Consider the following 255,884-nt stretch of genomic DNA (forward strand, 5'->3'; position numbering starts at 1 on the left):
GTCTTGCTTATCCTGGCCTTATCTCCCTTAGGTGTCCATCTTGGCTCGCTCGAGTCGTAATCCACTTTGGGTAGATGGAAAGAAGCGAGTCCTGTGCTATCTGTCCATTCTGACTCCATCAGCCCCATTTTTTAAACCCCTGAGGGCCACCCTCCAGAGGGATAAAGCACAACATTCTGTGGCATTCTGCCGGGGTTTCACAACGTGTGGTATCGTCACATGGCATTTGATGGGGCGCTCTGCAATGTTCTGGGTCACATTCGTGGGGGTCCCAGCCACCCTGCTGGAGCTCCGGTAAGGCTGGTGGGGGACCTCCCACCTCTTCACAAGATAGGAGAGAGATGCCATTTGGTCTCAGATGGGACCTGGGTAGGAAACCAAGAAGCCTCAATTTCGGGACGTGGTCGATGCAGAGAGTTTGAGATCCTAGGGGCCGGGGTCGGTCAAGCCAAGGCCAGTTACCTGAGGGAAGAGCCTGGGTGCCAAGAGCAGGACTGGGTCTACGAGTAGGATCGGTGAGGAGGGAAGGCCTTTCCAAAGAAGGGGTGCTGCCTTTGTGAGACTCCGACAGGCCAGGCCAGAGGCAGAGCACCAGACCCCCCACTCCATGTGGACACAGTTGGGCAGAAGTCCCCAGAGGAGATCAGCCATCATGATAGGAAGTGACATTTAGAAAACGCACTTGGAGGGGCTCCCGGGTGGCTCAGTCAGTTAAACATCCAACTCTTGGTCTCGGCTCAGGTTCTGATCTCAGGGTTTGTGAGATCGGGCCCCGAGTTGGGCTCTGTGCTGACAGTGCAGAGCCTGCTTGGGATTCTCTCTCTCTCTCTCTCTCTCTCTCTCTCTCTCTCTTTCTGTCCCTTCCTCTCTCTCTCTCTCTCAAATAAACCTAAAAAAAAATGTTAAAAAAGAAGAAAACATACTTGGAGCTGGATAGTTAACTACACAAAAGGAAAAAATGTTTCGGAAACATTAATCTCCTAATACTGTTCTTCATTCTTATTCTTTCATCTGCACCCCAAACCCCATGACTCATGGACCGTCCCTCCCCGCCTCCAACTCCTCCCGCCCCAGGAGCTCGGCTCTGTGCTCGGAGGCCTCGAGTGTCGGCCTGGCTGGCACCACCAGGACCAAGGAGCTGAATGGAAATTCAACTTTAACCCAAGTTCCAGCCTCTCGAGCAAACTAAAATAGCACACGGCCTTGCTTTTGGTGGACAGTCATCAATCTGGCTACGTCAGCACCCACTGGAGGTTTTGTATATCTTTGTTTAAAAAAAAAACAAAAACCCGGGGCGCCTGGGTGGCTCAGTCGGTTGGGCGTCCGACTTCGGCTCGGGTCACCATCTCACGGTTTGTGGGTTCGAGCCCCGCGTCGGGCTCTGTGCTGACAGCTCGGAGCCCGGAGTCTGCTTTGGATTCTGTGTCTCCCTTGCTCTCTGCCCCTCCCCCACTCGTGCTCTGTCTCTCTCTCAAAAAATAAATAAACGTGAAAAATAATTTTTTTTGAAAACCCAAGAGCAAATCAAATATTAAAGTTGTGTGTGTGCAGTAACCTTTTACTTCCAAAACATGGGACACCCGGAGGTTGTGGAGGAACAAGGGGTGAATGAAGCCAAAAGAGAACCACTGGCCTTTGTCCATGGTCCAACCCCTACTGAACCCCGGGGTCAGGCGAACAGGAGCCCCACCCCCACCCTGCCCGGCTCCAGACTATGCTCGAAGGCTGGTAAGACTTCCACTGATATATTTGTTTAATGAACAAATGTGGGGCCCACATTTCACTGTTTTCTGCTCCTGCCGATTAATGTGGGCCCACGGCCCTGTGCAGCCACCCCACTACACGCACACATGCACACACACACATACATGCACGCATGCACGCACGCACACACACACCTGCTCAAGGATGTGGGGGACTGCCCCTGGAGGGGTCTCACCTAGGCTCGTACACAAGAACAGTAGCTGTGGGACAGGCATGTCGTGTGCCCATCTTTTTCCTCTGGCTGCAGCCCTCCCACCACCTTCGAGCCCACCTGCCTGGCATCAGTACATCCCGAAAGGCATCCGCCGCTGCTTCAGGTCGCCCCCGGGTCCCCTGGGCGCCACTGTCCTCTAAGCCCCCATGGCGGCATACCCCACATGCAGGTGTTAGGACTCTGACGGGCCAGGAGCATGAAACATTCTCCAGGCTTCTCAGGGGATTCTGGGAGAAGGTGAGAGATGAGAAAGGTTAGTATTACCTTTTCCCACCTGGAGGGAGGCTTGTGGACCCCAGCCCCATCTGCCCTTTCCGGTATCTGAGTAGTAAAGTCTCAGAATGAAGGAAATGTATACTTTTACTAGGTTACTCATCAGTAGTGTGCCGGCAGGAGGCAATAATGGCCATCCAAGCACTATCCGTCCACTCCCCGAATGGTTATCTATTGACCTACATACACCATGCTAAGTGCTTTCCGGAGATGAATTAGGCACAAGTTTTAGAGCTTAATCAGGTAGAGGAATCAAACAGTGATGTGATTTGGATTGAGCAATGAAATAATACAGGAAAAGAATAAGGTTGGAGACAGGGAAATCACAGAGTTACTCACCGGTATTTATAAACAGGAGATAAGAGGGAGGAGTCTAGATCATTTAGGATGTAACGCCATGAAATTCACCAGTGACGTCATAGGCACGCAGGTTTCTTGGCTGGGTGACTGGGGGGGGGGGGGGGGCGGGGACCTTCACAGACATCAGAAAGCCAGGAGGAGATCTGGGGAGAGGGGATGAGGTTTTGGGCTTGCTGAATTGTCGGCATCTCGAGACGTCGGGTGACGAGAAAGTCTTCTGGGCCCGGCGGGCTGGCAGCTGAGACCCCAGAAATCGCGTCACCGGCTGAGCCAGCCAGCGAGTGCCTCCCAGCCAACGCTTTAGTGGGGAGCTGTCTGGAGAGAGACCGGACCGTGGTACGGTGAGGAGGATGTCAAAAGCTACACCAGAGAATATGGATTTCGAGCAGGTGGAAGGTACGAGCCAGCAAGGGCAGACACGAAAGAGGTTTTGTCACCCATTCGTCAAGGGCCGTGGGGCAATGAGACCAGATGTGGCTGCACAAAAACACAAAGAATTTGATAATTCATGCCACAGACAAGAAGAGTCTGTTAAGGCCCGGGGCAGGCAGCCTGGAGTTACAGGTCAGACAGGACTCTCAGGTGGGGTGGAGGGGTGGAGGGGTGGAGGGGTGGAGGGGTGGAGGGGACTGCCCCTCGCCATGTGGGGTCAGACACATACCTACAGCGACGCCCTGCATCAGGAACAAAGACGTCGCCAAGGAAAAGCCGTGGCATCTGGGTACAAATGTCCCAAGCTGGGCTCCTGGGGGGATCCCTATGACCCAGCCCCATTCTGAGTACCCACCCTGTGGTACACGTGTGACCCAAAACCCAGCGTTGCTATGGTCCTCCTCCTGGGGGCCAGGCCCATCCTATGCTGTGGAGTCCTCCCCCACAACCCAGGCCACCTGGACTGCTCCTTTCATTTGCCTAGTGAGGAATCCAAGGGACAGAGAAGGAAGGGACTTGCCCAGTACTCACTGTGGGGACCCAGCAGATGCTTTGGAGTTAGAACTGGGGGGTGAAATGAATTATTACTTCTTTAAAAAAAAAAAAAACTTTTAATGTTTATTTATCTATTTTGAGAGAGAGAGTGTGAGCCGGGAAGGGGCAGAGAGAGAGAATCCCAAGGAGGCTCTGTGCTGCCCGCTTCAAAGCCTGATGCGAGGCTTGATCCCATGAACCATGAGATCATGACTGAGCCAGAAACAAGAGTCAGATGCTTAGCTGACTGAGCCACCCAGGCGCCCCAATGAATCATTATTTCTAAAGTGCTCACAGAACAAATATCTGGTCAATTAAAACTCAGTTGGGACTCCCAGACCCAAGTTTGCTCTGTTAAGTACGTGGGCTGGTTCCCACGTACTAGCAATGGTGTGTAAGAGGCACCTGGCTGTTTTCCACACATGGCATGGCCCGTTATTTCCTTGTGAATATGATGGAAACCACAGTCATGATGCCTACCATCCATCAGGGCAAATGTAAAATCAAGACCTCTCTGCTCGCAGGGCCCAGTCTAGTTGTGTCTGTGACCACGTGACGAGACCAAGGAGTGCAGTGGAAATCTCCACTGGCCCAAACTCTCAAAAACACATTAAAAGGATCGTACACCATATGACCAAGTGGGATTTCACCCCAGGGAGAAAGGATGATTTGACATCTATAATCAATCAACGTCACATGAATAGAATGGAGGGTAAAGACCATATGATCCTCTCAATAGACGCAGAAACAGCATTTGACAACATACAACATCCTTTCATGATAAAAGCCCTCAACAAACCGGGTATGGAAAGGATGTACCTCGATATAATAAAAGCCATGTATGACAAGCTCCCAGCTGACCTCACACCCAGCAGCAAAAGTTGGAAGCATTTATTCTAAGAGCAGGAAAGGCAGGATGCCCACTCTTGTCACTTCTATTCAACACGGTACTGGGAGTCCTAGACAGGGCAATCGGGCAGGACAAAGAAATAAAAGGCATCTAAATCGGAAAGGAAGAAGTAAAATCGTCTTTATTAGGAGATGATATGCTCTTATATATAGAAAGTCCTAAAGTTACCACCACAAAACTGTTGGAACTAGCCAAAGAATTCAGTAAAGTTATAGGATATAAAAATCAACGTACAGAAATTGGTTGAGATTCTATACACGGATGACAAAATATCTGAAAAAGAAGCAAAGAAAACTATTCCATTCAACACGAGAACAATAAAATACTTCGGAATAAATGTAACCAAGGAAGTGAAAGATACTTTCTGTTCCATTGCAATACAATGAAAACTATATGACTGATGAAAGATATTGAAGAAGACGCAAATGGGAAGATAGCCCATGTTCATGGATCAGAAGAATTAATATTGTTAAAATGTCCATACCAGGCAAAGGCATCCATAGACTCAATACAATTCCCATAAAAATTCCAGATGCCCCAAATTTCTCCTTGAAAGAGACCTCATGAAAAGTTACTGGCCCATCACAGACACCCTCCAAATGACCCTGCAGCCATGACTACTGCCCTGCTCGGCCCATGGGGAGCACTGTGGGGACAGCATCCAGAATACACTGCCCACATGGGGAGATGTCCACAGCAGTGGAGTCCCCAAGAGCAACAATGATGGGAGCAGGCCAGGGAGAAGGACATGTGAATGACTGTCTTTGGGTTGGAATGTCCCCTGCATGGAAGGGACTGTGTCCCCTGCAGGCTCCTCTGAGCCTGCTCCTGGGCCTGGCAGGTGGCAGGTGCCCAGCAAGCATATGTGGTGGGGGCTGGAGGAAGGAGTGGGTGGAGGAATGTTTGCGGGGGGATTGGCAGGGCAGGGAGGCAAGGAATTTCGTAGAGAAGAGCAGATAGATTCCAGGCAAGAGGACCCAGATCTCTGGCATTGGAGGGTCCGGGGGTGGCTGCTTCTGTGACCCTTAGGGTGGGGAAGCCCCTGCCCAGTTTCGACATGGGGCTTGGTCTGACTCCCTCAGGCTGAGCCAGGTGGCTCTCCTGGCTCCCCTGGGCATCCTGTCCCACAACCCCAACCTCAAGGTGCTACTTTCCTGCTGGTTTTCTGCCTCCCCCACCAGGCTGGGGCCGCCATGGGTGCAGGGGCACAGGGGTGGGGGCAGTTCAGTACCATTTGTGAGAGGAATGAATAGGTTTTCCCGGAAGTTAGGGGGATGGGGGCTTGGGGTGTGGCTGGATGAAGAGGGGGAAGGAGTTGGGCTTCCTCCTTCTCTGCCCCCCACAGGCCTCCTGAGTCCCGAGTGTCTGGGTCCCAGCGAGGAAGCCAGCAGACAGCGACGTCCTGACTGCCGGGAGCGGTGACTCAGCCGCCATCTGTTATTGAATGGGAAGATGACAAACCAATTGGCGTGCTCCCCCCACCCTTCTCTTTAATATGGCAAATCGAAAAATGTGCCTTTCTTGATCTATATTTTAATGATTCTGACTTGCTCGCTCTTGCTTCTCTTAATTCAGCGGTAAATAAAGCTGTGATTGGCCCAGGAATCCCTACTGGGGCTTCTTTTGATTCTGCTCAGGGGGTTTGGGGCTTTTTTTTAGGGGGTAGGAGGGTTTGGCCAGGTAAGACCCTTCCTGACTGCCGCTGGGAGGGACCAGTTCAATCCCACAGTTGCTCTTTGAATCACCAAGAAACGGGGCCTGGGAAAGCCCTCTCCCACCCCAGCCCACTTCAAAGAGGACAGGCCACGGTGGCCAGTGACAAGCCAGCCCTGCAGCGTGAATGAAGCCGGAGGCTGCCCTGTCCCAGGCTGGCTATTCCGCTGACCCTGCACAGCCCCCTCCTTCCCCGGGCGGATCCCTGAGCTCACCTGCTTCGAGGTCCTGAGACTGGGGACTGCAGTCGGGGGTCTCGTGCATAGGTTTTCTAGCTGTGGGACACCATGTTCCGATGTTTAAGAGCAAATCCTGCCTCCGCCACTCACTCCTCACGTGACCTGAGCAGTTCCCCATGCGTGGACAGGCCTTCGGCTGGGGTCGTGAATGGGGAAGACAGCGCCCGCCCCCACCCCTTCCTCACAAAGCCCTGAGGAGCTCTGCCTGGGCCCCAGGGGAGGGAAGCGCCCAGGAGAGGCCAGCTGTGGCCCGGTATTGTCACACTCTTCCTGGCGTACGCTCTTCCCCTGGGCTCTGTGACCGGGAGAGCCCCTCCCGCGCTGGGCCCATCTCTGATCCCCGAGCCCCAAGCAAACTGCAGTAGCTTCCGGCTCGGGAGGCTACTGAGAACATGGGTTCAGAGTGTAACAAACCAGGGTGTGGATCCGTTTATCAGCTGCGTGACCTGGGGCGAGACAGCCCTCCGAGACTCAGTTTCCCGATCTGTTCAGCCAGGCCGAACCACCCATTCACCACGGGCAGGAGTCGATGATACAATGCAGGGCTCAGCAAACCAAAAGTCAGTTAAGAGACTGCTGGGTTTTCCTCGTTGGTGACAAGTTTGGCCCAACTGCCCTGGGTCCCCACCCCGCTACACCTGTGGAGCCACCAGACCACTGCCTGGACACAGGGCTCATTGGGGCGGGTGGGGGGGGGTGTTGGGGGGGGTGCTGCGATCTGGCCACGTGCTCTGCCTCAGTCCAAAAGCCACGCTCACGTGACCATCGGCAGTGGATTGATGAAATTAAGCACAGATGGCTACTTTGTTGTTGTTCTTTGAACTGACAGCTGCTGGTATAAAAATAAATTAAATTAAATTTCACATAAGTCAGACTTTTTTGTATTTTTTTTTTAAATGATCTAAGTTTTTTTTTTTTCTGTTGTTGTCGTTAAATTGTTTTCTTTCTTTTTACCATGCAGAGGCAGAGAAAACTCCAGGGCGGCAGAAACAAGAATCACAAGGAGAGCGCTCCAGTGTGACCCCCAGATTTGGAGAAAGGTCTCCTCTATCCTGCCCACAGCCCCACACCCTTCACAGCTTTAAAACCCACTGGAGCTGCAAGGTTAAAAAAAAAAAAAAAAAAAAAAAAAAGTCTTGGCACCTTTGTCTTAAGAGCCACAGGCCAGGGAGTCAAACAGGACTGGGTTTGAATCCGGATTTAGCCACCTGCTATCCATTTGCCCTCGGGCAAGCCATTCAACTTCTCCGCACCCCCGTTCTCCCAATCCCATCCAGCTGAGGGGTAGTGACAATGCCTCCCAGGAAGGCACCTACGGCCTCAGCAGTTCTTGGCGTGTTATTAGTTGCACACCCTTGAGTAAATAGAAAATCTTTCCTCGTGGAAGGAGTATTGTGAAGAGAAAAGCCACCGTCCGTGGAAAGAAACCCCCAGCCCCACCCGTCTCCAGCTGGCGCTCGAAACCCACCAGCTCAACCCCTCCCTCTCCCTTCCCTACATCACATCCTGTGCTCTGGGTGTGCGGGCACAGCCACGGGCCTGCACAGAAGTAGGGGGGCTTGGCCTGGGTCTGGAGCAGACGGCCCTCCACCCCAGGCTCTGGGGTCTCCCTTCCCCTTCCCGTGGCTTCCTTCTTGGACAGCCTGCTCCGGGCCCCAGCTGACTGGTCCAAGGGTGAGCATCTGGTCCAGGCAGACCGATCCCTGGGGCAGGCCTTTCCCTGGGGTTTTTCTACAAGAGGGAAGGTGGGGAGAATTGTAGTGTTGGCTGATAAGCCTTGAACCTTCGGCAAAGGTAGTCTGAAGACAGAGAGGATGAGAGATGGGGAGTCAATCCCGGGGGCCTTTCAGACCCCGGGCCATTCTTTCCTGCTTCTCTACTGTATCCTGACCCTTCCCACAAGGCAGCTGGTCAACCGGGCTGTGGCCTCTTTCTGCCCGAGCAGCTGGGTGGCTGTCACGGGACCAAAACGTCCCGTTCGTCTTGCCCTGACCAGTGGAGGAGAGGATCTGCGTCGTCGATGAGAAGAGAAGGCAGAGCCCTGAAGGCCAGCGAAGGGCCGAGATGCTCGGAAGAGACCCATTATGACAGGGAGTATGACAGCTTCCTGGCAGAGGCAGTGCTAGAACTGAGGCGGGGAAGCCAGAGTGGCCTTGGACATGCACAGACAGGGAAGGGACTTCCATGCCGAAAGAGCCCGTGAGCAACAGTGGCGGGGGGGGGGGGGGGGGGGAGGGCGGGGGTCGAGGGCAAGATAGGCATGGTGTCGTGTGCATGGTAGAAAGAGCAACAGGGGAAATAGTGCTAGGGAGGTGGGCAGGGTCAGATCATAAAAGGCCTAAGTGCCACACTAAAGGGTAAACATTTGTCTATTATCAGGGATGGCAAGAATGTGCGTGCACACACACACACACACACACACACACACACACACACACTGCTCTTCCCTCTCAGCCCCTGGCAGGCACTTCTAACTGACCCCACTTTTCCTCCCCACTGAGGTGGGACATGGTAGCTTCAGATCCCTTCCGAAGGATTAATGCTCCCGGCTGACTAGAAGTACAAATGGGGTAAAAATCCATTTGCCATCCCTGCTGCCCACGACGGGGAAGCTACCGCATGGTGCACCCCCAACCCACGCCCCCCAGGGCAGCGACGCGGTCCTATCTGGATGTGAGCAGGGCACCCCCGGCTGCTGGGGCGAGGATGGGGGGAAAGCCAGGGAAGAGACTGGAAGACCAGGCTATAGCAATAAACCAACGAACAGCGACCGTGGGTGTAGTGACAGAGACGGAGGAGAAGGCGGGCAGGACAGACGCTCACGGACTAGGCACCACCCGGCCGCAGGTGGACAGGAAGGGAAGAAGTTGTGGGCGCGTCCAAGTTCACGCCTGGGGCCTGGAGGCGGGACTGGGCTTGGGCAGATCACAGCTTTGCAGTGAACCTCTGACCCCTCCTGGGGCTGCCTCCCCACCCCCGCCCCCGGAGCTAGGGCTTAAGCTCCGCACTTCCTGGGCAGGCTTCTCAGGCTTCTCTCCGGGAGGGCCCCAGGGCTGCCCACAGAGTACACGAAAATGAGCACAGGAGGGCCTGAAGTTGGCAAGGAAGGCGAGGTCACCTGCTCCCAGGAAACACCTTTCTGAGAATCCAAAGGCACGGGCAGGGCACACGAGCCGACCCTTTCGTCAGTCACTGCAGGCTTTGGACCAGACCCTGCCCTTCCCTGGGCCTCCGACCGCCGTCCAAAAAAACAGAGGAAATGAACAAGACCAGTGACTTCTAAGTTTGTTTGTTTTTTTAATCAGCCCTTTACTCAAATTCCACACCCCCCCCCCTTTAAGTATATAGAAAGGAATCCCACTAGTGTTACACTCCATCTCTGTTCTAGTGACAGGTGACAACGAATCACCTTGGTTGTCAGTAGCTCCCTGTCCTGAGGGCAGAGCTGTGTCCCCGACGGTGGACAGAAAGAAATCAGTGAGGACTGCTGAGTCCCAAGGGTAGGGGATGGCCCAGCCCTATTCTGATGGGGCACCAAGAATCACGGGTCCCCTGGACTATGGCCACCTGTGGGATTAAAGCGCCGAGCCCCCAATCCTGTGGCCCAAGCGTGGCCTGGGGAAGGGGCACAGGCCTCCTCCTCATGGGGGCAGCAGCAGACCCCCATCCTCCAGCGGACGGACAGCATGACACAGGCTGCCCCAGGAGGGAGGGAGCACAGTGCTCAGAGCCACATCCTGTCCAACTGGGTGGGGAGCAACAACGAACCGGCACCCTTTCCGGATGCCTGCACTCCGGGCTCGATCAGCTCTGCAGGGAGAGGAGCGGAGTCCAGGGGGGACCCTGTAGACATCCGGTCGATGGGGCAGCGTATGCCATTTCGTTAGAAAATGACACCGCATGAGAATTTGTGGAGCGCTTCTTACCAGTTTTATGCAGAGCAGGAAACAGAAATCGCTCTTGCCGGAGAAATGTGAAAGAGTGTTCCCGAATCTCATGCCTGCCCACCTGCCCCGGTAAGGTGCCCTCCAGATCCCAAGTGCCCGATGGGAACCCACAGGCCCAGAGAATTCCTGAGAACTGCCCTCCACACCCCAAAGTCCATTCTCAGGGCGCCCTCAAAAGAACCCCAGACTCAAAGCCAGAAAAACCAGGGTCCCTGGGCCCCGCGATGACACATAATATAGTCAGCCTGTCTGATAGAACTTTCTGCAGTATCGACTTATTCTACACTGTGCTGTCCAGGAGCGTAGTCACTAGCCACAGGTGCCTGTTACACAGTGGCAAGGTAGCTAATACAACTGAGGACCTGAACTTTTTAAATTTTATGGAATTTTAATGGAAATAGACGCTTGGGGCTACCATAGTGGCAACCAAGCTTCAAATTCTGAGCCTCAGTTTTCTTTTTTTTTTTTAAGTTTATTTATTTTGAGAGGGAGCATGAGTGAGGGACGGAGGGGCAGAGAGAGAGAGAGAGAGAGAGAGAGAGAGAGAGAGAATCCCAAGCAGGCTCCATGCTATCAGCTCAGAGCCCAATGCGGGGGCTTGAACTCACGAACCGTGAGATCATGACCTGAGCTGATGTCGGACACTCAACCGACTGGGCCACCCAGGTGCCCCCTGAGCCTCTGTTTTCTAATCTGTGAAACGGGACTAGGAGTCCCCACCTCCTGGGGGATTTGAGGGATGAAATGAGATGTGTGGATACAAAGGGACTTCATGAGCTAAGAACTAGGGAAGAAACAAAGGATTCCACTCAGCAACCTTCGGTTCATTGCTTTTATCCTCACGCGTCCCTCCGAAGCCCCAGGCACTGGGCTGGAGCCCTGGGGGGTGCAGGGCATGAGCTCGCCACGCAGTGGGAGTCAGGCTCTGAAGGTATGGTCACCCCAGTGCGTGCTGTGATGACGCTAAGGACAGTCTGGTCAGCCAGTGGCAAGGATGTGGGTTTGTCTTTCTCGAAGAGCTGCCCAGGTGGCCACAGGTAGACGTCTTGGGTGGCACCTTTGCTCACCCCATGACATTAGCGCTGCCCCCGGGCTCCCAGCTGTGGACCACTGGGACCCAACTCTTGAGGCTTCTGCTGACGGAGCGCAGGGCTCTCCTGATTCTGAGGACGGCACATCGTGCGGCAGGAATCGTCCCCAAATGGATCCCTTCCCTCGGGCAACTGACAGGTCAGATCACTTGCTTTCCAATGCAGGCGATTTTATTTTTCCATTGATAGGGAGAGGACAGAAGCGTGGAGCAAAGTTCTGCCGACTTTCTGTGGATCCCAAGTTGAGCGCCGGCTTCACCCCCTCTCGACTTGGTTTCCCAATTTGAAAACGATGGAGGTTGGGCCAGGTGACCTTCGCGGTGTATGACAGCTGTGACTTTCCCCAATTCTGAAAAAAAAAAAAGTCCGTGTAATGACAACGATGATGGTGGTGACGGCGAAGAGCCGCAGCCGCTACCGATTTAGGGACGTTTCCTTGTCGCGAGACGCTGGGCTAACGTGTCAATCCGTGTTAATCCCTCGTCGGTGAGGTGGGGATTATTACCTTCATTTTCTGCTTTTAACTTTTTGTAATTTTTTTTTTTTTTAAGAGAGAGAGAGAGCACACAGGAGCAGGGAGGGGCAGAGAGAGAGAGGGAGACGCAGAATCTGAAGCGGTCTCCAGGCTCCGAGCTGCCAGCACAGAGCCCAACGCGGGGCTCGAACTCACGAACCGCGAGATCAGAACCTGAGCCCAAGTCGGACGCTTAACTGACTGAGCCACCCAGGCGCCCCGGGATGATTACCTTCCTTTTGTGGATGATGCAGGCAAGGCTTGGAGAGGGAAGTGGCAGGGCCCGAACTCACAGAGCCCACCCATGCCGGAGCTGGTGTGACGACCCCAGACCCCTCTCCTGCATGGCTCACAGTCTGAGTACCTGAAATACCATGTCCCTCCCTGCCTCATAGGGTTGGGAGACCCGGGAGCGTATCACATCTGGGGTCTCCAACATCAAGCCTACAGGCATCGCGTGATCCCGTCCCCTCACTTAAAAGGTGGGGACCACGCCCTCGAGAACGGAAGGAACTGACTTGGGTCCCAGCGTGTGGTGGCACATCTTCCTGAGAGCTAGCTCCGAGAAGATCCGAGAAAGGTCTCTGCCACCTGTGAGGGGCTCCTTGCTGATGTGTGGAAGAAGCCCCAGGAATGGACAGACGGACTGACCTAGACGGGCTGCCGCTAGCTAAGCAGACTTAGCCAAGGCTCTTCGATGCTCTCCGTCTGGCTCCCATCTGAAGACGGGGTGACCACGGCCCCCTCCCGCCACGGGGACGGTGGATGTGTTGTTGGCACAGGAACACGGCTCCAGGCTCTGCTCTGGGTGCACAGTGGGTGCTCCAGGGCGCTGCAGCCGAGGGACTCACAACCCTGGTCCTCCCCGTGGAGCACAGGTGTTCTGGAAGCCTGCAAGTCCCGGTCAGGTGAGAGGGCCGTCTGGCCGCCAAAAAGCCGGGCCCTCGGGAAGGACACGGAGCTGGGGACGCGGCCCAGGCCCCTCCGTCCATAGGGTCCGTCCTCAGGGCTGAGTCCCCAGCCGCGTGGCCATCCAGGAGCCTGGCAGCCACCCATCCCAGTAGCACCAAGAGAAGACGATTTCAAGTAAATTAAAAACAAGCATGTGTGTTTCTCCTTTGCCCATCTGCGGCGGTTTCTCGAAGCACCAGCTCGTGGAGTGGGGGGAAGGAACAAGGCGGAAGTAGAAAGGCTCTTGGAGGAGCTGGAAAAATTAGCAATTAGGAGGGAAAATCGTAATGAGAAAATGAGCCTTAATAAGGCAAACACAATACTGCGGCAGCTTTTCTCTTGCTCCCTCGCCGAAAACAAGCGGTGACTTCATGTCTGGGCTTCTCTGCTTTCCCGCGGCAGAGCCAACTGGGAAAGAGCCGAAGAAAAATGTCTCCATTGTCCCTAGACGGGGTCCCTGGCATCCAGGAGAGAGGAGGCTCGCCTATGATGATGAACAGGACAGCCCGTGGCGGCCTCTCGTGGGACACCTGCTCTGCCCTCGGCCCCGTGGCCGTGTGCACAGGCTCCATTAAGTCAGGGCGGGCTGGGTTATGATGTGGGAACAGCCCAAGCCCTCAGTGGCTTAACTCAGCCAAATGGACTTATTCACTATCTGACACAGGTTGCCAGGGAGCTAGGTGAGCACAGTCCTCAGGGACGGAGACTAGCCAGAGGGCCCACCCGCCTACGTGCCTCTGTGGTTGTCCTCATTGGGGGTGGGGGGAGGGAGTCCCTCCCTGGCTCTTCTAACAGTTTTCACGGGAAAGGACACTTATCACTTACACTCACATTTTATTAGCCAAGGCAATTCACTTGGCCACACCTGGCTTCAAGGGGGCAGGGAACTACATTCCTAATCAACACAAAGGAGGATCTAGAAAATCCATGACCGGCCCTCACGACTTCCACACACGTGTTCTCTAACCGTGTCCCTGGCAGGGGGACAGTCTATACTGATGCTACTATCCACACCTCACAGGTAAGGCGGCCCCAGGGACAGGGTGTGTGCCCAGCTCACTCACTCACCCGTGTGTTCATCCAGCCTTGATCACTTACACATTCATTCAACAACCAATCAATCTTGGCTTGTTAGTTTCCCGTAATTAATTCAACATTCAGCCAACATCGCTTGAGGACGAGCACAGCACTGGGCACTGAATCAACAAAACACACAGACCCTGGGGCACCCGGGCGGCTCAGTCGGCTAAGCGTCTGACTCCTGGTCTCGGCTGCAGTCATGTTCTCACGGTTGTGAGATCGAGCCCCTGCGTCGGGCTCTGCGATGACGGTGCGGAGCCTGCCCGGGATTCTCTCTCTCTCCCCCTCTCTCTCTGCCCCTCCCCACTGTCTCTCTCTCTCCCTCAAAATAAATAAATAAACACGTAAAGAAACAGACACGCAGACGCTGGCGTCGTGGACCTCACATTCTCAGGGGAGACAGACAACCAAGAAAGCAGGTATGTAAACAAGAGAAAGATTCCGAAGCCAAAGGACATTATAAGAAGCGTGAGATCAGCCCGACGAATGAATGGGTGCACACGTGAGTGAAGGAATGTTCTCCAGCTGGACCTGTCCAGACCCAGCTTGAGGGCTGAAAGGCAACGAGAGAAGGACTTCGGAATCAGAAATCAGGTTGTGGGTTCCAGCCCGGTCATTTTCTGGAGGTAAGGTCTCGGGCAAATTACTTAAGCTCTGTGGGCCTCGGTTTCCCCATCTTTACAAAGAGGATGAGGAAGCTTGCCACCGAGGGCCTCACGTGTTTGGAGAGTTGCTATCAAGTGTCACGGGCAGTAAACGTGCCAGTGCACGTTCAGCAGATGGCGGCTGATGCTAATAACGGCCACCCACAGAACGCAGGTCAGGGGAAAAGAGAGGGGTCGTGGGGTCACTCAGATGCAAAGAAAACCGCGCGCAGAAGCCTGGGGGTGTGGGGGTTGGGCTCGGCTCCTGCCCAGACGCCGTTTTCCAGCCTGTGAAGTGGGGAGTTTGGGTTTTCCTGGGTCTCAACTCCGCCATCTCTGGCCCATGAGTTAATACCGTTAAGGGCCAGCAGACAGACACCCTCAAAACGGAAACAGCTGTCTCTTTTATAAATATTGATGTTGATCGATATCATTGCCCCTTGCAGTGTATAACTTCCCCGGTCTGTCTGCAGATGCTGGAAGCCACTAGCAGTGACATCATGGGAAGCTGTACATGGCTGGTGGCCTGCTGTGGGTCTCTAATCACCTCCAGAGGCCTGGTCTAGGGACGCCCCGAGTTCTCACCTGGGGGCATCAGCACCATCTGGGAACTCGGTCCCAGGGCACCCGCAGGGCGCCTGAGCGCCTGGAAAGATCGGGAACGGCGCCCACTCGTGGTGGGGATTCCCACCTGGCGGCCGTCCTGGAGGAGGTGTGCTGGCGGCTCGTGAGGGCCTCCCTGAGCTTTTGTAGCGCGTCCAGGACGGGCGTTCCTAAGGGACAGAGCCCGAGCCCGCCACCGCCCCCCTGTGGCTGTCTTTGGCTCCGTGTCCTCTGCCCCCACGCCCTGCTCCGTATGCAGGCAGGTGATCGTGGGGCCCTGTCTTCAGGAGGGCAGGAGATGCCCACTCCAAGGCCAAGTGGCCGAGAAGTCACTTCAGGTGCCACCGCCCCTCACCCCCCTCCCGATGATCTATGGCAAGTCACTTCCTCTCATCAGCAACATGGGGCAAGCGGACGGACAGATCCTACCGGCCCCGCCACCCTGGGGAGAGGTCAGCCTGGCTGTCACACACGTGGGGGCTCGAGGACGCGAGTGGAGGAGAGAGGGGCGGGGAAGGCAACCCCCGGAAGGCGGCCTGAAGCCCCCAGCCCCTCCGTACACGGTGGACGGGCAGCACCTGGGACACGCTGTTTGGCCTCTGTGTGCCCGCTGCCTCTCCCATCTGGCTTTTCGAGCATCGGACCGGCTCGCAGGGCACCAGCACCAAACATGCTGCGGGTGGAAGGCTCCTCGCTGCCAACGATCGCAAGAGGGGCGCACGAAGGCCCGGCGTCGCCGTGCGTTTCCGGCCCTCCCACAGCCAAGCCCGTCCTTCCAGCCCGGAAGGGCCAGAGCGAGGGAAACAGCTGGGCTGCCTGTGCGTGTGCCTTAATGGGAGTTATAATTTCTCCGGCTCTCCATCCAGAAACAGGAGCGATGTACATAATTTATGGGGGTCTGGGTCTGCGCCGCCGGGCTGGGCGCCCGCTTGCTCACAGTTGAACGGATGTAGGAGAATTGGAAAAGCACCCCGAGGGGGGCCTGCTGGGAGCTGCTGCCCTCACCTGACCCCTCAGCCCTGAAGCTGAGCATCGGGGGCTGAAGGAGAAACGCGGAGCTGACGCCTCCCTGGGCCCCAGGTTCTGGGCGCAGCGGGGGGAAAAGGGATCCGCGGGTTATATTCTTGGGTGGCTTTTATAGCTCTGAGTCACAGCCCAGCTGAAGAGGGGGCGTGTCATGGGGTCCTCTCGTTTGCCCTCAGGCCTGATGCCAACCTGGGTGTTTTTAATCCCAGCGGCTCCCACGGGAATAGCAGCAGTATGAGGGCAAGGGTCCTGTCTGGCTGGTTAGCTGCTGTGGCCTTAGCATCTAGAATGGGGCTTGGCTCACAAGGGGTGCTCAGTACGTGGTTGTTGAATGCCCAAGTGAGCTCAGATCTCAGCAGACATGAGGGGTTGGTGTGGCCGAGTTGGTGAGAGACAGGTCTGAATTTGAATCCAAATTCTACCACTGACTTGCCGTGGGACCTTGCACAACTGAAACCTCCTTTTAAACCCTCTGTGCTTCCGTTTCCTTCCCTGCAAAATGGGGATAACGGGGTTATTCTCCTGGGACCCTCCTGGGGCATCTCCGAGTTGGGCACGGGGCCAGGGGAGCAGCAGACACGGCTGGCACGGCAACCATGAATCAACGCGGAGCTCGGGAACCGATCCCGGAGACCAGTGGTTCCCAACAGGAGAGTTTACCCCGCCCCCCCCCCGGGGACATGCGGCCACGTCTGGAGACGTTACACGCCGCTGGCATGTAACGGACTGAGGCCAGGGTTGCGGCCGAACCCTCTACAACGCGCAAGGCAGCCCCCCACAAGAAAGGATTACCGGGTCCGAGATGTCCATAGCGCTGAGGTTGAGAGACCCCAGACTAGGCCAAGGGGGTGCTCAGAGCCTCAGATTTTCCACCTGAAAAGAGCGAGGAGGACGAGGGCATTGCAACGTGGGTGGACTCACACCGAGTAGGAGCCTTCCAAGGAGGCCCCCAACCCTGCCACGGCCCAGAGGGCAGGGGGAGGAAGAGGGAGCGAGGAGCGACGGGGGCCTCGCAGGGGAGGTATGCTCCCTTGAGCTGCCGAGTGAGCAGTGGTGCTCCAGGGTGGGGCTCCGCTCACATAAGCCCGCACAGGAAGGCAGGAACTCTGGCAGCCCTGACTGACCGCAAGTAACCGTGTCGCAGTTGAAGAACTTTCCGGCATTTCTGCTTTAATCGTACCTCTGACGGCCGACCGCGGGCCTTCCCTCCTACCAGGTGCAAAACAAACCAGGTTTCCTTAGACGGACTCTGCCCCCAGAAGGCCCAGGAGGGAGCAGGTGAGCTCTGCACAATGTGACCGAGAGCTCGGATATCGAGACTGAGCGGCACCAGCATCCAAAACCACCCCCCAGGGTTCCAGAGCCACCAACTCTGAGGTTCAGGAAATCGCCCCGAGCTTCCAGAACCGTCCACCAGGATTCTAGAGCCAATGGCTCTGGAGTCCCGGAACTGTCTGCCGTGGTATTTTGGTTCTCTAGAGCCATACCCAGGGGTTCAAGAGGGCAAAGACTCAGGAGCAACACATTCTGTGACTCTGGAAGCCCGGGCTTTAGTGTTCCACCTCTTGCTCGGGGACCCCGTCCACACCGCCCTGAACCATCACAGAGAACGAGGGTTTTCAAGCTGACGGTTCCGGCTGGCCTGCAGCCGCATGGCTGGCCCAGTGCTAAAAGCAGGGTGTCCTGAGTTCCTGGTCTTCTTGCTAGAGGCGACTCCCCGCAGGGACTGAGGGCAGAGGGTCTGCCACCGTGGTCTGCACAGGCCTGGCACAGTGGCCCAGCTCCCCCTGGGAGTGGATTCTTCGAGGCTCCTACCAGGGGAACGCAGCTGAGCTATTTGGTCCAGGAGTCTGGTTGGAAAGAGCCCTCGTGCTCAATAATGCATTCTCCCTAAATGGGGACATCCATCAGGTGGCGGAGGCAGCCTGCACCCCTGCCTGGGTCAGGCCCGGATGACAGATCTGTCCCAGAGCCCCGCAGCTTCCCCAGCCCCCGGGGCCTGATAGGCTCAGCTCCTCAACCCAACAGCCAGAATATTCCATGGGCTTGAATAATGCAGGCCTCCCGCGTCCCAGCAAACCAACTGGGGCTGGTGGGAAACGGCAGACAGGAAGGCTGGTGGGCTCCCAGTTTGTTTCCCTGACCATTTAGAAGCAGGGGAGGTGCCCGCCGGACTGGGGACCAGGCCCGATACGGGTGGGGCAGGGCGGGGGGCAGCGGGCAGAGGGGTGCCGAGCCACCCCCAGCCTCCGCGGTGTGGGAAGCAGCTGTGAGTGGGAAGGGAAAGGGGGTTGGAGGCAGGCCAATTCAGGTTCTGATCCCAGCTCCCCCCGATTTATTGACGGCGGCCCCTACATAAGTCGCCTGAACTTGTGGAGCCTCAGTTTCCAAATCTGTACCCAGAAGCGATCGCCTTGGAACACCGCGTGAGGCTCCGTGGAAAAAGGAGCGTGTCGGCCAGAAATTTCAGCCTGAGTTAATCCCCCCTCCACCATCGCCACCACCGACGTCTTCACCATCCTCACTGTCACCGGGTCGGTCTTCACTCTTACGATACAAAACTATCGATTTGAAGGGGTACATGCACCCAGTGTTTATAGCAGCATTGTCAACAATAGCCAAGCTATGGGGAGAGCCCAAATGCCCAAATGACGAATGGATAAAGAAGACGTTGTGTTGGTATTTACAATGGAATGTTACTCAGCCATCCAAAGAACGAACCTCGCCATTTGCAGCAACGTGGATGGAGGGAGAGTGTATCGTGCTAAGTGAAATTAGTGGGAAAGACAAATATCATATGATTTCACTCGTATGTGGAATTTCAGAAGCAAAACAAATGAACATATGGGAAAGGGAGAGGGGAACAGAGAGAGGGAAACAAACCGTAAGAGACTCTTTTTTGTTTTAATTTTCTTACATTTATTTATTTTGAGAGAGAGAGAGCACGCGTGGGGGAAGGGGCAGAGAGAGAGGGAGACACAGAATCCGAAGCAGGCTCCAGGCTCCAAGCCGTCAGCCCAGAGCCTGACGCGGGGCTCGAACTCATGAACCGAGAGATCATGACCTGAGCTGAAGTCGGACGCTTAACCCACTGAGCCGCCCAGGCGCCCCTAAAATTCAAATTAAAAAAAAAAATCCTGTTTTATAAATGCAAAAAAAGTGGAGAATGCTCATTACAACGATCCGAAGAGTAAAAGCATATTTAAAAACCTAACATCCTCTCCCACCCCGTCCAACCCCATAAGATAACCAATGTCAGCAAAGTGAATTAAAATGAAATATAGTTTCTATTTCCACGGTTACTCCCCATAGGTCTGCTAGGCCTGCCGTACAAAGTACCACAAACTGAATGGGCTCAACAGAAATGTACTGTCTCGAGATTAACAAGGTGCTTGGGGGGCCATGTTTTCTCTGAGGGGCTGGAGAAGGTCCCTCCCCACCCTGGTGACTCCTCGGCTCAGGACAGCCTAACTCTGACCCTTGCCCGGTGTCCCCCTTTTTATAAGCACTCCAGTCATACTGGATTAGGGGCCCACATTACCCCGGCATGACATCCTAACTAATTGCATGTGCAACAACCTTATTTCAAGTAAAGCTTCATTCTGAGATGCTGGGGGTTAAAACTTACATGTATAAATGCGGGGACAATAGAATCCAACCCATAACACTTTGCAACTTTCTTTCTTCACTTAAGTATTTATCTTAAAAATCTCTCTAAGTCAGTATAATCGTCACAACCCATTCTTTAAAAAACAAAAACAAAATAAAACACACACACAGCTTTATTGAGATATAACTGACATACCATACAACTGACCCATTTAAAGCATATAATTCAATGGTTTTAGTGTACTTGCAAATGTGTACAAGCATCATCACCATCCATTTATTTCATTTTAGTTTTATTTTATTTTTTGGAGAGAGTGTGCAACTGGGGAGAGGGGTAGAGGGAGGGGGAGAGAGAGGGAGAGAGGGAGAGAATCTTAAGCAGGCTCTACACTTAGTGCAGAGCCCAATGTGGGGGCTCAATCCCATGACCCTGGGATCACTACCTGAGCTGAAATCAAAGAGTCAGATGCTCAACCCACTGAGCCACCAGGCGCCCCATCACTTACCCTTGCCATTTACCCTTAACCCTCCCATCCTCCCCAGCCCCCGCCAGCCACTACTCTGTTGTCTTGTCTCTATAGATTTTCCCACTCTGGGTATTTCATACAACTGGAATCTTACCCCGCGTGGTCTTTTGTGGCTAGCTTCTTTCATTTAGCATCATGTTTTCAAGGTTTAGCCATGCGGTAGCCCACGTCAGGTCTTTATTCCTTTTTCTGGTGGAGTAACATTCCGTTGTATGCGTTTACCACATTTGGTTTATCCATTCATCAGTTAGTGGACATTTGAGCTGTTTCCACCTTTTGGCTGTTATAAATAATGATGCAATAAAAGTCCACGTGAAAAAGCATCTGTATAAAGGGTTTTGCGTACATAGGCGTGGAATTGCTGGGTCATATGGTAACTTTATCCTTATCATTTGAGGAACTGTCAGACTGTTTTTTTAAGATTTTATTTTTAAGCAATCTCTGCGCTCATTGTGGGGCTTGGACTTAAACCCCAAGATCAAGGGTTGCGTGCTCTACTGACTGAGGGAGCCAGGTGCCCAGAATGAAATTTTTAAGGGTGGCTGCACAAATTTTACATTCCCAACAGCTGTATACCATGGTCTTGGTTTTTTTGTATCCTCATCATCACTTGTTATTATCTGACTTCTTTAATCTGGCCATTTTAGTGAGGGGAAGTGGTATCTCACCGTGGTTTTGATTTGCATTTCCCTAATAATTAATGATGTTGAGCCTCTTTTCAGCTGCTTATTGGCCACTTGTATATCTTCTTCAGAGAAATGTCTATTCAAGTCCTTTGCCTGTTTTTTTTTTTTTAATGTTTATTTTTGAAAGAGAGAAAAAGAGAGAGACAGAGTGAGAGTGGAGGAGGGGCAGAGAGAGAGGGAGACACATAATCTGAAGCAGGCTCCAGGCTCTGAGATGTCAGCACAGAGCGTGACACAGGACTCGAACTCACGAACTACAAGATCATGACCTGAGCCGAAATCGGACGCTTAACCCACTGAGCCACCCAGCTGCACCCCCCCACCCCTTTGCCTGCTTTTAAACTGGATTATTTGTCTTTTTATTATTGAGTTTCATGAGTTCTTTGTATATTGTAGCTACTACTCCTTTATCAGACATATAATTTGCAAATATTTTCTCCTATTCTGCAATGGGCTGTCTTTTCACTTGATTGATAATGTTCTTTAAAGCACAACCATTTTTAATTTTGATGAACCAATTGGTTTAGTCTTTCTTTTGTCGCTTATGCTTTTGATGTCATACCTAAGAACCCATTGCCAAAACTGAGGTCATGAAGGTATATCCTTGTGTTTTCTTCTACGAGTTTTACAGCTTTGGTTTGCTTTGGATCACTAAGCCATTTTGAATTAATTTTTGTATATGGTGTGAGGTAAGGGTCCAACTTCACTCTTTTGCATGTGACTATTTGGTCGTCCCAGAACCCTTTGTTAAAAAGACTTTTCATCCCCCCCATTAAATGGTCTTGGCTCCGGGGTGCCTGGGTGGCGCAGTCGGTTGAGCGTCCGACTTCAGCCAGGTCACGATCTCGCGGTCCGTGAGTTCGAGCCCCGCGTCGGGCTCTGGGCGGATGGCTCGGAGCCTGGAGCCTGTTTCCGATTCTGTGTCTCCCTCTCTCTCTGCCCCTCCCCCGTTCATGCTCTGTCTCTCTCTGTCCCAAAAATCAATAAACGTTGAAAAAAAAAAATTAAAAAAAAAATAAAATAAAATAAATGGTCTTGGCTCCTTTGTAAAAAACAAAAACAAAAACAAAAACAAAAAAAACAAGAAGTTCGCCATAGACACATGGGTTTATTTCTACACTCTTAATTCTATTCCACATATCTACATGTCTGTCTTTATGCCCATACCAGTCTTCATTATTGTTCCTTTGTATTAAGTTTAGAAAGCAGCAATATGAGTCCTCCAACTTTGTTTCTCTTTTTCAAGATTGTTGTAGCCATTCTGCGTCCCTTGAAATTCCATGCGCACATTAGAACCATCTTGACAGTTTCTACAAAGAAGTCAGCTGGGATTCTAATAGGGATTGCATTGATTCTATAGGTAATGTGGGGAGTATTGTCATCTTAAACAATACTAAGTCTTACAGTCTACAAGTATGGGATGTTTTTCCATTTATTGAGATCTTTAATGTTTTCAACAATGTTTTGTGGTTTTCAGAGTATAAGCTGTGGGCTTCTTTTTGAAAAGTTTATTTGTAAGCATTTTATTCTTTTTGATGCTATCATACCTGGAAGAGTTCAGATATTTTTTCAAATATTTTGGAAAAATATTTTTGTTCCCATTGTGAATGTGGTTTTTCTGTTCCCATTTCTGTCTTTTGCTAATATAAAGAAAAGTTATTTTTTGTTGTTTATTTATCTAGTAACCAGCCACCTTAGTTTGTTGTTGTTGTTGGTGGTGGTGGTAGTGTTGAATTGCTTGAATTTTTTAAGATACATAACTATATAACCTGCAAACAAAGACAATGCTATCACTTCTTTTCTCATATTTACATTGTCTCTGTTCATTCTCCTTTCCCCTTACCTTAGTTAGAACAGAGTTGAATAACAGTGTGATAACAAGCACCTTCTCTTAGTCTTAATTTGAATGGCAGTGGCTTTAGAATTTATGTTTACTATTCAGTTTGGGTTAAAGGACTTTACATGTCTGAGTACTTTTCTTAGAGCCACTTTACTTAGGAGAGTATAGTAGTTAGAAATGCGCATTCTAGAGTCAGACAACATAAGTCTGAATCACGAGTTGCTAGATTTGTGACCTTATCCAATCTCTCTGTTTCCTTATCTGTTTCCTTATCTGTAAAGCAGGGCTGATAATAGTACTGATGTTACAGGGTTGTTATGATGAATGCATTATTCTACTCTCTTATGACTTGTGGGGTGTCAAATGAGAAGTCTGATTTCAGTCTATATTCCCAGAGTAAGTTAACTTTTTTCTTTTACCTGGAATTTTGAAGGCTTTAAAAAAGTTTTCCCGGAATTTAGAAATTTCACCAGGCTGATCCTACCTTAAATCTGGTGTGCCCTTTTGATCTAAAAAATGGGAACCTCGTACTGGCAGGAGTCTAAATTACCAAAGGCGTTTTTTCACATTATGTGATAACATTGAGGGAATGAATACGCCGCAACACAGTAGTTCTACCCGAGGCTGTGTCCCTTAGAGGGCTCTGGCCCATGGTCACCAGAAGACCGGGCTGGTACAAGCAGCCCTGATCGGATAGAAAAAAACTGGAAACTACCAAATTCCGTCGGAAGAAGAATGAATCCATAAACTGTGGTCTATCCAGAATGCTATGCAGTGGTGAAAAAGGACGAACTGCTGTTTGCATAACATGAATAATCTTGAGAATAATCTTGTATAGAGCAACAAAAGCAGAGGGCAGAAGGATCCACGCAAAATTACTCCATTACATGAGGATCAAAAAAACACACGAAACTAAACCGTGTCACATGTAGGGCCACGTGCCTGTGGGGAAACAGCAAAGAACGCCGAGAGAACGACAAATGAACAAAAAACAAGGAGTCTGCTCGCCGTGAGGGAAGGCGGGCAGCGATAGGAAGGGGAGGGTCCACAGAGGGCCTCAAAGCTGATGCATCGTCCTGTTTCTTAAGCCGGGTGGTGGGTAACAAGCATTCCTGTAGTGTTCCTCTTTTGACCTGATGTATTTTCACAAATACTCTTTTGTTGGTCTCGCTATTTAGCTCGGCAGACATTTTATAAAGGATGTGGTTTATGAGGGGAAAGGTGCTTGCCATGAAAGGGAGTAGGAAAGCAGGCAGGTGCTGGGGGGCCGCGTGGGACCGAGTGGCCGCGTACCCCGGGCGGGAGCGGTAGCAGGGGCCCACCCAGGTGCATTGGTAGAGAATTCAAAACATAAGAAAACAGACTAAAAGTCAGTCTAATGGTTAGTATCACCATGTGCCTGCAATTCTGTATCATGTCGGTGATAAAGAACCCTCCCTGGAAAAAATCTTCCATTAGTCTGAGTCCTAAGCAATTGCGGTAGTAACTGGTGTTTTTTGTTTTTTTTTTTTTTTAATTTTTTTTTTTTTTTTTGACGTTTATTTATTTTTGGGACAGAGAGAGACAGAGCATGAACGGGGGAGGGGCAGAGAGAGAGGGAGACACAGAATCGGAAACAGGCTCCAGGCTCTGAGCCATCAGCCCAGAGCCCGACGCGGGGCTCGAACTCACAGACCGCGAGATTGTGACCTGGCTGAAGTCGGTCGCTTAACCGACTGCGCCACCCAGGCGCCCCTGTTATGGCTTTCTTAATAACATCTTTTTCCTCTAGCTTACTTTACTGTAAGAAAACAGTATGTAACATATATGATATACAAAATATGTTAATCAGCCCTTTTTGTTATCAGTAAGGCTTCTGATCAATAGTAAGCTATCAGTAGTTTTTTGCTCTTGTTGTTGTTTTTGAAGACTTCAGTTTTAAGTAATCTCTGCACCCACTGTGGGGCTTGCATTAACAACCCTGAGATGAAGAGTTCTATGCTCCGCTGACTGAGCCAGCCAGGCGCCCCAACAGTTAACTTTTTAGGGAGACAAAAGCTACACGTAGATTTTCGAGAATACACAGGGAGTTGGCACCCTTAACCCCCATGGTGTTCAAGTGTCAAGTGTGGATCAGTCCACACTCTCTTTCTGCACTGGATTTTTTAAACTGGTTTTTAATGTTTATTTTTGAGAGAGAGAGACAGAGCATGAACGGGTGAGGGGCAGAGAGAGAGGGAGACACAGAATCAGAAACAGGCTCCAGGCTCCGAGCCATCAGCCCAGAGCCCAATGCGGGGCTCGAACCCACGGACCGCGAGATCATGACCTGGCTGAAGTCGGACGCTTAACCGACTGCGCCACCCAGGCGCCCCTTTTACATTTTTATTTATTTATTTATTTATTTTTATTAAAAAAAAAAATTTTTTTTTTCAACATTTATTTATTTTTGGGACAGAGAGAGACAGAGCATGAATGGGGGAGGGGCAGAGAGAGAGGGAGACACAGAATCGGAAACAGGCTCCAGGCTCTGAGCCATCAGCCCAGAGCCCGACGCGGGGCTCGAACTCCCGGACCGCGAGATCGTGACCTGGCTGAAGTCGGACGCTTAACCGACTGCGCCACCCAGGCGCCCCGTAACTGGTGGGTTTTAATGGCAGACGTGCAAGTGTCAGGTCGGCTTACCCTTTCATAAACATTGACGTCTACGTGGAAATAAATTCCATTGGCCCTGGAAACGCATAGACCCAGCAACCCCCAGCAGACCTGCTGGTCTCCTCTCTGTCCCCAGCCGAAGGGACACACCGCAGGCCTCCCGTATCCAGTCCCTGGCATTCTACCTGGCGTCCCTGGGCCCCCTACATGGCACAAATGACATCTGAACGGACCTTGACATGAACCGAAAGGGGTCTCCTCTCCAGCTGCCCTTCCCCTGACGCAGGCCACCCCCGCTCCTCTCCTTTCCCGTCCACGCAGCTCGGGTGTGCATGAAGTGTCCTCTCCCTGCATGGCCCCGTTCCCAGGGCTGCTCAGGAAACCTACCCATTCTGCAAAGCCCGCCTTTGGGCTGGCCCCTCCAAGAAGCAGCCACTGGTCCTTTCCTCGGGATCCCACACGCTGCTCCACAGGCAAGAGTGCGTGATCTGCCCCCTGCCTGGGTCACCTCTACACCTGGACCTCTGGACACCTGCTGGCAGGCCCTCAGCATCGGTTGAGGGTAAGTGGCGTGGGAATCGGCCACTTCATATCCCAAGGAGGCCCCACAGGAGGAAGCCCCAGGGGCTCTGCATGACTCAGACCACACACCAGGCTCGTTCCTGGACCCCAGGACCAGAGCCACGCTCAGTGACCCAGCTAGCACAGGCGACCCACCTTCCACGGAAAAGCCCGGTCCTGACTGCACACGTTCTCTGGGCCCTATCATACTACTAAGAATTAATATTTTTTTCTCCATTTTAATCCCCCCAATAAATCTATAAATCCAACACAATCCTAATCAAAACCCAATCAAGATTTTAATAAGATTTGACAAGCTGATTCTAATATTCAGATAGAAGAGTAGATGTTCAAGAATAGCCAAGACAGCTTGAAAAAAGAAAAAACAAAGAGGGGAATTTTGCCCGACAAGATGTCAAAGCATATTATAAAGTAATTTTAATAAATATAATGTGATATTAGCACATGAATAGATAAATAGATCCTTGGAACAAAAACAGAGGATCAAAAAAATAGACCATGTATATACTGAAACCTAGTATGTGAACAAAGGTGGCATTTCAAATCACTGAGGAAAAGGCAGATTGTTCAATAAATAGGGGAACCTTTTACTACCTGGGAACAATTAAATTAAATTCCCTCTTCATGCCATTAACAAAAATTAATGGAATAAAGACGTAAACTTTGTTTAAAAACCACACAGGAGTAATAGAAGAAAGCACTGGGGACTATATTTATGACCTTGAGGAATCTTAAGCAAGATTTAAAGAAAAGCAAAGTTCATAAATTTCACTGCTGATTTTAAACGTTTGTATGAAGAAAGATAATGTACAGTTAAAAGAGAAGTAGCAGTTAAGGCAAAAATATTTACACCATATGTAACGCACCAAGGATTAGTATCCAAAATATATAAAGAATTCCTTTATATATATACATATACATACGTATATGTATATACATATATGTATTTATATATATACATATACATATGTACATATATACATATATATACATATACATATGTATATACATATGTATATGTATATATATAAATATGTATATATATATGAAGAATTCCCTTAAATTTTTTTAAATGTTTATTTATTTTTGAGAGCGAGAGAGAGAAAGAGCGAGAAAATCCAAAGCAGGCTCTGAGCTGTCAGCAGAGAGCCTGACCCTGGCTCGAACTCACGAGCCCTGTGATCATAGCTGAGCTGAAGTCAGCCGCTTAACTGACTACGCCACCTGGACGCACCAGAATTCCTTTAATAAGAGAAGAATATGAATAGACAAGCTGCAGAACAGAAATTAGAAAGGGTTAAGACGCATATTAACAGATGCTCAAGTTATTAGTAAAAAAAAAAAAGGGAAATGTAAATTAATTTGACATATTTTTTCCCCCATCAATTGGCAAAAATTTAAATGTGTCAACATCAAGCTTTGGAGAGCATGTAGGGAAATAGTTCGCTCATCCACTGCTGGTGAGGTTGCAAATGGGTAAAGTCACTTTGGAAACTGATTTTGGCAACAGCTACTCAAATTTAATTTTTTTTTTTTTTATTTATTTAATGTTTATTTTTGAGACAGAGAGACAGAGCTTGAGCAGGGGAGGGTCAGAGAGAGGGAGACACAGAATCTGAAACAGGCTCCAGGCTCTGAGCGCTCAGCACAGAGCCCAACGCGGGGCTCGAACCCACCGACCATGAGACCATGACCTGAGCCGAAGTCGGACGCCCAACCGACTGAGCCACCCAGGCGCCCCAACAGCTACTCAAATTTAATATGCGGCGCGCCTGCCGGCTTTTCTTCTAACATATTCAGACCACAAGCCGTTAGATAAGGCTGAGCAGGGTAGGTGCCACCCCCCACGCCGAAGGAGGAAAGGAGTGGGCAGCCCCGCATGGGCGTGGGAGACCAGATGGGCTCGAGCTGGGTGAGATCTTCCTCACTGAGGGCCCATAACATGGGGTATCCAAGATCCCGGTGGGCTGAGGGAGTGTCTAGGCAAACCAGCAGGTGTTTATCCCCTGATTTCTTGAGGAATAAGTCAGCTTTACGATTTGGGGCAAAATCCTATAACTCAGTTTCCGCTTTCTTGTTGGAAAAATAGAAACAGCGATAACAGAATTGGAAGGGACAGTGCTTTGCTGCTACATGGAGGGAAGTGAAAGTCCCGGTCTCTGTCCGGGAGCCGGCCCCACCCGGACCCCTGGACGACAGAGGCCCCTTCCCCCTCCTCAGAGACCCAGTCCACGTTGACTCCTCTTTCCCCCAGGAAAGGCCCCAGGGCGCCAGCCTAGACCGGCCCGTGAGCTGGACACCGATGGACCAGCTTCAGGCTGGTCGGGGCAGCAGACACATCAACAACCACTAGACAGCGGGGCACCTGCCTTGGGGGCCCCCGAGGGAGGAGGAGAGGAGGCCAACAGTTGCCTGGGGTCTGAAGAGCAGAACCTTGAGACTCGGCTCTGAAGCAGGGCCCGCCCACCCAGCTCGTCCCTGGGGCCCAGCACAGGCTGGGACATACAAGTGACTGCGGCTCTGGCCACAGTGGGTGGGCTCCCAGCTCTGGGCTAAGCAGCCCACATAATGCATCCCAGGTAATCCATAAAGCAGCCTCGGGAAATCGGTGCTGATAAAGGTGAGGCTCAGAGAGGGAGAATCACCTGCCCCAGCAGCTCTGACGCGGCCACAGGCGATCCTGTGTGTTTACACGTGTCACTGCCACCCGGGCCAGCGCCCGTCTGCCGCGGAGGCTCCCGAGAACCGAGGAGGGGCTCTGATGAATGCCTCGGTCCGGGAAGATTTACATTTTTTTTATGAAAAATGTCACAGGAAGTCCACTCGAACATTTGAAGTCACTGCCGAGCATGTGCACGTTTGATATTAATTAAGGCAAAAGTTGACAGACTCCAGGCAAAGGAATAATTTTCTTTTCTTGGATAAGTGACCTTTCAGGAGAGCTTGCTCTTTGTTTCTGGCTGGTCATTACCAGAGATTACTGAGCATTGTCAAGAAGGCTGGGGTTACCGGCTCCTTTTGCAGTGTTAGGCCTCCTGGAAAGGGGAGGGGCCTCGTGCCTGCGAACCCTTGGCCGTGGGCTGCAGCCCCCCGAGCCACTGATGATGTCCGTGGCCAACCAAGGAATGGAGTCGGCTTGGAATTCAGTTCTCTGTCCCCAGGGACCCCTGTAGCCACCTCGGGGACAAGTCCTCACCGAGCACCTGGGCTTCTCCGCCATGGGCCCTCATGCTGGCCACGGACTCACTGTCCACCTGGTCTGAGACCCACGGCCCCGGCCACACCTGACCTTCATCACCTCCCCTCAAAGCAGCTCCAGCTTGCCCCTCCCACCCTCCAGCACCCTCCCTTGTAGTCTGGGGCTCAGCCCAACACCCCGCCTCTCTAGCACCCCCCCCCCCCACCTCTCAAGTGCTCCCCTGCTGCCTCCTGGCCCCGGCCCCTTTCCCTCCAAACCCCAAACCGCAGCTGGGGTTTGCTAAGTGGATTAAATTGCATTCTTCACGCCTGCACAGGAGAAGCCAATGGCGGTCACAGAGAAGCGCGGGTTCCTTCTATCGAGTTTCACCTCAAACCCTTGTGCCGGGCACAGCGACCTCCCCGGCGTCGTGGCGCCCTGCTCCCCGAACCCCAAACGAGGAGCCTGCCTTATTTGTCACTACCCTTGTCCCCCAAATCCACCCACCTCCCCCACCTGGGCCCACACTCTCTACCCCCAGCTGGGCACACAGTTCCAGAGGATACTTTCTGAGTGAGTGAGGGTCCCGGTGGGCCTTCAGGAATCTCCAGGACCCCCTCCCCCATAGCCAGGCTGGAACCCTGTGGATGCGGGCGCCCAGACCAGCTGGGGCTCCTGCTGGCGCCCGCCTCTCCGGCCTGCGTGCTTGTCCCTCTGCATGGGACAGCAGAGCAAGGTCGGGACAGCCAGACTCCAGCCCCTCCAGGCCGGTGCCGCCCGGCCCCAGTACTGGGACAAGGGCGGCCACCCGGGCGGCTCAGGGCCCCACGCCACCGCGTCTAGAGCCTGTGCCACACGTGCCCGTCCCTCCCGCACACCCACCCATCTGCCTCCACTCAGCTGGGCTGCCCGGCAGGCATCTCGAATGCAATCTGGCCCAAATGGGACTCCTGACCCCCTCCTCCCCGCCCCGCATTCTCCCCATCCCAGGAAACGGCTTCCAAGCCACCCACCCGGCCGCTCAGCTGAAACCCGGTGTAACCAGCTCCCTGCTTTTCCTCACAGAGGATTCATCACTGTGGTGCCACACCCCACTCACCCCGCACCCCATGAGGCCACAGTGGCCTTTCTGTGCCTTGAGCCACCTCCCCACCCCCCACCCAGGTTCCTTCCCCCGCCAGGGCACTTCTGTGGGTCACCGTGTGCCTGGTGCGTCGCCTCCCTGAGGAGCGTCTGTCTCCAGCCACCAACCAACCTAGCAACATCCTTCCCTCCCTCCCCTCCCCTCCTCTTCCCTCCCCTCCCCTCCTCTTCCCTCCCCTCCTCTTCCCTCCCCTCCCCTCCTCTTCCCTCCCCTCCCCTCCCCTCCCCTCCTCTCCCCTTCCCTCCCCTCCCCTCCCCTCCCCTCCTCTCCCCTTCCCTCCCCTCTCCTCCTCTCCCCTTCCCTCCCCTCTCCTCCTCTCCCCTCCCCTCCCCTCCCCTCCCTCTCCCCTCCCCTCCCCTCCCCTCCTCTCCCCTTCCCTCCCCTCCCCTCCCCTCCCCTCCCGTCCTTTCCCCTCCCCTCTCCTCCCCTCCCCTCCCCTCCCCTCCTCTCCCCTCCCCTCCCCTCCCCTCCCCTCCCCTCCCCTCCCCTCCCCTCCCCTCCTCTCCCTTCTCCTCTCCTCTCCTCTCCTCTCCTTTCCAGTACTTGTAATCTGCTGGAGTCATCTTACCTGTTACTGCTCTGTTGTAGGAGTCTCCCTCCAGGATACGAGCCCCACAAGCACCTGGGGGTGACTGCAACCCCCCACTCTCCCTGGCGCAGGCACCACGTGGTCCAGGAGCTCCCCAAGGTCACAAAGGAACAGGCCCAGCCTGGCTGGGCAGGAGCCCTGATCCTGCAGTCCAGAACCAGCCCGCCTCTCTGAGCCTGTTTCCTCATCCACAAAATGGGAAGCCTCCCCCCACCCACCCACCCTCACATTGAGGTCAGATGGGACTTCCAGTCTCCCGGCCGTGAGGTTCCCCAGTGAGCGAGCCTCGCCCTGGCCTCGCTCTGCAGGGCTGTTCGTGTAAGCCGAGAAATGCTCGGTGTGAACCACCTGTGCTCCTCCGGACTGTGGACTTCCAGAAGCATTCCTTCGTCCTGCTGCGTGAGGCCCCTTCCCTGGTCCCCGAGCTGTCTGGGCACATCCAGATTTCAGCCCCGCAGACTCACTCCGATAACAGGCACCGAACCTCTTTTCTCTGATGGAGAGGAAGTGTCCTCACGACCACGATTTCTTTTTGCAAGAGAAATAGCTGACCGGAAAGTGATAGCACTTAATAGAATAGAGTCAAGGAAGGGGGTATTTTGATATAATCGGATGCAGCTACAGTTGGATGTGGGTGGTGAGAAATAGTTTGGTTTGTTTTTAAATAAGAAGAAAGAGAGGTGAGAACTTCATCCTGGTGGTAAAGCTCCCGAGGCAGACACGGGAAGGCAGACGCCCAGGGCTGGAAGGACTTCCCGACACTGGCCACCGCGTCCGGGGAAGAGAACGGGAGCAGAGCACCACAGCGTCTTCCCCTCAAATGGGAGGAAATGAGTTTGACCTCCAAGGCCTCAGTTGTCCGCCTCCAGGAAACGGGGTAATAAAATCCTCCTCCTTCTCGGCGTAGATGTTGCATCGTCCTTCTAGGGTGTGGGGGTGGATGGAGGGATCCTTACAATCCGAAGGAGGCCTGACGACAGGGTCCGAGTCGTGAGGACTCAGGAGCCACGTTCCGTCTTCAGCCTCCGGGTGGAGAAATGAACATCCTTCAGGGCGGGGCACTGCGTGTGCAGGACTCAGGGTTTAGAAACGTGGCCGCGTCACAGCCGAACGTGAGGTGTCTCTGACTTTGAGGGGTTCACAGCTTGATGGCGGAGACGGACATGAGCACATGTGAAAGGCCCGCTGAGGAGGCCTGGGAGGGGCGGGGGGGGGAGCCTACTGATTTTGAGGAGGCCCATCTGAGCGACACCCTGCAGGACCCATTGTCACAGCAAGATACTTCTCTGTCCTTTCAGTGTGGCCGGAAGGGCTGCTCCTGAGCCACCCGAGGCCGCTTGGACCCGGGGCCGGCCACTTAGAGGGAAGCCGGCCTGGCCCTCCCTGACTGTGCCCCTGGGGAGGGGACGCAGGCCTCTCTGGGCCCAGTTCCTCGTCTGGAGAAAGCCGGTGATCACATGCGTGCTGCCTCGTCCAGCGAGGACACAGGGGCTGCAGCCAGCCTCCCCAGGCCCCGGTCACACGGCCACACGTGTCACACATTTGCACAAACACATACACACGCTCGTGTACCTGCACACGCACGTGCACTCACGTCACCAGGCCTCAGCTCCCTCGGCTGTCCAGCGAGACACTGGAATGTCCGAGGGGGGCCCGGCGACACAAAGGCTGGCACTTGGGAATCGAATTCATTCTTCCTCCTGTCCCTGCGACTCACAGAGGGGACTCAGGGGACTCAGAGGGAGACCAGAAACTAGTTCCCATGAAATGTCCACGTTCTGGTGATTGTGGGGGAGCGTGTGGCCTCCCAGGGGGAGGGGTTTGGGTCCACCAGGTGGGGGAGGATATGGGGGGGGGGTCACCAGGTGGGTGGCAGGTCTGCAGGGTCAGAAAGGACAAATTTGTTAGGCACATGGTGGCAGGAAGGACATTCCAAGCCAGAGGGGGAGGCAGGGCGAGGCATTGGAGGAAGCCACCTTTGAGGTCCTGCAATGACCCACCCTCCTTGGCCCGGTGGGGAGGCAGGGGGGTGGGGGGGAGAGTGGAACCTCTTAGGGCCCCTGAAACCCACCAGACAGGTAAGTGCTCAGTGCCGGTTACTCCCCCTTCCCTGGAGAAGAACTGCAGCATTGCTCTTGGCTGAGCTTTTTATTTTTTATGTTTATTTTCTTTAATGTTTACCTGTGAGAGAAAGACAGAGCACAAGGGGGGAGGGGCAGAGGGAGAGGGAGACACAGAATCCGAAGCAGGCACCAGGCTCCGAGCCATCAGCACAGAGCCCGACGCGGGGCTGGAACCCGCGAACCGTGAGACCATGATCTGAACGGAAGGCGGACGCTCAACCGACCGAGCCACCCAGGCGCCCCTTGGCTGAGTTTTTTCTTTTTTTTTTTAATTTTTTTTTCTTTTTTTTCAACGTTTTTATTTTATTTTTGGGACAGAGAGAGACAGAGCACGAACGGGGGAGGGGCAGAGAGAGAGGGAGACACAGAATCGGAAACAGGCTCCAGGCTCCGAGCCATCAGCACAGAGCCCGACGCGGGGCTGGAACCCGCGAACCGTGAGACCATGACCTGAACGGAAGGTGGACCCTCAACCGACCGAGCCACCCAGGCGCCCCTTGGCTGAGTTTTTTCAATCGCCTTCATTGTGTGGTCGACCGGCCTCGCAGCATTTCATCTGAAAAACAAAAAAGCACCACTTGGACCCTTCTGTGCTGCTACAGATTTGTCTACTTCTTTCCGTACTTGTACAAAGAGAAACGGAAAACTGATTTTGTAGTCTCTCTGTGCAGCCTGGCAGCTGACTTCCCGGCGGCCCCCGGGGCCCGGGCGCCTTCCTGAGAGCTGTGTGCAGGCCCTGTCACCGCGACCCTGTCCACGCGGCCAGGACTGGGACCCTGAGGCGCAGCCGAGCGGCAGGGCAGGTCCAGACCAGGCAGTCTTAGCCAGAACACAGGGCCCAGATGTTTGTTTCCTGACTCACAGAAGACTGTACATTTGTGGTCGGCAAACTCAGGTTCTCCACTTGCGTCCTTTTCCGCCGCAGGACGCCATCGGGACCCCACGCTGCTTTAGCTGGGAGTCCCCGGCCGCTCCAGGCTCGAGCACTTCCTAGGGCGTTCTTGTCTTTCACACCCCTGGCGCCGTGGGAGAGGGCTGAGTGGTTGGTCATTTTGTAGGATGTCCCTCAGTTTGGCTTTGTCTGAGGTTTCGTCAGGAGTGGCCCGAAGGTGTGCATTCTGGGCAAGAACCCCACGGAGGTGATGTTGTGTCTTTGCTCAAGCCCCCTGGCAGGGGGGGTTCGTGGTGCCCCTGTCCTGTGATGCGTGAGTTGGGACACTTTTTCTCTGTTTGATGACTTCGTGCGTGTGAATTGGCTTCTCATCTTTTCCCCATTTTTCTTTTTTTTTTTTTTCAACTTTTATTTATTTTTTTTGGGACAGAGAGAGACAGAGCATGAACGGGGGAGGGGCAGAGAGAGAGGGAGACACAGAATCGGAAACAGGCTCCAGGCTCTGAGCCATCAGCCCAGAGCCCGACACAGGGCTCGAACTCACAGACTGCAAGATCGTGACCTGGCTGAAGTCGGACGCTTAACCGACGGCGCCACCCAGGCGCCCCCCCCCCCCATTTTTCTTTCAAGCGTTCGGTCCTTTGTATCTCGAGTTTTAGTTCTTTCTGTAATAGAGATACTAGTCCTCTGTCCACAGTAAATGTTGCAAATGCTTTCTCCCAGTTTGTGGGGAGGAAATGTCTTTTGCCTTTGTTTATGGTGGAGTTTTCTTTTTTAAAAGAAATGTTTATTTTGAGAGAGAACACACACACACACACACACACACACATACACAAGTGGGGGAGGGGCAGAGAGAGAGGGAGAGAGAGAATCTCAAGCAGGCTCCTCACTGTCAGTGCAGAGCCCAATGCAGGGTTCAAATTCCCAAACTGTGAGATCAGGATCTGAGCCCAAATCATGAGTCGATGATTTTTTAAAAAAAAATTTTAACATTTATTCATTTTTGAGAGACAGAGACAGAGTGTGAGCAGGGGAGGGGCAGAGAGGGAGACACAGAATCCGAAGCAGGCTCCAGGCTCTGAGCTGTCAGCACAGAGCCCGACGTGGGGCTCGAACCCGCAAACCGTGAGATCATGACCTGAGTCGAAGTCGGACGCTTTAACCGACCCAGCCCCCCAGGCGCCCCGGTGGAATTGTCTTCCAGGCGATTAAAGAGAAACGAATGTAGTCCCATCTATCCATCTTGAATGCCCTGGGCTTTGCGGGATAGTGCCAGCCTCCTCCACGTGCCTGCAGGCCTTCCCCGCGGACCTGGGGCGGGGGGCGGGGCGGGCAGAGCCAACAAGGGGAAGGTGCAGGCTTTCCCAGCAAAGGAAGGCACTTTAGATTTGGGTACATTTGCCAAAATTGAGCGAAAGGCCCATGCTTCCCGAAGATGTAGCTGTGTTTCCTGCTGAGATACCACCACCAAGAGTCCCACGTCCCTCCGGCACATACATCCGGTCGTTCAGGTTGGTGTTCAAGCTTTTCCGCGTTCCTGGGTCTCCCGTCCTGCAGGTGGAGAAGCCCAAGTCAGTTAAAGGCCTGCCTCCATCAGAGACAGTGATGGAAGAGGGGGCCTGAGGCAACTCTCTGCCCTAGCCCCTCCCTCCCCCTCCCTCCACTGCTGCAGATACCTGGGCGTCTCCCCACACTAGTCTGGTCCCCCCAGGGCCGGGTGGGGCCCCACAGGAGCCTCGTGGAAGTTCAGAGCGCCCCTCCCTGGAGAAAAGCCAAGCTTCTTTTGCCTGGCTCGGAAAGCTGTGTGACAGGCCCCTCGGAGGCCCCTCCCTCCACTTGGCCCAGCCCCGGCTCAGCCCCCGGGCCCTAGGAGAGCCAGGCAGCACCCATCTCCCTGTCCACTGGGACCAGGCTGCCCTGCCGTGTCCTCTGCACCCCCAGACCACCCCGCCCCGCCGCCACATGAGCACTTGTCCCTCTGATGTGCCCAGACCAGCCCTGAGCCCATGGGGGGAGGGGGGGGCTGGCTCCCTGTAAATCCCTAGCATTGTAAATCCCAATAAAATCTGCGAGGCAATCGACTGTGGAAACAGGAGCAGAGGGGAGCCTGGGTGGCGCAGTCGGTTAAGCGTCCGACTTCAGCCAGGTCACGATCTCGCGGTCCGTGAGTTCGAGCCCCGCGTCGGGCTCTGGGCTGATGGCTCAGAGCCTAGAGCCTGTTTCCGATTCTGTGTCTCCCTCTCTCTCTGCCCCTCCCCCGTTCATGCTCTGTCTCTCTCTGTCCCAAAAATAAATAAACGTTGAAAAAAAAAATTAAAAAAAAAAAGAAACAGGAGCAGAGATGGGGTGGCAAAGAGGGAGCCAGGGAGGGTGGCAGGGGGACAGTGCGAGAGGTTGCCAAGGAGGTAGGGAGGCGAGACAGCCAGAGGGCAGGGGGCAGGTCCCCCGTGGGCGGTGGAGGTCGAAAGGAAGGAAAACAGAAGGCCACAGTCGTCTTTCCCGATTTCTTGGCTAGGTCACAACAGCCTCTGTTAGCACCAAGCCCCACAAAGGGCTCAGACATCAGGTGCGCTCAGATTTAACCCAGGTTTGCCGCCTGCGGGGATATTTTGGGAACCGCAGACGCAGCTCCTCTCCCCTGCTTTTCCTTCCCATGGCATCCCGGGCAGGTGGCCCTCACGGCATGAAAAACAGTTCCTGAGGCCTTGCAGCCAACCAGAGTTTTGTAAACTGAGTCACCTTCTTGTCTCCCGACGACATCTCTGGGAAAAGTCTACGCATGCACACTGTCTGCTTGGCATAGACCCGTGGAATCGGTGGGAAGAGGGCACGAAGTCAGTCACCCTTCTTTTTATTTATTTTTGAGAGAGGAGGAGAGACCGAGTGCACGAGGGGCAGAGAGAGAGAATCCCAAGCAGGCTCCGCACCAGCAGTGTGTAACCCAACACGGGGCTTGGACCCACAAACCATGAGATCATGACCTGAGCCGAAACCAAGATCCGGACATTCAATCTGCTGAGCCACCCAGGCACCCCCAAACGTACCCCCCCTAACAATTTCCCAAATGGTGTATTTTCGGAGAGACTATTTTTGTTGTTATTCAGTTTCAAGCCCCCTTGCTGAGCTAAACGGCTTGGCCTTCCTTTTTCTTTGGCATTTTCTGGGTACCTACTATGTGCGAGGCACAGGAGGCAGACAGAGATGCTAGGAGGACCCCGGATACAGCGGGCAGTGGCACTGTGCGGGGGAAGGCAGGCCTCAGGAGAAGCAGGTGGGGGCGACGTCCAGGGCAGGACGGCCTGGGGCGGAAGACGTAGGGTGCCGGCTGCTTGCACATCGTTGTTGGATAAACAGATGTCATGTAAATATGGTTTTGATATATTGGTTCTTTAACGCTGGGCACATCTCATGAGGGGCCTTTGTTTCTACAACACAACAGCAGCAGCAAACCCCACCCCTTGGAGAATCAGGCTCCTGGCTGGGTCTGGGCAGGGTACCTGCTCCCAAGGGTGTGTGAGTCGTTTTCTATCCTGGGCAGCCTCCTGGCGGGCAGTTCGTCCCACGAGGCACTGCCACCAGGGGGCGCTGTCGGAGCAGGGCAACGGGGATTGCCCAGGTAGGAGCCCCCAGGAAGCTTGCCCTTCTGGGGAGTTGCCCCAACTGGAGGTTTTGATGAGAGCGGAAAGGGAAGTTTGGTCTGTCTTGTTTGGGTGGTAAAGGAGGGGTCTGTGGACTCTCTCTGCTGTTTGCCGGGCCATGAACCGGTGGTGAATTTCCCCTCCTCCCTCATACACCTGCGCTGCCCGTTCTGGGGGCGCTGTCCGCGGTGGGGTGGCGTGTGAAGGAAGGGCCCTGGGGGCTCCCGCCCCGCCCACCCTCTGGGCGCAGTGACGAGGCCGCCTCAGTTGCTGTTGGCCCATCTGCGGGTTCATCTGAGGAATCCAGTCTAGCAGGTGACACTGGTTCTTTACTCACATTGTACTTGGCGCAAGTGTGCCGAAATTACTGCCTTTAAAATGTGCAGATTCAACGGCGGAAGCCTGAAGTCCACGTAACTGAATGACTGGAACCGGGAGATGATTTAACAAGGGCATGTACTCACAGCACCCTACTAACTGCACACAGCACGAGAGCTTAATTTTTCTACTTCCTGGGCTTGTAGTCTACTTTCCGTCAGACACACAGCAATCCTGTTCTTCCAGTGTCGGCTGTTTTATAATCATCACCCTGACAGCGGAACCACATCCTTGTGTTCATTTAATAACTATTTATCATCCCCTATCTTCCCATTTTCAAAAAAGAATAAGTTAAGTGCTCCAGAAATTGGAAAAAAAATTGAAATTTGACCTTTATTAACTGGGTTAATTGTCAAAATCTCTGCTGGTAAAAAAAAAATTAATGACCAAAAAGTGTAAGTTTCGGAGTTTCAAAGATTAGGTTAATGTCCAAGGAAGTATAAACTTTGACCTTTTTGACACATGTCATAAGTAACATCTATCCTAATAAATTGCTACCTGGGAGCAATTATAAAACTTTCCCTGTATCCAATCATGCAATTTAATTGCTGCTGGAAATCCTGACTTCCTTCGAGGGAGCCTGCAGAATTATCTGATGCCTACAGGAGTCGTTTAATATTTGTTTCAGGGAGGTATATTTGGACCGTTCGCTGCACTGCAGCTTCCACGGGCAGAGCACCTGCCCACTTGGACCAGAGGCGGCTTGGGCAGGAAACACCAGGAGCCCCAGGAGCGAAGTGGAAACTGAGGACCAGCTTCCGTGCCTGATTCAGTCTGTCACTGACCCTGGATCCCCTCCTTTCCTCGCTAGCTGTCCACTTAGGATAGGGTGTTGTACGTGTGTGTGGCCCTGTGACTTTTCCTGTACTGGTAAACAATCAAGTCAACCCCAAACGGGATTAACAGGTGGTTTCTTTTTTTTTTTCTTTAAAAAAATTTTTTTTTAATGTTTATTTATTTTTGAGACAGAGCATGAACGGGGGAGGGTCAGAGAGAGAGGAAGACACAGAATCCGAAGCAGGCTCCAAGCTGTCAGCAAAGAGCCCGACGCGGGGCTCGAACTCACAGACCGTGAGATCATGACCTGAGCCGAAGTCGGAAGTTCAACCGACTGAACCAGCCAGGCGCCCCGACAGGTGGTTTCTTAAATGACCTCATTTGGGGACGGGGCCTCTACCGACCGGTTTGAGCAAACGGGATGAATCCCCACTGCTGAGGCTCTCCCAGGCCAGCCACAAAGGACACAGGGATTTTACGGTCACTTACTGAGTCCCTTGAAAGCTGGGGTCCCCTCTTGTAATCCCACTACCCATTCAGAACCTCCCGGAATGTGACAAGACCTGAAAATTAGTATCTAGGAACATGAAGATGACCCCAGCTCCTGGAGTGGGTTTTCAAAGCACTTCCAGGAAGGTGTGAAATCAGAATTAAATTCTCTGTTGTTTGACACCAACAATGAACCTGTTGGGGGAGGTAGGGGGTAAAAGGTGGGCAGAGATGAGCATACAGGTAATCTATAATTCTGTATACTGTGGAGTGAAAAGCCCTGACCTCCTTCATGGTGAGAAGGGAAAAAGGGAAAGCAGGTGCAGCCGCGGGCTGAGTCGGGGTCGTCTTCGAGCTGCCCAACAGCGGGCCCCAGATCGTGGGCTGTGTGTACCCGGAGCCTGGTGACGGCGTCCGGCCGGCGCTTAGCGGACATCAAGTGATCCAAATCACAAGGCGGTGAGTCCCTGTCGCACCAGGAACCCTGGGGCGACAGCATCTCACTTTCCCGTCGGCTCAACATGGTGATCGGACCCACACTTTGCCATCTGTGAAACCGGGCTTTAAGCACCTGCCCCTGCCACGTGGGTCAGCACCGAGAGCAGAGCCGCTGGGGGGCGGAATCCCCTTTCCCCCTTTTCTGCTACTACTTGGCCAAAACAGCCATTCTGGTTCCTTTTAAGATCCAAGGAGCGCTCGGACTGGATTTCCGGACTCTAATCACACCGTAGTCTTAAGAGCGTGACGCGTAACCCCTTAGAGAACAGAAGCCCGAAGCTGGCGATTTTGACGACTGCCGGTGACCAAAATAAAACTTTTCTTGCAATTCTTGCATGAAAGAGCAGTGTTTCCCCAGGTGCACGTCGGGACTCACCTGACAACGAGATCTGGGATCTGGCACCAGCTGAGGTCTGCCCGGGTGGACCTCGATGGCTCACTGTCCCCTCTCTTGTCCTCTGCACCTGTTTCGAGGTGCCTGTGAGATTTACTTGAAAACTGCAAGCCAAGACATTCAGAGGTGCCCATTATAGGAGGCTGAGACACCTGCCAGGTTGGGAGAGCACCCGGCCTGCACGACGGTGGCCACAGAACGAGGTCTGTCTCCTGTGACCGCAGGGCTGACGGGCAGCCCTCTCATCCACGCAGGACCTGCTCCCTCAGGATCCAGAGCCTAGCGTCCTGCCGCTGGTTTAGTACACGGGCTCCCTGCCACGGTTCTCAGTAAGGCCAGGAGCTATTTCTTGAGAACCACGTCAGAACTCCTCCTCCCCACAGCCTCACGTGGTTATTCCGTTTTGCAGATAAGGGATTCGAGGCCTTGGGGCCCCCGGGTGGCTCAGTTAGTCAAGCGACAGACGACTTCGGCTCAGGTCATGATCTCGAGGTTTGTGGGTTCGAGCCCCGCGTCGGGCTCCGTGCTGACAGCTCAGAGCCTGGAGCCTGCTTCGGATTCTTTGTCTCCTTCTCTCTCTGCACCTTCCCCTCCCTGTCCCTCTCAAAAATAAAGAAACACTTAGAAAAATTTGTTTTAATTTAAACTTGGAAAAGAAGAGAAAATCAAGGCCTTGAGCATCAAGAAACCCGCCACGGGGCCCAGACCACAGCAGGAAACAGAGCGATCGGATCCACCTTAGCTCTGCGTGGTGTTGGAGCCGGACCCTGTTTTCTGGACAACTTCTTCTGGGGCTAAAACCTTGGTTGGAGGTCCAAATGCAAATACTCCGGAAGAATGGCAGAGTCTCTCCAGACATTTACACTTGAGTGGGAATTGGACCATCGCGTACTTTTCAGGAGTGCAGATTTGGCGTGGGTGAAGGGTGGAGAGTGTGTGAGTCTGGGGGGGTCGGGCGGAGGCCCCACACTCTGTGGAAAGGGAGCACAGGGCACCGAGCCCCACCCCACCCCCACCCCACCTGGGGTGTGCGGCCCGAGAGCAGCCACTCATCCTAAAAGTAGCTTCTCCAGAACCGTGTTTTAGGAGGGGAAAGGATGCTTTGAGGTGCAAGCCACAACGTGGTCCTCTTCTCCTGGGACACGCTGCAGGGGTCAGGGCACAACAAGGCAGGACAGCAAGAGGACAAGGGTGAGATTTCACGCCAGCCTGGTTCCGGGAGGGAGGGGGCGTCCCCTCAGTGGGGCAGCCGGCGAGGCCGTTCCCCGGGGCTCTCTGTTGCCTGGAGCTGAAGGTCCGAGCTTTGACGGAGTGCTATACACACGTGTATGTGCACACGTGTGTGTGCGCACACGTTTACACATATAAAACGTACTGACACACACTCTCACCCGCAGGTGTGTGGGAGTCGGAGCTGATACGTGTGACAACCGGCGCCAACGTTCCCAGCTCCACAAGTCCTGCTGAGGAGTCCACGAACACAGGCTTCTCTGCCTTTTTATCTTGTTTCTAAGGGAAACACCGACGGTGGCATTTGTGTCCCAGGGAGCTGGTGACCGCTCCATTTTTCCGCCTAAAGAAGCTACTCGGTACAAGTCAGGTGGCCTCCCCTCCCTGAGTTCTCCTCGCGGGACCTGGGCACAGTGCCCAGGACTCCGTCTCCTGCAGGACCCCTCTCCAGGAGGCAGGGACTTGGGGCTCTCCCGGGCCCCCCGAAAGCCCCGCCAGAGGCCCATCCGCCCGCACCTCCCTTCCTCCGGTACTAGAGCACAGGGTCCCACCCCTCTAATGACCCGTGGCATGGTCTGCCCGGATTATTGGTTCAAGTGGCCGCCTCGTCACCTCGAGGGCAGCGAGGGTTTCTTAAGAAGCCAGAACGACCCACGGAACCTGGCACTGCACCAGGGTCGCAGCTGTCACTTGGCCCAGGTCCGCAGTTGCTCACTCAGTGCGCACTCCAAGCTGCCGGCCTGCGGAGCAGGGATCCTTTCGCTATCCCGGGTCCCAGGAACATTCTCTGTGTCCTGAGAATGGCTGAGGCTTAGAGAATCGTAAGAACCAACATTTCCTGAATGCTTAGCATGCACAGACACGGTGCCAGAAGCTTGGAAATGCATGATCTCATTCGGCAGACCCGGAGCCTGTAGAGGTAGGAAGCACAGATATCCTGCAGGAAGGCACAAAAACGTCCAAGGACCGGGCCCCATCCCACGGCCAGGAGATCCCAGGTCTGTGTTGGGAACGCGAACCCTTAGCCGCTGTGGATGGCCTCCCCGCTCAGCTCTGTAAAGTGATTAATAAAATCAAAGCACCCCGGACATTTAGAATACCCTCTACAACAGTCACCCTGCTGGCGGCCGGCAGCCTGAGCAGGTCCTGAGCAGTGCTCGTGAGTCCTCCCTTGCAGACTGCGGCTGGCTTAAAAAGTGCTCCCTCGCTCGGGGTTCACTGGGGGGACGTCTGCCTCCCGACCTGCTGGCCTGGCTGGGCCTCTGCGGAGACATAACTGGGCCCACCCCTCCTACGCTCCCGGACCTTGTGGACATTATGGCCTCCTCCCTCTCAGCCCAAACTCCCACCCTGGACCAGCACTGCAGTTTCATTTAAATAACAAATTTGCCAGTGCATTTGAATACAATTCCAGTTACTCAAATTCAATTTACACCGAGAATTTTAGGAATACATTATGTAAGGGGCTGCGGATTCAAACAGGAGGCTGACCCCTAATGAGCTGCCTGAAATTGACATTCAAATTCGAGTGAGCCCAAATCTTGGCTCAGGGCATCAGCTAGACCCGATTGAACACGTTCATTTTGCCAGATCAATAATACGAACATGGCATAATATATCACAGAAAAAGCTTCTTCCCGTAGCCATGGTTACAGCACTTAAAGATCTGGGCTCTCTGAAACTCACCCCCCAAATCAGCCACCACTCCGACTCCTCATTTTCCTTACGGACAGTCCGATTTTAGTTCTAAGCTCAAGTCACAGGTCCTTTCTTCGTTTTTATTTCTTTGTTTTTAATTCTCTCACTCCGACATATACATATTAACCACCAAAAAATGCAACAAGGAATGATTTGCAGAAAATTAATTCCCTGTTTTTAAAGGAAGCCTTAATTTAGCATAACCCAGTGTACTGTATGGAGAACCTGAGAATATTTTTTTTTTTAACCTGAGAATATTTTTTTTTTATTTTTTATTTTTTTTATTTAAAAAAAATTTTTTTTTCAACGTTTATTTATTTTTGGGACAGAGAGAGACAGAGCATGAACGGGGGAGGGGCAGAGAGAGAGGGAGACACAGAATCGGAAACAGGCTCCAGGCTCTGAGCCATCAGCCCAGAGCCCGACGCGGGGCTCGAACTCACGGACCGCGAGATCGTGACCTGGCTGAAGTCGGACGCTTAACCGACTGCGCCACCCAGGCGCCCCTAACCTGAGAATATTTTTAATGCCTTACTCTATCAAAAAAAAAAAAAAAATACATCTTTTAGTGAGCCCAGTCTAGAAACTATTGGGGGAAGTCACCTATCAATTGCCAGTTTGTGGGAAAAACTGGGTAGTTTTTCTAGACTGGTGAAATCTAATTGCTAAGTGTTTACACAAATAACACGCAAAGCTAAGAAACAGAAGCCAAGGCTGGCATTTTTCCAATGACTAGCCTGAACAGCCTCCGATCCAAAAGCATGAAGAAGAAAGTAAACTTTAAAATGATTTGAGAGAAAGGTCTATTTTCATGACAGATGGCAATGAGGGTTCTTCAATGCCAATTTAATCACTTTTCCTCAATTTTCAAATGCTTAGGATGTGGCTCTGAGTGTTTGTGACCAGCACTGTGTCGGCTGAGCCGGAATGGGGCAGGACGGAGACTAATGTGTGCTGTGGTCTCCAGGCCACTCTAGGGCAAGGCCACCCAACTTAAGGCAGCGATGTTGTTCAACAGATAATCTTTCTTTCCACGTGGAAAAGTTCTGTTCTTACCAGCCCCATTTTTATGTCACAAAGGCAAAGACTGTCCTTGATTGGGGGCCTAATTTATATAATCACTTGTTGGTCTGATAACCTTAACAAATAGACCTGTTGATGGGGATTTAATTGACAGAATGAACAGTCTCCAAATTTTCAAGTAGGGACTTTTAATTTTTTAATGTTTATTTGAGAGACAGAGAGAGAGAGAGAGAGAGGGAGAAAGCATGAGCAGGGGAGGGGCAAAGAGAGATTGAGAGAGAGAGAGAGAGAGAGAGAGAGAGAGAGAGAGAGAGAAACCAAAGTAGGCTCCAGGTCCTGAGCTGACAGCTCACAGCCTGACACGGGGCTCAAACCCACAAACCACGAGATCATGACCTGGGCTGAAGTCAGACGCTTAACAAACTGAGCCCCCCAGGCACCCCTTTAAGCAGGGACTTCTGATAATTACCTTCCAAGTAAGTGAAGAGAAGGGCCTGACACCCACCAGCAGTGCTGTGAGGGCCAGAACTTGAAGCCCAATTTCCACCCAGGGCTCTGTGAGCTCCATCTGGACTCGTATCTTTTCCAGGAAATATTCTGACAACTATCCTGTCTCACGACACTACTTTACATCTGAACCGTATGTAATTTTTCCAAGGAGATACTGGATACTAGACTTCACTTTTAAACCAATGAGAAAATGTATCTACAGACAAATCAGTCATTAAAGTTCTAATCTCTGGGACTTCCCTATCCAGAGTAGAAAATGCCTCGAATACCACGGTGCTTCTTTGGGAAATATGTACGTTTTATAGGCTCTTCATACTTTTGGTAAAGTGTCTCAGATGCAAGGCTGATGGGGGAGTTCGCCACCACAGGTGTGCTTTTTAATAAGCTGGAGTTGAGTGCGTACCAACAACGCAGGAGAGTTCTAGGCGTCAGTGCTGATGAATGCTGCTAAGCACCTGTAAAGACGAAACCTGCCCCTCGCATTCAACGACCTCCTGAGCTCTGTAAGACTCCGGATCCTCGGTGCGGAATTAAGCAATTTATCTGCAGAGCCCTGTCTTCTCCAAGGAGAGACACAGACAATGTCCTTAAGACTACCTGTGCACAACAGCGTTTACCGAAGCGGCCGGGTTATTTACACAGCATTTTCCAAAAGAACTTAATAGTCAGGACCCCAGAGACAGCGTGAAAACCCGTAGTGGAGGAAGGCTGGCAACCTGTAACCCGGGAGCCAGTGGCCTTCAGGGGACGCTAGCCTGAGCCTTCACCTCCCCCACAACCTCAAGCACTCCTTTGCTTGTGTCCGGCTCAGCCCCTCGCAGGCTGCAGAGGGGCTGACCTCAGGCCTCCTGTGCGACCCTGGGTCCCCGGGACAAGCAGAGCACTGGACATTGGGCACCGGGCAGCCTCCCAACAGCTCCGCGGATAAAGCAGGATGGTTTGCATCGGAGCTCAGTCCGAAGGGCCTGTCCCACTCCAAGGAAAGGAAGAGACAAAAGTATTAATCATGTTTTCCTTTTAATAAGGCTTTTTACTCAAAAGTGTAGCTTTGAAAATCTCTAGCTTTGTGAAAACCGAAGAGCCGGGGAGCCGCCTCACTGTGCACGCGGCCCCGGAGAGCTGAGGCCCCGCCGCCGCCACAGACCCTCCGTGACCGACGCGGGAAATCAAACGCACCACGTTAAAATCAGAGCCAACATTTAAAATGAGGAGGAGGATGCATGTCCTACGGTGATTCAAGGAGAGGGGGCAAGTTCTTCATAAGGTAAAACCAAACACAAAAGGTAAACAAATCTTTAGAAATCACTAGGGCTGTGTGTGTGGTGTGTGTGTGTGTGTGTATTTATATAATTAGGATTATCACCAACATTTAAAACTATTAAAAATAAGGTTGCCACCTTAACCTTTCTTTCAGTACCGGGGCGTTATTTTAGGGAAAAAAAAAAAGACGTCGCCCCGAACCTCGCGCTGCCAAACCCGGAGCCCGGCCTGCGCTGGGCACCCGGAGCGCGTCACCCCGTCCTGCTGGCCGGGGGCAGAGAGGCTGCCGCCGCGGCTGGCAGGGGGCCAGGCCCGCCAGAGCACGGCTGACGGCCGACCTGCGTGCGTCCCCGGGAAGAAAACACGGGTGCCCACAGTGGGTCTACAGGGGCTGCCAAAGCACCCCTTGCCCGGTCTGCCGTCGAGGCCTGGCAACCTGTTTGTTTTGCCCAGAAGCAAGATGGCTATCTTAATCAAAAAGGGAAGCTAGATTTTTTTTAAATAACTTAAAAAAAAATCATTTTTATATAAAGCAGCAAAAACATATTTTCCTCTCTGCGGAAAGAAAAAACGTGAACAAGGGAGCACGGCGATGCAACTGGACGGTCCATGAACTCCCGCTCAGCTCAGCTCGGTGCAGACGGCACCTCCGCGGGGCTGCTGCTCCCTGGCGCCCTCCGTGCCGTCTGCACAAGATTCTTTGGTGCCCTCGGCCGCTCTTCGGCTTTCCTCCCGATTTAAATTTTCCTTCTCCGCCCCGGTCCCGTTGGGGATAGAGTTCTCGCCGTTCACGAGCCCGTTCTCCACGGCCTTCGCCCCGCCCACGGCCTCGGCCAGGGTGAGGGCCTCGTGGGCGCCGGCCTCCTCCTCCAGGCTCCTCAAGGCCAAGGGCAGCCTGGCGCCCCCCGCGCCGCTCTCCTCGCACCGGGGCAGCGGGGCCCCCGCCTCCATCTGCTTGCGGTAGTACTTCCGGTTGGCGGCCGCGCTCTTCACCGCTTTCTCCAAAATCTCCTTTTCTCCTAAGCGCAGCTTGATGGCCATTGTTGCGCGCACAGAAAGGTTGTGGTTTTTCAAGAAGGCCTTGTCTTCCTGGCCAACGAAAAAGAGCAAGATTAATTCTGAGAAGTCTAAATCGGCAAAAGCGTGGCGACAGAAGGCAGATCAGTTGCTGCCAGGGATGGGGGCACGAGGGAGGTGTTAGGGGTGACAGAAGGTTCTGGAACTTGACTGTGGTGGTGGCTGCAGGATTTGTGGGCTTCTAGCAGAACGTCCACGTTAGAAGTGTGCATTTTATTGTATTTATTTATTTATTTATTTTTAACATTTATTTATTTTTGAGACAATGCGACAGACAGAGCATGAGCCGCAGAGGGACAGAGGGAGATACAGAATCCGAGGCGGGCTCCAGGCTCCGAGCTGTCAGCACAGAGCCCGACGTGGGGCTCGAACCCACGAACCGCGAGATCATGACCTGAGCCAAAGTCGGACGCTTAACCGACTGAGCCACTCAGGCGCCCCGATTTTATTGTATTTAAATTCCACCCCGGTAAAATGACCCTAAGATGAAAACGGTGAGCCTAAATCTCATGCCTGCTGCACCACATGTGACAGCGAGCTCAGCCGATCTTAGGAGGTGTTGTCTGGCCTGTCCACTGACGGCCCAGGGGGCTTGGCACCTGGTTGGGTGAATGTGAAATTAGGGACGCGAAGGTTAGCTTTAAAAGCACAAATGAAAACTCAGAATGACAGAAGAGTGGTGAAAAAATTTTTCAAATCTGTCTTCTTATCAACAGTGCCTCAATGCAATTCTTCTGGTAGGTATACATACGGTAAGTAGAAAAACCTTAGTAAGCTGAGTGACAAAGATCAGATGCCCAATGATCTTGCTAAAGAAAGTAATTGACATTTAGGAAGGAATCTCTCATCAGAAACCCTTAACAACATGACACAGCTCAACTCCTCATCTACGCGATCTAATTACCTCAATGGTTGTTTTGTAGGTTTTTAAAAGAAGCGAGGCTCGATCTTCAAGAAATGTCCAAAGTTTGACCTCATTGTCCCAGCTAACGGGATACTCGGAATTACCCAAGGTGAAGATTCTGTCTATAGCATTATCTCCCAGCAAATGTTCTTTCAATTCTTCTGCAAGAAACACAAACAGCCATCTGTTAGGGAAGAAACAGCACAGCTTCTCAGCTTCTCATTTAACAAGCAACCCACCTTGGAAAATATCTTCCCCAATGACATCGTCCTCCTGTGGCTGAAAGCTCTCCCTGATGGAGGGAGCCGGGCCGTGCTAGGCTCTCCAGGGTGAGTCAGGGCTAGGTTCGGGAGGGGTGTGTGTGTGTGTGTGTGTGTGTGTGTGTGTGTGTGTGTGTGTTTGGGGGGGGGGGGTCCTCCTGATCTGGAGTCCGGATCAAGCCTTGGGGCAGTACTGTCGCTCGTTTTTATGGGGGACGCCGAGAGCTTTTACACAGTTTCACGAGATACATTTTAAGGACAAACTCTAGGGACACAGCCCTCATGCTGACGATACCCTTCTCACAAACCGTGAGCTCAGTCACACCCACGGGGTCAAAACGACATTTAGGTTGACAATGTAAATAGCAAAAACCCGTTAAATAGGACAACAATCCAGTGACCCTTCTCTGTGTCAGTCAGAACGGCGCTCATGCCAGTAGTTGACCTGACAAAGCTGTTTACCTCCTAACACACAAACCCCGAGCTGAAAGAAGCAAGAAAATGGACTATAAAAACCTTAGTTAATGAAAAATGTGCCTAGATCCCTCCCTTGTCAGGAATTAAATAGAAATTACAAGTAAACACAAGTGAACATCTCAATTACCTTCAAATATATGTAAGAGGAGGAAAGAATGCAGCAACTGCTCTGAGTATTTCATCTCCTGGCACATTATCTTCAAAAGACCCAAATATGCCCGTCCTAGTCACGCTCAAGAAATATCCTCGTACTTCTTATGTAATTATGAGCCAGTATCTCTTTCAGAGCAAAATGCCCCACAGCTGTCACTCTTTACAATTCAAATTGGAGAACTTCTGCTGCCAGCAAACTGAACTTTTATTAGTATTAGTTAGAGGAATTCAAAGGATAATATAGCAATTGTCTTGACATGACAAGTTGTCTTTCTATGACTAAAGAGAAACTACAGAGAATCATCGGACCTAAAATGATTCAAGCAGTTTGGTTTTTTGGTTTTTCTGAAGAAAACAGAAGTTAATCGAACGTTCAAAAAAGAAATTTATGAAGTTGCATTTGTTAGCAAAAGGGCATGAGAAAATTCAGGATTTTTAGATTTTGGACCCTCCAGTTTATATTTTGGGTAAAGTGCTGACCGTTTAAGACGCGCTTCCTTGGTGGTAGACGTTTCTTTTCGGAAGCTCCCTCCAGTCCTCAGGTCGCTAGTTTTGATTTGTTCCTAAGCGCACGCACGTTCTGCCCTCCAAGCTGGCAAGCTGAGTGAGGGGCAGGAGCAGAGACTGGGGACTGCTGGCGACAGGACACCCCCAAGAGGGGACACACAACAGCGTCACCATGTGACCAAAGGCTTCAAGAGTAGGCTCCTCCCTATGCTTCCCTGTAGCCAACAAAGAACGCAGCCCTGACAAGAGCCTCCGTGCCTTCCCCCAGCCACCACGGGAGTCACGTTAGGTCACCCCCGACAGCGACCGGTGCCCTCGCTCCTCAGCCTGGCTCCATGTCAACCGCGGGTTCCTCCAGACCCCTGGACAACTAGTGTCTCTTCCACGGATCGTGTTCTGTGCAAGCCAGCGGGAGTCACGTGGGATGCCCGGGGCGCAGGCCCTGCAGGGAGAAGAGCTGGTCCTGACTCGGGTTGCCGCCTGCCAGCTCAGGGCCACGTCACTCAATCCCTTGGAACCGGAGCTTCCACGTGAGTCAAGCGCGAAGCCCTACACCTCACAAGCCTGACGACAACTAACAGAATGTAGCATGGCGTCTGGCATACAGCAGGTGCTCACGCATTACAGGGATCAGCATCACTGTCATTTTTCTCAGTTATAAGTCTCCTTGGGATCGGAATGGTGACCTTCACCTTTATACCTCTTTACTGTACATGGGACAGGCCCATGGGAAACCCTTCACTGGTGTTCGCTAAACTGACTGATGAGCCACCACCAAAGGAAAACCTCACTGGAAGCTGGGCCTTCGACAGTGTGGCCGCTTCTGAGGGACAAGCTCCATCCACCCCCCCCCCCCCCACACACACACACACACCTTGGGTCCTGTGGTTGGGTGTCGAAATCACCTGTTTGGGGCCTAAGTTTCTTCCACGTCTGTCCTGACGTCAAAGCCTGGACTGGGCATCCAGACGTGAAGACAGGGGGCCAAGGACAGCAGAGCCCAGCAGACCCCACCACCGCGGGCCACAATTCACCTCTGTAGACCAGACTGCCCTCTCCCCAGTGCCCGGACAGCCTTCTTCAGAGGAATGCTTGTTTGTTTGTTCAGTTAGGTGCTAACTCTCTCACTCACTTCTTCCTACCCGATCTGTTTTGCACAGGATTTGAGGTCGTTTACAACAGCAGACACACACACACTCACACGCGCACACACACTTGCAAATGAAACTTCAGGAAAGGAGATAAGAAAGAGTAGAGCAAAAATAAATGATATAGAAGCGAAAAAAGAACAGATCAATGAAACCAGAAGCTGGTTGTTTGAAAAAACAAATAAAATTGAAAACCACTAGCCAGACTTAGCCAAAATAAAAGAAAGGACCCAAGTAAGTGAAATCACAAATGAGAGAGAGAAGAAATAACAAACCAACACCTTAAGAGAAATACAATCTTAAGAGAGTATCATGGGGGCGCCTGGGTGGCGCAGTCAGTTAAGCGTCCGACTTCAGCCAGGTCACGATCTCGCGGTCAGTGAGTTCGAGCCCCGCGTCGGGCTCTGGGCTGATGGCTCAGAGCCTGGAGCCTGTTTCTGATTCTGTGTCTCCCTCTCTCTCTGCCCCTCCCCCGCTCATGCTCTGTCTCTCTCTGTCCCAAAAATAAATAAACGTTGAAAAAAAAAAAAAAAATTTTTAAAAAAAAAAGAGAGTATCATGAAAAACTATATGCCAACAAAGTGGGCAATTTGGAAGAAACGGATAAATTCCTAGAAACATACAGATTAGTGAAACTAAAACAGAAAGAAATAGAAAATTTGAACAGACCCATAACCAGCAAAGAAACTGGGTCAGTAATCAAAAATCTCCCAACAAACAAGAGTCCAGGGCCAGACGGCTTCCCAGGCGAATTCTACCAAACATGTAATGAGTTAATACCTATTTTTCTCAAACTATTCAAAAAATACAATAGGAAGGAAAACTTTCAAATTACAGAGGCCAGCATTACTGATACCTAAACCAGATAAAGTCACCACAAAAAAAAGAACTACAGGCCAATATCCCTGATGAACTGGATGCAAAAATTCTTAATAAAATACTAGCAAACCGAATCCAACAGTTCACCCCAATCAAGTGGGATTTATTCCTGGGTTTCGGGGGCAGTTCCATATTTGCAAATCAATAACGTGATGCACTGCATTACTAGAAGAAAGGAGAAGAACCACATGACCCTCTCAACAGATGCAGGAAAAACACTGGCAAAGTGCAATGGCCACTCAGGATAAAAACCCTCAACAAAGCAGGTTAGAGGAACCCAATGAAGTCCATATATGAAAACCCCACAGCCAGTACCATCCTCAATGGGGAAAAACTGACATCTTTTCCTCTGCAGTCTGGAAGACAGCATGGATGTCCACTCTCGCCACTGCTCTTCCACAGAAGACTAGAAGTGCTCGCCTCAGCAATCAGACAACAGAAATAAATAAAAGGCATCCAAATCAGCAAAGAAGAAGTAAAGCTTTCACTATTTTCAGATGACAGGATACTATATACAGAAAACCCACAAGACTCCACTAAAAGCTATTAGAACTGATGCACGAATTCAGTTAAGTTGCAGGATACAAAATCAGTGTGCAGAAATCGGATGGATTTTGATACTCCAATAATGAAGCAGCACGGTGAGAAATTGAGGAATTCATCCCATTCACAACTGCACCAAAAACAATAAGATGCTTAGGAACAAACCTAACCAAAGAGGTGAAAGGTCTGTACTCTGAAAACTATAAAACACTGATGAAAGAAACTGAAGACGACACAAAGAAATGGAGAAACGTTCCGTGCTCACGGAAGAATAAATATCGTTAAAATGTCCATACTACCCAAAGCAATCCACACATTTAATGCAATCCCTATCAAAATACCAACAGCATTTTTCACAGAACTAGAACAAACAATCCCAAAATTCGTATGAAACCATAAAAGACCCCAAATAGCCAAAGTAATCTGGAAAAAGAAAAACAAAGCTGTAAGCATCACAATTCTGGACTTCAAGTTATATTACAAAGCTGTATTGATCAAAACAGTATGGTACTCACACAAATATAGATACATAGATCCATGGAATAGACTAGAAAACCCAGAAATGAATCCACAACTATATGGTCAATTAGTCTTTGACAAAGCAGGAAAGGATATCCATGGGAAAAAAACAAGTCTCTTCAACCAATGGTGCTGGGAAAACCGGACAGCAACATGCCAAAGAATGAACCTGGACCATGTTCTTACACCATACACAAAAATAAATTCAAAACGGGTGAAAGCCCTAACTGGGAGAACTGAAATCATCAAAATCTGAGAGAACACAAGCAGTAGCCTCTTTGACATTGGCCATGGCAACTTCTTACTAGATACGTCTGCTGAGGCAAGGGAAATAAAAGCAAAAATAAACTATTGAGAATTCATAAAAATAAAAAGCTTCTGCACAGCAAAGGAAACCATCAACAAAGCTAAAAAGCAACCTATGGAATGGGAGAAGATATTTGCAAATGATATATCTGATAAGGGTATCCAAAATCTATAAAGAACTTAAAAAACTCAACACCCAAAAAACAAACGATCCGATTAAGAAATGGGTAGAGAACGTGAACAGACATTTCTCCAAAGAAGACATCCAGGTGGCCAACAGACACACAAAAAGTTGCTCAACATCGCTCATCATCAGAGAAATAAATATCAAAACTACAATGAGAGATCACCTTGCGCCTGTCGAAATGGCTAAAATCAACAACACAGGAAATAACAGGTGTTGGTGAGGCTGCAGAGAAAGGGGAATTCTCACGCATTGTTGGTGGGAATGCAAACTGGCGCAGCCACTCTGGAGGCCAGTATAGAGGTTCCTCAAGAAACAAAAAATAGACGTACCCTATGGTCCAGCAATTGCACTACTAGGTATCTATCCAAAGAATGCAAAAATACAGGGGCATCTGGATGGCTCGGTCAGCTGAGCGTCCAACTCTTGATTTTGGCTCAGGTCATCATCTCAGTCGGTCATGAGTTCAAGCCCCATGTCGGGCTCTGCACTGAGCATGGAGCCTGCCTGGGATTCTCTCTCTCTTGCTCATGCACACACACTCTCTCTCTCTCTCTCAAAAATAAACAGACATTAAAAAGAAATTAAAAATACGACTTCAAAGGGATACGTACACCCTGAGGTTTATAGCAGCACTATCAACAACAGGCAAATTATGGAGACAGCCCAAAAGCCCATCGACCGATGAATGGATAAAGATGTGGTGTACATATATATATTAGGATATTACTCAGCCACAAGAAAGAATGAAATCCTGGCATTTGCAATGATGTGGATGGAACTAGAATGTATTATGCTAAGTGAAGTCAGTCAGTCAGAGAAAGGCAAATATCCTATGATCTCACTCATATGTGGAATTAAACAACAAAACAAAGGGGAAAAGGTGTGTGTGCAGGGGGAACCAGAAAACACTCTTAACAATAGAGAACTAACAGGGTTGCTGGAGAGGAGGTGGGGGGGGGGGATGGGCTAAATGGGGGATGGGTACTGAGGAAGGCACTTGTTGGGATGAGCACTGCATGTTGCATGTACATGATGAATCACTACATTCTACACCCTTAACTAGTATTAAACCGCTGGTTAACTAACTGGAATTTAAATAAAAACTAAAAACAAAACAAAAACAGTAAAAGCGAAGCCTTAGGACCATGGGATTGGGCCTACTGGGGTGGGGATGGGGGGACATTTTCAGACCAAACACGAAAACGCAAGCACAATCGGCCAGGATAAGAAAGGCCAAATGTCTGAGCTTAGGCAAACATAAAAGTAGATGCTGAATAACGGGCATTTAACTCTTTCTCGGCCTGAAGGAAGAGGCTGCGGACAAGAACATTTTGTGATGCAAACAGGGTCCTCTTCAGTGCTAACCTAACAGGATGCCTGACATTAGGAAGCCTGCCAGCAATTTCGCATCTCCAAAGCAGAGTCGGCCAGCCAGGGAGGTCCCGTGGCCCACGAATGCCACGCTGACCACATGACTTCGGGGGGACCCCCAGGTCCGTGCGCCGTGCGGGGAATACGGCTGTCTGCGGAACGAGCGCATCAAAAACTCCCCTCCACAAACACAGAATTCTGATGCAGTTACAGGATCCCAGATGTTTTTTCTTCCAATGCAGTAGAGAATTAGTTGTTTGTTACAAATGAATATTGACAACACATCAAGGACTTAATAAAACATTTCCAGGGTAAAACGGATCAACTTCCTTCTCCAATGTTGCCCTCCCCCCTCCCCCGAGAAAGCGCTCTAGTTTTAAACAATTTTATCTTGAATCTGCATCACTATGCTTTACACTTGATGCATTTTTTAAAAAGTCAACATCTTTTTTTTTTTTTCCTCCTGAAATGATTTACCTTCAGTCATGCAGAATACGCGGAGAAAAGCCAGGAGCTGGGCAGAGACGGGCGGCTCGGTAAAATGCAGCGCAAACACACTGGAACTGACAAAGGCAGAAGCATTAGTCGCCCTGCCCGGGCACCTGCTCTCAGCAACTCCACACTCGGGGAGGGTGGCCGCCCTCGAGGGGCGCTGAGCCGCGTGACTCATCCCGACCCCTCGCCCGAACCGCGCAAATGTTGCTTTCAGTGCCTGCAAAGTGCAGAAGGTAGGGCCTCTCTCGGAGGACGGCAGTCACCGCCCCGTCGGCAGTCTCTAAAAGCCTTAATCTCAGGGTGCGTGTGACAACTAAGAGAATTAAGTGTGCCCACGGTTCTTAAAAAATGTTACCAATAATTTATGTTGAGTTCACATTTTAATCATTAATCAAATATTGACAAGTTCAATAAAAAAAGGCCTGGTTAATCCATTTTCATTAAGAATGGTTCCTCCATTCCCGGGAGAATAATAAATCATAATTCTTGGCTTCTTTATCATTTTGCACCTCAAATGCGAGAAAATCTTCAAGAATTTAACCAGAAATTCTTGAAATCACTAGGGATCATGACTTCATTACAGAAACTAATGGTGGCAAAGAATTAAATGAAACAAATTGATCCGGGTCATTAACCTTTTCAAGGTGAAAGACACTAATGATCCACAGTATTTATTTAACTTAATGAGGAGTTCAGGCCGTGTCCCCTGGAAGGGACCATGAGCGCCCTCAACGACGCTGACGTTTATCTGAAAACGCCCGTAAGTCTCCACGCGTCCCGGTCTAAATCTGCTGTGCAGCAGGGATGCAGACATGGGGACAGACCACTCTAGAGAAGTTCTACTGACACACCAACGAAACACTGTGCAAGTGGAAATGCTTCTAGGCGCGCAGGGGAGAGCCGGGAGTCTCTGTACGTACGTGGGGATGCCGGCGCGGGCCAGGACCTCGGCCTTCATGGCGTAGAGTCGGTCGCTCTTACTCACTCCCAGCTTTATTTTCACTCTGTCGTGTGAATTATTGTCAAAGAAAAAACCACTGTGGATCACAAACTCTGCATTTGACCGAGTGCCATAAAAAATGTAAATCTGAGATGCAGTAAAGAAAAAAATAAAGGGATATAAAAGAAATTTAACATCATTCTCAATACAGAGCAGGGCAAAGGATCAGTTCTCACATGTTCAACTGGACGTCACACTCCACACACAAAACAGCCCTCGCGTGATCACGTGTCTCTCCTGCAGCCCCAGCAAGGCGTGCAGTTCCCCCTTCCCCAAACCGGCTGAGATGGGCCAGGAAGGGCGTCCGCTCCCGCCACCGCGTGGGCCTGCCTGGTTCACAGAGGAGCCCCGGCCGGGGCGCGCACTGCCCCTTCTCCATCCCCGGGACGGCGAGACCGGCCGGCACGTTATGACTGCACGTGGCAGTTCGTCACAGCCCCCCCCCCCCCCACCTCCTTCCACTACAAGGGTCTCTTCTGGAACAAGAGTTTCAGGCCGTGTCCGTCAGAAACTCATTTCCAGTTCTTGTGGCGACTCTGCACCCCGCATGGGGTCTCTAACTCCTCTGCGGGAAGGGCCGCCCGGCACTTCGTTAGACTCGCATTGCTCATTTTGCCTCAGCTGGGGCGTCAATGGTCGACGTCAGTTCTGCTTTCTGGGGGTAACTGCTCGGTCCTGAGACCGAGGGGTGGAAAGCAGGCATTCAGGGATGCGTATTTTCAAACTCACCGAAAGGCTCACCCCTGCCCCCACCCAAATCATGAGATGAAATCTGCAGATTAAAGTGGAAAGATGTACGGTGCCCGAGTCCCTTGATTTTGCCACTTAAATAAATTGCAAATACGAGGTCAACTGTGCAAATAATTGCACTTAAATCTGTTTTCTCCGTGGACCCAAAGCACAGTACGTTTCTTATGGCTTCAGGTCTCGAGACGTACTCCCCAGACGGTCCTAAATCCAAATCCCTAATTTTGTGCCCGAGCTAAATCCCTTTTTAAACTTATCAACACAACGCGAGCTCTGTGCCCACCGGCCGGCCCCCGGTCCGCGAGCCGGTGCGTGAGCGCCGCCCACCTGCTCTCCAGCCCGGAAGTCCTGCAGGGCCACACACTCGCATCGGTCGTCTTCCAGGTTGTAGCCGGTGGTGATCTAGGCGGGGTGGAGGGGGACAACTGTGAGCACGGAGGGGAGCGGTGCCCTCGCTCGCGAGGGTCTGGTTTGGCAGTCAGAAGACAGAAGGCAGCCGAAGGTACCTAAAAGGGCGCCTTCCGCACGCGCTACAAAACTGACAAACAACTTCTTGGTTATCGTAATCAGTTCTATTTACACCAGAAATTCTTACACAAGATTCCGCACGTGGAGCGAGGGAAGGACCTGACTCTTCGGAAAATACAGTGGACAGAGTGGCCCTCGTTGGTCTCAAGCAAGCGTCACCATTTGTCCCAAAGCGAGCCCCACAGACGGAAGCAGGGTCTCCTGGAGAGCACGAGCTGACTGCAAATGACTCCAAATACCGTTCCTCTCACCTCTGGCCGCTAAGAAACTAACGTGTGTCTTCCGTCGGGTAAACAACCGGGGAAAAAGGAAAGCCTGTTTCTAAACCATGCACTTACTTTACTCTGACATTAGAGAAATTGAAACTTTCAGAGAAGCAAAGGGAAAATCAAATAACTTAGCTGTGGTCTATCTTTCTGCTGAGCGCTGTATGTAAGCATCTCTAAGGCCATTACAAGTAAGTACCCCAGACCCGGTCCCAGGCCAGAAACCCACGTCTCCCCCCACCCCAAGTCTGTCCTGTCCTGGGGGGCCAGGCCACTTCACGTCCTGACACACAGGCCACAGAGGTGTTCTGGTGCCGCTACAGGCCAGCACTTGAACTCCTAAATTAGCCTTGGGGTCCTTGCCTTCCTCATCACTCCCTGGCATGGCTGAGGTCCTAACCATCGGCAGCTGGCTTCAGATTCCAGCACTGTCCCTCCCGCATCCCTAGTGACACTACAGTGCCGGCCTCCTGTTTAAAACCTTTTGGTAGCGGATGCCCGGGTGGCTCAGTCGGCTGAGCGTCCGACTTCGGCTCAGGTCATGAACTCGCGGTTTGTGGGTTTGAGCCCCACGTCGGGCTCTGTGCTGACAGCTCGGAGCCTAGAGCCTGCTTTGAAATCTGGGTCTCCCTCTCTCTCTGCTCTTCCCTGACTTGTGCTCTGTCTCTCTATATCTCAAAAATAAACAAACGTTAAAAAACATTAAAAAAAACCAAAAACCTTTTCGTGGCCATCCGCCTTACCTACAGGCAGAAGTCCAAATTCTTGAGCGAGGCCAGTTTACGGGGAGGCCCACGTCCCCCTGGGGCCCCTGACCTGCTACTCGCCTGCCACGCCCAGCCACTCTCCCATCTCCTTCATGTCTGGAGCTACCTTTTACTCCCGTTTTGCCTGAGCCCTGGCTTCTTTGGGGACAGCGCCCCTCATCCTACCCAACCCTCCTGTACTCCCAGAGTCCCTGTACTGTCACCCTCCCACCCCACACCCACCCCCAGGAGCAGTGTGGAAGCTCCCGTGTCAACCGTGTCCCCCGACACTGTCTCTGACAGTACTCACTGATGCGTGAGCCACTGGGATAAGAACAAGGCCCCCAATTTACACGAAAAGCTCCTTATTGGAAGTCTGTCCTTTAGAGCGGCCCCCCGATCTCTTAGACGGTCTGTAATTATTCATTAATTCCTTTGATCTCTTCATTTTGTCCTAGAGAATCAAAGTTCAAGACCACCGCAAGTGCCACTTACTGAAAAAGGCATCAACAGCGTGGCTCCAAAAACTGACTTCTGAGTCTAGGGAATAACATCTTTAGGACGGAGGGCCACGTGACGACAATCTTTCAACCCAGGACCCCCAGAACCCGTGGTTTATGAACCGCATCATACTGCCACTCAGCAAAGACCAAGAGAAACATGAAAGCAACAAGAAATGAATGCAGCCAAGGGATCTGGCACATTTGCCCTCACAGAACGGGTTCCACACTTGGTAAGATCAGCTTTATGAGGTTCCTGCCCAAAGTCAAAATCACTTTTCTGATCTCACACGGGATTCTGAGAAGCATGGAGTAGGAACTGCCCACAGACCCCCAGCCCTGAAAGTCTGTGGCTCCATGGTATGGTTGCACAGGGACCTGGCAGGAGCATCACACAGCAGGAGGGAAGTCAGGGAAGCAGGAGGGATGGATGGGGAAGGGCCAGCAATAAACCGAAATAAACAGGCAGAAATACGGGAGACAGATAACGGGACGGGAGGCGAGGCTCACAGAAGGGGGAGCGTGGTGATGCCACACAGGGGACCCAGGGCAGCCTTCCTAGAGGAAGTCTGTGAGTGGTCTTTGTAGACATCTGAGGAACATGTATTTCAGGCGGCGGGAAGAGCCCGTGCAAAGGCCCTGAGGTGGGCGTGTGCCAGTGTTTGAGGAAGCACAGGGGCCCAGACCTGTGTGTGGTGGGAGTAGAACGGGGACGCATGGAGCGGGGAGCCTTGTCTGCTACTTACAAAAACCCAGGCTTTCATTTTGAGACTGGAAAAAAAGCCTTGTGTAAATCTGAACGTTTTAGAGGTTTCAATACTCAAACAGACCTTGAGAGAGAGCCTCTCTCGCTTCTGCTTGAATTTCCCAAGGCCCTTCCATCCTGACCAGGAGAGGTACACGCTCAAATACAAGGGCTGCTTCACCCACTGGAACGGGCAAACCACCTGTTAGTGTTCTCCACACAAACGGAATAACCTCGAGAAAGGAACTTTGCTGCTTACGTGAGTTCTGAACCAGTCGCCCAGAATTCAGAGCTACAGCATTTCTTCCAGTTTAACATGGTGTCCCATGAACTCGTCTAAACCTGTGTCTCCATGTGGCTAGGCAATCAGCTCACGCTTGCCACCACCTCAGGCCCGGGAACCCAGCCGGCCTTCTCTTTTCTCCCCCGTCTCCCTGCTGCTACCGCTTTGGAATTGCCGTCACGGGCTTGGCTCTCCCATCTCAGCTCCCACCACCAGGCTTTTGTCAGAAGCACAGAGCGTTGCTGGGTTACAGATGTCTACCTACTCCCTCGGCGAGCGTCAGAACAGACAGACAACGACCGTCAGGATAGACACACACACAGAAGACAATCACCTGTCTGCGAAGCCAAAAGCCTTAATTTCGGGTCCCTTGCAACTTCACAGTGTTAAAACAGATTCTCACATTCTACCAGACACAATTTCCCTTGAAGTCTTGTAATTGCAATCGAAAGCAGTTCAGCCAAGGTGTGGAGTGCGGGATGCAAGGAAAACGGCCACCGTAAGAAAAAGCACCAGCACCTTGTCGGAACCCTCTAGAGGTTAGCCACGTATCGCCAGCTCTGTGATAGGACACGGACCTTATGAACTGCACTGAAGAAAACAGCGTTAGTGGTTGTCATCGACTCCTTATTTTGATCTTGAGATAAACGGACTTTTTTTTTTTTTTAAACTCTTGGAAAAAAGCGAATAGCTTAATCCCACTTACATGAAAGCAACACAAAAACTAGTGTGCACATGAGTGTGTGAAGGGGCACAAATGCACACCTGATGGAGGGAGAGATTCCCTCACAGACGGGCCCGGGCTCTGGGTGCTGGCGGGGCAGGGAACCTCCACATTTCACGACTGCAAAGGCATCTCACTGGTTAACGGATTTTGTTTGCTTACGATAATGTGTGTACTTTTTCAAATTTTAGAAATGAGACACCTCTAATGGTCAATCAAGTCTGAGAACGAATGACCTAACCCAGGGAAACAAAAAGGAGAACGCTATGGTCAAATATTAAAAGCGTTTTTGAAAACTTTGAAAACTTCAATCTTATAATCAGTTTAAAATAGCTCTGAAGGGGGTGGGGGGAACAGAAAAAGAATGAAAACTTTTATTCATTAATGAAAATAAAGTATGCTGTCCCTTAATATGGCTAATTAAATCAAGCATATCTAAATGAAGGCAGAAATGTAATTATAGGAGTGAAACCATTCTTTCTGTACAATTTAAGAGTATTACTTGCTGCTAGACCTTCCCAAATTAGCACCGGGGTATTCCATCGTCAAGGATTTGGCTCGTGCTACATGTGTTCTGGCCATTTTGTGGAGTTAGATGTGCAATACTCATTGACAGCATATTTTAAGCCTATTTATAATCCTGCTAATAATCACAAAGAAAGCAGACGTTGAGGAAAGATGGACAAAAAAGTAAAACCAAGCCAGTATGCTAGGGCCGTGCTGAAAAATTCAAAATATTCTCAAGTTGATATTTCCATATCCTGATACCAGGAAATGTTTCTCAGACAACCATCTCAGCACAGGGAGTGTGTCAGCCTCCGCTGTGGCTGGGGATCCAAAGAATGCGGAGGGACAGGGAGCCGGCTTCCTGGGCTTCCTCCTTTTATGCGTCGCCATTAACAATCATCATAAAATTCCCCTGTTTTCTTAATGTCTCCTACCTGGGGCTTCCCACGCCTGGCGATGCCTACCCCACACTCAAGGCCAAGGGCCCAACGCCCCAGCGCCAGGGAAACCAGGCCCTTCTCCCGGACAAAGCAGGTTAATAAGTGGGCCAGGGATGTGCCATCGTGTCAGGTGAAGGGAGAGGGAATCAGAGAAGGCCCGTAACAGGGACTATAGTCAGCGAAGAAAACAAGGACCGTAAAAGGAAAAACCAGAAAGAAGAAAGTTTTGGTTTTTTTCTTCAATAAATCGGCATTCTAAGGAGAGGAAGGAAAAGAAACCTTGGTTTGGTCTGTGGTTTAATAAGATAAGAACATGAGTGTTTAGGCTGGAATTATGGCTTCGCAAATCAATGCAGTTCGCTGTGGTTTCTGAAAGCGGAGTAAGATTCTTGTCCTAAGATTCTTGTCCCTGGTTTTCAGGATTAAGCAAACACCGAGAGAGAGAGAAAAACGGCAGCTTTTCTCGGCGGGAGGTCGGGGGCGGGGGGGGGGGGGTAGCGGGGGGGGGGGGGGGGGTGACCGGCTGGTTCTGTTTGCTGCCTTTGGAGGGAGGCAGGAAGCTGGGCTGGCTTGCCGGTGGAATGTCCACACCACAGCCCCCCCACCCCAACCCCGCACGAAACACGACACAGAGGGGTCCTTACCAGGCCGTTGGTGTGATTGCACATATCCCACAAAGGAATCAGCGCCAGGGTCACCCGGGAACCGTCCTCCGTGGGAATCTGGTTTTGTCGCGTCATCACAGAAGAGACTGCCCACCTGTAACACAGGAAGAGGTGGGTTACAGCAGGGACACCTCAGAGCCCGGTGCCGTCGTAAGCCAACCAGAAACTATGGTTTGTCAGACTTCTCGCCAACCGTCAAAACTTTTTCCTGAGTATTACCGCAGGTGATGGCTGGCCTTCATCATCGTTTAAAATTAAATCTAAGGCTGAGGGGAGGAAGGGGGACCTAGAAGGGAAAAGGGGAGAGAGAGAGAGAGAGACAATCCAGGGGTGAGGACTAAGCGGGGGATGTTCCCGGGAGACAGAGTGTCTGGAAGGAGGGCCAGGAACAGAGATCTCCAGGCCTCTGGTCCTCGCAGTGGCCGAGACCCTTGCCCCCAGGCCCATGCCACCCTCTTTATCCCGAACGCTGACTCTGCACCTGTATTAAGCCTCAGTGAGTGGCAAACGTAACTCCTTTCCGACCAGAAATCCTCTAGGAGATCGACAAAATGTGGCATGCTATTTTCTTATCACATGGCACAATTAAATCTTCTCGTTTTTTCAAAAAAGTCCCCACTTTACGCCACAATAGTCTATTTAACACCGGGGTGGGGGGGGACCCTCACGACCACCCCACACTACACGTTAATCTCCAGTATCACGTGGCCACCTCAGCTACTCCCTGACCACCACAGGCTGAAGGCAACTTCCGCGTGGTTATTAAAATGCTGACCCTTACCCCAGCTGTCCATTAGAACCTCTGCAGGACGACCTGTCTGGGGGCCTGACACGGTCACAGCAGGTCACTTCTTAAGTACTTCCCACTTCCCAGATCCTCAGATCACTTAGGAACCACCCCCAACACACACAGTACGCAACATACACCAAAGATGCGTACACACAGTCCCCCCCCACACATCCATTCCCCCGCCACACCCCAAAACACACACACAGGCACACACCTCACCCCACCAACCTGTAGTCCTCGTAAGTGAAAGCGTCCTTCAAGGGCAGTTTGTTGGCATGAGGATGGGTCTGGGAATTAGAAGTTTCAGAAAGCAGAGGTGAGAAGAGAAAAAGGGAAAACAGAAATCAGTCAGCAGAATTTCATTATTTAGCTGCCTAACAGATCCTAACAAGAGCCAAATGAAGCAGGAGGCGTCCAGCCGCGCTACTGAGGGATCATCATGCTATTATGCTCTCATACATCACTGTCAACTTAATTTCTTGTGCCCAGCAGCCGCCATAAATCTGCTTCTTCATATTTCGATACTAGAACCCACAGACACCACGCAAAAATAAAACTGAAGGTGGACCGACTTTACAGAGAGGTAGGTAGGCGCCCCCACGCATGGAGTGTCTGATCCAAATGGAAACCGGGGGCCTCCAGAGTTAGGCGTCTGTCCTGGCTTTCCTCGTTTTCTTCCACCCGTGACACGCTGCACACCCCTGAGTGCAGCAAATCTCTTCTTATGTGGAGAAAAAGAACAATTAAAGGCACTCTAATAAATGGACGGTTCTTTCATTTGTCTCCGACTTAAATCATTTGGATGGAAATCAACTTATGTGCAAATGAATCATATACATGGTAAGTGCGGCTCAAGTGCGGAAAAATCCAGAAAGGTAGTTTTGTGCGGTTCTAAATTTTACAAACAAGACAAAGATAAAAGAGAGGCTGGCCTACTGAAATATGACTCTTTTTTTTTTTTTTTTTTCCTGGTCAGATGAACATTTGGTGAAAACATCCACCACTTGACGCTCAGGAGGACGTTTTATGCATCTCCTGATTCCTCATCCCAACGACCCGGCCTTGGACCCCGCGAGGGCTCAGCAACTTTGTCTCCATTAACAAATGAAAAGCTGCGACGGGATCGTTTTAACCTCCGGTTTCAGTAACAGCCCGAGAGGCGGCCTGCAGTTCAGTGACCGAGGGAGCGCGCGGCGATCTCCGGTCGGGGAGCAGGGAGGTGCTGCTGGCGGGTCTCTGCAGCACTGTTAACGCGCGGAGCTCCGTGCAGCATGCGGTTTTTACTCTCGACGCATTAGCATGGCGAGTGCACGGCCATTTATCATCGCTCACTGTAATGTACTCGCTGGCACCGCGCGCAGGACAGTAGGGGATGAGGCAGAAGTGGCTCGAACCGTAAATCAATTAGAAAACAAAAGCTTGTGCTCCGTGCGCAATTTTAGGCAAATTATATATTACAAAAGGCTGCCAACTGGGCGTTAGCTCCCAGGTGCCTGCCTTCCCCTCGCGTTCTTAGCCCGCGGTTAACCCTTTGGAAGAAAAGTCAAAATAGGAAATTACACTCGTGTCATCTTGAAATGTTGCAGTAACAAAAGTGAAATTAAAGATGACGAATTTTAAGTCAGTGTGTAAGAGCACACGTTGCCCAGAGGAATCTTCTAGCTGCTGGAGGCAGATCGGGATTTCCTATCTCTGTTAAAACAAAAAACAAAAAACCCCTGAGGCAAGGCCGCGGTCAACTCCAGTGAAGAAAGATGCGCGAATCCCAGGGAAGGAAGCTTCTTCCTCCCTCTCCTTTGTAATGAATGGAGTGCAAGGCTACGTTGTACGAGTCCTGAAGATGTTTTCCATTTACAACGATGAAACTTAACTACGACACCGACACCGCTCAGGTTTCTCCTTATAAAAGGACAAACTGAGCAGAGAACTGTCCCTCCACAAAACCCAGGCCAGTGTCCGTGTAAGAAGCACCCCAGCGGGGAGGACTCCGTGGCTGAGATTCCCGTTCACTTACAACACAAGGAAACCTCAGGAGGGATCTATCCCAATGGCGCAGGACGGTGCCCAAGCCAGTGCTTTTCAAACTCTAAGCAGGTGGCAAGCACCGTTGTTTTTGTTATTTTAAAATATTTTAATTCATTTAAACTGTGGAATGCAGGATGGTATTTAGAAAGCTGGTAAATTCCAACACTAAATCCCATAGGTATTAAGAATTTGGTCCGCCCTCCCAAGAAAGTCTGACTTACTGAATGGGAGAAAAGATGACAATTTTCAAACACGGAATGCTCAATGTCAAAACGACTCGAAGCAAAAATCTTCCAACACTCCGAGACTCTGAAATGGCTTTCTATTCTGCACCCTTAGTCAAACAAGACTCCTCTGCAAGGACCAGACAGACGGAAAATTAACTCTCCAGAATGTCTCCCTTCCTCCTATTTACATACCTTTCTTCCCGAAAACAGAAGTTCGTGCTCATAGTCCTGATGAAGTCGTAAAGACAACTCAGGAAAACACACACACACACACACACACAACACACAATGCTTTCTTCAGATTAATTTTGATGATTATTTTGGCTGTAGGGTTATATAACATTTGTTGAAATCTGTTAGAAATAATTGTTCTTATATTCTTAAAAATTAGGGTGTGCCGACCGTACGTACTTCTGGTATAAAAAGCTATTCTGCCACAGAACACATGCACTTAACAGTTATACTGAAGCAAAATTTAATTTGACACTATGGAGAAAGGCAAAATAACTTCCATTTCAACAGGGCTCTCACCACTGTGACACTATCGCCACCTACTGGCCTTATGGTAGAACAGGTTGGGGCCGCCAGGTTCTTGGATCCTTTGCCTGGGTAAGCAAGGCCTTCACAGTAACTTACCCTAAATCCACACTGGGCTTATCTAGAAGAGCTACTGTTTCAGCCTGACTCCAGCAAAACCTGGTTTCTAAAAAATCCTAGTCTACTTCTTAAGTACTGTGTAATATTTTTACAAGGATCTTGAAACATTCAAATATCGAAAATGATTTGCACATGAAAAACATTTAAGTTTGAAAAGAAGTATTTTCACATACCCTGAAAAAAATGAACAAGAGTAAGAAAAAGAAACTATTCCAAACACTCCTGAAGCTCTGGACAGAATTCTTTTTTCTTTCTGTAAACACCAAGTCTTTTTCCTGTTGGAGACCAAGTTGGGGCCTAAGAATACATCTTCAAAAATTACAGTGTTAACCCGACATTATTTATTTCGAAGTTCCTAAAACGTTTTTAGATGAAAAGCCTTTAAGGTCATACTTTAAAGGAAGGATAACTGAACACTCCTCACCTTATAAAGAAAGCAAAATCGGAGAACGGTTTGGTTTGTCGTGATGTATCTGCTGCAAGAGAAGACATTCCTAACTTGTACTATAAAAATAAAAGAGTAAAACAGAAAGCTTACTCCTGGTGGCCGGTTTTAGCTGTAACTCGCTCCCGAGGCAAACCTGGGTAGATGCGCCTGGGATGGGTGGGGAGGGTTGTCGGGCGGGGTCGGTCAGAAAGCAACCCTGACAGGGTCTCCCCGGGGTCTCCCGGGCACAGGGGCCCAACAGAGGCAAGCCGGGGGTCCTGCCAAAGCGCCAACTGCCTGCCCACCCCCAACTCCCAAAAGTCAGAGTCAGAAACCAGCCACAGATTTCCTGCAGATTTTTTTAATGATTGGTATTTTCACCTTCTCGAGCACTCTAAATATTTGAGTTGCTGTAGCTCATGATCAGACTGGAGGCCCTCAAGAGCTTACTTTTCAAAGAGGATTCTTGTTTCTTTGTGGCCAACAGGCAACCCGGTGAGGTGTTCTTCCGTTCCCTTTTCTGCCAAAAGGAGGTATTCTAGATGAGACTCAGTAATATTGTATCTAGTACAAAATAATCACTGTGTTTGGGAAAGATTAATATCTAAAATCGTTTGTTTGGCTTCAATAAAAAGAAGTAATATTGCTAAATATGTAAGTATGACATTTTGAAGAATTTACCATATTGCCTGGGTCTGGTAGCTATGCTTAAGGAAATTAAAAACCACCACCGTCAGCATATTTGATCCTTATTAAAGTTCTGTCTTGAACGATCACTCACATAAAACAAAAATAAACCAAGAAGAAATTTAAATAAAACCTATGGATTACAAGAGTTTGAAGATGAAAAAATGAACAATATTCTGGCTTTAAAAAATTGATTTAGCATGCAGCTTCTCTTTATAGTCCCTTGATAAAAATGAAATCTCCCTAACAAACACTTAATAAAACCTGTCAATATCTCTGGGAAGAAAAATGACACGAATGCATTAAGTATTAAATACCCTTGGAAAAAGTCACATATTCCATGAATTTTTGATGCACTATCTTGACATTAATGTAAAACCTTGATATTTATAATTGACAGAGATTTAATAAAGCACAAAAGAAGATGGCTGAGGCATGGCACACGCATGGTCCGGGCTGATCAGAAATGAGAGCTCCCGGCATGTGCTTACACTAAATAAACAGTTAATGCGTGTGCCTCGGGTGAGCTGCAGTCTTATTTTAAGCTCACACAACAAACCTTTGTGGAGAACCCAAATAAGCAGATTTCGTTATTATGTGAACTCCTAATTCAGAAACATCTAGTATGCGAAACAGCTTTGGAACAGCTCGGCCTGGAACAAAACGCATTTGACTTAAAGTTTGTTTTCTTTTTAACATCTAACAGAAAGCATTTTTCACTTAAACCGGGGATAAATGCTCCCACCTACAGAGAGACAGGCATCTCTGAAAATAATTCTCAGAAGGAACATATGCAACCTGAGGAAAGATTCAAACCCCTCTACGGGGAAATAAAGGATTAGGACACGCAAACGGCCTCAAAGACACAAACAGCAAACACTTCTCAAAATCAGATCGTTACTTTTCTGAAGAGCACTCACTTCCACCTAGACCGACTTTTATGGGGAAATCAAGTTGAATACATTTAATAATCCTCTTCAAAGAGGCATTTAAATATACTAAAAGGACAGTGGCTCAGTTCATAAAAATGACTCCTAAATACTGTATCTTCAAGAATTTATAGCCTGTTACAATATATAATTGTTAGTTTCAAAAATATATATGGTAGTTCAGTGACTTATTAATGGCTCTATAGTATCAGGAATGGCAAAATATGTAATTTAGAAGTTGGATCTAATTTATTCTGATCAAAAAACATAATAGCATGCAATTACAATTTTCCAACTAAAATATGGCTAAGACTGTATTTGGCTTTACTTCTTAAGTGTATATTAAAAGGGACTGGGGTGCCTGGGTGGCTCAGTCGGTTAAGCGTCCAACTCTTGGTTTCAGCTCAGGTCATGACCTCACGGTTGGTGAGTTCAAGCCCCGTGTCGGGCTCTGTGCTGACAGCACGGAACCCCCTTGGGATCCCCCCTCTCTCCCTGTCTCTCCCCGGCCCATGCTTTCTCTCTCTCTCTCTCAAAGTAAATAAACTAACTTTTAAAAAAATAACTAAAAGGGACAGCAGGGTTAACTAGCTGTGGGTCCTTGCACCTAACTCCAGCGATGGCTCCGTTTCTCTTATTTCTACAAGGATAAAGTCAGCCACAGAACCTCAGATTTGAACTATGTGGGTGCATGCAATTACACGTTTGGGAACTGGGGCCCCTGCTCACGTAAGCAAGAGCCCCTCGGTGTTTTCAATGCCACTGAGAGATTCCTCCACAAAACAGCCCCCCGGCATCTTCCCTAAGCCCAGTGTGGATCGGGGTCTCCGCAAATGTTAGGTTCGGTGCAAGGTGAGGAGAAAAGACAGAGGCAAAAGGCAGCTTCATCCGCCGCCCTCCCCCCCTGCCCACCAAAGTCACAGGGGGAAGGGGGTCACAGGGAGGTCGGAAGGAAAGAAGGATTTCCCCTGCAGGAAGCTGAATGAAGGAGACAGGGCAGAAGGGAAATAAAAAGAAGGCGAGTGGGATACGGTCAGGATGGCAGAGGACAGCAGGAGAGAAACAGGGGGGAGCACCAGGAGCGGGGTGGGGAGGGGGAGCAGGAGGAAGATTTGCTCGAAACACTGAAGCATCTCTCCGAGGAAGGCTGCGCAGGCTTCTGGAGCGCCAACCCACCCTGTGCTTTCTAAGTGCACCTAACACAGCTTAACGGAATGACAAACTGCAAAACATCTACTGAATCTAAAATTTCGTTTTGATGACCATAAATCAGAATCGAAGCATGGTTCGTGTAGCTGACTCTTGAGAGAAAAAGATCAATTTTTAAGACTTTTATTTTTAAACACAGATTACATCCAACTCTTCAGGGAATATTGCATCGTAAAGTTCTTTGAATTCACTCAATGTGATCAAATAAATACATCAATACACATTAAATTTAAGTTATTTGCTTTCCACTTATATATGCATATTTAATTTCTCTATAAAAATGTATATTACTTCATAGCAAAAATTTTTAAATAAAGAAAATGTGATTAGTGGAGAAGCACCCACATTGTTCAGTAAACTTATAAACTTACTTTAAGATGGAAGAATTGGGTTTTTCACTGGGCGACCCTGAAGTCTAAAACCTACACCCAGTTAAAATTGAGATTTGTTCAAACAGTGCGAAAGATATGCCTCTTTAAAAACTTTACTAGTTACCAATTATAAACCCTGAAGACAGTCAACCATTACCAAATATAATCATAATCACCATTTTTTGACTGTCAACCATTTATGCACTCACCAAATATTTATTGACTCGGAAAAAAAGCTGAAAACAGGTTAGGACTAGAAATTCGTTCACTCAACAAATGTCTTCTTTACTATCTGAAGCGGAAGGCACTCTGGCAGGTGCCGTGTGACAGGTGGACAAAAAGACATGGTAACACCCTCGGGGCGGGGGGGTAGGGGGGTCTGCCTAGCTGCAGTCAGACGAGTCACTTAAAACAGGATGGGAGAGGTAACAGCTCAGACCCTTCTCCAGGGCCACCTTTGCCAATCACCCTGGGTTCCCTACCCTGCCTCCTCCTGGCCCCATTCGTTTATTTCCCAGGCCTCCCCCCAGCACACTCACTTGAGGCATGTTTCTCTCCCACAGTAGGGAACCTCAGTGAGGCAGGGACCACGCCTATTTTGACCACCAGAGAATCCCCAGTGGGTTGCATGGTGTTTCATTCAAGGACCTCTTCTTCCTCCAAGTGCAAAGGAAACACTGCCCTTTGCTGGGCGGCAGAGGAGCGCATTGACCTTGTGGAATGAGATTTCCTCTCTACCGCTCCATAATGGCCTGAACAAGAGGCAAGAAAACAGGAGGGGACAACGTCCCAAACCACCATGACCCCACGGGTGGTAAGAGGCAGAGCCAGAGGACTAGGTAACGTGGCTGCAGTGCAGCTACGACCAGGGAAATGTGGACCCCACGCTCCTTTTCCGAGAGGCGTTTCCACAGGCTTCTCTCCCTCTCCTTTTCTTCTACCTTCCATCTCTTATGATGAGGATATTCTCCCACCACCTAGGGGCCAGAGAATAGTCTCTTTTTCCAAATCTATCCTTAAGCAAATTTATTTGAGAAAGCTCTACTCTACCGTAATAATCCGAGAGGGAGCACACTGGACCAAGCACAGCAGCCCTCGGTACCGCACGGTCACCAAACTGCCCTCCCCCGCGCTCCGCCTCACCCAGCAGCGTGCACCTTGGACAAGCTGAGCCCGTCACCTCCCATGTGACCTCACGTCACCCGGGGCCCCGTGCCTCCATTTCTCCACCTGAAAAGGGGGTCGGACAAGTAACTTCCAGCTTCTTTTAAAGTTCGAAAATCCTTTGTTTCTTTGCCTTGTGACACCCCCCACCTAAGCATCTCAATCTGCTAACTGACCTAATGACTCCGACCCAGAATCATGCTTCTCTGGTCTGCACGAAGACCATTTCGCCGCATAGTCAGTGCTTATTGATAAGGTACTTACACCTGCAGCTCCTCACCCTTATCAGTAAGCAAAGTGGAAACGCACAGAGTGGTGACAGCAGTCATTGTCCTAGAAGGACAGCCTGGCTTCAAAGAAGCAAGCTAGGATTACTTGTCATGGCTTCATCCCTCCGTCCTTTTCGTTTCAGCTGTTTCAGATTTCAGTGATTCAGGATAAAGACTTTGGACTCTGGTTAGATGAATCAATCCAGCATGATGAGAGCCACCAGTCATTTGTAGGAGGAGAGCATTATGACCACCAATGTGAAACCAATTTCCTTGATAAGGTGACTGACATTCAGAGCATGCATATAAAACTCTTGTCCTAGAAAAGGAAGTACCACGCTTGGTACATAGGAGAGCTCTCTGCATGAAAGAGAAGAGAGAGAGACAAAGGGAGACACAGAGGGGGAGGGAGGGAGGCTGGTATCGACAACGGCCATTTGCTAAGCACGTCGTGCAAGGAACTCTGTTGAGAACTTTACACGTATTTGTATATAGCTGACCCTTGAACAATGCAGTCTGAACCACGCAGGCCCACTTACGTACGGATTTGCTACGGTTCAGTGGCGCGAAAGTACCTTCTCTTCTTAGGATTTTCTCAGTAACATTTTCTTTCCTCTACCTTACTTTATCGTAAGAACGCAGTACGTAACATATATACAAAATACATGTTAATCAACAGCGTATATTATCTGTAAGGCTTCTGGTCAACAGTAGGCTACTGGCAGTTCAGTTGTGGGGGAGTCAAAAATTACAAGCAGATTTTCAACTGCACAGGGGGTGGTGGGGGTCAGTCCCCCAACCCCTGCATTGCCCGAGGATCAACTATAATTTAATTATCATGAAGCCAATGAAATAGGCACTATTATTAGCCCTCTCTTACTGATGCCATAACTAATGGACAAAGAAATTACCAGTATGTCCAAGGTTACCCTGTTTATAAATGGTGGGGCTGGGAAAATGACTTAGGCCACTGTTTTTTAGAGATTACTTTATTTAAAAAAATTTTTTTTTACATTTATTTATTTTTGGAAGACAGAGTGAGACAAAGTGAGAGTGGGGGAGGGGCAGAGAGAGAGGGAGACACAGAATCCCATGCAGCTCCAGGCTCCGAGCTGTCAGCACAGAGCCCGACGTGGGGCTTGAACCCACGAACGGTGAGATCATGACCTGAGCCGAAGTCAGACACTTAACCGACTGAGCCACTCAGGCGCCCCGAGATTACTTTAAGGCAAAAGACAATCAGTTGTTCTAATTTTATAAATAAAGCCTAAGTACTGATGTGGTAAATACAATTTTTTCTTAATGAAATTCTAGAAAAGTACCTGGCAGATTCTACCCTCATGTAAAATTCAGCATATTGGGGCATCTGGCCGGCTCAGTCAGAAGAGCATGGGACTCTAGATCTCGGGGTTGTGAGTTCGAGCCCTACGCTGAGTGTAGAGATTTCTTGAATAAATTAATAAACAAACTTCAAGTTCCGCGTAAATGCACTGCCACACTTGGCAAGCCGGCACCCGGGGCCCCCCTGAGCACCCCTTGCGCTGGGGACCCAGCTCCACACGCTGCAGGCCCTGCAACAGCGGCCAGGGCCTCGTGGCCACAGCCCGGCCGGTGGCAGTGTGCGTGCACCGACCACAACCTAGCCACCACAGAAGGGTGCCCACAGCCCACACAGGGGACCCCCCCAGGGCAGGTGGCATAGGTGACCAGGGCAGTTCGCACTACCCGGCCCCAGAGGACACCTTCTGCATAAAGCAACTCCTTCAAGACCAGGAGACATAACTGATCTACAAACAGAGAGTCGGGCAAGTTGAGGGGAGAGAGGAATATGCTCCTAGTAAAATAATAGGACAAAATCTTAGAAAAAGAACTAAATAAAACAGAGTTGAACAATCTACCAGATAGTGTTCAGAGTAGTGACCAGGAAGATGCTCGCCGAGCTCAGGAGAAGAAGGGACAAACACAGTGAGAGCTTCAACAAAGAGATAAAAATATAAAAAAGGATCTGAGCTGAAGAATACAATAACTAAAATATAAAATACCCTACAGGGAATCAACAGGAGATCAGAAGATGCAAAATGGAATAGCAAGCTGGAAGACAGGGTAGTGGAAATCACCCAGCTAAAACAGCAAGAAGAAAAAAATTTTTTTTCTTTTTCTTTTCTTTTTTTTTTGAGAGTGTGAGCAGGGGAGGGGCAGAGGGAGAAGGAGGGAGGGAGAGAGAGATAGGAAGGGGGAGAGGGGGGAGAGAAGGGGAGAGGGAGAGAGATAGAGAGAGAGAGAGGGAGGGTGACAGGGAGGAATATCTTAAGCAGGTTCTACACCCAGCGTGGAGCCCAATGCGGGGCTCAATCTAACCTGAGCCAAAATCAAGAGTCAGACGCTTAACTGACTGAGCCACCCAGGCACTCCCAAAAAAGAATCTTATTTTTATTTATTTTTATTTTTGAGAGACAGAGCTTGCACACTGGCAGGGGAGAGGGGCAGGGGGAGAGAGAGAATCCCAGGCAGGCTTCACACTTAGTGTGGAGTCCGATGTGGGGCTTGATCCCACAACTCTGGGATTGTGACCTGAGCCGAAATCAAGAGTTGGACGCTCAACCGACAGAGCCACCCAGGACCCTCCCTGAAAAAAGAATTTAAAAAATGAGGCAGTTAAGGGGCCTCTGGAACAACACCAAGTGCACTAACATTCACAGGCTCCCAGAGGGAGAAGAAAGAGAGAAAGGGATAGAAAATCTACCTGAAGAAACAGTGGCTGAACATCTCTCTCACCTGGTGAAGAAACACGCGCCAAATCAGAGAAGCACAGAGAGTTCCAAATAAGATGAACCCCAAGAGACCCACAGCAAGACACAGTCTAATTACCATTTCAACAGTTAAAGATAAAGAGAGAATCGTAAAAGCACCAGGAGATAAACAACTAGTTCTGTACAAGGGAGCCCCCACCTAACACTAGGAGATGATTTTTCAGTAGAAACTTTACAGGCCGGGGGCTCCTGGGTGCCTCAGTTGGTCGAGCAGCAGACTCTTGATTTTGGCTCAAGTCATGATCCCAGGCTCGTGGATTGAGCCCCATGCTGGGCTCTGTGTTAAGCGTGGAGCCTCTGCTTAAGGTTCTCACCACCCCCTCTCCCATTCGTGTTGCCTCTCAGAAGAAAGAAAAGAAAAGGAAAAGAAAGAAAGAAAAGAAATGAAAAGGGAAAGGAAAGGAAAGGAAAGGAAAGGAAAGAAAAAAAAAGAAAAAGAAAGAAACTACAGGCCAGAAAGGAGTAGCACAGTATGTTCATGGTCCTGAAAGGCCAAAACTTAGAACCGAGAGTATTCTACCCAACCCAGCAAGGCTACCACTCAGAATTGAGAGACAGATCAGGAGTTTCCCAGACAAGCAAAAGCTAAAGCAGATCACCACCACCAAACCGGCTTTACAGGAAATGTTAAGTGGACTTCTTTAAACAGAAGAGTCCATAACTAGAGATTAAAAAAATACACAAGAAAAACTTCACTGCTTAACATATAGTACACAGTTAGTACAAAGACTAAAAAACAAAGTAGTAAAATCATCTAGACCTGCAATAATTCATCCAAGGATACACAAAACCATAAGATGGGCAAAAATATGATGTCAAAACATGAAAGCCCATCAAAAAACCCTGTTGGTACTAATAAATGAATTCAGTACAGTCGTGAGATACAAATAATACACATAAATTGATTATCCACAAACCTGTTGCATTTCCATACTCTAATAATAAACCATCAGAAAGAGAAATTAAGAAAATAATCCTGGGGCACCTGGGTGGCTCAGTCGGTTTAGCGTCCGATTTTGGCTCAGGTCATGATCTCGCAGTTCGGGAGTCGAGCCCCACGTCAGGCTCTGTGCCAACGGCTCAGAGCCTGGAGCCTGCTTCAGAGTCTGTGTCTCCCTCTCTCTCTGCCCCTCCCCCACTCACTCTGTCTCTGTTTCTCTCTCAAAAATAAATAAATATTTTTAAAAATCCCATTTACAAGTTCATCGAAAAGAATAAAGTCCCTAGGAATAAATTTCACTAAGGAGGTGAAAGACCTGTACTCTGAAAACTAAAACACTGATGAAAAAAATTCCAGATGACACAAACGAATGGAAAGATACACTGTGTTCCTGGAGGAACAAGTAATTGTTAAAATGTCTACACTACCCCAAGCAATTTACAGATTTGATGCAATCCCTACCAAATACCAAGAGCTTTTTCTCACAGAACTAGAACAAATAGTCATTGAGATTTGTGTGGAACTGCAAAAGACCCCGAATAGCCAAAGCAATCCCAAGAAACAAGAACAAAGCTGCAGGCATCACAGCCCAGGTTTCAAACTAGGCTACAAAGCTGTAGTGATCAAACAGTATGGCATTGGCAGAAAGACCAACAGAACAGAACACAGAGTCCAGAAATAAATCCACACGTCCACGGCCAAATTCTGACAAAGGAGGCGAGAATACACAATAGGGGGAAAAGACAGCCTCTTCAATTAACGGTGCTGGGAAAACTGGACCAGTTTCTGACATCACATACAAAAAAACTCAAATGGATTAAAGGCTTCAATGTGAGAGCGGAAACCATAAAACTGCTAGGAAAAAACAAAGGCGGTAAGCTCTTGGACACTAGTCTGAGCAATATTTTTCTGGATCTGTCTCCTCAAACAAGGGCAAAAAAAGCAAAAATAAAATGGGACTGTATCAAACTAAAAAACTTTTGTACAGTGAAGGAAACCATCAACAAAGTAAAAAGGCAATTTACTGAATGGGAGAAGATATTTGCAAATGATATAACCAATAAGGAGTTAATATATAAAAGAACTCATACAACTCAGTGTCAAAAAAAAAAAAAAAGCCAAACAAGGGGCACCTGGGTGGCTCAGTCGGTTGAGCGTCCGACCTCAGCTCAGGTCATGATCTCACAGCTCGTGGGTTCGAGCCCCGCGTCGGGCACTGTGCTGACAGCTCGGAGCCTGGAGCCTGCTTCGGATTCTGTGTCTCCCTCTCTCTCTGCCCCCAACCCACTCATGCACACGCGCTCTCTCTCTCTCTCAAAAATAAATAAACATTAAAAAAGTTAAAAAAAAAAAAAAAAAGCCAAACAATCCAATTAAAAAACGGGCAGAGGACCTGAATACATATTTTCCGGAGACACACAGATGGCCGACAGCCACATGAAAAGTCGCTCAACATCACTCAACATCAGGGAAACTACAAATCAAAACTACAAGGAGATGTCACCTCACACCTGCCAGAATGGGTAAGATCAAGCACACAGGAAACACCAGGTGTTGGTGGGGATGTGGAGAAATGGGAACCCTCCTGCCCTGCCGGTGAGAGTGCAAACTGGTGCAGCCACTCGGGACGACGGTATGGAGGTTCCTCAAGAAATTAAAAGTAGAACTATCATAGGATGTAATACTTCCATTTCTTGGTATTTAACTGAAGAAAATGAAAACGCTAATTTGAAAAAAACACATGTACTCCTATGTTCACTGCAGCATTATTTACAATAGACAAGATGTGGAAGCAACCTAACTGTCCACCAATAGATAAGTGGATAAAGATGTGGTGTGTGTGTGTGTACAATATATATTATAACATATTACGATATATATTATGTCATACCTTAGTGTGACATAATATTTTAATTATATGTACATAAAAAAGATACACGATGAAACATTATGCAGCCATAAAAAAAGAATGAAATCTTGCCATTTGCAACAACATGGATGGACGTAGAGGGTATTAAGTGAAATGAGCCAGAGAGAGAAAGACGAATACCATACAATTTCACTTATATGTGGAATCTAAAAAATGAAAAACAGAAACAGACTCAAATACAGAGAACACTCTGGTGGTTACCAGAGGTGAGAGGGGTGGGGATGGGTCAAATGGGGAGCAAGATTAAAAGGTATAAACTTCCAGTTATAAAATAAATAAGACGTGTGGACGCAACATACAGGTTAGGGAATATAGTTAATAATACTAGAGTAACTTTGGTAACGGACGGTAGCGAGACTCACCATGCTGGTCACTTTATTATGTATGTGATGCTGAATCACTACGTTGTACCCCTGAAGCCAGTGTAATATTGTATGTCAACTACCCTTCAATAAAATACAATCAAAACAAAATGCAGCTGAGAGATATTTTAAAGGATACTATAAAGCAGGCAATATTAGCAAGACAAAGACCGTGAATCTATTTCCCAACCACCAGAAAGGATACCATATTTAGTTAAAAGTAACTATCCACAGTCATAAAATCTCACACCTGGATGGTAACTTCGAGATCCTCTGGTCCAATTGCTGTCATGCTGGATATGAAGAATGCTGGCCCCAGAAAACACGTGTGTATCAGATACACGTAGATATGTATACTCCCCTTCCCTTCATTATATTTCAAAACATAAGAGTATTATTTGGAATTTCTTTCTGGTATTTTCTTCACTAGAATTATGCCACATTAGTGCCCCAACCACTTCTAATATTCCATTACCTGGAATCCCCATCATTTTGATGACAACGCTGAGCAGCCTCTAAAACACCCCACAGGTTTATTGATCATTAAACAAAAAGTAACTTTTTGGTTACTTTCAACTCTCCTAGTTGTCATGTTGTTAGGGAAGTGAACCCTGGCCCTTAAATGTTCTGCCTTTAAGCCTAAAGGAAATTGAAGACGTTTGTAAGTAGCTAGTGAGAAATGAACTGTAAGAGTGTACCATGGAAACGTTGAACCTGTATGTATCAGACCTGGGGTTCTGATAAAGACGGGGCAAATTCGGAATCAATCGATCCTAATGATGTAAGAGGATCCCCACAATCCAGGGGGTTGGTGAAACATCCACATTCTCAGGCACGCCATAGGGGTCCACACATCATACGCTTTGTCACCAGCTGCCGTGAGTTTACTTTGGTCAATCCCAATGCAACCAAATCCCGAATCTAGGGCAAAGGGCCCTGCTGCACCTCAGCTGGGCTGAGAGCCCAGCTCCAAGGTGAAGTACACGTCCCCACGGCCCCTGCAGTCACTTCTATCCACAGAGAATCTGTGGACAGGTCAGTTGTGAATGAGCTGTCCCAATACTACTTCTCTGGGTCACTGGCAATACAGCAAATTACAAAAGTTCCAACCAAGGGGGGCACCTGGGTGGTTCAGTTGGTTAAGCGACCGACTTAGGCTCAGGTCATGATCTCGCGGTTCGTGGGTTTGAGCCCTGCGTGAGGCTCTGTGCTGACAGCTCAGAGCCTGGAGCCTGCTCCGGATTCTGTCTCCCTTTCTCTCTGTCCCTCCCTTGCTCGCGCGCTGTCTCTCTCAAAAATAAATAAAAATATTTTTTCAAAAATAAAAAAAATGATTCCCAACCAAGGGAAGAGAGGTGTAGAGAAGCCTGTTCTAACGTAGAGTCACTGATAAAAAGCTATAGCTTTGAAAAGTCTTAGTAACTTCTGTATCTCCTGAAAAGAGGACTTTGTAAAAGTGTTACCCTGAGATTTGATAAATACAACAAATATTTTAACCTTACTGGTAAAAATATTCCTATTCAGACTGCAACGAACTGAATTATAAAGTTACATTTATTAGAATCAAAATAGAACGTTGTCACATGAAGTCAAGACGCTGACCCGACTAACCAAATGTAATTTCAAGTGTCCATCACTTTGGATAGAGTAGACGAGAAGCAAAGTGATTTTATATTCCTTTAGTTGATAAAAGAAATTTCCCTCCTTTCATTCAGAGTCCCAAATAGGCACCAGTCAAGCAGTGCTGCACCAAAGCAAGATCAGGTACCAGGATGTCATCAGTACTTACTGGCTACTTCTCCATCCGTATTAACATTTCTTAGGGGGGAGAAAAAAGAAGAGGAAGAAGTCATAAAGAAAAATTCTTCTGTAAAGTAATATGAGAGTTAGATCTACCTCGAAACTGCACAAGGCGTGACACGGCAAAGAGAAGGAGGGCCGGGGCCAGGCTGGCCCAGGGGCCGTCCCGAGCCTCACCCGGCTCCCGTCTCCGGAGGACAAGCCCAGCGAGAGCCCAGGGAGTCAAGCAGTACGAGGCCGAAGATGCCTATCTGACTGCCCCCCTTGTCCATAAAAATCACAGCTTGCCTTATATTTTCTTAATTAAATGTTTTACTGATCAACAGTTATGTAATGGATTTCAATCTTTTTTTTTTTTCAGAGGAAATCCAATCTCATGTTCCAAGAATAATACTATTTTGGTGGAGCAGTTTCTGGAAACATTTTCAATGGGATAGTTTTTTGGGTTTTTTTTAGTTTTTTAGGTTTTTTTTTTTTTTTTTTTAGTGTTTATTTATTTTTGAGAGAGAGAGAGAGAGAGAGAGAGAGAGTGAGTCCAAGTGGGGGAGGGGCAGAGAGAGAGGAAGACACACAATCCGAAGTAGCTCCAGGCTCTGAGCTGTCAGCCCAGAGCCCCATGCAGGGCCCAAATTCAAGAACGACGAGATCATGACCTGAGCTGAAGCCAGACGCTTAACCGACTGAGCCACCCAGGCACCCCACCTTGTTTATTTGTAAAAATTTTTTTTTAATCTTTATTTACTTTTGAGAGAGAGACAGCGTGTGAGTAGGGAGCAGAGAGAGAGGGAGACACAGAATCCGAAGCAGGCTCCAGGCTCTGAGCTGTCAGCACAGAGACTGACGTGGAGCTTGAACTCACGAACCATGAGATCATGACTTGAGCCAGTCGGATGCCCTACCGACTGAGCCACCCAGGCGCCCCTAAGTGGAATAGTTTAATCATTGCCTAATACCTAAGTACTACCGTTAGGACAGATATTAAATTGTTTACTTGGAACAGAGAGCAAGAAATCCAATACACTGACTTAAGTCATCTTTTGATTACAAGATGGTTTTTGATTATAGTCAAAGACTATATAGATCTGACTCCCAACCCAGAGTCCTGCAACCTGGAGAACGCAAGGAGACTGGGCAGCGAGGACAGATATGGGAACCAGTGACTGGCGGTCCCAAGACGCACCAGAGGGCATGTCACGGCAGTGCAGTGGAGACGACCAAGGCTACAGGGGCTTGAAGAACTCTTGAGTGTGGAATATTTTTGATGAAAGTCATTAAAGACAGAAGATGGATAGGACATTATGCCAAAGGACAGGGATGTTCTGTAAACCAAGGGAACAAAGCTAGACAAGCAGTGTCAGAGAGCTTCTGGCATGGGCCACAGGCTCGCCTTGGCATCTGGGGAGGAGAGGGGGTATCCTTTCTCAGAGGGACGCAAGGAGGTGAAGACACAGCTCCAACATGGAGACAAGAGGAAGAAGGACTAGTTCCTGGCCGTGGTCTGTTTTCTCAGAGAAGCAGGGACAAGGGCAGCCTGCAGAGTCTGTAACAATTCCCAGGGGAATGAGACACAAGTTGGCAGGAGCTGAGAGAGCGGATGGTAAGGACGTCGGAAATGCAGTGAAATCAGGATGGGAGACGCCAGGGAGTGCTTTGGGGTGCCTGGCGTGGAGCCCTGGAGTAAGTCACCCCCGGGGAGGTGGGACGGACCACACGTTTGCTGCAAGGCCGGGTCTCCTCTCAATCCGCTCCCTGTCTTGAGATCAGACGGCACCAGCCAAGAAGAAACACGACCGGCCGTGACCTCCATGTGGACGGTTAACTGCTGCATCTGCACACGAAGTGACGCTCCTCCGGGTCTGGTGATAAGTCGGGCGCGGACTGCCTTTCCAAGGTGAGTGGTGGACACGCACAGTTCAGCGTGCTGGCGGCCCAGCCCCGGTCCCCACGGCCAGCGCTGCGCATGGATGGCCCGGGGCAGGTGCCCGTGGCTTCCGTGCACTCGCCGAGTGTCCACAGTTAAGCTTTTTTCATCCCCCCACGTCCCCTCCACACTTGCCGGTTGCGGGGGGCTCCTGGACCCCCAGGGTTGGGGGGGGGGTTGCTGGCGGACGCCCAGCCCCAGGCCTGCAGACGGGCCTGGGTCCGCAAAGAGCAACAGCCACCTCCTCCCCTGACGGGCGGCAAGTGGAGCTCAGACTTAGTGTCAAACTCCACAGGCCGGGGAAGGTGTGGAAGAGAACCTCTTCCCGAACACTTAATGAATCTACTGCAAAAGGAAAAAAATCTGTTTTCCCATCTGCACTTCCAGACACATATAATAAAGTGACATTTTCCAGCATAGGTTTTGCTAGATCATTAGCTTTGTCAGTTACGACTCCATGCTTGGCAAAATGACCACTGTTTTTTTTTTTACTCATCCTCTAATTTCTAAAAAAAAAAAAAAAAAAAAAAAGGTGCCAAATCTGGAAGTAAGCTTATTTATCCTCGGTAAAACCTGACGTGGAAAATAAAAGTTGCCCCTTGAACGACACGGGGTTAGGGCACCAATGCCCACGCACAGTCGAAGACATTTAGATACAACTTCACTACTTAGCAGCCCGCTGCTGACCGGAAGCCTTACTGATGACGCGGCCAATTAGCTCATATTTTGTGTGCTGCATGTACCGTGTGCTGTATTCCCACCATCGAGCAAGCTAGAGGAAAGAGCAGGTCTGCTGACAAAATCCCGAGGGAGAGAAATCACGTTTACAGCAACGGGCTGTATTTACCGACAAAAGTCCACACAGAAGCGGACCCACGTGGCTCAAATTGCTCTTCAAGGGTCACCTGTGTTTTCACAAGTACTATCTGATACTGCTTTCCCAATTAGCATAATTTACCCCCTTCTGCTGATTCACCAATCCCAATACAGCTTAAGGTCTGTCCTCCTTCAAACTTCCACGTGCTCTCCTGACCTCTGGATTTCCAGCACACGCAGTCTGCAAAATGTCGCCCAGCGCTTGATTCCGTACCACACTGACCTATCGCGTGGCCCATGCGCTGCCTGAGGCACTCGTTCATTCTTTTGCTCGCTCAGCAAACATTTATGGGGTGCCCACTCCTAAGTGAGATGTGTGCCAGGACATGGAAAACCGTGAGCCGGACAGCCCTGGTTTCGGTCCTCACGTGGCTTCCTGCCCCGTGGGGCCCAGCAGGGGGAGCCCTGGGCTCTCCCACTGAACCTGTCAAACCCAAGGCGCAGATAAATCCGGACTGAGTCCAGGGTCACTGTTCCTGCTTCACGTTTTCCCTGTAACTCATAAACTTAGTTTGGAGGAAAAGGGAGAGACCGCTCATCTTATAGTGACTACTGACCAAGGCAGAGATTTCTTTTTAAATTAGCTCTTTCTTTTTATAAAAAGGGGGTGGGCGGGGCATCTCCAAGCAGAAGCACATGTGACTCGGTACAGGAGCAGTTCTGTGAGATTAGGAAAGGCAGCGATCTTGGGGTCAGGCCAGCCGCCTCGTGTCCACTGGCAGAGGCCACGGTTTTCATCTGGATGTGCCCCATCTTGCCACCTCCCACACAACACGCTCCGGTACGTGGCTCGGGTCTCCCGGCACGGCGGGCAGGGCCGGTCAGTGCGAGGTGGGGACACACCGGTTTGGAGCGCCTGGTTCTGAAATGGGGTCAATCTCAGGAGCCTGGTGGGCAGATGGGAGTGTCCTGGGCCCCTTCCCAGCCTCCCTCCTGGAGTAGTTGTCGTTATTATTGTTACTGCTACTAAGACCATATTACTTCTCATTATTATTGCTGCTGCTGCTGCTATGCTAACGTCTCCAAGTGTGATCATTTTGCAGATTAACCTTTCACTTTGAAAAATAAAGCTAAGTACTTCAAATTACTCCCAGTAACCTAAATGGGCACAGGATGCTGACAAGGAAAACATACCTTTGGAGAGAAAGACAACAACTTCCTCATTTGATTTGAAAATGCCCGCTGACTTTTAGTAGAAATAAGGCACCAATTATAAGGATAGCCTAATTAATCACATCTTTTAGCTTCCCCACTATGCTTAAAATTTATGTCCATAAAAATAAAAATAGGACAGGGGCGCCTGGGTGGTTCAGTCAGTTGAGCGTCTGACTTCGGCTCAGGTCATGATCTCGCGGTTCGTGAGTTCGAGCCCCACATCGGGCTCTGTGCCGACAGCTCGGAGCCTGGAGCTGCTTCGGATTCTGTGTCTCCCTCTCTCTCTGCCCTTCCCCTGCTCATGCTCTCTGTCTCAAAAATAAATAAAAACATTTAAAAAAATTAAAAAATAAATAAAAACAGTACATAATACGATAGATGTAGTATTGACCGTGATGCTCTGTGTCCTACAGGATAAAATGTATCTGCAGAAAAGTAGGAAGGGGGGCAGTGTTAAGAAACTTAAAAAAAAAAAAGGCTTTGATTGATCTGAGAAGTTACCGAAGTAGCTATTATTTCATATAAAATAATAATAAAAGGGTAAAGTCATAAAAGCCATACACTTTCATCCCAGACATGCTAAAGCGTATTTCTTCTGCACCTTCGACGCAGTGTAGCAAACCTTTGTCTATCGACGCATCGAACACTGCTGTCCGCTAAATGTAAGGCATCGTGTGGGGAGAACAATACTCACAAGAAGCTAACAGTGTCACTGCAGACAGTCCAGATGGGTAAAAGACGATGTGCCACACCAGAATAAACGGCATGTTGGACTGACAGAGAAGAGGCTGCAGACGTTGCTGGAAAGAGAGAGATCTGGCAATGACTCGTGGACGAGAGGCACGTGAGTTAGGTCTCTAAACTGGCGGGTAGCAGAGGAAGTAGAGAATGGGGGGAGGGGGCTGGCGAAGTTCGAGAATCTGATAAAAACCACGGGTCTCATACGTACGGCAAAGACCAAAAGCAGCCCCAGACCAACTGCCAGCAAGGAACCGAGGCCCCGAAACAGAAACTGGCCACCACCAGTCACGTGGTGAGCTTGGAAGCAGATCTTTTGGAGATGAGCCTTCGGATGAGACCCAGCCTGGGAGAGACTCTGAAACAGAGGGCCCAGCGAGGCCACACCTGGATTCCTGCCCACAGGAACTGAGATAAGGAATGTGCGCTGTTTGAAGCCTCAAACAAACAAACAAATGTGGGCCAGGCCTGACTTCTGCAAAAAATTCACACAAGTGCATACACACTGTGTCAGTCAGGACAGGCTGGGATTCCCTGTAGTAGCAAATGTCTTTGAAATCTCAGTGGGTTAGAACAACCAAGTTTTATTCTTGCTCGCCGTACGTCCACCGTGGTTTGGCTGTGCCTCGGGTCCATGGCATCTTCACTCCGGGACCCAGGCACTCGGCAAATGTTAGTGACCTTTTAGGTAAAGAGAAATGAACACGTTTGCAGGGAAAACAGAAGCAGCAGCACGGGGTGGGGGGAGTAAGCAATGGAACGAAGACACACAGGGCATGAGACTCGCGTGGGCACATGTGCAAGGGGTGGTCTGGACAAGGAGAGAAAAGTGAGGACAGAGAGGGTAAGCGCACGTAAGGGGAAATTTTGAGAAGGGCAGATAGAAGCCGAGGAAACTCGGAAGGACACACGTCCGTTCTCTTCAGTTCGGAGGCAGGAGACTTTGCTCACAACGAGGGGCATTTGGTCCGTTTCATGATCATCGTTAACGCTGTGATAGAATCTCTCGTCCCCGTTGTTGTCCCCGCCTATGCTCAGCGTCCACTCCGTCACCCGAGAACTAATACTCTATTTCAATCCCAAATGCATAGCTTTCGGAGATATCCACGTTCTCCGAATCGCAGGCTGGCTGTTCTGAATAAAGACATGAGCAGCTAAAACGTGACAGACAGTTGCTTCTACGCCGACAGGCTTCGGCGGCACCAAATCCACAGACAAACCCTCTGAGTCTCTTCAATTTCCAAAGTGCTTATGAAAACCAGCCAATCTGAAGGCCTCCATAAGGCCTGCCTTCTAAGCCCATGAATTTATTTTAGTCTCTCTAGTCCCGTACGCCTGCTTCTTCCTCTGAAGCAGATGAAAATTGCGGAGCATAAAGAAGTTGTGAGATGCTCCAGACAGGCTCCAACAGTAAGCGCCCGGCTTCCGGAAGGCGCTTCCTGGAGGTCCCGCAGCCCAGGACACTGTGCTCCCGTGTGCTGCATCCGGGCCCTCAGTCGACACCTACGGGCCAGCGTGGAGGCCAGGAAGCACGGTCTGCGACGAGCCCCCCCAGGTGACTCATGCTCGAGCGGACTCCAGGACCCAGGTTTACTGCTGCTGCCACCGAGGGAGAGAGCAGGAAAGATCTCTGCTCTCTGATTAAACCTCTCCCTGCTCTGCGTGTGCATGTGCGTGTGAATGACAGCAAAACCCAGTCTGGGAGAAGCTGCATTTCCCACTAGGCTTTCTGGCCCCATCTTCGTCCGGATCTGCCCGCTTGAGGCTTCTGGGTCACTGAAACCCCACCAACCACAACAAAGCTTTAATCTTCCTCCTTAAGCTGTGAAGCTAATGTTTTCTCTTCTACCTATGTATGGTTCACAATTTTAAAAACAATTTCACTTAAAAAAAAAAAGTCAAAAGGTCTCTGACACCATGGCCAAAGACCCTCACCACACTGCTTTCTCCTCAGGATCTCGAGTATAGTTTTGGACCTGACCTGCAAATGATGAAAATTTATTCGACAGACATTTACTAGAAGCCAAACATCAGGCTAGGAGCTGGGGAGACAAAACCGAAGGTGTTCTCAGCCCTCCAGGGGCTCTGAATGGCCCTGTTAAGGCAACTGGTAAGACTGAGCAGGTGACATCGATGGACAGTCCCATCCCTGAATGGGCTCCCCAGTGAGGAGGCAGGACGGGCTGTGTGTCTGGCTCACATGTCTGTGACCCGTGACCTCCACTCACCTTCACAGTGCCGATGACCGAAACTTTGCATCTCGAGAGCTAATCGCCAGCCTGCAGCAGACTGGTCAGCATACGCGGAAAAGTGCTGAGGCAGGACACGCTTATCCAAATCAACTCTAACAGTCACAGCAACAATAATAGCTAATGTTTATTGAGCACCTAGTGTGTGCCAGGCACATCAGATGGCCTCGATGTTTTACAGCTAGAACCTCTCAGCACCGCAGTAACCCTGTAAGATAGGTACTGTCGGAATTTTCAGATGAACCATGGCCCAGGCCCCCACCTAGGAAGAGGAGGAGCCTCTCGATCCTTTCACCTGACCACCCCAAGTGCTGTCTCTATACAGACACAACACATACCGTAGTGAGAAATTTCTTAGAAAGTGGGTGGGCCCACGGGTACCTTCCGTTACATGAAGATTTCTACCTCATGAAGCGTTCCTCCGCTTCGCCTTTACTCTGCCCAGTCCCAACATAAGGCAGCGACTGGTGCCACCAGAACCAGATAGAGGAAACTGAGGCTGAGTGACTGTCAACTCTTGGGTTACCCAGAGGCGGAGCTGTGACTCAGACCCAAGGGCGGATTCTAAACCTCGCGCTTTCTAGCGCACAGCACACACAAGTGTAGTAAAAGGGGAACGAGCGGTGTCTCCAAACAGCAACGTGTGTTTTTAATGATTGCTTTACTTTATTTTAGACCAAGAGAGCACAAGCAGGGGAAAGGGGCAAGGGAGAAAGACAGAATCTGAAGCAGGCTGCGTGCCCAGCAGGCGGCCCAACACGGGGCTCGATCTCATGACTCTGGGATCATGACCTGAGCCACAATCAAGAGTTGGATGCTCAACCGACTAAGCCACCCAGGAACCCCTATTTTTAAGGATTTTGAAGTAAGATCTGAGGCTCTAACCCTAGATCAACCGACCCCTTGCCAGAGCCCGTTTCAACCACCGAGCGGTTACCAACCCACAACACATTCTGGACAAGGGGATCTGTCCCCATCTGACCATGCCACAGCCACGTGTGCCTAAACATTAGATTTTAGTGTCAGAATGCGATGAACGTAGCCGGCAGGACCATTAAACACGGGCAGGGTTCTCCAGCCACCCTTCCACGCTGCCATCCTGTTCAAGAAGAGCTGTGCACACCATTTCGGAAAGTACTTTGTCTCCCGACCATCCTAAAACGTCTGTGTACCTATGTGCTCAGCTTATGGAAGATGTGACGAGGGGACATACAACGGAAGCACAGTGGGAACAAGTAACAAATCCCCTTCTGTCTGGCAAATGTCTAGTTGACCACGACACTTACATGCAAAGAACCAGGTACGGGTCTGATATAAACAGCACACTTTCAAGTCAAATTATTTTCTGAACGGCACCTTTTGTGTGGAGTTTTCATTACAGCTGTAACCGGACAGTTAAAAAGTAACAACAACGACAAAGCTCGAATCAAGTTCTCACTAATCAGATCAGAAGGGGAAAATTTTTCCATTTTCTGCAGATACCAGGCCATTACATTCATGCCCCCAGTACTGCTTTTGGGCCACCAACTACCAAAACTTTGGTTCCATATGTTCATATGTCTGTATAAAGCTCCTGATAACGTACTGAGTTTTGTTCTAAATCAAAGGCTAGGGACACGGATGTGGAAGAATCTAGATTCCTCTCAAATTCTTCTCGTCACATACACAAGGGCTAAGGAGAGGTGGGCCCTGGGCTACATGTGACAGGTGAAGCCAGAAAGCTTCTGGAAGCACACGTACAGGAGCATCTTTATGGTGCCGTGCTAGCCAAGGTGCCCACCTGAAAGCAGCAGTGACCTCTCACGCCACATCATCCCTGGCTGTGGGCTGTCCTGGGCGTTGTGCAGATAGCAGCATCCCTGGCCCAGCGGTGACAGCCAAATTGTCTCTGTCCCCTGAGGGCGGGGAACCCCTGGGCTAGGCAAAGAGTTCATTAAAGGGACGCAAAAAAAGTGTATTTGAAAAACTGATACACTTGACTTTGTTACAGTTAAGAACTCTGATCATCAAAGGCTTTTAAGAAAGGCACTGGGGGTGGGGTGGGGGGGAAATGCCTGGGTGGCTCAATCAGCCGGGCGTCCGACTTCGGCTCAGGTCATGATCTCGCGGTCCGTGAGTTTGAGCCCCACACAGGGCTCTGTGCTGACGGCTCGGAGCCTGGAGCCTGCTTCGGATTATGTGTCTCCCTCTCTCTCTGCCCCTCCCGCACTCACGGCCTCCCTCCCTCCCTACCTCTCTCTGTCTTAAAAAGTAAACCAACATTAAAAAAATTTTTTTTAATTAAAAAAAAAAAAAAGGAAAGGGACTGCAGCTAAGTACTGTGAGGAGTCTCCCAGACATCACGCTGAGCGAAAGCGCCGCTCGACGCGACCTGTAGAGACTTAACAGACACACCAACTCAGCTGTGGGGACAGAGTCGGACCAGCATTGCCTCTGGAAGAGGGCGGGCGTGGGTGCCACCTGGGAAAGGACACCAGGGGGCTTTCCTGCAAGCCAGACACCTGCCACAGCGCAGTCTCAGGTGTGGTCACTTAGGACAAAGCCTAACGGATATTTGATACACGTGCACCTTGCATGTGTAAGTTGAATCTCAATTAAATCTAGAATCAACAGAAAATTACCCAAACTACTTGTCTTTACTACAAATGTCCCCATCCTTTTTTTCTATTCTGTTTTTTCTATCCTGATATATTCATTCTGTAATTAATGTTAGCCATTTACGAGAATAACCGATAGTCAAATGCCTGCTCACGATTACAATAATTCAGCAATTCGGATACAGGTTAACTTTTACCTTCTTCTATTACTTGCCACGTACAATGAGAAGACCATACATAAATCTTATTTTAAAAAGTTTATAATGTTCAACGTGTGGAGCTATTATTGACTTTTACTGCCTTTAATGTGTGGTCATATTTTTGATGTGGTCAACTCTTCAATCACAAGAATCTTCCCTGCCTCTTTAGTTCTCTTAGCAACTTTCCCCTAGAATTTAGGTAACTGAGCCTATACCAACTAGCAAAATCCTTCTACTGCCATCAACTGTCGCTCTAATGTTGTATTGTCATTTAGCTTTCCCTATCTGTCTTATTTCCCCTACTAGCTTGTGAACTAGGGACTGAGGAGAGAACAGAGCTGAGTGTGTGCCTTCTGTGCCCGCGGGTGCCTCGAAGGGACAGTCACCCGGGGGTTCACTGCACTGGAAGAACCACCACAGGCCAGCAGCACGTTCCGTACCTCACCTGAGACACACCTCGGGACCCAAAGGGCAGTGACAGGGGAGCTTCTTTTCAAGAAATACCAATCTGTGGGGCACCCGAGTGGCTCAGTCTTAGATTAACATCAGATCTTAGCTGACTGAGCCACCCAGAGTACCCCTTTAAATTAAAAAGTCAGTAAGCTTGGCTTGGAATGCCTCTTTCTTGATGCGGATCCGATGTGGTCCATTGTCCTGTCTTATGATGCTTTAAAACCTAGAGCAACCTCTCCGAGAATGCAGTGCCTACCCACACACTGGAGAGAAAACCCAGAATTGTGTCGAAAGTGCTGACCCTGCAAACTCAGGCACTGCCTCCTCTTGGCCCCACACAGGAGCGGACTTCCCATCCAGCAGCTGATGACGGAATTCTTCCCGTGTGACCCCACTCACTGGTCTGGTTACTTGAACAACAAAGGCCAAACCCTGCCTCTGTGGCGCTTCCATTTTAGCGGGGCTCCTGAGAACACCATCCGCTGCTTAAAACACCTCGACAGCTCCTGCTGAAATACGGGTCAGATTCACCGAGCAGCTGGTACTCAGGAAGACTTTATGGGACAAATGACCGTCTCCCGTGGTTATAAGGTGCAGCCAGCACGAAGAGTAGAGGAGATACTTCGAGTCGGACCTGAATCTCAGTTCTGGCGTGCCAGAATGATTAAACTCGTAATCATGTATGAACTGAAGACCGAGGACAGACCCACCAGCAAATCGGCCTTGACTTCCTCCCCTGGCAAATGGGAACAGAAGCAAGCAGGCCCAGCAGGGCTGTTGTGTGGGTCGCCTGGAGCTGTGCGTCACGCAGATGCCGAGGGCTGGGCCCCCCCCCCCACTTCCAGCCTGTCCCTCCACCTTCCCTTCCCTTCCCCCAGCACCTCACGCTCCAGCGCGCCCAGTGGCTAGGCTGCGCCCTTGGCCTTCAACCCGGCAAACTCCTGGCCTGTCTTCAGGGTCAGGTGCCACCCCACCTCCGTGAAGCCTCTCCTGACCCCTCCCCGCCTTTTCCTGCTGTTTCCCTTGCCTCTGGGCCGCCCCCGCCCCCCAACTACTATTCATCAGTGTCCTGACCGGGTTTTCCACCAGGCCAGAAGCTCCTTGAAAGCAGAAACTGCGTCGTGAGCTCCGTATGGCCCAGCAGCACTAACAGGTGCTCCTGCGTCTCAGTGGCACCTGGTAACATGTGACAACTGCCGGAAAGAGAAGGCCCAGATCCGGAGAGACCTCTCGTGGGGGGAGAGGTGGTGCCCGTGCGAGGAGACCGACTTCCCGAAAGATCTTCCTCGGCTGTGGAGCGCTGTCCGCGAGTCCCCGCTCCACGGCCACATTTACTGGAAACTTCGTCTGTCACCACTTTGCCCACGGTCAGGTGACGGTGTCAGTATTCGGACCCAGCAGCTAGCTCTACACGGTCTGTCAGGTAAGTCTACTCGCCCACGAACAGGAAGCTGATGTTCTACCGGTTCGAGAAACCACGGCTACTAATTCCCTTTAGATGAATGACGAGACCACAGAAAAGCAGCGACTTCAGAGCCGATGGTAGCGTTTCTGATGTAAACGCTGCCAAATAAAAACCGGCTTATTAATTTTAAATGACTTCACAGCATTTAAAGAAAAAACACGAGGCTGACACAAAGATTTTAAAACTCATTAGAATCGGTCTTGAAATCCCTGATACATTTAAATTGAAAGCTGCTGTTCTGACAGCTTTCCCTTCGGATATGCTGCTGCGTGTGGGCCCCCATGGTTAAGGTTGGGTGAGCAGTTCCATTAAAACCTTCACTTTCACGGCTTATAATTGCACAATAAAAATTTGCTCCAGGCTTGACTTCTGCATACAAAAGATTTCTGCTTGAAATACACATTCCAAAGGACAAAATAAACCTGTCTGGACAGAAAACTCGGATACAAGGTCACTTCTGGTGTGTCTTCGGCTCAAACGAGTTAAAAGAAGCTAGAAATGTAGGATCAAACATGTCTTTTGTACACACAGAAGTTAGAAATAGAGAGAGGGAGGGGGAGAGTCGGTCTAGGGGCGAGGGGGAGAAGGGACATCTAGAACCAGGGTATTCTGTGATCGCCCATAACGACCTGTCTCCCCACTCCCCACACCCAGCGTGTCACCAGATGCCATCAATTCTTACCTCTAAATACTTCTCGCGTCCCTCAGGCCTCCCCACTTCTCAAGTTCTCTTTCAGCAAGCGAGCAAACCCAGGCACAGCGGCGGTGGCCGCCAGCAGGTGAGGACACAAACCCCAAGGCCTGCCGACGGCCCTCAAGCCTGGCTCCTGCCACATCTCTGGCCTCGTGCTCTACCTCCTTCTGTCTCTCCCTACGCCTCTCTGCTGTGCCCTCCACCCCAGCTCCTGTGAACAGGCCTTTCTATTTCATCTTCTTGCCTGTTACACCCAGTGCAGGAAATTTCCTTCACGACATCCCTGAAGGGCACTCAAGCCCAGCTCCTGCCTAATGACACCAATAGCAAGGCTTGCATTTTAAAGACCCACTTATGGCTGCCGATACCTCAGCCACACCTACAAATCTGTGAGACAGGCTAGGCCATCATTGTGGAAACTGAGGCTCGGGGAGTTGGGGTGACTTGAGCAGGTGTGACATAAACAGACTTGCTAAAGCCAAGCCATCTCGTCTCACATTGGCCTGAGCCACAGGAGCTACAGACCTCGGGGAGATTCATGTGTCAGATTTCTGGGAGCTGGTCCCCACAAATCCACAGTGACTTCCCACCATTCCAGGGCTGTGGCCTCTGCAGGCTCGGGCTGTCTTCTCGGGCCCCTCTGCATATGCCCTGCTCGCCCCCAAGCCCAGACCTTCTCTGACAGCATTTCCCTCAACCAGACAATTCTGCCTTTCGAGCCACAGCCACCTGACTGCCCCCAGGCACCCTAGAGCTCAGACAACAGTCACTGCCTCAGTTTACTGTTTTGGTTCTTCAATGTTTCCCACTAGTTGTGTCCCTCCTAGCTCTACCATAAACTTTGAAAAGGCAAGGATCTCATATTACTTTTCTATCTCCTTACAGCACCTACCACTGAACGTGAGACCCAGGCATTCAGTAAAACTCCATTATGATCGACAAGTACTTCAAATAGGTATTTGACTTACTTAAAAAATACTTAACTATTTTTTTTCCTGACAAGAGTCAACATAAAGATAAACACGGTACCTGTGCTGTTTTCGACTACTAACATTTAGAATGTTTTCTTTTAAGCTGAAAAGCATAAAGTTGACTTGTAGAAGGGAAAACTACCCAAATCAAAATGTGTGACCGAGCATGACAACAAAAGAACCCGGCGGGGGGGCCTAACGTAACCAGCTCTCCAAACGTGTAACTCAGACCTAACGTGGCTGATCATCACCGGGCACCCTGCTATAGTCGGGTGGGGGGGACACCCGGTAACTTCCAGGGGGAAAACCCTCAGCAAGAGCATCGGGAAGAACACACTGGTCTCAGCTGTCTCCACGCTAACGAGCGGACCGGAGGACGAGGAGGAATTCACTGGAGTAACACAGACAGCAAATGTGAGGCTCGGCGCGGCCCTGAGGCCCTGGCTGGAGAGACTCACCGGGGAACACGGCGGTGGGGGGGCTACATAAGCAAAGATCCAGTAAGAAGGGGAAGAAAAGGGGCCCAGTGTCTACCAGCAGAGAACCTGAGCCTAGCGGCCAGGAGGCAAGCGTCGGGTGAGGACGATACGAAAACAAGCTGACGGTGTTGGGAGGGTACTTACTTCACACTGCCCAACCTTCCAGGGAAGACAGAAAGTCCTTTTTTTTTTTTTTTTTCTTAACAGAGAAAAATACAACCACCCAAAAGAATATAAACCAGTTATCTGGAGAGCTGCTAGGCTCAATCTGCTAAACGCGGAGGATCTAATAAGCCCTTCCTTCACTGCAAACTTCACCTCTTGGAAGCCAGAGAAAGAAAGGCTAGGAGGACACACACGGCCAGGACGTGCCTCAAGCAGCGTGAGGAATGTGGGGTTGTACTCAGGATCGGCACTTGGCCGGGTAGGGACAAGACTGCCCGCCAGGGACCTCTGGGCAAACTAGAAAAGGCTGCCGCTGTGAGGATGATGCGGCTCCGCAGGCACACGGCTTGGGGAGAGAAGACAGGCTGAGGTATTGGCGCCTCACCGGCCCCCGGGGGCCCTGGCCACACGCGCCTGACACGTGGAGACCCGCCAAGGCAGGCAAGCGGCTCCCCTGCCCAGTGAGCCCTGCCCAAGACTCCTCTGTGGCGGGCACGGTGCTGACAGCAGTGCCACGCGGCGCCCGGGAGACAGAGGTCCCTCCCCGTGAAGCTCGTGCTCCAGAGGAAGACGCAAATACCAGAGAAAGCGCAGACGGGACAAGCGCCGCGAGAGAGACCAACAGCATGCTCATCGCCGTGGCTCATTTCATGCGACAACTTGGCTGGGCCACGGTGCCCAGGTATTTGGTTAGGCTGGATGCTTCCGTAAGGCTGTTTCTGGATGAGACTAACATGCAAATCAGCGGACTATGAGTAAAAACAGCAGAGTGCTCTTCCTAACACGGGTGGGCCTCATCCAATCAGCTGACGGCCGGAACAGAACACAGGCTGACTGACCTTCCCCAAGCAAGGGGGAATCCCACAGCCTTTGGACTTGAGCTGCAGCATCGGCTCCTTGCAGGGTCTCCCCCTGCTGGTCCCTCCTGTCAATTCTGGAGTTGCCAGCCTCCATAACGACACGAGCCAGCTCCTTAAAATAAATCTCTTCCTCTACACACGTGCACACTCTACTGGTTCTGTTGTCTTCCTGGAGAGTAGATGACGGATACCAACAGCGGCCATGCGGCGGCTGTGTCCCACACCATTCCGATCGTCAGGAAATCACACACAGCACAGTCCTGCAGGGCAGGAATGGAGCCTGGGAGGGTAACATCAACCCACAAGTGTGGTCACAACGTGTTCACTCTCCTGGGCACTTATCCCAGGTCAGAAACACGAGCAAGTCCCGTCTTCCAGCACGCAGAAGAGAAAGCCCCAAAATCCTGTCCCAGAGGTTAGGGAATTTACAAATATAGACCTTGGGGGGCTGGGGAGAAAAAGCAGCTTTCAAGAAAGATTTTTTTTTTTTTTTTTTTGAGGCTTGTTTTTAAACTTGGGTGGATTTCACGAAGTTCTACTGATCCAACTAGTGGGAAGAGCCAGGGCTGGTAAAGCGGGCTGGTGAGGGAAGGACAGGGCTGCAGTGACAGAGGGAAGTAGGACAGCCCCTAGGGTGGGGTGCACTGAGGCCTCAATCCGGGTTCGCCATCAGCAGGTCCGGCCAGCTTTCTCACTCCCAGCCTGCCTCCTCCCCTGGAAAATGGCACGATGCCCAGCTATGGGGTAACAATGAGGACTGGGGGAGCCTCGCCAAGCCCCGTGGCCCACCACTGGCACACAGCAGTGTGGGCTCAATGAACACCACCTTAAGAGCGAGGCCCTGTCTCTAACCTCTCAGGCTTTAACCTCTCCAGACACGAATTTAACCACAGTGACCTGGGCCTGGTATCCGGGGAGTGTGTCCTAAACCTAGCCTGGTTAATTCTGTCTCAGATTCTTATGGGAAGACAGTAGCTCCTGACTCATCACCATGAGAATAACAGGAGAGAAAGTTCTCTTCCCGGTGCTTGACACACAGCAGGCAACGCCACAAATGCTGATTCTCCTTCCTTCCGGAGTCCACCAGGGATGGGTATGTAAGGTCCTGCCTGTGGCTCTGTCTGCCTTACCCGTGCAGGTGCCTCTATGAACACGCTGATGCCTGGGTGACGTGTCAAGTAGGAGACAGGGACAATCCACGTGCCTCCTTTGTTGGATGCCTGTTCCTAACTGATTAGCAACTGTGAAAGATCTCCGAAGGGGCCCAGAGTCAGGTAAGCAGATGAGAAATGGGAGGGAGGCTGTGGTTCCAGAGGAGGGCTGCCAGTGAGAAGTGTCAGTGGGGACAGGCAAGGGCAGGACAGGATGACACTAGCACACAGGGCAGATGGGGGATGCCAAATTCGTACCAAGAACTTCTACAGGAGGATGCGGGGCCTGGGGCTGCCACGCCTCCTCCTGAACAGACACAGCATGAAATGCTCCCAGAGACAAGACAGGAACGCCCTCCCCATTTAGAACCATGAGCAGAGAGAAAAGCACTGCATTTCTCAAGTTCCCCAAAGGCTGCTGAAACTCAAGCTGGAAAAAACAGGAAACAAGGACCACTGGGTTCTGGAAGGTGCGGTCCACGTCTACCTGCACTGCTCTAACGGTATGCAAAACAAGTGAACGCAGGTAAAAACAAATTGGATCTTTAAATGATTTAGATTTGCAGTCTCTATTTATGAAAATGATGAAAATGTTTAATACGGATAATTTACAAAACAGAAACCTTACATGAGGAACGCAATAAGGAAAACACTCTTGCACACGTGACACAAATTACTCGTGGTCAAGGTCAGCCAAGGTCAACTATTGGGAACCAGCAAGGATACAGGTCAGGACGTTTCAGCAAGACAGCTAGAGGCTCTAAGAAAGACTATAACGGCACTGGAAAGTCTCCAGAGATGATGCAAACCTGGACGGATTTCCTAAGCTCCAGTGTTTTCACATTTTTTATTATCTTTAAAAAACGAATTCGTAAAGGGGCATCTGGGTTGCTGTGTTGGTTAAGCGTCCGACTTTGGCTCGGGTCATGATCTTACGGTTCATGAGTTCGAGCCCCGCGTTGGGCTCTGTTCCCCTCTCTCTGTGCTCCTCCCCTGCTCATGCTCTCTTTCTCTCTCTCAAAAATAAATAAACATTATGAATAAATAAATTAAACAAACACTGAATCGGTCAAGACAACAATAAAGAAAGGACCGCCAGCTTCCTCACAGCTTGCAGGGAAAGCCGTGGGCAGAGGTGTGGGTTCCTCTGAGAGTGAGCATCTCCCACCTCTCTGTACAGTGTGAGGCGGGCAGGGCAGGAGGGGCATTTCTTTCCACAGCTGGAAAAAACTGCCAGCAGGTGAGCCCTGTGTAGGCCCCACATGGGCCTGACCAGCAGGGGCCTCGAAATCAGCAGGCCTTACTCAGCTTTCTGTAAAATAGCCCAAGGGAGATTTTAAACAAGACTGCTCTGCCCTTAAAAACAGACCACTTCTAGGCCACCTGGGTGGCTCAGTTGGTTAACCATCCAACTTCAGCTCAGGTCATGATCTCGCGCGGTTTGCAAATTCAAGCCCCACGTCGGGCTCTGCACAGACTGCAAAGCCTGCTTCAGATCCTGCCTCCCCTACTCTCTGCCCCACCCTCCTCAAAATTAAATTAACATAAAAAAATAAACTTTGTCCCAAAGTTCTTTGTCCCAAAATTAAGACCAGAAACTTCAGCGATCCAAGGACATGGGCGTGGGGCTAGCAGATCTGCTCCGACCCCAGCCCAGGGTGTAGGGCCCTCAGCATCCGGCCAGCTGCCCCACATCTGGATTCTACACCTGCAAAGGGAGAGTGACCAGCCCCCTCCCAGGTAACCGGAAGGACAACAGCCCCGGAGGGGAAAGCAGGTGAGACCAGCTGGGCTCGGGGTTTCCTGCCATGTGTTCAGGAGCCACTCGGCCCGGCCCCACCCCTGTCCTGCCTCCCCAGGCCAGTCCCATGAGGCACATGGCACAGAAACTACCCACCTGAAGGGAAAAGGCCCCAGCCAACTCACATGAGCACCGTGCGAACAGAAATCATCCTCTCCCTCCGTGTCCCATGGCCTCTACCCAGTCTGTTACCACGGCAGCCAAGGAATAAGTATGGACTCGCTGCTCCCGCCTCTGACACCTCCAAACCTGTCAAACGGCCTCCTCTGTTCCCACCATCACCTCTGACTCGCTTCCTTCCCTCTTCACTTCTGCAGCTATCCACGCGGGTGGCTTCGCCACAAACGCGGCTAAGGACAAAAACGTCCCATCTGGCACACGTTAGCCTCCGAGGAAAATCACGTACGTGGGAACGAGGTCAGGGGGACGGTATCCAGGAAGCAGCGTCCGTCCGTCCATCCGCGGCCACACTTTCAACTTTGCGCTTTGCATGCAACTTTTCTTTCTTTTTTTTTAATTTTTTTTTTTTCAACGTTTATTTATTTTTGGGACAGAGAGAGACAGAGCATGAACAGGGGAGGGGCAGAGAGAGAGGGAGACACAGAATCGGAAACAGGCTCCAGGCTCTGAGCCATCAGCCCAGAGCCCGACGCGGGGCTCGAACTCACGGACCGCGAGATCGTGACCTGGCTGAAGTCGGACGCTTAACCGACTGCGCCACCCAGGCGCCCCTTTTTTTTTTTTTTTTTAATTTTTTTTTTTTTCAACGTTTATTTATTTTTGGGACAGAGAGAGACAGAGCATGAACAGGGGAGGGGCAGAGAGAGAGGGAGACACAGAATCGGAAACAGGCTCCAGGCTCTGAGCCATCAGCCCAGGCAACTTTTCTATAAGAGTGAAAGTTCATTCATTTTGACAACATTAGAAAACAAAACATTTAGAAAGAAAAGTCGTTTAAATCCCCAGGGAGCCCAGTCCCCATCCGGTGCGCCAGCTCCCACACCGGAGAGACACATTCATTAGCTGAAAAATGGAACAATCGAGAGGACACGCGGGTTCAAAACAAAAGCCGGGGCAGCAACTCCAAGGTCAGGAGGCGGTGGACGGGCCCGTGAAGGAAGGCTCGTACACAGGTTTCCAGGCGGAGGGGCAGGACCGACGGCGGGGGAAGCGGACCACGCAGAGCCCCGCATCGCCTGCGAGCCACAAGCTGTGCACGACCCGGGAAGCGCCAGCTCACAGCCTCGGCCTCCAGAGGACACACTTCCAGGAACCCACGTGCGTGTGCTCCCTCACCACGCTGCTCAAGCACACGCATCCACACCGAGGTCTGCAAGCAGCTCCGTGCGCTGACAGATGTCACCCGAGCGTCTCTGGACATCGGGGTCCTCAGAGTAAACTACTGCTCACTCCACTCGGACGCTCCTCCCCGACGGCCCCGTGTGGGATCCGCTTCCAAGCGTAGAGGAGAGCTTTAGGAGAACATGAGCTACGCCTGTCTGGCAACTCACACCTCGTGCAATTCTCGTGTGCCTCCATCAGAGACAAGGTAGAACCGTGAGCAACGGGAGAAGCAACTGTGTGTGTTTTAGCCGCAAGAGCCACGGGAGGCCAAGAACCGAATGGGACGTCTTCCTCTGCCGCTTGGTGGGCTCTGTTTCCTGCCAGGTCGTGAGGAGGACTGCTAGAATCTTCTGCCACTGCAGCCCCGGTGAGGTAGGGGAAGCGGGCTATTCAAGGGAGAGAGCCAACTTAAGACTGCCTGACTCCGTCCCGAGGCCTTAAGGCCGACACAGGGGAAGCTTGCTGCACCGAAGTACGGTTCGTGGCACTTAGCACACACGGGAGTCTCTCCATCTCCATCCCTGCCCTTGAACCGCTCAAACTGGTCTACACAAAAGACAAGACCCAGGTGAGGTGGGACAAATCGCACAGGTTAGGGGATCGATGGAAAACAGTCATTTTATAGATAAAACCTCTATTCTATTAAGCCCTCCACCGTTGCATCTCCTTGAACGAACACCGTATCTGAGCTCGGCAACACAGGAAAACGTGCGGGTCCCGAGACAGCAACCTTAGAAGCTGGCACCCCGCATTGCGGTGCCGGGTCCGTTAGATGGGATCGCCAATTAAACCAACTCTTCATTCAGAGGATCTGTTCAGTTCTTCTTCACTGGCATGGGTCAGCAACACACGTGGACTATCGTTCATCTGTGTTAAGTCCGGCAGATCTGATAGGATCTCTTCACCTTCACACAATTACACTGCGTCAGAGCTGGCTGTAAGCCAAACCCTCCCTTTCCAGTGATTTCTATCACAAAACCGGTCCCATATTTCCATGCAGAAATCTCAACTTGGAGCCGAACTCTGGAAAGCCCCGGTCTGCTGGGTGTATTCTTATAGGTTTAAAACCTCTGCAACAGTTTTGGGGCGCCTGGGTGGCTCACTCGGGTGAGTGTCTGACTTGGGCTCAGGTCACCATCTCGCGATTTTGTGGCTGGGCACTGACAGTGTGGGGCCCGCTTGGGATTCTCTCTCTCCCTCTCTCTCTGCCCCTTCCCAACTTGTGCACATGCTCTCTCTCTCTCTCTCTCAAGATAAATAAGCTTTAAAAAAAAAAAAAATCATAAAAATAAGTTTCAAAATAAATAAAAACCCTGCAATGGCTTAAAATCCCAAGTTCTGCCTTCTACCACTAATCTTCTCTTCTTCACTGGTCCCCGTTTCACAAACTGACAGAAATTTCACCAGTGCTCAGGGGTGTCAATCCACACAAGCCCTTTCCGGTGTCGGGCTGAGCCACGGGTCCTACCTTAGCTCCCTGAGCCTGGGTAGACATTTCTCAACCACCGAGCTGCAGTGTTAAGGCCTCACCAGCAGGCCTCCCACCTTCACACAAGGTCTGCTCTCACAACTCCTGGAGTCTGAGGCTTCTGGTTACACACTACCACCTGCTGAACACCTAGAGAAAACCCTATATGCTGAACATCTCATCTCATCTCAAGAATACGATGTAAGTATAATGTAAAAAAACCTAGAAAACCCAAACCCCGACTCTGCAGAGGAGAACCAGCAGAGGCTCAGAAAGACTTCTGAACAAATCCTGTTAAAGCAAGTTAAAGACAGAAAGTAATCTGAACAAGTGGTCGCTGTGAAAAACCCTTGACCGAGAAAATACGCTGCGAGAAAAGAGCATGGGAAGTTATTTTTCTGATTTTTAGTCAACAACAACCAAGGAGACAGAGAGACAAACATTAAAATAAAAATTGCGATAGAGAAATCTACCTAAAAGAATTTATAATTACCAGAAGTTAGTACCAATGCTGCTTTTCTTTCAGAATTAACATCCTAGAGCCTGAAGCAAGACATGCTACTGAAGCGACTGTCAACACTTTTCTGGGCCCTTCCCCCCAGGGACTGGGGGTCATCAGCAGAGACACACAGGACCGTGTCATGCTTGCACTCACGCTGCTGGTGCACCGGACACAGCGACCAAGAACTGTGGCCTGCAGACCTTCAAGCCAGCAGTCAGCTCAGAAGAAAAATAACGAGTTTCAGTGTCAATGCCCAGCCGCAGGAAAATAACTTCAATTGGGAAGCCGTAACTAAAACCTGCAAATCAGGTTCTGGAAAATCTGGACACCCTCAATCGGTACACGAGCGTTTGTGATATAGAACATATGTACGTTTCTCTGGGAAGAGGGTTCTCCCATGACCCAGAAAAGGTTAAGAGCCACAGTGCCCAACAAAACAAAACCAAGGACACGTCACTGTAATGAAAATGTTAACAACGGTGGGGCGCCTGGGTGGCTCAGTCGGTTAAGCGACCGACTTCGGGCTCAGGTCATGATCTCGCGGTCTGTGAGTTTCAGCCCCACGTCGGGCTGGGTGCTGACAGCTCAGAGCCTGGGGGCCTGTTTCGGATTCTGTGTCTCCTCCTCTCTCTGCCCCTCCCCTGCTCATGCTGTGTCTCTCTCTCAAAAATAAACATTAAAAAAAAAAAAAAAATGTTAACAATGAACTGATGTAACACACTCCTCACTCCCTCTCCCCGAGTGCCAACACACTGATGAAGTGATCTCCTAAAACGGAGCAAAAGCCCCACACCTGACCCTGGAACAGCAGGAGGAAGACACACGGTTTGCCGCTGGGGCGAGAAAACCCGACCTAACAAAATCACGGCAGTCCAACATGAGCGTGTGTGTTTCCTGTGGATCCCGAAGACTGCCGTGAGCAGCAAGAACCTTCTACAGCCAGAAAAGCGGCTAGACTCGCGGCGTCACTTTTTAAAAGACAGCTACACAAACACCCTCCGCCCTACAGCTGGACCCTCCCGGCTGTCACGCCACCTCGCCCCCCTTTCACGCTGCCTGTGCTATTCCAACCAGCACTGAAGGAAAACCACTCGCTGGGAACTGTCCCACCAAATCGCATCGGGATGCCGTTCCACTTTGTGGTGACTCCCTTCTACTGTCTGGTTTACTAACGTGAAGTGAGTGTCCCGCAATTGACCGCGGAGTCGGGAGGACAGTGTTTGCCACACGCGAAGCCGTCCTCCTCCCACTGGAACAGGCACACGCGGCAGCCCGGAGGGTCCCAGGACAAACTGGGCCGTTTTCCTGCAGCGCCAGCCTGACTCGACGGTACGTCACTTAACACGGGTTTTAAACTGGAGCCAACACACAGACGTCTGGGTCAACTGTTAGTGGTTCACAACGAGAAAGCAAAGTCATCAACAATGACGACAAAAGCCTAAGACTCGAAGCTCAATTTTGAGCTTGCAACGGGTCACTGCGAGTGCAGTCCCTGGTCTTGAGGGAATACTCATATCCGTGGCCGCTAGGGCTGCTTCGGACACAAGGTTAAGAAGAACTAACCGAAGGAACGGCAGGCAGGTGTGGGGGAGAAGCAATTTAGAGCAATAAAAAACGGAAACAACTGAGCGACACGGCCTGAAGGAACGAGATGCAAAATAGACACAAATGGAGGGAGAATTTCTGCAGCCAACGCTGCTGGGTCAAGGGCCGCACACAGATCAACGCGTGTGGTTGGTTCTGCAACCCTGCAGTCGGGCGCGGCACTATCCCGTTTTACAGATGAGGAAACAGGAGCACGGACACACGCCCCAAACAGCACCGCCCCGGAGCGCACCTCCCCGATCAGCACGCTGCACCGGATGCGGGGGCTTCAACCGAGATGTCCTTCGTGCTCCCCAGACGAGACTGTGCTCCTAAGGCCACGGACACCGAGGCCCGGCGCCGCACGCGTGCTCTGGCAGAAGCCCGACCTTGGCTGGCTGACATCAGTTACCCTGAGAAACGGGGCTCATGCTTCTATCCTACAGATGCAGAAACAAAGAGGGGCAAAGCGCCTATGGCTGACCCCCAAATGATGCAGGTGATGGGGTGCTGACCCTCACCCAGGCGAAAATCGACACAGCACTTTTGACTCCCCCCGAAACTGAACCGCTAACAGCCTACGGTTGACAGGAAGTCCCGCTGATAAGAACAGGTGATTAACATATATTTTGCAGGTTACACATTATTTGTACATATGTAAATATACGTGTATGTATACACACATACGTACGTGTACACACACACACACACACATACACAGCGTTGTCACAATAAAGCTGGAGCAAAGGAAACGTTACGAACAGAATCCTGAGAGAAAATACAGACACAACACCGTGCTGTATTTATGAAAAAGAACTGTGGGTGAGTGGACCCACGCCGTTCAAACCGTGCTGTTCAAAGGTTCGCTGTATGTCCAAAGTATATTTAAATAGCAAGTGAGATACGGAATCTGGGTTTCAGCTCAAGTTCATCTCACTAAAAAGCTGGAGTTGTTTCTGTTCAGGCAGGCCCCAGGCATCCAGTCATTAGTCAGGAATGATGGTGAACTCTGGTATCATGTAGGTACTTGAGATGCTTTGTTCTATATATAAACACAAAGCAAGATTTCTCGACCGTAGCACTACTGACATTTGGGGTTGGAAAAGTCCTTGTTTGGGGGCTGCCCTCGTACAACATGGGAAGTTGAGCGGCATCCCCACTGGCCACGTATCAGGTACTGCGGCCCAGGGGCTAATTCTTAAGCTACAGAGAAAGGGGAAACTTGGGGCCAGAGTCACTCCCTCGTCTCAGCTCCAGAGGGAACCACGACACCGACTCTGAGCTGTCGGACGGCTGTTCGACGGGAAACGAAAGATAACGCCAGCTGAAATGCCAAAACTAAGAAAGGAGTAACCAGGTGTAATTCAAATGTTCACAACCTTACACACCTTTTTATAGAACGCTTTCACTTAGAACTAATTAAAATTAATATAATATATGGCACACTTTGAAAGACACCAAAAACTCAGCTTTATGAATTAGTAAATTAACTGCCACTATGATTTAGTAAAATACATGTGAATATATACATGGAGAACCCACAAAGAGCCTTTCCTTTTCTTGGAAAATTGACACACGGAGCACCTTTTTGTACCAGATACATTTTAAAGCTTCTAAAGTTCCACTGTAACCTTTCCTTTTCAGAAAAGTTTGGTGACTTTCCTGATTCAGGAACAGGCACTGCTTATATCCACACCGGCCACTGATCAAGTCAGATCCACTCAAACCGTACTTCAGTGATATTCTGAACAAAGAGAGACAGTGGACTAGAATTGCAATGCCTTTTAACTTAAAAAGCGCAATGTTTAAGCATCCTTAATAATATGTGAAGTAAACACTTCCGCTATCGATTTCCCTTTCCTTCTCACTCTTCAACGTACATTTAAGCGGTATCCAGCCACTCACCTGGATGACCTTATAGAAGTAGGCGTACTGCCGGGCTGTGTTCTTATACTGGCTGAAGACATCATGTATGGCTTGTGTGGACTGAAGGTCCCGAACTTCATCCTCTTCAAAGTAGAGAGGAGTGTCATATTCGCTGGGGAGGGTCTGAATGTAGGGCTGCCAGAAAGAGTTAGGGTCGGCTCGCTCACACAGCAGATGAAAGGCCAGTGTGATATTTCCCATAGCTTGAAGAATCCGGTCTTGAGAATATAAGGGCCCTGAATTAACCCAGACGTTAACAGCGTTAAGTTCCACAAAGTGCCTTAAAAGGTATTCATTCAAAATATATACTCAAGGTACAGAAATAACCGGAAAGCCTTGTAATATTTAAGTTAACATGCACCTTTCTTCCGAAGATTAAAAAGCATGGAAAACAGTATGAATTTGGTGGACTATTTCACTAGTTTGAGAAAACATCCAAATACGGTCCTTAGAACTACAAAATAAAATCTCATATTTTTATCGTTTGTACTTTGCCTTGAATGAGTCAGAAATTATTCTCACCCAACACTGAATTTTTAGCAGATTCAACGGTCATTAGTAATTTTCGTGGAACCCACAAAAATAATTCTTCTGCCTAGGAGGAAAAAAATAAGAAAATCATAGAATCATCAAAACATGTAACAATCATCAGCCCAAACTTCATCTATGGTCAGAAACCCAATTACACAGGAAATACTATTGAAGGCTGCATATTAGCACTTCATTTTTAATCATCAAATATATTTTTAGATGTAAGCATTTATGGTGTAAACAAACAGAAGCAGGGTTTAAAATCCTACTTCCAACAGAAACACTGACTATACATACTGAGAAAACAAATAAAAAATGGGACTTTCAACTTCACAGCAAACATAGCGATTTGAGGTGGCGCACAAAACTCTTAATTCTTTGCTGTACTTTTAAGTTCTAAAAACAAAACAAACAAAAATTTCTCTCTCCAACAAAAACTTGACTCTGTCAACATGAATTGTTCTTGCCATTGAACTTCTGAGGCCAGAGTAACATTCCTTTCTCTGCATGCTTGTCTTTAAGAAGCACAATGAGGGGCGCCTGGGTGGCTCAGTCAATGTAGCATCTGACTTCAGTTCAGGTCATGATCTCACAGTTCGTTGGGTCAAGCCCTGCGTCGGGCTCTGTGCTGACAGCTCAGAGTCTGGAGCCTGCTTCGGATTCTGTGTCTCCCTCTTTCTCTGCCCCTACCCTGCTCACACTCCGTCTCTCTCTCTCTCTCTCTCTCTCTCTCTCAAAAATGAATAAATGTTAAAAAATAATAATAATAATAGAAATAAAGCACAATGATAACCAGCAAACACACAAGTCCCTAAGACGTGTTTTGGTTTACTGAATTTCTTATCCAAAGCGTTACCTCATCCTCTGCCAGCACGTGAGGTCTCTTTTTGGTACGTTCTGCATACGTATCTATGTTGCTTAAAACATGCACATAGCAGTGCCCTGACTGCGGTAATGACATGGGTGTATGCTTATGCCCAACCCATCAAAATGTAAGCGTTAGATAAGTGCAGTTTTTTTAATCAATTAGACCTCAGTAAAACTTAAAAAAATGCACACAGTGAAAACAGACTACAGCTGAGATACTTGGGGTGGCATCTATACAAATGATGCTTCTCCTCTGACGCAAGAGAAGACCGTGTGACATCCTGGTTACCAGGGGCCTCTGCCCAATGTCTACCATTTAACTATGTTTCCGTGTGTCTCCTTCCTTACTATAGATTATAAGCATCATGAAGGAAGAGACCTTGGGATTTTTTTTTTTTCCTTTGGAACGCTGGTATGATAACGAACAAGGGAGGATTCACATACTACACGTTTAATAGTGTCAAATAAACCAGTCTACGTTGTATCACTGTATCAATGAAAGGCTAACTACAACTTGACCAAAAATGTTGCCTGAGGTTTGAGGGGCCCGAATAAGTAACAGTCACTTCCTCCATGCACGTTCTGAACCCACTGAGAGAGACACAAGACTACAACAGATGGTCACCCAAAATATCACCTACTGAATCCCAGAATTAGACAGACTCCCCCACCTAGTTCCAGGCAGAACTGGAGCCCCACGGGCCTCCCCACGTGCCGCCTGCCCCTGTAAAGCTTATAGAGTGGAGAGAGCACAGCGGAAGGGATGCACGTGGGGAAGCAGCTCCCACCAAGAAAGAGGCCACGGCCAGCTCCTTCGCCCCAAGTCATCAGATTAAGCTATGCCTCCTGAGAGAGGCGAGTGAGGGTCAGAGAGAGGCTGGGAATGTTGGGGTGCAGCTGCCGCCTTCATCTGGAAAGAATGACCCAGAGCAGAGGAAAAGCATTTGTCCCTTTGAGCAGATTGTACTGCCCTTCCTCCTTCCCGTTCAGCTCTGGCCGTGAGGCTTCAGCAGGTGGCACCACCAAGCACTCAGTCACCTTCGCCAGAAAACCAGTAAGCACCCGACACTGCCCGCCCTCCGCCCCACAGCCACTCTATCGCAGGCCCCGTGGGCTCCCCTTCCTAATCAACCTGAGCCCACATCCTTCCGTTCAAGTCTCGAATCCTTTGAGGCTTGTTCTGTGACCTCCTAACAGAGGCTCTGAAACATGAACTGACTTGCCCCAGGTCACTGGTTAGCAGCGCGGCTCCCAGGGAGGACAGACAGGAAGGGGCTGCTTCGAACACGGGCAAGGCTCTTCCAGGCCCCCGGTCAGCCTGGAGACCCCGCAGCAGGTCATGGAGTGCTGGCTGCAGGCTGCCTGTTCGCCTAAGAGGTCAGGGCAAGCCCAGACACCTGACTGCACGTCCCATCCCCGCATGGCAGCACAATCCAAGCACACGGAGGGCTCCCCGGACGAAGGGATCAAAACTCACCTTGATGTCTCTTGTTGCTCTCAAACCAAAGCCCTCTTCTTTGAAGTTGACCATTTCAAAACCCTCGACAGAGGCTCCGTTTTCAGAGGCCCACTTCATTAGGTCGGGAAAGTAATCTTCTCTTTTTCCATCAAAAGTAACAGACAGACCTGTATCAATTCCATGTGTTAGAAAACAAGAGCTACGTTTAGGATCTATGGTTATTCCTTCTGCTCTCGGAAACTAAAAAAACACACACTGGAAATAGTGATAACGCTCCAATCTTGAAATCAAAACTCATCACCAGAGACAGGTGGTCACCACACCTACAGAGGTGACCATTTTGTAATGTACGGAATATCCAATCCCTATGTCACACGCCTGACACTAATACAATATCACGTCAGTTATGCTTTAGTGAAAAACTTTAAAAAGAAAAGCTTAAAAAATAGACAAATTGGCTTAAAATTTTTTAAGTACAGTAAACTGGAAAAGGCGGAATTCATACAATGTTCTCTGATTACAGCATAATCAAATTGGAAATCAACAAAAGGAAAAGATCTCGAAAATCCCCAAATAGTTGGAAGTTAAATGGGACACTTCTAAATAACACACGGGCAAAAGGAGAAATCACAAGGAAAGAAAAACAGAACAACCCTAATCACCGAACAGTCCCAGTACATAAGCTAACCAGTGACAAAGAGGCGCGTTACGCCCCTAGACCACTGGTGGTTACAGGGACGCGCTTGCTGTCACAGGACTGCTGACTGAGGAGCTGCAGGGGGCAAGGCACTGGAAGGGGGCGCAGGGGCTTCACCACCTCAGTCGTAAGAGCAGCCCCCCCACCCCGAGTGCAGCGTGCCAGGTCTCATCCGCAGCTTTGCTTTAGCAAAATTCCCAGGGAGACAGAAATCGGCAGCTGGCACGGGCACAGGAGGCGCGTGTAGGGCTGGGCGCTACAGGCCTGGTCCTCAGAACGCAGGACCAGACGGTCTTGCACAATTCTGTCCAATGACCTGCATGAGGTGGACCGTACACATCACCGCAAATAAAACAAATGTAACACCGTGTTTCTAAAAATTCAAGTGGCCTGATACCATTTATGCAAATTTTGAAAATACCACTTATGACCATGTATTTTTATGGGGTTATGCATGAAGTGGAAAAATATTCTCAGCAAAGACCAACTCCAGAGAGCAAGAAGGGAAGGCGACAGAAGCATGGGGCTTCAGCTCTGACTGCAGCGTGTATTTCTCAAAAACAATGAAAACAAAACACAGGATGGAGGGAGGGACAGGGTCAGACCAGCAGGTGGGAAGGAGGGGGAACCCGGCTTGGGGGACTGATCCAGTCTGGGTGGGAGATTCTTCGGCGTTGTTGTGTTATTTTTTGGCCTTTTCAGCATGTTTGAAATATTCAAAGACCTGAAGAGCCAGGCTTTTTTCCAAAGCCGGGAAGAACCACTATTTGATGAATAAAGGGAGAAGAACGGGAGCTTCGAAAACGTCAGGAGCAAGGCGTGGAGTCCAGCCCAGGTGCCTGGAGTCACGTCACCGGGACACGGTCAATGGTCCCCTGGGTCTGTGAAGCAGGACGGCCGGGGGCCACGCAGGAGACTCGACTGTGTACGGACGCTCTTAGACAGAAGTCCCTCTTCGCTGAGAACTCAGAATGCTCTCACCTTCGTGTCAGTCGTAGTTAGCAGATTCTGCTGACAACAGACACTCAGGACGTACAAAACTTGTTCAGCTATCCACTGGGTGAACTGGGATCAGCACAGTCTACCACTTGGTGCAAATAAACACATTATAAAGGAACCTGTCACCATCTGGGGTCCGAGACCATCTAACCTAAAGCCCGGAGGTTCGCAGAATTGCACAGGACAGCGATAAAACTACCACTATGGAGAGCAAATAAAAAAACAAACCCTCTTGTGATTCACTTTCAGGGCAATGCACAAAAACGGGGTCTAAGAAGGTTCTTCTCACCCTTTAAAATGCAGGCTCCTTGTGTTTTTCCCTGCTACCTCCCATGTGGCCCTGCACACCAATCTTTTATTTTTTGTGCTTTATAGAACTAAGACAATAGGCATATTGAATAGGGTTTTTCAAACTGACACTTGGCCCTGTCGCCGGCCTGGCTGAGAATCATTAAGACACCTGCTGAACACACCCTGTAAAAACACTGCTTTGGATATATAACTTCGCCTCTTATTTAACCAAGATTTGTTTGAGTTCATTGTTTGACTTCGATTAGTGCGTATTTGTGTGTTGATCACTCATGGCATTGTGTACCGACCTCAAACCCTAAAGGAAACACACTACAGAAAACAAACGGCTCTCAACAGAGATTTCATAAAATACAGACAAACAAAAGTCGTGTCATCTTAGCCCCTGCATATGAACACTTTTCCCCTACAGCCGAACATTCTCACTCCTTCCAAAGCCGGCAGCCACACCTCAGAAATGGGAGAGGTCCTGGGACAGCTGCCCAGCGCATCTCTCCCTAACTCCGGGCCCCTTCGCAGTGACCTTCCGCAGGCAGGAATGACGCCGGGTCCTTCACTGACCTCACAAGCTTTCTGACCTGTGCCAAGTCCCTCCGTGATTTTATTCAAATACGATTACCGTTCTAGAAAATGTACCTTTTTGTTTTTTCCGTATTTTCTCGACGAGAGACCGGATCTGCACGTACTCCTCCCATTCCTTCCCCGGGCCGGGTGCGGGGCTACTGCACCCTGGAACACAAACGTCACGGCACTCAAACGCTGTTTGCTTTCAACTTAGCCGGTCAGGCTTCAGCACAAAGAGGATTTGGGTTTTGCTGCCACTGCTGCTTTACTTTTAATTTTTTTTTTTTTAAGTTTATTCATTTATTTTGAGAGACAACTGAGAGAGAGGCAGAGAGGGAGAGCAGGGGAGGGGCAAAAGGGGGGGAGGGAGAGAGAGAATCCCAAGCAGGCTCCATGCTGCCAGTGCAGAACCCAACGTGGGGCTCAAACCCATTAACTGTGAGATCGTGACCTGAGCCGATACCAAGAGCTGGACACTTAACTGACACCCACGTGTCCCTACCATTTTTTTAAAGTAGGCGCCACGCCCACCGTGGGGCTTGAACTCACGTCCTCGAGGTCAAGAGTCACACACTCCCCCCAACTGAGCCAGTCAGGCACCCCCCCTGCTGGTTCACTTTTAAAGGACAAAGGCATCACAGCCACGATGATAAACGTGACAGGTATAAATCAGGCGTACTTTTCAAAGCATATAAACCCTCTGAAACCATCCACATGCTTATTAACCTGGGGCCCCGAACCTAAGTGTGAGCACTGAACTTGCACTGACGGATGGTCCTCAGAATACACCTGTACGTGGGGAAATCTAAAAAGCTAGGCTATGATGCAAACATTTCCCTTTCCCTAAAAACTCTTCTAGGGGATTAAAAAAAAAAAAAAAAAAAAAGGCAACCTTAAAAGTCAACGTTTCTTTCTAGTTAAGCCCTAGAACAGTGGCTGTCTGAAGGAACCAGTTAAATCGGACATAAGGACAATTACTCAACAAACATTTCACACCCGTGTGTAAGGCTCTATATTAAGCACGCTCTGGAGGAGTCACAAAAGAGACAGCACAGCCACTGCTGAAAAGGAAGCTGAGACTCCGCTGGAGGGGCCAGAAGCGAAAGGCAGCACTCAGACCGGTGCCGGGCGTTTCTGGAGGCTGTGCTCTGGGCACCCGGCCTGTCAGCGAACTCTTTCCTCTTCAAACAACTGTAGGAGTTTAAAGGGAGCGCACTCTTCCCACGGCCACCCTCGTCTTCTGAGAAAAGAGTGTCTGTGGTAAATAACACCACCCAGCCCTAACCACGTGGACTCCTAACTCTTACGGCTAACCAGTCACTCTTCCATCGGCAAACACCGACGGAGGCCCCGGAATACAAGACAGGGCCTGTCCACAAGCTGCCCGCCATCCGGTGGGGGACAGAGGAGGCAACGGGTCAGCACATCAGGGCTCTGCGGGGGCCCACGCTGTCCACAGGAGCACCCAGGGTGGGACCTGACCCGACTCGCTTGCTACCTGCTGCTGGCAAAGAGAGACAGTTAAGTGTGCGTGTGGGGTTTGGCCTGTCACATAATCTGAACATACAAGGAAAAGGAGGCAAACGTAGGGAGTTAATACAGGGACCCCAGCCAAGTTTGAAACCTACATAGCACCAATTTAAATTCACAGCGAAAAAAGGAATTTACCAATCTATACCAACTTACTGGAGCAAGTACAGGCACTTAATAGATACTTAATGTCCTTGAACCAAGAAATCGGAAAGCTATGACCAAATCCCTAAAACTAAAGGGGGGCCATCCTGACGAGGGAGCAGAGTTCCAACGGTTGGCTCCCCGGGAGGCCCGCGGCACTCGCCTCGCACTGCTGTGGACCCCGCGGCTCACAGGGCTTACGCGGCCTGTCCACGGTGGTCGAGCTGGTCCCTGCCCACCGGGACCCAGGGGAGCCCCTGTTGTGGGCGGCTGCGCTAGAGAAGCTTCAGGTACATGGTTTCACCAGGGCCTCATTCCTCCCTACCCGCTGTCAATATCCCGGGTTTATTACAGCAGGGGAGAGTGGGGGTCAGAGCAGTTCCAAAAGGTGCCCAGCTCACGTGGCTAATAAGCCAGGATTTGAACCCCAGCCTGTCCCACTTCCCGCCTCGCCAGCCCAGAGACTGACCCGTGTGGCCTGAGCATGCAGAGCGGAGAAGCCTCGCAGCCCGCGTGAGGGCGGGGAGGCCAGGGGGGAACTTACTTTGTAACAGCTCACTGGTCAGGTTCAAGGTTTCCTTCGGCGACACACTCGCTGTGGCACCAGTGCCCGATTTCTGCGTCTTCACTCGACTCTTCTTACCCATTTTCTGACTGCAGAGAAGAGAGAAAAAAAGACAAACAGCATTACGTTTCCAAAGAATCAAACCAAGTAACGAAACACGGCACAGCAGCGGCTTAGCCTCGACATGCTAACATTTTACGTCATGTGCGTCATATCCTCAAGTTTCCTTCCAGAAAAAGAGATGTGTGACAAGTATTAGTATTTGGAGGCTCTCAAACAAACAAACAACCAAAAAATCGCTTTACTTTCTGGAAGAAAAGTTCCTTCCTTTTCACCTACAAAAACCATAGTAGAAGCAAATGTTACTCCGGAACTTTTTCAAGTGACACAGATTTTACCGTGCACACTCCAATGCTTACCCTCTGACACTACACAGAGAAAGATTTTGTATCCACACGTGTAACACGAACCACCATACGGGCGCAAAAACCTACATTCTCTCCCACTTTGCTTTAGAAGAATCATCGCCCGTTGGCAGCAACTGTATCATGAGCGGTAGATTACGGACAAAGGCTGAAGATGTTTGAGAGCTCAAAGACGCTTCGGAGAGGTACTCTAACGCTGCCATTCTGTCTCACTGGAGAAGTCAAGCCCGGGGTTTCATCCCAGGAAAGCGACAGCAGCCCCCCACTGGAACAAGGTCTCCCCGCGCCTCCCCCCACGAGCCTGGTAGCCTCTCACAGGTAGGAGACGTGACAACAGTCCACAGCAGGTGACACAGTGGGACACAAAAGCACCAACAGCATGCTGGGCACAGACTGTGAGAGGATGCTCGTCTGAAAACGCTTTAAAAATTTTTTTAATGTGTATTTTTGAGAGAGAGACAGAGAAGAGAGAGAGACAGAGCATGTGTGGGGGAGGAGCAGAGAGAGAGGGAGACACAGAATCTGAAGCAGACTCCAGGCTCTGAGCTGTCAGCACAGAGCCCGGTGTGGGGCTCAAACCCACAAGCTGTGAGATCATGAAGTCGGACGCTTAACTGACTAAGCCACCCAGGCGCCCCTGAAAACGCTTTATAACAAGGAGCCTCAAGATGTGCCTTGAAGAAAGTAAGGGATTGGGATGGGTGGGGCAATCCCAGGCAAGGGCAGGAATGAGGGAAGTTCAAGGGGGCCCCGGGGGGGGGGGGGAACATGCCTGGCTGGAGAGGTAGCTCCCTGTGATCTTAGCACCCGCCCCCTGCCCCCACCGTGAGTCGGCCACCTGAAGGAGGCTACAAGCGCCCTGAGGAGTCTGGCCCAGGCGTTCCTCCTCCAGAGAGCAGCACTTCAGGACAACAGCCCAGCAAGATGGAGAGTGCTCAGCCAAGAAGCTACTGCAGCCATCCGAGCACTGATCAATGACCAACACTGCAACGCTGCTCCACGGAGCCCTCCCAAGTTACATTTAACCCAAAGGGGAACCAGAAGGCATGCTCTGCCCCATTTATTTTTACAAAAGGAAAGGACTCTTGTAGTGTGGAGATGAGGGATGGGATAAAAGGTTGCAACGTCACACTCTCCCACCGCAGAGATGATCCCTGACCTCATCTGAACGGAAGCCAGGCAAATATGGCCCATGTGCTGAAATAATAGAAAATCGCACACCTTGACTAGGATAGGTTTCTTCTCTTATGTATCTAACACGTGGGTATAATGTGTAACTTTATGTATCTAATAAGTCTTCTTAAACAGTGTGCCCTACACAGTGTATGCCATTCTGGAATCAGAGGGAACAGGTAAAAATACCTAAAACTTTTGCAGCAAGGAATTAGTTGCTTTGAGATCAAAAGCAGAAAAACAAAACAAACAAAAAACTGGGGGGGGGGGGGGAGGACGGAAGGAGGAAGAGCTTAAGCCCCTTTTCCTGAACTTAAGGACTAGCTTCTGAAAGGAGAGACATGCTCCCCACGTGCACATGTCACTTGCTCACGGCCAAGCCGAAGGCACAGCCTGATTGGAGCACCTCCCATTCTTCTCTGCATCTCGGGCTCTCTGTCCACTGAGGGCATGTCTGGCAGGAACCACTGAACCTGACCACAGATAACTAAAACTACCCAGGAGTCTAGAGATTTCTTTTAGGGTGGTGATTTTTTGTATTCTTTTCTTCCTTTTTTTTTTTTTTAAATTGAAGTGCAGCTGACATACAATATTATATTAATTTCAGGTGTGCAATTGAGCGATTCAACATTCGAATACATGGCAAAGTGATCGCCCTAATTCTAGCTGCCACCTGCCACGGTGCAAAGTTGTTACAGTATTAACAACTCTATTCCCGGTGCTATAGTTACATCTCTGTAACTTACTTGTTCTATAACCAGAAGTCTGTCCCTTTTAATCCCCTTCCTCTATTTTACCCATCCCCCTGCCCCCAAAGGACTTTAATGACACTTCTAAATACAGCTCCGTGGGAAGAGCCGTAGGAACCAGCCCCTGTGAGTGGTGGGCTTGTTCGGCCTCTCCCTTCAGTCCTGCTGGCAAGCCTCTCGTGTGTCAGGCTCCAAACAACTTAAGAACTTCACTTTGGGGGTGCCAGGGTGGCTCAGTCAGTTAAGCATCTGAGTTCTGCTCAGGTCATGGTCTCACAGATCGTGGGTTCGAGCCCTGCATCAGGCTCTCTGCAGTCAACGCAGAGCCTGCTCCAGATCCTCTGTCCCCCTCTCTCTCTACCCCTCCCCTGCTTGTTCGTTTTCTCTCTCTCTCAAAAACAAATAAACATTTAAAAAAAATTAAAAGAACAGCACTTTGATGAGGCACCCCAGGCCCTCCCCTTCTCCTAGCAGACCTGGGGAACATGAGCTGGAGACAGCCATGCTCTCGTGCACCGGCCCTCACCGTGTGTGGACCCACCACCAAGCAGGCCTCTTCATTCTGCCCGCAGCCCCTTCCCTCCCGCAGACCCTCCTGCAGAGACCCCCAACTACCATCACTCCCAGCATGGAGATACCTGTCTGATACGCTGATCATTAATTAAAAGAGCAGCACTGACCCTTATGTGCAGTACCTACACTCTGCAGGTGCTGGGCTAAGACAGACCTCCTCATTTGACCTCCCTAGACCCCTCTATCATCCTCATCTTTAAAAACATTTTTTTTTTTAACGTTCATTCATTTTTGAGAGGGAGAGAGGGAGATGGCGTGAGCATGGGAGGAACAGAGAGAGACACACAGAATCCGAAGCAGGCTCCAGGCTCCGAGCTGTCAGCACAGAGCCCGATGCGGGGCTCGAACCCACAAACCGTGAGATCATGACCTGAGCCGAAGTCGGACGCTTTACCAACCGAGCCACCCAGCACCCCTCATCCGCATCGTTTAGATGACATTCTCAGAAAGGTGAAGTCTTTCAGCTTTGTCCAAGGTCACACATCGGGTAAGACGTGCAGCCGGAATAGAACTCAGATCTGCCTGGCTCTCGAGCTGGGCCACTGCCCTGCTGCTGTTGAAACGCAGAGCAAAAGCACAGGGCACTGCAGGGGGCAGGAGGGCTAAAAGGTCTTTCCAGACCCGACGCCCAGCAACACCCTGCCAAGCGCCCACACCCCTGCATGTGGCCTACTGCCACCTGCTCCCGCCCACCTCCTGAATTCACCTCTCGCTCACATTTTGACACTCGTCTTTTACATGTCTGGGCCCGAGGCCATCCCTGCCGCAGCACTTCAGGCTCCAGCAACAACAAGGACACCCAGTCCCTCATATGGGTGTCATCACATACCTCTATGCCCTGTCCCGCTATCTCGCCCACCTCACCCCTTGCCGGCAATACTTGAGTCGCCTGTGCAGTAACGCACTTCCTCTAAAAGCCCTGCCCAGGCATCACCTCTAAAGCCTTCGTGATCCTCTGAGCTGTAACAGCCCCTCCTCTGTACCACTTCTCCCACTACTGGCTCTCACTGCACTGGAAGTCTTGCTCACACGCCAGCTTTCCTTCTGGACAACGGGCTCCTCGAGGCACCATGTCCTATTTCCATTTGCGTCCCCGACACCCAGCCCAGAACCCAGCCCAGAGCAGGCTGTCTGCATACGGTGCTCATGAGCTCCCAGGAAAAAGAATTCTCTCCTTGGGCAGTTCTTAGGTCAAAATCAGTATTGCTGAAGCTCCCACCCAAGTTTCTGTCTCCTCAGAACGTTAAGATGACGTCTAATTTCTCCTGCAGGTGAGAGACCACTAAATATCTGGTCACAGTGATTTGAAAACACAATAGATTCCTTTGGCAATAATACTCTACGGTGGAATACTTAAAACTCAATTGTTCTCATGATTTCTTTCCCTTACGCCAAAAAACTGCCGGCTTTTAGAAATGAGTCATAGGTGTAGGAATACAACGCAGGTCAAATTTCCAAACACATCAGTCAATTAGCACCAGGGAGAACAGGTACCTGGAACATACTCTGCAGAGGCCAGGGTGGGGGGCGGAGCTGTGTTTATAGAAACAGTCACTGAAGCCCAAACCAGTTAAGACCTTCACCTCCAGTTCCTCCCATCCTTACGGCTTCATCTCCCTGCCTCCAATCTCCTTCCCCAGCACACGTGGACAGCTAGCCTTTACAGATGGAGGCATAAAGTGCCTGATAAGTGCTCGGCCACTGCCGGGAGGTATCGACACAGCCAGCACTCACGGAGCCTCCCTCGTGCGTTCCCAGTCCTAGCTGTCCCCAGCAAGGGACCAGCATTTCGACTCTAGCATCATATCTTGTTTTGTCTGTTCCCGAACTTCCCATAACAAATACGTAGACTTCTTTTGCTCGACACAAGGTCTTTACACAGCTCACAGGGTGGTCCCACCTCCCCAGCACAGCCCTCGAGGTCCATCACACCTCATCTCATCTCATCTCATCTCATCTCATCCGGCTGCCTTCACTGTACCCCTCCCCTCTTCACACGGCACACTCCAGGGATATACTCATTCTCCCCGTTTTCTAGAAAGAAGCTGTCCTCCACTACCCTTTTCTCACCTCCTGGCAAAATGTTTCACAAACTTCAAGACTCAGCCCAAATACCCCTAAGGTCCTTGAGGAAAGTCTAGGCTCCTCCATTAATTTCACAGACTTGAAGCCATGAATGTCAGCAAGAATGAGTCAAGTTCAAGGTGATGAACAGATGCTAAAGTCCTGGATTACCTTGAGATTCAGTCTTTTGTGACTCTTTTTGGAGTGTTTCCCTCCCACAGAGATAGAGACCCTCATGGAGAGAAAGCTGCTCGCTCAGGAGAGGCAGTAAGAATCTTACATACAGGCATCCATTCACTTCACCTAATTAAGGTGGGAGGGTTGTCTGTCCTTGTCTCCAGGGACCATACCTACTTAGGGTACAGGGTCCTAGATCCAGGCCAGGGTTTAATCTGTCCTCCTGGAAAATAGGTTTGCACTGACCCCCTCTTGGAAAGCTCCCCGGCTGACCTGGACTTGCTCTGCCTGGGAGCCCCCACTGCTCTGGGGCCCCTGTGCCCTTAATCAGAGGTGGTTATGGCCTTGTTGCCGAGCCTGCAGTTTGCATGAGGAGCTCAAGATTTTTTTTTTTTTTTTTAAGTTTATTTATTTATTGGGGGGGGGGGGGATGGAGGAGAGAGGCAGAGAGAGCGGAGGAGACAGACAATCTCAAGCAGGCTCCGCGTTGTCAGCGTGAAGCCTGATGCAGGGCTCAAACTCGTGAACCATGAGACCAAGAGTGAAAATCAAGAGTCGAGTTCAAGTCAGAGGCTTAACGGACAGAACCACCCAAGCGTCCCAGGAACTCAAGACCGTGAAGGGTGGGGTTCTCAGCACCCGGTTCTACGGCCCAGCAGCCAATCGTCTGAACTCGTACGGCCATCGGTGTCTGTGACATTTGTTTACTTCTAGGTCAGATATGGCTTAGCGCCAGTTCTAATCTCTGTAGGAAGCCCCTAACTCACGGTATACCTGGATGGCACAAGTCCCACATTTACTACTTCTTTTCACCCCAAAGACCATCAGGCTCTCTCCCCGTTTGCCAGCTCCCTGCACACTGCCCTCCCTCAGCCCCTGGCCTGGCGGTCATTCCCTGATCCACACTCTGTCCTCCATCACCGAGGCCTACGGGCCTTTACCCCATGGTGGCCGTGTGTCTGAGTCTTGGCTAAGACCCTACCTCACCTGTGGTCGCCCTCCCTGCACTGCCAGGGCCCAGCTCTGGAGCCTCCGTGGCCTCACCCACTGCAGCTTACGTTACCTTTGCACCCGTTTTATGCACCGTCTCATGGCAGAAATACAACAAACCTTCCGTCTCTAAATTACCTGTAGGTGTAGTATCGTGTCATGGACACAGATGAGGGTCAAGTATTTGTTCAATGCAAGAAAATCTTTGGATATCATTTTGGATGTGTTAGTATTGCCCGTGGGTAAGATTTACTTCCCATCACAGCAGTACGATTTTGTGTCAAAGCACCATTTCCATATGTTCCCCCACCACTGAATAAAACATCAGTCAAAATGCAACATTGACTAAATATTTATCTACTGCTACTAAAGAACTAAGAAGAGGGGCGCCCGGGTGGCTCAGTCGGTTGGGCGTCCGACTCTTGATCTCAGCTCAGGTCACGATCTCATGGTTCATGAGTTCAAGTCCAGCATCGGGCGTGAAGCCTGCTTGGGATTCTGTCTCTCCTTCTCTCTCTGCCCCTCCCCTGCTCGTGTGCACATGGTGCGCACGCACGCGCTCTCTCTCCCCCTTTCAAAATAACTAAAAAAAAAAAAAGAAAAAGAACTAAGAAGACTCTTAAAAGTAAATATATAAATTTTTATATATGCATAAAATATATGGAATTCACACTTGAAGTTAAAAGTTTCTTTCAGGAGTCCATGGTTTATCATTAGAAAAGCTTTAGTGTATTTTTCACAACAGAAACTCCCTGATAAACACAAATGCAAAAGTTTTTAAACGTTTTTGGTCTCTCAGAAAGCAACAAAGCAGCAACGAGTCCACTTCCAATAGAAAAAGAAAAAAGAAAAAAAAAACGGGGGTTATGGCCCAAGCACAGCTTGAAGCTCTGTGAGCTATTGTGACCAGGGGCGCAAGTGTCCGCATGGGGCTCTGCCCTGGTCAGACACATCCCTGCCACAGCCGGCAGAGAGCACGCTGACGACAGCCGTGCCATGTCAGGGAGCTTAAACGTGGCTGTGACTTGGCCAAGAGCCCACAGCCATCAAACCGTGGACCCACAGCTTCCAACCCCGAAATGTGTATTACTCCCAACACTGAGGCAGGCTCTTGACATAGATGCAGCCAATGAACCACCTGTCCTGTGTCTGCGTGCCCAGGACTACGCCAGCTGCGGGAGAACACAAAATGAAGGCAGGCCAGATGTGCGGGCCTCAAGGACGATGCGGTGCAGAAACAAGACCCAGCATGCACAAGTCCTCAAAGACCTAGGAGAAGGAGCTAGAGAGGGCCAAGGAGCGGAGTACAATTAAAGGAGGACTACGCTTCAAGATGCAATTTGAGAAGATGCTAGAATCCAGTCTGAGTGGTTTCCTAAATTCAACCCCTTCTGCCTTTTTTAGCTAACAATGTTGATTTCCTCCACCTCATGGATTGGAAATAAGTACTTACCCTTTCCATTTATGATTCAAGAATGTGTTACACACAATGAGTAATTTTCATTGTGGTTCAGCTGATCTGGGGCTAGAGTCCAAGTTTCAACAAATGAACAAACAGGTAGCCTGAACATCCTTTGTGCCCCTAGCGGATAAAAACCACCTACCAGAAATTCATCAAGTTCCTACGGAGACCAAATATTTATCTCCAATATTTATTTCAAAAATTTATATTAGAAAGATATAAAGAGGTCTAAATTAAGTATGTGTACACACATTTACACACATACAGATACTCAAGACAAATTCCAATTATTACCCTGAAGGTACAACACCAATTGAAAGGGTTTTTTTCCCCCAAAGTTTAGACTGAAAACTGGTATCATTTATAAATTCTTATGGAATTACCTGGAGACAAACCAAAGTAAACAGTCCAAAAAGAATTCAAATAATACTTAAGACAAAAGAAACTAAGTGGGAAAGCGATACAGGATTGATAGACAAAGCCATTCTACAGACAATTATATGTACAGTCGTTCAAAGGAAGGGGCATCTGTAAGAAGGAACAACAGCAAGCCAGGAGTTTCACTCCTATCTAGGCTTCTTCACCGTGGAGATATTTTAACCATCGATAGAATCCCCAAAATGTGGCTCTTTAAGACGCCATAAACTATTTAGTAAAACCACCAACAATCTCTCCACTTAGTAGATAAAACTGACCTTAGTAAAGTATAAAATAAATGGTATATTCAATTATTTTAATTGCTAACTAATATGCATCTGGTATCTGTACTCAACAACCACTCCTGACCAAGCAAGCGATTTTTCTATATATAATCTGTGCGGTGGAATAAAAAGTCAGGTTGGGGCACCTGGGTGGCTCAGTCGGTTGAGCATCCGACTTCAGCTCCGGTCATGATCTCAGAACCCGTGGGTTCGAGCCCCACGTCGGGCTCTGTGCTGACAGCTTGGAGCCTGGAGCCTGCTTCAGATTCTGTGTCTCCTTCTCTCTCTCTCTCTCTCTCTCTCTCTCTCTCTCTCTCTGTGTGTGTGTGTGTGTCCCTCCCCTGCTCACTGTCTCTTTCTCTCTCAAAAAAATTTTTAAAAAATAGTCAGGAGAAATTAGACAAAGCACATTTAGACAACTTGGCTGATAGGAGGGGGGCAGTGAAGAGGGGTGCTAGGCACTTTATACCCACTATTACAAAGTCTAGCTTGAGTACACGGAACAGAGACAGGATTCAGCTGGGTGGTTTTTGAGGGTTTTTTTTCCTAATTCTAAGTGGGAAGTATAGATAAATTTGTATCTTTCCTGAGTTGCTTTCAGCTAAATACAAATAGAATAAACATTTCTGATTACATTTTTTGGCAATCTATCCAGAAAGTTTGAGCTCTAACCCAGCATCTCCTGAACCTACCCAAGTTTACAGCTGGACTGACAGCAGCAGAGAATTGTCCAAGGCTTCCTCCTACCTCAGGCACCCAGCTGTAAATGTACTTGAAGGGAGTGAGAGAGCCTGTCTGATCTCTGTGCAGGAAGAAAAGAAGCTCACGAAAATATCTGGCAGGCCATTAGGATCAGATTACTACATTCTGAATTAAATACACAAATTAGAGGACGATGGCTTAGGAAAATGAAAGCACTCTCAAATTGGAAAGTATTGAACTGTGCAATGTTTTCTCTCCTCCGGAAACTGATAATGAACACGCGGTCCCTGCACCACATGCCACCGGGTTAACTGAAACTAACACGTATGGGAAACATGTGCTCTCTCCCTACAGTGGCAGGGCCTATTAGCAGGTTCAAGCCATACGAACCCTACTGGTTTAAGGAGATACCTGGCACCCATCATTCCAGTCCCTATCAAAGGAGGTACCGATGTGCCACAACTCCGAAGTACCAAGAGGTCAAGGCAAGCAGGCAGGCAAGAAGGTGAAGCCTCCTTCAAGCCAAGTTTCAAGCCAGTAGCTACTTAAGTACCAGGATGAACGCAGCCCTGTAAACTGCATGTGAGTACAATTTCAACCTCTGTACAGAACAATTTACAATCTATAAGTAGGTGGGGGCAGGTAGATACACACAAATTTGAGATTCAACAAAATACAGATGTTTCTTGCTTTCTACAGTGTTTTTTGCTAATTTCCCACTAATTTACACAGTAATTTTAAAAATGCTTAAACCATTTCTGATTGACTTTTCAATATATAATAGTTTCAGTTTTAAACTGCTGTTGAATTAAACTGTAAATACACTCAAAATGAGGCTCCTATTTAAAGGAAGCTGAAAAAAAAACCTCTCAGAAAGCAAAGAATCATTTGGTATCATGAATAATCATTTCCTATTATGTCTTTCTAAAATAAAAAAGAAAAACGTTAAGTGAAGAAACAGCTGTAATCCGTCAAGAAATTACCTTCGAACCACCCACATTCCTCCCCTAAGATTTGAGATTCTAGAACTGTGGAATATGGGGCTTGGAAGAGACTTTCGGGGTTATCTGTGTTAATCCTCAGCCCCGCACATGTTTAAAAGAACCCCGCCCAGGGTCATGAAGCAATGATAGCCGTCAAAGTGCACTGCTATCCACCGCCATGAATTCAGGTCTGAAAACGCTGGAGAGGCAGGGTGGAGAGTGTTGTGACTAAGAAACGCACCACTTGAGGCTTGCTGCTGCTAAGGGCAGGGACAGAGTGAGGGACAGAGCGAGGGACAGAGCGGAGGTTCTGCGGGCACTCCTGTGCCTCCCAGGGCTGGAGCTGCTAACTGCCTGCTGCCGCGTGTGCATTTCCAGGTTGTGAGCCACTCCAGCAGTACGTTGTTGGAAAGGTCATCATCTCCTCTGACCTGTCCCCCACTTCTGCCTTTCAAAGAGAAACGACTACCCTTCAAATTTTTGAAGACAGCACTCTGTTCCCCCACAAAGTCTTCTCTTCTCCCGGTTTAACATACTCCTTCTCAAAAGTGGACAAAACTCACTTAGGTATGTTCAATGAAGTTTTTTCTCCAGGCAACAAAACCCTTCTGATGAGCTCTGAGAGGGGCACAGTTCAGTGGGGAACGTCTTCCTGGAACTCGAATCAAGGGGATCTTAGGATTACGCCTGAGACTGCCCGGGCTTTTCTACGAGTCAAGTAAACAAAGGAGTGCATTCATTTGTTCAGTGCACATTTCTCGAGTATCTAATCTGAAAGGCACAGATGAGTGACACACAGTCCCACAGCCTTGAGGACAAAATGACAATCAACTGAAACCTTTGTTACACAAACGGATTTTCAGCAAGACAAGACGTGCTGTATCAAGTGAGTGTCTGAACCGAAATGCAATTTTCATGCTGTCATTGTTTGTTTCCAGGCCACTGTCACCATCACCCCTGCCACACACAATGTCCTACGGCAGGTCCCCAACGTGACTGTCTTCATCATGACTGCATCATTTGGGCACTTACTTTATCAGAAACTGAGGGAGGCATTTCACACAATAGAAAGAGATAGAATCATACCCACTTTACAGATGAGAAAGTTGAAATTGAGAGAGGTTAAGAAACTCCACGCAAGATGAAGACTCAGTTGGTAGCAAAGCCTCACCAGCACACCCTGGTGGCAAACTTTACTGACACTCAATAGTGTTTCACGGATTCAGCTCAAAACCAACCCACTTGCGAAGGCTTGGAAGGCTGGTCATCGCCTCCAAAGTTCAAAATAACAGTATTCCCTTACAGTAGCAAAACGTACCACGTAAATGTTTTACCTCTTCGGCCTTTTTCAGGTAGAGAGCCGTTTTGCTAGCCTTGTCCAAACAGATGGGAGTTGCCTCAGCTTCAATGGGAAACTTCCAAATAAGCCTCTGCCCAGTCCCGCATATCCCACATTGATCTCTGCAATGCCACACTCATGTCAAGAAACTGCAGAAACCACTTAGAAACATGTAGCAGTGCTAAGCCATTACAATCAACACACGGAAAACTTCGTTAATCATTAGCCAATATGGCAAAAGCAACTTTAATGAGTATTTTTCAACACGAACCCTTCCTTTCTTTTAACTGTGCTCGCTGGAAAATTATTGATAGTGAAGAGTCAGGCCTGTTTACTGAGACTGAAAGCTTTAAATCACTCAGTCATGTGACTGTTTTGCACCTTGCTAAATCCTAATGAACTGTGTCCTAAAAATGTGAAGAGTGAAACTCAGGATTGTAGATAGGTGATGAGCCTAAAACACAGCACATTTATTAAGAGTTCTATGTAGACACCCTGATTACATTCTCTGGACAATGCTTTAGTCCTTCCAGAAAAGAGTGAAAGCATTTCTTCCTGTTCTCTTTTCCCCGCCTGCCCTCCACACATCCCCACCACTGAAGCTAACGCAAGTAGCAGGTTATGATCTCACTCGGCTTGGTAATCAGCATCACTCAGACTCTTCTCAAAATCTTAACTTCAGGGTCAGGCTCGTCTTCCGTGGTCAGCGAAAAGTGTTTGGGCTTGTCTTGATTACTAATTAACTTCTACTTAGAAAGTACTAGAATAAGAAAGAACTTCAAAGTCTTAACTTTGGTATTTGACTTTCATAATCATTTAGAATCATTTTTCTTCCACTCAAATTTATTTCAGTTGCAAACTGTCAATACTTGGGCTCGTACCTCTTGATTTACACCTGTTCCTTTCTAAAACCTAGAGGAAATAAGAGTCTACACAGCTCATCTCTGGCTTGAGTTATTGGATGAGTTTAACAACAAAAGTAGCACTTCTAATCTGGCCAATTCCGCTAACTAAGCTTTCTTTACATAATACTATCATTATGTTAAATAGGACTCAGAACGAACTGATATCCGAGATAAACATGTCTACGACCGCAGCAAGAGAAAAAGGATGCACAGCAAATCAAAATGTTCGTCAACGATAAGATGGGCCCAAATATAACGTGAGCAATTTGAGAAAACAACTGGCCACAGGCGACTTGCAAAGTGACCTAAGAATAAAGACATATTCACCGCTCTGTTAAAAAATGTTGAGTGCCACAGTAGTAAGTGACTCCGGTTCCTCTAATGGGGGAACAAGATCATGGCTCCCTTCCCAGGACTTAGGTACAAAGAGAGGAGACACACTGGAAGTTCTTCCTCCCCACCCCCGACAGAAGCACCAGGCACTAGCCAGCAAACCAGTCTCTAAAGGGAAAAAAAAAACAAAAACAAAAACCTGCCAGTGAAAGATAGTCATCAAACTACACACAAAAAAAAGATCTACTATTATTAGCTGTGTTTCTAAAAGTTACTTCAGACTTGAGATAAGGAAAAAAAGGAGACTATGTAATTCAAACATTTAAGGAACTGGAAAGCCTCAAAGTGAACCGACAGCCAGTTAAAAAAAAAAAAAAAAAAAGAATCCAGAGTAAGTCTCAGCTAGCAGGTAAGATTTCTGCTCCCAGGCCTGCTCACATTCCACAGGCCACAAACTGTGTACCTGGTTTTATTGAATTCTATAACTGCCTACTAAATCCTTCCACTACCAGCAGGCCTTGGTTGTACTCAGGTTGGCACTTTCCTCCAGCTGTCACCCCTCAGGCTCTTCTAGACGCGAAAGCATCAAGTTTTAAGGAGGCTGTTGTGAGCGCTCCTAACAAAACAGTTTTCCAGTGATTGAACTTAAGAAGGGAAAAATGTTTCAGCACAACCTTTACATTTTCCTCATTTTCCAGCGGCTCTTCAAGCAAAGATTTAACCATTTAAAATGTGGCCTAAATGCTTGCCATAGGGAAGAGAAGATCAGTTAAGTGTTACTTTCTTACTGACAATCTTACTGCACTCTTACTGACAGAACTGAACAGAAACTTTCATTTCCACTGCGGAAAATGTTTCAATCTTCAAGTCCAACATCAATGCCACTGCCAGGAACAAAAGCACCAAGAGAGGTCAGCAAACTGAGGAAGAGAAGGAAAGCAGCAACCATTTTACTCTCTCAGGATGGAGTAGCATTTCAGACGTTAGCTTACAATTTTGAATAGGCTGAAAGGAGGGCAGGCAGGAAGGGGCAGCAGAAGGCTAAAAACTGAGGTTTGGAATTCCAATAAAGAGGTTGTTCTGTATTTGAGAACTTGGCTTTGCAAACTCCTTTCTGGGGCCAGAGAAAAACACTCCTCCTTAAATTGTTGGAACCTGACCAGAATATCAATCACAGCAGCCCCTGGGACTAATTTGGTAAAAGGCGGGATTGCACACACAGTAGCCTGCATAGGCACAATTTATCATGGTTCAAGCCAGTCTTGCCAAACTTTAACAGTGGAAAGCTGCTTTTATTTTGCTATATTCTTGAGTTAAATGCATTCACTTAAAATGGTAAGAAAAACCTCTCCAAGATTATTACTGGCTATTTCCATTTTGAAATACCAGCGGGGTCAACTGAGAAGAAACACGGGGAAGGGAGAGGTATCGTTTATACATGATAAAATTCACTTTTCAGTGTCCGGTTCTACGAGTTGGGACAAACGCATACAGCTGTGGAACCAACACCCACCATCACGCTAGGAGCAGGTTCATCGCTAAACAGTGAACTCGGAAGGTCTTGGAAGCAAAAGTCACCTGTCAACAGACTTTAGAAGTACTTTCGCTTTGGAAATGACACGTCCCTCATCTGGAATCGCCAAGCAACACCCTGCAAGCGATCCTACACGTGCGGCTACGCGGCGGGGGCGAGGCCGCGCGGCGAGTGGCGCCCGCTACCCGGCGGCTCCCGTGCCCCGACGACAAGCGGGGCGAAGGCGGAGTCGCGGCGCCCGGCCGGAGCCGAGAGGAGGAAGAGTTTAAGGGCCGGAATGACAAACTCCAAAGCACCGAATTCTTCTCCCTAGTAGGGCGCCGAGCGTGTGGACCACGGCCAGGGCGCGTGGGAAGACAGATGACCTATTTTCAACGCCTGTTTTTATAGCTGGAAAGTGAGAGAGAGAAGCAGGGGCTGGTCCCCGGGCGCACCTGACGTTTGGGGAGCGGAACACAGAAGCCACACAGCCTTCACCCGGGCGGCGGCGGGGAGGGAAGGAAGGAAGGAAGGAAGGGAGCGCGGGCCGGCCGCACGCACAGCCCAGCCGCCCAGCGCGAGCCGGAGCCGCCCGGGCCCCACCCGGCGGGCGCCCAGCGACCGGCGCTCCCTGCACCTGCCGCCGCCTCCGGGCCGGCCGGACGCCCCCGAGGGGCTGCGGGCCGGGGAGGGGGGACAGAGGCCGAACGGCGCCCCCACCCCCGACCCGCCGGGGCCCCGCATCCGGCCTTCCAGCCTGGCCCTAGGGGCGCACACCGCCGCCCGCACCTCGGGCGCCGGCCGACCGGCGGGGCGCGCGCAGAACCTGGGCCGAGGGGCGCCGGCGGGGGCGGGGGCCGTCCTCACCGCGCTCGGGGGCGGCGGCGAGAGTCTGCCCGCGAGCCGCGCGCGCCGGGGGACCGCCGCCCGCACTCACCTGCCCGCTTGCCCCTTCGCGCAACGGCGGCGGCGCCACACACGGGCCCGGACCCACCGTCCGCCTCAACCAAGCCCCAGGCGGCGGCGGCGGCGGCGGCGGCGGCCGGACGGGAGGGGCGGGACGGCGGCCTGAGACGGCCCCGCCGCCGCGGCCCAACCCGGCTCCGCCCGCCCCCGGGCCCCGCCCCCGGGCCGCCGCCACCGCCGCCCATTGGCCCGCGGCTCCGACGCACGGGGGGCGCCCGTCAGCCAATCAGAAGAAAGTAGAGCTCTCCCAAGACGAAAGTGTCGCCAGTCTCTTCCCGGCCCCTCCCCACGGGTCAGCCGTCGCTGCGGGCAGGAGGAGGAGCCAGCCCGGGGGCGTTCTATTTCGGCAGTCCCGCCCCCCCCGGGGCGAGAGGGAATTCGGGAGCAACCGAACGTGCTAACGGAACTTGGACGCGGGAGGCGGGGCCCGAGGCGCACTTTCTCCAATCAGCGCCTGGCGTGGGCGCAGCCCAGCCAATTGTGGCGCCGAAGCTGGCAGGGCCGAGGCCGTTCTGGCCCGCAGGCCCAATGGCTGGAGAGGAGGCCGTGCAGTACGGTTAGGGGTGGCTGGGCGGGGCCGCGCCCGGTCGCTGGTTTTTCGTCGCGGACGCAGCGAGATGACGTCGCTTCCCCGACATTCCACGTCCAAGATGGCCGCGGTTGGCGAGGAGAGACGTCGCTAAGGGGCTTGCCTGAGGCGAGGGGTGAGTGACCGACGGACCGCCGCTCACCTCCACTTCCCTGGAGGTCGGAGTAGGGTATGGCCATTTATCTCCGGCCATTGGCGGAGTTTCTTTTTCGGGATTCCGCCTCGCTCCGCTATCCCTGGTGCAAATCGAAGTTAGCGGGCGACGGCGGGGCTGCGGGTTGGGCTTCGAGAGAGTGTATGAGACACAGGAGCGGGGCAGGGAGGCCGACGCGGACCCTAAAACAGACAGCAGCCCTCGAAGTGAGGGGCGGCTAGGATTCGGGGACTTTCTAGCAGATGGGGAGAAGGGGCGGGAGGGGGGGGGCGCGTGCTCTTAAACGCGCTCGCAGCCTCTGATCCGCACAATCGCAGTGTACCTATATCTTCCCAGTTTATTTCGCAGTGTGCTGGTCCCTGTCGAGGTTAGGCCTGAGACTTACTCTACTCTACGTCTGAGGTACTCCGACTTTGGAGTCTGAAGAACCATGTAACAGGGTGGGACTAGAAATAAGGAAAAGGAACTTCCGCGATTAGGTTCGTTCTTGCCGAGACGTCGTCTTTACCGATCCTCTTCTGGACTGTTTGGTTTGTTATTAAAGCAGTTGTTCTTAAGAAAATTGAGGCGTAAGTCTGAGGTTGTCTGAAAGTACTTGGACTGTTACCAGCACCGAGCACGGTTGGTAACGCTCCTTAAACTTGGACTGCCAGTTAAACCGAGCTTTCGCGAAATCATCTGACGTTAGGCGCGACTTCTGAGAGCAGTTACTTGAGGGTGATCTCTTGTGGTTTTAAAGTAAACTTGATAGTGATTATGTATCTCGTTCTAAATCGCTCTTTAGATGTATCTAGTATGGTGCCTTTCATTTGTAGGCGCTCATTAAGGGTTTGTTTGAATGATGTTGCTAGAATGAAAACTCCATGAGGGGCTTTGTATCCTCAGCACCTAGAACACTGGGTGACGTATTGTGAGCTTTCCAGATTGTTGAATGAAGAATGGATGGATGATGGTAGTAATGGTGGTATTGGTAGACATTTTGGTTAAGATCGTTAGCGGCGCGGTCCGTGAGTTCGAGCCCCGCGTCAGGCTCTGGGCTGACGGCTCAGAGCCTGGAACCTATTTCCAGTTCTGTGTCTCCCTCTCTCTCTGCCCCTCCCCCGTTCATGCTCTGTCTCTCTCTGTCCCAAAAATAAATAAACGTTGAAAAAAAAAAAAAAAAGAAAAAAAAAAGATCGTTAGCGGCTTTAGATTACTTGTTAAATAATCTTGACGGTAAATGTAAGAGTTATCCAGGATTATTTTATTTTATTCACAGTAGCCACTCTTAGTGTCTAATTTTCAGGGTTTTTTTTTTCCTTTTGTCGCATTATATTGTAATGCATCATTCAACCTTATTTGTTGATTCTTGCATAAAACATAATGGGTGTTTCGTTTTGAAAATGTAGTTTGCACCAACAAGCAATAAGGAAACATTCTAATTACTAAGGAGGTCCTTACATTTTCAATGCCACTTCTGAAATTGAATGTCGTAAAGAAAAAATGGTTTTAGCCTACCTTACCTCGGGAGATAATGAACTACCTTACCTCGGGAGATAATGTTTGAAAGCAGTGAGTTCGCTGAAGAAGAAAAATGGTTTGTTTGCTGTCTCTAAGAATTGGGTGAGGACCAACAAAATGAAAAGGAAGTTCAAGGTAATGGAGGAGATCATAAAGAATTGGATTAAATCCATTTCATATTTTTAGGGTCAGATAAATGATATACCGGCATACTTGCAGGTAAAATTGTAAAATCACTGCTCATAGGTTTTGAGGAATCTGAAAACAACAGTTAATGGTGGAAGAGTGGAATCTGGTAAATAGCTCAGATTTTGCAGAGAGCAGTTAGGTTGATGGCTCTTGGATGCTAGAACTTGTTACTCTATTTTAGAGCCTTGGTTTTGTGTTTTTTTTTTTTTTAATTTTTAAATGTTTGTATTCATTTTTGAGAGACAGATACAGAGTGCAAACAGGGGAGGGGCAGAGAGAGAGGGAGACACAGAATCCGAAGCAGCTCCAGACTCTGAGCTGTCAGCGCAGAGCCCAATGTGGGGCTCGAACCCACAAACCACGAGATCATGATCTGAGCTGAAGTCGGACACTGAACCAGCTGAGCCACTCTGGTGCCCTGTGTTTTAGAGCCTTGTTGGGAGAGCAGAAAGAGTTTGTGAGTACTTGGGAAAGGAGAGCTCATTCCCTCAAACTTGCAGAGTTTCAACTAAAAAAAAGTCAGCCAGATGACATACGTCTAATTACTTGTCCCTCGAAGTTTGCTACCTTGGTGGTGAATGACGGATTGCTAGGCATGGGTCCATTTAGGTTTCCTGAGGACACTGAATGTATCTCTCTTCCTGTCCTAGTAGACACAAGAGACACATGTACACTGGCTGAGGTCTGCTTGGGTGGATTTATGTCCATTGAAATTACCAAACCCCAAATGATTAATGGGTTGATGTCAGCCCGAAGACAGGTGTTTAGAGATGAGCTATAGGGCTCTGGTCTTGCCCCTACTCTGGTTAGCACCTTTTTTTTTTTTTATTGCCAACTTTAAATATATGAGGCATACTCCTCACATTAATAAATGTACTCAAAACCTGTAGCTATAAAGAATTCTTAAAGGTTGAAACAATAGGTCAAAATTAACAAGATGTAAATTTGCCAGGTCAAATCTACAAAAGCTCATTATGCATATTTGAGACGAGGAAGACCAGATTTGGGGGGAAAAAAGGGGGGGGGGCGTGGATTGTAGGATGTAATGTTCCATCTGTGGAAGCAAAGTGGAGAATCTTCCCCAGATTGAGGGAAAGCGATATTTTCATCTAACGACAAATTGTGGCTCTGCCATTTACGACCTTTGTGAATTAGGCAGGCTGTTTCATGTCTCTTTGGCTCTGGTTTCTCCACAATAAATTGTGAGAATAAGAAAATATAGCTTGCAGGCATGCTGTGTCTCAGTGGACACACAATGGACATGTTGCTGAGTATTGGTAATCTCCCTTCCCCCACTTACTATGAAGATCGTGTAAACAGCGTTTTCCATTTTGGTTGCTAATGTTTAGGGGTTATCTTGAAACACTAAAAACCATGTTGAGAAAATAGAGATGTTTGTTTACCCTGGAGAAGAGAAGGGAATGGGAAAATTGTCTTCACATTTGAGAGGCAATCAGTAGATAAGGGAAAGGTAAGGATTCAGAGAGTTGTTGAAAGGCAGAAAAGTTGGGGCGCCTGGGTGGCGCAGTCGGTTAAGCGTCCGACTTCAGCCAGGTCACGATCTTGCGGTCCGTGAGTTCGAGCCCCGCGTCGGGCTCTGGGCTGATGGCTCAGAGCCTGGAGCCTGTTTCTGATTCTGTCTCTCCCTCTCTCTCTGCCCCTCCCCCGTTAATGCTCTGTCTCTCTCTGTCCCAAAAATAAATAAACATTGAAAAAAAAAATAAAAAAAAAAAAAAGGCGGAAAAGTCAACGTTAAGACTAATACAAAAATAAAGGTGAACACTAGTTAGTGATACCCAGCAATGCCATAGGTAAACTATTAATGTTTTGTAATACTAATTTGTAAACTATTAATGTTCATTAATGAAAGTGGCCAAATGAAGGTTAGTGAGTGGCTAAGTATTACTTATTTAGAGGGAATTTCTGTACTAGGTCAGAAAATTGAGTAATGACCTTCACTGTTGCTTCCAACATGTAGGTGTCCAAATTCTAAACTTGAAAATGCATTTCTTCTTTCATCATTTAAAATGCTATATCTAGGGGCGCCTGGGTGGCGCAGTCGGTTAAGCGTCCGACTTCAGCCAGGTCACGATCTCGCGGTCTGTGAGTTCGAGCCCCGCGTCGGGCTCTGGGCTGATGGCTCGGAGCCTGGAGCCTGTTTCCGATTCTGTGTCTCCCTCTCTCTCTGCCCCTCCCCCGTTCATGCTCTGTCTCTCTCTGTCCCAAAAATAAAAAAATAAAATAAACGTTGAAAAAAAATAAAATGCTATATCTAAAGCACATTCCTGGAAGAAGTTGCTGAAAAGCTTTGACATGCCGCTTGTTTATTGAGAGATTTTTACTTGTGGTGCTCGTAACCCTGAGCCATTTTCACAGTAATCATGAGCTGCTAATGAGAAAACCTGTAACGTTAGGGTCTTGTGACAAAATCAATAAAGGGTAATAGGAACAGGGGTGTAGAACTGAGGTATGGACTTTTTCAGGGGAGTGAGGACTGTTTTGATTCTATTTATGCACATTTATTTTCACTTTCGTGTATTGTTTATTTGGCCCCGGAGTCTAAAGGCGCGCGCTCTCTCTCTCTCTCTCTCTCTCTCTCAAAAATAAATAAACATTTTACAAAAATTAAAAAATAAAAAGGGGGGGTGCCTGGGTTGGTTGAGCGTCCAACTTCAACTCAGGTCATGATCTCATGGTCCATGAGTTCAAGCCCTGTGTCGGGCTCTGTGCTGACAGCTCAGAGCCTGGAGCCTGCTTTGGATTCTGTGTGTGTGTCTCTCTCTCTCTGTCTCAAAAAAAAAACCATGAGAAATAATAATCTAAAGGCACTATGCTGGATTATTAGCATGGGGTTTGGCCCCTGGCAGCAAGGTAAAGCAGGCAGAGTATATCTGTGGTTTAATAAAACCATGTAGGGAGCTTGTTTTCCACTCCTATGTCCCCCCCACTGGGTCCCGTCCCTTTTCCTCACTCCTCCCCTTTCCTCTCAGCACAGGCCTTCATACTCTATGGGGAGGGGGTAGCATTTATTTCCTCCTCCTTAAGTGACTTTTTTTTCGTTATCTTCCTCAAACTTTTCCTTCCCTCCTGTTTCAGAGAAAGAGCTTCCTCCCTGAGGTTAACTTTTTTACTATGCGTTTTATTATCCCTTGGCCATTTAACCCCTAGTGGCTTGTTCAGCCTCTAGTGGCTCCTTCCCTTCTTGCCTCAGACATCTTTCACTCTCCTCTCCGCTGAGTAAACAAGAACCCTGTTTCATAGCCTGTTCATTCCTTTTCACAGTCTCCCTTCTGCCCCACCGCACTTGTGCAAAGGTTCTGCTATTTACGTACGTGTGTTTCTGCTTTACAGAGACAGTTCACATACCACACAAATCACCCATTTAAAATAGTGTACAAGCCAGCAGTCTTCAGTACGGAGTTGTGCAAACATTCCTATAGTCAACTTTCAGTGACTCTAAGAACTCCCCACCAAAGTAACCTTTCCTTAATTCTTTGTTCTTTAAATTTTCTTCAATGTTTGTCACTGTTAACTGCCACATGTGTCTCACAGCCCGTGTCCTTTGGTTTCTCTTGCAGTTGAAGTTACAAGTTTCCCACCTCTTAGACCATCCCTTCCCTTTCTTTCCTTTGGAGATTTTTCTGCTTTCTCAAGTTCAGTCTCCAGACCTCTTTTTTCACCTTCCATCCCTCTGCCTGCCACCATGACTTTAGTTGTCAGTTCTATATAGAGGAATCCCAGATAGATATGTTCTTCCAGACTTCAGTCCTGTTTCTAGGTCTGATAGGTATTTCCATACAGATGTTTTGTGGGTTCTTCAAACCTAATATTTTTGGAACCCCAATTCTCCCTGCCCCAGGCCCCACCATCAAAACTACCTCCTTCCCCATTTTTCTTTTTAGTATTACCCTCTCTGTCAGGCAAACAAGCTTGAAATCATCTCTTGCCTTTATTTATTTATTTGCATCACAGCCCAATGTGGTTCTTGCTTCTTGTCTCAGCATCCTCTTGAGGGAGGGGGACAAGCCCTCCTGCCTCATTCTCTGCCCCCTTACCATGCCTTCTTGTTTTTCATGGCACTTGCCACTCCCTGATAAATAGTAACATATTTGTTTCTCTTTGTCTCTGCCGCTGGGACATGAGCTTCCTAGAACATAAGCTTCAGGTAGGGCAAAGACCTTGCATCTCCGTTCCTGCTGTGTCATTGAGGCCTGGCTCATAGTAAATACTCAGCAAATATTTGAATGAGTAACTACATGCAGAACTGTTGGGTCGATATATCTTAAAGTAGATGTTCCCAGCTAGTGTGCTGTGAATACATTACAGAGATTTTGAGATGATGATTCCCGCCACCAGTTGGCCAGTTGCTTTCTGCTCCACAAGAATGTGCATGGATGTTTGTTACAATTATTAAAAATGAAAAACTGGAAATATCTCAAATGTCCATTCACAGCAGAGTGGATAAGTAAGTTATGTTTTATTCATAGAACACTGTACAACAGAGTTTCTCAACTTCAACACCATCAACATTTTGGAACAGTTACTTCCTTGTGGAGAGTCGTTCTGCACCTTGTAGATGTTCGGCAACATCCCTGGCCTCTACCCACTAGATGCCCAGCAGCAGCTCCCTAGTTATGATAGCCCAAAATGTCTGTAGACATTGCAAAGTGTTCCTGAGGGACAAATTCGCCCCTGGTTGAAAACCAGTGCTATACGGTAATGAGAATGAACGGGTTCTGCTCTGTGCAGCAAGGATGAACCCCACAGACATAATGTGGAGCAGAAGAAAGCCATTGTGAAAGAGTGATATTCTACCATTCCAGGGTCCTTCAGAACCCTGCGAGACTCGTTGCTGGGACGAGAGGTCAAGATAGCAGTTACCTCTGGGGGAATCGTGATTATAAGAGGAAAGAGGAGAGAGTCCGGGATGTCTGTAGAATTCTGTTTCACAGCTGGATGGTGTCACAAAAGTGTGTTCACTTTGTGAAAATTAGTAAACCATGCAGTTAAAGTTAGCGTGCTTTTCTTTTTGTGTGCTGTAATGCACTTACACATCGTGTTAATTTATAAAATCAGTACTCCTGCATAAGCAAGCATTCTTTGGCTGCTGAGAGAGACTGACCCAGAGGGAATAAGGGAGACCCGGTCAACTAAGTGGTCTTACTTGAGTTTCCCCCACATTTTATAAAGTGAAAGAAGGGTACAAGGACTACTTGTTTATCTGTGGCCTAGACTGGACACATGTTAACATTTTACCACTTTACTATGTGAACCTGTGTTTTAGATAAGCCATTTGAAGAAAGTTGCAGACATGATACTTTACCCGGAAGTACTTCATTCAGCCCGAGAATAGTGTATATAATCACAGTATCATCACTGTTACCCCTAAGAAAATTAATAGGCCCTAATAGCCTCTAGTATAGAGGCCATATTAAAATTTCTCTAATTGTTCAAAATTTCTTTTATAGTTTTTTTGTTTTGTTTTTGTTTTATGAGGATCCAGTCAAGATTCATACATTAGTTTGAGCATTATGCCTCTGTAACCTTTTGAAATCTGGGACAGTTCCTCCCATCTTCTGTATTTTTCATGACATGGACTTCCTTGAAGAGACCAGGTCCGTTGTCTGGTGGAGGGTCACATTTCTGGATGTGACTAAAAGTTTCCTTGTGCCATTTGACTTGTTCTTCTACTCCCAGTACTTACTGTAAAGTGGAAGTTAGGTTTAAAGTCTCGGTTGAGGGGCGCCTGGGTGGCTCAGTCGGTTGAGCGTCCGACTTAGGCTCAGGTCACGATCTCGCGGTCCGTGAGTTCGAGCCCCGCGTCGGGCTCTGTGCTGACAGCTCAGAGCCTGGAGCCTGTTTCGGATTCTGTGTCTCCCTCTCTCTGACCCTCCCCCGTTCATGCTCTGTCTCTCTCTGTCTCAAAAATAAATAAACGTTAAAAAAAAAATTTTTTTTTTTAAATAAATAAATAAATAAAGTCTCGGTTGAATTTAGCTTTTTAGAGGGAAGAATACTACATAGGTGGTTGATACTTCTTTCTATTGCATCATATCAGGAGGCCACATAATAGCAGGTTTTCACCCTATTAGTGATGCCAGGATTGATTGCTTTTGTTAAGGTACAGGTACTTTTCTTCCACATTAATTAATACCAGTGCTAGCAAAGTAGACTTTGCTATATATATAAATAAATTATGGACTCATGGATTGTTCATTCACTCTTTTACAGTCATTGTTATTTTTCTTTTTAATATTCAAATTCCCTGAATTTGTCCAGTGAGAGTCCACGCTGGCTCCTCTGTCTTTTTAGAAGCTTCCATTACTCTTAGCACATCTCAGGCAAACCCCTATCCCAGACTGGAAAGGAGAAAGGAGACCTGTTTTTTTTTTGTAGAGGGTAACTAAGATTTGGACACTGATGTGTTCCTGACTATAAGAATGTCGTTGCTCCTAGATACTTGCGGTGGACAGAGCTGGGATGTATGTGTATACATATTTTAACCATGATTTTTGTATTTTCCATTAAAATTTAACATTACAGGTTTTCCTTAACCTTTGATCTTATGCATATGTTTACTTTGAACTGAAAATCTTGATTCCTAACGACATCAACATTTATATCTCTCTGCTTTATCCTATGGTACACATACACAAATGGGTTGACAGTGAACAATAGTAATGCCAGTACCAACAAAGTATTACTGAAGAAGTTTAAGATTTCCTTGCAGTTCTTTTGTGCTTAGAATATATTTCACTCAGGATGGAACGAGATCGGGAATTACTTGTAATGGTTTTCTATGTTTCATGTTTGGTATACACTGGGTTTGTTCTGAGTTTTAGGGTTTGCTTTTTTCTTTTTAGTTAAGTTCATGAGTGTGTTAAATATTTACATGATTCAGAAGTCAGAGTTGCAGAAGGACTCGCGAGCCAACCCAAAAGAGTCGCTTCCAATGGCTATAGCTGGAATAGTTTGGGCAACGAAGTAAATGATGGTAGTATTGGCTTATGACTCAAAGAATGAAACAAATACCGATGAGTCCATACTAATATAAATAAGTGATTGAATAAATACATGAATGAGGGTGAAGAAACAGATCTTTCTTACAAAAGAACAACTAATGTTGAAGAAAGGAAGGAAGGAAATAGAAAGTCACCATTAGAACACCACAGTAATCAGGTCGCCTGGGTGGCTCAGTTGGTTGAGAATCTGACTTCGGCTCAGGTCATGATCTCATGGCTCTTGAGTTCGAGCCCTGCGCTGGGCTCTGTGCTGACAGCTCAGCGCCTGAAGCCTCCTTCCCATTCTGTGTCTCCCTCTCTCTCTGCCCTCCCCCTCTCGTCTTCTGTCTCTCTCTCTCAAAAATAAATAAACGTTGAAAAAAATTTTTTTTTACAATAAAGAACACCACAAGAATTGTTAACAGGCAAGATCCTCAGATGAATGCTAAAATTAATGGGCGAAACTTGAAGGAGAAAAGGGGATAATTTGCTTAGTATTTTGCATTGCAAAATATTTTCCCCAAAATGCTCACTAATTACTGTGGTAGTTAGAACATCTGTCCTCACATTCATTGATACTTCTCCTTCCAGGAGATGTAGCTTAATTCCCTGCCCTTGAGGGTAGGCTAGGCCTTGTGATTCATTTCTAAGGAATAGAAAATGGAAAGGAAAAAATAGTAACTTACAGTGAGAAACCTGGCAAGACCCCATCTTAACCAAGTGGTCATGGTTAATATGGACAGTAGGTTCTGATATCTGATGTGGTGAGATGAGATGAGAAGGGCACTTCACCTCTGTGGCATTCTTCCCCAAAACTCCAGTCTGTTCTTGGGGAAACATTAGACGAACCTAAATCAGAGACATTTCATTCTGCCTGGTACTCTTTAAAACTGGCAAGCTCATGAAAAAACCAGGAAACGCTGAGAAACTGTTACTAGAAGATACTAAGGAAATAAGGCCCCTAAATGCAGTGTCGCATCCTGGATTAGATCCAGAACAGAAAAGGGATTTTTGGAGAAACTCAGAATTTGAGTCAAGGCTGTAGTTCAGTTGTACCAAAATTAATGTCTTCATTTTCGTAAACATACCATGGTTGTATAAGACGTTAACATTGGAGGAAGCAGAGTGAAGGGTATATGAGAATTCCCTCCTGCCTTTACAACTCTTCTGTAAATCTGCAATTATTTTCAAATAAAAGGCTTCTTAAGTCAAAGCTGTGGGGGTGATTGGGTGGCTCAGTTAATTGAGCATTGACTCTTGATTTTGGCTCAGGTTATGATCTCATGGTTCTTGAGATCTTCTTGGGATTCTCTCTCTCCGTCTCTTTCTCTCTCTGCCTCTCCCCTGCTCACGTTTTCTCTTCCTCTCTCTCTCTCAAAATAAAAACACATTTAAAAAAAAGTCGAAGCTGTGTAAAAAGAGATCCCCAAAGTATTGCTCCCATTCCTGTCCCTTCCATTCTGTTCTTCCCTGTTCCCTATTGGTAACCTTTTTATTATTATTATTATTATTATTAGTTTAAAAAACAAATTCAGATGTCTATTATTTCTCCTCTTACACGGATACTAACGTACCACGTACACTATCCTGCATCCAGCTGATCCTGGAACTGTCTCCTTACCAGGACTTAAAGGGTTTTTTAAGTCTTTTTTTAATACCAGTATGGTACACAATTAATGTTTATGTTAGCCATATTTTCTTCAGCCAGTACCCCATTGAGGGACATTTGGGTTGTTCACAGTTTTTGCTATTATAAGCGACATTTTCATGAATAATCTTGTGGATACGCTGTTTCATACTTGTAATGGTATTTTCAGAGTAGTTTCTCTGAAGTGGGATTACTAAGTAAAACAGCAAATGCATATGTAATTTTGTTAGATATTGCCAAATTCCCCTCTGTGAGAGTTGTTCCGTTTTGTATTCCCACCAGCACTATATGAGATCGCCTGCTTCTCCCTGGCCTTGCCAACAGAGGATATAGTCACACTTTTAGAGTTTCTGCCAGCCGAGAGTTGAGAAATGTATCCCAGTATGACATCCAACTCTGAACTCTTCATATTTACTGAGCATCTGATTGTGCACTTTCCATGTTTACTTAGGCTTTAGGTAACTGACCTCCCCAACCTCCAGTCATTGCCCAGTTCTGTCACACACACAAATACAAATCAGCTGAAGAAGATTCCTTTTTTCCTGGTACTTAATTTCTTCCTGGTGGAGGAAAGATCCATTTGTAGGGCTTCCAGGTGCGAGGAGGAGGAGGGGTGCATTCAGCCCTGCCAAATCCCCTTTCCCACTAGAAATGAGGCAGCACGTAGAAAAGGTTAGGCTTCCAGATTCACTGATGCCTCTGGCCCGGAACTGAGCTAGGGAACCGCTCTTTCCTTGCCGACAAGACCCACCTGCTTCTAGCTGCCTCTTTAAAATACTTCTGCGACCTATTTGAGAATTGCTCTTCTCTGATGAGTTTACAGACGGTTTACATATTCCAGTGGCCTCCAGATGAGAGTCCTTGTTTTCTGTTTTCTTTGCTCAACATGATGCTTTTAGAAAACCTCTTTATTCTGAATGAAAAAGAAGAGGATGATGGGGTGCCTGGGTGGCTCAGTTGGTTAAGCATCCGACTTCGGCTCAGGTCATGATCTCACGGTCCTGCTTCAGATTCTGTGTCTTCTCTCTCTGCCCCTCCCCTGCTCGCCCTCTGTCTCTCTCTTTCTCAGAAATAAAAAATTAAACACTAAAAAAAATTTTAAAAAAGGAAAAGAAGAGGATGAGAAAAATTTGTTTTCAATGTTCATTTATTTTTGAGAGAGAAACAGTGAGTGGGGGAGGAGTAGAGACACAAGGAGACACGCAATCCAAAGCAGGCTCCAGGCTCCGAGCTGTCAGCACAGAGCCTGACACAGGGCTCGAACTCACGAGCCGCGAGATCATGACCTGAGCCGAAGTCGGAAGCTTAACCGATGGAGCCAGCCAGGTGCCCCTTGAACATCTTAAAGGAACTTCTTTCTTCCCTTGTGGACCACCTCCTTCTACCCGCAGCCCCAGAATCACTGCACCCAGACATCTGATTTTTATTGCTCAGTTCAGTGACTTGTGCAGATTTGAATTCAGCCAATCTGGTGGCTCTTCTCAGTGAAATGAAGTAAACTGAAAAAGGGAAATTCTGATTGGGTGCTGAGTGGAAGAGGTGGATAATTTTGGAGCATAAATCTTTTTAGGGGGTTAAGACAGGCCTGGATTTTACTAAAGAACGGAATCTAGACCAGCATGAAGGGATTGAGTCTACTGAAGAAAGGCAGAAAGGAAAGTGAGACGGAAATGCCCTTCCTTTTCAGCTGCTATGAAATTTGGGATTTATTATACCGTGGGTCGCTTATGTGTTAAATTGGCTTTGGGGCTGAGTCTGAGCTTGGAATGGTCAATCAGTAGTGTTGCTTCTCTGGGAAATTTTTTTAAAGTTTGTTTATTTATTTACTTTGAGAGGGAGTGCGCAAGCAGGGGAGGGGCAGAGAGAGAGGGAGAGAGAAGCCCAAGCAGACTCCGAGCACTGTAAACATGGAGCCTGACATGGGGCTCGATCTCACAAACCGTGATACCATGACCTGAACGGAAATCAAGAGTCAGACGCTTAACTGACTGAGCCACCCAGGTGCCCCTCTGGGAAATTTTGAGCCAAAATCAAATATAATCAGTGATGGCACACTGTCTTTGATGATCCGGATTGTTTGATGTGGAGTATTCCTTTCCAACTTTGCTGCTCCTTCTCTTTCTCTTAGGATTCTAACATTTTCAGAAAATCTTTTGGAAAGAACAAGTCTACTTCAATAAATGAAGGAGAATAAAGAAAACTCAAGCCCTTCAGTAACCTCAGCAAACCTGGACCACACAAAACCATGTTGGTACTGGGATAAGAAAGACTTGGCTCATACACCCTCGCAGCTCGAAGGACTCGATCCAGCCACTGAAGCCCGGTACCGCCGAGAGGGGGCTCGGTTCATCTTTGATGTGGGCACACGTTTGGGACTGTATCCTAAGTCTCCTTGGAATCTGTCATAGATAGGCTCCCCACCTGGATACTAAAAACAAAATAGGTAGCACTGTGTCCGTACTGAAATGGCTCTTAAATATTTCTATTTACATTTTTTCTGACTAACTTGGCTCCTCAGGGGTTTTCTGTTTCCTGTTTATCCTTTAAACGTGTAGACTCAGCCATTGGGTGAGTGGCCACCAGGAGGCATGCCCGGTGGTCACCGTTGAGGTGTACCTAAAGGTTGGGGAAGCCCTGCCTTGTTAGAAGTAGGAACTTCAACTTGCTGACGTCAACTTGTCAGAGTCCTGAAACCCTGAGATCCCCGTGCTTTGCCACCAGAGTGTTTAACACTGATTTTGCTGTTATTGTTTGCCTTTATGTTTCCACATTTAACTAAGAGCATAACTTCCAAAAAAATTCTTGGTCAAGTCCTTAACCAGATCAACAGACACTATGATACCCTGGCAACTGGAATAATTTATTTTCATCGCTTCTATATGTTTCATTCCTTCAAGCAATTCCCAAGATATGTAAGTGTTTGAATTTTATTTTAATTCACTAACACACGTTACTCTTTTCACACGGTTTAGTGGACTGTTTATAGTCTCTTTTTATTCTGTTTTCCAGAAAGTATTTATTTCTGTGTAGTACGTGGTGTCCATAAATAATGAAGTTTGAACTTTTATTTTTTCCAACTAACTATATTTAAATCTTATTTAAGCCAGGGTGGACCGTAATCGTATTGCACTTTGTGTGGACTTTCCTTCCCTCTCACATTTCACGAGATGAATTTGGGCTTATAAGGAAGACCCCAAAAAAGGGCAAGATGGAAGAGAAGTTCTTTATGCCATATCACTCGCTCTTTAGCTACTCCTTAAACATGCAGAGTCCGACAGGAAACCTGCCGTGAGTAGCCAGGATAGGTGGTATGACATGTACAAAACACATGGTCAGTAGTAAAGCCGTAGGAGAGGTGAGGAAGGAGGGCTGGAGCATCCAAAGGAGTGGTTAATGACATCTTAGAGGGCTCAGGGAAGATGCCGGGGAGGAGTTGCCAGCAGTTAGTTAAGCCTTGACTGGAAGTAGGGCTTAGAGGTGCTGAGATGGGACAGAGCGGTTGGTCCAACAGGAACTGGCATGAGTAGAGACACCGGGCAGCGTACTATTCTGTGTAGCCCAGTCAGGGAGGTCCGTATGGCAGGAAGGGAATGGCGGGGCCCAGGGTGGAAAGGTAAGCTGTTTTGGACCATAGTGAGCCTTGGACTTCGGACCAGGGAAATCTGACTTTAGTAGGCAGACTGAAGTTGTGGAAGGGTTTTTATGAGGAAGATGACAGAAGATTTACTAGGAAATTAACATGTTGGGGATCCTTCCTCTTGCTCAGGTTTTACCCAGTTTCGTACACATGTCTTCCTCACTAGTCTGTAAAGTTCTAGAGGAAGGAGCCTGTGGCAGAGTCAGCTTTGTGCCTGGCACAGCATCTGACACCTGCCGTGCTTGGGGTCCCGTGGAGGAGGGGCACGGGGGGGGGGGGGGGCGCGTGGGAGGTGGGGGCTGGCACAGGCAGAGAATAGCCGGAGGCCAAGCTGTGAGAGCGCTGAGTGGGGTAGGGACTGCATGTGGATCCAGGCGGCTGGGCAGGGAGAGAAAGTGTGGGCGGTGATATATGGATGGATTCCACAGGAAATGTGTTTAATTGTGCTCTTTTTCTGCAGCAAAGCTCACTGTTCCGGGAGCCATTATCTTTAAGACTGCAATGTAAAAAGAAAGTTTGTTCCTATGATTCTTTTCCTTTCTGGCATCTATTTTGTTTACATGCCATTTTCTTTGGAAAATTCAATTTAAAATAACTTACGAAGCCAAATTGGGAGTGGGTGTGTGTACGTATATGAAATTTCCTTCAAGCTGTTTGAGCGTCAGAGTATCTGTGAACGAGTAAAAGGAAGAGAAGATGATAGGAGAATAAGGGGACCGGGTTATTGCCAAGGCCAGAACTCCTTGCTGCTTTCTCCTGTGAGCTTTGTTAACAGTATCTCAAGAGCTCTTACCTCCCTTGCAGGTGACAGGAGCTTGTTGTCTCTTTCTGGCTGGGAAAGTAGAAGAAACGCCAAAAAAATGTAAGGATATCATCAAAACGGCTCGTAGTTTATTAAACGATGTACAATTTGGCCAGTTTGGAGACGACCCAAAGGTAAGAATCTTAACTTCCTGCCTTCGGATCTTGGTTCCTCGTGGTAGTGTTGTGATAAGGTTCCTCGTGTGGCCCCCGTAGCTGCCAGTGCCTCCCCCCCCCCCCCCCCCCCGCCCGAGACCTGAGAGGGCTTTGTGCAGAAGGTCCTCCTTCTCGCCTCTGTCAGAGAGGAGGGAAGACGAAACGGCCTGCGTGTAGGGAGCACCTGCTGGCGCGCACGCCTCACCCTGAGGACCTGGAGGCAGCGGCACACTGGACATGAGCAGAAACCTGCTTGCTCCCGTTAGCGCTCCTGGACCCGGACGCAGCTCAGCCTCGTCGGCCCGGCCGTGACAGGAGGGCCGCGTCTCCAGCCAGCTCCTGAATAGGCGGAAAGCACAGGCGATAGACGGACGTGTGCCCGTGTCTGCTTACGCTGTGTGTCTTTCCACTTCCCGAGAATGTTGGGAAGTATTAACATGGGCAGCTATTTTCAGACACCCAGAGGTTGCTGTTGGACGCGCCGTTCCTTCTGGCCCTTCCCCACAATCCCTGCCTCTGTCAGGAGACGGTATTGGAACAGTTGTAGAGCTGCTTTTAATATGTTTATTATGTTCGAAAAAGACCACTCTCGGAGCCCCGTAGTGGCTTTCCTCCACCCTGATGGCACCTGTTCGCTGTGCTTCACAACACTTAGTGCAACTGCCGATTGGATTTTTTTTAAATCTATTTGTTTCGAGAGAGAGAGGGAGGGAGAGAGAGAACTCTGAGAAGCCTCTGCTCTGTCAGCACGGAGTCCGACACGGGACTCAACCTAATGAACCGTGATTCATGACCTGCGCTGAAGTCGAGTTGGACGTCTAACCAGCTGAGCCACCCAGGCGCCCAAAGGTAGTTGGATTTTAATCAGATAATCGCACAAAAGAACTCTCCTCCGCTGTAAGATCTCTGACAGCAGAGACCATGTCATCTGTTGTGCCAGGTGCCTGGTACACTGGCTGGACAGAATAGGCACCCAGCAGATACCTGTCGGAGAAATGACAAGCTCCAGAGCACAGGTAAAGCCAGGCTCACCAGGATGAGGAACTGGGCACCATTCAGTCTTACTTTTCCTCACTAGCTGCTGTCGCCCACCACACAGTTACCCTCTGTCTACCAATGAGTATTTATGTTGGTGTTTGTAAAATGTGTTCGTTTTCCTTCCTGCTTTGAGGAGTTAACAGGCCCAGAATGCTTTTGCATATGTTGTAGTTGTGATTAATACTAATAGTTTGTAAGTACTGTCAACATGGGTAACTGTCCCTTGAAATGATTTATAAACCTGTTCACCTGTTTATAAGAATGTGCATCTATTAGGAATTCTTACTAACAACGATCAAAAGGGAATTTAAGGGGCGCCTGGGTGGCTCAGTCGGTTGAGCGGCCGACTTCGGCTCGGGTCATGATCTCACGGTCCGTGAGTTCGAGCCCCGCGTCGGGCTCTGTGCTGACAGCTCGGAGCCTGGAGCCTGTTTCAGATTCTGGGTCTCCCTCTCTCTGACCTTCCCCTGTTCATGCTCTGTCTCTCCCTGTCTCAAAAATAAATAAAACGTTAAAAAAAATTTTTTTTTTAAAAAGGGAATTTAATAGAAGTAATGTAACTATCAGATACCTGTGGGTATCGGATTCTTACAGAGTAGGAGACAGTTGTAGGAACACGTTGTGGGCATGTGGCAGCACCTTGGCGTGTGTTACCCTAGGGTGCCTTTGGGGAAGTGCCCTTTTACCTCCAGCTTCTACCCGTTCTACCTTCAGATCAGGAAACGAGACTTGATCAGGCACGGTGAGGTAGGAGTTCTGCAGCTCCACTGCCCCAGAAGAGAGGAAGAGGGAAATGGTCACGCTATCCATAGGAGGCGAAGGGGCTTTGAAACCCGCCCCCGTGAGGAGGAGAAGGGGCTTTGACCTTCACCCGCCTCTCCTTTCTATCATGTGCAGTCTTCCCAGAGATGATCTGGGGGTGCAAGAGCCAGAGGAAAGCACCCCACCTCTGGGAGTAGTGAAGACATTGTAGACACGACCCCCTCTCCAGAGAGGAGAGCAGGGCCGTTCGTTGGAGGGAGGTGTCATAAGCAGGAAAAAGAAGGTCACGAATCACGTGGGACTTTTCTACCTTAATTAGCTTGGCTTCAACCATCTGGTTTCCCCCATTGTATTAATTTCTCACGTGTTCAACAAATATTTGTTCCAGCCACCGTGTTAGGCACTAGACCCAAAACAGGTGGCAAAGTAGACGTGGCCTTTTCTATTCTCGTGGATTTTATATTGAGTTGGGATAGATTTTAATCAAATAATCCTATGACCAGCTGATTATGAGCTGTGATGAATACTATAAAAAAGTCACTTAAAGTCGAGATGAGGGCGTTGAACCTGGGAACCTGGACAAGTCCCCCAGACAAGTGTTACGGGGCTGAAGGAAGGTTCCCTGAGGAACGATGTTTGCACACAGACCTGTAATTACCCCATTACTTGAATGTTTGAAACACAAAAGGAGGCCAGGCCGCAGGCTATCCTGTAATACCAAATGGGCCACAGCCTCAAAACCTGTAGGTGCACTTGGTGAAAGGCTGTTTCTAAATTCAGAAGACATGAGGAAATTTCTGGGAAGCAGGTGGTAACAAAACCAGGCAAAAACACCAGCATCAGCGGGATGTCTCCAATTGTGGGAAAGTTTCGGAGTTTGTAGAAAGCTTTCCTCAGAGAATGCTTGCAGCGCTAGGGTAGACGAACCTTAGTCTGGCCACGCCGTTTGGAATAACTAACTGTGAGAGAATGGTCTGCGTTGTCTGAGGGGAGGCCATACCTCAGCGCAAAAGCCAGCCCCCGCCCCCCCCGCCCAGCCGTCTGCTCTTTCTGGGGTTGATGGGCTCGTGCGCCTGTTGGTGGGATCTGAGCCCCGTGGCAAGCCCTCCCTGTGCGAACGAGTGACCCTCTGCTCCTCTGCCGGCACAGACCGCCCTGGCCGCGGTGCACGCTGTCTGCAAGTGCTGTGCAGCCAGGCTGTGCAGAAGCACCTGTCTGTGGGGGCGCCTGGGTGTCTCTGTGGTTCAGTGTCCGACTTGGGCTCAGGTCACGATCTCACACTTGGTGAGTTCGAGCCCCGCATCAGGCTGTCAGTGCAGAGCCTGCTTGGGATTTTCTGTCCCCTTCTCTCTGCCTCTTCCTGCTCATTCTCTCTCTCTCTCTCTCTCTCTCTCTCTCTCTCTCGATAGTAAACATTAAAAAAAAAAAAACTTTTTAAAAAATTGCCTGTCTATGGACGTTGACTGGTTTGAGAGCACGGTGAGAGGGGAGAGTCCGTGTACAGCAGCAGCAGTAAAATAAAATGTCCAGGATTAGGCCTGGTAAAAAAAAAAACTGTGGAAGCCATGGCAGGTTGGGGAAGGAATTGAAAACTGCTGTGAAGGGAATGAGAAGATTTCAGTGAGTAAATACACGTTTGATAGGAAAAGTCGGTCTAGTTAAGAAATCCCCATTTTCCCTAAATTGTCCTCTGACTGTGAGTCCCCAGTCAGAACATCAGTAGCTTCCTTTTCTTCTGGACTGGTGCTAAGAAAAAGGGTACTAAAATGAGGCATGGGGGTCTCCCGCGGGACATCGCTTCCAAAATGAGCAGCAGCAGAAGGAACAATGTGCCGGAAAGCGCCATGACCATGGGCAGCTTCCTCGCTATGCCAGCTGCACCTGTCGTGTGCCCGAGGACAAGGCCATCAAGAAGTTCACGACTGGAAGCACAGTAGAGGCACCACCATCAGGGACATTTCCACAGCGAGTGATTTCGATGCTCGTGTGCCTCCCGTGCTGTATGTGAAGCTACTTTCCTGCTTGAGTTGTGCCGGTCAAGGCCAGGCAGGCAGGCTCCGTTCGTGTGGAGCCTGGAAGGACCATGTCCTCAAGGGCCAGCGCCCCACGTCGACCTGCAGGTGCTGCCCCTCAGGCTCCACCAAAAGCCCACGTAAGGAGCAGAGTCCTTGAGACTGAAGAAAAAGTGTCCCGTGGAAACAAAGTAAAATGGAAATTATACTTAAAAACAAAAACGAGGTGGGGCGGGAGGCGTACAAAAACAAGAACAAGAGGAGTCGTGATTGAACTACTCTCCCAGCTGTTCTTCCCTTGGATCCTGGGACAGAAATAGACAATCAGATCGGTGAACGGGAAAGCTGGTGTGTGTGGATAGGTCAGAATGTGGTTTAGTGACGGGAAATGAGGGTTTATGCTGTAGATGACGGTGGGACAGCTTATTTCAGGCAGATGATAGATTCACACACGTGCTTTATATGGATATGCCTGTCGAGCAGGTACAGAGTTTGAATCGGCCATCATCATCCTCGCTTATTTGGTTGAAGTTTTCAGTGGAAATTCCCGAAGGATTGTGGCTTTGTTGATGGAGGTCTGGAAAGAAGCTACAGTTAAATAAATTATCTATAAAGCAAAGGTCCATTTTGTAAAGGGGTAGCTCATGTATCGAGAGAAATGACATATGTGGGGTGCCGGGCCGGCTCAGGGGAGCCTGCAACTCTTGATTTCGGGGTGTAAGTTCGAGCCCCCACACCGGGTGTGGAGCCTACTTACGTTTCTAAGAATGTGTATTTTGTTTCCACTGTTTCTAAAAACTCAATCGGATTGGTTCGTCTCCCCCCCCCCCCCCCCGCTTTTAGTTCTTTTCAGAGTTCCTCCTCGTCTCTGAACAAAGTGAAAGCCTAGGGGGGTGCGGAGGAGAGGAGGAAGAGAGCTTGAAGAGAGTAAATGGGAAAGCCCGCTATCTAACGGGGCTTCAGACCTGTGGTTGAAATCATTTTCTGACGTTTGTTATTTTATTTTTAGGAAGAAGTGATGGTTCTGGAGAGAATCCTGCTCCAGACCATAAAGTTTGATTTACAGGTAGAGCATCCATACCAGTTCCTCCTCAAGTATGCGAAACAACTCAAAGGTAAGGAGGCAAGGTTTTTTTTACAGGACTTTTCGTTGGAAAGCAAGTCTTTAATGATTTGATGGCCTTCGGATTACGCTTCTCAAAAGAGGAGAACAGAAGAAAGGGTTCCGCGTGTGAGCGTGCCCAGCGCGTAACGTGCCCAGATGGTCCAGCATTGCAGCTGTGACTACCGCTTCCCGTCAGGTTTAGACAGATTCTACCACCAAGTCAGCAAGTGATAGGAGGCAGGAAAATGAGTCAGATTTTTCTTTTCTTTTCTTTTTTCTTTTTGAAAGCGAGCGAGAACACACACGCGTGAGCTGGGGAGAGGAGGCAGAGGGAGAGAGGTTCCACGCTCAGTGTGGAGCCCATCGTGGGGCTCGATCCCGTGACCCCAAAATCATGACCTGAGCCAAAATCAGAGTCAGATCCTTGAATGACCGAGCCACCCAGGCACCCTGAGTCAGCATTTTTTAATAGCCTGGTAGAATCCGCCTTGGAGCAGGCTTCCCATGGACGGTGGTTGAGCACAGGTCTCGTGGGAAGAGAACCCAGGTGGGACCCAGACCCACCCATTTGCCCTCGGTTCCCAGGCGGTGGCTCTTTGCATGTGTTGGGATGGTGCAGAGCACACAGCGTGAGCTTGAAATAAGTGATTTTTCTGCACTCTTTTATTGTTATTGTCACTTCTAATTGGCTTTTTTCTTCCCATTTCTAGGTGATAAAAATAAAATTCAAAAGTTGGTTCAAATGGCCTGGACATTTGTAAATGACAGGTGCGTGTGTTCAAATGTTGATCTAATTGTAGTTTTAAAAATAGGCAAGGACTTAATGGGTCATTGAACCAGACTCCGTATTTTGTATCTTGGACTCTGACTCACCCAGCTCGAGAGCCAGCTAATGGCAGAGATGGGGCTGACGTCCAGGAAGTCTGCTTCCCGGCAGAGGGATGCCTGGCCGTGTCTCAGTGTAAGAAGTTAAAGGGCATCTCCAGTTTGACACATAGTCCAAAACAATACGCTGGACAATTTTGACAGCTAAATCCTTAGAACCCATTTGGTTCTGCACAAACATACTTCCTTGTAATGGTCCTAGAGCCTTGCTGTACTTAGAACCCGGGACCTAATGACGTGCAGCATGGGGACAGAAGGCCTGTGTGTGGAGCTGCTGTCACTTGAAAACACAGTACAGTGGCTCGAATTTCAGCAGTTTGAAGAACATGAGCTACGTTCATTTGTATCTCATGACATAACCAGTTTTTGAATGTGCTGTAGTTCCGATTCTAAACCAAGGAACAGATTAGTAGCTGTGGTTAAAGTAAACTTATTTTGGTGCCTTTGGCAGACTTAAAACTTGCTTCTTTTATTTCTAATTCCTTATCTGGTCATTTAGGGAATGTTAAGCAAACTGACATTTAGATGTGGCATCTGATCTCCATGCGTTGGGTAACATAGCTTTGCTCCAAGTCACGTCACCCCTTTTTCTCGTTGAACTAGTCTCTGCACGACCTTGTCACTGCAGTGGGAACCAGAGATCATAGCAGTGGCAGTGATGTATCTCGCAGGACGTTTGTGCAAATTTGAAATACAGGAATGGACCTCCAAACCCATGTACAGGCGATGGTGGGAGCAGTTTGTGCAGGATGTCCCTGTGGACGTTCTGGAAGGTACTGCTGGCATGCTGGGCTTTCCCAAGAGTGTTCCAAGTTCAGGTCACTCTTCCCTGTAAACCTGGAGTCCCAAGAATGCACTTTCCCGCACGCATAAACGTAAACCATTCTTCAGAAGCATCTTTAATCCAGCTCTCTAATAGTGTCTGCTCTGTGCAAGCTATGCGTGACAGAGTTTGGGTAAATTGCACGTACGATCCCTGCTCACTGGTCCCTGTAGGGGAATCATAGCTGAAAGGGAGAGGGGCTGGTCTTTTCCTAGGCACGTTTTACTTAAAGTATCAATTTGTGATAAATGTAATTGTTGCCTGTCGTTCAGACATCTGCCACCAGATCCTGGATCTTTACTCACAAGGAAAACAACAGATGCCTCATCACACGCCCCACCAGCTGCAGCAGCCCCCGTCTCTCCAGTCCACACCACAAGTGCCACAGGTGCCACCGCCCCAGCCGTCTCAAGGCTCCGACCCGCCCCAGCCGCAGCAGAAGGACTCGCAGCCGCCAGCGCCGCAGCCCCCGCCGCAGCCGGCCCCGCAGCCCAAGAAGCCATCCCCGCAGCCTAGTCCTCCCCGCCCAGCGAAGCGGGCTGTGGTGAGTGGGCCACCTCTCCGGGGGGGGGAGGCACAGTCCCTTGTCTGAGGGCTCATACGGGATGCCGAGCAGGGGGACACCTGGCCTCGCCGTCGGACAAGCGTCCGCGGAGAGCCTCAGAACTACCTTGGTCACAGGAGGAGGGCCCCGAGAGCTGGGAGGGCTCCGTCCTCCTCCTCCAGCCGCCACTGCCCAAGTCTCCGGCCTCTCTGGCCTTTTTGTGTTTGGTGCTTTGAGTGACGCGGGGTGTTTGTGAAAGTTTCTCCCCACGGCAACAAGCTGGCCGGTGGAGGAAACCCATGTGGGATAAACGTGTGTTGGCCAACACCGCTCATTGAATGCAGGCCACCGTGTCAGAGGGCCTGAAACTTAGTGTCATCGAGGACCCGCTATTGAAAATCCACAGTGGTCCTCATGTCTGACCTGGGAGAGGGAAAGAGGAGAGGGCAGAGATGGTCTGTTAGGTTCCCAGTATGCCCTGCAGCTCGGAGCTGTGTCTTGTCGCCCAGACTCTGTTAGTTCCTGGATAATCCGTTTTTCTCACTACACCCGGGGTCTTGGTTAACGATTAAGTATTTTCTCTTGTAACAGGTTGTTTCTCCCAAAGAAGAGAACAAAGCCGCAGGTAAGTTCCTGTTCTAAGCGTTTTTTTTTTTTTTTAACTTTGTATCAAAACTTTAAATTCTTGGTCAACACTGTTTCCACAAGATTTAGCTTGGTCTTAGAATTTAACCTTATATCCCGTCAAAAACTTGACCCTACCTGCCAGAAAAAGTGCCCTGAGTGTGTATTTTTAGATCATATTCTGACAACGGTTACCAAAAACATTAGCGGCGGTGAAAGTGTACTCACTAAGACATACACAAATGTGATCACGAACATAGCACAAGGGTTACAGCAATGTTCCTTTCTAGAGGTTTACTTAAGCCCACCACAGTAGACTGTGGGGAGAATTCCCACCCTAAACCCCAAGTAGCAGAGGGTGGTGGGCAGACAGGGTGGCAGTGATGGGCAGTGCTGTTGCCCAGAGAACCACCATATATCCTGACGCCTCTCGCTAATGTGGGCCGGACTCCTCCAAACACTGTTTGGGTTTTGTTTTGGTTTTTTTTTTTTGTAGAGCCCAAAGTTGGTTAATTTGTTTCTTTATTGGAAACAAATGTAAAGCGTGAATAAAATCTGAAAGACTGGGGGGGCCTAGGTGACTCAGTTAAGTGTCTGACTCTTGATTTCGGCTCAGGTCATGATCTCAGGGTCATGGGATGAAGCCCCACGTGGAGCCTGTTTGAGATTTTCTGTCTCTCTCCCTGTCTCTCTCTCTCTCTCTCTCTCTCTCTCCCTCTCTTTCTCTCTCTCTCCCTCCCTCCCTCTCTCTCTCCCCCTCTCCCCTCTTCTCCCTCTCCCCTCTCCCACCCTCTCCCTTCCCCCTCCCTCTCCCCCCTCCCCCCTCCCTCCCTCTCCCTCTCCTGCTCCTGTTCTTTCTCTCTAAAATTAAATTAAAAATCTGGAAGATCACAGAACAGAAACTTAGAAGCATTTTGTCCCTGTGTTGTGGGCTTCGATGTACTGAACGCTTTGAAGATAAAACCATGTTTACTCATTTCTGTTTCTCTATGGCTAAGTTCCCGGGTAGGAACTCAGCGAATGATTTATTGAACGATTGTAAGACCTTCCAGTTGCAACAAAGCTGCATTTTCTTAGGGTCTTTGGGGGAAATGATGGGTTCAGTACAGGTGAATATTTTTTTTCTGCTCCAACTGGGCAGCAAAAAGTAAGTGTGAGACCTAAGTGTGGGGCTGTGCCTCTCACCCTGTGGGTATACAGTTGAGCTGAGCTGGTGTGCTAGGCCTGTTACATCCGTACACGGCAGAAACGAGCCAGTGGCAACCTTGGAGGAGGACTTGAGTCTGAGCGCCCGGAGCCCCACCCAGGGGTTCGGCCTGTAGGTGGAAGGGGGCAGAGGGGCTGGGGGCAGGCGGAGAGGGCTCTTACTGGACTACTAGCTGTGACGCGGTGAAAAGAAGCTTCTGCTGGGACCAAACGTGTGGTTGGAACTAGATAGAGTCGACCTGCCAGGATGTGGGTGTTTGCATAGGCAGTGGGAGCCACTGAAGGTCTGTGAGCAGAATGGTAGAGTCTGAGTTCGTTTTAGAAGTGCCCTGGCAGTAGTAATGGGACACTGAGGGTTGCGAACGGGGAGGAGCTTACAAGCATCTGGGTGAGAGGCAGTGAAGGGGAGCGGTGGCCTCAGGCCCAGAGAGGGAGGGTGCAGACAGCCTGCAGGTGGGACCTTGACCTGGCTGTGTGCCAAGTGCTACTAGCTACAGGGGACTTTCGAGCACTCACTGAAAGTGCAGCCAACCCAAATCGTCATGTGTCCTCAGTGCAGAATACATACCAGATTTCCCAGCATTCCTAAAAGAAAAGAATGTAAAAAATCTCATTGATAAATTTTTATGTTGATTACACATTGAAATGGTCAAACTTTTTATGTATCACATTAAGTTCATCTCTTTTGAAGGTGACTACCAGAAAAGTTAAGATCATACGTATAGCTCTTCTGTCTGTGGGCAGCACTGACCTAGACCGGCTTCATCTGGGCAGTGGGGTGGGCCGTAGGTGGGTGTCCGAGGTGAGAGTGTGACAGCGGTCACAGGCCGGGAAGGAGTCACGTGAGCTGCAGCTGCTGGGTCTGGGAAGGGAGCTTGAAAGTCAGGTCCAGGGCTTTAGTGGGGAGAGAGCAGCTGGAGGCACACGTGGACAGTTCATCCACCTAGAAAGAGGGGACTTGGTCTTCCAGGAAGAGAATACAGACAGACCCATCCCTGGACCGTGAATTCGGCCTGTTTGGGACAGGAAACCAGGAAAAGTTCAGCAACACTAAAGTAGGATTAAGTCAGAGCTGAGTATAAGCCAGAATCAAGTGAGTTTCTGGAAGGAGGAGTCAAGCCACGCAAGCAACCGCAGAGATGGGGGTTCTTTTCCGATCATGTGTGCACCCTCCCTGCTCTCGTGAAACACAAGACACTGGGCTTGCTGTAGCCTGTCGTGGCTACTTAGCACTGTCAGGGTGGATGCTGGTTACCCACAGCCGCCGGACCCTGAGGGGCAGGCTGTGTGCCCCGCCCCAAGTGTCCTATTCGCTTTGCTCCTGGCTTGTCAGCCCCTTGATCTCTCCTGAAGTCAGTTCGTGTCCTGTTGCCGATGTGCTGCCAGAGGGAGTAAATATTCATAAGGGAGAAAATAAACTTAAAATGTGCCTAAGAATACAAAGGTGGCAGTTTCTCCTGTGAGCCCTCGGGGCTGGGTGTCCGAACATTCTGTGGACGAGTGGGGGCACCCATACCCTGCTGCTCTCGTGTCTTTGGAAGGCTTGTCTGGGACGGTCGGCAAGGAAGCTGGGTAGATGTGGGAAGGGCTGTAAAGGGCCAGTGGGCTGTGTTATTTGGGGGTACGGGGCGGTGTGTGACCTGTTCGGTTCTCGCAAAAGGACTAGCACCTGGTTTAGTTGAGGCTCCCTCAGGTTCCTGAAGCTTTTCTCATATCCGTTCTTTTTCCCCAAAGACGTTCCTGGACAGCACATTTGCCTCCACCTCTCTTTTCCTTCCATGACCTCTTGATTCACAGGGAGAGGTCTGAGTCGCTTTTCAATCTACTTTTCCTTTTTAGAACCACCGCCACCTAAAATCCCCAAAATCGAGACCACTCACCCTCCATTGCCTCCGGCCCACCCACCTCCAGGTAAGTGTCCGCTGAAAGCAGCTCGCGAGTGCCAGCTTTTCGCTTGGCTTTCTTGAAGGGCACACTTGGGAAGGCCTGGGGACGAGTCTGTGGAGGGGCAACTTGCTAGCCAAAATTTAAAGAGAAGGTGATGCCCAAGGATCTTTCAAAAATTATGTTTTTCACAAAGCAGACATTTTGAGGAAGTCGTAAATTTTAAGTATATCTGGTATTCTGTGACCTCCCACGTGCAGAGCTGCCGGACTCCGCAGGCTAAACGTGGGATCAGTTCTAGGAAAGCAAAGCCTGCTGATGTATGAACATTGACCCAGCGGGATTGCCGCAGATCTGAGCCCCCCGTCCCTCACACGCCTGCCTCCTGGTGGCAGGGTAGCCTCTCCGTACATTTTGAAGATAAGCAGTAGCTCAGAGTCCAGCAGAGAATAAATTAAAGCCTGGCACGTTTTCGACAGGCACACGGTGAACTGGGAAGCTTCCTTGGCACCACTTAAAACTGGAGAAGTGTTGTAAGGAATATAGCATTATTCCTTGGGGCATCATTCCTTAGCATTATCTCCCTGGGGCAGCGGTCCGGAAGACAAAGCAGGAAATGAGGGAGGGCAGCAGTTGTGTGTGTGAGCCAAGGGGGGCTGGGTGCCCCGCGGCGGGGTCCGCCCTCTCACTGGGCTGCACTCTCCACTTGCCAGTGCCTGTGGTGCCCTTGGGCCCCTCACGCCCGCGTGTCTGTGGTAGGGGTGCTGCCGATGGCATTTCTTTCTACGTGTGGCCAGTCCCAGCACTTTATGAGCTTTGGGGAAACCGGGGCACCATTTTCTGCTGTGGGACAAATCTCTCAGTCCCTGGTTCAGTATGAAGCGTGCTGAAAAATACCTGCCGTGGGTCATTCGGTGTTTATGTTGCGTCTCTCCACCAGCGAAGGGCCTCCCTTCCTGTACCCGGGGGTGCAGCCGAGGACAGGGTTGGTGTCCCGGGTTTGCCCAGGGCAGGGAGAGAGCCGCACTCTGCGGAGGAGCTCCCACGGTGGGCCGCGGGCAGGGAGGGTGAGGGCAGGGGTGGCGGGTGGTGGGAACTGACTCTGCAGCCCGGAGGGAAGGGTGGGCCGGGCTGCGGGAGCTCACTCCCGGCAGGGTCCCGTCCCCACTTCGTAGGGGCCTGTGGCAGATGGGAGGCAGGTAGGCGGAAGGCTCAGAGGAGGAGCGGGAGTCTGGTTCAGGGAGGGAAGAGAGCAACTAGAACCAGAGCTGCCGTGAGGCGCGGGACGTGGCGAGAGCCACCTAGGTCACCAGGTGTCTCAGAGGGCAGCTGGTGGTGGTGGGTGTCGGCAGGGAAGGAGAGTAGCACGGGTGCCTGGAGAGACCGCGTGTTCCGGGTGCGGTCACAGAGGACAGGCGGATGCGCTGGGGACGTGGGGAGGCGGCAGAGCTGTGGGTCACAGGAAGCGAGGTCTCGGGATGGGAGAGCACGTTCGCGGGCCCAGGCGGCCGTGGCTGGCGTACGGGGCGATCCGAGGCGGCCGGCACTTGGGTCCACAGGCCTCAGGTTCATGCTCTGCGTCTTCCGGTCAGCTTCTGGCACCAGCGGGGCCCCAGCCCCACCCTGGAGCACAAGCAGATTTCTGGCTTCGGATTTGGGCGGGCACGCCGCTTAGCTCAGGCCCAGCCCCGGGGACGTGGCTCTTGCTGAGGATGTCCTGGCCGAGCCGAGATTGTGCTCTCGTTCACTTGGAGAAAGCAGTGAGGGAACCGCAGCCGCCGGCGCCCCCCTGGGCACTTGGCACGTCCGTGTCCGCAGTCAGGGCTGGCAGGAGCTCCAGGGAGCACGCGGGGCAGGGTGCCAGGCGACTGGAGGCCCCCTTCGCGGCCTTCACTTTTTTGTGTTCTCTGGACCCAGAGATCTCAGCTCCTGGGATTGGCCCTGGACTTCTGGGTTGCCTTAGGAAGAGACCCACTTGTCAGTGACGGGCCTCCCCTGGTGGGGTGTCCGGTGTTCTCTTCCAGGTGTGTGACCAGGAATGCGGGGGTTGGGGGGTGGCAGGTGAAAACGGGTGAGACGAGACCGTGGGTGAAGGGAGTGGAGGGCCATGGCCGGAAGGCACCACGGCAGGGTGCTTTCAGAGAGGACGCGGTGGGGTCCCATCTCGGTTTTCTTCTGTCAGCTAGAAGCAGAGTTGCTACTTTGGTGGCTACATGGGGAATATCAGACGCTTGTTATTTTTTTAAACATTGCCTCGTTCACTTGACCACCCCTCAGGCTTTGTGCTCGATGCCCGTGCTGCAGACAGTGAGGTGACGTGGCCCTGGCCTCGCGGTCTCTGGAGGCAGAGACAGGCAGGAAGAAGGGGGCCCCACTCGGGGCTGTGCTGGCAGGACGGGCACGCAGCCGGAGGCAGACGGGGCTTCGTGCACTGCAGGCACCTCCTTGGCTGGTGTGCCGAGGACCGAGGGAGGGAGACCCAGCCGTGCCGGGGCGGGGACCTCTGTGACAGATATGGCACAAGCGGACGGCGTCGGGCGCTGGCTGCCACAGTGACGGCTGCTCTCTGTTCCTCTGTGAAGATGGCCCTGGGGACAGGGCAGCAGCCCCGCCAGGGCTGTACTGGAGGCCAGAAATCGGGGTGGTTAGGGTGGCCGTGGGAACTGCCGTGGGAGACCCTGGCTCAAGCCTTCCCCACCCTGAGGGGGTCCCCGGATGCGTCCCTGCACGGGCCGCCCTGGGAGCCCGGGGCCGGGCAGTGACTTGTCTCTCCCCTGCAGACCGGAAGCCTCCCATCTCGGCTCCCTTAGGCGAGGCTGAGCCTCCAGGCCCTGTGGATGCCAGTGACCTCCCCAAAGTGCAGATTCCTCCTCCGGCCCACCCGGCCCCTGTGCACCAGCCGCCACCGCTGCCACACCGGCCGCCGCCGCCACCGCCCTCCAGCTACATGACCGGGATGTCGACCACCAGCTCCTACATGTCCGGAGAGGGCTACCAGAGCCTGCAGTCCATGATGAAGACCGAGGGCCCCTCCTACGGTGCCCTGCCCCCCGCCTACGGCCCACCAGCCCACCTGCCCTACCACCCGCACGTCTACCCCCCCAACCCGCCCCCTCCGCCTGTGCCCCCTCCCCCAGCCTCCTTCCCCCCACCTGCCATTCCTCCCCCCACTCCCGGCTACCCTCCTCCTCCCCCCACCTACAACCCCAATTTCCCACCCCCACCCCCACGCCTGCCCCCCACCCACGCCGTCCCCCCTCACCCTCCTCCAGGCCTGGGCTTGCCACCGGCTAGCTACCCGCCTCCGGCTGTTCCCCCTGGAGGACAGCCACCCGTGCCCCCACCCATCCCCCCTCCCGGCATGCCTCCCGTGGGGGGACTGGGGCGGGCCACCTGGATGAGATAACGCGATGCCTTTTCTTCCCCCCTTTGTTTTTTTTTAAGAAAAGTTTTTCTAATCAACTTGAAGAGTAGTTTAAGTGGGTAAGCAGCAGGGTACCTTACATAATGCTAGACAGTTGCAGCATGGGAAGAAATGGACGGGGCCCATGAGATACAGTTGGGGTGGTCCTCACATCTGGAGAATGGGGACAGCGGTTTGAGAGTAGCCTGGGCAGCGCCAGTCTCCATCTGACTGCGCTGGGTGGTCGGCTGGTGTCGTGTGAGCATCCTGCACCGGGTCACGGGTACTAGTGAGACGTTAACCGGCCATATTGGCTCAATAAATAGCTTCAGTAAGGAGTGAAGTTCCTTCTAGAAATCAGTGCCTATTTTTCCTGGAAACTCAATTTTAAATAGTCCAGTTCCATCTGAAGTCAAGCTGTCGTCATCGCTTTTGTTCCGTGATGTTCTCTCCCAGCACCCAGTAGGTCAGATGAACCACTGTTTTGATTTAGAGATATTTACATCCTTTGTATTAAACTTATTTTGAAGGGGTTGCCTTGATGGATGGCTTTTTTCTTTTTCCTCCAGAGAGAAGGGGAGAATTGTACTTGGAAAGTAATGTATGTTTACATCAATTTGCAAATTCCTGTACATAGAGATATATTTTTTAAGTGTGAATGTAACAACATACTGTGAATTCCATCTTGGTTACAGACACGACTCCTTCAGTTATCCAAATAAAACCATTCCGAAACTATCCTTTTGTTTCTTACGCACAGAAGGTGGGGCCTTCAGGCCTTGCGCAGCCCCAGACCGGGAAGTCTAGAGGCAGCCCTTCTCCTGCCCCCCCGGGTGCCAAGGGGCAGGCAGCGGAGGAGCGTTGGCCGAGAGAGGCCTGGCGCTGGCTGGTCTCGCAGCCCCCAGACCTGGCCCTGCCGTCTCGCAGGGCAGCGCCGCTGTGGGTCTGTCCTTGCGGGCCAGCCCCCAACACCCCGTGCCCACATTGGCTTTGGTAGGAGGACCCCGGTGAGTTCCGAACCAGCACAGGACCGTCGGGTGCACCTGCTCAGAGCTCTGGTTCCTGGGTCACACCAGGGCTTGGGTCTGAGATTCCTCCCACCCGGGCCTGAAACTAGACAGAGGCCATCCGAGTGGCTGTCAGTGCCGTCCAGCACCTGAGGTGCTCCCGGGGGCCATGGCCCTCCAGCGGCGACCCCCGCCCCCACCCGAAACAAACACTGCGCACCAACCGTGGAGGCTTGCAAAGAGCCTTTATTTATCTAGCGCAAAGTAGACACTATCACAATCTTCTGTTACTCCTTTTACTAAAATAGTTCAAATCAATGTTTTTACCACACTATCAAAAGTTCTATTTCTTTTTTCTCTCCAAATCAAAGTGGTTCAGTGGAAGGTAGAAACGGGCACAGGGGTCTCCAGCTCCCAGCTCCGCCTGGAGCCAGGCCAAGGGCTGGCCCGGTTTCTCACGGCGGTCACATACTACAGAAAATAGAGCATGGCTGACGGCCCAGGGACAGGAACCAGACGTTCCAGCCCGATTCCAGAAAGCAGCACAAATACCTCCCCCCACGGTATGAAAAATATACACCTCTACCGCTCTGCAGTCATGCGCTCAGCTTGTTTCTTTAAAAAAAAAAAAAAAAAATCAGTAGTCTGTATTTTGTTTCCTCTCAAGTTTTCAAGAAAAAGAAAATGAAAGGTCACTTTTTTCTCTTTAAACACTGATGTGTAGCTAATAACTTTTGGATAAAAATGTGCCACCCTAAAAAATGTGCTCAGCAGATTCTGCTCCCAGGATGGGCGAGGCCACCTGGGGTGAGGCTGGAAGGGTGACCTCCATCACAGTGGGAACTGAAGCCACAGGACAGATGTCACACTGGGCTTCAAGATGTACACTCAGAGTGAAACGTAAAGGGACCTTTATGAAAGGCCACCCGAGCTCAGCAACACCCCTACCCCCACCATGAGCTGCTACAGCGAAGGCTCCGGAGGGGAAGAGGGGGCCCCCCACGTCACCCGACACACCCCGGGTTGGTGGCAGGGCTGAGGCTCCTCTGACCCTCCCCAGCCTGTGGGCTCCCACTGAACCTGCCCACCACCTAGGGTGTGGGCTCAGGCGGAGGTGCTGCTGGCTTTTAAACAGCTTATCACATTAGGTGACTGTCACAGACACGGTTCTGTCCTTGAAAGCCATCCCCGTGCACTGTTGGCTCAGGACCGCGAGCAGCGGTGGGAAGGAGATGCCCACACCTGGCTTCCACGGCCTCCGTGGCACACAGGAGGGCTCGGGCAGAAACGCTCCGCTCCGCCTGACCCCTGGATGCCACGGCGTCCCCCCACGGGGGGGCCCTCCGAGGCGGTTCTTCCCTGGGTCGGTCTGCAGACATGCAGCTACCGGGAGCCCTTATTGCTTATTTTCAGTGGTGGCCGAGCCAACCTGATCCAAACGTGAAAAATGGGCTCCCAGCTGTGGCTTCCACCCAAAATGGACCCCTCCCCCCTCCCCCCGGGCTGCTCTGCGGTTCTTTGGACTCCCAAGATCCAGAAGGGGCCTCTGCCCCCCAGCTCACTGCCCACAAGGGCAGGGATTGCCCGGTACCATGACCAAGGGTATCCCCCCCAGCTCCAAACACCTAACCCCTGGTGACAGGCAAGCTCCCTCCAGGAGGAGCCCAGAGCTCCCTGTAACCCCCCCAGGGCAAGAGGAAAATGCCTGTGGCTGTCACCAGCACCCACTTAGCACTCCCTGGGCACAACGAGGGCCGCGAGCCTTTCCCCTGAGAGCGTACGACCCAAGGGCACAATGACCAACAGGCCAACGCAGAGTCCCCGCTGGGACAGGAACAGGGCGGCCTCCCCATCCCCTGGCCCCGTCCCCACGCCTCACGGGGGCCTGGACGAGGCCCACCTACTGCAGAGACGGCCTCCCGGGCTCAAGTGCTGGCGGGCGCCCTGCTGAGCACCACCGCCGAGTGAAGGCGGCGTGAGGGGTGGGCGGCCAGGTGCCGAGTGGACACCAGGGCCCGTGCCGACAGCATTCACGGCGGCCTGTCCCACCTCCCAGCATCTGGGGTCTCGTCTGGAACGTGCCACAGCTCGCTTTCCTCACCAACCTCCACGTTTCTGTATCGCGCTCTACGGCCGGCATGGGGTCATTCACACTGAAGCTCTGTTTGATGTCGAGCCCTGCACGGAGGGCCCGATGCTGTCCCTTCTCCGGCAGAGGACACTGAGGCTCAGAGAGGGGAGGGGACAGCACCTGTGAGCAGGCAGCAAGGCAGAACTCAGCTCGGTCCCTGGCTCCGACCAGCCCAGCCCAGCCCAGCCCAGCCAGCAGCGGCCTCTGCGGCAGGTGGGCCCCGTGGGCTCGCAGGCCGCGACTGCACCGGCTGAATAAAGCTGGTGGCCTTGGGTGGTGAGCACGGCCGAAAGAACCTGAGACCTCGTTTTCCCACCGGGGGCCGGGAGAAGCTGATTGACTTGCTGAAGGTCACACAGCAAATTAAAGCCCGAGCCAGGTCAGGCTCCTTCCTTCTACAGAGGGCAGAACTCTCCCCTCGGCTGCCCACGCAGCTCCGTCGACAGTGACTCTGGCTGGGGGCCAGGCTCTGGGGGATACCAGAGGCCCAGCCCGGCCCAGCGCCACCCATCTGGAGAGAGCGGGGCGGGGGGGCTCAACCAGAGACTCTCCACGTGGCCTCCCACCTCCCTGGCCCATCATGTGAAGCACAGGAGTGCAGATGCCTCAGGCACCAGGCAGGAGGGACCCAGAGAGGGCACGAGCCGGCGCGGGGTTGGGGGGCTGTGTGTGTGTTTGGGGCTGGGGGCCTGAACCCTGAAACCGAGCAGCAGCGTGCAGCAGGGAGCTGCGCATGAGGGGGGTGCCAGAGGAAGGGCCTTGGAGCCTCCAGCCACAGACACGGAGCTTCCTGGTCGGGGACTCGGGACCCAGTGCTCAGCGGGCTGGCGTTCAGGCCACAGCAGATGGGTGAGGAGCGGGGCCCCCCGCGTTAGGTCCAGCCACCGGGGGCCTCTGTCTGGTGTGGGTGGAAGGCTTGACGAGGCGCCCCTCCGCCAAGGCCGGCCTTCAGCCCCTCACCAGTGGGGCCCCGGGGCAGGGACGAGGCTGTCCAGGCCGCCCTGCCGCACAGAACGGCCGGCAGCCTCGCGTCTTCCCGGTTTGCTGGTGTGTGAGGAGGGAGGTGGGGGCCCGGCCGTCCGTGTGCTGGACCCACGGCAGCCGGGTCATGGCAGGCAGCGTCCTATGTACAATTCGCCACAGAAAAAGAAGACAGGGGCCTGCGGCTCCCCAGGACACCCCGCAGGGCCAGTCCACATCCACGAGGGAGCAGCCCTACAAGGGTCCCTTGAACTGGTTCCCAGACAGGTGTTGCCGGATGGAGGGCTTGGAGCTGGCTGCATCCCCCAGTTTTCTCCAGACCACCTGCGGACAGGGGCGAGCTGTGAGTAGGAAGCCCACCCCGAGCCCACCCCCTGGCCTGTATGCACAGACCGCCTCACTGCCCCTCCAAACCACCCACGTCCCCAGAGCCACGGGGCCAGGAGGGGAAACTGAGGCTGTGTGAGGCCCAGAGACACTCAGACCAGATCTTTCCATGTCCCCCCCCCTCACGGCCACGCCTGCCATCCTGAGCACGTCACTGCCGGGGTGCAGGCGTGGCCTCGCGGCTGTCCAGTGGGACCCAGAGGTACAGGAGGCAGCAGGGGAGGGGTGGGGGTCAGAACACCCCGCCCCCCCTGTGAGGCCCGGGCCAGCCCCTGCTGGGTCCTGTAAGGATCCAGGGATGACACACTGGCCACTGGGGTCACGGGTGAGGTTCCACCTCCTGGACAACCAGAGAAATGGCCCAGCTTCCAGAAACCAACGCAGCCCTAGTCACGGAGGGCCCCACCCACACGTCCAGTCTGAACACCACCGGCAGCCACCAGGGGCACCAGACACCTGCGGTCTGGGGCCGGGGCCCAAGGGATGGGACGTGGGGTGAACACGACCCGTCCAGGGAGGTTGGGGGGTGCTCTGGGGATGGACAGACCCCAGAGGTCAGGGACCCCATTCTCGGGGAGAAGTGGGTTAGGCAGCGGGGTGAGGACAGGCCCCGGGCTCTCCGGGTGCCTCCCCCTCCAGGTCACCGGCCCCTCCCACCAGGGGACGGCTGGGGCCCTCCCTGCTCCCACGCCCAGGCCGCGGCCCCAGGGAAGCGCCTCACGTTGCACATCTCGCGGACGATGGCCTTCTCCTTCTCGCTCAGGCCTTCCTCACAGCCGTCCTGGAGCCGCCGGTCCAGGTTCTCGTGCACTTCCAGGACCTGTGGGAACAGGCCCCGGGGCCGGAGGTGAGGCCAGGGTCCCGAGGTTGGGGCACGAAGAGACCGGAGGGGCGGGTCCTCATCCTCACTTTTTGGTCCTCTTCCCTCCCCCTAGTGGCTCTGCAGGAGGGAAGCCACACCCCCACATCAAGAGAGGCGGGGCAAGCTGGGGACGCCTCACCTGGAAGCAGGGAGGACAGGCTGGGCGGGACTACCCGCGGGCAGGTGGCCTCGTGCTAGGCCAGGGCCCCCAGCTCGTGATTAGAGGGACAAGGGCAGCACCTGCTCACACACGGGGTGAGTGGGCGTGTCCAGTCACTGCTGCGTGCGCTGTATCCGCGCAGACGCAGACCGGCCCCCAAACCCGGGGGACGGCGCGCCTGTGTCCGTGCACGCGTGGGGCGTCCACGGGTGCGCGCACAGGTGGGGGGATGAGGGGTGCAGCCGTGGGAGGTGAGGTCCGGGTGAGCGAGCTCCCCCAGGAGCAGTGAGAGCCTCAGCGGGACCTACACCGGAGCAGAGAGGCAGGTGTGCCTGGAGGCCAGGCTGGGCCTTGGGGTGCTGGGGCTTTAGTGCTACCGCAGCCCTGCCCCCGACTCTCAGGCTTTGGGGGAGCGCCGGCTCTTCCCCTACCTCACCCGGGCCTCAGTTTCCCCAGCTGCAGGGATGGCAGACAGGTGACACGCTTGCTCCGGCCAACTGACACCTCCATTCCCAAGGTGTTCGTGGTCACCCCGACCCCCCCGACCCCTGCACAAGGACGAAAGCCCCCACCCTGCTGCTCAGATGCCCATGGGCTCAGAGCAAATGTGACGTCCAAGGTCCCAGGTCCTGCGCTGCACCAGGGATCTGGGGGCTCCTGAGGGGGCAGGGCCTGGCCCTCACCTTCATCGCGTGCACGACAGCCTCTGGCTTCTGTCCCGCGGAGCTGTAGCCGGCGGAGGGGGGCGAGGACAGCTCGGGGACCGGGCAGGCTGGGCCCTGTGGGAGGGAATCACGCTGTCGCAGCTTGCCCAGAAGGGCTCCCAGCTGGTGGCCACGAGTGCGGCCGGCAGCAGACAGAAGTCCCTGCTTCTGTGGGCCAGGGCCCAGGCAGGAGGAAATGGGGCCCGGCTGATGAGGGAGAGGAGGCAGGGAGGACAGAGGGGCAGCACCTGGCCCCCACCCCGTCCTGCGGGCTCCTCCTCATAGCCCGTGGGGAAGGCCTGCTGTTTCCCGGAGGAAGTGAGTCCAGCTCAGAGATGGCAGGGACTGGCAAGGAGCAAACCGTGGGGGGCTGCCTCCAAAGCTGCCACCCTCCCCGCCGACACCAGGTGAGTGGGCTAAACCAGACTTCACCCCATCCCCCACCCCCAGGGACACTCTTCCAGCCCTGCCCGGCCACCGCATGCCACCGCAGTCGGCCGACACCTGAAACGGCAACCAGGTGCCCAACTCTGCACAGCCTGGGGTGCGGGGGCCGAGGCCGGGTGAGGAGGGGGGTCCAGCCCTCTGATGTCGGGCCCACCGATGTCAGAGGCTGCAGGTGCACCCGGCATCCCCAGCTTCTTCTCCACAGGGATTACTGGTATGGGCAGGGTGCGGGGCCCGGCCTGCAGGGAGGCCCCATAGGAGGAGGGCCCCCAGACAAGGAGGACTCAGGATGGAGCTCTCCAGGCCAAGAGACACCAGAAGACACCGGGAGTGAGCCTAACGGGCTCAGCAAACACCAACAGCCAGATAGAAAACACCAAGGGTCCCAGGCAGGGAGGCCAGGGAGCTGGGGTTCCCGGCACCGCTGTCCCTTCTCTGGGTCCTGGTTTCTTTCCCAGTCACCGACCCCAGTGACCAGGCAGGCCTGGTGAGCAGGCTCGTGGGGCCATCACCCTGGGATCCTGCCCAGCAAGGCAACGCTGTGCAGAGACTCTCGGGGCCCAGAACTTTCTGCTGTGGGCCAGCCCCTCTGCACTCTCCCCATGTGCCCACCCCACCTGGACCTTCTCCTGGCTCCACCCAGAGGCCGGGTCCCGTAACCTTGGGGCCGGAAAGGCAGACTTGGGCAAAGCTCTCCTGGCTGTGACCTGAGGCAGGGCCCAACCCACTCTGTACCTCGGTTTCCTAATCTGGACAATGGAAGGGTCCCTGTGTCCCAGAGTGTGTGCAGAGCCCTGGGGTGCCGTCTAGTGGCCCAGGCTGCCTGGTCTCTGGGGCCCAGGCCAGATCTGTCATGTGGAGAGATCAAAAACGGATCCAAGGGCTCTGGGGAGGCAGGTGGAAGGCAGAACACAAGCATGTGCCCGGCAGGCTGCGCTCCCCGCATCGGCCAGCAGGGGGCGGTAGCCACACACGTTCAGCCCGTAAGAGGCACAGGGACCTCTGGCCTCCAGTCCCATCTGTACCTGGGGCTCCCTGAACAGCCGGCTCTATAGGCGGGGCAGGGGACGATTGCTGCTCCAGGGGGCTGCTTCCTGGAGCAAAGGCAGGAAGGGAGCCAGGAGTGGCCAGGGCAGGCCGTGCAATCCAGCCTTTCCCTGACCGACCTCACCAGGCTGCCAATGAGCGTGCCACTGCGGGTCCTGGGAAGGAAGCTGAGCTGGACGTGTAGCACGTGTTAAGGAGTAAATGCCACCGGGACTGGTACTCCCGGGGCTCTCCCCACACACAGCTCTCCCAGCGGTGGGAGGGCCGGCACCCACCTGAGCCGCCCAGGGCACCGAGTGCTTGCAACCCTCAGATGTTATCTTTCTACATCCCCATTTTACAGATGGGGAGAGTGGGTCTGAGAGAAGGCCAAGACCAAACAGCCAGCCCCAGTGGGGCTCGAACTGGGTCCGTAGCTCCCGAGCTGGCGCCGGAGGCGGGGAGGCCAGCGCGTACCCGGGAGAACTGAAGCCACACGTCCACACACACACTTGTCTGGAATGTTCAGGGCAGCACTATTCACGGCAGGCAAAGCACGGGAACAGCCCCAAAAGCCCAGCAGCTGATGGTCGCATCAGCAAAACGTGACACATCCACGCCCCGGAGTCTCACTCGACGGTGAAAAGGAACAAGGTGCTGACAGGCTGCGACAAAGCCTCCATCGCGAGGCGCTACGCGGAAGCAGCCAGTCACAGCGGATCGCACGCTACACGTTTCCGTTGCGAGGAAATGTCCAGAATAGGGAAATCTACGGAGACACAAGCACATCCGTGGTCTCCAGGGGCTAAGGCAGGGGAGAGTGGGGAAGGTTGCTACAGGGCACAGTCTCCTCGTGGGGCAATGAGATGGGGTGATGATTACACAAATCTGCAAATATGCACAAAAACAAAACAAAACAAAACAGGGAAACTGCATGCTCAAAAATAAAGTCAACCAAAAAAAAAAAGGCAGGGGGACCAGTCTCCCCCAGGGACCTGTCAAAAGACTTGATCCTGCTCTCGGCTGGAGAATGCCAGAAAGCCACTGCCGGCTCCTTCCATGGGGCCCTGAGTCCCAGGTGTGGCTGGGCCCCCAGGCACCCTGCCCCATGGCCACCTGGGCCAGTGACCCTCGTGGGGAGCAGCTGGGGAGCCCTGCACAGACCTGCAGCCTCTGACTCACGTGGACAGGGAGAGGGGAATATGGATAGGGACAGAGGTGGGGCGGGGGGGGGGGGACAGCCAGCCTGGCAAGGAAAGGGTGTCCCCACCCTACAGGGTCACCTGTTTCACCTCGGGGCCCTCTGGCATGTGGGCGACCTTCCCTCACCGCCCCCCCCCCCTCCCTGGACCTATAGGCACCTTACAGAAGACGGGCCAGCTGTGGCAGAGCCTGTGTCCCCAGCGTCATCGGGCACAGAGGTCCACCCCATACAAGCCCTCACTCGCCCCGTGGACCCACGTGCCAGACACAGGCCATCCACTGGTGCCTCCGCAGCCTTTGTGGCTGAGCCTCCCCTAAAACACCCTACCTTCTCTGTGCACCTCGGAGACCTGCCCCCGGCCTTGAAGGAGGTTCACACTGGCCCTGGCCTCTAGGCCCACGTGGGCTCGGTGCCAGCACACAGGATGCAACGCCCTTCCCGGTCCCCAGATCGCCGCGGCTCCAGCATACAGCGCTCCACAGCCACGGGATGAACACAGGTGGGGCGCTCGGGGGGGAGCCGGGGGGCGACGGAGTGAAGGAGCAAGGAGCCAGCCCCCACTGGGGCACCCTGGGCTTCTCAGCGCCCTTCTGCACAAAGCACTTGGGAGCCCAACCCGGCCACAGGCTCCTGGATGAATATTTGGATTATCTGCCTGGTCGGCCTCAGCAGCTACATTCCTGGAGGTGTGAGGGCCTCAAAAGAAAACACAGCACCTGGCCGGCAGCCAGCGGCGGCCCCAGCCTGCTTCTGCCAGCACCGAGGCCCAGAAGGCCTGGCAGGGGCACCCCGGGGTCACCCTTGCTGGCCGGGGTCATGGGGAGAGAGCAGCGGCCACCTGGCAGAGTGACCTCAGGCCAGCCGGGCTCCTCGCCCGTTCCCTGTGGATGCCCAGGGTCCCCGCCCGGCTGCACAGAGCACTGAAGCCGCTCCAGTCACGGTCACCCGCCCAGCTCGTGCGGCAAGGGGTCCGCGGGCAGCGTTTTTGGGCATGTTCACAGATTTACGCAATCATCCCAATAGAACACTTCCTCACCCCGAAAAGAAACCCCATACTCGTCAGCAATCCCCATGGCCCTCTTCCCAGCCCTGGCCAACCAGTGAGCTCTGCCTCCCCAGACCGTGCACTCTGGACACGTCGCGCAGGGATGGCGGACACGTTGGCCCACAGGGAGCGGTCCTGACTAGCCATCCGCATCCCAGAGAGCTGGCCCCACGCCGCGCCCCCCTCACGCACTCGGGGCAGCCCAGAGCCCAGGACCGCCCCGGAGGACCCAGGGTGAACTAGTGCCCGGCACAAACCGGAGCTCCTCCCCGACGCTCGGTCACAAAGCCTGGGTAGCGAGTACGCATCACATGCACTGCCGCCCCGGCCCAAGCCCCGGCCAGGCACCCTTCCCCGCCCACCGGAGCCGAGAAGTGACAGGTGCCCTGCACCCGGGGCCTGGGCAGCCGCTCGAGGGGCCTCCAGACGCGGCCCCTCGCCGCCCCAACATCGCTCGGGCTTGGCCGCCATCTCTAACCACCTCGCGGGGCCCGCACAAGCCTCCGAGGGCCACGAGCCCAGACCCCCGGCTGGCAGAGGGCAGGGGGAAGGAAGGGGATGGAGGGCCACTCAGGCAGAGCCCCAGCTCTGACCCATCGCCCTCGCCTGACCTGGATGCTGCTCAGGCCGGAGACGAGGGTCCCAGTCCCAGGTGCGGCCACGGACCGTCCACTGGCCCGGGCAGGTCGGCAGACAGGCAGAGCCTCACCCCTGCACTGGAACGTGGACTCTGGAGGCACCGGGTCCACACGTGAAAAGTGCGACTCCAGGGAAGGGGCACTTACGTTCTGCAGGGAGTCCTGGTAGGAAGGCGGCAGGCTCGCCAGCTGGGATTCCGAGTGGTACGGGGAGAAGCCCTTCCGCAGAGTCCGGAACTCTCCAGAGCCTGCCTGCTGTGGGGGGAGGGGGACAGGTTAGAGGGGCCCCAAGGACTGTGCCCCGTGAAGACTTGGCCCTGCCGCCCCCACACAGTGGTCTGCACCCTCCCTCCCCTCTCCCTGCCTCACTGCCATCAGCGGGAGCCCTTGTCACCCGCCTCCCTGCTCACGTGTTGGGGCCACGAGGCAGGGGGGCTCCGTGTCGCTCCCCAGGTCATGCCGTATCAATGCGGCTTGAACAGAATAAATGAGGAAATGAGTGCGTGGCACCCCCGCCCCCGGCCCTCCTTCCTCTGCTCCAGCCTCCTGCACTTGCCCAGCCCAGCCTGGGGAACACCGTCTCCGGCCCCTGGGGCCGGCGTCCACCGGAAGGCCCTCCCACCTCCCACACGTGAGCCTGTCACTCTGCTCCCCTCAGTGCTCGCCCTCAGCCTCTGCTATAGGACAGGAGCTCCCAAATGTAGTTCCTGCGTCTCACTCCTCTGTATCCACAGGAATCGGTGCATGCTTAGGAAGGAGGGAGGGAGAGGTGGAGGAGTGAGTGAGAGAGTGAGTGAGTGAGTGAGTGAGTGAATGAATGAACACTTATTTGGCCTTAGGTGATTTTCCTCAAGGCCAAGCAAATGCCCCCCAGAGGCTGGGGGCTGTGATCTGCAGAGGGAGGGGATCCGGGGGTCCCGCTCAATCCCACACAGGCCCTCTGGTCCAGCTGAGCACAAGCCCCTCCATCACTAAGAGCCTGGGCTGGTGTTTCTGGCCCAGACACCTGTTTCTACTTCAAAGGAACTGAGGGCACGCTGTTGGGCAGATAAAACAGAGAATGTCCCGTAAATCAACAGGGTGCCGAGTTACCCAAACAGATCCTGGAGGGGAGGAGGCCAGAGCAGGGGCAGGTGAGCCAGATGGCATAGCAACCACATCTGGGGGCCCCTCCTCCTGCTCACCAGCCCCCCTCTGCTGGTTCGGGAGGGACCCACATGCAGCCTGCTCCCCTCCTGCCAGTTGCTGGACACAGACCGCAATTCTCATGGGTCTCCAGCCTCACCAGCTCCATGTTCCGCCCTCCCATCCCCATCAGATCCCCCAAGTCAGACCCCCCAGGTCTCAGGGGGTCAGCTCAGGGGCACACAGCAGTGCCTTGTAAGCGTCTGTGGGACTAGAATAAAAACCCAATTAAGGCAGATGCCCCGCGGAGGCCGCCAGAGCAAACATCAGAAAGCAGATCTGAGCAGTCACCCACCAGATTACCATCACCCACCCCAGGCACCTTGGCCAGGAGGAGAGACAACTATTCCCATGGCCTCCAGGAAGACCTCAAACAAAGGTTACCAAGAGGCACAGAGGGGAGAGAAATGGCGGCCCACCCTCCCATGGTGGCCCCTGAAGTGTAGCAGGGTGTCACCAGAACCCTTAAAATGTGACTGCCACGTCCCCTGATTATGGCCAACCCTTGGCTGAACCAGAGGCGGGTGGCCCAGCGAGGGGTCCCCTCTGCCACCTGACACCAAAATGACAAAGACCCTGCCCCCTTGCCCAGCACCCCCTCGCCCCTCCCAGCAGGAGGACCCCCCCCCCTCATCAGGGCACCTGCGCCTCTCGGGCTCGCCCACCCTGGGCAGGGGGGTCAACCTTCACTCAAAGGCAAAACTCCCAACCAATTATTTTCCTGGCCAGGTGACAGTTACCAACTCGTCTCCAATGGACAGTACGTTCTAACCCCAGTCACGCTGAACACCACACCCAGTGCCACCAGGCTCTCGCCAGGCCCCCTGCCACCATTCTGCAGGAGCACGCCCCGCCCGCCTGGCCAGGCTCCTGAAAGAGCCCAGGCGTAAGACTCAGCGCAGCTCACACACTGACATTTATTTGGCCACACGGCCAGGGATGTGAGCCACCGCTCTCTCCCAGCAGTCCCTGGGACCAGGACGGCTGGACGCTGCCTGTCCTTCCCCAAAGGACCGTCTAGAACCTCATCCGGGCCTCGTCTCCCCCTCGTCCACACCTCCTCTGGTGCTAGACCAAATGGGTTCAGAAGGAACTCCTGTGTTGGTACTGAGAACACTGGTTTAGGTAGCCCCCTCCCTCCCCCCGGATCATTTCCTCGGAAGGACATGTACGTAACAAGGGGGTGGGAGGGAGTGTTTTTAATTAGCACATGCAATTCCCACCCCTGCCTTCAGTGATCATCTATAAATATTTGTGCGTCCACAGAACTTTATTAGCGACCCACCAAGCTGGCAGGGGAAAGACACACGATCTCTCGTTAGGGGCAACGGGACTAATGACACATCAAAATGAGGGACCATAACGGCACTTCAATCCAAATGAAAAATCCCGGGATGTGCCTGTTGGTGCCCAAGAATGAAATCCTTAGGTTTTCATCGCCGAGGGGACGCGGAGCTGAAATGGCCTTGTGGGTTGGCTGGGCCTGCTCAGGGTGGTTCAGGAAGCGGGGACAGGAGGCCTGCCCTCCTATGGGATAGGATCCCAAACGAAGGTCCCTCAGGACCCGGGGAGAAAGGATCTGCCACACAGAGTGGGCGGGGCTCCCACATCCTTAAAGGACACATGGAGTGCAAACAGGTTTGCCACTTCCAGCCAGGGGGGACACCCGGGAGGCCACGCCCCTGCCCCCCTGCCCCCCTCCGCCCCCCCTGCCGAGTCCGCTGTTAAGGACACAGGCCTCAGTCCCTGCGTCGCTGCCTGGCTCGGAGCTGGCTTGAACTCGGGCTACCCCAGCCCCTCTGGGCCCCCGCGGGCATGCAGCGAGCTCCCCAGCCATTGCCCGCCGAGGGGGGGGGGGGGGCTCCGGGGAGCACCGTCAGAGGGCTCCTCCTCGAGCAGAAAAGGGCCACAGCAGGATGCAAAGGGAGGACCCCACCCATGTGCCCCTCCCTGGGCAGCAGCTGTGGATGGGCTCGCTCAGAGCAGCTGTCACCCCTCCCACCTGCTGCCCAAAGGACTCCGGTCCCCGAGGGACCGTCTGCTGCAGCACCTACTGCGCGCACCCGGCAGGGACGCAGTGTCTACCGTCCCTGTGAGCTCCCGCCAGGACCGGGAGGTGGGGCCCCAAGGGTAAACGCTGACAAAGGGGCGTCCGGAGAGCACTCGGACTACAAAGGCCAGCTGGGTGGATGCGGTGGCAGCTCAGTGAGCACGGCCTGCGTGGGGCACCCCAGAGGCCGCTGCCCCGTGGCTCTCTGCTGCCGTTCGGCAAAGCTGGACTCCAATGCCAGCTCGGGAAGGGCAGACCCCAGGAAGAATCTAGAGGCAGAACCGGGGCACCTGGGGGTGGAGGGCTCCCAGGAAGTGCCAGGAGGGTGCCAGGGCCGGGGGAGACCCGGAGGAGACAGGACAGCACACAGCACTCAAAACAGCCCCCACCACAGACACCACTGCAAACACGTCCCGCCAGGCGGTTCTACCTGAAACCAGCTTCTCGGGCGGCCGCAGGGGCGGGGCGGCTGCAAGGGAAGAGGAGCGGTGTCACCCAGGAAATGCCAGCCACGGCCCCCCTCGGCCCCCCTCCCCTGGTCCCTCGGTAGCCCAAAGGTGCCGGGGCCTCGGCCGGGCCGGGGTGGGCACCTCGGAGCCCCCACGTTTTTAGAAAGCCCCATGTTTACAAGGGCTGCCCAAGTGCCCGGCCCGCTCCCCGCCCTCTCGGGGCTCACACCAGGCCCCTGCACTGGCCTAGAGGCGCCCCGAGAGGCCAGCCCGCCGGCTGGGAGGGGCGGGGGGGGTGACCGGCGAGGCCCCTCACACGGGCATGCTGGTACAACCGTCCGGCCACACTTGTCTTCTCGGTTTCCCCTTTAATTTCAAGAGAACTCACTTGCAGGCCGTTAAGAAGAAAGCAGCGGCTCCGTGGCTGGGGGCCCAGACGGTTCTTCCTAATTGGTGCTCAGATCAGGCAGCGGAGGCCCCACGCTTGGCGAACGTACGGTTACTATTACTCACCCACTGCTGGCACCGCGTCCCTACTCCCCATGCGATGTCAGACCCCAAATCCCAGGTTTCAAACTCGAGCGTGTGGCTGATGGCAGAACACCCAGACGGTCTCATCCACCACAGTGACCATCGGCCCCTTACAGGTCCCCTCGGCAATAAGGTGAGTGAGAGGGAGGGACAGGCCTCGGGATCTCCCCAAGAAGGGGTGGGGGGGCTTTGGGGAGGGGAACAGATTTGCAAAATCCAAATCCCACCGCGGCTGGGTGACTCTGAGCAGCCCGTCAGCGTTCCAGGTCCTGCTGCTTGCAGGTAAATCGGGGTCACGAAGGGCACTCGGCTGCTGGATGGCCCACGACTCTTTCCACTGGCCAGCCCTAGTCCTCAGTGCTTTGCGGGATTCACCCTTTAATCCTGGGGCGGCCACCATCAGTGTCCCCATTTTACAGACGAGAAAACTGAGGCACAGAGAGGTTAAGCCCCTGGCCCAACGCCCCCCCCAGCTGGTAAGCGGCACTTTGGCGACTTGAACCAGGCCCTCTAGCCCTAGAGTCCTGGGCTTGGCCTTGACGGTCACCCAGCATGTGGCTCACAGTGGACAGCGATTAAGCCTCAGGCACAGAGGGGACAGAGGTGGTATTCCTAGCCTCCTTCTGCCCATATTGCTAGACAGACCATCTGCTCAGATGCTAGAAAGGTTTCCTCCCTGGTTGAAGGAGAGGTTCAAGGACCGGTTCTGAGGTTCTGCTAAAGATGTAGCTAAAGCCCTCCAGAGATCCAGAAAGCACACCATTCACAAGGGAGGGAGCAGGACGTGACCACCATGCCCCAAGCAGGGACAGCCCAGGGCCCGTCAACCAGCAGCGACCTGTCCCAGAAGGCACCACCAAAGAAACACTGGAGGCCAGCGTCTCTGGACAGCTTGGGCAAGGGAACGGGCCACTCAGGACGACAGGTCTTCCCGGGGGACTCAGAACACAGCACTGAGGCCTCAGCACAGGCTTAGAGGGTGGCAGACTATTCCGCTGTCCCCCGGGCCGTATGGTTCAAAACTCAGACAAAGGCCAGAAAGGAGCAGTTCATATGGGGACGGGCCAGGCCCAGCCAGGTGGGCACAAGTCTACCACAGACCTTGAACATCCCAGGTCCCTGAGAGCAGGAAAAATAGAGAAGGGCAGGCAGTGCCCGGCAGGCAGCGGGCATCACCGTCATCCCTGCCTCACAGGTAAGGAACCCGAAGCATCAGGACATAACGCATCATGCCTAAAGCCACAGAGCAGGTGAGTGCTGGGGCATCATTTGAACTCCAATTCCTCTAGAGCCCAAACCCACTTCTTCATACCATCAGGCCAATGACACCATTGCTGCAGGCTAGATTGTGTCCCCCCAGGTTCATACGTTGACCCCGTGACCCCTAGAACCATGAGACAGCACACCCGGTCTATGCCTCTTTGTTACAGCGGCCCCAGGACACTGATACAGTCACTCAGGCCCGGACGCCCTCCTCCACCCAGGCCTCAGCTTCCCCATCTGCGCTTGGTGTAAATCCTGGGGTCACTTCTAACCTGAGTGGTTCAGGCGACCCTGCGTGGCGTGGCAGGATAGAGAAAGGGCAGGCACAGGGGTGAGGAGGAGGGAGGCGGGCCTGGACCGCGGCCTCCGTCCCCAGGATGGCTGCCCACTTGCCCCGTGTGACATCAGCCCGAACGTCACTGGCTCTTTTGTAAAGCTGGCTTCTGGGCGAACACGGAGCCTTACATTTATCAGCCCAGCAGGGGGATTAAGCGAGGGAACCAAGAGCCGAGGCCCCGGCGTCAATGACAGCCGCCCCCACCCCAGCCCGGCCGGGCACAGAATCCACAGGAAAAGGAATCATGTGTACGGGGGCTCGAGATGAATCATCGCGGAGGAGGCAGCTGTGTTGACGGAATTTTAAAGCCGACACGAGAAAGAAAATACGAACTGCAATACGGTAATTTAGTCTGTGAACACTCTGGCACATTTTTAATTAAAGCTATTTTGGAGTTAAATAGAGGCCAGGAGGGGAGGGGAGGGGAGAGGCGGGGGCAGGGGAAGCAGAGGCCGCAGAGGTCCAGACCCCGGAGCCACGTCCCCTTAAGACGGTTCAAAGAGGAACAGCACTTTCTCATGCTTTTCGCTGAAACGGCAGGTGCCGGACCTTCCTGCGGTTCCCATGCGGTTTGATCTCAACGACAAGGCTTAAGTGCCAGAATCATAAAATCTGACAAGCCCGAGCTCACGAGACCCAGGCCAGAAGCCCACCCATGGCAGGAAGGAATCCCTCTCCCCAAGATTCCCAAGTGTGGGCATCCATCACGTGACTGCCTCCAAAGACGACCAGCTCACTACACCTCATGAAGCAGCTGGTCCTTGGTTCGGCCAGAGCCAGCCTCAGCCTCCCCTCTTGCCCCAGGACTCTGGGTGGGTGGGTGGCCAGGGGCTCCCCGAGATGTATCCACCTAGTCCAGCTGAGCTAGGCCCCGGAGATGCAGATGTGACCGGTCGGACCCAGCAGCCAGTCCCTGAGTCGCCGACAGCCCGGCAGGGGTGGGGGGCAGGCTCCCCAAGGGAGGATCGCGACAGCCTAGCAGCAAGGGAGGGCGGCTCACAGGGCTGAGAGCTCAGACTAAGGACCGAGCCCCCTGGGGGTGGTTGGGGAGGGAGGCTGTCGGGAGGGGGCCGTGCCTGAACCCCTTCTTCCCTGGACTCTCTTAGAACGAGGCCAGTACTCCCATCGTGGGCCTTGTCCCACCTGGGGGGCTCTCCCCGCCTCTGCCGTCCTCCGGCAACCTCCTCACGCACATGAGTCCTGCTAGCTGAACAAGGAGGTGGTCAGGCCCATGCCTCGTCACCCCTGAACCCCTAGGGCCATGCACAGCAGGTCACCAACTACACACGAACTATACACAAAGCCCATTTTACAGGTGAGCAAACCGAATGGTGCCATCTGAGCTGCCCCAGGAATCCAAAAGCAAGTGAGGTGTGAGTTGCCACTAGGAAGCTGACAGCAGGCCAGGGCGGGGGGGGGGGGGGGGGCGGCTGTCTCACTGTCTCTGTCTCTCATCTCTCCCACAAGGCTCAGAACAGCAGTGCCCTCCTCTGCAGTCAGATGACCAACCCACCCTCGGGGCCAAGCTCTGGTGACAGCAGGTGGGAGGGCAGCAGGAGCCCCGGCCATGACCCTGGAGACATTCTGCCAGTGGCTCCTGGGTGTCGTTGCTGACTGTAGGTTGAGGCCCAACCGTTTTGCTACAATAAGGGGTCAAGGATGCACAGCGCACTGGCGGAGGAGGGCCGAGGCCCCAGCACCACGTGGCCGACGCCGGATGCTTGGGACGCTGGATGCTGAGTCCCCGGAACTGTCCCTCTACTAGCAGTAAGCCAGGCAAAGCTCATTCTTGCCCCTAAATCTCAGTCTAACCGCCTGCAGCCAGCGAGCCTGGATCCCAGCGAGGGTCTGCAAGCCCCCATCTTTGGGTATCTCTGCTTGGCCCAGCGTGGGCACCAGTGGAGGACGGACAGAGCCCTACTGCTGCTGCCTCCAGACCAAGGCCCCAGGTATGACCCCTGGGAGCAGGTCCGAGCAGGCTTGGGGGTGGGAGAGTGGGGGGCGGGCAGAGCCAACCACTGCTCAGGCATCTGCTGTCCCCCTGCTGCACAGACACAGGGCCCCTGACAACCTCCAACTCTGCACATGTGGGCACGGGGCCAGCGCGCACAGCCATCCGGGGCCTCCCTTGTGACAGCAGGGGCGCCCCCAGGGAGGAAGGACTAGAAGGGACCCCTACTTCAGGTCCTGAGTGTGTGCACATCTCCCCCAAGTCCACAGCCAGACCCACCACTGGGAATCGGGGTATATTCTCCCAGTGGGACAATGTGGCCCGGGGTCGGGGACACTCCTGTATTTGTGGGAAAGTGACCACAAGCAATGCCCGGTTGGACCACAGAACCACATGGCAAACAGCATCCTGAATTCGGGGCCTGGGCTCTCAACGTGTTTCTCCAAGGGAACAATGAAACAAAGGACAGTCAGGCTGGGACAGACTCACAAGGCCACCGACCCGAAGCTTCGGGTCCAGATCGTGGTCCCGGCCTTCGTTCTGCCGTCCAGTGGGCACCTGCCCACGGCAAAGGTCCCCGAGCCTTAAATCTGCCCCTCCCCAGCCCCCAATTCTCCCAGCATCACTTCTGCCTACAGCTCCTGCAGCCCAGGCCACATACCCTCCTTATCAACCCCCACATCAGGCCCACTCAGAATGCAAGGTGCCCCGGCAACCTCCCCCCCCGCCCCCCGGGCCAGGTGAGACCCGAGCCCCGCCCCACCCGAGGAGGCAAAGAAGCCAACAGGTCTTGCGGCCAAGCCCTTCTGCCACACAGCACCTTAACCATATAGAGAGTTACCAAACCAGCCCTGCAATTCAGTGCCTGGTGACATACCACAGCATGGGTGCGGTGGCCCTGGCGGTGTGGACAAGTGAGTCCTGCTAGGCTGTGGGACTGCCCACACAGCCCACGTGGGGGTGAGGCGTGGCATGGCCGTGGTGGGAGCTGTCCTTCGTGCCGGGGCCATGAGCCTCCCAGCAGCCACCCAACGGGCAGAGAGGGGGCCTCGGGCTTCCCGAGCGGGACAGTGGCACCAAGCCTGCTGGTCGCCTAGCAACGGGGCCGGGCAGCTGAGCCCTCCCCGGGATTGGTTCCCAGAGAAACGCTCTGGGCATTCTGGCCAACACTTACAGGCTGGGGGCATGGCAGGGGAGGGGGAGGGGAGAGTAAGCCAAGGATGGGGACAAGGGAGAGAGAGGCTGGAGCAGCTGCCCAAGCCAGGTGGCCCCCAGGACCCCACACGGGGCTGACCACAGCCTCCCGTCCCTGTCCCCACCCACGGCAGAGAAGGCCCCCGTCCTGGCAGTCACCACCCTGCTCCGCTCCAGCCGTCCTCAGCAGGAGCAGAGCCGTGTGCACCCCTGCACTGGTTGTCACCCTGCCCGGCCTCCCCGCTGTGCTGTCCTCATCCTCCAGCCTCTAACCTGCCCTCCCTGTGCCGGGGACGAGCCAGTGATAAGACAGCCTCATCTGCCTGTGGGCGGAGGGTGGACCCCGGCCGGGAAAGGAATAAGGGCGGCAGGAGCAGGGAGGTTTCCATGCGGGAGAGAGTGGGGATGTGCCTGCCCCCTCTCCGGCCTCGATCTGCCCATCCGAGGGGCAAAGCGACCCCTTCTTCAGCAATTGCACAGTGCACACCATCTCTGGGACAGGCCTAGGGCTGACCCGAGGAGCTCACAGACTCCTGGGGACAGCAGGGAGAGGCTGTGATGGGAGACACCCCAAAGGCCGTGGCGCAAGGGTTAGGTCCGTGACCCCCAAGTTCCAGGGGGTGACTCCGGACGGCAGTGGGGGCAGGTGGGTGGCTATAAGCCCCAGGTAGGCTGGGACATGGGTGGGCACTGGAGCGGTGGGGTGGGGGGTGGGGGTGGGGCTCGCACTGGCCCCTCGAGTGCAGTGCCCCCCGCTGTCTACCACCCCCAGTCAGCTTACCTGTGCGAGGGCCTTGGTCTCCAGCTGCCTGATGTAGGTGGACGAGGGATCTGTAACGACACAAGTAGGGAGCATCTTAGTCATCAGACTCGGTCTCCAGTGAGAGTCACACCCCCGATCGGAGGCCCTGATGGGACCCTCACAGCCAAGGGGCAGCACACAGCGGGGTATGGGGTCCAGGGAGCCCCGTCCCCGGCACAGTGGGGAAACTGAGGCCCCTGAGGCGTCCAGGACTCCTCCGCTCCACCCCGCCTGGCACACAGGAACTTCGGGAGGCACACGTACTGTAGGCGGGCCACCAGCTTTCCTGGAGGACTCTGCCGACGAGAGCAGTCAGCGGCCGCGCCCTGGGCCAAGTCAGGGACACGCTCCCCAACCGTGCACCCCCAGTTTCCAAAAGCGGCAGGGGGGGAAAGCCACCCTCCCTCACCACCCTCACATGTTTTGCAATCACATCAGAAAGGCAGATAAATTGCCCAGTCCTGCCTCCCAGAGCCCTGGTCCTGCCTCCCCATCAGGCTAGAAATCAGCCCCACCAGCAGAGGACAGAAGCGCTAACCGAGTCACCCCGGGCCAGGCTGGGGTGAGGGAGCCTGCCGAGGTGGAAGCTGAGGGCAACCCAGAGCACAGAGGCCAGGAGCGGGCTGCAGGACACACGGCAGGGAGGGTCAGGGCAGGGCAGGCAAGGGGACGCCACCATCATGGCAGGTGTGGCTCTGCAGGTGGAAAGACAGGTCACCCGGTAAGGGACAGGCTCCGTGCTTCCTGTCCACATGAGCACCGCACGGGGGTTCACGCGGCCCGGACACCAGCCTACACCCCGTCCACCGGGCCAGTCACTCACTGCTCCTCCTGCCCTCAACAGGACACCCGGGCTCCCCAGCCCTTTATCTCAGAAGTCACCATGGGGCGCCTGGGTGGCTCAGCCGGTTAAGCATCCGACTTCAGCTCAGGTCGTGATCTCATAGTTCGTGGGTTCGAGCCCCAAGTCGGGCTCTGTGATGACAGCTCAGAGCCTGGATCCTGCTTCAGATTCTGTGTCTCCCTCTACTCTCTGCCCCTCCCCTGCTCATTCTCTCTCTCTCTCTCTCTCTCTCTCTCTCCCAAAAATAAATAATAAAGATTTAAAGAAAAAAAAAAAAAGCCACCAGAGAAGCCACCGGACCCTCGGCCAAAGCCACCTCTCTATAGCACTGCCTTGGGAGGCGGACCCCGCGGGACTCATAACACACCTGTGCTGTGGGACAAGCTGGACCATTGGGCCACCTAGGGAAAATGAAGCATCTGCCCCCCGCACACAGCCGGCGCTACCCGATGAGCCCCTGGGTGATATGGATATCATGCCCGCCCCCCCCACTCATGCTCAGCTGGCGGTCCCCTCCCCAGAAGGCCAGAACCTCCCTCCGCTGGGGCTGGGGCTCGGCCCAGGCCTCAAGAGCTCCAGCCCATCCATCAGCAAGGCCACCAAGGCCACACTCTGAGGCTACCCCCAGCTACGGGAGGCAGTCTGCACACAGAGGTGCCCCCTCTGCCCAGTGACCTGCCTGCTGGGGGCACTATGGGCAGGGCCTTCGGGAGCTCCGCCCACCCAGGCCTGGCCTGTGTCCAGGAGCATCAGCCCAGCCCGGGAGCAGGAATGGGGGGACAGCCGGGCCCACCCACTAACCGCTGAGAAATGACACAACAGGCCCCTCCCGCCCCGAGTCAGCACCACTCAGCTCCCAGGAATGCGGGGCCTGCTGGAGAGGGAGGAGGGCCGCTCCCCCGCAGGCCTGCCGCCCTCACCCTCAGGGATGGCACTGGGGAGCCCCCATGTGGGGGGCTGCCCCCCACACCACCTCACCACCCCCCAGCCCTGCAGAGCTCCTTGACGGCCAGGAAATCAAGGCTCTGAGTTGAAGTGGTTTGTTCACGGCACAACTCAGGGCAGCAGCAGAGGTGGGACGGGAGCCCGGGGCGGAGGGTGACCCCAAGGGCCTCCCCGTTAGGACCCCGTGTGCATGCCCTGTGCCCGCCCCCCAGCCTCAGTTTATTCTCAGTCAGCCAGGACGGACAGACACTTCCCACATCACACCCACGCAAACAGGCCTGACGGGAAAGGCCTCAGGGTGTGCCGGGCCCCTCTGGGCATGGGGAGGCAGAGGGGGCGCAGCCGGGGTTCCCCACCTCTTCGTGCCCTCTGCGTGCTGTTGGCAGGAGGGTTCCCTGGGACACCAGCCGGGGAATCAGTGGACACATGCTGCAGAGATCTCCCAGCTCTCTCGTCTCGCCCTTTAAGACAAGGAGGCCCGAATAACTAGCCGAGCCCTGTGTGGCCTCCCTCTGGGTGGGGTCGGTGGGGGAGGGAAGACCCACCCCGGGGGTGCCACCCGGCAGCCCCAGCATCTGGCGAGGGTCCAACAGGCATCCTCCCCACTTTGCAGATCCGGAGGCCGAGAGGAGCGGCGTCCCCCGCTGCGGGCGGGTGAGCAGGGGAGCCCAGGGCCCGGGCTGCCAGACCCTCTCCCCGCCGCCCGGGGCCGGCGACCCCAAGCGTCTGGCTGCTGTGAGCTGAGAGCGCAGCACCGTGAGGAGGAGCTGGCACGCGTCCCAGAAAGAAGACGTGATTCTTGGTCAAGCCTCTGTCCTGGACCCTCCGCGACCGCCTGATTCTCGGGCACGGCGGCGAGCCGGACCCCCTGCTCACCGCGGCCCCCACCGGCGGCAGCACTGCCAGGCACAGCCCTGAACTCAGGAGGGGACCAGTCACCTGCGCGCCACCAGGGGCCTGCCCTGCCCTCCACGAGCCATCGGGAAGTGGGCACATTTCCGCCCCTGGTTTCCTGGTATGGGGGTGGTTCTGTCTCCCTCTGCCAATTTCTAGGGGTCCACCAGGAGCTCCTAGCATTTCCTTTTTTTTTTTTTTTTTTTTTAAGTTTATTCATCTTTTTTGAGAGACAGAGCATGCGAGAGCGAGCGGGGGCGGGACAGAGAAGGAGAGAATCCCAAGCAGGCTCCACGCTGTCAGCGCACAGCCCGATGCGGGGCTCGAACTCACGAACCCTGAGATCGTGACCTGAGCCGAAAGCAAGAATCTGGCGTGAATGACAGAGCCACCCAGGTGCCCCTAGCACTGCCCCTCTTGGTCAGACCACAGCCGGAGTCACGGACTGGGAAGGAGTCAGCAGATGTGCCGACCGAGCCTCAGCGCCCTCTCTGCACTGCGGGCGGGCCGGACACACACCACTGTTCCTGCCCGAGCAAGCCAATCCCTCGGCCACGGCCGGGTCCAGCCCGCGCCTCCCAGGATGGCAGCGAGGAAAAGAGAGCGGGGACAGAGCCGGCACCAGGAGAAGGGACACAGGCGAGGTCACAAATGACCCAACAACGCCCCAGCCGCCCCACCCGCTGCTGCCAGGAGCAGACCTCAGGGCCCACGGGCCACAGCACACAGGCCACACGGGGGCACAGACCCGGCGCTGCCCCCACTCAACCCACCATTACGTTTTGCCCCAAACCCCACGCTGCTGCAGAGAACAGAGTATCCTTCAGACCACCAGGGTCTGCTGGGCTTTTCCTTCTCATTCCTAGAGCACAACAGGGGAGAGGTCTCAAAACATTTTAAATCATCTGGTGCGTCCGATGGAATCTATCCTCAGGAGTTCATTCTAATTATGAGGAATGCAGACCGTGTGTGACAGTGGCCAGAAATGGAAACAACCATTTGTCCAATGACAGCAGAGAGCCACGCCCTGTCATTCAAACGACGCTGAAGAAGGATGTCCCTCCTCGACAGTATGGAAAACCCTTTACCCCCCCACCCCACCCGTGGAAAGAACTGGACGTAAAAAGGTGCACACAGTTGCTCTTGTGCGTAAAAATATCGATGCAAGGAAATAAATTCAGGAGGGAGGTACGTGGGGACATCGACGGTGGTGCTCACATAGGGGGACAAGTGACTATTTATCCGCACCACTCGTTGTTAATTTTCAAATAATCTACTTCCAGAAGAGGGAGAAATCTTTCTTTTATTCAAAAAAAGAGAGAGAGAAAGGATTACATTCTCACACCAGCATCTTGCAGAGGCACCCACGGACATCACAGAAGCAGAAGGGTGGCCAGGAGGATGGCCAATCAGCGCCCCCTCTGCCCACCTCTGGTCTGGGGGCCGTTCCTGAGGCCTGAGTCTGCCCCTTCCCCCACCCCACCCCACCCCACTCCCCGAGTTTAAGAGGATTCGAGGCTGCCTCGGCCACATTCAATCCCATCCCCACACTCAGCTCCCGAGACCAGGCTCTGCTCCCTGCCAGGGGCCCAGGAGCCAGACATCTGGTTGCCCGTGGGTCAGAGCAGATGTCCTGCAGCAGGAAGAGTGGCAGCAAGGTGGACCTTCTGGAACAGGGGAGGGAGACCCCGGAGGGCCGGGCTCCCTGGGAGGATGATCCTTCCCAGCAGCCTCGGGCAACTCGTGATCCCGCTGGGCGCCTCTGAGCCCCAGCCTCTCGGAGATGAGTGTGTAATTAAATTAATCCCAGGGTTTGCAGTGGTGAGAAACAGAGCCCCAAGGGAGGGATGCGTCATTTCCCGGCTCGGCTGTTTGTGGGGAAAATGAGAGGTGACTACTGAAGGGACCCCTGGGGCTGGGCTGGCCAGTGTGTCCCCTCAGACCCTCTGTAGGCTGCTCCCAGGCCTCACCGGACCAATTCTGGAGGATTCACAATGCAGCTTCTATCTGGGGGCCGGGGGGTGGCAGCAAGGGAGAGGGGCCTGCGATATTCTTGCTTCTGAGAGCTAGAGCGTTGGCCCTCGCCCTGACCTCCTTGCAGATCCTGTGTTCCCGGGAGAACATGGAGGGCCATGCAGCCCGCAGACGGGAGGGTCTCACGGAGCCCACAGGGTCTGCAAGGTCCCCTCACGGGTACAGACCACGAGTCCACCCCTGCCTTCTCAGAGGGTGGGTCTGGCGACACATCACATCCCCCCCCCTCCCGGCCCGGTACCCTCCCCAGCCTCACCTCTAGTCCGAATGGTAAAAATCTGAGGGGCACTGGGGTGGCTCAGTCGGTTGAGCATCCCACTTTGGCTCAGGTCATGATCTCACAGTTCGTGGGTTCGAGCCCCGCCTCGGGCTCTGTGCTGAGAGCTCGGAGCCTGCAGCCTGCTTCAGATTCTCTCTCTCCCCCTCTCTCTGCCCCTCCCCTGCTCACAGTCGGTCTCGCAAAATAAATAAACATTAAAAAAAAATTAAAAAAAAAAAAAAAGAAGAAGAATTTGGGAGCCAGAGGCCACATCCAATCATCCCTGTAAACCCTCGTCACCAACTCAGCCCTAGGCACATAGCAGGCCCTCGGGAAAAGTCTAAACACCTGCCAGGTGGTCAGTTCTCCACCCTACAAGGTCCCACTGGCAGGAGCTCCAATGAAAAGCACTCAGCCTGAGACCATGTGTGACACAGCACCCCCACCCCACACAGGACACCCCAGAAAGACCCAGAAGCAGAGCATCCAAGGTGCTAAGAGCAGGTGTCCCTCCGAATCTCATCCAACAGCAACGGCCAGCCACACCGCGAGCTTACGTCTGAGTGTGGGTGCGGCGGGGGTTCAAGTACACGCGGGGTGTGTGGGAGGTGATCCCAGGGAGCCCAGGTACGGGAGTCGGGAGGTGAGGCGGGGAACAGAAGGAGCCGATGAAGCTGGTGTCAATCTGCCCGGGAGGGTCTCAGAGTTACCCCCTGCCCCAGGGCTCGCTGCTGGGGGCAGCTCGTGGGGGACAGGTGCTAATGCCCCAGCGTTGCCCACCCGGAGAGCTACAGCCACCAGCAGGTGAAGTGGGCGGTGGACACAGAAGCAGTAAGTGCCACGGGGGTCTGGGCAGAATCCAACAGTGTCTGTCACAGCTCAGGAGAAAGTACGATCTTCCCCCTCTGCATAGGAAGGGGTGGGGGCCGGGGGAAGGGGGGGGGTGTGTACAATGACACACAGTGACACATGGGGCCTGACTCTCCACCTGCTTCCCCTCCCGACCCTGCCCCCCTCCCAGCCGCCTCCCGCGGAGCGGGGTCCCCACGAGGTCTCGGGGACAGGCAGGCTTGGTGGCAGGCCATTCGTTCGCAGGAGACCGGGCCGCACCCGCCTTGGGCCTCCTCCATGGGGGTGGCTGACATTTCCACACTGCTGCTCAGTTGATGACATTCCCTTCTCCTTCCACTTCATTAAGATGGGCCGGCACCGGGGCCTGTGGCTCCATCGGGGCAGAAGGGCCTCATCAAACGCCAGCACATCGTCTTTCCAGGCGTCCGGCCCTCTGCCCCAGAGGGTGGACCCGGCTCCCGAGAGCACATCTGCTCTCCTGTGGACCTGGCTTCTCGGCTTCTCTCCCTTCTCCCCAGCCAGGACTCCGCCCCAAGGGACAGCAAGTGCCTACCACTACCTGTAGGTCGGGGCTTGGAAATCAAAACCAGGGGGGCCAGGCCTGGGAGATGCCCCCAACGTGCAGATGAGGTAACTGAGGCTCAGGGAGGTGAAGCGAGATTCGTAGACCACGCACGGGCGGAGCGGCCTCCTCCGGTTCAGTGCAGCCCCGGGCTCTAGACGGAAGCCACCCTTCCTGCAGCGCCCGGCCCCCGCTGGCCAGTGCTCAGTCCCCAAGGGGCCTCTGCCCCACCCTGTCCCACCCACAGGCCAGATCAGCAGGTCTTGGAGCTGCACGGCCCTGCCGCCCTCACGTCTGACACATCGCACTCCCGGTCCCCTCCAGCAGCACCTGGAAATGGTCCATCTTCTTAAGGGACCCGGGGGATGTTCTAACCCCAGGCTCACCTACTTCCTGAACGCTGGGCCTCTGCTGGACAGAAGCCTCTGGAATGTTGAAGGCTCCCGACGTAGGTGAGGAGACACGAGAAGCTGTTTCCTGACCTCAGTGCAGTGCGCCCACCAAACCCTCCCAGGGACCCTGCCAGGAGGGCAGCAGAAAGCCTGTCCTATAGAGGAGAAGAAGGATGCTCACAGAGTGACCGGGTCTGCCCAAGCTCACAAAGCCAGGCACCAGAAGGACCAAGAGCCACGCATGCTCGTCCAAGGGCATGGTCCCCTTCTCAGAGGGTCCCCCAGCCTAACGAAGGGGGCAAAGACTGAACAGGTATATACAGCCTGGGGGGTAGAGGGCAGGGAGATATCAGGGGCTCCTTCCTGAAGGAGGCAGCATCTGAGCTGAGCCCTGGACTGAGATGAAAGCAAGCAGAGCTGATAGGCAGGCAAGTGGAGTGGGGATGGAAGGCAAGTCTGAGCAGGACACAGCGTGAGCAAAGGCACAGAAGCGAGACCATGGCAGGCAGGTTGGGGAGCACCTGAGCTGCTCGAAGGCCATCAGTATCTGCTTCCTGGCACACACCGCAGCCCGGAGAGGCGCGGGCTGAATGTGAGACAGGTATTACTTATGGATGAAGGCGAGAGGACTGAGGGAGGCATATCGGGGGGAACATCGGGTTCCCGTGAGGACACCTCTGAGCCGTGGCGGCACTGAGCCAGGCTGGGCACCTTGGCCCCTGCCACTCCCTCCTCTGCCTGGTTGCCCACCTGAGCTGCTGGGCAGGTGAGCAGGGGGGCCCGGGCCAAGGCCACTAGCCACAAGCTCAGCAGTGACTCCCAGAGCCCCAGGGGTGGGACAGGGTTCTCACATCCACGCAGGGCATTGATGCTTGCATTGAAGCAGGGCACCTGCTTCCCATTCACACACTGAACTTCCACTAGCCTAGAGCAGGTGCCGAGCAAAACCCCCAGCGTCACCCCATGTGATCCTCATGCCAAGCTGATGAGACGGGTCCTGTCATTACTAGCCCTGTTTAGTGGAGAGGAGCCTGAGCCTCAGAGAGGTTAAGTATCAAGTCCAAAGTCACACAGTGAGAACACTGCCCCGCAGCCTCTGTGCCAACAGGCTGGCACCCAGCCGCTCCCACTCCACCTCCGTGCCAAGACAGGCAGGATCATGGAAACCTTAACTCAAGAGATGAAACGGAATGGCCACAATCGGAGCCCCACCCTCTCCATCCTGAGCCCACAGAGGAAAGAAAATTAACTGGCGCTGAGAAAAACAAATAATTGGGTTAATGAAAACTGGGACCTGTCCCTGCTGGCCATTCAGCCTCTCCCAAGACACATGGCTGCCCTGTTGCTCGCTGTCTGCCCCTCTGCGTGCTCTTGCACAGCTCTGGGGACCCTTCTGGATCAGCACCCTGTCTATCCAGGGCCTCAAGGGTGCCTGGCGTTTAATTCCAGAAAAGCCACATGGCTTCCAGACCCGGACTGCAATCTCGAGGGAGCAGCCAAACAGGAAGCTGTGTCCAAGTTGGCTGATTCAGAACGTGCCCGGCTTGGATCCCCCTGGTCGCCTCTGGTATTCTCAAACCAAACACTCAGACTCGTTTCTCCATCTACTACTTAGGAAGCCTGGCAAGTCCATTTGAAACGGTGTCATTGTTTCCAGCCAGAGGAGAAGAGGAAAAAGAGAATTCCCCTCCTGTTAATTTCACGCCCAGAAATTAACCTGTATGTGCAGGTGTGGGTGAGGGCACTGTCCAAGTCTCCCGCCCCACCAACCTTGACTTCACTGTGAATGATAGAAAATTATCCATAAAGGCCAAGAACCAAGGTCTACCTGGCTGCCTGGCAAGGACACCTAGCCACACCGGGGCCAGTGGCTCTCAGCATGGCTGCATGGACACTCCCCAGGGACTCCTTAATATCTGCTATCTTCCTCTGTGAGATCAACTGCATTGAACTCTAGGGCAGGTCCCTGGACGTCCACATGCATTTTAGATGTCCTCCAGGTGATTTTAACACATATGCAAGGCTGGGAACCCCTGACCTATGCTGAGCAGTGACTGTTCCAACCATCCGCCTCTCCGGCTCCACCTGTGAGAAGCCCCTAGCCCATCCAGCCGAAGTGCAGGGATTTTGCTGAGGCTGAGATATGCAGGACTTAGGTCTGAAATGGGGTTGGGGTGGGGAAAGATAACATTTACTGAGCCCCGAAACATATGTGGCAAGCCCCCTTGGTAGCAAAAAGGGGGGACGTAGACTACTTTCGGGAGAAAGGAGGGGGGTTGTTTTTTTCATTAGATGTCAGTCAGGTCTCTATTGAGCGCCAGGCCCTGCGTGATGGAACCAACCGTCCTTCAGAAGACGCAGGAACAGCAGGGAGGCATTGGTGGGGGCAGGACACCAGGAGACTCCAGCCATGTGCAGAGCTGGGAATGTGTGGCCAAAGCAGCAGGCTCAGGAAAGTGGGAAAACCTAGGTGTGGTGGGTCCATCAGACCCAGGGGATCCCTGTTCCCAGACACACGGGAGCCGGAGGTGAGGCAAAGAGGTCTGACGTCTCAGCAAGCACTTCACCCTACACATGAGAAGCAGTGGTGGGGCTCAAAGGCTCGGGAAGCAGCATCACGTCTGCACAGGCTTCACTGACTCAGTGAAAACAAGAATAAATTATCACGAACCAGGTGGTGGGATTGCTGGGGTGGTGAGAGCCCAGAGACGAGAGCTCCGTGTGGAACGGACTCCATGGAAAGATGCCAAAGCCACGTGGAGGGGGCAGACTGGGACCCAGAGAAGCTTGCACACCTGGCATGTGGCCCACGTGGCATCCTGTGCCTGTGGGGTAGAGACGGAGTATTTTGTGAACAGAGTTGCAGCAGCTGACTGGCCATCGTCTAGAACAAAATTTGATCCCAACCTCACACCGCACACAGAAAGCAGTTCCAACGGGGACAGAGCATTCTACGTGAAAAGGCAAACTTGAAATCGAGGCTTTTCTGAGACGTGCTACAACATGAATGACCCTTACAACTTCATGCCACGGGAAAGAAGCCTTCACAAAAGACCACATACTGTAGGCTCGCATTTGTACGAAACACCCAGAACAGGCAAATTTATAGAGACGGAAAGTAGATCAGTGGTTGCCAGGGGCCAAGGGGAAGAAAGATTGGGGAGTGACAACTCATGGGCACAGGCTCTTTCCAGGGTGATGAAAAGGCTCTGGAATCCATTTTCATAGTTGTGCAACTCTGTGAATATACTCAAAAACATACTACACCGATTTACATATAAACCATGAGAATTTTGTCTCAATGCAGCAGTTATAAAGATGAACCACCTCAGCTTTCAGGTACAAAGGCTTTCTCACTCAAGAAACAAAAAGAGGGGCGCCTGGGTGGCTCAGTCGATTAAGCGTCTGACTTCGGCTCAGGCCATGATCTCAAAGCTTGTGAGTTCGAGCCCTGCGTCGGGCTCTGTGCTGACAGCTGGGAGCCTGGAGCCTGCTTCGGATTCTGTGTGTCCCTTTCCCCGCCCTTCCCCTGCTCATGCTCTCGCCTGCTCTCTCTCTCTCTCCCTCAAAAATAAATAAACACAATGGGGCGCCTGGGTGGCTCAGTCGGTTAAGCATCCGACTTCGGCTCAGGTCACGATCTCGCGGTCCGTGGGTTCGAGCCCCGCGTCGGGCTCTGTGCTGACTGCTCAGAGCCTGGAGCCTGTTTCAGATTCTGTGTCTCCCTCTCTCTCTGACCCTCCCCCGTTCATGCTCTGTCTCTCTCTGTCTCAAAAATAAATAAACATTTAAAAAAATTAAAAAATAAAATAAAATAAATAAACACTAAAAAAAATTTTTTTTAATGAAAAGAAAGAAAAAAGAACAAACCATAAAGGGAAAGCCTGTCAAACCCCGTTGTGTGAACATTACAACCTTGCCCGACAGCAAACAACAGATCTGTGGGCACAGTTAGAAGACCAGCTGCCGTCGGGGAAGCGCCGTGTTCAAGTCCCGCCCCGGAATGCACAGAGGGTCACACGGAATACACACAGGACTCCTATAAATCAATAAGGAAATACGTGAGTACGGGCACAGGCTCCACGGAAGGTGAGTCACAGACGGAAATGGGCAAGAAGACGCCTGCTGCGTGCGTAATCAGGGAAATGCAAATTAAGACAATGAGATGCCATTTCAGTTACTGGACTGGCAGAGAGCGTGAAGGGGTAAGTTGGTGTGATGGCAAGTGCGTAAGAACCGGGGAGCGCGGGGTGCCCACTGGGGCACCTGGCACAGCTTCCTGCCCTATAGAAGGTGCGCACGCCCTCAAGGAGCCCAGGCACAGCTGTGCGAGGAGACACGTACAAGAACGCGTCCGCAGCACTGGCCACGGCAGCAAAAAATAGGACACCACCACAACATCCCCTTGGAAGACAGGACAGTCTGTAGTTTTGACCAAACAACGAAATAGGAGAGGTAGAAATGAAAAGAGATAACTAAACGTCCTCAGATGACTGGGGACAGGTCTCAAAACCACAGCGGGCACAGGTAGCTGGTGGACACACACAGATACAACGTCGTGCAGACAAAGGGGCATCATCACACGTCGTTTCCGGATATACGACCTACCAGAGAAGCAAAACGCTACGCAGGAGAATGATGAGCACCGAGTTCCAGGCTGAAGGTCTCTAGGGGTGGGGGTCGGCAGGGTGGGGGGGTTGGGTGGAGACACGGCGCACCCCATCTCTACCTGTAACACTTTATTACGTAAGAGGAAAGGCTCTGAGCCTAACGTGCGTTATCGTTGACGATCTGATGAGAGTAGGCAGCGGAATAAATAGTTGTTTCCTTACTGTCCAAGCTTGTTGCTTTTTATAGAATTCCTAACAAAAAAATAATGCTTTTTACGTAAAAGGAAAAGAACAGCACAACGCACCCTCCAGAAGAGACACTGGAGACTCCTGATGGCAGAAGGCCCCCTCCCTGGCCCCCGGGTACCAGGCTGTCCGTGGTAGACTTACAATGGGCAGTGGGCTCCTTGGGGCCACCCTCTCCCGATGGGTGCAGTCCAACCGCGGCGGGTCAAGAGCCCCCCGAGGAGAGGAGGGGTCCACAGGATGGAGAGGCTGCCAGAGTCAAGGTCACCTTCCTGCCAACAGCTAGGGGACAAGAGCAAGCCCCTTCCTGCCCCACCTGCTCTGTGACCTTGGATAAGCCCCTTCCTTGGGGAACGGAGAAATGGGGGTGGGAGTCCCAAATGACCCAGACAGCTCTGAGGGCAGGACAGGGACGCTGGAACCCCAGCAAGACAGCGTCCCTGCAATTAGGTGGGGCAGTGAGGACCCGCCCAGTTAGAAATGACAGACTTGGTGTGGGGACAGCAAAGTAAACTTCCTGTTTCACGTAAAACCCACAGCACAGTGACTACGGGCCAAAGGATCACCCACAAGGCCCAAGGCCTGCTTAAAGGCGCCACCGCCCCCCCAAAAGTCCTGGGGAGGGCACACTCCTCCGGCCGCAGGAGGGCCCAGCCCCTTCCCCGCCCAGGGATCTCCAGGCAAGAGGACAGACCTGGCAGTGGCAATGCCAACAACAGAAGCCACCAGTGCATGGCAGCCGTCAAGGTTCCTGAGGGAAGGGGCAGTGTGGGGTAGAGAAGGAATGTTGTCAAGGGCCCCAGCAGCACTGTCCATGTAACCAGAAGCCTCAGTTTCCCCACGTGGCATCACAAGCGACTTGTTCTGGATGAAGATCTCAGCCTCGGTTAGTGCAATGCACTCAGCAGACTACCGGCCCCACAAAGGTGCCCACACCTTAACCCCCAGAGCCTGCGAACACATGATCTCACACGGCTGCAGGGACGAAGGAGGAACACAAGAAGGGGGTCAGCTCAGACCGTCCAGGTGGGCCCAACCTGATCTCACCAGTGTTTAACATCGGAGAGCCTGGGAGCGCCTGGGTGGCCCAATCGGTTAAGCCCCTGACTCTTGGTTTCAGGTCATGATCTCATGGTTTGTGGGTTCAAGCCCCATGTGGGGTTCTGCGCGGAGAGTGTGGAGCCTGCTTGGGATTCTCTCTCTCTGTCTCTCACCGTCTAACCCTCCCCAGCATGCTTGTGCGCACTGTCTCTCTCTCCCTGTCTCTCAAAAATAAGTAAACATTAAAAAAAAAAAAAGTGATAGAAACCAACCTTTGGGAAGCTGCCGTGAGGTCTAAGAAAGGCAGCAGCTCTGAAAGCCCCAGGCATTTAGTAGACACTCAGTAAAACCACCCCATCCCCCCCACTGCCCACCGTCTAATGGCATGACCTTGATGGGAAGGAATGGCCCGCCAAGGGCACGCCCACGTCTGCGCTGAGCCCGAGGAGACAGCGGCGCACGCCGGGCCTGTGATGTCAGGCCACACTCACCTCCACTGGCTCACCCGGGCCCCCAGCACCTGCCTTCTTTTCACTCTCTAGCACAGGCCGGTGCATCACCACCGACTTTAAAAAGCGGAGTTATGAATCCAGTTTAGCCAGGTGATGCTTGCAGGTTGTTTGAAGCAAACACGAATCCCCTTTGGTTGTAAAGTAAACACCTCCTCGATCTCAAGTTGAGATTTTTGCAGGATGTGGAGTCTAGGGGCCGCTAAGTGGTGGTGATGTGGGGACGAGCTGGTTCCACATGCTTCTTCTCAGAGAAGCCCTCCCAACCATCAGCTCAGGGGCTAGACAGACCCCAGTGACCAACAGCCAACCAACACAGACACAGAGCAGGGGCCTATGGGGAGGCTGGGAGGGGCAGGCAAGCGAGCAGGTGACTACAGGCTGAGACCAGAGCCCCTGCCAAGTCCAAGCTCAGTCTCCCCGCAAACTGCGCTCCCAGTTCAAAGCCCCCAGGGAACAAGGCCCAAGAGATGGCCCAAGGCAAAGCCAGGCAGAAGAGTGAGCCCAGCAAAGAAGAGAGGAACGTGGCAAGAGGAGGAATGAGCCAAGCCATCACTAACCCCAGCCCCAGGCCCACAGAGGGGAACCCTGGGCTGAAGGGGAGGCCAGGGAGGATGCCTGTGGTCACAGATCACCCGGAGGTCTCATCTGACTGTCGCCAGGCTGGGGGAGTCCCGGTGTGAGGCTCAGGGAAGAAGGATAAGGCTCTTCCAGGCCAGGCCCCCAGCCCCCTGCACCATCAGCCCGAGACCCCCACCCCCACCCCACCCAGGCTGCCCCGGCCGAGCCAGGGAGCAGAGAGGGCCGCTCTCCTGGGACACAGGGTAGATGGGCAGGGCCTGGGCTGCTGCGATCCTGCCACATGACCCAACCACTCGGGAAGCTAATACCCCTGTGTGCCTGCCCGAGGTCAGTGTGGGGGCCAGGCTGGCTCCAGAAGGCCTGGACTGCCCCGGCCCGGGCTGGGCCCTCACTACAGTTCCAGGAGGAGGTATCCCTACCACCCTGTGAGGCATGCCTGGGCGTGGAGTCAGCAGGTGCGGGCTGGCTGTGTGCTAGGCAAGAGCGTCCATCCCCGAGCCTCAACGTCCCCTTGGTACAGCGGAGGGACATCGGGCACCCGGAGCCTCCGGAAGGAAAGGGCCGGTACTGCTGGTGTTGGTGCCGATGCTGGGCCCAGGGTGTCTGCGGTGCAGGGGACCCCCCACTCCAGCTGTCACCCGTCTGCATTCTTCTCCCACCATCACCGTGGGCCTGGATCTCCCAATGACCCTCAGGCCCAGGGTACCTCTCACCCAGGAAACTCAGCTGAAATTTCCCTTTGAACCCATATTTCTCCCCACATGGGAGGGGGCGCATAAGCTTCTGGGGTTCAAAGGTCACCTGCTCACCCTGCACAGGACTTGGAAAACCTTCCACTTCCCACCATGACATCGGGTAACCCAAAATAGGACTGACAGGCCAGGAGCCCACTGTCCTGCTGGCCAGGCACCTGTTACCCAGGCCACTGAGGACGGGCCGGGGGCCGTGATCCTCAATGAGAGAGTGACCTCCCCTGACAGAGCCAGAATCAAAGGTCAGGAGAGAGGTGGAGGGTCAGCTAGGCCTCTGTAATCACAGCTGTGTGACCTTGCACTAGTGAATCTACGTCTCTGAGCCTCTGCATCCTCATCTGTAAAAGAAGGAGTGATGCCCCCTCACAGGGCTGCCAGGAGGATTCTGGAACACCCAGGCTCAGGAATTTGGGGGGGGGGGGGTGGGTGGCGAACAATCTTCTCACTGGTCCTTCCACGGCCTTTACAAGCACAAGCCTGGAGTTCGAATCCCCTCATGCACTTGAGCAAAGGACTCCTCCTGAGGTCTAGGCGCTGCCATCTGAGACGGAGGCCTCCTCCTCAGAGCTATCTTCTGGAGGAAGCCCACGTTGGGCGCCTCACCCAGGCCGGCACCTGGTGACTCTGTGCCGACCCCGCCTCCCCGCCACCTGCGGCCACTGGAGCGGTGTTGTTCCAGTTACTCCATGAAGCTCTGCCCACTGCTTTGCTGCTTAAACTCCCCAGGGATGCTCCTCCCCTAGGGTGCTCCTCCCCCAGTGCTGCTCCCCCCAGGGGTGCCTCTCCCCAGGGATGTTCCCCCCAGTGGTGCTCCCCCCACACAGGTGCTCCCCCATACTCGGGTGCTCCCCCCAGTGCTGCTCCTCCCTAGGGCGCTTGTCCCACTAGTACTCCCCCACAGGTGCTCCTCCCCCACGGGTGCCCCCCCATACACAGGTGCTCCCCCCACTGCTGTTCCCAGGGGTGCTCCCCCCAGTGCCGTTCCTCCCTAGGGTGCTCCTCTCCATTGGTGTTCCCCGCATGGGTGCTCCCCCCAGTGCTGTTCCTCCCCATAGATGCTCCCCAGGGGTGCTCCCCCCTAGGGATGCTCCCCACCCCTCCGAAGGAGCTGTGGTTGCCCCCCCACCCAAGTTCTTCCACAGCACCTCTGGCAGAGCCTACACTGAGAAGACGCCCCCCAGCCCCTGCCAGCCTCAGTAGGCCAGGCGCCCCCCGAGTGTGCAGGGCCCAGGCCTGAGTCCTTCCCCACGGGACCACGCACACCCCTCTGCGGTTCCAGCGGAATGGCATCACACACCAAGCCTGGCGCCTGGAGAAGGTTAGCACCCCTCACGCCCTTGCACCTTGCTCTCGATCCTCGAAGCCCCGCCCTGGGACCGAGCGGGAACCAGGAGCCTTCTCCACAGGCTCAAACCCCCACCCGGGGCTGAGAGACGTGACCAGAGAAGCTCGTCACCATAAACAGTGCACACAGGCACCCGGGCACCCGCAGTGAAGGCAGCACTGTGTGCATCAGGGGCCTGAGCTCAAGTTCTGGCCGTGCCACCGCGTGCTGTGTGACCCCGGGCAGGCTGCTGCCCTCTCTGGGACCCCAGAACGCCCCTCTGTACAATGCGGAAGTGGGAAGCCTCTAAGGGCCCTTCCGGCACAGGTAGACCGGCACACCACCTGCCCACGCAGCTGTTTCTTCAAGGAAGATATGAAGGAGAACAGACGCGAAGCTGCAGAGAGCCGGCGCTAGGATGAGGTCAATGTTTGGTTACTACCTAGAATAAACAGGCCTCAGTCCTTCAGAGGAAGCTCCACCCCCTCCCCCACCCCCCAGCTGGCCAAGTGCCAAGAGGAAGGGAGGGAGCGGGTGGGGCACAAAGGAGTGTGTCATTGCTCCCACAGGTGACAGGTGACAGCTGGGCGCCAGGAACTGCCCCACAGCCAACCCCAGCTCTCCGCAGAACCACCACACAAGGCGTGGCAGGGGACCCCGAGGGGAGCTCGGGGTCAGGACAAAGGGGCCTTTAAGGGCAGCCGGTCCCAACCTCTCCTTCTAACATCAGGGCGAACCAGGGACCCCAAGGTGTTCGCCAACTTGTCTGAGGTCACAGGCTGTCAGTGGCAGGGCCGGGGCGAGAGCGGGCCCCCGGGCCCCCAGGCTCCACGGTGACCCTGTAAGGACACGTCAAATTCCACCTCCCTTCTCCTCTCTGGCCCACAGCCAGCTGTTTGTCCCAGGCAAGGTGACCATGACAATCACAATGACAGCTGGGGACTACAATCACGTTGGATAAAATAAGAATCCTGTGTCCACACTGATAAAAACCACGTGCACACACAGGCCGCTGCAGGAGAAGGGGAAGGCCCTCCTGGCAGAAGGCCAACCACTGAGAGTAGACGGAATGAGGGAGCCAGAAGTCACCATCCACAGGCCAGAGTGACGACCCATGGATGCCAACCTGGCAGGTGAGGGTCCGGTGAGGATCGGGACACCGCGGTCTCAAAGCGGCCCCACGGGGGATCTATCAAGGACAAAGATCACTTCGCTCGCCCCACAGTGAGGAAAACTTCGAGAAACCTCAGAGACCAATGGATCCAAGGTTGCTGGGACCCAAGATGACACACTCTGGGTGCCTCCCGACAGGATGCGCGAGCACTCAGCATGTCGCCAACGGCGGTTCCCACCCAAGACCCTCCGACTCGAATCACGAGGCAACGTGAGACTGAGCCAAACACGTGGCGGGTCCCCACTCCGCGAAAACTCCGATGGACCGTCACAGGACGGCTGCGTAGGCAGGGACGCTGAAGATTGTGCGGTGCGTGGCCCGGACCGGAGCCCGATCAGCAGAGACCCGCCACAGGGCATCGCGGCCAGCTTCCTCACGCTGACCCCCGTGCGGGGGCGACGCGACTGAGCCCAAGTATTTGGTTCGGCAAAAACTGCAGAAACAAGGCAGAAACGGACAGCAAGAATGATAAACATCCCCTCTGCTTGTAGATGTTTTAAAAACGGGAAAATGCTGAGCCAATGCCAGTCACACTGCGTCAACCTCCGACACTGCCATCCTGAGCGCCGTTTAGCCGCATTCCCCAGAGTGGTTTCCACGGGGGTCACGCGGAGCCCCCGCCACAGCCGAACGCCAGCCGCACCTGCGACCGGCCAGGGGCGACCGTCATCCAGAACCACTGCTGTGCATTAAAGGGGCTGCCCCAGTCCAGCAGGAAACCATCTACGTTTGTCCAACAACAGGCAAGCGTTACATCAATTCTGGTTAACCCCCCCGAAGGGATGTTTTGCAGACACTGACAAGGTTTACGAAGATGGAGAGAGAAAAGCATCTGACGCAACGTTGAGTGAAAAAAGCCAGATTCCACATTAAACACGTGGCAAGATAATCAGCAGCCAAAACAGTCGTGCGCGGAGGAGAAAATAAACAGTTCGACCAGAGAGGAGAAATCTTCAGAGCAGGGTCTGGGGGACTGGGCTAAATGGGTGCTTTGGGTTTCTTTCTACTTGTCCAAATCCACCCCCCACCCCGTCCCTGACAAATGCATACCCCTCTTAGAAGTAAATAAACGCCTCCCCCCCTCCACTGCACACAGCAGGGATTGCTTCCTCTTGCAGGAGCTGCTCAAGCCAGCTGCCTCCTTGGGCGGATGTGTGCTGGGTACCGGGGATGGGGCCCCAGGAGCTCTCGGCAAAGCGCTGCCTCTCCGTGGATGTGACGCGGCCCTCGCACCTGCCCACGCGTGCAGTGTGGGGGGATCTTAGCTCAGACATGCAGCCAGGGTCAGGCCTCCGTGGAGAACGGGCAGGTGTGAGGGGGCTGTGCTGGGAGACCCCGGGATGGCTCGTGAACCCGCTGAGTCTCTGCTTTCCCATCTGTGAAATAGTGATGATCGCATGCGTGCGTATGTGTGCGTGCGTGCGCGCACACACACACAGAGCAGGATTAGTGTAAGGAAGGAAGGCCCGCAAAACCACCCTGCATAAAACCACAGAGCAGGAAGGGGAACGGTAAATGCCACGCATAACAATTCCAGAGCCTTCCATCAACCAGCTGCCAGACAGGCCCGCACCACTCCTAATTCTGACTCTCAAGGACAATCCAGTGGGTCCAGCCCACTCCTTCCACATGGACATTTGAGCCCATCAGAGGAGGGTGCAAAGAAGAAGCATTCTTAGAAGGCCCTGGAGGGAGGCTCCTCGATTCAAAGCATGCCTCCACCCTGCCACCCGGCCCCACAGCCCGGAGAAAGGGCCATGCCGGTCACACACCTCACAAGGGCGCAGTCTGGTTAATCAACAGCCACAGCCCAGCTCTGTCCCAACACTGGAGCCCATGGGAACCTCAGAAATGCCTTCTACAGAAAGAAACCAAGGTCTGGAGAGGGGCTGAGCCTCCCTGGGAGTCACAGAGCCAGGAGGAGAAATCAAGCCCCCACCCAGCCCAGGGCCTGCCTGCGTTCACTGCGGCCCCAGAGGGATTCTAGCTGCACTGAGCCGTTCAAACAACTCCCCCAGAGCCCAGGGGCCAAAGAGCTGATCAGGGAGACAGCCATGCTCTGACAGAGCTACCCCCGGCTCAGCCAGGGCCACATCCTGCCGCAGCCACAGGACAGCCCTCTGTCCAGCTAGGACATCTCACTCATCAGCACGAACCATCAGACGTGGCACCGCCCCTGGACACCGCCATGTTGGAACATCCTTGGCCTCTCATGCTACGCCGGGCTGAGAGCTGGGCTGGCACGCCACATCATATGGCCCCAGCCTGTCCAGAGGGCTGGGCCAGGCGACCTCTGTAGAGTTCCCCACTCCCGGCCAGGTCCTCCTCCCACAAGGCCCAAACACAGCCTGGCCCAGGTAGGGCAGCCCACACCTGGGCTGGGGACCAGGACAGAGTCCCCGGCCCTTCTTACCTGTTTCCCCAAGGGCATGCTGCCTTTGGGGTGGGGGTTGGGGGGGCGGGGGGCTCTGCCTCTCTTTTCAATGGAGCCCAAGCATCCCTCTTGGTGCTGAGGTCCTGCTCCAGGCAACAAATGACGAGGTTGACCTCAACCAAGGCACTGAGGAGGAGGCCAGAAATGGGCAGTCACCTCCCCACAGGCTGACCACTCTGGTCTCCTGGGACCCAAGGCCAGAAGAGCCTCTAAATGGGCAGATGTGAAAAGACCCCACCCCAGACCCAAAGCTGAGGCGGGAGACCCGTGTTCCTGACCTACAGGCCTTGGGGGGACCGGCAGGGATCTCATCCCTCCCGGAGACAAGCCAGTGGCCCGGGTGTGGCTCCGCGGGTGGCCACTGGTGGCAGGGCACCTGGCCCACACTTGGTTTCCCCCTCCCCAGGGGACACTCACAGGGCCGCCGGGCCCCTCCCACTGGAGAATCAGGGCATCACTAAGCTTCGATGCTCACCCTGGACACGGAAGTTGGGGCACCTCGGCTGCCACTCAATGCGCCTTCCCTACAAGCAGGTAGATCCTAAAGTCGTCGGGTTGTACACGAGGAAACGGCCCCCAGAGGCGTGTCACAGCCACCCCAGTCAACCGGGTGTGAGGGGACCTCTGCTCTAAGCACCCCCCTCCCCCACCTCAGGGTCAGGGGCCCCAGGGGCAGCCACACTATGGTGTCCTCAATTGGTCGCTTTAAGACGTAGCCCATATCCACTCTGTATGGAAGCCAGCGGACCCCGTGTTGGATGTGTTTGGCTCCTGGGGTCCCCTCTCTGGGAACCAGAAGCACAAGTCCTACACTCTGGAGCTGAGGAAGCCAGGGAGAGGCTGGCTCGAGGCGGGATCCCCCAAGGTCACAGACCAACAGCCCTGAGAGTGTCCTAGCCTCTGCCCTGCTCTCTGTCACCACACTAGGGGCTTCTGGGGGCCCGCCCCCAGCCAACAGCTCACGCCCAAACCCTGCCTGGGCCTGAGCCCACCCAACCACAGGAGAGATCAGGCAGCACCAGCCTTTCTCCGGGGCTCAGAGGGAAGAGAAGAGAAGGCTTATTTTATACCTCCTGGCACTGGCCGTCTTCCTAGATCCTCAGGATAATGCACTGGGGCCCAGCCCCCCACCGCCCACTTCAACGTCCAGCCTCTAAAATTCGGAGATCACACAGACTGGGGAGAGGGGGCGAGGCAGCAGCAAGTCCACAGGGAGCCACCGTGGAAAGAGGGCCTGACCAAGCCAGCCCTACACCCCAACCTCCCTCCCGGACCTGCAGGTGTCTCCCTTCCTCCCACAGGAGGCAGGACCCAAGCCTGCAAAAGTCTGTGGGGAGGGGGGCTCACCAGGCAGCATTGGAAGGCTGCGCCTGTCCAGCGTAACTGTTCCCCGGAGCCCCAGGGTCCTTCAGTAAACCAGAGCACCCGAGGGTAACTTTCTCACGGCTGCCACTGATGTGATAGGCAAAATTAAGCCCCTACATGTCTGGATACGTGCACTGGGACAGCATGAGCTTGGGCACGTTACTCTGGCAACCGACCCACACTGGCATTCCTCCATTTACCCAGCCTGAAAAGACACTCGCTGGGGGAAAATGCACTGGGGGCCAGCCAAGGGCTCCTAGAGAGGCAGAGCCAGGAGGAGGCAAGGTCGGGGGGTGGGGTGGGGGGACCCACAGCTGTCTCACGGACAGGCAGACCCAGACCCAGATGCTCAAGGGCGCCTCCTCTGTGCTGGGCCCTGGGGTCACACACCCCGAGGACAAGGGTCTGCCCCAGGAGCTCACAGCAGCAAAGGGGTGGGGGCCGGGCTGATGCACCGACAGGCACAGGAGTAGGGAGGATGGAGGGTGCAAGGCCAGGGGGCAGGGGGTGGGGGTAGGGGTGTTGAGAACAGAGGGCAAAAGAGAGAGAGATTGACACCCAGCCTCACCTCGTGACCTTGGCACCTGAAGGTCCCTAAATTGCCGCTTTCTCAGCTGTGGGCCTCTGTGGCACCGGTGAGATTAAATTAAATTTGAAGAGCCTAGTACGGTGCCTGAGCCCCAACAATATGTGTCTCTGCTGCTCACCACTTTGTCCCGCCCGTGGCATCCCTACCAGTCACTCAGGCCTCAAGGGCAGTGGGGGCCCGGGTCATCCCTCTGCCTCCGTGAGCTGTCACCCCGGGCCCGCACAGAATCGGAGCTCCACACCTCTCAATCCGAGACTGAGCCTCCATAGGGGCAGGGGGGGCAGCCTGGCCACAGCCACAGCCACGGCCACAGCCACAGCCACATGGCACCACAACTGGGTTGAATCAGGGCCGCCCCGTCCACAGGAGACCACATCCAAAACCCAGCCAGGGTCAGCCTGCCTTGCGGGCGGACGGAAGGCTTATTCAGGACAGGCCACTGCCCGCCCCGGGTTATGTGTGTGCCACGAGAGCTGTCCTGGGACCCAGAGAGCATAAAGGAGCCACTTCCCCGAACCCCCTGCACACCTCACACTCGTGCATGCACACATGCGCACACACACATTCATTCACACCCATGCACACACATGTATGCCCGCACACACACATACACACACATGCATATATACTCACGTGTGCATGCGCACGGCCACGCACGACACTCCTGCACACCTATGTACGCATATGGCACTTACGCACACACAGGTGTGCACAACCTTACACACACGCACAGGCACGCACACACAGGTACGCACAACTGCACTCACACCCACGTGTGCGCGCAGACCCAGGTACACGCAAGCCCACACGTTCCTGCCCTGTCTCTCTCTGGGGTCTCGACACTGAGGGAAAACACTATCGAGCCGGGAGCAGCCAAGGGGTCATTTATTTTAATTATTAAAACAGCAGCCACTTACTCTCGAGCCGTCTATAATGCCACTTAATTACCTAGTACATAAAACCGCCTTTGCATCTTAGCAGGGCAATAAATCAGCTCAGAACCAGAGTTGCTTAAAGCATTCTTGCTGAAGACGCAGGGGGGTGCGGCGTCATTCGTCACCGCCCCCCCCCCCCCCCCCAGGAAGCGATAAACCAGATCCCTGCTCTGAAGCGGTGGCCGCCAATGGGACCGGCCCCTGCAGCCGGTGGGTGCCGGGAGGCTGGCGTCCCCCTCCCCCGCGTCCCGTCCACTCCCGTCCGGCCCCTGCCCCGGTGTGCGCTCTGTCCTTTGTGTGGTCCACAATAGCCCCGCCAGATGGCGCGGCGTGGCGAGCGGCCTCTTCAAGCCGATCGCTCATCCTGTCGGGACCCGGCGGGGCTGTGGGCAGGACACCTGGGCACCGGCCCAAGCCGCATCCCACACCCCACTCACCCTGCCGTGCCTCCCGGTCCCCGGCCCGCAGGCGTCGCTGGCTTCAGGCACAGCTGGGCCGTCGGGGGCACCTCGGGTGAGGGGAGCGGGCGGAAGCACGAGGCGATCCGGGGGTCGCTCTGCAGCTGCCAGACAACCGGGGTGAAACGAGGAGGGCACGAGGGCAGGCGGGGCCATGCCAGCCACCATTCTCCCCCTGTAATGGCAGAGGCAGATGCAAATCACCCCCTGCCAAGGGCCGCCCAGCCTCCAGGGGCCAGCATCCCCCTCGAACTTCCCTGTGGGTAAGGGGTGCTTGCACGAGGGTGCAGGTGGACGGTGCTGCTCCTGGGCGTGAGCCAGACCGGGCTGGCAGAGTCCTGCCTTCCCTTTGAGGCTGGCCCCCAGAGGGGATGGCGGGTGGCGGGCACTGGGTCTGGACAGGGACCCCTCGGCCGGCCCCAGACTCACTGCGGTGAGTGGCCCCCCGGCTTGCCATTCACACATGTGCCAGTTCACCTGGAGGAGAAATCCCCAGCAGCGGGATGGCTGGGCCAGAGGGGACAAGCCTTTGCACTTTTCCAGAAATTACCAAATTCACGCTCCCACTAGCGCTCAAGACCGCATCCGGCTCCCATTAGCATGTAATGAGAAAAGTTTCCCGTTTTGTTCCTCCTTCTTTGCGGAGGAGGAGTCAGCCAGTTGGAGGTCTTTCAGCTCTGCAGGTTGCCTCTCAATGCTGTCTGGTCCTCTTACCCAGGAAGTAACTCCTCTGTCCCTTGTCCCCCACCACCCACAGTATGGCCGGAGTGGGGCAGGACAGGGGGAGCAGGACTCAGCTGACCCCAGGACATACCCACCTGTGGCTGGGCAGGTGCGTCAGGCTCAGCAGGACAGAGTTATTAGTGTTCCTCTGAGACCCCTCCTCCACGGAGCCTTCCAGGATTGCCCCAAGGGGCTGTGTGCCTCTCTGCCTACCTGCCCTCTGCAGTGCCCTAAGCTTTTTTTTTTTTTTTCGGATTCTCGTCTCTTCCTGTAACCTTTTTCCCCAGTCAGCCTCCTCCAGCTGACCGTGAGCTCCCTGAGAGCAGGGACTCTTCTCATGGGAGTGTGCATTCCCTGGGTCTGGCTCGGTGCGTGGCATGGGTCCTGACGGCGGGAAGTGTCTGCTTGAGACCGTTAGGGAGCCGAAGCGGGGGCTGGTTGCTGGTTCATCCAGGCCCATCTCACGACACCAGGAACAATGTCCAGTCTGTTAAGTCCCCTCGGTGACCGTCCAAATTAAATCATCCTTACAGAAAGATGGGCACCCAGCCAGCCCGAGACCTTCTGGACAGACTGGGCTGGCTCAGGGTTGGGGGAGGGGAGCTGGTGCGGAGTGGGGGAGGGGAGCAGATGCAGGAGAAAACCGTCGGGAACGGTGCTCGTCCACGAAGGCTCTGGAACTGCCAGGAAGCTGGGCAACAGCGGTGACCACTGGGGCCAACCAGTCCCTTTCCAAAGGGGAACCAGACCCTCCCTGGTGGCCTCCGGCCTCTGAACACGCAGCCAAGCGGCTGCACTTGGGCTTAGTCACAGGCCACTGATCACACTGTCCCCCCCAGCTGGCTGGCTTTGCCAACGACAGCCAGCTCCACCTCAACTAAAGCACAGCCACTCGGGGACCCTATTCCCGGGTCCCTGGTCCCCGTGCGCTACATTAACTACCGCCACCCTGCCCCCCCCGCCCCCTCCAGCCCAGCCGGCCACAGCCCTGGGGTCACTCAGGCTGAGAAGCTGCCCGCCTACCCCCTCGGGACCACACTGCACAAAGGTGGCCGTTGCAGTCCCAGACCAGGTCCCTGAGATTCATCGTCACGACAGAGAGCTGACTGGTGACTTGGCTGACGAGGGGCCCCCCATGCGTCGTGAGGCGCTCAGCGCAGGGAAGCCACGATACGGGGCCGGCCCGGGCCGGCAGTGAGAAGGGGTGTCGTAGAGGGAACTGGGGGCCCTGAGACCTTCCCGGGGCCTCACTTGGGGATGACACACCGTGGCTCCTGCCCTGGGCAGCGCACTTTCACGGGGGGCAGGGGTTATGTGCCCGCTGACAAAATGAAAGCCCAGCTAGAATGTTCTGTGGCTCTTTACAGTATGAAGAGTTACAGACACAAAGCTCGTTTACCCCCGTCACTTTGCTTGAGCCTCACAACGACCCCACTGCCCGGCTTATATTACGTTCTCCCACCTTACAGATGCAGAAACTGAGGTTCAGGGAGAGTCTGTGACTCACCGAGGTCACCCCACAAATGAGAGTGCCAGGATTGGTGCCCAGATGGTCTGCAGGCAGGCCCAGATGAGCTCCACGCCTCCATCGAGAGCATTACACCGCCCCGTACAGACGCCTGCTTGCCACCTGGGGCAGGGGCCACACGAACACGACGAGCCCACACTGTGCGGCAGGGCATGGCCCTGGAGTCAAACAACAGGGGTGGTCCCAAGAAAACCCCAGCCCCGAGGCCGGCTACGAGGCCAGCGTCCCTAGCACACGGGGACAGAACAGCCCAGCGGGCAGGAGGAAATTGAGGGAGAAAAGGCAGCTGAGTCCTGCCGTAGGGCAGAGCCGGGGCTCCCTCTGTATTCCCAGACCTTCTGGTGAGTGGGCAGCGATCGTTTTGAAGTATCAGCCAAGAAGGGCCGCACCAGGCACCAGGGGCCTCGGGAAGAAGCGTAACAACAGTCACTCCCCACGCCAGCCAGCCAGCCCTCCGGCCCCTCCGCCCGGTCGTGTGCTTTGAGGCGCTGTCCCCTTCCTTGTGCTGCCTCTCCTCCACGGCCACCACAGCCCGGGACACAGGCTCTAAGATGATCTCCCAGGTCATGGAGCACTCTCGGGCTGGGAATCCCCGACCCCTGGGGGGGCGGGGGGCACTGTGCCTGGCACCTCCCCAGTGTCCCACACTGTGCTGAGACGGGGGAACGCAGAGAAGGGACTTCGATCCCTCCACAGAAGTCGGACAACCTAGGACCCTCTACAAGGGATGATCCAAAACCTGAGTAATACCAACCTGGGACAAATACAAGTTCTAGCAAAACCGAAGGCCTCAAGCTCAGACTGCTGAGCACAGTCCGTGCTCACTGACCCGGGGGCACTGTGCGTCCCGTGACTCATGCGGCCGCAGGGCCGGGCTGTGCGTGCGCAGGCCCCGGCTGGGAGCTGGCCAGACTGTACCGGGCAGCTGGAGAAAGCTGCCTCCCCCTTCTCCTCCTCCTCCTCCCCCTTCTCCTCTTCCCTCCTCCTCCACCTCCTCCTCCAACCATGGGGTGGACATGGGAGCCCAGTGGGACGCCAGCACCCGCCCGCCAGCCCCTGCTGCTTAATGACCCATTGTCTGGCTCTTCCATTAACACAGGAGTCTACTCTGGGTATCCCAGCTCAAATAGAAAAAGACACCAGGGCGGCCACAAACATAAGCAGGCATCCGCCAGGACGGGGCAGGGCAGGGCGGACCCCAAAGTCAAGGCAAATGATACACGAGGGGCACGCGGGGCAGTCCGCCCCAGGACAAGGAAAGGCAGCTGCACTTGGCCGAGGAAGACCCCAGGAGACAATAGTGCGACAGCAGACGGGCAGCTTTGGAGAGGGTCCCAAGAGAGCGAGACAGAAAGCGCAAGGGACTCCTCACTCCCCTGGCTGTGCGTCCGAGCGGAGTGCTGCCTTAAAAGGAAGCTGGTCTTTCCTGAGCACCAAGCTTGCTCGCACCCGTCACCGCCACTGCCAAAGTCCCCTCGACACCGCCAGGTGCCAGGCACTCTGCCAACCATCTCAGGCCCCCGAGGCGCGCACTGGCGGTGCTCCGTGGTACGGATGCGGAAATTGAGGCTCTGCCCACACCGCCCGGCACGGTAGCCGGTAGAGCTAAGATTCCAAATCCAGGACTGACCCACTCAGAGCCAGGCTCCCGAGCACAGACCCACGCCTCCTGCCTCACCTCTCTCTCCGCCAGTCCAGGGCGGTGGCACATCCTGCTTACACTCTTCTGAAGAGGGAGCGAGGTGCCAAGGTCCCTCAGCTCCCCAAGACACAAACGCCCTTTCCCCTGCCTGGCCCAAGGAACTCCGGACCCATTTACAGCAGGGGAGCCGCAAGGGAGCGGCGTCCAGGCAGGGGCCCGCCTCCAGCCACGCGTCTACTGCCCGAAAAGGCCTCGGAGCAAACGCTGCCCCACGCCCAAGGGCTCCCTTGGCCCCTGGACACGAGTCCCTTCCAGTGAGGTGCCTGCCTCCCGCAGGTGGCAGTGGGCTCTTGGGGGCCAAGGCCTTGGTCACTTCACCACTGAAGGGAAGGGCCCAGATGGCCCCAGTCCCCGAGGCAGCAGAGGCAGAAGACAAGCTCCCACTCCATCCACCACGCCCTCGGCCTCCCAAGGTCAGGGTGCTGCTGGACCGTGCGACAGCCAGAAGGCTACAAGGCAGGGGGAGGCCACACTGACAGCTGTCCACGTCTGGCTACCCGTCTAGCTCGGCCCCTGGGACTTTGGCTCCCTGGTCCCTCCTCAGGCAGAGGCAGGAGGGGACCGAGGCAGCTCAGTGCCCAAATTTGGGCAAATCTCTGGGCCTCTACTTGGCCCCGTCCTCTGAGAAATGGGGATGGGAGCTGTGCCCCAGTGCCTGGTCCAGGCTGACATAAGGAGGAAATGATGGGAGCGGCAGGGGGGTATTAGGGAAAGTACACCTGCTCCCCACACACTCACAGTCCTGCCAGGGGCCACTCTGGGCGCACCAGAGCACGGTGCAGGGACCGCTAAGGGTCCCGCATGGGGGAACGTGGCTAAGGGGACATCAGTTCATCCTGGGGAGTCCCAGCAACAACAAAAGGTCCCCAGGCAGAGAAGGAGGGGCTGGCGACCAGGAGAGAAACCCCCTGCGCTAAGGCCCTGGAAGGCACCTGGGCTTTCCAGGGGAGCTCCGTGAGGACCCTCCTTTCTACAGTGGGAGGGACCCCTGGCTGGGGACACAAAGGTACAAGCTCATTTAGGACAGGGGCGGGCAGCCTCAAGGGCTTGTGTCTGTGACCTTTCTCTGCTGCCCACAAGCCGGGGACGAAGCCTGCGCAGGGCCACCGGACCAGATTTGCCCAAATCAGGGCACCGAGCTGCCTCGGTCCCCTCCTGCCTCTGCCTGAGGAGGGCCGGCTGGGGACCAGGGAGCCAAAGTCCCATCACCTGGTCCTGCTTCTGCACTTGGGTGCTGTTAGCCATTTTCTGCTGGAAGCGGAGGGCCCGTCTTCTGTATCTGGGAATGTCCCCGGCTAATCAACTGAGTGGCTGCAGGAAAGGCCTGCGGCTTGGTCACTGTGACACAGCACACGCAGTGATCTGGGTCTCCGGCCAGGTGTGGGCATGGCCAAAGGGCTGGGCCCCGGCCTCCTGCACCTCCTTGGAGTTTCTCCAACCTCCTCTGCCCCTCCTCACACTAGAACCTCCACTGGAGGCATCTCAAGGCACATCCCGCCTCCCCAGCTTCCCGGTGCGGCGGGGGGCAAGCCAAAGGGGCGCGCTCCATGAACCCCCGGTCGCCTGCAAACGCTCAGAAGACGGCACCCTGCCGATGGGCTGGCAGGTGCACCAGTCAAGGACATGAGGACACTGCTCAAGAGAGAAGTGGCCTCTGGCCCCTGTCCCAACACCGAGGGGACACAGAGCAACTGACCAGGGCGCAGGGCGGGGCCCTCGGGGAGGATGAAACCAGGTCTTCCTGGGACCGGAGACGGGGCCGGCCAGGCCACACGTCCCACAAATGGAAGGATTACCGTGAGGTGCGTTATTAGTGGTTTGGCCAAAAGCCAGACACAGGCTCCGAGGAAAGGACAGATAAAACATGACTTCAGTCAGGCTGTCAACAAAGGGAGGAGGACCCCGTCGTCGACAGACCTGGAAACCACGTGGGGGTGGGGAGGGCTCCCGTGGGGCTTCTTCAGGGCTCCTACCCCATTCCACCCCCAACACGGTCCTGGAAGGCGCACAGGCTCCTGTCTCCGCAAAGGCAGGTGCCTGGCGTAGAAGCAGGAACACGGGCCTCAGACACAGGGGCGGGTTGACCGAGGAGACTGAGCGTCCCAGGGATTCCAGGAGGGGGCGGCTGCAGGGGGGCTGGTACTGGGAGGCCGGGGGCACACACACGGAAAGTCGGATCCCAACGCTTGGCGTGACCGTCCAGCCCCTGCCCCCAAATCCAACCACAAAACGTCCATCTTTAACAAAGACCTATTCATGCCCATGCATGAAGGAAGATCCAAATTCTAACTCCCAGGGATGGCCTTACTGCAAGGAGGCTAAAACCAGGAACCTGGGAATCCCACGACACAGGGCTCTGGTTTCTGAAGTGTTCCTGTCCTCGAGCACACAGGCTGCTTGGCCAGTGGGGTGTTCGCTGAGCTATCCCAGGAGAGCTTCCGAAATGGTGCATGGGGACAGCATACCTCTACTGCCCGGTGACTGTAAGCAATTGCAGGCCGGCCCCTGGTGCCGGGGCCAACCTGCAGCCATGGAGACGGAAGCTGCCTAGCTAGAGGAGTTCCCCCAAAACGAGGGACAGTGACCCAGCTGTCCAAGTCCAGAAAGCCAGGACACTCCAGAGCCAACACCTGAATTCGGGCACATCCGGCCTCAAATCGGGATCCCACACCACCCCAGGCAGCCTCGTTACAGCCTGAGACAATCCATCAGCTCTCCACATATCCGAGGTGTCACACAGAGAGTGCCGAGCCCGGCATCTGCACACAGAAGAGGTGACAACAGTCACCATTAAGGTTACCGTCCCAGGCCAGGGCTCCAAACCCATAAGCAGACTCATTTAGACTTCTGCTAACACTGCAGCCCCTTAGAGCAATCCTGAGCTAATGGCTGGCCTTAACCTGGAGGCTCACAGGTGCACAGGAGGTGGGGTCCGCTCCAAAGAGGGAATTTTTGATGTGGGGCTGGAAATGTGCCTTCCGGAGACCCAGTCATCCCTGAAGAGCGACATCCACGTACAACTGTCACGGCCTCGCTCCTTACACACTTCATCCCATCCAGCCTGAACACAACCCTGCAGTCAGGAAGCTTCTAGCGTTCCCCTACTTGACCCCTGAGGAAAGAGGCCCAGAGAGGTCAACCAGCAAGCCCAAGGCCACACAGCAACCAACAGTGGAGCCTGCTGAGAACCCAGGTTGGGCTCCTGAACTGAGCTTCCTCCCACCAGGCTCGGGATGGGCAGAAAAGTGGGGGCTTCTGCGTCCCTGGCCCCTTACCATACACAGACCCTGTGATGCTGTGCTCTTAGCAACCCCACTTTACAGATGAGGAACCAGGAAAGGGACCAGAGTGGCCCAGGCAGAGGCCAGGGCGGCAGGGGAGGGAGCCTGGGTTCTCTATGTTCCCTTTTTTGGCAGGGATTGGGGGTTGGGGATGGTCATACCAGACTGAGGCTTCGAAGGTGATGACAGGCCAGGAGGGGAAGTCAGAGGAGTGCACTGGGCTATAACCCACCAAGCCGGTCAGGAAAAACAAAACGCATTCCAGGGCCTCAAGATACAGCCTGCAGGGCCCCCCTCCCCGGGGAATGAGGCCCCTGGGAATGAAGAGTCCTCCCAGACCCAGATGTGCCTTATCTAGATGTTAATCTTCCCAGGCACGGACCACAGGAAACACAGACCTTATGGCCATTGGCAGCTTTGGAGGAGTAGAAAGACCCAGCCCTGAATACAAACGGAGAGCAGAAGCAAAAAGGGTTAGTTAAGGGCTGGGCACAGAGGTCCAGATGGGTAGGCATGCAGTTCAAGAGAACACACGGGGGTCTCCTCCCCTCCCGCCTCCCAGACTCCAATGAGCAACGCCAGACTGGAAGGTTCCCACTAGCACCCCGCCCACTGTCCACCCAGCCCTGGTGCCCCAACCTGTGCCCAGGCAGTCCCACCTGCCAGGGGCATGCCCCCTCCAGCAAAGCACCCCGCCGAGACCGCAACGGCACAGGAAGGTAGGAACGAGGACAGAGGAAGCCCAGCCACAGAGGCCACCAGAGGTGTGGACACAGGGAGGAGACTGGGGGAATCAAAGACCAGCCTGTCTGGTCGAATGGGACCAGATTCTGGTCTGGTCTGGTCTGGTCTGGTCGACCAGCCTTTCTATGCCCGAATGCCCAACCTCTCCCTGCCCCAGGACATCCCACTGTGGCCAGGGGCTACTATGGCAACCGGTCACAGTGGTGACAACACCACCCGATAACAATCATGGCCACGAATTTAGAACAAAAACACCCCAGCTCCAACTGCTGCGATGAGCGAGTGCCTTTTGCACACACGCGGTGCCAAATTTGCACAACAGAGCTGCACCCTCAGCCCATCTGATCAGCAGCAGCTCAGAGAAGGGGAGACGGAGGCAGTGGTAACGGGGCGTCCCTGGGCAGAGAAGCGTGGAGGGGAGGGGGCTGCGGCCTCCACCTTCCGGGAGGATCCGACCCGGTCGTGGATGCTGGAATGCTCTCCAGCCCCTGGGATTCTTTCCTTCCACAGCACTTGCAGGGAGATTTACGATGCCAGGAACTCCTGGGAGAGAAAGGTGAACGGGAAACTGAATCACAGCACAGGGTAATTTGTGGCCTGTCCGGGGCCTGACAAATGTAAACGTTTCGGGCTGGCAGGGGCCGGATTCCAAGCCCCTGCAACTGTTTTCGTGAGCCCGGCTCCACCAGGCTGATGAGAACGACAAATCCCGCTCCCCCTCCTGTCCTGCCTTTAGACACACAGGTGAACAGCAGCGTCACACCTGCCCAGCTGCCTCCTCCTTTATCTTGGCCCAGAGTCACTTGGAGAGGGGCTGCAGGGAAGAGGGGCTGGAAACTGCTGGGCAGGGGCATCTTACCCTCAGAAGGGCGTCTCCAGAGGCGAGAGGTCCAGAGCCACCCCCCACAGCGTCCTACAGCTAACCCTAACCCTCACCCAGCCCCTGGAAGTGTCCGGAAGTCGGCAGCATGGGTCAGATCCCCCACATCCCCTGCTAAGCCCGCTGGCTCACATTCACAGGGCTGTGGGCCACGCAGGAACTGCAGGGTAGGCTTCCACGCGCCATGCCTGGAGGGGCCCCAGCCACGTCTGTGAATGGCCACTCTGCGGCCCTCCCTGGGGATTCGTCCATTCCCAGGGGACGGCTGCGTCTCCTTCTCGCAGATTGTCACAGAGGGGCTGAGCACCGCACCTTTGTCACCGGGATGCCACGGGGCCTCCAATCAGGCACTGCACACCCCACCCCACCCCACCCCAGGGCCATGCTCCACTGGGAAACCAGAGAGCCCCGAGAAGGGCGAACGGGGTGGTGTCACCTTGCCGGCTCAGAAAGGGATCCAACCCCCACAGCCCCGCCCACTCTGTCCTCTCGATCACCAGACTCCAGCCACAATGGCCCCCATCCCCCTGTCCTTATCCCTCCTCCCCCACCAGACACCTCCAGGGGTGCATGTCAGTGCTCACCGGTATATGACGCCGTCCCTCCACTGACGTGGACAGTTCATCTGTCTCCCCAACAAGACCCCTGTCCGTCTTGCTCCTGGCAGTGTCCCCGGAGCACAGAAATGCGCCCAACGTGAGACGCGTGCTCGATAAACGGCAAAGAGTGCACACCCCCAAAACCATGCAGAGTGAAGCCCAGGAGGCCGGGGGTTCAATCCCTTTTCTCTCGTGGTATTGGGACCACCCTGACCAGGCTACGGGACCTCTGAGCCCCCACTGTACAAGATGCTATGATGGTGACCTCAGAGCTAGGGTGTCATGGCAACCACGGGAGACAGGACACGTAAAGGCCAAGGGTGGAGCCTGGTGCCAAAGGGGACAAGTAAAGCCGCCACGGTTTCTGGGGGCGCCCAGAGACCGGGCAGAGATGGCCGCTGCCCACACACCACCTAAGGTGTCCAGGAGACCCCAGTGTCCTCATCTCGGCCCTGCTGCTGCCACCGTCTGGCATGCCGCCAGCTCAGTCTGTCACCCAGAGCAAACACCAGAAGTGCAGAGACCAGGGCGGATGATGGGATGCCCTGGGGGCTCCCTTCTGGGTAAGGAGGCCAAGACTCCATAGAGAGAGGGAGCCCCCGGGAGCTGGTTTGTGGGTTTGGGGTTGCTCTGGTCTGAATGTCTGTGTTCCCACAAAATCCATATGTTGAAACGCCCGTTGAGGTGACGGGAGCAGGAGATGGGGGTGCTCAAGCCGTGAGGGTGGAACCCGTGAGTGGCACCAGTGCTCTTACAACAGAGGCTCCGGAGAGCTCCCCGGCCCCTCCCACCGTGTGGACACAGTGAGAAGGCACCGGCCATGAACCGGGAAGCGCGACCTCACTAGAAGTCAACCATGCTGGCGCCTTGATCTTGGACTTCCAGCCTACGGAACTGTGATCTATAAATTTCCGATCCTCGCGGGGCGCCTGGGTGGCTCAGTCGGTTGAGCAGCCGACTTCGGCTCAGGTCACGATCCCGCGGCTCGTGGGTTCGAGCCCCGCGTCGGGCTCTGTGCTGGCAGCTCAGAGCCTGGAGCCTGCTTGGGATTCCGTGTCTCCCTCTCTCTCTGCTCCTCCCCTGCTTGTGCTCTATCTCTCTCCATCTCCCAAAAATAAATAAATGTTAAAAAAAAGAAAAAATTTCCATTCCTCATAAGCCCACCAGTCTGTGCTGTTCCATCACAGCGCCCCGAACGGACTAAGGAGGGGGTGCTGCCTCCAAGGCCCCACCTCAAGGAGGTTTGCTTTGAGCCCCACTGCAGGGCATTCGGTCTCACACAAAGCAGCCCGGGACCCTCAGCTGTCAGGGATGACAGCACCGGACCACCAGGGAGTGTCAGCTGTCACCAACGTGCCAGCAGCAGCTGAGGCCACAGCCTCAAGGTCAGTCGCCCCTCCCCAGGTCTGGGCCCATTTCCCCACGGAGGAGTGGGCTGAACAGGGCCCTGCTGGCAGCAGGTGGCCGGTGACGAGACCCCGTGGCCTGGCTGCTCTGGCTCCAAGGATGGGGCACAGCAGCATCTGTGATCACCCTTGGTGATGCCAACCTCGCTGTCCTGAACAGGCCTGGGGACACCGTGCTCCTACTACCCTGTTACTTCTACTCTCTCTCTGCCCTCCACGACGTCCTGACAGGTGCACTGCTGCGGCTGGGGAGGGGTGGGCAGCCTTCCAGGGAACTTGGTTTTTACCGCCGCTGTCCCCTAAAGCACCCCTCGCCATAACCCCCACCCAAGACCCTCTGCGCCCCCTCCATGGAAGGAAGGGTGGAGGGTGGAGGCAGGCGAGCCTGGACGGGGCCCACTGCACCGGCAGGGTGACTGAACAGGGCTCTCTGTGTCTCTGAGCCTCAGATTTTTGGAAATGCTCACGCCTGCCGACCTGCAGAGTATCCTCGGCCTCCACAAGTTCTGTAGAGCTGACATGCAAATGAGGGGCTGTCCCAGATCCTGTCTTGCTGGGACTCCGCTCCTCACCCTGGTTTAGGAAGGACAGCTGGGGATCGCCACATTTAGGCGCCGTCACTGGAACCCCAGATCTTGACCGGACGCCCTCCCTGAGAGAGGACACGCTCGGCCGCCAGCTTTGTGCAGGAGTCCAATTCTCAGACAAGTTCTAAGTTAACTAGTGCTCACTCTTCCTTGGCCTGACTGCGCTCTCTGACCCCCCACCACCTGGCAGCCAAGGCAGACGATGAGGGGAACCCTGCCCCCAGGGCGGCTCAATGAAGTGAAATTGCTCTGGGAATTTCTCTGGGTGCTCAGCCATGGAAACAGGTAGCTCTCGATAGGAATCTTTCCTGGATCCGGAGGCAGAGATGCTGGCTCTGACATGCGCCGGGCACACTGTCCCCGCCCCTCCAGGGCTGAGCCCAGAGAACAGTGCAAAGTTCAATCCAGACACAGGCAGTGAGGGGATAAAGACGAAGGAGACCCGGGGCGGGGGGAAGCTCACCTGGCAGGTACAGGGAGCGTGAGGGAGGCAGGCAGGAATTTGGGAAAGGAGGCATCATCCGGTGTGCCAGGCTGGGTACCAAGCACAGGGTGGGGACCTTGTCTACTTGAAGTGATTTGCTTGGTCCTCACACCTGCCCCGCTGGCAGGCTGGGGGTCGGTCGGCCTGCTGGCCCCACCACTCACAGCTCTGTGACCCGGGCATGTTCTGAAACCTGTTTCCACTTCTACTTCTGCAAAGCAGGACCCACAGAGGGCCTGCCGCAGGGGAATCTGGAGGTTAAGGGGATCACGGGTCAGATGCTCCCCCAGGGAAGGGCCGTGGAAGCTGCTCAGTGGGCGCTGGCCATCCCGCGGCTCATCCCATTTTTACACGCAGATCCCCTTCCATCCCACCACCCACCACCCTCCCCCGAGAAGCGGGTGCCTGCCAAGGTCATTTAGCAAATGGCTTCGACTAGCAACAGGGAGGAAAGCTTCCTGGAGGGAGGGGACTGCAGCCCGAGAGTGGCTCTTTGGATCTCACCCGGAATGGGGCCAGGTCCCAGCCTCTGCAGGGACGGTCGGTGCCTCCTCCTTCCTGTTTAACTGGCACCACCCCAGGATCCGGCCTGTTCTGCCCCAGTTCCCTGACTCAGGAGCTGTGGGGTGGGGCCTGCTTCCTGACCCAGCACTGGGCCAGCACCGGGGATTAGGGTGCTCAGCAGGCATTAGTCGGCTGTGCGAGGGGAGTGGCAAAGACCTCGGGAGACGCAGAGAGGCCTCGTGACTCAGGAGCACGGATCCTGGGCCCCTCTCTGCCATCAGGGGCCCACTGGTGCGCCGCTTACCACGCAGGGCCCCAGCCACCCCTTTCTGGTCACCACGCGTGCAGGCCTCAGCAGGCACCGGCACCTAGAAATCACTCAGCAGCGCTCACAGCACCACAAAAATGCCTGCTGGCAACATGAGAGGAAACCATCCACAAACGCTTGTCCAGCAAGCCTTCTTCCCCTTACATGGACAACAAAGCAGCAGAAACGCATGCTGCACCTGCTTCAGGCCCTCTGAGCCATGCCCCACGCAAACACCCCTGCTACAGGCCCTGCAGCAGGCTGCCAGGGACGTGCCGAAGACACTGCCCCACACCAGGCTTCCCCTGGCCCTGCCTTGGGTGGCCGGGACATTCGCAGACTTTCAGAGAGGAAGCAGAATCGATGGGAAGGCAGCTTCTGGAACAAAGAGCCCACCCTGGGACACCCCGGACTGATGGTCGGCATGTTAGCACACAGGCTGACCCTCACAGTCTGTGTTTCGTGGCTGCTGGCCGGGGGCCCGGGGTGGACATCAGGAACGTGAGCCCACCCTCTGGGCTCCGTCAGATACCTGTGAGCGGAGAGGATCCCCCCATTCCCGTCCAGAAGCGAAGCAGCAACAGAAAACCAGCTCCATCTACCACTCACCCCACAAACCTCCCCTGTCCGTGCGCCCCTCACGGGGACGGCTAGACTGACGGCCACATCTCCCTCCATCCCCCAACAGAAACCACAACCCCACAAAGGGGGCCGAGGGCACGTCGAAGGGGCTGAAGGATCACAAAGTGACACTGCGACATTCGGTGGGGATTCCTAGCTGCCTCGGTACAAATCAGAGTGTGGCTACTAACTAAGTCTTCCCCGCTGAACACATCTTAAAACCCGGGACCAGCAGCCCAGAGACGGCAAACACAGCCAGAGGGCACACAGCAGCCCTTCCTGCTCGGAACAGGACCAAGGTGGCCCAGGAGAAGGAGCCCCCAGGAGGTTCACCCCCCACCTCTGCCTGGTAACGCGCTGGCCCTGGGACAGGATGGTGCTGTCCACACACGTGCCACAAACGTCCCCGGTGGGACCTGCCTCTCCGGCCCGACAGCCTCACCTCCAAGAACCTGCGAGATCCGGGAGTATTAAAAGGAAGCCAACGAGCGCCTGGGTGGCTCAGTCAGTGAAGAGTCCAACTCTTGAGTTCGGCTCAGGTCACCATCCCAGGGTCATGGAGCCTGCTTGGGATTCTCTCTCCCTCCCTCTCTCTCTCCGCCCCTCCCCCACGTATGCTCTTACTCTCTCAAAATAGATAAATAAACTGTAAAACATAATCGTACAAAAGATACCAAAGGAAGCCAAGCCCACGTCGACCTGGGGATGCCGGGGCATGTGAGGTGCAATGGAAACAGGGCTTGCGTGCAGCTGCCTGCAGTCATAGTCACCCCCCCACCCATTCCCACCCAACCTGATGAGAGCAGAGCTCCCGACGTGGGCTGCCCGGAAGGCGCCAAACATTTGCATGGCCTCTGCCAGGTTTACAATCTTCTCACCCCACAACACCTTGGGGACCCAGGGGTGGGACCCTGTCAGTCACTCTGCAGGGAATCGGGGCTCAGAGAGGGTAGGACACACACCCGAGGTAACACAGCAAGGCAGCAACTCTTCCCATGCCACCCTCCCCACCCCACCACCCCAGATGCCTCCATCAGAGCACCTACCCGCACCCACGGGTGAGCCCCCCCCCCCCACCCAGGCTGCCCGGGTACAAAGCAGAGCACCAATGACCATACACCCCAGGGACTCTGCTCCCCCATCAGCTCTGCAGCCGGAGGCCTGAGTGTCAGAGGAAGACCTTGGTGGGGGGAGTGGTTGCACCTGCACCAGCTGGGCTGGATCCCACCTCCCCAGAGACAACCCCCCTGGCCTGTCTCCTCTGTGGTTCCGAGTCTGCGTCTTGCTCGTCACTCCCGCGCAGGGCACTTAATAAACACTGATGAATGAACAGCCACCGTCTGAGAACCAGCTGCATGTGGGTGGTGCATCCCTGGCGCACGGCACCACCTGAGTGTCCCTGAGCCCACCTGAGAGCGGAGCAGACTGAGGCCAGCAGCTGAGACAATCCACCCAGACCGCGGGTGGCAGGACCGGAGGTCACCCCGGCCTCCCCTGCACGCCCCCAGCGCGCCTCCTCCTCCACCGGCCAAGCGGGTCCAGGCTCGTGCCCCAGGGAAGCCGTGGCGGGGACGCTGGCCACCACGGTGGGCGCCCACACCCCCCGGGCCTCCATCTCGTTGGCCCAGCGTCCCCCGGACACCATCCCAGGGGGGGAACACACACTGGAACCCAGGGACACCTCGGGGCTCAGGGCTCCCCGAGTGCGACCTGGGCTGCTCCCTCCATGCTCCGGCCTCAGTTTCCTCACCTACAATGAGGGCTTCATAAGCACTAGAGAGAGAGGGGCTATGTGCTCTGGGAGCCACTCCCAACACCTGCCCGGGCACTGGGGGGGGGGGGGGCACCCTCCACGCGCTCAGTGGGGACTAATGGACGGGACAGGGGGGTGCCTTGAGCACATGTCACCTAGAACCTTCCATGGGTACAGTCAAACCGCCCAGCAGAGTGTTAAATACCCTCTGGGGAAGAGCTTAGGGAAGCTGGCTCTGCTCTCAGAAGGAGCTGAGGGAAGGAGCGTGGATATTAAAAGAAACGAAAAGTGTCCCCTCTCCCAATTACACGTGCTCAACGCCACGTCACTCCAGAGGCCCCGCGGTTGTGACTGTTCCACTGAAGGGAAAAACAAAAATAGAAGCCGTGGGGAGGGAGGCTTCTAAGCCATCGAACGTGGCCAAAGGGAGCGGGTACAGGCTGTGCAGGCTGTGAAGACACACACACACACACACACACACACACGCGCGCGCGCGTGCGCATACTCTCGCAGACGCTCATGCACACACACACAGACATGTACACCCACTCTCTCACGCAAACTCATATAGTCTGTGTGTGTGTGTGTGTCTCTCTCTCTCACACACACACACACACACACGTTCCTCACTCCTGCCCCACTCCGGGCACTGGGCACAGGGCAGGCCGGAGAGCGCCTGGGGCCCTGTTCTCGGGGAGCCTGGTCAGAGGCCACGCACCCCTCGCCTCAGCCTCCCATATCACATCGGCAGCTCGGTTCATCTGAGAAGCTGGTGGCCGGCTCCACGGTTGAGAACTGGGGCTTGGGGCAGGCAGGAGAGCCCCACCCCCACCCCAGGCTCCTGCCGACTCACCCCCCAGGACCCACAGGGTCACCCACAAAGAGCCCAGGGTGCTCCAGAGGTCCAGGGGCAGCGACATCCCCTTCATCCTCTGAATCTTCCCGGAACCCAGCCCCAAACAGCCCAGGCAAGAAACACAGGCCAGTGCCGGCCCGAAGGGCAAGGGTGCCTGTTTGGGATCGCTGAAGGCAGGCCAGGGTGGACGGAGGGTCACTGCCTGGCGACTCTCGGGCCTTGCCCACGCCCCACCCCACGGAGGGCCTGTGAGCACAGGGTGGCTAAGGAGGGGCTCACACACCAGCCTGCACCTGCTGTCACCTCTCCTGACCTCACCATCTTTATGCTCCTAATGAGGACACTGAGGCACAGAGGGCTTCAGGCTGTCTGCCTCGAAATGGCCTGAGGCCAGACACCCGCCCCCCCCACCCTCCCCCCCAATGCATCCCCATCCAGCTTGGCCCCACAGCCTGGGGGATCTCAGCCTGGGGCCAGGGGTATGAGGCGGAGTGGGGCTTGGGGTGTGACCCCAGCAGCACCCCCTGGGTAAAAACCACATGCACTCAGAGCGAGACCCTGGGGTGGGCCCGCCTCTCATCCTGGCCTCACGATCCGGGGCCTCCACTGGAGGGTCACACTTCCAGGAACTCAGCCATCCAGGTGGCCAGAGCCACGGGGTGGGGAAGCAACAGGCTGGGCCCCCTGGATCCCAGAGGAAGGAGGCGCAGGCAGCTCGGGTGTGGCCCTTGGGCAAACAGCCACCGAGTGCCTGACCGTCGACAGCGAGGGAACAGCACCGACCCTGGAATGCACAGCAGAGGCTGGTATTGAAACAGTCACAGCCTGGACAGAACGAAATACATCTCAGATCCATACTCAGCACGGAGGGCGAAGGCAAGGGGGACTGTTTGGACTCTGGGGGAGGGGAAGTGTGAAGAGGGGGTGGCATTTCAGCCGGAGCTTGAAAACAAGCAGGAGTTTTTCAGGCGAGGAGAGAGCAAGGAAGGGGAAGGGAACTGGAGGTCAGGAAGAAGACAACCACATCCAAGCACAGGGTGTGGAAATGCCTGGACGGTATTCAGGGACTGCTACTGGCCTGGGGTCACAGAAGCTTCCGGAAGAGATGGGAGAGGGTGTGGTAAAGGAGTCCAGGTCGGAGCCCAGAGCACCTCCAACTTAGTTCCTCAGGAGCCCGAACTCCACGCTGAGGCAAGGGTCCCTGCAGGGGTGGGGGCAGGGCAGAGGCTATGTTTCAAGAATGTTCCAGAAGGGCAGAGTGAGCGGTGGAGGGGACAATCCTGGAGGTGGGGAGGCCAGCTGGGAGGCTGGCTCCAGGAAGTGGAGCAGAGGGTGGGCGTGGGAGGGCGAAAGTCTGGCCCCGAGACGGACAGACAGAGTGAAGCCAGCACTAAGCACAGTACTGAGAGACACACGGGCACAGGCTCACCCCCACCACCGAGCTCTGCAGAGTGAAGACCGGGGCAAGGTGGGTGGACAGAGCCCCATGGGCAGGCTGCACCAGAAGTCACCTGTTTGTGGCCGCCCAGTGGGTGGGCAGCAAATCAATGACCTGCCCAGTGGGTCTGCCCGCCCTGGCCCAGGGCATCCAGTGACCCTGCCCAGACGGCCCCAACAATTGTGCCTTTTGTTTCGTGGTCCCCATTGTCTTCGATTCTCTCGCCTCCCTGCCCCAGAGCCAAAGGAGGATTTCCAGAGGGATTTCTCAATGGGCTTGCAGAGAAACATCCTGTCGGCAGGACCTGCTGTTGGCGGCCTAGCCCTGAAAGGCCACCGAGGGGTGGGGTCAACAACCCCTCGGAAATGGCCCCAGATTCGAGTTATTCTTAACCAAGCAATGTGTGGGCTGTATGGTGGGTCACAGGAGCAGGTCCGAGAAAAGGCTGTTTAGTCTCGAAATCTAAAATCTGTGGTCTCAGGGCACCTGAGCAGCTCCTGTCGGTTGAGCATCCGACCTTTGATCTTGGCTCAGGTCATGCTCTCACGGTTCGTGGGTTCAAGCTGACAGTGCAGAGCCTTCTTGGGATTCTCTGTCTCCCTTTCTCCGCCCCACCTCACTCACGTGCGCGCGCTCTCTCTCTCTCAAAGATAAATAAACACTTAAAAAATAATAAAAAATCAAATCAAATCTGTGTTCTCAACCATTACTGGTCACCAGTAGTGAAGAGTAACTCACTTACTCTGGCCTCACCGGACACGTCACTGCACTTTGCAAACAAGCCCTCAATTGCTTCTCTCGCCAGGCTGTGAAGGACATCTGAGTGTGCCCGGTTTCCCCAGGGGAAACTGAGGCTCACAGAGGTGGTGGGACTCAGCCAAGATCACGGGGCCTCCCCCGTGCCTCCCCTGGCCTCCCCAGTGCCCAGAGCCACGTGCTATAACCTCTTCCTCCGCCCTACCCCACCCCACTGCCACACTCTGCCCGCCCCCGTGTGACCTCGTCCGGTCTGTCACAGACACACGCCCTCGTGTTCATAAAGGTTCAGCTGTCCCAGGTGATCCGTCCCAGGAGGCAAGCACAGGACCAGCTGCAGGGCCGCTGGGAGAGGCTTGTATGCCTCTGCCAAAGCTGTCCCCTCCTCACACGGAGGATTGTGCCAGGCCGGGCCCTAGGACCACCCTGTCAGGACAGACCGACGTGCCCAAAAAAGCCATAACAGACCACAGCATCCCTTCCGACGTTCCCTGCCCGGGCAGGCAGGAGTGGGGGGGTTCGTCCATGTAACAGAAGGAGCAGGCAAAGACATGTTCAAAGAACAGTCCATGATGCAATAAGACAGAATCAACATCTCCTGCAGAAAAAGGTGAGATTACCAACTGCAGGGATATTACGTGGCAAATTGTGTTTTTTGTAAATTTTCTTTAACGTTTATTCACTTTTGAGAGACCAAGAGAGACAGAGCGTGAGCGGGGGAGGGGCAGAGAGAGGGGGAGACACAGAATCCCAAGCAGGCTCCAGGCTCCGAGCCGTCAGCACAGAGCCCGACGCGGGGCTCGAACTCAGAGACGGCGAGCTCGCGACCTGAGCCGAAGTCGGACGCCCAACCGACCGAGCCACCCAGGTGCCTCTGCAGCAAATTGTTTTTTAAAAATTATGTCTTGGATAAGGATCCTGCATAGAAGAAGGACGTGACATAAAAGCTCAGGAAACCTAGTTAATACTAATGGATCAGTATCGATTCGTTGCTTGCAACAAAGGGGCAACAGTACTGCGGGAAGCTCACAAGGGAGGGGAAACTGGTCACACACACACACAGGTCACGGAACTTCATCTGTCTCCTCAATGATTCTGTAAAACTAAAAATGGTTCCAGATAGCAAAGTGTATTTTTAAAAGAGCATGACAACTCTACGCATGCGATAAAATCTCACAAAACTCTACATACGCAGAGAAAAAGGAGTGCAGGTAAAAACAGGTGCCATCTGAGTCAAGATCTGTGTCTTGCCATCACGTGGTGCCGAGGTCACGGTCCTGCTTCGATAGCACACTGTACTAAAATGTCACCACTGGGGGAAGTGGGGGGGGGGGGGAGAGGGGAGCCCTCTCTACCGCTTTGGCAACTTCTTGTGAGGCTGTAACCATTTCAAAATACAAAGCTAAAGAAAGAGGTATACAGAGCTCTCCTTAGACCCAGCGTTTCCTGATCTAGGAAACAGAGCAAAATGCTAATGTCAGTTCTCTCCAGAGGACAGGATTATAGATGAGTTTTAAATTTCAATTTTGAGATTCCTGTGTCTTCCAAGCTTTCCACAATGAGCTATGGATTATTCAGGGGAGAATGATGCTCCTTATCTCCACCAGCGATAAATCGGGGGGAGGGCGGGAGGGTGGGAGCCCGTGGGAGCCCGCAGCCTGGAAGGACCAGGTGAGCCCGCAGCTACTAGAGGTTTGTCGGGGAAGGCGGGAGAGACGACTGGAGCACGCAAGCATCCTGGTCCCCCCCGCCTGCACACACTCCCTCCCGGCCCCGGTGGGGCTCACACATCAGCAGACATCCCGGCCTCCCCGTCAGGGGATCCCAGGATAAATTAGGAGGCTGTGCATCTCAGGGCAAACCGAAGGCAGAGACGACATCTGGGGCGCATGACGCACCAGGAGAAATCTGTAACGTGGGAAAAGTAAATCCCGCGTGGCTCTGGAGCCAGTACTCCACCTTCAAGTGCACGCAACTGCCCCAGTGCCCACGGAGAGGGGAAAAACCGCACCAGAAACTAGAATGTCCCGACTGTCTCCTTAACAAGCCCATTGAACCAGCCGGTTCTCCCATGGGAGGTGACGAAACACGCCAATTACTGATACTATCCCCACTGGCCACATCCCCGGGGTTCCCAGAGGCCGCCTGGGTGCTGGGGCCCAAGGGGATCATTCTTCTAAGTTCTCTATAGCAAATGGGGGAAAGTTATTGACGGGGTCGTGGTTGGGAATGCAGCCCCAGAGCCAGAGGGCTGTGAGTCCAATCCCAGCCCGGCCCCTTTCTACACTGGACCTCAGGCTACTTATGCCTGCTGTGCCTCGGTTTCCCCTTCTGGTCAAATGGAGGAACGAAGTGCCCTGGCTTCTCAGGAATCATGGGAGTGAATGTGCAGAAGGCACGGGGTAGCAGGTGAGCGGCTGCAGCCACCACACACGCGCACCAGCGTGCCGTCCCCAACAGCCCGTGGATGGAACAGAGGGGTCACCCCGTCTAGCAGAGGCCGAGAGCTGAGGCATCGGGGTTTGCTCAACTCGTCTAGGATCACAGAGGTGGACCCACGGCCAGAGCTCAGGCGTGAGGACCGTTCCTCGGGACCCTCTCAGGTGGCACAGACCCTCAGGGGCCAGGTAACTGAACCACCACCTCACCTGGGACGCGCTGGCGAATCAGCCTTTGCCGAACACAGCTCAGGCCTGCTGGAGGCCTCGTATCACCCGCGGCATCAGAAGGATACAATCAGGGGGCGCCCGGATGAATCCGTCGGTTAAGCGTCCGACTCTCGATTTCAGTTCAGGGCATGGTCTCACGGTTCGTGGGTTCGAGCCCCACATCAGGCTCTGCACTGATGGTGCGGAGCTTGCTTGGGATTCTCTTTCCCTCTCTCTTTGTCTTTCTCTCTCTCTCTCTCTCTCTCTCTCTCTCTCTCTCTCTCTCCCAAAATAAATACATAAACTTTGGGGAAAAAAAGGATACAACCTGCAGACAGGAATAAAGGGCACTGGGGCATGTGATCGGACACAATCACCAGCTTCGGGAGAGACCTGTGTCTCGGGACTCCGTCAGCCCCGACACCCCTGCTGCGGCCAGTCGCTCCCTTCCAAGCCATCTTTCGCCCCATCCTCTATAAATCATGACCAAAACTAGCTGCAGTGTGTGATGTTAACGGTCAGAACTAAGTCCCATTCGAGGCCTCTGACAGAGGCTGTGTTTGCTACTTTCCTTATCTATTAGAAAGGAAAAATGGGAAACCAGCATGGATGTGCCCGGACTTATTCCGACCCTATGAGGTGCCACCCCCGTTTCCCTGCCGTTGCAGTGGGCTGACCCCACCTCCCTGAAGGCTCATTGCCAGGTGCAGAAGGACACAGCAACAGGCAGTCACTCCTGCCAGGAGCCCCAGGCCACGGGCTGCCTCAGAAACATCTGCTACACAAACAAGCAAAGCCCTGTCACACTCGTGGCTCCTGGCGAGCCTCAGCTTCCTCATCTGCAGGGAGAACCCCGCGAGCCCAGCCCAGTACCCCTTCGACCTCCCCTCGGGCCTCCCCGCCCACCTGGTCACCCCTCCCCGAATGCTGCCCTCAACACCCTGAGGCCACCCAGGCTTCCCAGATGCGTCCAGCCATGGGGACCCTCCTTCCTGCTTCTTCCAGCTGACAGTCAGCAAACCAGGGAGGGGCAGGTAGGGATGATGTAGGGGAGACAGGTGTCTCAGATGGATATGGGACTCCTTCCTCCCCACGAAGCCACTCCACACCACTGGTACCCAGGATGCAGAAAGCACCGGCCAGCATGCGAGTAAATGAACACCTTTCAAAGTCAGACGTCCTTGGCTGGGTCAGTCCAGTGCCCCAATCACCCCCTCCTCACTCCTGGGCCTCCCTGGATGCTTCCAAGCTGCCATTTTCATCAAGGCAAGTAAGACACCAATGCAAGTATATTTAGCCAGGGAAAAAGGGAGCCTGCAGACCTATTCAAAAGTCACCAGAGGCCTGGTCTGTAGGAGGAGGGAGGAGGGATCAAGGTTGCAACTGAAAAGAAGAAAATTAGAAGACTTCCCTGTTTTTATTCTGCTCCCGCTGGCAACGGCTGCTGTGCCTGGAGGCCTCGGGGACGCGGCAGGTGAGACCTATAGGGGGACGGGCTGCCAAATGATCTCCCTATAGGGGGAGAGTGGCAAACGATCCCTCCTGGCTGCCGCCTCCTGATTCTGGGTCAGATCATTCCCCCACCTGGGCAAGCACTCGCACAGTGAGGGCCAGAGGCTAGAAACTGGACCACTATGGGTCCTCAAGGCCCCAGAGCAGCAAAAACCAGGCAAACAAATAAACCAACCAAGTGGCACTGGTTTGGCTGCACGCGAAGGGGCCAGGTTGCGCCCGGAGATGACCCAGGCACCTAGAACTTCACCAAGTCCTTCCAGGATCTCTGAGTCTCTGAAGACCTGGTCCAACTGCCTCATCGTACAGGTAGGTAAACTGAGGCTCAGGCAGAAATCAAGGCAGAAAGGAAACCACGAGGAGGGAGAAGTCCAGGAAGCCAAAAAGATTTACATGAAAACACCTGCACGATCCTAACACATAAACACAAACCGCTTCAGGAAGAAGGTGTAAGTGGTGACCTCTAAAGACGGAGGGCGGCCAGGGGCGGGCACAGAGCTTGCCATCCAAACCTGCCAGATGACGGACACAAGCCGAGACTGTCGGGTGTCCGGGACGCCCAGTCAGCTGAGGAAGACCTTTCCATCTCCCCCGACACTGCTGTGTCCTGTGTGCAGCTGCCTGATCATGAGCAAGCATTATGTTCACCTTGTGGTTCTTGTTATCGTTGAAGGCTTCATGGAGGAACTTCACGAACTCTCCTACTGTGGTTATTGGTCTTTCCTGGGGCTGTGGACCACTCTAAAAGCTATGGGTCACGTCCCAGGAAAAATGCACGAGTACACAGTCATTTCAGGGGCCCCGGGGGTTCCTGAACCCTGCCATGGACCCTGGTGAATGCACCTGCGGACAGGTCAGCACAGGGGAGAGGGCAAAGCTGATCCTGAAGGCAGTGGGGGCTGCTGAGGGGCCAGAAGAGACATCTCCCTCCTAAAATAAAGTCCCAGGCCAGGAGGTTCCAGGGTGCCTGCTTGGGCCAAAGTTTCAGGGGAGAAGGCGGCAGAGCCAGGGGGGCCGGCTGCTCCCCCTCTGCCCTCCCTCACGCCCAGACTTTGGGTTGCACCAGAAACAAGGGGTCTTTCCGTCGGCGTTTCCCACAGCACGTCGGCACCACACGTTGGGGAGCGGATCACGCCGTCCACAACCTGGCTGGCACTCACTGGAGCAAGGTCTTAACTCCGCAGAAAGGGATTAAGGTCTCTGTGGAGGGAAGGGCAAGATGAAAGGCGCCAGGCTCAGACCACCCTCAGGGTGGGGAGGGCAGGGAGCACCGCCAGGGCATCCTGATCACTCTCCGGGAGCCGCCCTCTGCCCTCAGCAGGACCCAGGCTCACAGGACATGCCCTCAGGGGGGCAGGGAAGGCAGCAGCAGGTCTTCGGGGAACCTCCAGGTTACCGACGTCAGGGATCCTCCACCTGCCATAACTCCTACGTCCACACCGTCTGCATTACCGGAGTAGGACGGCTTACCAGGAGCTCTCCTCTGAGCCTCCCGGCCCCCAAGGTCAGAGAAGGGAGAACATCAGCCCCTCATTCCAGGGTGAGGCCCTCGCAGGGGACAAGAGAGAGAGCTCCACCCGGCTGTGATCACACCAGTATCACCCTGACCACCTCCACCCACCAGCTTACACACACCAGCGGGGGTGTGGACCAGGACAAGCGTGGCAAGGGCACGAGGAGGCACAGCGAGCCACGAGGCCAACCCCAGAGCCCGAGGTGTGGCACCCGTGGTCGCACCTGCCAGGGACTGGCCGCAGGAATGACCCACAGCTGGACACAGGCAGCTCATTTAAGCGCAAGAGTTGAGGTGATGAGGCGGCCTGCTACCTGCCACGGCCACGGCCATGGCCACAGCCGCGGGAATCAACGGCTCAAATTTGGTTAACCAAGCCCGGGCAGGTGAGCAGCCTCTCCAGAAAGCTCCCTAGATGGAGGGGAGGGGACAGGAGGGAACAGCGGCTGGCCTAAGTCCATTCCACGCTGCCACCCTGCCCGGCCCCGCCCCACTCCACTCCACTGTTTTAAAAGCCATTTTCTTTGTTTCCTGATCCTGCAGGCCTCTTGGCCTCGTTTTGAGGATAAGAAGCTGGTGGCTGGGCTCTGCAGGGAGACCTCTAGAGCCTCCTGGAGCCGTGTGGCCTCTCGGAGCTTGGGTTTCCTGCACACGCATGTGAACCCATGCGTAAGGCCACCAGCTGCAGTGGCTTCCAGGGCTGTAGGGCCACCACCAGGATCCTGGCTCAAGGATTCCAAGTAGACAAGAGCAGCTGGTCACACATCCCATGACTGGCCACCTCCCGGGGCTGCCCCAAGCCTCAGAGGAAGGGCAGGATTTGGGCGGGTACAGGAGTTAGGAAAGAGCGATCCTGCCAGCGGCAGCCCCGCGGGCCCACTGTATCCCTGAAGGATGCAGAGGGGGGACAGGAGGGAGCCCCAACACCATGCTCAAGCATCAGCGCTTCCTTCTGGGGCCAAGTGAAAAGTCATACGGCCCAGCGAGGAGCTGTCTGAATCAGCACCGCCCAAGAGAACTCTCTAGAATGACAGAAAGATTCCTTTTCTGCATTGTCAACAGGTGCAAGGCACTTGCAAGGGGGCTAAGGTGACTCAGGAACTGAAACTTTCCATGGTACTTAATCTTAATTAAACGGAACTGAAGCAGTCACTTGTGGCCAGTGCAGCTCGGGGCTCGAGCCAGGAAACCTTGGAGCAGGGTGGCCACCGGTGAGGCAGAGGCTACGGGCACACAGGTGAGGGAGGAAGGGACCCAAACCCAAAGAACAGAGTCGATGGGATGGTGACTGGTAGGCCACTGGAAGCCCAGGCTCAAGACAGCAGCAAGAGGTGACAGAGAGACTAGGGGGCTTAGCGCAGCACAGGTGGGGTCGGAGAGCCAGAAGCTCCTATCAGAGAAGATGGAGGTAAGCAGCCCACCCTGTTCTAGAAAACAAGCCCAGAGTGGGCATCAAACACCACCCACACATCAGGACAAGAGGCCACTGGGCAAAGCCAGAGTCACCTTTCCAGGGCAGGCCTGCCGGGGACCAAGAAGCAGCCAGTGGGGGGTGGGGAGGAGGCAGGCCGGCCTGGGGCTGGGGTGGAGGGGGGGGCAGGCAGGATGACAGAAGGGAGAGGATTTTGTTCACTGCTTTGGACTAGGAAACATGAGCCTGTTTGCAGGGGAAGGAGCACAAGAGGAAGGAGACAATGGTGCAGGGAGGTCCCACAGGAGGGGCTGGGAAAGGAGGGAGAGAGGAGGGCGTCCCGGCCAGCCAGGACAGACGGCGCTGAGACAGGGACAAAGTCACTGTTCAATTTGCTGTCCAGGTATAAAAGTGGGGTGTGCACACTCCAGAAAATACGGAAAAGACAGAAAAAAGGAGAAAGGGCAGGCGGGGAGCGTCCCATTGTCCCCGCAGCTACGAGGGACGCTGGGCAGCCGGGAAATGGAGCCTTCTGAGAGCTCTGGCACAGGCAGCCGGAACCCACCACAAAGGGCCACTCCCAGAGCGGGCTCATTAGGCAGAGGAGCCGGTGCCGCGCTCACTCGGTGACAGGCGGGCACATTCAGGGCCCGTACACAATCAGGCCCTTGTGGGGGGCGGGGGGCGGGTGCTCCGGGAGCCTCTGATTCCAAGACAAGAGCGTGCCTCCTTATTGCCTTACAGCCCGGGAGACGGAAAGACTGATTTGGGGAGACAAAGAGACGCTTCCCCTGACAGGGGATGGGCTATTTTTGGAAATGGGTCGACGCTTCTCCATAGAGGTGATGTCAGTGCCACAAGGCCTTGCCTGCATCTGTCCCCTCGAATGCAGCCTAAAGAGGCCCCCAAGCCCATCGGGGGTGGGCCAGCACCCCACAGTGGGGGTGCTGAAGGCCACGCCTGGCAGCCCGATACAGGAGGAGGGGAGCAAGTCTAGTGCATCCAGGGCTGGAAATGCACATCCAGCTTCACACCCAGTTTCCCGCTCCTGCCAGGCAGCTCCCCCCCACACCCCCCGCCGCCACCCAGGGCATCCACACAGCAAAGGTCAGCAAGGGAGACACAAGCAGGCCTCTCTCTCCCTTCCTGCTAACAGGAGCTGACACCAGCCTCCCCACCCCAATCGGCCAGGCTCTGCGACGCCCCAGCCGCCCCAGCCGCCTCAGCATGGGGCAGCGGCTGCCCCTGGCCCACCTGCTGACAGGCCATCTTAAGCTTGGGCGGCCCCAGCAGGCCCAGTGGCTTTTCTCCTGAGCTTCCCACAGGGCTCCGGCTGCCCAGCAGAATGCCCAGGGAAGCCTGCCCAACCACTGAAGCCTCCAGAACCAACTGGGCCCATCCCTGGGGGCAGGTCCAGGCACTGGCATTGTTTAAAGTTCCCCGAGCGATACCTAATACGCAGCCACGGTTAGGAACCACCGGTAAAAGCGTGTATTTTTTGGTAATTTGTTAAGGGAGACAGGGAAGGGAGAGTATGCGAGCCCCCACCCTCAAGGGGGAGGGTTGTTTTTTTTTTTTTTTTTTTTTTTTCCTAAAGTAACTGAAGGCCATTTGGTGCCAAATGGAGCAAATGGGGTTGGGGGGAGGGGCAGGTGGCCAAAGTACATTTAAAGCAACAAGAGGGTCACATCGTGAGGTGCCTCCCCCCACCCCCAGTCCTCTCCCGATGTACACGGAGCACCCACAGCATGCCAGTGGGGGGAGGAGGCTGTGGACCAGGCAGAGACAGGACTGCCCCACAAGGAAACCTCACCTTGTCCCGAGCCAACCCCACACCGGGGCACTGGGACCCAGCATGGTCTCCCAGCGCCAAACCCGTTACCTAGCCTCAGAAGAGGAGATCGGATGGCAAAGGGAGGTAATCCCATCGGCCCTGCACGAAAACAGGCTGGCCGGGCAGGAGTCTCAGCCTCAACCAGTGCTGGACAGGGCACCTCTGTCACCCCAGGTGCTCAACTGTGAGACTTGCCCCAAGCTGAGCACCAACCACCGGACCTGGCACAAAACCACCAAGACGACCGAAGACAGGCAGGAGGCCCTTCCCTTGAGCCTCTGTCCATTGTAGAAACTGAGTCAGGGGGCTGGAGAAGGCTAGGGTCTCTGGGACTCTCAACACAGTCCACCCAAGCCCCCCATCTTTCAAATGAGAAAATGAGGGCCTGGAGAGAAGGCTGTCACTTGCACACAGTGGGGTCAGAAGTGGGCGGAAGCCGCTGATTGTGTCTGTGTGGTCCGAGGCACAGAACGGTGCTGGGTGGCACATTGTGCCCCCAAATCCCCAGATGTGGGGAGCACGTCAGCTGACGGGGCCACTGATGACGGGGGTCTGTGGCCCTTTCCTTCCAGCTTCCCCATCAGCCGGAGGCCTTTGCCATTTGCTGTTTCCTGAACTCAAAGACGAGCACCTTCCCGTTTCTGTTACAATGTGGGGTGCTTCCTAGAACGAATGTGTGCGTTCACTGTAGGGTCTTCCCCTCCCTACAAAAGCCGTTGTTAAGTGCACAGGGCATCTGCGACTGATGGTATCTCAGGGCGGAGGAAATGCCGTGCCTGGGAAAGCCGGAAACCTCTGACAAACTGCCGGGAGTCCTAAGGCACTGGCAGAGAGCTGGAAGGGAAAGGGGACCCGCCCCAGGGCTCGGCCACACAGAGCTGGGGCCCCCAGTCCATCATCTGTCTATCTCAGAGCCTGTGTGGCCAGGACCCTGGTCCTCTTGACTCACAGCCTTGGCACAGAGGGGCAGGTTCCAAAACTGTCTTTTGAGTGGAACTTAAACACGCCTGGCATGGTGCTAAGAGCCTCCCGGCTCCCACAGCAAGGAGAAGGCCTGCTGGGCCCCACTGGGAACCCAGCTTTGCTGAGGAAAAGGCTCAGAGGGGGTGTGGCAAGTCATACGGGGTCAGGTGTGGGCATGGCGGGGGGGGGGGGGGGGGGGGGGTGGCGGGCAGGAGCTCCAGTCCACAAGGCCTTGGAACCTGCCCGGCCACACGTGCCCAGGTGGCCCTCTCTGCCTGATGTGATTTTTTCATCATGCCCCTTTCAGTCCCAGAAGCGCCTGGGCTTTCAACCCCTTCGGGGTGCTAGCAGCTCAGCAGAGGGGGTGGCTAAGATCAGGAGCTAAGCTGAGCCCCAAAGGTGCAGCAGGTTAGTACAAGCAGAAGAGACCAGGGAAGAGTCTAGGCTTGGCAGAAGGAACACCTGGCGCCCAGGCACATCTGGTTCAGGGGGATGGAGGGTGACTGGGGAGGGCAGGGCTGGGGGTTGGGTAGTGGACAAGCTGGGGCAGGTGGGATCTGTGAAGCCCCTCCCACTGCACCTGCACTCCCCTCCCCAAGTCCCTGGGTTGGGTTTTTCTTCAGGCTGTAGGCAATTCCAGCTGTGACCTTTTCTGATGGGCTTTCCCTAGGGGACCCAGAGTCATCTGTTAGTGGTCCACTTAACAAACCTTTACACAGCAACATCCCTTCCCTTTCTCCTGCTCCCCACTTAAAGAATACACAGGGGCGCTCCGGATTCTGGGTCTCCCTCTCTCTCTGCCCCTCTCCCACTCACACTCCATCTCTCTCTCTCTCTCTCAAAAATAAACATTAACAAAAAGCTTTTAATAAAAACACTTTAAAAATTTTTTGAATAGTTTAATAGATAAAAAATAGAGAATCCACAGTGCTCCACACCCCCTGTTCAAACACCACGCACAGGGTGAGCCCAAGAACATTTACAGGCAAATCAATAAAACTCCTGAGCTTTCTGCCCTGCTCCCTGGAGAGCTGGGGACCATTACAAGGACTCGTTCAAGAGCAGGCATCCACCACTACTGGGTGACCCAGCTCCAAACCTGCCCCAGAGCCCTCCACCCACCCGCCCCTGCCAACGCACGCGGGCACGGGACAGTAGCAGGGGAATGTGTGACAGCAGCAAGTTCTAGGCGCTTACCAGGAGGGGGACCATTCCTGACTTTTCACCATCAAAGGAGCATCCCACCCCTTTAGCAGACAAGCTTGTTCTGTCACCAAGCCTTTGGGGATGGCACCTGGGCACCCTTGTCACCCGGCTCCAGGAAGACGGAACTGCCTGCTTCCCAGCTCTGAAATGCCAGAATCATCCCTGCATGGCTCCTGGGCACCCAGGTTGTAGGCGTGGGCAGAGAGTGGCAGTGGGCTGTGCCTTTTCCATGAGCGGATTCGGAACAAGGCCACAGCCAAGGGAGGGCAAGCCCCCACCAGCTCAGGACTGCCTGACCCTAGAAGTCACAAGGAGGAAGACAGGGGCTGGGCCAAAGCCTTGCTTTGGAGCAGACCCTCCCGGTCTGAGAACCTGCAGGGAAGGTTCTCTCCTGTGGCCACTATCACCATGGCCACCTTGGAGGCTCCAGGCTTCCTCCCTTGCTGTCCCCAGCCCCGCCATGACAGCCACCGGATGAATGCGACGGAATTGCCACGCCCCGAGCCAGACCACATGAATCACCGTGTGCGTGGCACCCATAACTCAGAGTAACCACTCAATAAACGTGTGCCCGTGTCGTCCTTCCTGCTTGAAGGGCAAACTCTCTCAACAACCCGGCCCCGCCCTTCTGCCCCCCAAATATTCTCCACTCTTCTCTACCCGCTGTTCTCCACTCACGCAACCGCACCCCCAGAGCTGTCGGGGGTATCCCGCTGCAGTGGGGTCAGAAACGCCCTTTACCCGGTTTCCAGGCTGTGGCCGGCACACCTCCCCCGCTGGGGAGCCGCCCACCTCCAGAGCCACCGGGGTCCTCCTGGACCTCTCGGTCCTTGTCTCCGTGGGCGCCAAAGGCTGGATGGCTGCAACCGTGGGGCTCCCTCCCCCAGAGGCTGGACACAGCACCCCCTGGGCTGACAGCCCTCCCTGCCCTACAGCAGCAGCAACGCGGCCCCGAGGCTCTTCTTCTCTGGGCTCCACGTTTCAGTTCTTTCAGTTCACCGGAGGAGGCGTCCAGACCCAGGGCTGCCCCAGCTCCTCCCGGGCTCTGGGCACTGGCGGTCAGACCCACCTGCGGACCTCATGCTGCCGTATTCCTGCTGAAATGCTGTCTCCCTTGTGTCCAACTAGGCAAGGGCTCACTTGGCTCTGATGAGAGGCGGGTACAAGGCTGTCCTCGCAAGCACGTGGCAGGGGTCCCCCGTCCCCCCCCCCCCCCGAGGCGGCAAATCTGCAGGGGTCCGGGTGACAGTGGAAGGCCGCCGAACCCACCCTTGGAGGCCCAGCTCTGGGACCAGGGTGTTACCATCCTCAGGACGGGTGAGGAAACTGAGGCTTAGGGGCTCAGTGAGCAGGTGGCAAGGTGAGGCTTCACCGGGCACTGAGTGCTCCAGCCGGGGGGTGGGGGGAGAAGAACTAACCGGTGGAAGACGGTCACGTCACACAGTTCCCACGCCTCACTGTGCCCCCCGCTCCCCTCAACCCAAAGGCTGGTAACAGCCTCCCACTTTGCAGATGAGAAAACAGAGGCCCACAAAGGTTCCGGAACTCGCCTAAGGTCCCAGGCGTCCAGTTCTCTGTGCTGATGACACCGACAAGCATGGGGTGGAAAATCCCCACGGGTGGAAAAGGCAGATTACGAGCAGCAGAGGATTTCCTCGCTAATCATGCTGCTCTGGGGACAATATCATAACCCAAGTTGTGTGCCAGGGGCTCGGAGGCCGGGCCACGGTGAGGGGGTCTGGTGGGGTCACCACGGCAGAGGGGAGGCCAGCCTGGGAGAGACGCGAGGGAAGGAAAACACAAGAAGCGAGGAAGGACTCCCCGCGAAGAGAAGCCTGCACTGTGCCCACACCCCCCGTTTTACGGATCTCCATGAGCCGTGCTGGCTCACACAGGCACACAGGAGAGCAGGGATGAGGCAGCGGGTCTGGCTTCCCCAGAAGAGGTGCCACACCTTTGCTACACAGGTCTAGGCTCTGGAGCTGCCCCCGGCCCTGTGTCCATCTGCCAGGGACCAAGCTCTTGGAGGCCTTCCATTGCTGGTGGGGCCTCCCATGGGAGTCTCTCCTAGCCCGACAGAGACAGAACGTCCCGGGCCAAGGGACAGCACACACAGAGTGGCAGGCCCAGACTCTGACACAGGAGACCCAACATGGACCCTAGGTCCCCCAAGCGGTCGCGTGGGACCTGGAGCAAGTCACCGCTCCTCTCCAAGCCTCAGTTTCCCCATCTACAATATGGGACCATTTGGGGGCTCTGAGCATAATGGAGTCAGGGCTGGGAAGGTCTTTCTGGTAAACTGTAAAGTGCTGGGGACACCCTGGCCTTCCCCAGGGCCACCTACCAATAAGCCTCTTAGGGTCAGCCTTCCTTTTGTGCCTGGCCCTGGGGACCTGACACCCCAAGGCCCCGGATGGAAGGTCAGGGTCAGGTTGGGGAGGGAGGGGGAAAGGCTAATCTAACCCACCCCATTGTCTTCGCTGACCTTTGCTCCCAGACCTAGCTGGGTGGAGGAAAAGCCGTCTTCTTAGTGATCCTGCCCAGGAGGTACTGAGCTGGGAGGCCCCTAATAAAAGACCTATTCAGGGCCTTTTTTCAAGGTCCAGACCACCCTCACTCCATCCTCCCTCGAAATCAACAAAAAACACAAGCAGGAGAATAAATCCATCTTATTCTGAGAAGCTGAAATTTTTCACCCAAACTTTTCAAAGTAAACAGGGCCCATACAAAGGCTGCCGGAGGTCCTGATTTCCCTAGGTTAGTTAAAGGGGAATGGGCAAGGGTGTGCCTGGGGAGGGCAGGATGTGGATACAGGGACTTGGGGGGAGGGGGGGGAAGCAAGGGTGGGGGAGGGGTGGGAGGGAAACTGTTGAAAATGCTTTTGTCTGAGGGCGCCTGGGTGGCTCAGTCTGACTTCAGCCTAGGTCATGATCTAGCTGTTCCTGAGTTCAAGCCCCTCATGGGACTCTGTGCCGACAGCTCAGAGCTTGCAGCCTGTTTCAGATTCTGTCTGTCTGTCTCTCTCTCTCTGCCCCTCCCCCCACTCACTCTGTCTCTCTCTCTCTCCCTCTCAAAAATAAACATTAAAAAAATTCTTTTAAAGATAAAAGAAAATGCTTTTGCTTGAAAGTTATCAGTTCAAGGGGGCAAATATGACTTTCTTGAGTTTGGGGTTCTCCTACCTCATTTGCCCCGCATGAGTACAGCAAAGAACATTCCAGTCCGGACTTCAATCAGCACAGCCCAGACCTTGGTCAAAAACAACCTGGGAAAAAGGCCTGTTTGCATATGCATTCTGGGCTGCCAGGCCCCACCCAGCCAAGGGCAGCCAGGAATCAGGTGGGCCACAGCAGCCTTCCTGGGCATCCCCCCCCCCCCCACACCCTGACCCCGGCTGCAGGCACCCGGCTACTTCCAAGGTAACTACAGGGCCACAGTCCCCATCTGAGCAGGTGCTATGGTCTCAAAGGTCCAGGCGAGCTGTCTAAACAGCAGAGTTTTGAAGAGAACACCAAAGTCTGCCTGGCAGGCCCCTTTGCAAAGGGGTCCCTTTTGTTTTTTCATGAGGAGCCTGGGAAGAAATACACAGCACAAGGATTCGGACAACTGCAGAGACTCACTGTGTGCAGATCCTGACCTCCCTCGACCTCGATGGATAAAGGGGATGCTCTGGGTTTTGCCCCGCTTTGCAGAAAAGCAGAGAGAGGCTCAGAGAAGTTAAGTAACTTGTCCCAGAGACCAGGAGGAGGCAGATTCGAATGAAGACAGTCTGACCCCTCCGGGTAATAGGGTTATCAACCATCTGCTCTGTGGTCACCGATAAGGAAGTGACACTTCCCAGAATGTCAAACGAGAGCAAACCAGGGTCGCGAGTCAACAATGTCTGTTAAGAGTCCTGGCAGGACGGCCCTCACTTGGCCTGAGCCGTGGACGACCCCCGCCCGGCAACCCACACCTCCCCCTGCAGCCTCCCCCCACCAGGTAACTGGTGCTAAGACACTTCCAATCTCCACTGCTTTCCCAGACAATGCTCAGAACCTCTCTCAGCCTCCACTTGCTCGTCTGAAAATGGGGCTAATACTGCTTCCCAGGGTCCTCATGAGGATGAACAGAGACCAAGTATGTAAGGCAGAAGCCCAGTCTCCACCGCACTGTCTCCACCACCCAGACTGAGGCTTTTTATCTTTCCCATCTCCTCCAGCCCCGGCCCCCCACGTAAAACTACAGATCCGAGCACAGAAAGGCAGTTTATCTTTAAGAGATAGAGAGTGAGCAGGGGAGGAGCAGAGAGAGAGAGAGAGAGAGAGAAAGAGAATCCCAAGCAGGCTCCACTCTGCCAGCAAAGAGCCTGACACGGGCTCAATCTCACAATGGTGAGATCATGACCTGAGCCGAAATTAAGAGTCGGATGCTCAACCAGCTGAGCCACCCAGGTGCCCCCAGAAAAGTAGTTTTGGTTTTTTTTTTAATTTTTTTTTTCAACGTTTATTTATTTTTGGGACAGAGAGAGACAGAGCACGAACGGGGGAGGGGCAGAGAGAGAGGGAGACACAGAAGCGGAAACAGGCTCCAGGCTCTGAGCCATCAGCCCAGAGCCCGACGCGGGGCTCGAACTCACGGACCGCGAGATCGTGACCTGGCTGAAGTCGGACGCTTAACCGACTGCGCCACCCAGGCGCCCCCAGAAAAGTAGTTTTTAAGAGAAGGGACTTTCCTTGTTTCCAGGCATCCTATTCACATTGTTGGGAGAATTTATCTCAAGGCCACGCAGAACTTCAAGAGACAAAAGTAAACACCAACCTGTCTGCAGCTGAAGCCAGTGAAAGTATTTGCTGAATTTGTGTTTCACCTAACACAGAGCCCTGCCACAAGATCTGTGGCTCGCCTGTTCCCAGAGAGCTTGGGACTTGGGGGCTGGGGGGGGGCGGGGGGGGCGGACTCTGCAGGAAACTCTACACCTCAGCTCCCACGCACCCCCTGGTCCCCGGCTCGGGCATCATCCACCGCTATGGTTGAACACTGAGCCAGGCAGGGGCCGCGTCTCTGTGTCCAAAGCAGGACAGAACTTCCCTGCAAGCACACAGCAGCACCCAGCACTTCGGTGCAGTGTGCTCAGGGCCACTCTTTCCCAAGTGTCATTGATGACGCAGCTGAAAACCAGAAACGTTTCATTTCCCAGCCGCACGGCTGCAGCGATCCCTCCCTGCACTTGGGAGAAACTGAGGCCCAGAAATCTGCCCCTCCCAAGGCGCCCAAGGCGGCAAGGCCAGAGAGGCTGGGACTCCTGAGTCCCTAGATCCAAGAAACCGCGACAAATTAATCCACCCACTGGCCTTAAGCAGCAGGCTGGGGTGGGAAATGGGGGTGGGTACAGAGTTACAAAGGGAAACCTGAGTTGCTAATCAGTAACAAAATATCCCTCTCAACCCAGTCCTGCTCTGAACTGGCAGGCTCCGAAGGTAAATAAAGGAAAAACTGTGCTGTGCTAGCTCTCCCCACCTCCATGTGGCCAGTGCCCACCCCAACACCCACAGAGGCCACTTGGCCCCCATCAAACCAGAGAGGGAGCGTCCCTCCTCCACTCAGGCGTTACTCTGGGGAAGGACAGTCATTTAAAGCCCAGACACATTTTCTCTGAACTAGGAAAGCCTTCAAAGAAAACCAGAAAGGGCTGTTTAATCTCCACCTTCAGGCAAATAGTTCAGGCAGCACAATGCCACCACAACTGGGAGCCAAGCCACCAAAAATGTGGAAGAACGAGGAGACAGGGAGAGCCACGGATCAGAGCGCTGGGAACAGAAGCCGCTGCTCAAGCTGGGGGCCCAGCAGCCACCGGGCCACCGTGGAAGACAGTAGCTGAGCTTTCCTGAGGCCAAAGGTCCTCCACCCACACCCGGGCCACCTACCACTACTACACTTCCTGCACGGCGACCCACAGTTTACAAATCCCTTGGGGGAGCTTTATCTCCACCTCAGATCCACAAGACGGAGGAAAACTCCATTCCACAGATAAAGGCACAGAGGTAGGCAGAGGAGAAAAGCCAGGATCCATTCCAAGCACATATCCCTCTGGAAAGCCTTAGAGTCTCGGTTCAGGAAGGTCCCTCCTCCTTGAGTCCAGGACTGATGGCACACCAGAAAGGCTCTCAGCCCCGGGGGCCCCTGGCCCCAGCTGCCTGGGAGTCGCATCGCACTGCCCGGCTCTTTCTCAGCCACCAAGGCAGCGAGAGGAGCCCAGCTGCAATTCCGGTGGGCACGCACGTGGATGCTGCCCAGGTCTGGGGTTGCCTGCTGCCCCAAATGAGACGGGAAATTCAGCTGTACTGGAAGAGGCTTTTTCTTTCTCCCCGCCCACCCTAAACTTCCCGCCCCTGGACAAGGATTTCCAGGCTGGGATGAGGCGTCCCTAGCCAGCCTTGCAGCGCCATGCACCAACACTGACAGTTCCACAGGAGGGAAACTTTTCTGGGGTCCGCTGGGACCCCGGCCCGGCTCGGCCCCGCATTCGGAAGCTGGGCAGGGCCACGCCTCCATCCCGTGCCCAGAAAAACACCACCCAAAGCCCCACTGCGCGTGGATGCGGCATCCCCCCAGCCCAGAGTATGGATACCAGCCGGAGGAGGAGTCTGAAGTGGCGACCCACCCTGGGGGTAGGGGCCGTGGGCCTGAGACCCGGGCTCCCGGACCCGCGCGGTCCTTACCGTGCAGGCCGTTGGGGATGCTTCGGTGGTGCGGTGGCGCGGACAGGTCGTCCAGGGACCTGCGCGTGGCTACTGCCTTGCAGTCGGGAGCCTTGTGCGGCCCGGGGGGCAGCAGCGGGGGCGGGACGTGGTGGTGGTGGTCCGGGCTGCCTCCGCTGCCCGCGCTGGACGTGCTGCTGCCGTCGCCCACGTCGCGGGCCCCCGCGCCCGCCGCGCCGCCCGCCAGCGGCCCGCTCAGGCTGGCCTGGCTGTCGATGGAGCTTCGGGAGCCCGCGACGCCGCCGCCGCCGCCGCTGCCGCCCGCGCCGCCCGCGCCGCCCGCCAGCGCCGCGCGCTCCTCGTCCAGCATCAGCACCAGCTCCTTGAGCTCCAGGTTCTCACGCAGCAGGGCCTCCTGGCGCGCCTCGAGCTCGCGCAGTTTCTGCTGCGAGCGGGCCACCTCGTGCCACACGGCGCCGGCCGCGTGGCGCCCGAAGCGCTGCCACTCGCGCGCCAGCTTGCGCCCCTTCTGCCGGTCGTCGTCGAGGAAACAGCAGAGCTCGCGGAGCTCCTGGTTGTCGTCCTGCAGCCGCTGGTTCACGTCCTTGAGGCCGCGGATCTCCAGCAGGTGCTGCTGCAGCCGCCGGTTCACGTCGCGCATCAGGCCGCCGTGCTCCAGCATGAGGCCCACCTTCTCGCCCTCCGCGCGCCGCAGCCGCCGCGCCAGCTCCTCCTTGCTCCAGCGCAGCAGCTCCTCGTCCGGCACCTGGCTCAGCTCCTCCGACGCCGCCGCCGCCGCCGCCGCCGCCGCCGGGGGCTTCGCCATGGCGGGGCCGTCACCGCGGCATCGCCCGCGCCCTCGCCCGGCCGGCGCTCCCCGCGCCGGGGCTGCGCTGGGCCGGTCCGCTCACGGGCAGGGGGCGGCCGGGGGCGCGTGCGGGCCGCCCCGCGCCACCTCGCGCGCCCTCACGCAGCGTCCGCCCGGGCCGCCCGTGAACCGCGGGGGCTCGGGGCTCGGCGAGCTGGGACCGCTGCTGCGTCGGCGGCCGCCGTGCCGGGCGCTCTCCGGGTTCGGGCGAAGCAGGCGGAGGCCCGCCCCCGGCCCAGCTCCCGGAGCCCCGGCCGCCCCGCCCACTCCGGGCGGGGAGGGGGCGGGGCCCCCGGCCGGCCCCGCCTCCGCGGGGAGCGAGGGGACGGGCCGAGGCGCGCCCGGCCCCCGACGTCCCCCCGCGCCGTGCGCCCGCCCGCCCGGCGCCCTGCCAGAGGCGCGTTCGAGCCGCGGTCCCGCCCTCCCGCCCTTCCGATTGGGCCTCCCCGGGGGTGTGTGGGAGGGGCGGGGCGCACGCGGGGGACGCCGAGGAGATGGTACAGTCCAGCCACCCGGCTTCCACCCCCCCCCCCCCTCCCGGAGGTTCAAGTTTCTGCGCCCGGAGGACGCGGCCTCGGCCAATCCCCGGGCTACAGGGCGCTTTTAAAATGCAGGTACGACTGCGGGGAGGGGAACGGTGGGAAAGGTAGGGCAGGGCTTTCCTTAAAGGAGACGCGCGGAAATGGACGCCGAGCCCCCTCCCAAGCCCGCGTCCTCCGCCCGGCCTCCCCCGCCCCAAATAAACAAATGCCCGAGAGGCGGAGGGCAGCTCCGCTTCTCCCTCCCGGGGGCACCAGAGTCCAGCGTAGTCGGAGACACGACGAACAATGGGACTCTGACTCGGAGGTCGCTCTCCCCCGAGGCCGGGCGGCTCTTTGTCCCCTTCCGAGCCCCCGACTCCTCCGCCCCCATCTCCACCCCTGTCCCCTGCTGGAGCCTGCAGAGGCTGCGTTTCCACTCCAGCCCAGGGCTGTGGCTCCTGCGTCTGAGCCCCAAGAGGGCCGGGGCCTCGCCGGCCGTGCCTCGGAGCACGGTCTGTACCCCCTTCGCTGCCCCGAGGGGGCGAGGGCACCGGGAACTTGCCCCCCGCCCGGAGACGCGCTCAGAGCACCACTCCCCCGCCCACCCGATGGCTAGACCCCGGGCTTCAGGGCAGAGTCCGTAATTCCCGAGGTGGAGACCATTGAGAGGATAGAGGAAGATCTCCCAGTGGGGCCTTAACGCCAGGGCGGGGGGGTCGCCGAGCCTGCCACAGAACCCCCTCCCCACCGGTAGCCTCGCCCGACACCCGGGTGTTCCGCCAGCCCGTGAGTCTGTGTCTTTATCCTCGCGTCCCCGTAGCGTGTTTACGGCGCGCCTGCTGCTAGCTGGTCGGAGGGGGGCGTCCCTCCCCCGGGACCCGCGACGAGATAAAACCCGCGCACTCGACTGTGAGCCGCCAAGGCCTGCGGCGCGCGCCCGCGCAGCAGCTGATGTCCCCATTTCCAGTTGCTCAACCCTTCGTTGGACAACTGCGCACCCAGCACCTTCTCTACACCAGTCCTGTTTCAGACGCCCTCCCTGCCCGCCCCCCCCCCCCCTCAGCGGCGGGGAGGTGGTTCCTCGGGGCACGACAGCAGAGGTCACTGCCCTTTTGGGGGGACGTTGCACTCTGTGAGGAGGACTAGAGAGAAGATAATAAACACTAGATAACCATGAGATTGTAATAAGCGCTGTGTAGGGATTAGGACCAGCTGCTGTCACAGAAAGTGGTAATCAGTTACTTTAGATCCCGTGGTCAAGGAGGACCTCTCCGGAGGCGCATCTAAGCCGGGACCTGAGCAGAAAGGACAAAGATAAGGGGGAAGGGCACTCCAGGCAGAGGGACTAGTAGTGCAGAGGCCCTAGGGTTGGCCTGTTACTGGCCTGTCCAAGCAAGGCCAGTGGGCCTGGGAATGGGCCAGGGAAGGGGTGAGGGATGAGGTCAGAGGGGCCAGATCATGCGTGATTCTAGGGCAGCTGGGAAAGCAGTGGGGGGTTAGCACCAGGCAACATGACCTGATTTACCTTTTATAAGAGGCTCACTCTAGCCCATATGTGGAGAAGGGAAGGGGGGAGGTGTTTGGAGAGGTCCAGATTCAGTCCTTTATTCCCCACCCATCCACCCCTCTCTCCAGGTAGATATTCAGGAGGGGGTGGTGGGGAGAGAATGACTCCAAGGAGCATAGCTTTGAGCTATGCTTTTGCTGAGTGAATGCACGACCCGTCAGCACGTGACCAATTGAATCTGAGCCCCTCATTTTGAAGATAAGGAAACTGAGCCCCAGAAGGGAAATGACTTCCCCAAGGCCACTTTTTGTTCATTGATTCACTGAACACACATAGAATAATTAGGTAAGAATTTATACACAAAAGCATGTGTATATGCAATCATCTGCACAACCTTGGGTTAGGCTCTACGGAATGAGCCAACCAGGCCCCCTGAGTCGAATCTTGAAGAGTGAGTAGGAGTTTGCCAGATTGTGGAGGAGGGAGGAGAGGGGTTGGGATAGTCCCAGGGGAGGGAACAACATAAGTCAGGACCCCAGAAGTAGGTGACGGTGAGCTGCGAAAGGGGGGGTGTCAGAGGGAGGTGAGGCTAGGAGCCAGGGTTCGGAGGGCTCTGTGAGCTGCGGGGAGAAGCGTGTGTGGCCTCTCCCTGGGGCTGATAGTTAGCAACAGCAACAACAGGAATAATACTCACCACCACTGGCCACTTACCCTGTACTCAGTATGAGCCAGGACTCTAGGCCAGCCCTCCTGTGATGATCATAACCACTCTATAAGAGGGGGTCATTAGCTCTTTGAGGATTTAATGTCGGTTCCTGTCGGCTTGCTTGTCTCCACGAAGCTCGGATCACCGCGTGAATTCATGGGCGGAGTACAGAGGCGTGTAGACACCCAAGGACTCCGGGACAGCCAGGGGAAGGTTGTGTGGCAGCTGAGTGTTTCTGCAGGCCAGCACAAGTGATGGTGGCTGACAGGTCTGGGGCCAGACTCTGGGGTTTCTTCTCTGCCCACCCTGGGGGGCCCCAAAACAGGGGAAGACACCACGTAGGGCTGAAAGGCCACCATGCCTAAGAAATCAGGGCCCATGGAAAAATGACCGTAATTATTATCAATAAAGGGAGCACTTTTTTTTTTTTTTTAATGTTTTATTTATTTTTGAAAGAGAGAGACAGAGCATGAGCAGGGGAGGGGCAGAGAAAGAGGGAGACACAGAATCCAAAGCAGACTCCAAGCTCTGAGCTGTCAGCACAAAGCTCAACGCGGGGCTCGAACTCATGGACTGTGAGATCATGACCTGAGCTGGAGTCAGACACTTAACCGACTGAGCCACCCGGGTGCCCCTAGTGAGCACTTTCCATGTACCAGCACTGCTAGGGCTGTACGTGGATTGTAGTCCTAACTGCAGCCCTGTTATGTGGGAGCCCGCATCCCCATTTTACAAGAGGGGAAACTGAGGCTCACGTAGGCGAAGTCACTTGTCCCAGGTCACACAGCTGGCAAGCAAATGAGCTGGGATTTGAACCCAAGACCATCTGAGTCCAAGAGGGCCCCGTATCCAGCAGACTACTGCCCTCAGTTGCCCCTTCTCGGAGAGGAGAGCAGACCAGACCAGATGCTTCGGGCATCCTTTTCACTGTGGCGCTGGTCCTAGCATGTGGAGGGCCTGCCCTGTGCCAGGACCACGTCCACCATGGTGCTTCCGCCCGCTGCAGGCCTTCCACCAGTCACAGAGACTCCCCAAGCCTCTGGACGGCAGCCAGGGTCAGAGCCGTCCAGCTGTTCCTGCCGACAGGTCACTGAAGATTGTTAGCTCCACGTCCCAGCGCCTCCGTTGCTGACTTGCTGGGTGACCTCAGGCCACTCTTTTACCTTCTTTGAGCCACAGTTTTCTCCCCCAGGCCCTTCCCCACAGGACGAGTGTCAGGCACTTAGCAGAACTCTTGCAAAAGCTCTGGAAAGGTGAGCTATGCCTCCTCTCCCTATACGTTCTTCCCATCCTCTGGACGAGAACAGTCTTCTGATAAGGACATTTGCACCCATTTTTCAGAGGCCAACACTGAGGTACAATAAAACAAGGGCTGTCCAGGAACCTAGCGCGTGCCCCTGGCAAACTGGGTCACAAAGGATGCCGGGTGTGTCCCTGGGAGCTCCACGGCCACACCCGGCATTGTTTGATAGAGAGCCCGTGACAGAAGGCGTCCAGGGAGGCGCGGATCTGAGAGGGTCAGGGGAGGCTGGGAAGCTGCAAAACCAGGCCAGCCAGAGACCGGGGCAGATGGATCCCCATCGGTCCCCAGGGTGAAGGTCCCTTTAGAGACCAATTGGGAGGTGTCTGCATCCGCACCCCTCCCTTCCCAGCCAGAGCCACTGAAATTCCCTTCCCCCCCCCCCCTCAGCACCTGGCATCCCCTCACACCATTGACCTGAGGAGTGACGCAGGAAGGGAGGCTCAGCCATCAGGGAAACTGAGTCAGGGGAGCTGGACTACCTCTCACCTCAACACACTTAAAAATATTATTCTTGGGGCGCCTAGGTGGCTCAGTCGGTTAAGCATCTGACTTTCACGGTTCATGAATTCGAACCCCATGTCGGGCTCTGTGCAGACCGCTCGGAGCCTGGAGCCTGCTTCGGATCCAGTGTCTCCCTCTCTCTCTGCCCCTCCCCTGCTCATGTTCTGTCTCCGTCTCTCAAAAAAAAAAAAAAAAAAGTTAAAAAAAATGCAAAGAGGTGGTGCTAACTCACAATCCAGCCAGCAGGGTATATAGAATGTTATCACTCTCGTGGGTGAAACTTCGTGCACTTTCCACACTTACTTTCTTGGGTTCTCGGAGCCCAAGAGAAACCCAGGCCAAATTTTATACTCTAGGTGCCCAGTATATTAGGAGAAAAAAAACAGAAGAGGAAACAGTATAGCAGGTTGACACGCTTGTGCCTTATTTGAAATGTTTCTGTTTATCAAACTGATGCTTTCACACACGTGCACAGGTACAATGCAACATTGTAGGATAATTACAGGGTTTACTGCAGGTGATACGTTTCAGGCCCCAGACACTTGGTCTTTGAGCCCGGCTGTGTATCCCTGTGACCATCACCCCTGTTCTCTGGGAAGGCTGGTGGCCCCACCTGTGATGGATCGTTTCTGTCTGCTTCCCTCAAGTGGACACTCGTTGAGAACAAACCTCTTTCTTCTCTGGGACCCTCAGGGCATGGTGTTCTTTGGGTGTCTGCAGCTGACCCATCCGTGTCAGAGACCTCTGGGTGGACCTGCCCAGCCCCCACAACCCCCCAGTGCCCTGCAGGCCAGGCCTTGGGTGCTGCCCTTGCCCGGGGTCTACAAACAGCAATGCTCCTCACTGTGGAGATCAGGGACCAATCTCCTTGGTGCCTGAATATTTCATGTGCTGAATGTGGAATAAAAGTCAGGACCTTAATTGTTAATGTGGCTTCTGCTGCTGCAGGTTGGACCTCCCAGCCCCCTCCAGCGTGCCTTTCCTGTCTGATACAATACCAGCAATAACAGTAACTCCCCCCGCCCCCACCGCCAGTTGAGCCCACCGTCAAGAAGATGTGACGTGAGTAAGTCTAACAGCCGTACCATCGGGTCCACCATTTTGATCACGGATATTCTCAGGGCCCTCTTGGCCTAGAGCCTAGGAGCTCAGTAAGTGTTTGTTGAATGAATGGATGATGATGGAGAAAGTTGGGTTAAGTAGAAAAGCCCAGACTTAGAGTCTGTATCTCAGAGCAGATAGCTCTGAGCAAGTCACAGCCCTCTCTGAGTCTCTGGATCTCACCTGGGGATGGAATCATTTCAAATGCACAAGACAAGTTTGGCTAAGAACCCTAAGCCCCCAGTGAGGTAGGCGGGATGCTGCTTTGCTGGGGAAGGAGCGGGAAGGTCTGGGAATACCCCAGAGTCCAGACGGGATGGGCATCTTGAGACTCTGAAAAGCTAGCAGAAGCGATGCCCTCTCTCTCCAGAAGAGGCTCAGCCTGGGGGCGTCTGGGGGGCTCAGCCGGTTAAGCGTCCGACTCTTGGTTTCAGCTCAGGTCATGATCTCACAGTTTGTGAGATCGAGCCCCACGTTGGGCTCTGCTCTGACAGCACAGAGCCTCCTTGGGATTCTCTCTTTCTCCCTCTCTCTCTGCCCCTCTCCTCCACTCATGTTCTCTCTCTCTCTTTCAATAAATAAAACATGTTTAAAAAAGAAGAAGGAGAGGCTCAGCCTGGCTAAGACCCAACACCAGGACACGTCTTTACAACAAAGAATCATCGTCGCAAAATCCTGAGATTTCAGAGCCCCTGCAAGAAGTCAGAGTCCTAATGAGACAGCTGGTCAGCCTCTATAAAACAAGACCAGTGGGTAGCCCGGTGGTTCTCAGTCCTGGGCACTTGTTAAATCACTTAGAAGCTGGCAAAATGCAGGTGCTCAGACCCCACCTCCCACCAATTCGATCGGAATACGGGGAGCCTAACAGGCAGGGCTGTGGAGCTCTGGGTTAGATCAAGGTCTTGCTCGTTGCCTTTAGGCCGTGCCAGATGGAGATACCCCCCATTTCCGGGGGGCACGCCCCTCCACCAAGTGTCTGAATCTAGAGATATTTCTCTGAGATTATCCAAATTCCCCCACATAACCCTCAAATGTGCTGTCTCCAACAGGGAAGGGGGCTAGAGATTCTGCAGTCTTTGTCGTGCTCACTTCACATCCATACTTTGTGTCCCATAGCTAATGGGATAGAATGGAGGGAAGGAAAGCATTAGAGACATAATACCAAACAATTATGCGGGACTGCTGGACACAAAAGGCCAGCATAGAATTAAAAAAAAAAAAAAAAAGACTGTACTGGGCACATGATTGTAAAGTTTCAGGACACCAAGATTGAGGAGATCCTAAAAGCATCCAGAAAGAGACAGACAGAGGAGGCCACGTACAAAAGATCAGGAATCATAATAGCATTGACATTCTCAAGGCAACTCCAGAAGCTAGAAGTCCACAGAGCAAAGCCTCAATGTTCCGAAGGAAAATACTTCAGTACCTAAACCATCAAGTGTGAGGGTAGGGTATGACATTTTCAGATTAAAAAAAAAGACGAAGAAAGAAAGAAAGAAAGAAAGAAAGAAAGAAAGAAAGAAAGAAAGAAAGAAGAAAAGCTTCCCAGACAACCTTTGTCTAAAACTAGGGATGAAACCAAGAAGTAAAAAGACACGTAGACATGAAGTTAGGAAACGGGAATCCCAAAGTCACGGTGCGGGGGAAGAGGTGGGGGCTTGGGAGCCAGGAGCAATCAGTACAGATTGGAACAGAGAACGAGGACCCCAGGAGGAGCTGGCCAAGCAAGGGGACCCAGCTCACAGATTCCCTGGGGGCTTGGCTGTCTTACGAGGAGTATTAGAGCTCTTATCATAGGTTGGTGGTGTATTAGTGATAAGCACAAAGAAAACCAAGCAAGTTGAACAAGGAGGCAATTATTAATCCCCAGGAAAACCCAGAAGTCCTACAAGGAAGGAAACACAGTCATAGGACATAGGTGGCTCCATTGGCCATAACGTTTATGTACATAGTAAACTACATAAGCAATATTGATTAACCGAAACCTGTGATATAGCCATACTAGAAGGACAGGGGAGGGAATGTCAACTGCATACGTGGGCTCAACCCTCCTGGTCCCTAAAAGGAAGGCAGCAATAACACTGATCCTGGAGAGCCACTGAAAAGCGGTGTGTGGTGTTTGCAAATTTGGAGATGAGTCACAGAAGAATCTAGTTGCATCTGGAAAGCACAAATCAGGAGTGGAGACACGAGGCAGGGGACTAGGTTATTTTGTTCTTTGTTTTTTGTTTTTTTTTTTTTCTTTAGAACCTTATAATTTTACTTGATTTTTGAAACTCTGGGCATGTGTTCTTAAAGTAATAAAGTATTTTAAAAGCCTGACATTGGATTTCTCATTGGAAATGCTGAAAGCTAGAAGGTCACGGAGAAATCAGTTGCCTTAAAACTCCAAGGGAAAAGGATTTCCTGCCTGGATTCAATGCCCACAGAGAGAATCAGCCAAGTATGAGACTGGAATATAAACTTTTTCAGAAATGCAAGGTTGCAAAAAAAAAAAAAAAAAAAAAGGCTGCTGTGCACCTTCCAGGAAGTTTTTGGAGCACATGCCTGAGAACAGACCCTGGGACAGGACAGCTACCCCAGGAGGGAGGGTCCTTCCCAAGGCTGGCTGGGCTCCAGCCCCCAGCTATCAGAGGCCCCAGAGCAGAGAAAGGAGTGCTCCCTCTGGAAGAGCCGGGGGCAAAGACTAGATAAGACATCCAGGAGCATTTGCCTCCAGGGTCTCTAGGAACAGAGTGAAGCAGCTGGAAAAATTAAGAAGATACATTTAAATACCTTGCAAGTTTCTTTTTCCTTCCTTCCTTCCTTCCTTTGTTTCTTTTAATTCACTAACTCCAGGGCACAAACAAAACTGTAAGAAAAGGGGCTCTCACTGACCACTTGGTGACTTTCACGGACGAACATTTGCACAATCCTAATAAAACTCTTGCCGGGCGGTTAAGGGAGAAGTGGATGGAGCCCTCCCCGGATGCAAGGGAGGGGAGGGGGGGTGGGATCGCTGTAGAGAGCTAAGCCTCACTTGTCCTGACCGGAAGGCAACAGAAATGTCTAGAATTGAAAAATTGAGAGGCAGCCACGGAAGCATTTACTGAGAAACACGGAGGCCAAACCCAGAAGGAACAAGTACACGTAAAAACTGGTTGTTCCGGGGAGAAAGAAAGGAGAGGAAGGGCTAGGGAGCTGTTTCATTTCCTTCTGAACGTTTGAATTTTTTTTTTTCAACGTTTATTTATTTTTGGGACAGAGAGAGACAGAGCATGAACGGGGGAGGGGCAGAGAGAGAGGGAGACACAGAATCGGAAACAGGCTCCAGGCTCTGAGCCATCAGCCCAGAGCCCGACGCGGGGCTCGAACTCCCGGACCGCGAGATCGTGACCTGGCTGAAGTCGGACGCTTAACCGACTGCGCCACCCAGGCGCCCCTGAACGTTTGAATTTTTAAAAGTTTATTTATTTACTCTTTTTTTTTTTTTATTTTTTTAACATTTATTTATTTTTGAGAGACACAGCACGAGCCGGGGAGGGGCAGAGAGAGAAAGGGAGACACAGAATCTGAAGCAGGCTCCAGACTCTGAGCTGTCAGCACAGAGCCCGTTGTGGGGCTCGAACCCACCACCCGTGAGATCATGACCTGATCTGAAGTTGGACACTTAACCGACTGAGCCACCCAGGCGCCCCTATTTATTTACTTTTGAGAGAGAAACAGAGAGAGTGAGCGGGGGAGGGGCAGAGAGAGACAGAATCCCAGACAGGCTCTGAGCTCTCAGCGCAGAGAGGGACTCGGGGCTGGAATTCACGAACCACGAGATCGTGACCTGAGCCATAACAAAATGTTGGACGCTTAACCGACTGAGCCACCTGAGTGCCCCTCAGTGCCACTCAGAGCCACCTGAGTGCCGTTCCTTCTGAACGTTTTAATGTTATGTGATTTATTTTTTTACCCAAGTGCATGCATTGTTTTGTTTACAATGTACGTATACTTTATCTAAATAATCATAAACGCCTACCTCTGGGCAGTGGCACGTGAAACACACTGGGAGGTGGGGAGCGGCAGGAGTGCTCCCTGATGGAAACCCCCCACCTCACCCTCCTCCTCTGGGCCTCACCCACCTCTCCTGCTGGAGGCCCTGCCCCGCCCCCACGTTCCCAGTCTGTCCAGTTCACAAAGCCCTGTCTGGGTGGTTTTCTCCTCCTGCCCTCCCAGCAAGCCTACTAGGCAGGCAGGAATCCTCATGCCCCTTCAACCAACAGAAGCTGAGGTTCAAGTGTGTATTTAGGGGGGTCCGTAGTGTGTCCCTCCCATGGCAGGTGCATCCTCCTAGGCAGGCAGGTGGAGACCTCGCCTGAGAGCTGGGGAGGGGCGCACATGGGAATTTCAGAACCAGGAGTCACCCCTCCTGGTCCAGGGGGAGGGCGGTGGAGACACCTGCAGAAACATTGCCACAGCTCTGGGGCATTACATGTCCTCAAACCAGCCTGTGCGGCCCTGGGTGCAGTGCTCAGATTTAAATTCCTTGGCAGTCACAGGACAGGGAGAAAGGGAGCCATGGCCCCAGGAGAGGCAAGAAGGAGGGGGAGGAGGAGAGGGAGACACAGGCTGTGTAAGTGGTGACAGCTGCTCAGGGATCCCAGCCCCACTCAGGGCCAGGGCCATCGTGATCTCACTAACTCTGTCACCACCCCAGGGGCAGACCCTGGAGCTAAGCTCGTTTCATGCATGCAAGAACCAGGACTTAACAAGTTTTAAACAAAGGCATCGCTGAAGTTGCAACTTTACCCATGAGCACCTGCCTGGCATAAGCACCTGCTTGGTGATAAGAATCATATGGGACGGGACGTTTGTCAGCTAGATTCCTTTTCTGGAGATTCTGACCCACCGCCTGTGGGTGAATCCCGGCATCGGTCCGTTTAAGGAGGGCTGTGGGGGGGCGGGGAGGGGCTTCAGGAATCCAGGACGTACAAGCCCCCCAGCCCCATTCGCCCTATTTCATAACTGAGTGATATTTAAACAGCTGGGGTGCTTGGCCGCTCCCCCCTGCTGGACACGAGGGTTATTTCCGGGGTTGTACCATTATAAATAACTCCTGTGTAGGACATGTTCGTGCACAGCTTGGTTTTCCTGTTGGATTGTTTCCTTGGGATAAGTTCCCAGAAGTGGGATTCTTGAGTGGATGCATGGCCGTTGTCCCGTTCCTAATCCACAAACCTAACCTAGTCTGGCCCAGGATTAGGATCCGGCCTTTCTCTGGCTTCCAGGAGAGGCGGTCAGCGAGAGTCCCACCTGGCACTTGCAGAGGAAAATGACAGATCCGACCCTTTCCTGTAAGAGCTAATCACCGCTACGCGCGTTCACGCCTGTCAGAGCAATGAGGGCCCAGGTGACTCAAGGCCATCTTTCTGGGGTCCGCCCAGGCTGCTTGGCCATCCGGTGGTGGATTTTCCCTGTAGAGGTCACAGGAAGCGAGGAAAGGATTCCTCGGAGGGAGTGAGCTCCAGGGGGGGAAGTAAGTCTGTCAGCAGCTTTGGGAAAGGCCAGAGAGGAGGCCTGGAAACCTCCAGAGGGGGGCTTCTGGCCCCTGGCCCCTCTGACCTGCCTGACAGGAATGGCTAGCTGTTCCCAGAGGAGGAGGCTCCCCCTCCCCGGGGCTGAGGGTTAAGGAAGCCCCTGCACTGACTGGGGCCTCTGGCCAGTCTGGCCAGTCGCCTGCCCTCCTACCACGTCCCCTTCCAGGTTAGCACAGCCTCTCTTTGGGAGCAGGGTGCTCAGGCTCCGCCCCCCCCGGCGCCAGGCCGGGGGAGGGCAGGAGTCAGCCCCTGACTGCTGTCCCTGAAACACACCTTTAGGTGGTCACCACTGGGGGCCCTGGCCTCTGGCTCCCGGCATTTGCTAGCTCTGGGCAGTAGCCTCAGCACAGGGGGTCGCTCGTCCCTGCAGAAGACCAGTGAGCCAGGCCTCCGGACAGAGGCTGAGGTGGGGGCCGCTCCTCCAGGGCCTATCTATGGAACACTGGCCCTTCTGCCGGGAGCATCCTCTAGCAAGAGCAGGGGAGTCAGCCTCTTGGTGTCCGGAGGTCCCACAGAGCCTGGGACCTGTGGGCTTCCCCCACAAGATTGTGAATTCTTTGAAGACGGGACCAGACTGTGTTTCAGACTCAAGGTGGTGAGTTCCCTGCTCCTGGCGCTAAAACAGCTAAGGCAGCATGAACATGTCTCAGAGGTACAGAGGGGGTGCTTGCTGGCAGGGCAGAGGGTTCTGTGGGCTGGTGCACACCCTATGCCCCCATCTGACCAATACTTATGCCCACTTTACAGCTTAGCAAACTGAGGCACAGGGGCTAAAAAGGCCTGGAGATCTAAAGATAGCTGACTCTCCATGAATCATCAACTATTTATTGTGCGCCTGCTGTGTGCCAGGCCTCCTTGCTTCCTGAGTCCCTCCTTGACCAGTCTGCCCAGCCGTTGTTCATAGTTAATTATAGGCAGAAGTGGCTGCCTTCTGTCCCCTCCCGCAGGATGGGAATTATCCCCGCTGCCCCACCCCAAAGCTGCTGTTCACCTGGCCGTGGCCCTGTCTGGTCTCAGCACAGCTAGAAGGACTTGCTGGATGGGACTGGGGGTTTTCATGTGGCCTAGGCCAACCCCAGCTGTTTCGAGTAGCAGGGGAGCCTCACGGGCATTTCTGGGGTGGGCACTGGCCCCCTCCTCTGAAGGACACTCCCAAGGCCAGGACGCCAATGGTGCAGAGCATCCCCCAGGTGCCCTGCCCACAGAATGTTTATAGAGGACCTTCTGTGCACAGGGCCAGGAAGCATCTCAGCCTCCAGAGATGCACTTTTTAGAGATAACTGAGGATAAAAAGAAGCCTTGCCGGTAACTTGTCAGTCCGTGCAATTGACCTTTTGCACCCAAAGGCAGGATATTCTGGCTTACCCTATTCAACTGCATTCTGTCAGTTTCAGTCCCCTGTTGCGTCCGCTGACGTTCCTGGAAAGGCCATGTTTTCATGAAGTGTCGCCATCGGCACATACCCTAAGCAAGCCTCCCAGGGCCCCATCTAGATGCTTGATTGAAACATGCAGGGCGGAAGGCAGAGACCCGTGGCCCACCCTTAGAGGCTCTTACTTCTGGTTGCACTGATTCACAAAGTATCATCTCCTGGGGCGCCTGGGTGGCGCCGTCAGTCGGTTAAGCATCCAGCTTCACTCAGGTCATGATCTCATGGTTCAAAAGCCCGACTTCAGGCTCTCTGCCGTCAGCACAGAACCCGCTTCGGATCCTCTGTCCCCGTCTCTCTCTGCCCCTGCCCTGCTTGCACTGTCTCTCGCAAAAACAAATAAACATTAAAAAAAGAAGAAGAAGAAGAAGAATTTAAAAAAAGAACATCCTTTAAAAACGACAACAGCCAAGTATCGCCTCTGGTTGCTCCGTCCAGGGAGCTGTGACCCCCTCCTAAGTGCCCCGCTCTCGGGCCCACATTTTCCAGCCTGCCAAAAGGACAGCATAAAGAGCCTGTTCCCCAGACACACTATTATCTATCACACCTCCATGCCTCCGCCCACAGAGTCCGCCTTGTCCCGGACATCCTGTCGTCCTCCTCACCTGGCTGACTCCCACACCAAGACAAAGGTTTGCAAACTTCTTCTCCGTGTCCCCTCAGAACCTGCCAGGCTCCCACGGGCCCCCGGCTCCTCCGATCATGGTGCTGCTGTGCTGTTCTGGCCCCTAGCCCCTCCCTATGCCCTGAGATCCCAGGATCTCCAGAGTCCAGCTGGGGTGGGGCCCCTGCAGAGACAGCCCTGTGCTCTTAAAAGAGCCCGGGCTTGGGACCAGCCAGGCTCGGGCCACTGGCGGAAACTCTCTGAGCCTCAGTTTCCCCATTTGTCAAAGGAGGATCCTCACCACATCGAGGGTTGTGGTAAAGACCACAGACCGCAGGTATGAAGTGCTGAGCACACAAGCTGGGTGTTCACGGGCTGAATGAATAGCTGGGAGTGGCCGCGAGTGGAGGAGGAAACAGAGAGGAAGGAGCCCTGAGCCCTGAGCAAGACCAATGTCCTATAGGAGGCTCCAGGAGGCAGCAGTGATTCTGACGGTGGGGAGGGGGAGGGAAGGGGGGTGCTGGGAAGGCTTCCCTGTAGGGGAGAAGCGGGGCTGAGCCCGAAAAGGGGCCCCCCAGTTCTCCAGGCGGCAGAGTTGGCAAAGAAGATCCAAGGAGGAGAGGCTTCGGGGTGTGCTGTTTCCTCCAGACGCGCTAGTGCTGGCTTTTATCATCTTAATGATGTGTGTGTGTCTGACTTAAGGCGAATAGAGTGGTGATGGAGCCCCTGAGTGCCTGTTTCCCTTTAAGGCTGGCTCTGAGAACCACAATTCCTGAAGGTCTGAGCGAGGGGAAATCCTTCTCCATTAGCTCAAGATTATGAAGTGAGCTCAGCCCGGGAGAATTTGGGCGATGCGGGGGAAGTGGTGCTTTAGAGATGATGATCGCCACCCTTGATGGGGGAGGAGGGCACGGGACCCTGGCACGCCACTCCGGGGCTGCCGTGCTTGTGATTCGGGGAGCGTGAAGGGCTTTTCCTGGCCAGCCACGCTGCCCCGGATTCCTCCAACGCTCGTGCCCCTTGTTGAGACAGGCACTTCTATTAAAATGTAAATATTTTGTCTGAGAGAGGGGACACTTGGCCTTGCTACTGAGGGAAAGAACGGTGGAACCCGGGCACCTTATTGAGTGCCCATGGCAGGAGACAGGCGCCCCACGTTGTCGTCGAATCCACGGGGCAACCTGGTGAGGTGGGAGTTACCCCCGGCCCCGTCCACAGGTGAGAGACTGGACCCAGAAGGGCCAGAGTTCAGGCTGTCCACCTCGTGACACACAGCCACTCCTCCGCCTTCTTGGCGGGCGTCCCCCCGCAGTATGAGATGGCACAATGCAAGCGTTCTGGGGGCGCCCGGTCCTGGGTTCCTGCTCAGCGCTGCCTCCAACGAGCCCTGTGCCTGAGCAAACCTTCACCTCCCGGATTTCTCCCCACCTGTGGATGGCACAGCCAGAGCACCTGCACTGCACCCCAGGGCTGTTGTGGGGACAGAGATACACAGGGTTGGTGACACTGTGTCTGGTCTCGGGCTCAGTAAAGGGCATGTCTGCACATTCTTATTCCTTTTTTTTTTTTTTTTTTTTTTTTTACGGTTTTATTTTTAAGTAATCTCTACACCCAACGTGGGGCTCGAACTCACAACCGTGAGATCAAGAGTCGCATGCTCCACTGACTGAGCCAGCCAGGCGCCCACCCCATCTGCGCATTCTTATCAACTCGTACCAGTTCGGGAATGTACAGGCTGGCTCCTGACCCAGGGATACTCCTGTGCCTTCTCTGGCTGTGGCAGCAGCAGGAGTGGGAACCATCTCCCTTGTCTCCTATGCACCCATCCCGGGATCTGTGGAGAGAAGGCAGGTGGCCTGGAGCTTGTTCACGGGACAGGGAGTCCCCAGAACTACCTCCCACCACCCACCATCATGTGCGAAAACACTGCGTCCCATTCTTTCTCTGGGAGCCTAAATCAGGAACTACACAGAAGAGGTCAAGTTCAGAATCCCTGCTTGAACCCTGACCTTTTGCCCCCCAAGGCCAGAGGCAAGGGCCTGGCCTCCTGGGTGCCTCAGTCACCCTATCTCTAAAATGGGCGGCCCATCCAATTCATATCTCCTTGAAGGACAGGAGTCTGGAGAAGTAACTAACCCTGACCTAATGCCAATTGCATGGGGCCTTGAAGATGAAGTGTGTAAGCCATCAACCCGCGGGCTGTCATCTCAGGACCTGAAACGGCACGTCAGCTGAAGGTTGGGACGGTGGGGCGGCCGCAGCAACTCTGAGACGATGCTGGTGGGATCACCCTAAAAGCACAAGGTGGGGTGCAGGGCCTCCCTTGCTGTGGCTGTAGCTCAGGCCCTGTCCCTGCCAGGCTGGCCAGGACCCTGACCCCCGGGGGCTGCCGGAAGAAACTGACGCCTCTCAGCAACTTCCGCCCATTTGGCAGAGGAGGAAACTGAGGCACACGGAGGTCCAGTCACTAAGGTCCTGCAGCCAAGGTGTGTCAGGTCTGCCTGACACAGAGTCTGGCCTCCTGACCACGACGCCCAACTGCCTCCGCAGTCACTACTGTCATCACAGTAGAATGTTAATAATAGTTGTAATTATTATTATTATTGAGGGCAGTGCTCCAGGCAGGCAGGTCTGGGTGACTGCATCACTGGGGCCCGGTACGTGGCCAGTGCCCAGAATCGGGCAGTGTCCTGTCCCAGCCAGCCCCGGGACTATGCTGAAGATTGAAGGGTCCATCGTGCAGCCTGGGTCATGGCATGGGCTTCTCCTACCTTCCATCAGATCCTGGACTCAGGCAGCCACTCCTACCTGTCCGCCCCTGGATGGATGTGGCGATGGGCCCGGTGGAGATTCACGAACGGGAAGACTGAAAATTCAAGCGGAGGCGATCAGTGTTTTTATAAAGCACAGCCCCCTGCCTCCACACAAGTGAAGCGTCCCTTCTCCAAAAGGTGGCACATCCTCCTGCCGGTTAAGGGTTAAGAGCGCACACTAGGGCCCAGCCTACCTGTGCTCAACTCCTGGGGCTTCTGCTCGCTCCCTGTGTGACCCTGGACAAGTGATTCACCGTGCTCCCTCGCCCCACCTGCTCCACTGCGCACGGGCCTCTGGGAGAACTGGGGGAGGGCTGTGCCTGACCCACCCTGGCTGGTGCTCAGTAAGTGTCTGCACCTTGACCCCTCCAGGTGGGGAGAGCCGAAGGAGCCGTCTGTCCCGCTCCTGGCGGAAAAGGGTGGCTCACTGAGACGTGACTATAGATCGACTTCATGGCTGAGTTTGACTCCGGAATGGCCGGTGTCAGGTGTGTTAAATGTGTGGCTGATGGGGCCGGGACAGTCCCGGAGCCCCAGCAAGCGTTGGTTCTGGGTAGGGGAGGTCAGTGGGCTTGGTGGCCTTGTGGGTCCAGGCCTGTGCTTTTGCAATCCCCTGAGGCCACAGTAGAGGCCCAGAAATAGGTTCCCAGCTTCCCTGCTCCGGTCAGTGTTCCAGATCGATCCTGTTCTGGTCTATTCTGCCTGCTGGAACTAAGGGAAAGATACGGAAACAGCTCATGGCCTAGTCCTGCCCTCCAGGCACGGCCGGCCCAGCTGCCTCCGCTCTGGGCTTGGAGGCTGAGTCTGCCGCCTCAGGATCGGGGCATCTAGTGCCTGTTCCGGCCCAGAGCTCCCAACAGGATGGGTGCCTGGCCCACGGGCCACCCGGGAGGGGGATGGCTTTGCAGGCACGGCGCTGGGAAGGGCAAGGGCGCTCTGGACAGAGGTACCAGCAGACTGCAGGAGAGGAGGCCTTGCAGGGAGCCTTCAGAAAGGGGCAAAAGGACAAAGCAAGGCAATGAGGTCCCCCAGGGAGTGTCGCTACGGCTGGAGCCTGGTGTCCAAGTGCTGTGGAGGGGAAGGGACAGGGCAGGGCAGTGGTTCTGGCTGTGTGTGTAGGACGACCTCTTCCTGTGTCTCCTCTGAACGAAAACAGCACCAAAAATGTTGCTTAAAAGCTATTCTTCTTTTCCTTTCGGGAGAGGCAAGTGGGGTCACAGGTGGGCTCAGCTTCTTGTCCCCAGATTCCTGGACAAGGAGGATGGCAGGAGGATGGACAAGGCAGTGATTCCGGAAACTCAAGATGCCAAGTCCCCAGCCCAGGTACCTCCCTCCCTCTGAGGAGTGTCCTGTGTTGTCCTGGTCACCTCTGGATGTGGTGTGGCCACCAGCAGGACAGGGCGGCTCCCAGGAGCCCCCTGGTGGCCCAAGGAGTCGCTGCGGCCACACCAGCCAGGGCGCACTCCCTCCGGGACATTCACTGACATAGGACTTTTCTCAGGGACTCAGTCTTGTGCCAAGCACTTTGCTGGAGGCCACTCGCGAAAAGTCATCTCTCAACAGCCCTGTGAGGTGGGTGTTACCCCATTTTGTAGATGCGGACACCTGGAGGGGACTGTCCTGTGTCATCAGGCTACTGCTGAAAACCCATGGACAGGGAAAAAAGCAAAGAGGCAGAGCAGAAACAGCAATGACATGAAAGTGTATTTAGTTTTAAAATAACGATGGGGCGCCTGGGTGGCGCAGTCGGTTGGGCGTCCGACTTCAGCTCAGGTCACGATCTCGCGGTCCGTGAGTTCGAGCCCCGCGTCGGGCTCTGGGCTGATGGCTCAGAGCCTGGAGCCTGTTTCCGATTCTGTGTCTCCCTCTCTCTCTGCCCCTCCCCCGTTCATGCTCTGTCTCTCTCTGTCCCAAAAATAAATAAACGTTGAAAACAAAAAAATTTAAACTAATGATCGAAGGGCCCCTGGGTGGCTCAGTCAGCTGAGCGTCCAACTTCGGCTCAGGTTGTGATCTCACGGTTCATGAGTTGGAGCCCCGCGTCGGGCTCTGTGCTGACGGCTCAATGCCTGCTTCGGATCCTCTGTCCTCCTCTTTCTCTGCCGCACTCTCTCTCTCAAAAATAAATAAACATTAGAAGATAATAAAATAAAATAATGATCGAGAATGCTGGTGCGTGTGTAAACCCCGGAGGATGGTGCGAGTACCTGGCATCACCAGGCACTTCTGGGAGGGGAGCTGGGGGCCCTGGGGTGTAGGGTGGGAAGGAACCACGTTCACTGGATTTGGTTTTGTGCTTTTTGATTAAAAAAAAATTTTTTTTTTTACATTTATTTATTTTTGATAGACAGAGACAGAGCACAAGTAGGGGAGTGGGGAGGGCAGACAGAGAGGGAGACAGAATCTGAAGCAGGCTCCAGGCTCCAAGCTGTCAGCACAGAGCCCGACGCGCGGCTCGAACGCACAAACCGCGAGATCGTGACCCGAGCCGAAGTCAGACGCTTAACCGACTGAGCCGCCCAGGTGCCCCTGGGCTTTTTGATTTTTTTAAACTCTGTGGAAGTATTGCCTCTACTCAAAAACACATGAAAGAGTTCAACATTCATAGATGTTCAGTGACAGAAAGAAACTTGGAAATGACCGAATCTCCCCCCCCAGTTATAGCAGCACTGACAGAAGCTGTTCAGCAACAACTTGCATGGCTCCAGTGATGGGGCGCTTACCCCTTAACGGGTCAACTCCCACTCTGGAAAGATCCTCTCTCTATGGGTTGGAACGTATCTTCCTGGTCCAGACCCCCTCTTCTGGGATGATCTTTTGGGTATTTGTAGGATGTCTGGTACTAACTGACCACCCCCCAGCTACCAGGGACCATGGTTTCAGCCCTCAACAACCCCAGAGCCCAGTTTCTGGAATTCTAAGAATGGGTGGGACTCTGAGGCCATTGGGTTCAAGCCCACGGCTGAAGCAGGACTCCCCCTCCACACACTGGGCGGGGAGCTGTTTGTAACAATGGAGAGGAAGCCTTGTTGCCCCAAATCCCCGTATCCATCATCTCATGGTGTCAGATCACCTCGCCTCACTTCCTGCAGCCAGATTCTACAGAAATGCCGTGGCAGGGGTGCACGGACGGCTCAGTCAGCTCAACATCTGACTCTTGATTTCGGCTCAGGTCATGAGCTCACGGTCGAGGGACAGGGCCCCGCATCAGGCTCGGCGCTGACAGCACGGAGCCTGCTTGAGATTCTCTCTCTCTGTCCCTTCCTTGCTCTCTCTGTCTCTCTCTCAAAATAAATAAACATGAAGAAAGAAGGAGAAATGCCTTGGTGATAGGAAGCTCTCGCCCTGGCATTGGGGAGTTCGGATCTGAAGCACCTGACTGGTCATCCTGTCTCAACATCCCTGGGCTCGGTTTCCTCATCTGCGAAATGGGGTTACTCCTAGCACTCACTCTAGAAAGTTGCTGTGAGCCTCATGGAAGATGGCGGCGATGGGCGCCCTGGGAAGCAAGAGAGGCCAGGGAGGCGATGGGGTGAGTGGGGCAGGGGGAGAGGCTGCTGCTCGCAAGTGCAGACTGCAGGGTTGGGAGGGATGAGCCAGATCTGAGACCAGCCAGGGGCCCTCTGAAGCCAGGATTAGGGAGCAGATCACATTTGGGGAGCCACATGGGGCAGTGTAGGAGGGCTCTGGGCAAAGGGGTGACGATTGGATGAGCCCCTGACAAGTGTCGTAAAATAGTTTTCCATACCCTGCTTACGGATCCGGGGTCACTAGGTGGGGGAGGTGGGGGGTGCTGCCTCCGTGGACTCAGGGCCCTGCCCTTATTTTAGGGGCCACTGTCCTTGTGGGAGACAGAGAGAAGGCAGAAGAGGAGGGCAGGCAGCCTCAGCTTTCCCGTCCCTAAAACAATAGCCCATTTTCCAGCTCTGACGTCTGTGGATTTCCCCTGGAACTTTGGGTTTGAAACAAGTGCTCTGATATCTTTTTCTTGGGACTTCCCCCCTCCCCGGCGCACCCAGGGCAGCTTG

General features: G+C 53.6%; 3 protein-coding genes across 11 annotated transcripts; 1 reads left to right on the forward strand and 2 right to left on the reverse strand.

Annotated features, from left to right (window-relative positions):
- Nucleotides 1–45,732: 45,732 nt before the first annotated feature.
- SETD3 (SET domain containing 3, actin histidine methyltransferase) lies at nucleotides 45,733–126,038 on the reverse strand. Of its 3 annotated transcripts, XM_045452039.1 has the most exons (13): nucleotides 125,859–126,038; nucleotides 110,812–110,921; nucleotides 108,666–108,758; nucleotides 106,043–106,191; nucleotides 103,690–103,762; nucleotides 103,147–103,403; nucleotides 62,990–63,048; nucleotides 61,951–62,065; nucleotides 56,895–56,969; nucleotides 55,741–55,907; nucleotides 54,803–54,888; nucleotides 47,976–48,136; nucleotides 45,733–47,083 (listed from the first exon to the last, which is right to left on the reverse strand). In XM_045452039.1, exons 2-13 carry the CDS (start codon nucleotides 110,912–110,914, stop codon nucleotides 46,616–46,618), a joined length of 1,806 nt encoding a protein of 601 aa, XP_045307995.1. In that variant the 5' UTR covers nucleotides 110,915–110,921; nucleotides 125,859–126,038; the 3' UTR covers nucleotides 45,733–46,615. The 3 variants fall into 3 exon arrangements, 1 of the variants encoding a protein (XP_045307995.1); XR_006705307.1 differs by lacking the exons at nucleotides 45,733–47,083; nucleotides 47,976–48,136 and having other exon boundaries at nucleotides 55,741–55,824; nucleotides 125,859–126,008; XR_006705308.1 differs by lacking the exons at nucleotides 45,733–47,083; nucleotides 47,976–48,136; nucleotides 56,895–56,969 and having other exon boundaries at nucleotides 55,741–55,824; nucleotides 125,859–126,008.
- Nucleotides 126,039–126,215: 177 nt separating this feature from the next.
- Nucleotides 126,216–156,586, forward strand: CCNK (cyclin K). Of its 3 annotated transcripts, none has more exons than XM_045452042.1 (11): nucleotides 126,216–126,645; nucleotides 139,097–139,345; nucleotides 139,799–139,880; nucleotides 141,410–141,541; nucleotides 146,384–146,489; nucleotides 147,190–147,247; nucleotides 147,968–148,137; nucleotides 148,460–148,731; nucleotides 149,323–149,356; nucleotides 152,401–152,472; nucleotides 155,226–156,586. In XM_045452042.1, exons 2-11 carry the CDS (start codon nucleotides 139,149–139,151, stop codon nucleotides 155,849–155,851), a joined length of 1,749 nt encoding a protein of 582 aa, XP_045307998.1. In that variant the 5' UTR covers nucleotides 126,216–126,645; nucleotides 139,097–139,148; the 3' UTR covers nucleotides 155,852–156,586. The 3 variants fall into 3 exon arrangements, with proteins under 3 accessions (XP_045307998.1, XP_045307997.1, XP_045307999.1); XM_045452041.1 differs by having other exon boundaries at nucleotides 126,217–126,591; XM_045452043.1 differs by lacking the exon at nucleotides 126,216–126,645 and adding an exon at nucleotides 126,972–127,109.
- A 497-nt stretch (nucleotides 156,587–157,083) lies between these two features.
- On the reverse strand, nucleotides 157,084–235,994 carry CCDC85C (coiled-coil domain containing 85C). Of its 5 annotated transcripts, XM_045452044.1 has the most exons (8): nucleotides 234,961–235,993; nucleotides 178,348–178,452; nucleotides 176,182–176,231; nucleotides 170,106–170,144; nucleotides 166,588–166,695; nucleotides 162,060–162,155; nucleotides 161,076–161,174; nucleotides 157,084–160,291 (listed from the first exon to the last, which is right to left on the reverse strand). In XM_045452044.1, the coding sequence occupies exons 1-8, from the start codon at nucleotides 235,763–235,765 to the stop codon at nucleotides 160,202–160,204; spliced, it is 1,392 nt and encodes a 463-aa protein (XP_045308000.1). In that variant the 5' UTR covers nucleotides 235,766–235,993; the 3' UTR covers nucleotides 157,084–160,201. The 5 variants fall into 5 exon arrangements, with proteins under 5 accessions (XP_045308000.1, XP_045308003.1, XP_045308004.1 ...); XM_045452047.1 differs by lacking the exon at nucleotides 162,060–162,155 and having other exon boundaries at nucleotides 234,961–235,994; XM_045452048.1 differs by lacking the exon at nucleotides 178,348–178,452.
- Between the last annotated feature and the right edge of the window lie 19,890 nt (nucleotides 235,995–255,884).

Source organism: Leopardus geoffroyi, chromosome B3, assembly GCF_018350155.1.
Source record: "Leopardus geoffroyi isolate Oge1 chromosome B3, O.geoffroyi_Oge1_pat1.0, whole genome shotgun sequence".
NCBI lineage: Eukaryota > Metazoa > Chordata > Mammalia > Carnivora > Felidae > Leopardus > Leopardus geoffroyi.

Bases quoted from the DNA above. Each gene is read 5' to 3' on its own strand.
- SETD3 (XM_045452039.1), bottom strand. From the start codon at position 110,914: ATGGGTAAGAAGAGTCGAGTGAAGACGCAGAAATCGGGCACTGGTGCC. The intron at 108,759-110,811 runs GTAAGTTCCCCC...TTTGTGTTCCAG, and splicing joins GACCAGTGAGCTGTTACAAA to GGTGCAGTAGCCCCGCACCC. The intron at 62,066-62,989 runs GTTGGTGGGGTG...CCTGTGTTACAG, and splicing joins TTCACTTACGAGGACTACAG to GTGGGCAGTCTCTTCTGTGA.
- CCNK (XM_045452042.1), top strand. From the start codon at position 139,149: ATGAAGGAGAATAAAGAAAACTCAAGCCCTTCAGTAACCTCAGCAAAC. The intron at 139,881-141,409 runs GTAAGTGTTTGA...CCTCCCTTGCAG, and splicing joins TCAAGCAATTCCCAAGATAT to GTGACAGGAGCTTGTTGTCT. The intron at 149,357-152,400 runs GTAAGTTCCTGT...TTTCCTTTTTAG, and splicing joins AGAAGAGAACAAAGCCGCAG to AACCACCGCCACCTAAAATC.
- CCDC85C (XM_045452044.1), bottom strand. From the start codon at position 235,765: ATGGCGAAGCCCCCGGCGGCGGCGGCGGCGGCGGCGGCGGCGTCGGAG. The intron at 176,232-178,347 runs GTGGGGAACCCC...GTGTCGTTACAG, and splicing joins CACGCAGAGGGCACGAAGAG to ATCCCTCGTCCACCTACATC. The intron at 170,145-176,181 runs GTAAGCTGACTG...CTTCCCTTGCAG, and splicing joins AGACCAAGGCCCTCGCACAG to CCGCCCCGCCCCTGCGGCCG.